Raw genomic sequence first — 229,602 nt, forward strand, 5'->3', positions numbered from 1 at the left:
TACTATTCATGCACATTCAACAAGGCAAAAATCAACTACCCAACTACTGAAAAGAGGCCCTTGCAGCAGGCATTGCACTTAGGTACTTCAGAACGTACCTTGAATGAAGACACCACAAATTATTCACTGACAATCAAACTTTGACCTGCACACCAAGCCTTCTTGAATGGAAAGGAAGACTGGCCAGGGGGGTCCATTGAATACAGCAAATCGCGTTCGACGTTGTCCACAGGCCAGGATAAACAGTGCCTGACGCTGACGCAATGTTAAGTCTACTGATACTTCCCCATGCCGAGAGGCATGTGAACCGACTTCTGAGGGAGGGTACGGAAGACATGACCTTCAAGAATAGTAGACCACGTATTCCTAATACGAGAGTCGTAAGAATCTTGCAGCTTTATCCCAACATCCCTGATTCTGGTGGCCACGACAGTTCTTTGAGGATATATCGAAAATCAAGCAAATGTTCCATTGGAGCCTAATGACGCAGGATCTATCAGAATATGTCAGAACTTGTCACCAATGCCAAATCAGCACAGCAAAGTTGAAACCTTCTCGGAGCGCAGTGATCCTAACAATGTATTCAAGCAATACTTTTGAAACTTGCAGCTTGATTTCACGGTGCTCAAGAAGAAAGGGGAGGGAGTGAGAACTACACAAACATTTATTTTGGCTAGCGACGAATGAACGCAAATGGTTCCATGTAGGGCAGTAAAAGAAGATGCCAACTGCGTCACATCGTTACTAAGTCGTAAAATGTTCAGAAATGTCAAAATGGTCGTGGCTGACAATGGCCCTGCATCTAGAAGCGAGTGCTTGAAACAGAGCACTGAAGAACGAAATATACAACTTAGTTTTGCTGTACCCTATCATCAGGAAGGAATGTATATTGTTTATTGGCGCAAGGGCCAGGTACGGCCAAAGAGCCCCAGAAGGAAGCCATCATCAGGAAGCCAACCCGTTGGCCGAGATAGCGATAAGAGACATGAATTTATCACACTCTATCTGGAATTCCGAGGCGGTTGGAAGTGGGCTCTTGAAGCAACTGCTAATCACCATAAACACTCTCGTAAGACCGCTTTAGAATGCAGTCCTTATTTTGTTTACTATGGCATATCGAACGAGCTTCCAGCTGATGAGTTCATTGACCATACAAACGCGTTAACCTTTCAAGAGCGCAAGCAATGGGTAGAATAGTAGAGAAATATAAGGTTGCCCATGAAGCGCAACTACGACTGTGGTACCCGACATCAAAGTTAGAAATTGTATTCTGGTTTGAAGATGTTTGCAAGGCTCAAAAGCACCTTTCGCAGGTTCTTATATGGTATTGCAGTAGAGCGGCACGTTCGGCTAGTTAGTGAAAGTTCATATTGTAATAAGGGTGTTACTGCGCTATAAACACACGGACAACAGTAGAAGTGCACAGGACTCGCACTTTATATCGTGATGAAGGCAGCCAGCCAAAAAGAAGCCTTGAAACCCATTTGGTACAGTGGACCAGAGAACGCGACTGAGATGGCATCGGTCGGCAACGTGGTGCCTTATACAGTCAGGAGGGTTGACGCGAAAGGGGCTGTGTAACGACCACAAAAGGAGCAAGACCGGCTTCGTGAAAGAGAAGAAAGAGGGACAAGGCAGAGAAGAAGACGCAGTAAGAATATCTACGATTCTTAAAGATGGCACAATAAATGAAACATTATACAATTGTAGGTGCTTTGTATAAAAGATTTGAATAGTTAAAAAAATATCTCCATATATTTCGAAACCTCAGCGTCATAACTGCGAGAAGCCACAGTTTGAGTCGGTGCGAATTTATATAGGATATGTAAAGGGGGTGAAAAGTTAAAGCAAGGACTATGTTGTGTCTTTTTTACTGAATTATTCAATGATGAAATTTAAATGTAGTGTAACAACTAGGGAGGGTATCGCAGGAGAGAAGGGTTCGATTTACTTTTCTAAGTACTGTTTTACTCTAGTAATATATCGAGTGGAGTGAAACGCATTGTTCACTCCGCAGCAAGGAGATAGACAAATGTGCCTTTCACTCTGTCCTTCCGAGAGACAGTAGAATGCCCGTTCTGCTCTTGCAGCAATAGAGAACAAAACATAGCGTAAGCTTCTGCTACAACTATAGGACGCTGCACCCGACCATGGCGATGTATCACTCACGCACGCTGAGTAAAGAACACACCGTTTTGCTCCTAAGAGAACAGGCAGGCACAGCTCAAGGGAAAGCGGGGCCAGCGTTCTACTTTTTCATTCGGAGTTGCCCCACCGCGCGCGCGCGCACAACATCGCGGAACAGCACAGCACCGGAGAAAAATGATCGGTCCAGCGAGCAGGAACCAAAGCCATCTAAGGGATACCGTGTGTCAGCCATCTCGCGTCGCCGCGGAAACACGACATTCGTTCGTCATTCGTTGGATATAACGACAAATCCTCCACGGTAAGTGTATGATAGCTTAGGTGGACATTCTGTGTATATGACATACTATCGCGAGGAAGTCGTCGCCGCGTTTAGCCAACGGACTTTGGAAGCACGCTGTCTCTCGATGTCAATCGAAAAAGCCAGTTGTCGCGATAACTGCATGTGATTTTATCACTTGCCACTATCCTTAAGAACATTGAAAATCGCAAACGCGGCCAGAACCATGCTATGTTCATTAAGACCTGAGGTGAGGGGACGCATAAAATGGTTTGTTCACCAGCCCATGATTCCGAGCATACGCGGAGCGTGCTTAGCGCGTTTTGTGTTTTTGAATTTATTCAATTTGGCAGTCTACTGTGTACGGAACGCTGTTGAAAGAAGGAGTCACATAACAGAAGGGGTTATTTTGCTGGCGGCATGCAAACCGCGCGCTTGACGGTGTTTTCGCTCACGTGTAACCTGCGACCCTGATGTTACATGCAGCGCTAGTGCTAGTTAGAAACTTTGCCGCAGGCATTCGGCTGCATGCTGCAAGAGGTCAGTTGGGCGCGTTATCTTCAACTTACTGAAAGCGTATGAGACATTCATATTTGATGCTCAATAAGACTGAACTGTTTTTGCTCATGTATTGAAATGGTGTGATTATATGTTTGATTGCACGTCTTGTGTTGCGGTTTCCGAGCACGGTGCGAATGTGAAAGGGTGCTTATGTGTACGAACTTGGTGAATAGTCAAGCGAAGAGTTATGCATCGGAATATAATATAACGGCTACAGTGTTGAATTGCACGGGCGTTTTGCATACGCTTACTGTTTTAGAGATACGTGTGCATTTGCTAATATGAGTTGGCGCTTCAGGGTTATGTCATATGAACAGTTATATCACCCTTCCTCTTGGGGCTACAAGCGTAATCTGCGCATTTTGCTACTGCATGACAGATCAAACTGCGTTTATTGCTTTATATGTTTAGTGGAGGAATAAAGTATCAAAATAAAACGTTGCCTTAATTCCGTGTTACCACTTGTCTGTCATACACAAAACAAAGAGTTGGTCTAATAAACTATTAACGGCGGTGTAACTGCAACTCTTATATGCCTAAAAGAACGTGAAATGATAGATTTAAAACTGCAGCAGTAGACGAGTGTGTCAAAAATGAACTCCATTGCTCACTTCATAAATGAAAATATGTTGATGCCTTTTGATGAGCTTAGATGCAGGCCATAGTGAAGTGTTTCTTTTTAGTATTGAAATGTTGGTAAGCTTGCCATAAAAAGTCTTGTTGCCCATTCTTATAGGCACATCTATTAGTATCCATTGAACTGGAGGATCATAATTTCATTTCTACTGAGCATCATGTTTACAGATATGATCCTCAAATTATGGCTTGAGCTGTGGCACAACCAGAGATGGTGTGGCGAGCACACTGGGCACGTGCTTAGGATGCGTCACAAGTGGTGTTTGTGACACACCAGACTAATCACAAGACTTATCACATCTGACAATGATCAATATTCTTTTTATTAGTAGGAGTATTATAGCATCGGTGGTAATCGAGAATGAACTGTTGGTTATTTCTTTTTTCTTTAAAGCTAAAAATTGTAGTTAGTTTAACAGTTGACTGTTGCAGTCATTTGGATGTTTCGCATGCATTTCAGTCGCAAGACTAAGGGCTAACACTTTCTTTTAGTGCCACGACTTTAATTCTTCACTGTCTTCGTGTTGTTTCACACTATGTCATCGTGTTGAGTTTTGCACACAATGCTTTTCAGGCACTCGCTTTATATAACACAAGAAGGCAGCTGCAAGATCACAAGGATGTCAAAAAGCCAGCCCGGTGCGACTGCATGTGGTGCAGAGGAGCGCATCCTAAAGAATCAATATATATTTCCATGCAATTTGGACGAGAAAGCGAGAATGTGGGCATATGGGGCGTACCATTTGACTAAATGTCATCAAAATTTCAAAATACAGTATATCACACCAAGATTGAAATTCTCGCGGGCTCTAGGCAGTCATCTTAACATGGTATTTTTATGTAATGTCTCTCATCGGAAAGTCAAGAATAAGTATGCTATTTGGAGACAAACACATAGGAGCAAGTGCCGTGGAAAAGTTAGAAATGTGTTTAAAAAAAGCTGATTAGTTATGTGGGAAGTGAGGGCTCTTTGTCTTGGCTCTCTGCAGATATACCCATGCCATAAAAAGATAGTGGTACAATGAGATTGAATATTTCGTTAGTGACAGACACATACTTGCAATGAGCACAGTGCCTGTGTTCAATATATAAAGCAACAGCTCATGTTTGGTTATGGTGCTTACATAATTTAACAGCACGTAAATGCAAGGGTGCAAATACAAGCCACTTTTATAATGTATTTTAAATGCTGACATGAAGCAGACAGATTTTTATGTCTTCCCTTTTATCTATTTTTACAGCTAATTTTAGAAGTATGGCTTCCTTTGAGGTTCCAAAAAGGGGAACGTTGGGGGCAGAGTATCCAATGTTTAAGAAGTTATGGTTTACGCGCATTCTCAAGAACTAGTTCATTAGAACCGCTCGCGGCTGCGGAAGTGATAACAAGCAGTAATTAAGGGCCTTAATTGTGCACATCCTGGTGCGCACCTTACGTCTTGATTAGATGCGACAGAGTCACTTGCATTTGAAGATTAATTTGGCACATGGGAAATTGTGCTTTCTCCTTTTGCGAAATAAGCATATGAGTGCTTCTGGCAGGTAGGTTTGATATTTTGATTAGGGTGATTCAATCTGCATACCAACCAAGTATGCTAGTGGAGGTAGGAATGTGTTTAATGCGAAAAACTGAGAGCATCTGAGTGGAATACTTGTTCATTCTTTGGTGGATGTGAACAGACAGTGTTCATCAAGCAAAGGCCCATTAGTTTGATGTCTTCTGCAGACATAATTTTTATAAGGCAGAATAAAATTAAAGCATTTTCGCACTTGTAAATTTCTGCACTTAAGATAGAATGCACAGTGAGGCGATGTATTAGTCTTCCCAGACACATCTATACTTGTTTGGAGACGAAGATAAAATTCTGTGAAGCGCGATAATTTTTTTTACTTTAGCCTACATTAACCACTTCAGTAGGAAAAGAAACATTGGTTTCAGGTAGTTGGTTCATTGTGCAAAAATATGCAGAGCCGCAGGCAAGATCCACGTGCATGGAAAGGATATGTGAAACGGAATGGTGCCTTTCCTAATTTATGTTTTGCTTCTTTGTCTTTTTCGTGCACTTCCCTGCCTGTACTTATGCTGATGTCACCTTCGATGCATCATATTCATCACATAAGATTTTTGGTTCACATCTGAAGCCATGCCATACTTTAGTTAGATTGCATTTTCAACTAGTTACAATAATTTATTATGTAATTATGCTAGCTGCTGCTCAGAAGTATAGGATTCTTACGGTAATGCGGAATGGAAAGCTACCATATATACCAAGAAATTTCATGCGGAAGATTTTAATGCCAATTCTCCTTGCAGTTTTATACTCATTTGCTACACACTAGGTAATATTGCATATTTAATTTAGTTAGTTTGTGAGAAAGTGTAACGGACCAATCCCAACAGCCCCAGGAAACTACTTTCGTGAGGACGCCAACCGAATAGGAAATATGATACGCCTCTGTACCGCTTTATGACCGGGTCGCATATTGCTGCAGAACCAGGACCAGACAGGCTTACATACAATGGGGTGCAGTCCATACATGAATAACTTTATTTGAAATATAAGCAAAGCTAGCTAGACCTGCGGCCTCACATGAGAATATACAACACATTTCTAGATGAACTATACTCTCACTCAGGAACGTCCATACACTGTACAGGACCTTATCAAATAAGCTGCTGTCTTAGAATATGACACACAAAACGTTTCTTGCACTATTTACGTTAGCAGTCCCATGCTTAGCAGCTCATCTGGTAACCTCTGCCATATAAGTGCCTGTGCTTTGTGCCAGAAATGCGTCTGCTGGCCAGTAATGTGGTGCATATTTCTCTTCGATTGTAGTGTCAATACTTTGTTAGTTGGCGCATGTTTGCTCCTTGTTTAGTTTTCCTTTGTATACTTTATTTTTGAAAAGGTGGAGCCAATTGAAATAAAAGATATCTCTACACTGTAATACTCAATATCATTTAGGGAATATACTTATGTTTTATAACAAGATGTGTTGTAAAGCTCATGGGCATCACTACAATTTGATATTATGTGTGTCAGTACATTACTCAAATTATTATACCGTTTGTCTTGTGACTGATCAATAAACATTCTGACCTTTTAAGGGAGAAAATGTTTCGTTTGAGTAATTCGGCACTACAGATTACATTCAATTCACCAATCATAAGTGCAGTAGCTGCTTATGAAGGAATCAAGTATTCCCTAGATGTAAGCCTTGCGAATCCCTTCTAACGTGACCATGGCTCTGCATCGTGCTTTCACACTAATGAGATAAGTACTAGCATTCTGCTCTGAAGGAGTACAATCACTGTGTTTAGGGGAGGAGAACATTCGGCTTGGAGGAGCAGAAGTACTCGGTTTGGAGGAGTAGAATAACTCTGTCCGGGGGAGTACTATTACCCTTGTGGGGAGAATACGAGCACTCTGTGGAAGAGTATTAGCACTCCCCTGCGGTGGAGTAATAAAATTGTCAAGGGGATTTATTCTACTCTCTCTCAAAAGGGCTCGATCTACTCTCGAAAAGAGAGTGAAATATGGGACAAGCAGATACGTCCTGGAAAATCGTGCCCGGAACTCTCTTTGTTTTAGAGTGTATCTCACATTCTAATATCGTGGACAATCCAAGGAAATGTCAATTTCAAATTTTCATTGAGGATAAATACATAAATAGGACAATTAGCGCACAGAATGGCTATGTTAGTATGGAATCAGGATTCCAGAGTTTGCGGTTGATGTGGGTATTATCATGCCAAAATAAAACACGAATGCTGGCAGACAACGAAGGTAAGCTTTTGAGCGAAAGGAAACTAGTACACATCGGACAGGTTGACTTTTGATGCCTGAAAATCTGCAACTTTTACCGTAGGAATTCCATATAATCCTTCGTGAATCCGGACAAAAATGTAATTGCAAGCTCATACAAGATCACAAGTCCGGCAACAAATCCTCACCTCATAACTACCGCCCCATTTCCCTTACTAGCATTCCTTGTAAAGTACTCCAACATATCTTGTTTTCTCATTTAGTTAAGCACTTGGATGATAACTCAGTCTTCACACGTGCACAGCACGGTTTCCACAAACATTTGTACAGTGAAAAACAACTGCTTTCGTTCACTCACGATCTTCATCTTATTCTTGATAAAGGTTCATGCGCAGACTGTGTTTTCTTGGACTTTGAAAAGGCTTTCGACAAGGTATGTCACAAAAAACTACTCATTTTTAAGCTTAGTAAACTAAATCTTGACCCTAATCTGGTTGCATGGCTAGAGCACTTTCTTCTTAATCGATCCCAGTTCGTTGCATTTAATAACCACTTCTCTAAATCTAGCCCTGTCGAATCTGGCGTTCCTCAAGGTTCAGTATTAGGCCTTCTCCTTTTTTTGATTTATAATAACGCCTTACCCAATGAAATTTCTTCTAACATTTATCTCTTTCCCGACGATTGCGTTATTCTTCGTGAAACTTCTGACGCCGATGATGCTAACATTCTGCAAAACGACATTAACGCTGTCTGTAACTGGTGCGACTTGTGGTTAATGAAACTAAACCCATCTAAGTGCAAACCATGCGTATAACCCACCGTGAACTTCCTCTTCCGACCTATTACCTTAGTAACACTGCCATGGAAGCAGTTACATCCTACAAATGCCTAGGTGTCCATTTAACCTCTACTCTTTCCTGCTCTTTACACATCGACAGCGTAATCAATAAAAGTAATCGCATGTTAGGTTATATCCGCCGAAACTTCTCTTGCGCTTCGTTATCATTAAAGTTAATTTTATACAAGACGCTAATTAGGAGTAAAATGGAATACGCTTCGTCACTTTGGGACCCATATGCTGAGACACTAATCCAGTCTCTCGAACGTGTTCAAAATAATGCTTCGCGTTTCATCCTAAGCAATTATAACCGCACGGCTAGCGTAACTTCTATGAAAAATATCCTCCAACTTCCACCACTTTCTGCTCGTCCCAAATGCTCTCGCCTGGCTTTGTTTCATAAAATATACTTCCATAATTCATATCTGCGCGATAATCTTATTCCATCTCCAACCTACATTTCTCCTCGCATTGATCATCATCACAAAGCTGTAGTTTTGCAGTGTCGCACTAGAGCTTGTCATGAGTCTTTTCTTCATAGGACGTGTCAAGAATGGAACCACCTTCTCGCCGCGTTGATTGCAATTGAAGACCAGGCACAATTACGTACGGCCATAATCAACACCATCGCTTCGGGCTTCACATGTGTACGACTACATCACTTGCTGCCTTCTTGACTTTCTTTGTTATGTAACCTTTTTTTTTACCCCACTCCCCTCTGTAATACCTTGTGGACTTGAGGGTATAATAAATGAAATGAAATACGTACTTGAACACTTTCTTTTAAGAAAAAAGGCTTGAGATTACTCCATGGGAGGTTGTCATTTAAATAAATTTCCGGGACGAATGTGCTCCAACAAGGCTGAGAACTCTCCTTGAAACTCCTATGAACAGTTGCTTTCCTGCAAAGTTAGATTTATTTAAGAGTTCCTGTTTCGACGCATAAGGCTCTGCCGGCAACATGCGCATGGCTAAATGACCCTGAAACTATCTGAACACAAACCGTTTAATTTATTTTTAAAATCCTGAAGAAAAGACAAGCGCTTCGCCTCACGCTTCATCGAACGACCATGCATCTCGAAATTTGCTTGAAGGCTGCACCTTTGCAACACGTTTAGTTAAATGCTAACTTTTTTACTTTATTCATTTTGAAAACGATAGCATTAATCAAAGCATTGGAAACTGGAAACGCAATTAGATCTGCCTAGAACGCAGTGACGATGGCAAATGTGCAGGGACACGTTTGTAAAGGTAATGGTCTGCCTTGGGAATCTCTTTAGCTGTGGTTTTGAAAGCAAGCAGTTCCTCCACTTTTGCCAAGTGCAACTGGACAGTTACATGTGAATTCTATGTGAAGTGGCCAGCCTATTTTCCGCTCTGGAAAACTGATATGCAAATTAGTCATCAGCTAGGGTAGACATGGAGGACTTTTTTCCGCTGTCGGCTAACATGACAGACATGCCTATGTTTCATGTTTTGCGACCGACCCCTTGTTACATATTCAATCAGTAATTCTAGAGCAGCGTTTCCTAACATGAGAGTTCTAACATATTGCTAACATGTTCTTTTCCTAACAGGTGACCAGAAGACCAACATTGTATATTGAGGCCTCAACTTCAAGAGCACAGAGCATGCTGTAATGGTGGTGATGGTGAGCGGCAAGAAACGACAGCAAACCGCGTGTAACACGGTACACTCACCAGTCAAAACTCTACGAGCAGAACAGGGCAGTTTGCCACTAAATGCGAAAAGAAGTAGCAAAAACAGGCTTACATAACACCGACGAAGGCACCAGTATTCGAATAAGTGGTTTCTTTATATACTGGAGGATGATGATTATGCAGAGCTGAACACCAGGACATGGATGGAAGCGTGCCCTGTAAAGATGTCACAGATTCGAAAGCTTGCGATGACCATTGTAAATTCGTGCGAAAATAAAACGAAAGAGGCAGTTGACCACAGCAGGATTGTGTGCACTCAAAATATCAAAATATATGGAAAATTTACTTTCATGTAAGCTGACGCAAGAGAGTTAATATCAGTTATCTCAAATGGTCTGCACACCCAATTTTTCATTCAGCGCCAATAGAACAAGTGCTTGTGAAAATGTAGCAGCGGATGATTCATCAAAACCGATGTTACTTCTCAGGCTAGTTCCTTTCCAAGAAGGCGCTTGTTCGCAACACGCCCCTGCGCGCAGTTAGTATTTGTCCGGTCCTCTAATAGTTGCAATTAGTCGAACTTTCTCAAATGAATGCCCAGTCTGCCGTTTAGAAGTGCTGCGACGCGTCCTTATTGGTATGGCATGACTTCATAGTGCTAGTTGTACTGCTCGGGCAACACACAGTGGTACACTGGCGCGTAAAGGCGCCAGTGTAACACTGAGTACAGTTCGTGTTCACGTGTCGGATAGGCGCGTTTCACATGATAATAGCTTTTTCCACTATTAAGTCATGAAACTACTCACGTATAACGGTACACCTGTCCATTCCGTGAAAATCATAATTGCGGAAGTGCGGTACCATGGTTAGCCTTGTTAAGAGGGCGAATCAGAAAGTCTGCCCCCTTTTTTTTATTAGCGAAAGTAAGGTACACGCAGGTACTTACAAATATACGTACTATTCTACGTAACTTACACAATTTTTTCACATCGTCCCCACACTGGTCCAAAACTTTGTCACATCGCAGCACTAAATTTGAGATTCCCCTGTGGTAGAATTCGTCCGGCTGACGGTGGAACCACCGTCGGACTGCTGTCTTCGCTTTAAATTTGCACGTGAATCGCCATCCTGCCAGGAACTTCTTCAGTGGATCTAGAATGTGGAAATCACACGGAGCGAGGTCCGGACTGCATGGTGGGTGGTCCAAAACTCTCCTAGTGGAATGACCAGAGCTTGTTGGCGGCTCTGATTGCAGCATGTGGTCTGGCATTGTTGTGTAGGATAACCACGTTGTCGACATCGAGAATCCCTGGGCGTTTTCACCTGATCGCAGCCAACCGACGTGACAGTGTCGAGAATAACTGACGGAATTGATCGTTGCACCTTGTGGCAGGAAATCCTGCAGGAGCGGTCCTCGGCGATCTCAAAAAACCGTTAACATCACATTCCCAACAGATGGCACTCAACGGATTTTTTTCTGTCAAGGTGAACCCGGATGTTTCCACACCATGCTCTGCTGCTTCGATTCCTGCGTGAAATGCAGTATCGACGCATTATCTCCATTAACAATGCGGTCCAGGAATCTTTCACCCTTTTCACCATACCGTGGCAGATGATTCAGTTCAGCAATCATTGGCTTGCTTTTCATCATGTAATCCAGCTGCTAAGGCACCTACCGACGTGAAGCTTTCCGGTAGCCTAAGGACCCACGAACGATGTTGTAAACACTCCAATACGAAATGCCACGCTCCCCGGAAATGTCCTGGAGGTGCACACGCCGTTCCTCTTTCACCATAGCATCTACGCGAGAAATGTCACCAGTCAGCGACGCATTCGTACTCCCTGAAGGTTCATTGTCAGGCAAATTCTCACGGCCTTAAACGAGCTCACAACACCTCCACTTAACACTTCTTAAAGCGAGACACATCTCCCCATACGTTGGCTACATGTAGCAGTGGATTGCGACGGCTGTTCATCCCTTTTTCAATAGAAAACAAATCACACTTCGTTGCTGGTACGCCGTTTGTGTTTGAAACACAACCGCCATCTTCAACAACTGACAGCAGTGGCGCGCCGCGGAGCTACCGGCAGATAAAGCCGGGCCGATCCGAAGAAGGTCCACCGTTAGGAAGTGCTATGTTGACTTGGCATTCACAGCCGTAATTAAAAAGAATATGCGCAAATAATTTTTGATTCGCCTTCGGATTTGCCGTTGATGTTTGCCAAAGAGCTAGTTTTTTGCTATCATGGAAAATTCAAATCTAATGTGGAAAGCGATCAATGAAGTAATGAACAAAGGCTCTATCGCAAAAAAAATTGAATTTCAACATAGTGAATTATCAGATATTAAGGTTGTAAATACGTTAAGTTCTCATTTTCTTGATGCTGGTGCGTCTCCACAACATGATACTCTGGTGTTCTCTTGCACGGAATATATATTAAATCGCTGACTTTCTACAGTGTTCTTGACGGCTACTGAGCAGCACGAGATATAGGCCATAATTTTATCGTTGAAAGACAGCTACACTTCTGGTGAACATAACATAAAATTAAAGCCGCTGAAAGCCGTCAGAAGTTGTAAGCACGCCTCTTGCACATATCTGTAACGTTATTCTTTCTAGCGGCGTGTATCAAGTATCATATATGATATTTTTTCTTAGGTTATATCTTGTCATTTTGCCATGGTATTTGCTTTGGAAGGAACATTTGTCTTCCCAGAATGACCGTGAAATCTTGAGGAATAATTTGTCAGTATGAAGTTGTGACACTGTTATATTTTATATTTGTTATAGTATGGTTCAGTGGTATCAGTACAGCCTAAGCTATTGCGCGCAGGGCGCGGTTTTAAAGTGTTTGACAACAGGAAAACCACGTTGCAGAACAAAACACGGAGATTAAAATCTAGCAGTTCAACTTCTATCCTTCTAAACGACTACCCCTTGGTATTGGACCTGCTAAGTTTTGGAATTTCAAAGCAAAGGTTTAAGAAGACGGTAAAAGAATTCTTACTATCTGAAGACTAATACAAATGTTCAACTATACGGATAATCTTTTTTATTTTTGTTTTTGTGTTTCAAGTGCTAAAAAAAAACTGTAAGATGAACGTTCCTTTCTTTCTTTTTACGGGAATTGTGTACTCAGTGGTTTAAAACTGTGTACTTTATTTCATGTGGCCCCTTCTGAATGCCTGCCATCGCCATTTTGCTGCCACTGTACGTGTGGCACGGCATAGTCAGGCAAATATTTGCCTTTAACCGTGTGCCCTAAGGCACTCTGTATATTGTCTTTAATAAATCAAGAAAGAAAGAAAGAAGAAAGAGAGAAAGAAACTAAAGAAAGAAAGAAAAAAAGAAAGGAAAGAAAGAAATGGAGTGTAGTACACACGATGTTCGGCCAGGGTTGCAATTTAGTGTTTAAAATAATTCGTAGGGTGTCTCGTCTGCGACGGCATTTGAAGTGGAGGCACCACTCACACAAAAATTTATTCGTGTGTGTGACCAGAGCTGTGGTGAAGTGGTAGTGTTAAAAAGAATCTCAGTGCGCTTCCGCTCTGTGCAGAAGGATGACCAGCGAAGCTGTGCGTGTGGGCTTCTTAATGGTGAACTGCACCTCCGCCGCGCGTCGGGCCGGTATTGCACTCTCTTAGGGATCGGCCGACGTGCGGGGGGAGGGGGATTTGCTTACAAAAATTTCTTTGGACGGTAGAGGTATAGAGCTTCGCTGTAATGTTGTCAAAAAGACGTAAGGCGCGCCCTGTGGTCAGTAAAAGGTCACTGCCGTAGCATGAGGATACCTTTGCAGTGCTATAAGGTAGAACAGTGTTGACGGCCTCTGAACAGCATACCTGCAGCACCCATACCTGCTGCAGGACGACGAAGTATGGTAAAGCTCAATAACAATAAATGCTTCAGCCTCCTTAGTTTCCGACACAGTTTTTGTAGCGTTCGAGTGCGCGCGGCTAAGCCGTGCGCGCGCGAACACTATACCCAAGCCGTGCCAGATAAAATACTACAATGTATGTCGGAAACTGGCCATTATTTCGGCGACACTTTGGTCGCAGCAGAGAAATACAACGAGCGTTATGATAGAGCAGGGCAGATGCTCGGTGACTGAACAAACTGTGCAGAGGGGAACACCGATAAAATCTAGGTTGTTTAACGGGCAAATCGACATAATATCGCCGTGAATGACTTGCAACCAATTACCGAAGACACGGCCACAAACAATGTGGCGGAACCAAATGATGTGACTGAGCTGAACTCATTTTTCCGTTGGTAAACTTTTATGGTAGATGCTCCATTTGGTGGCAATCGTCGAGACGTTGGACGGCTTCAGTCATGGAGTACTGATTTTTAGGGCGCTGCAAATAGTACTTTTCGAGACCTCTTGAAATACGAATCAAATAGAATCAGACAGAACTCGAATCGAGTATCAAAAACAAAGTGAAATAAAAGCAGTCATTCTCACCCATAATATAAAACGAGGTTATATGCTGGTATTCATAATAGAGGAAATTTAGTGTCAAAGCATATCACGTTATGTGTTTCTTAAATGTGCAAATGAAGTACAGTGAAATAAAGGTAGTTTCTTCACATCTCCGGATTTCATAGAAGAGTGCTAACTATCACAGTTTGGAAGGCAAAGTTTGGCTCTCCGAGTGATGCACAGTACGCTCGACGAAACCTACCTTTCCGCGTTTTATATCTACTATGGCAACACGTTCAAATTTGCCGTACTTTCACTGCAATTTTATGATTATTTTAGCACACCAGCGGACCTGTACTATTCAAAAAGTATTTAAACATTTTTCACAATGCAGAATACTGAACATATCAGTTGAGTTTAGCGTGATTCCATTAGTCATTTCAAATGACACCCCTACAAGTTTCTGTGCGCTCATTCTTTTTTGCTCGTTTTGTGCAGCGCTCACAATGAAAAAATTAAAACTTCACACATTGCGCTACATGTAAACTGAACCCCCTGATTACTGAACATGGCTGCATTCGAGTTTGGAGCATTGAATATTGCTGCATTTGACCGCCTTCGCGAAGGCGCTGCTATACTTGCCAAAATGTTCGAGAGGCTGCGTTACGTTAGCGATGGTGAAATAATTGCTAATTGCCTTTCGTAACACCTGCAGCCAATAACCTATGTGATTTGAGTCGTGTTGAGTCAGTTCGGTTTAATAAAACGCGCGACGCTATTGATTGTGCACTACATCAATATTTTGTTACTATGTAATTACGAATGCTCACTAGAATATGTACAGCGGATTTTCCTAGTGCCTTGGTTTTATTGAACGGAGTCTGCCGCACCCTCAAAAAAAATTATATAATGTTTCTACGCCTGCAGCCAGTCCATCATATTTGCTGACTAAAATGGCTAGATTGAAATAAATGGTTAGACATCCCACGTACGGGGCAATAATAAAGAAAGTACTTTTGCTTCAAGGTCGTTGTCCGCATCAGTTCAATTGTATGTGAAACTCCTTGATAGCATTATTTCATTGGGGGTGCGAGTAAATCACTAGTAATTAGCATTAGTTCACAATTCAGCACGCCAATCAAAAAGTAAGCGCGTAGATACTTGAAAACAATTATACTCAATAGAATATAACATATTATGACGACTGTAAAGAAGATATACATGAACCTATATAAACACTCGAATGCCACAATTGTATTATTCTGAAAAGAAAAATGCACATTAGCCCCATTCATCTGAGAATTTCCCGTGAAAACGATAATTCTGTTGCGCTTATGGTCCAGTCCGTAACAGCACAGGAAAAGAATCAGGGGAAGAAGCTAAAATGTACACAAGAGTGCTTGTACCTGGCAAATCTGCTAGTAAAATTCGAGGTCCGCACCGTGTAGACAGAGGTACACGGTGACTGGTTGAGTGAAGAGTGACAAAATTGGCGAGATACTCCAGTTTAAATGGATCATAAGAACTGAAAATATACTCAGCATAGGAGAACGTTAAAAATGAAAATAAATTCTGGAGCTTTACGTGCCAAACCCCCGATCTGACTGTGAGGTACACCATTGTGGAAGCTCCGAATTAATTTAGACCACCTGGAGTTCTTAAAGTGCACCCAATACACGGCACCCGGACGTCCTCGCATTTCGCCCCTTTCGTAATGCGCCCATCGCGACCGGGATTCGATCCCGCGCATTCGGGCTTAGCAGCGCCAGCCATAGCCCATACGCCACCACTGCGGGTAAACTTTATTTTATAGACAGAAACTCACCATGATATGTTGTGCTTGCGTCGTTAGGTTCGAACACAGCGGTATTTCTCAGTCGCACGAACTGAGCATTGTCCAAGTTGATGTTCTTCTTTCCTCAGAACACGGCCCACTTCCACGATGAGGATTTTTCATTCAAAAGAAGAAGACGTCTACAAAGAAGAGGTACTCAATAATTAGCACAGCTTTAATATTTGATCTGAATTTTTAAACGCTTGCGGCTTCTTGGAAAATTGGCATGAGCACGTTTATGTTACTTCTTTATTTACAATTTTTAATTAAATATGTCACATCATAGCAATACACATCATTTGGTTGGCGGAAGGAAATGATTCTCATATGCTTACATTGCGAACCTTGCCCGGTCCACTCGCGTGGATACCTGCCATGTGTGAAAGAGAAAAAAAACAATGAAAGAAACAATGAAACGGAGATGTTAGCTTACATATTCGCGGCAGACCGTAGATACGGAGGTATTTGTGTAACTGTTGGCCCAACCTGTCAGGCTGCTTAGACGCCGCCTACTGCAACATAAACGTTAGTAAGAGATCTTTGTTTATATCGTGTCATTTTACGCATTCTTCTTGGTGGAATATGGATCTGGGACAAATATGAAAGAAAAGAGTATTATAGTGCCATAAACTAGGTTTATTAACTGCCTGGCGCGAAGGGATGCAGATGACGAATGCACTTCTAGGCACATTTCTTTTATTGCAATAGCGATTATATGGGAACGCCAGGAGCACTTTTGCCGTCGCCGTCAGCATGGCCATCGCTATCACCGTGGTGTTCCACACAGAGTGTACTACACAACGGCCCAATGGGCCCAATGGCGCTCTCTCGCTGAGGCGCCGCATGTGAAAAAATTCTGCGAGGGCACTGCGAGTGATCTGGGTTGGGCGGAGACGCGCTTCGCGGCATATTCAACGTAATTTCGCTACGGGCGCTGAGACCGATTGCGCGCTTTCGCTCTTATAATGGCACTTTATTTTAACTGGAAATTTACATTGACACTATTTTGCTACGTATACATATTTGAGGCGTGGGTTATACAACATGACGTCTTGAATTTTGCTCTCGTTTCCAAGTGCGTCGTCGTCCAAGCGCGCGTTCGGTGTGCGGACGCTGGCAGACGCCGAGTTTTTCTCGCAGAAAGTAAAAGTTTTTATGGTTTTGTTTGCTTTGGTGCATCTGCAACTCTTGTCGACCAGTACCGATGGTAGTTTTAGCCAGGTGAACTGCTAATTTTAACATTGTTTTCTAAATCTAACACGTATTTTTTACCACAGACGCCACCTACTGGAAATAAAACTTCGTAAAAGATCTTTGTTCATATCTTGTCATTTTACGCACGCTTCTTGTTGGTGGAATACGGATCTGGGAGAATGATGGAAGAAAACAATGTTATCGTGACATAAACCAGGTGTAATAACTCCCTTGCGCGAAGGAATGCAGACGGCCAATGCACTTCTAGGTAAATCTAAGGGTACATAGACATATATGTCCGCAACATATACGTAAGAGAAAGGATTATCAAAGATTCTAAATGCACTGGTTGAAGAAGTGAAAACTCCCGACCGGAATGAGGGTGCTTCTGTTAAAAGCTGCACCAGGCCCAGGTGAAAGAAAATCAAATTATACAGTTTTACATACCAAAACAGTTTTCTGATTACGAGGTATGCCGTAGTGGGGGACTCCGGTTCTTTAAATAACGGGCACCTAAATCTAAGTACACAGTTTTCCCATTTCACCCCCATCGAAATGCCGCCGTCGTGGCCAGCCCCAGGTGAACTAATCGACTCTCCGAGTAAAGGAACCATGGGAATTATTGGATGTTAATACGAGCACTGCTAGGGAAAGGATATTGCCTATGTACTCAGACCGAATCGGGGAGGCCGGGAAGCCTTTACGAATGCAATCTCCGTGCCTTATCTGGCGATCTCCTTGAACGTGCCACCAGGCGAAAGGAAGTACAAACATATAGTCTAATCGAACGGTATTGGTTATCTAAAACTAAATGTTAACTAAAATGCCGCGTCTGCAGTTATGTACGGAGCTTGGGCGGGAAAAATCGTCAAAGTTTTTAGCCTCGCGCCTTAAGGACGCGCTTTGCTTATACATCTAAGAAACCGTTTTCTGAATGATTGCAAAAGATTGATCTAAAATTTTTTCATCAGTGGTGGCTATCCACTCCATATCACGTAGTTATGAGGTAATCACTTTTCAACCCTGCCGTAATTATTATATATTGTCACGTGGTGGTGACGTATAAAGAACGCAGTGGCAATGCCGTGGAAGGCGAAATTAACTTTTATTGGGCGAACCTGTGCCCACAAGAACAGGCTCGACTTAAAGAACGGCGACAGCGGCAAACACAGTCGGCGTCGTCAAAATCTGATCACTGGGTCAAGCGCGTCGGCTTTTATACATCAGTCGTCGAATGTTCCACAGTAATCGCTGGGACCCGCATGCCTTCCAGAAAGTTCTACACCATTCGCGTCACGCGGTGAAATCAGATTACACAAGGTTCGGTACAAACAGACAGCGGATAGGACCATCGATAACTTTCGAGAAGTTTCCGATACATGCAGGGTATGGCCCATTTTAGTGGTATGGGCATCGGCGGTAGACATGTCCGGCTTCCTCGCAGTGATAGCAGAGTTGGCGGTGGTCGGGGGCGCGCCAAATGTCCGTGTTCCTCGGGTGGTTGCGCTGGTCGACGGGCGGGCGTGCTGGTGGCGGTGGGCGATGGAATTGCGGCGTTACTGGGCCCTAGTGCGGTCGCGGAGGATACCTCGACGACGGGCAACTGCGGCGTAGGTCATCGCTTCCGGCACGGGAAGCAACGATTGGGGCTGCACTTCAGTAACGCCGAGTGACCGTCGAAGTTCGTCCTTGACGATGTCAGTGACACCTGAGGTTGCATGACACCTGAGGACTCCTGAGGTTGCGACGAAGGAAAGATCTTGCGCAGTTCTTCGCGCACAATGGGCCTGATGGTCTCTTGGAGATCACCGGAGCCCATTGCTTGGATGGCGCACTGCGGCATGAGCACGTGGCGTTTATATTGCCTAGTGCGCATATCTAGATCTTTCTCAATCGTCGTTGCCTCTGTCAAGAACTCAGCTACGTTCTTCCGTGGGTTTCGGATCACTCGTGCAAAAAGTCCTTGCTTTACGCCTCACATGAAGAAACGCACTTTCTTTTCTTCGGACATTCCCGGATCGCCATGTCGGAAAAGATCAGTCATTCCTTCCGTGAAGATGGTGATGGCCTCATTGAGTAGTTGGCCACCGATTTCCATCAGAACTTCTACCCTTTCTTTTCGGACAACGCTCGTGAACGTCCTCAGCAAGTTACTGCGGAACAGGTCCCATGCTGTAAGGGTGGAATCCCGGTCCTCGAACCAAGTCCTCGCGGCATCTTTCAAGCAGAAGTACACATTTCGTGGCTTATTCTCAGAGGTTTAGTTCTTGAAGGTCGAGATCTTTTCGAAGGTTTCGGGCCACGTTTGCGGATCCTCCGAGGTAGCTCCACAGAAGGTAGGGGGCTCCCTGGGTTGTTGAAGCATGATGGGTGACACTAGGGCTGTCATTGTGGCTGCCTTGGCCACAATTTTCTTGGTCTTCTCAGGTAGAAGTCCGGGCGCCGAGGGCAGCTTTTGTAGCCGGCGGCTTGCTGGATGGTCCGGGACTACGTTGGTGTTCTCTTTGCGGTCCGGGCTTGGGTCACGGCTTGTCGGGGGCGTCCGGCTCATGAACGAAAAGCACCTCCACCAGATGTCACATGGTAGTGCCGTGTAAAGAACACTGTAGCAATACTGTTCAAGAGGAAACTAACTTTTCTAGAGTGAACCTGTGCCCACAATAAAAAGGCTACATTTATAGAACGGCGAGAGCGGCGAACACAGTCGGCGATCGTCAAAATCTGATCAGCGGGTCAAACGCGTCGGCTTTTATACATCCGTCGTCGAATGTTCCAGATTAATTGCTGGGAGCCGCGTGTCTTCCTCAAAGTTCTACACCATTCGCGTCACACGATGAAATCAAATTACACAAGGTTCGGTAACAACCAACTGCAGATAAGACGATCGATAACCTTGGAGAAATTTCCGATGCATGCAAGTGCGTCCTGCGCTGTGGGATAACATTTGTTAAGTGGTGTAAGCGTGGACACTCAACAAAGATAAACAGGTACACGTGTCAATAGTTGCCACTTCCAGGTGTTCTTTTCTAGATATTCAAGAGCTCCAGAACATATGTTCGGAAAATGGCAAAATTTGACACTACTTGGGAGTAAACTGTCATCAGTTGAAAGCGGAAGAAACATGAACACTCATAAAATGACATACTCATTTCTTCTCAGCAGGAATTTAAGATCGTTTATTTATAGAGGTTAACAGTCTGCTCTGTGCAGAACACAATGCTATAAAAATTCACATGTAACTCACTGTCAGGAAAGAATTGGTACAGTAACGTTTGTTTGAATGCACTAACGGCTTTGGCAAAAATTATTGCTTGAAGCATGCAGGACCCAGACGGGCACGATTTTCGCGAAGCAGAACCGAAAGATAGAGATTGGAAACCCTTCAGAGAATGGTAGGATGCGGGGTATTTTATTTGGCATTGATGAGAAAAAGAAGCATTGTATTTACAAACCATACTGTAGAAACAAACTATATAAAAGACACCTCAACTTTTAATAGTTTAATGTTTTCACTTTGGCTTCGTGTAAGACAATTTGTCGTTTGCTGTTTTGCACAAGCTTTTTAGAAGCGTGTTTGCTGCGGCACTCAAAGTCTAATGTATGACTTCTTGTCGAGAATGCCCATTAACACATACATCCAGGTCATCATTATCATTGAGGATGCCATACACAAGAACCACTAATACTTCTTTCTGCTTATGAAGCGCGAAGAATTGAGCGGCTAAGCGTGGACTCCTAAGCTTGTGGAGCACTATTTCTATGGCAAGCAGAGCATTTAAAACAAGTGCAAGCGGAAACTTCACCCTGTTCCTGGTGATGCTCGTAATTTCTATCTCTGCATCATCTCTGGCCAGCTTTTCTTTGCATGATTGGCACAATAGTTTCTTTAGAGCTTGCATGAGCGTAGTAGCCCGCAACATATGCCACAGCTGGAAGCCTTGCCACTTTCTTCTAAATATCGCTGTTAAAAATTAAATATGGGGTTTTACGTGCAAAAAGCACTTTCTGATTATGTGGCACGCCGTAGTAGAGAACTGGACATTTCGACCACCTGAGGCTCTTTAACGTACACCTAAATCCGAGTAGATGGGTATTTTCCCACTTCGCCCCCATCGAAATGCGGCCGCCGTGGATGGGATTCGATCCCGCGACCTCGTGCTTCGCAGCCTAACACCATAGCCACCATGCAACCACGGCGGGTGATATCGCTGTCACTTACTATGACATCAAACTGGTTTAACAGCGTGTTGACACTAATGATAGGAACAGCGCACATCATGTTAACGTCTGGCGACTCGGGCACTTTCTGTAATGGCAGCTTTGTAGCAGACTTGAAAATTTGTCTAACGGACACATTATAGTTTGCACTACACAACTGACAGTATCGGCCACAGCGATCCTTGGGAGAATCTGTCTGAAACTTGTCAACCAAAAATTTTGCATGCAAAGTTCTTCAAGACAGTAGATAGCGATATTGTGGAGCGTGGTAGTTGTGTGACATGAAGGCTGAGTGCGTTTTTCTTGTGAAATGTCCTTGGTCGTGATTCAAAGTTTCTCAGGACTCTAGCCACTGCATTATTCTCTCCAGAAAGTATAACTGGGGGCGAGATGTCGAGATTACATGTTTTGCAGCTCGTCTGAAAACCGCTGGTCCTCTCGCGGAGTCTTTACCGTTGACAATATTCCACCATGTTAGCAGCGTGTTGATGTACTGAGCCGTGGTATCAGCACACTGAAGGTTGCTATTATGAACTGCTGTCACAGTTGATGAATTGAAGATTCTTAATGCGAACTTTACATTTTGCCTCTCCATGTTAGAAGGATTTAAGGCCTTCAATGACAATGTCGGAGCAATCTTCAAAAGCTCATTTTGTTCAGACTCATGCAGTTCACATAAAGTGCTAAGTGATGCTGCCAGAACTTTGGGTGTGGGGTATGTACTTTTTCGATCTGGGAAGTACATCCATCGTCTTGCACTGCATTGTTTCATCCAGTTATTTGTGACACTTTTCAACAAGTGCACAGAGTCCACGACAAAAAAGAAAGGCCGTCATTTGTCAGCTGGGTATTGATAAACTATCTTTAGTCTTGGGGGGCTTGAAAGCAACGACATTGTTTTCTATTGATAGAATTATTGTCAGAAATGATAGCAATCACTTTAAACTCTGTATGCACAAGCTTGAAAACTAGCATTCGCAAAAATTCATGCAAGCATTTTGCATCAATTGTAGCAACTGGCAAAATATGCACAGCATTCTTGTGATTAGAAAGGAGGCTGAGTCATAAAGACATTCCCTCTTTTTGCCGGGCTTGCAGTGTTGTCTGCTGCGCCTGTTATTGTTCCAGCTTTGAAATCAAAGTATGCCTGAATGTGGATTTTATCCATCGTTAAAGATACTATCTTTTCATGTTCTTTTATTGTGGTGGCAACCTTCTTAGCATATGACAGAAAACAGGAGTTCTGCTATTCTGTGGTTCGGCTAGCTTGTTGAGCGGAGCGGAGACGTCTTATGGTTTCACGATGAGGCAACTTCACCTTCAATGAGCCTCTCAGGAATCGCTATGCGTGGGGCGAAATGGTGTAGAGGAGACTTGCAAATACTAGCGGCGTGCTGTAGTGTTAAGGATGAGCTGCACTTGGGATTTTAGAGAATTCACGATGTCCAGATGCCATCCGTGTAACAGATGCTGCTAATCTTTTCATATCAAATCCTCCAACAGTACCATCACAGTTCCAAGCAGTTGATGAGCCCACTGAACATTGTTGGAAGAATGAGGAGTACGCAGAAACTCAACATGATGAAGGGTGTCCCTTAGTTGCCACAGGTCCTGCAACTGTGCAGGCGAACTGACACCATCAATTCCACAATGTGCGTTTCCCCAAATTACACTTCCAAACGCATGCTGTCTCCAACTATCACTGATAAATATACAGAGGCGTCCTGAACTACAGTCAAATCCAGGAATAGAACCTTCAGGTCTATGTAGATCACAGGCCAAAACGGTTAGGTGTTAGAGCTTCGGAAAAAGAAATTCGGAAAAGTTTGTAATTTTGTTCTGCTTATCTTGCTGTTGTTTTCTTCCATGTATTCTTCCATGGCAATGCGGAGCGATTCGTCCTCAGCACATTTTCTTTTATCCTCCGGTGCCTCCCGAATACATGCATTTTAACGAGTGAGGTATAGCGGGCAATTCAGGAACACACTCGGTACCGCATCCTGCTTCAGCCGGAAGACATTCACCGGTACTTCAATAATCTTCCCCGACTTGATGTCCGTGTACTCTGACGTTTTAACGTAGTCGCTGGTCACAAACTGCAACTCGCAGAGCTGAAATACAGGAAAAAAAAAATAAAGATATGTGGGAACGCGTTTTATAATGTCTAAAACGTAAATGCCTAGGGCTTTCGATACGACAAAAGGAGTATGATCACGTTCCAGGCTCCAACAGCGCAGGCAGGCCAATTCAGCCGGTGCGGGATACGTTCAGCCGCAGGAACGCGCATTGAGTTAGTAAAAAGCCCCTGTATCGAATCATAGACCATATGCTACCATTGTGTTCTTCGTAGGAGCAAAATCCTTTGGGGAAACTACTCTTGTCCATGCCGCCCGCCGCACTGCGTTGTTCGCAAACACGTGGACTCGCACGCTCGCTTCTCCTGCATAGTTCGACTTGCAGTTGGGAGCACAACAGCAGCCGGTCATTCTTGCAGTTCATTCATGCGCAAAAAGAAAGCCCGAAATGAAAAATATACATCTTGCGGACATAAAAAGGACGCATTCTCACATGCGAGCGATCCAACGACATGTGAACGGGCGACTCCGACGGCCAACTCCGATCACTGTGACCAGCACACATGAAGCGAAATCCGATCAACGCATGAAAATATGGCTCCTTAATAATGTTTAAACGATGTGGTGTGTCATTTTTTCAGAATAAGATTCACTAATTAAAACTGAATAGTTCAATGCTGCAACCTTTGGTATTATTTGCGCCCGAATTATTAGAAACACTAAAAAATGGCTTGTTTGGATTCTAGTTAGAGTCACCGCTGAAGTCACTGTGAGCCATCCATACCTGTTCTTGTCCGAACTTGTCCAGCCTGCCCGCTCAGTTGAGGTGTGCGCCGTGGCGTGCGTCTTAATGTCGCACGAAATCCCTCACGTGACCTGATCTTAAGTGCTTAGGGACAGGATCGTCTAGGGACTTTTGAGGAGGCGCGAGCGTGTGGCGCCCAGGCCAGGCCCCACACACTCTCAAGTTCCAGCGATCACCACTGAGGACGGAAAAATCAACCGCGGCGCGTTCCAGCATGAAGCGCGTAAGTGCAGCTACTGTAATTTGGTCGTATACTGCAATTCAGAATTTTTCTGCTCTGGTCGGCGCTTAACGCCACTGAATATTTGGTTTGTAAATGTACATATATTAACCGAGAAACATAGTTAACATGCAATTGTGTTACGAATAAGCAGAGCATTGTTTTATTGGACTTATGTTAATAACGGCTGTGCTTTATTACTTGAATAAAGGCGTCGAGGCATCACTGAAGTGTAATAAGCAGTAGCCCACTGGTATCGATTGCAGTCCGTGCCGTTTATCGATTCGAATTTTACGGCGGCAATATTTGCGTATGGTGTGGTCGTTTCATTGGGCAGCATCTCGCAGGTTCGTTTTAATTGTATAACAATAATGTCTCAGCCTGTTCATGCATCCAACATTCTATAGCCGCAGCCAAGCGAAAGTGTTTAAAGACCGTGAATTTTATTACGTGCGGCGTTTGTGGCATAACGGCTCCACGACTTCCATCGTTGGTGATCTGCCGCGTATGGCCGCATAACGACGTGTTGCTTGAAAAAAATGTGCTAGCTAGCCTGAATATTCATCGCTGGAGCTGAGCACAGTCTGTTTGGAGGCTACTCACGAAAGCGGATTAAGCTTGCAGCCTGTGGGCGTGTGCACCGTAGAATAAAAAACACTGCTTCACATCCTGTACTTTGAGTTTCTTTGCAAGCAAGTTATATAAAAATTATTTCTGTAGTCATTTCTTAAAATTGGAAAATAATAATAATTATAAAGTTATTCCTCTTTAAAGGCATTTCAAACGAGGCTCTTGTTATTTTGCCACTTTGTAAAATTCTTTACACGGAGTATGGCGTAAACAATAAATAGTTTTGCCTGTTTTTGCACAAAGCATACGCTGCGATAAATTCACTGCAGATTGGTGGAAAATGTACTTCCGGTGATACAGTTTGATCATTTAGTCAGCAGCACTTGAGACAAAATGAAGGAAGGAAGGAAGGAAATCAACTTTATTCAGGTCCTGCAGGCCACGAGAGCTTTGGGCTCTCATGGAGTGGGCGTCTCCCACGACGGAACCGGGAGGTTGAGTTTCCTGGCGGCGTCGTGGACCTGCTGGACGGCCCAGAGTTGGGGAGCGAGTTCTTCGCTCCGGATTGCCTCTTCAAACTTGCGCTTGTCCTGTTCGTAGTTTACGTGAGCTTGCGAGCATGGCCAGAGTAAATGATAAACGTTAAGGGACGTATTGCAATTGGTGCAATAAAACTTGTCGTAGAGCTCAGGCATGTAATGGTGTAATCTGTTTTGAGTGGGGTATGTGTCTGTTTGTAGCATTCTGAGTGTAACCGCTTGAGCTCGAGTGAGCGTGCGGTGTGGCGTGCTATATTGTCTGCGTTGTAGGTAGTAGTGTTTAGTGACTTCGTTGTATGTAGTGGGCGCGTCCTTATTCTCCGAGTGGTCGGGTGAAGCCGCGCGGTCTGTAAGCGCGCGCGCAGCCTCGTGTGCCGCCTCGTTAAGGTTGGGGACGTCGCCGAGCTTTGGTCCTAAGTGTGCCGGGAACCAGTATATGAAGTGTTTCTTAATCTCTTTCTTTGAAACAATTTTGAGAGCCTGTGCGCAGACCGTGCCCTTCTGGAAAGCTCTGATAGCGGCTATGGAGTCGCTGTAGATATGGGAAAGATTGTCGTCGGTGAGCGCAACAGCGATCGCAACCTGTTCGGCCTGTTCAGGCTTCCTTGCAATTACCGTGGCTGCATATCTTGTGGATCCGCGGCCGTCCACAACCGCCACTGCGAAAGCTTTGTTTCCCGTGTATGCCGCCGCGTCCACAAAAGCTGAGCGTTCACGGTTCGCCAAGGCTTGGTTAAGAAGGAATTGTCCTCTCGCTTGTCGTCTGCCCCTGTTGTTTTCGGGGTGTACGTTTCTGGGTATAGGGCGGACCGTGATCCTGGCGCGTATGTCCCGTGGGAGGTCCGCAAAGTCTTTTTCTATGTGTCCTTGTGCAAAGCCTAGCTTCTCTAGGATCGTGCGCCCCGGAGGCGTCGTCGAAAGCCTAGCAAGCTGGGCGCGCTGCTGGGCTTCGGCAATTTCTTCCAGGGTGTTGTGCATGCCCAGGTGCCCCAGCTTCTCGTTGCTGGTGCTGGTTGGAATGCCGAGGGCTTGCTTGGTGACCTTTCTGATTTGGGCATTCAGTCTGGCTCTTTCGGATCGTGTCCAATTGAGCATTGCCGCAACGTATGCGAAGTGACAGGTGACGAACGCGTATATGAGTTTGATGAGATTATGTTCCTTGAGGCCCCTGTGTCTATTGGCAATTCTTCTGATGAGCCCAATAGCGTTGTTGGTTTTGGTGATGAGCTTCTGAACCGTAGAGGCATTGACGTCTTTAGTCTCTACAATCATACCCAGGACTCTGATTTTGTCGACGCACGGTATGGCGTGTCCCGAAGTGGTTCGTACGATAATTTCTTGATTATAGTCGAAGTCTGACGAGTATGGCCTGCGGCCTTTCTGCGTGGGTCTGCGTACGAGCAGCTCCGACTTGGTAGGCGAGCATCTGAGTCCTGTGGGAATTAGAAATTCTTCTATGGCGTTCACTGCTTCTTGCAAGATGTCCTGCACCATGCCCGGGGTTCCTTTGGACACCCACATGGTGAGACAAAATGAAATGACTGTGTTTATTACGTAGTATTTGGCAGAAAAAATTTTCATCTAATTGTGGCTTCACTATGCACAGCCCACACAAAGACACAATTGAAAGAAATGCGCGCACAAAATAGGGTTGTGTGTATGTGCTCTTCTGTCATGGAGCGTTTTGTGCACTGTTCTTAGTCATACATGGATCACAAAGTCACTTACACTTACACCTTAGTGATTGAGGATATTTTTTCTTTTGACTCCAGCCTCCAAGACGCTGCTGAGTTTTGCTGATCCCTTTGGACTCTATTGTCTCTGGGCATACTAGACAGCAGTGAATGTTCCACCACTGAAAGTGAGATCAAGGAGCCAATGTCCTCACAAGGTATGTTTCTGAACAATTCAACTAGAACCATGGTTTGTTGGTTTATTTGACTAACTTTTACTTCAAAATTATTTACTTCCACGATTGTCATGGCTTATTTCTCTTTTCAGGAAGACGGACAAAAGAGAGATTGTTGGTCTGCAAGCTGCCCACGCCCATCCACAAGAAGCTCAACGGTCACCATAATAACAACAGGTCCTCTTGAACTAAGTGCCTCGCCATGAAATTTTTGCAAGTTTACTAGATAGAGGGGTGTGAGCCCCATCAGGAAAGCAGCAGCCTGCAATGTTGTATCGTACCGAGCGGGAATGCTAAAATTTTACATACAAGCTTACTTGAATTTAAGGGCATTTTATGACAACTGGAGAAATAACATGTTTAGGGCCAACTTGTTTATTTTCAATTCGTCATAGCGAAGATGACCAGAACAGAAACAATTAGCAAGCTTGCTAATGCACACACTCGGTCATCTGCTCTCTGCAAACCAGCTTGACGGTCATTCCCAACAGGTATCACATGCTCACTCGCAAGAATTTGTTACACGAGAATATAAAGAATTTTAAACAATCAAATGCACCCAGAGCAATTTTCAGGGAATGCTACTTCATGTTAACTGAAACTCTGGCAGTCACTGCTCATTATTTTTTATTTAAAATACCCTCGTGGCCATATGGTACAAAAGAGGGGAGCGGTTACAAAGTAGTACAGTAAAGCAAACAAACAAGTGCAGTGAGTTCTGGTCATATAATAATTATCCTGATTATGCAATGTTAGCTACAGCTTTGTAAAATGTTTGTTATCGCTGATGGCTACGATACTTGAGGGAAGGTACTTACATTCCCGAGATGTACGCGAAATCTGAAATTTAAAGAAAGACTTCGTGTAACATGAATTAATTCGTACCTTACTGTGATCGTCCACGCGCTTGGAAATGTACGGAGACCGCAATATGAAGTGGACGTGAAGTGCCATGTGATGGAAAATTTTGGGGAAATAGCAAAAGACGGGTGACATTACGGCGGTTAGCTACTGGAATAAGCACTCGGTTAGTTTGCATTCAAGTCATACTCGCTATATGGTTATAATTAGAAAGAAACGAGTAGGGCTATTTTTTACTAGTTCAAGTGAAGTAATAATGTTACGCGAACGGGTTCCCATATTGGAAATGCATATTCATGTTTCTACTGTATTAGAGTCTTCTAAATCTCTAGTTTAAAAGTTTTGTTAAATAGCGAAAGACGGCAACATTACCGCGGTTAGCTAGGGTAATAAGCGCTAGGTTATTTTTCATTGAGGTTACACTCGCAGTGCCGTTAAAACTAGAAAGAAAGGAATAGAGTTATTTTCACTACTTTAAGCAACGCTACTGGGATCCCGTATTGCGGTTGCACGTTGAAATTTCGAAAGCATTAGAGTCTTGTAAAGCTGTAGTTTAAATGTAGACGGTGCTTTGAAAAAGTAGCACGGTAAGTACCCGAACATAGGATTAGCATTGTTTATTCAATTCAATTCACGTTGTTTTCAACACCACAGTGTTGAGGACCGAGAACAAAAAGCCTTTTAAGGCTTGACAAGGTCCGCAGCCCCTTCTAACAAGCAGTGACAGAGCATAGAGTTAGGTATTACATATTAAGCTAGAATGACCTAAGTCCCAATAACACGAGTGACAGACATAATGCATATATATAATATATACATACATATATGTGTAAAATGAATTCAAATGAAACAGAATGTATATGCAGTACATATAGCGCTCACGTACAATTGAAACCGAAGGAATTAACGCTAATTACTAATGCACAATATACATATATGAAATCAACAAATGTGCCACACAAAACATACTGCAAGGCACTATTCGGCAAATACACTGTTACAAAAACAATTTCTTCCATTTTTGCGGAAACAAAGAAAAGATCAGAAAAATAGCACAATAATGAAACTTATGCAGTGTTGATTTTATATTGACAAGATGGTAATGTAAAGCGCAACATTCGGTATGTGTAATTAGTCCTTGCCCGTGGCATCTCCCAGAGTTCGCAACTGTGCGTATTTAGCTTCACATCTGTACGTTTTAATTTCGTTAATGTATTTAACGTGTTATTATTTCTTTTAATACCTGTCTTATATCGGTGAATTAGTGTTTGCTCATAAATATCAGGCATGGGAAGTAAATTCAGTTTATTGAAAAGTGGACGCGTATGTGTGTCGTGGGGAACATCCAGAATATTACGGACGGCCTATTTTTGTATTCTGTGTAATGTGGTGATATTAGAAAGTGTCGTAGTACCCCAAACAAGATGGAAATAGTGAATTTGGCTGAGAAGCAAGGATTTGTATAGGAGAAGTTTGATGCTTTTAGGGCGAAAATATCTTAACCTGCATAAATTCCACTCACACGGGATATTTTCGCAGCGACTAAATCCACATGCAAATTCCACGACATGTGTTGTTCGAATACAACCCCAAGACCTTTAACAGTAGGCACAATCGTAATAATAGAATTATTAAGTTGTAATGTTGTAAGTTGTAATGATGTACTTTATCCTAATAGCCCACTTTAAGTTATTTGTAATATGTACAGCAATATATTTAAATGACAAGACAAAATCCAAGGGAATGTTAGGATGGCAGATGTTAGGATTAGAATTACATATATATAGGCGCATTATTTCACATTTGTCAATCACAAATGTTTCATGTACAGTTTGCATGAAATCAATAACTAGGCTTGCCGTGCATCGTAAGAGATAGCAAGAAAAGGTGTGCTCACACAACAATCCTATTCCACATTTCTCAAACAGACAAGTCACTAAAAACAATTTTTCTTTCCCTTCAAACAGATGCCAAACCTGAGCACAGTGTGTCCCAAAAGAGTTTTTTTCGAATTATTCTCGGAGTAAATTCAGCTCAGCGTTCACTCAATCAACAGTGGGCAAGCAAAGGAAGCCTCAGTGTAGGAACTTGTCTTCGTCCCGGCCCTCAGAAACATGTTTGCTTGCTGCAACGTTGGCTGCAGGCTGAGGCTTTCCTTGCTGACCTTTGTTTCTGAGTTGAAGTGTTCATTTCCTTGCAACCTCTTTGCCTTGTTTGTGCAGCATGTGCTCAGACTCATGGCGAGCAATATTGAGCAGGTCTGCAGCTAGGCAACGTGAGTGAGCATGGAATGGCAGGTGTACGCGCAGAAAAGTACATAAATAACTGAATACATTTAAGGCTTCATACCCCGTGTGTCTCACTAGCACATTCATTATGGGGGATCAGCCAAGAATGAGCACATACCAAGTTGCACGTACCCTGTGCCTAGGTTGCCATACAACAAACTACGCCATACAACAGCCAGCAGTAGATGTGTACGTACCCAGTGACCCAAGTTGTCACAACTATGTATGGCTGGAAAACGACGACACATGCCATGCCCTGGAGAAGCGGCAAAGAGTGTGACGTTTAAAATACTGGAAACAATGAAAGAGGACGATTTTGCAGGGAGCTGATGGAGCGAGGTACTGTACAGTCAAAAAATATTCAAACAGAGGAAAAACAAGAGAGTTGTGATAACTTTTGCGCACCCTGAAAACCCACATTTCACATATTTTTGTACAAACAGTGGGTTCTCTTCTGCGGGAAAATTTTAAGGTAACAGTAATCTCTCACAATCCTGCTTTGTGTTAGCCAATTCCATACTATGCGTGTAGATTTCTTAATAGTACCACGCTACGGTGGCATCTGCTGTCCCTGACCATGTTTCCCTACCCATGACAGACATCCTGTTAAACTAAGAGTGCCGGTTATCTTCTCTTTCCATTGCATGGCCTGTCCAACTCCACTTCTGTTACTCTCAACCAGTATATTGGCTACACTAATTTGCTGTCTAGTAAGTACTGCAAAATTCTTGTCTCATCATGTTAAACCTGCCATAGTCTAATCCACCACGCATTGCGTGGTCCGGTATTCAAGTTTACTTGTTATCCAACAAGTTTCAGCCCTGCAGCTTAGTACTGGTAGAATGCACTGATTGTGTAGTTTTCCCTTCTAAGATAATAATAGACTGAACAAGGCACACCCATACATTCTTATTTGGGGTTATCCTCATGATTCAGGTTGACTGCGACTACTTCCCCCAGGCACACACACTTCTACAACAGGTTCAAGAGGCTGCTTGCCAACCAAGGTGTCATGACAAAGAAAATGTCAATAAAGGATTATGGCACCAAACAGGTAAAGATGGCCATTTGAAAAAGTGCATGGCTGCATAAGAGGCGCAAGCAGATCGTATTGCGAACATAAGAATATCAGACGTGTCGGCACTGTGTCCAGCAAGATCTAAAGATGCTTTAATGTGCTGGTCTGGGTCCCACCCACTTCCACAATCGATATCACCTGATGACATTGCTTGGCAAGGCGCCATCACTGTTGACAACCAGGACTAGCACAGGGCTTTTTATCTGACCTTGTCTGGCCTCGTCTATAGCCGACAAATAAGCAGCATGGGTTCACGAGACATGTCAGCGAGCATGGCATGGTAAATCGCGCAGACTCCCCCAGATGATTATGGTCAATTAACACCGACAGTAGTACTGCAACCATATTCACTACCGCATGCTCTGCTCCTGCTGTCAGTTTTGAAGATTCGTATATAGTGCTGCTGCTGTAAGCATCTATAACATAATGTAAAAATAGCAACTCTTGTTTTACAGCAAAAGCTGTACATGACTAACATTCCATAGTTTTTTCGACGTCCGGCAACAGAAACAAATCATCATGTGGGCCGATCCTGGTGATGTGGGGAAAGGGTCCAAGCCGAATGGCACATACCTCTGTGGGCTTGGAAACCTGTAACGCGCCCTTGAACTATTCTTGCCACACGTGGGACCGAAAAAGGCTCCATGCGCACGGGTAACAACCTATGTTTTCGAAAATATGTTTCGTTATCACTTCATCAACTTTCATCATCAGCAATGGCGCGAGCGTCGTCGTCTTCCACAGCTGGCTCTATTGCTGCTCATCATTCCAGAGTAGAATTCACTTCGGTCGTCGTAATTGGGAGGCCGCATCTACGCGGGTATGAGCCATTGATTAAGGGGTGTGAGCCATGCATTGCCTGACGTGACGGATACATTTAATAACAGAGGTGATACGCCAATGTGTCTGCGTACCTATATCGCCACGATGACCACAGATTAGGACAGTAAATATGTCCGTGCCTTTGTTCAATACTCTTGGTCACCTCCGTCTTTTGTGCTAAAAAGCTTCGCTGGTCATCCACCTTTACAGAGTGGAATGGCTGATAAATTTTTCCTCTGTATTCATTGTACTCTCTCTCTAATGGCTGCTCCATGAAAGCATACATGAGCAGGCCTCCTGTGTTGCCCAGAGCTTAGGCAAGGGTGCAAATCATAAGGTGACAGTTCCTGCCACAGTTTGGTGGGGATACCACTGTTCCAGCACAAATGTGTGGGAAAGAGCTGATCGGCATTGAGGAATGAATTCTTTGACTGTGTTCACTTAAGCTTGCGTCATGCTTTTCTCATGCTTTTCTCTTGGTGCAGTAAAAAAATTGAGGCCTTCATAGGAAGGTGTTATATGGTGGTGTTATGCCATACAATTACTGTGTGGCACAAGTGCAACAAAGAGTAATTTGTCTAGTACCATCAATTTCCACGTGACTTAATTTAGGACAGCAGAGTGCAGCACACTTAAAAAGGAATTTCTCAGCAGATTAGATGTGGCAAAAGGTGCAGATAAAAACTGTGTGAAGAATATTTGACGTGTTAGCCTCACTTTACCGATATACATTACAAAAAACAGTGAAGCTGATAGTACTTTCAGCCGCTCTTATGTCTTTACAACTTTCCACAGTACAAGTGAAAATAAATAACAACCAAAATTATGCAACGTAAGGAAGCTAGCGCCATTTCTTTTTCTTGCAACGAAAAGTAAAGCAGCTAAATGCAGAGGATTAGATGAACCTCCGAAAGTAAGGACTCTGTATTTGTGTGATGGCGGCGAGCTGCAGGACCTCGCAAGTTCAACTTCACCCAACCAGAAATTTCAATTCGTCAACCCCTACAAAAAGCTTCTCAATGCTTTTTCTAAGGAACCCTATATCTCCAGGGCATTTTCTTCTTATTGGATTTTTTGCTTTAATATGTCGCTGGTGCTTATAAAACTACCAATAATCTATATTTACACTATTATCATGATTAAATGTTTGAACTTTGCGGCCTACGCATTTTTATGCAGATACAAGGCTTTTCGCGGGATGGTGTGGGGGGCTCGGCGAAGAATGCTCACGCATTATAAATACTGTTGAGCCATGCAATATCAGGATATAGATTCTGCACCAAGCCAACTTCAGCTAACTTCAGGATTTAATGCGCAAGCATTCCTTGGCGAGTAACAACCTATCCCGTCACGCGGAAAGCCTTGTATCTGCACGAAAAATTCGTAGATGTAGACGCTTGGAAGCTTTATAGGCAATACAGAACAATCAAACTGAAATAAAGAATGAAACTCATCAGAACGAATTCTCATACGTATACATAGGATTCATAAAAATCGATGGGGAAGCCTTTAGTAAGGGTTGACCAAAGGAATTTTGGGGATGGGCCAACTTAACTTTGGGGGTGGGCCATCTTCAACATTGAAGGTCTTCCAGCTGAAGCTCGGGGGTTGGCTGACATAAATTTGGGGGATGGCAAGTTAAAATTCTGGCGTGGGGAAACCTAAATTTGGGGTTAGGCCACCTTTTAATTTAGGGGTGGGCCAAACAAAATTTGGGGTGGCCAAGGGAAATTTCGGAATTGGCCAAGTTTACAATTGTGAGTTAGGCCACCTAGAAAATTAGGTGTGGCCCAATTGAAACTTCTGGGCGTGCCAACCTGAAATTCATGCGTGTGCTAAATGAAATTCCGGCGTGGGCCCACTTGAAATTTAGGGATGACCATATTGAAATTTGCAGGTCGGCCAACTTCGCGTTTTGGTGTGGGCCAAGTTAAATTTAGTGGGAGCCAACTAAAATGGGGTATACTTGCACATAGTAAGACAATTCCAGTGAAGATTTTGCATGATTTCTTTCGTCTTTTCCAGCCCGCACCAAGCCGCCGTTTGACGCGCAGACCGTACCATCCCAGCATTGCAGCGTCAATGGGAGCTACGGGGAAGCCCAGGTGGAATGATGACAAAGCAAGTTAGTGAAACCGAGTTTCAAAAGAGTCCGTGGTAACTCTATGTAGCGCGAGCCCGTTGGAAGCAAAAGTGACGAGTAAATTTCTCCGGTGGGCGAGGGTGCGAGTGGCACTGAGGACGAATGGTATAGAACATGTTTGCACGGAGCGTGCGAAGGCAGAATACCTCTGTAGCAGTACACGTAGGTCAGGCGCAACGAACGAGGAACGCGTGTTGTCAGTGGCCCACACGACAAGGCGGAAGCTTCATCGTGAGGCTTTCGCGTATACGCGAGCCTTGGTAGATTCAGCGTGTTTACGTACTTCTCTGGCTTTGTTCGACATGCAGCAGATGTCACAAGATGGAGGCATCTGCGAACGACATCGCTCATGTCTCGACAAGATGGTCTCGTTCACGCCCGCCGGACCTTGGTTCTTACAAAGGTTAATGCCCTTGGACGCGAGTGGCGCTCGAACCGGCTAAGAAGGCTACGTCGGACGACGCTCGATGGCGGAACTGGCGCGGGTTGGGGAAAATATGTGAAAGTCGGAGCAGCAGCAGCCGATTCATGCTGCTTGGTGAGCTTCAATGCGGGAGCGAGTGAAAAGTATAAGATTAAGTGGTTGATGCGAGACACCACCAGGACTCGTGTCTCCAGATGGTGGTGTCAGTTCATCTGCTTTATCCGTGCCGTGCAACGATTGTTCACGGCCTCCGATGTCTGATTTGTCAGAGCTGTCAGCTATCGCTCGCGGAGCTGCGTCGCGTTTGCTGGCTTGTAGGCGCCGCGGTGTAGCGTGGGTAGAACGTGTTCGGCGTGGAGGTGGTACACGGCCCGTGACCTGGGAGAGCAGTTTTGCATCATGTGATGAAAGGTACGCTTGGCGCTGCCGCAACGCATTTCCGTCGTTCAAGGTGGTGTCGCTAAGCTTCCAGCGAGGCGCATCGAAGCGGCGAAGCGTGCGAAACGCGGTGGAGGTCGTTCAGATTGGGGTGGACGAACGGCCGCGAGGCCGTGGGTAGGAGTTGTGTACCATGCGGTACACAACTCCAACAGTGTAACGTCAATCCGAGCATTTATATGTGTTTTTACTCTTGCGCCGTGGATCGTTTTTGCTACCGTGTTTCGGTCACGCCGATGTCGGCGGGCTTTCGCGCAATGGGCATATAATGTTTTCGCATTATACCTATGTCGCTCTGTTCTAGGAAACTAGTCGTGCTGGCGGCATTGATTTATTGAAACAGCCTTTACAGCTTGCTTCACTCGCCTGTTGCCGCAAGCTTTCTCGCCTATGTCTCTTTCACAGAATGTGCTATAGTCTCGCCCTGCACAATGAGCTTATTCTTCATCCATCATACATTTCAGTTCGTCTAGGTCATGCACAAAAGGTAGGAATAATGACGTGCTTAAGCAAACAGGTTATCAATAATTTGTACCCCGAACCTCGCAAGACTGGAACCACCTTCCGGGATCTGTCACATCGGCTGTTCATTAGTCCCATATTTCAGAATATTTTTCAGTGTATTAGGGCGTAGCTAACCAAGTATGTATTTGAGTCGTTTTCGGGTAATTGCTTTACTATGTTGTTCTTCCTATTCTCAGTTATACATTCTCATCCTTTTAGCGCAGATTCTATTACCATAGCAAAGCCTCTATCGTATGTTTTTCAGCATGTTCCACTCCCGTCTGTAATGCCATTGCTCCTCAGTTTATTATAAATAAATAGCTAAATAAAAAATAAATAGAGACGCGCGAGACTACACTCACAAAGGAGGAAAACAAGTTTCTTCATTGCAGGAATTCCTATGGCTACTGAAATCTTTACCATTATGTGGTTTCTTCAGCGCTCACAATTCGAAGCTCCAAATGTCCCAGAAACTACACTCCCTCTTGGCGCAAAAACAAAGCTTGCTTACACTGAGGGACCAGTCTCCTTACCGCCCAGCTGTACAGCACCGAAAACCTCTTTTATCGCAATCGCCTGAGAAAAGGGAAACCGGAAAGAAACTTGCCTCTCTTCCTCCACCCCCTTTTCCGCTTACGCATGTAGGCGCGTCGGCGATTTCTGCCTCCAGCCAATCGCCTTCGTCACTGACTATGTGAGATAGCGGGCTCCGCGAAATAGCACGCGCGAAGACGTCCAGCCTCCCACTTAAATAGTGCAACAAAAAGTCCCCTATTGTGCTGTATGAAAAGTGTCGAGTGCATCAGCAGTCCCGCAGGTTCGCGAAACCTCAATCAGGAACTGAACGTATTGCCATCCGTTTGCACGACGAATTTCGCGCCGTATTGGCGCACATTGAAACTATGCACTGAAAAGAAAACCGCCAAGGACTCCCTTCCAGTCACAATGTAGTTCTCTGCTGGGTGCAACACTCGAGTAACAAAAGCCTGAGGGAGCAGAACATCATCAAACTACTGAATGATTACAACTCCCAATGATAAGCGACTCACGACGGTCTTAACAGTTAATTCCTTGGTCAGGTCAGGCTATCTGGGCCGCGCTTTCACGGCAAAAGTTCGGGGCGAGTCGCGGAAAATCTTCTCGTGCTCTGGTTCCCAACGTTACCAAACAAACTTCCCGAGCAACTGTGTTAGCGGTGCCTAGATTCTCGCACGAAATGAGAAAAAGTACTGATAGAAATTCGCCATTCCTAGTGGAGGGAACGCCCTTGAGAGTGAGAAAATACAGGAAACTTTGTCGCTTCCAATGAGTTCGGCTAAGTGGAACAGCCTCCCATGGTGAATACAAGCCACTGCACTCGAGTTTGAAGCTTATGTTCCTTAACCGGATTTCGCGTCACGACCCGCTGCTTTAAGCGTCCTCATTAAGTATGTCCACAGTGAAAACTTCTTCCCTACCTCACGCCCCACGACCCAATAGGAAAGCCGCGTTGCGTGACTCTTGGAAACACGGCCACAAAACTCTGTGAAAACAGCATAGGGCCAAGGGACAGACGATCGTGCGCGAGCTTTATCGCACTAGCGAAAAGGCTCAGAGACGAAGGGCGCAGGAATTAAGAAAGCTACAGGCCGCGCCGTGAGTCGACGTCCAACCGATGTTGTTACACTTTCACTAAAATGTATCCCGTCCCGCATGAAAGCACCTGCGCGGCCTGCTCTGTGCACTTCGCAGTTGATTGTCAGTGAGCGTGAAATTCATTCCCTTAGCTAGCGTCCGAATTTCCCTGTTTACTGCAAGCACTGCCCTTTCAATTACGCAAACCTGCCTTTCAATTTCTGGCACCATGCACACTGTGACTGGCACTTCCTTCGAAACACTACGTAGGTCGCTGACCCCTTTGGGTATTTGCTTCTCGATAGCTGCCCCTCGTCCTTGCAGTACGTCAATGATCCTGCTCATTATCACCACTAAGTGCCTCTTCTCCACTGTGACCCACATGCGTTCCTTGGCTTTCGCTATCACCTCCCTAATCGCTTTTCCGAGAAGCACGCTAATCTGCACTCGTTCACCTGCAGCTACTCTCTCCGTTATCACCGGTTGTGCATTTCGCTTGTTTGAATAGCGAACGAAAGCAACTCGGCGCTTATCCTGCTTCTCATCGCTGAAAGCGGCACATGCGGTCGAGATGCCACCCCCCCTTTCACAGCGTCACCCTTCACTTTGCTAGCGCCTTTGTAATTATGAATGACAATTGCGCCACTGCTTTCCGGTGTGGTAGTTTCAGCTTCCTTACCTGCTCTCACTTCGTTGCCAGTACCCTTCGCTGTTCTCGCATCAAAGCATTGACTATTCTGTTGCGGAATGGCGCCTGTAAGCTTCATTTCTACGTTGGCTAGCTTTTCTTCCACCTCCTTGATCTGCTTCTGTTCGCTCCTCAGTTCCGTTTCTAGCTTTCCAGCCAGCTTAGCTGTTTTATCCTTCTGCTCCAGACGGTCTTGCCTTGATCCTAGCGCACGCATCTTGCAAATAAAATCAGCCCGTTCGCTTCGCGTACTTAATCAAACCGTGTTTTATCCGACGCGTAAGAGCACACACGCTCAGAACAATGCACGCGCGGGTTCCTCCTAGCGCCAACCGTCACCTTATGAAGAGGCGCAGTAAAAATTCACCTTAGTCGTGCGAAAAACTAAGCAATAATCTAATCAAAAAGCCTTGGAAACTGCAAAGCATAAAAAATAATTTATTGTGATTGCACTAATAACCGGACACTTCTATAAAGAAATGAGCCAAAGATCTAACAAAAACTCATAGCTTTGGCACACTGCGCTTGCTGCACTAAGAAGCCTCCTCCACTCGGCACGTGTCTTCGCTTCGGCGTCGCTCATCTCCACGGATGTGCGGAGCTGAGCGTCATCACCTGGTGCTACAAAGAAACGAGTGGCGCAGACGGCACCCGCCTCCCGAGTGTTTGCCTACTGAGTTGTCACACCCATTGGGAGGTAAAGCTACACAGCTTCGCTGTAAAAACATTCTAAGGCCATTCAGTTCAGCCGCCTAAGAAACTGTACGAAACGGTCCGTTTTCGCCGCCAGGCCCAACAGCCAACGGAAATGGCTGAGGCCTTCTACACCGCTCTCAGGTCAATAGTAAACCGCTGCTAGTAGGTGACGCCAGAAGTGAAAGAAATGCTTGCCCGTGACCGCTTCTTTGTCGGCTTGTTCAATCGCATTCTCTCCGAGAAACAAGGCCGAAGCTCAAGTCCACCAACACGACGACGTAGAAAACGAACTCAGGCCACGCGACTTTGCAGACGATCCTTCATTGTCGCAGGTACTGCACGCATTCGTAAAGGGAACGCTGCGTCACCGGACCTGCTTAAAGCGGCAAGCTGCCTTTCTTGCAGACACTCGTCGCACGAGCGTGCTCTTTGTACGGCTCGACAAGCCACCTGCAATTTTTGCTTAATGAAAGGTCATTTTGAAGTGGTCTGCTGGAAGAAAAAGCAGAAACACCTCGAAGCACGCACGGTCTGCAGCAAGCTCTACCGAGTTTCATGCTGTTGCAGGGAATCGTGCGAACGCGAAGTTAATCGAGGTAATATTCAATGGCTGTCCAATGTCTTTCAAGGCAGATTCACGTGCTGAAGTTTCCGTATTTTATGCTAGAGCTCATTTCTCGGTGTTTTGCCTCTACTCCAAGTCCCAGAAGGCAAGCTTAAGTGTGTCTGTAACCACGTTACCTGTCCTGGGTACGTACGAAGTCACGCTCACTTGGAAAAGCAAATCCGGGAAGGAGAAATTGTATGTTTTGGCTGCTAAAAGAATTCCTCCGCTAGGCTTTCCTGCAATTAAGGCCCTGAGTGTATGCAAGTTCCTCAACTAAGTATCAAGCTCACAGGAGCCACCCAAATATCTAATCTTGCCTGTTCCAAGGACTTCGAACGCTGTGAGAAGCCTTGGAGCCACGCCATTGTCACCAAGCGCACCCCCCCCCCCCCAACTCGACGCCTTCCATTCTTTTTAATGCGTCCACGACGAGCAACTTAGACATCATCATCATCAGCCTGGTTATGCCCACTGCAGGGCAAAGGCCTCTCCCATACTTCTCCAACTACCCTGGTCATATAAGAATTGTGGCCATGTTGTCCCTGCAAACTTCTTAATTTCATCCGCCCACCTAACTTTCTGCCGCCCTCTGCTACGCTTTCCTTAGCTTGGAATCCATTCCGTAACTCTTAATGACCATCGGTTATCTATCAATACACAAGATGGAATACACAAATTAGACAAGGTAGAACCATAAGGGCTGATCTGGCGCGTCGACACTCCTACTTAGTGGTGTGTGGGACTGGTTACTGTCCGAAAAGGCCTGGGTAATTACAGGATCTGCGTTGACATCTCTCAGCCTAACAAACCCGTTCTTCGCGAACGCCACATGCGGCCGGCTGGGGAACAATGCCAAGGCCTGCTTGGACAAGTTTCTTGCTCGAGCAAGTCATGCTCTCTCAGGATTCGCTATTGTACACAACATTTATAAACGCGTTCGGTCGCTACTACTTCCTACGACTGATATTAGGCATTACATCGGTGCCCGAGTACTTCGCGAAACAAATGTCCTGGATACTCGAAGGCCAGGCCGGTGTGGTGAACGTTATTGATGACAGCCTTGTTTTCGGCAAGTTTCACAAAGAGCATTGTTATATAAGGCGTCGCTGCCTACTGTAGCGCCATTAGAAGGCGCGTGCTTGGAGCCGCCTGGAAATAAGAAAAAGAGGATGGAATAAATGGAGGACTGAGTAATGTCTCCATTGATATCGCACTGAGTACGATGCACGATATAACATAATTGGCGACGAGGATTTAATAACCCATGTGCTACCGGCTTCCCCATCATCGGTGCTTTCGACTGCTGCATATCACCCTCTACGATGAGTATTTCGGAGCTACAACCGCCACCCCCGTTCCTGTCGTCACCTGGACACCCGGTCATCTCCTGGGAGCTATGGATTCGAGCGCTCAAGAACTGCATGGTGGCGTCGGGCGCCTCTGACCTACCTGCCATGCATCGGAAGGCGATTCTGCTGAACTGCTTGGGCTTGGAAGGACAACGTATGTGCCAGCCTTTCACGTCGGAGGACGATCCGCGCTTTTTGGCTTTGAGCGGATACGGAGGGACGTTGACGACTCCTGCCCCAGATTAGTTTGACCGCACTATTGTGACGCTTGAAGGTCACTACAAGCGTTCTGTCAATGTCACCGCAGCGCGTCACCGTTTCTGTCGAGGTGCACACGCCCCAGGTGAGACTGCGGTCGATTACATCACCGCGCTACAAAGTATCGTAGGAGCGTGTAATTTCGGTGACTTCGCTGACGACATGACAGGCGACCAGCTTATAGAAAAAAATACTAGCGAATACTTGCGTGAACGTCTTCTACTCGAAGAGTCTCTTACGTTTTCTCTGGCCCTTACCATTGCGAGACAGCATGATCAGGCGACTAGAAAAGCGATAGAATTTGCACGACATGAAGCACAAGTGCATCACGTTAAAGACACAAACACTTCAAATACGAGGGAAAAGCATTGGCATGCACATGGCACGTGCACGTGCACATCGTTGTGGTTCTTTGGACCATCTGGCGAATAGCCCTCACTGCATAGCTAAGACACATAAGTGTCGCAGATGTGGAAAGAAGACTGACCATCTGGAAAAGATGTGCAAGTCCTTCCGAAAGTGTGAAAATAAAAATTCAGCATGTCATGGAAGACGACACAGAACTTTCGAACAGCTTGGCTGGTGCACAGCGATTCTCCAAGCTCGATTTAGCTTCTGCATACCCTCAGTTACCCCTAAGCACAGAGAGTTGTGATCTTACGGCGTTTATAACGCACGACGGACTATTTCACATTAAGACGGTTTGCTTCGGACTGGCATTAGCACCGTCAACGTTTCAGAAGATGATGGATATGCGTCAACCTTTCAAAGGATGCGAATTAGTCTTATTTTACATCGACGACATAATTGTGTATTGACCCACCTGAGAGGATCACTTGGTCAATTGGTGCACTGTTATAAAACGGCTCTCTGATGCTGCCCTCAGGCTCAACCATAAATTTGTTTTTGACATCGCAGAGTTGACTTTTCTAGGTCATGTTGTCAGCGCCAAAGGGTTATTCCCCTTGATGTCATCTATGGAGGCGATAACCAAGACACCACCACCTTCAAATATCAATGAACTTCGCTCGCTGCTGGGACTCGCAGGCTTCTACTCCAAGTTCACCCCGTATTTTTCAGTTGCTGTGGAGCCAATGCGTGCTTTGCTTCGAAGAAACGTGCCTTTCGCTTGGACCGCGGCAGCACAAAGCTGCTTGGAGCAAATGACAACGTTGATGAGCTCTTGCGAACTTCTTTACCTTTTTGATCCTCAGTTAGCTGTGTACGTTACAACTGATGCCTCGGTATATGGATTAGGTGCTGTACGGCAGCACGATAACGGACATAACTACAAACTGTCGCGTTTGCCTCAAATACTCTGCAACCGCATGAACGGATGTACTCAGTCGGTAAACCTGAGGCCCTTGCCTCCGTCTGGGCCTGCGCGCACTGACACGTTTACTTGTGGGGCCGACCTTTCATCTTGCGCACAGATAACGCTGCTTTGGTTGCGCTCCTTTCAACGAAAGGCACAGGCCACCGTCCGTTAAGAATTGCGTGCAGGTCATCACGTTTGATGTGCTACAACAACAGCATGGAATACAGGAAGGGTAGCGAAAACGCGTGGCTGACGCACTGTCCCGGCTTCCTGCACAGAGTTTCCTCCGCTATGCACCCAAGAAGAACTTATATGTCCCTTATCCTCAGTAGTTACCATGCAAGAGCTTCAAGAAGCAAGTGCCGCTGATCAGCCTATCTCTCATGTTAAGCAGTTTACTACTACCTATTGGCCTGGCAAGAAATCCTTGTCAGTAGAGCTGCCACCCTACTTTCACGTGCGATCTGAACTCTCTGTTGTAAGCGACATTCTGTGTTGGAGTGACAGGATTATCGTGCCTAGTACATTTCCGTCTCATCGATCGGGCTCATGAGCCCCACCCAGGAATTAGTCATGCCAAAGCTCGTCGTAGAGAGCCGTATTGGTGCCCATGAATGGATAATCACATGAAAGACCTTGTGCACACATGTGTAACCTGCCATTTACGTGGCAAAACAGCACGTACATTTGCAGCTCCGATGCAACCCGTCACTCTTCCCGAGAATGCCTGGGAAAGAGTCGCTATCGACATTGTGGGACCTTTTACGCAAGCTTCATCTGACAGACGTTTTATCATTACAATTATTGACTATTACAGCATGTGACCAGAGGTGGCTTTGTACGGGATGCGACCATGGCTACAGTGAGAAAATGCCTACTTGAGCTTTTTGCAAGAGAAGGAAATCAACGTGGTATCGTATCCGATCATGGACCACAATTTTCGCCAGCGAATTTCAAAAAATTTTGCACCAAAGCGCGGATTCATGCATTACAACTCTTCTGTGTATTGCCCGCTAGCTAATGGTTTGATTGAAAGATTTAACATGGTATTAAAATCATGTTGTATTTGCCCTGTTAGAACGTGGTGATATAACAACAACGATAAGAACATATCGCTTTACGCCTCATGCGGCTACTGGTGTTGCACCCGCTGTTCTTCATGGACGCCAACCTCGAACCCGACTTGACATTGTGGGATTGCCTCACAAATGTTTCAACGCGCACCCTTCAAAGGCACTACAGCAGTTGCAAGAGCACACCAAGAACAAGCAAATGAAGTCGAAGAGCTACACTGATGCAAAACGCGGTGCCAAGGAACCCAACTTCGTCTTGGTGATTACGTGCGGGTAAAATTACCTTCAGTACATGGGAAGCTATCTCAACAGTTTCTGGCACCCAAGAAAGTTTTCAAAAAGCGCGGACCCGTCTCTTATCTCTTAGAAGGTGGGCGTGTGTGGAATGCTTCCAAACTAGCGGTTGTTCACGGTGAAGCTATCAGGAAAATGAAAGTCGGTACATCTGCTGTCATGAACTGGACACCGGCACCCGATTATTCAGCCATTGCGGCTGTAAATCATGCGTCACCACCTGACACATCAAGCGCAGATAACTATGAAATTGCAACCCGGAACCCTGATCTACTTGCTGCAGTGCGCACGCAGCTAGCTTTATTTAATTTGCCAGGATGCGAAGCGCGCGTGTAAAGAAACGTCCGTAACAAGAGGGCACCGAATAAGTTGCAGGACTATGTTAGACAGCAATGGACAACCGCTTTCTTTTTTTCCAAGAGGGGATATGTTATATGTGGGCGTCGCTGCCTACCGCAGCGCTATTAGAAGGCGCATGCTGGGAGCCGCCTGGAAAGAAGAAAACGAGGATCGAATAAAGGCATAACGACTGAGCAATGTCTCCATTTATATTGTTCTGAGTGCTATGCACGATATAACAAGCCTAACCAGCGCCTCCAGCAGGTCCTTGTTCGGCTATCTATGGCAGGAATCAGGCGTAACGGTGACAAATGTTCCTTCGGCACCACCAGCGTCAAGTTACCAGTAGTCATCTCATCAAGGTATATTACCAGACCCAAAGTAGCAGTCATCAAGCGTATGCTAACTCTAAAAGACCTCTATAATGTTCGTCGTCTTCATTAACTGATGTCTCAAAAGTCGCTGTTACCATTCCAGTCCTGCTGCACAAAAACTGAGTGAAGTTGGAACCCACCCACCAATATGCCTTTGTGAAGCTGAAAGAATTTATCTGCTCTAAGCGGTGCGTTGCAAGGTAGAACACTCTGTGCAAGACATCGGTTTCTGCAGACGCAAGCTCCTTTGTTGCGGGAGCTGTGCTTGTACAAGAGCAACTATTGGGAGAATACCAAGCAGTAATTTGCCTATGCTTGAAGATCGCTCACACCGGTATACGCAAGGTATAGTCAAGCCGAAAAGGAAGCGATGAGAGCCAGTTGGGTTGTGCAAATGTTCGACGCGTATGTACGTGGTCTGCATTTCATCCTGGAGACTGACCATCAATCTCTCCATGCTATTTTCGGTCAAATGTGGATCGACCTTTTGCCACCATGACTTCCATTTGAAGTCATGAGCTACCAATTCAAGGTACTCTATGTAACCGGCAAACTATTGGCTACGGCGAACGCTTCTCGCCGGGGCCTGTGTATACCCCTTCGCCACCACAGGCCGCCCAGCTTGAACTCTATGTGCAAGAGTTCGTCCACTCCTGGCCAGACGTGGCCTCCACCCAGCTCCACAGTCTGCGCCTGGCTCAAGCAACCGACGGTGAATGTGACCTTCTCATATGTTACTGCACCAAGGGTTGACCCAGATAGTCGCGGACGCCAGTTCACCTGAGCAAGTATTGGAAACACATGGCATACATCAGAGCGTGTGACGGTTTGCTCCTTAGGGACACCCGCATCGTTGCTCCCGCCTCTCTCCAGCCCTACGTATTGGATCTGCTCCATGAGTGTCATCGAGGGATCAACCGTTGTAAAGGAAGGGCATGAAAGTCAGTATGGTAGCCTGCTATCTACACCCAAATTCAGAATCTTGTCTTTAGATGCATCAAGTGTGCCGAAACACGTGTCCAACGCTCGGAGACCATGATGGCCTCAGTCATCATAAATCTTACTTGAGAAGATGGAGGGGCCGATTTCTTGCTTCTGGAAAGCAAGGACTGTATTCTTCTGGTCGAGTACCGGTCCAGATTCCCTGAGGCTATAAGTATTGACTCAGCTTCAGCAGTGACAATTATTACTGCCAAAAAGAGCGCTTTTGTGCGCCATGGCATCGCCAAGCTACTTCGCATTGACAATAGACCTCAGTCTGTAGCCAAGAAACTCATCGGCTTCGCACAGTCCTATAGAATCTACTATGGCCTGCTGTCATACCACCAATAGACCTCTGTACCCGCAATCAAATGGTGACGTGAAACGGTAGGTCCGCACTGTCAAGCACCTCCTCGTCAAGTCGGGTGACCCGTACCTGTCCGTGCTGTCCTATCTAGGGACACCGGGCATCAATGTGGCTAGGCCCTGCTATATAGTTGACTGGTAGACACCCGCATGTACGCTTGCCGAAGATAAGTAACCTCTTAAAGCCAAGTTAGCCGTCTTCGAACGAAGTCAATCACAGACACAACCAGCAAAGACGGACGAGGAACTTGAACTGAGGGATGACACCGATGAGCTCCGTACGCTTCTGTCTGGTGAACAGGTTTGGGTCATTGAAATCACGAGTCCGATGGTGGTCTTGAACACTGCACAATGCCCGCACTCGTATGCCATAAAGACTCCCAAGAGCGCAGTGCAGCGCTACCCCATTAATCTCGTCCCGACTTCACCCAGGTCAGCAGCTAGCCGCTCCAGTCCAGTAGAGGTCACTGGAAGAGAGTCAACAAGTCCTTCTGCTTGGCTAACAGAGGCGAGTCTCTCAACGCGAGTTGCCTCATCCTCCGGTGCTACTCCACCAACTGCACCAGAGTACTTGGTGCGCATTTCGAGTTACGGCCGAACGATTCGTGTGCCAAAGAGCCTGGACTTCTAAAGGTACTTGGAAGGGGGAGGTATTGTGCCGCGCTTAACATAAATTGCGCCAGAGTGCTATCATGTATCGCTGGAGTAAGCCGAGTTTCCGTGTAGGGGCAGGCTATCTACCGCTGCATGCGATTAATGTCAGTTGGGCTCCTGGGCCTGTGCTGTCGCCTTGCAGATCCCTCAGCATACCCGTTCGGTCGCCTTTAACGTTATTTATCCGCTTCATAAGACCATTCGTCTGCGGTGGTAGGTGGTTGTCTTCCGTTGACTTGCCTAGCTATATCGCAGGTTGGCTTGAGCGAGCTCAGCTGTAAAAACCGGCCTTCCGTTGTTCCATGTAAGGACTTCCTGGGTGGCATATCGCAGCAGAATTCTTTTTAGACAAATTTGTACACTTTGGCCGCGATACCTTGAGGCAGCGCTTTCCTTTCGGCGTAGCGACTAAGGTAATGGATGGCCATGATGATCCACGTATTTCTTGCTTTTGACGTCAGAAAGGGTCCTAATAAGTGCATGCTGGTCAGCTGGAATGGTGCGCGAATACGTACGCTGGGCTGCAGCGATCTCGTTGGCCTTGTTGATAGTGTGTTGAGTCCATAATAGTCTCAGCAGTTTTTGACGTAGTGAGAGACGTCGGCGGCGAGGAGTTGCCAGTAATTCTTTTGCTGTATTCTCGAAAGCTTGACGGGGGAACAAAGGTGCCCATTGGCCAGGCACTCATACTGCGTGCTGAACTTGTGGCCGCAATGCTGTTGGCACGACGAGAAGGTAGCTGGCGCGGACTGGTGAGAAGTCCTTCAGAACGATATTGTTTCTAAAACAACACGAGGAAAATTCGCGCTCAGGTAACCTTGCGACAAAGTCCGTTTTGCCTTCCGAGCACTTAGCAAAACTCATTTCCGGGCCTGCGCGCTGCTGTTTGGCGAAGTTGTCGGTGCTTATTAGTCATAGGAAGGTGTCCTCGTCTTGTTCGTCTGTGGTGGCGGGTCGATGGGTATGCGAAACAAGCTGTTGGTATCCGAGTGCTTCCACCAGCACCCGTAGACAATGGTGATGTCAAATTCTTAAAGTCCATGGCTCCACCACCCTAGTTACCCGGGTGGTTCCTTTAAGTTTGCCAGCCAATCCAATTCCTCACGGTCCCTCACGAATTTAAACGACCTGCCACATAGGCCATTGGCTAGAATAGCAGCTTCGGCTTGTTGGTTTTTCATTCTGCTGTCAACAGCGGAAAGTCAGCGCTTGTGGTGTCGTCTTCTCGTCTCGTGTCCCGTCTACGTTTTGCGCTGTTAACACTAGGCAAATAGGTAAGGTGTTGAAAATTCAATCACTATATCAAAAGAGAAGAGAAAAAAGATGAGGAGCGCCAACTGGACCAAAGCTTCCAGCACGAGTTCCGTCTTCTTCATAGTTTTCGACATTCGAACGTTGAATAAAAAAACTGTCTCAAACGGCCTCCCTTCTTGTAGTTGAACATCGTGATGCGGTTACCAGGATGCATTCTGTCTATCGTGGATAGCCCGTCCTGAAGCAAGGGTGCCAAAAAGCCAAGTGCCACTAAAACTCAGCATCGCAACGAAGCAGAGGAGCTATTGGAAGGTACACCTTGCCCCCTCAATGCTTCACCATGGATCGACTCAAAAGAAAGCGCGGCTCTATCACAGCGTCTGTAATACGAATTGTCAACTTGATGATTGTGCTGATGGCCACTACTTCGACCCTAGTCACTTAGTTAAGTGATGGACTTAATCTCTTCAGACCTAAAGGCGCTGCCCTCAGCAAGCTGGACCCACAAGTATAAGAACATGGGAATTATGCGGACTTCGATGAGGAGTTGACGAACACGGATCAGTACCAGAATTCTGTGGTTTTGTCGAAATCTTGAGACAAACGACTCTTCTCTGCTCTTTTACACAGCGCGTCAATGTTCCAACAAAGGAGCCATGCGCAAACGCTTAGAAGGGTTCAAATGAGGCTACGAAAGTGAGACGCACAAATATTTGACGGAGATATAAAGTGGCCAGTGTTTGGGGTCAGTTTGAAATCTCCATCTATTTGAATGAGTCTTTAGTGAGCGTAGTTCAGTAAAAGTGTATGCGCAGCTACCTGTCCGGATCACCTTAAAACGCGATGTGCGGATCACCGACGACTAACGGGAGCTAAGCCGCAGCGCTTTAACTGCTGCACTAGACATGCAGACGTACGAACAGACGTACAGAGAGATTACAGACCTACGTCGCTGATAATTAGCGGCCAGATGAACAAGCTTTCGAATCTACGCAAGGCACATTCATCTGTGCATTTGAATGGACTGAGAGATTTCATGAAGCATTAAATCTCATGCGAGGTCGCTAGAGTACCTGGTCGTAGCCATCAAAATGCATGGAGATTTGTTGAAAACAGCGATCACGCAGAACGTGCCACAGCAACTTGTGTTGAAGCTCAGTCGATGGACCCTTCTGCTTGTGTAAAAATTACTGGCTCGCAATAACGAAAAGTGAGTAAAACTGTTCAACACGCAAGTTTATGCACAGATTTCCCAATCCAGAGCGCAGTATTGTGACCACTTCGCCATGGCACACACTGTTTTGTTTATTGCAGGGAAGCTAACCCGTAGCACTTATACTAAGCACGCTTTGAGACAATAATGAGCCCAACTGAAACACAAATGAAATAGATGAAATCAGTCGTAACATTCACTAGAACGCTCATACATCCCGCATAAAAATGGTTTTTTTCATGGAAGATGTACTTCATTGCTTAAGGTGGTTGAGCATGTCTGTCGATCATTCATGCTCTCGAGAGACTATCCACTGGCAAGATTCTGTCTTTTGCCGCATCAAGGTACCTGATAGCAATATCATTACTTTCTAATTCACTCTTGAATGTTCTGTGTAGAACTTTCGCAGAAGATACTGCGTCACTACAATCAAGAAAGCAGTGATGAATGGTTTCTGGCTTGTTACACAATCGGCAAATTGTGTCCCAGAGAAGAAAATATCCTTTAGACTTTTGCCCCGTCTTGATAGGAGGCGTTGAGGTATGACGCTTGAAAAAGAACGCTTTTACCCGGCACAAACATACATTTTTAATGGGATTCAATACATCATTGATGGTTACCAAATGTACAATGATGTCAAGGGACAGCACGGGTCAATAACATCTCTAGCCTTCCTCTTACGACATGAGGTAAAAAAAAATTGGCTATTAAAAATAAAGTATAAAAAAATAAGACAACACGAACTATTTCTTTTTGCAACCGAAACACAGAACAATTCTAAATGAAGGAGTATATAACAAGGGAAAGCAAATAAAATGAGAAGCGGAGCTGGAGTATCTCCGTGGAAATGACTGGATAACATCGCGAAAGTATAGAAAACGTGAGACTAATGGCCATATAATCAAGTGTGCAAGGCCAACCTCACACCTTTCAATGTAGAGAAACAATTTATCGCCCCGCATAGGCTGCCGCCCACATTCCCAGAAATATCGGGCGACGAATTTCTATAAGAGCTTAATATTATTATGTGCATCGGGGATGACTTGAATAGTTGACTGTTGAGCTAGTTGGTCGTCCATATTGAAGAAATAACTTAGCGCGAATAAAACCACGGAAACAAGAATGACGGAAAAGGACAAGCGCTTGTCCTTGCCCGTCTGTCTTGTTTCCGTGGTTTTGTTCGCGCTAAGTTACTGCCTCAAATATGGAGATGACTTGAAGCATATAAATCAATTTGGCAGAGAAGTGTTTCACACTGTTGCTTTTGCAAAAATTAACAATTCTCTTCCAACCCACGCCTCAGCTGCATACCGAAGGCTTGCACCTCACTCAGACCAATGGGAGGCAAAGTTACAAAATGGATCCAGGGGTACGCCAAGGTCCCCCCCAAGAAGAGCATCACTTTCCCAAGTAAGATACTGCTATGGAGTCACTGCACACTGACCAAACCAGAGACTTGGAGACATCCTAAATAACAGAGGCCCTTGTGGCTGAACGAAACGATTTCGTTAGGCACGCTACTACTTTGACAATTTTGTTATCTGAGCACATAAACGCGACAGCGTCCGCGTAAGCGACGACTTTGGCTCTTCCTAGCCCATCACCGTATTCTGCAAAATTTCATTGGGACATAAAAGTTCTAGATAAAGAGTGGCTTAGTGATCTCAGTATTGACACGTTTACGTGTTTATCTTTCTTGGGAGACCGCTTTTGTCCGTCTTATAAATGCTTAACCTTATCGTTGAGTACAGGACGCTCCTGCATGTATCACAAGTTTCGCGAATGTTATCGACGATTCTATCCATTGTATGTGGTCACTGCACCTTATGTATTGTTACTGTATGCGCCACGCTAACTCTCCAGTACTTTCCGGAAGCCACGCAAGCACCGGCGATTTCTATGGAACTTTCGATGATCATCTATATAAGCTGACGCACTTGACATAGAGATCAAATTTCGACGGTCGCCGACTGTGTTCGCCGATATGGTTGTGCTGTGAGTGTAGTCTGTTTTTGTGGGCGCCGATATGCCTAGTGAAAACTTATTGTCGTCTTTCACAATTTCACTACTGTGTTCTTCACCGTCACCACAACGTGAGAATATTTAGAAAATTCTGCTTAACGGAACCACGGTGAAGTAAAAGGGTGCAATAAGTAGAATATTTGTAAATGGCACCCTCTAACCTCCTATACATGTTCGCTCCTCTGGGAGATAAGGGTAGCAACTTTGGCCCCTACTATTCCCCACAACACACAAGCGAAGGTACAGCTTATTTCGGAGTATTTATCTGCGGTCGCTTACTGCCGCTTGCCTAAGTCACACAAACAGCAATGCGCGGTCTCGTCCCTTGTAGTGCAGTACTTAGGCAAAACCACAATCAGTAGCAAGCTTCTGCAGCGCAAAGGTCCTTGGTTTTTCTGACCGTACACAGGTCCCTGCAAAACTATCTCTTAACGTCCTCGTCTTTCCAAGAAACCAATCTCCTAACGTCCTCCTGTATGTGCCGCAAAACGTTACCACCAATATTTTTCAAGACATGATTGACCTTGCCATGCTAAACCTTCGCACTACCACGGCGGATACCTTTTAAACAGCTTCAAATAGCAACTGCTAAGGCCCCTGCCCCTGTCGAAAATGATTCGGCCACTACACGACTCGATGCCTCGAAGCGTGCGACGCGTAATGGTCGCTAAAGGCAACGCTTAATTCTTAAATTACCGCCCGTGCATGACGTATACGGTGCGCGCCTTAAACACCACTATGGTGCGCAAATATGAAAGACCGTACCCCTTAAAATTTGGGCTGCTGGAAAAGTTGAATTAAGAGATTCAATTCCACAAACCTTTGGCACCCCTTATTTATTTGTTGCTTCGAATATACGGGCGTTGCGTCCTGGTTATTTTTACTGTAGTTATAGCAAGCAACTGTATTTTGTCTGTCTGACTGTACCATTTCAATTTTCTTGGAAATATGTTGTTGGAATTTCAGAGTCCGATATACAAATTCATTGCCAACAATTTTTCCGGGGTCCTTTAGGTGAAAGCTGTTGCAAACAGCTTAAAAGTGCCTGAATGCCGTTCATGACATTGCAAAGTCCGCGTGCAGGGAAAGAAAGTGAATTGCTAAGAGATTTATTAGCAACGGGCGCGAACGGGTAGCTGTCACAAGCGTTCGGCGAAAGACAGCAACCACGAGCTCATGCCGGTGGCAATGGTGCTGTGGCGCAGGCGGCTACTCTTCTTCGTTACAATCGCCCTCCGCAGAAAAAGGCGCCATCCTGGCGGCTTAAGGCGAAGAGACTACTATTGGGTCGTAGTACGGCTTAATGCGAGAGACGTGGACAAGTTCGCGGCGGCGATGGCGTAGGTCCGTCGATGGCGTGAGGGGCTCTACGATGTAATTGACGGAGGACGTTTGCTCGAGAACGCGGTAGGGTCCTAGGTACTTTGCGACAAGCTTTGAGGAGAGGCCGGGTGTAGTAGCGGGTACCCGAAGCCATACGAGAGAGCCAGGCAAAAAAGTTGGTGCAGAACGGCCGGCAGGTTGACGGAATTGCTGCTGCCACTGGTCCTTGGTGGAAAAAGAGCGGGCAAGCTGGCGGCATTCCTCGGCATGACGAGCATCTTCAGATAGCGGAGTACTTTCGGAGGCGTCAGGTGTATATGACAGAATGGTATCGAGAGTAGTAGAAGGTTCTCGTCCGTATAGGAGAAAGTAAGGGGAAAAACCAGTAGTTGCTTGGGTCGCAGTATTGTACGCATACGTCACGAAAGGGAGAACTTGGTCCCAGTTTGAATGATCAGAGGCGACGTACATGGAGAGCATATCGCCAAGAGTACGGTTGAAGCGCTCGGTCATGCCGTTAGTTTGCGGATGGTACGCTGTACTGGTGCGGTGAACAATTCGGCATTCGTCGAGTAGTGCCTTCAAAGCATCGGAAAAAAAGGCGCGGCCTCTATCTCTCAGAAGTTCGCGAGGGGCACCGTGGCGAAGAACGAAATGTCGTAACAGAAACGATGCAACGTCGCGGGCGGTGGCAGTCGGCAGAGCAGCTGTTTCAGCATAGCGGGTCAAGTGATCCACTGCAACAATAATACAGCGGTTGCCTGCTGGAGTGGAGGGTAGCGGTCCGTAGATGTCTATACCAACACGATCAAAGGACCGACGAGGGCAGGGAAGGGGTTGTGACGGGTAGACTTGTCCGGGAGGTAATTTTCGGCGTTGGCACTGAGCACAGGAGCGAATGAACTTTCTGACGTAGTTATATATGCCGCGCCAATAAAATCGGATGCGTAGCCGAGCATAGGTCTTGAAGAGGCCGGCATGTGCGCACTGAGGGTCTGCGTGGAAAGCGTCGCAGATAAGGTCACGGAGATGGCGGGGTATCACGAGAAGCCACTTGCGACCGTCAGAGAGGTAATTACGACGATAAAGAAGGCCGTCGCGAATGCAGAAGTGAGTAGCCTGGCGGCGAAGAGCGCGAGATGGTGAAGAGGTGGATTGATCAGAAAGAATGCTGATGAGAGCACTGATCCAGGGATCCTTGCGCTGCTCCGACGGCACGTTGCGCATTGCATGAGATGGTGCTGTGGGCTCAAGGGCGGATAGGCAAGCGCAGTCAGCGGAGACCGGTGAGCGAGAAAGGGCGTCAGCGTCCGTGTGTTTGCGGCCGGAACGGTAGAGGACGCGGATGTCGTACTCCTGTAGCTTAAGGGCCCAGCGAGCAAGTCGGCCAGATGGGTCTTTAAGGGTAGACAGCCAACAAAGGGCGTGATGGTCAGTGACGACATCGAAAGCGTGGCCATACAAATAAGGACGAAATTTTCCAAGGGCTCAAATAACGGCTAAACACTCTTTCTCTGTAACAGAGTAATTAGCTTCGGCCTTTGTCAGAGTTCGGCTCGCGTAGGCAACGACATATTCATCAAAGCCCGCTTTTCGTTGTGCGAGTACGGCGCCAAGTCCGACGCCGCTGGCATCGGTGTGGACCTCTGTGGGCGCTGCAGGATCGAAGTGGCGGAGGATAGGTGGCGAGGTTAGCAGGTGGCGTAATTTCGTGAAGGCGTCATCACAGGCGGGTGACCAAGCGGAAAGTTCTTTGTCGCCACTTAGAAGGGCTGTCAGGGGTGCACTTATGGAAGCGAAATTTCGAATGAAACGTCGGAAGTATGAGCATAAACCAAGGAAACTTTGAAGCTCCTTTAACTTCTTTGGTTGCGGAAAGTCGGTGACAGCGCGGAGCTTGGCTGGATCCGGAAGGACACCGTCTCGTGATACAACATGGCCAAGAATAGTGAGGTTTCGGGCGCCGAAACGACATTTCTTTGGGTTAAGTTGAAGTCCCGTGTCAGTAAGGCATTTGAGAACTTGCTCGAGACGGCTGAGATGGGTTCGGAAATCAGCGGAAAAGGCAACTACGTCATCCAGGTAGCATAAACATGTGTTCCATTTGAGGCCGCGTAAAATATTATCCGTCATTCTCTCAAAAGTGGCTGGAGCGTTGCACAGGCCGAAAGGCATTACGATGAATTCGTACAATCCATCAGGTGTTACAAATGCTGTTTTAGGTCGATCAGATGGTGCCAAGGGGACTTGCCAGTATCCGGAACGTAAATCCAGCGAAGAAAAGAACTCAGCTCCCTGCAAACAGTCGAGGGCGTAGTCGATGCGCGGTAACGGGTAAAAGTCCTTGCGCGTTATCTTGTTCAGACGCCGGTAGTCGACGCAGAATCAAATAGAGCCATCCTTTTTTTTAACGAGGACGACAGGTGATGCCAAGGGACTGTTGGAAGGCTGCACAACGCCACGCTTGAGCATGTCAGCAACCTGGTGGTCAATGACACGGCGCTCAGAGGCGGAAACTCGGTAAGGGCGCTGCCGTAAAGGTGCATGACTGCCGGTATCTATCTGGTGAAAAACGGTCGATGTGCGGCCCAAACCGGAAGCACGGCTGTCGAAAGAAGCGCTGAACCTCTGCAGGAGAGCAATAAGCTGGCTTCGTTCTGAAGATGACGTGCCATCGTCGATGGAGCAGAGGAAAGCGTCGTGGAGTGACTGATCAATCGCAGAGTCACAAGTAAGTGCGCAAGGCCCGCAGAAGTAGAAACGGCAGGAGTGTCAAAGATGCAAAAGGTGTCGACCGGTTGAACAAGGCCTAGGCATTCACCATGAGATAAAGCTAAAGGGCAGGCTGTGGGATTGTCGACGACCATTTTCGTGACGCCATTGCGAAGAGTAAGGACAGCAAAGGGCAGTGGAGAACATCGGCGGCGAATGAACAGCTCAGAGGGCGTAAAGAGAACAGTGGCATCAGAAATAGCGGCGCACGACACAGGCACAAGCAGGGAAGAGCGTGGAGGGACGGAATTGTCTTCGGAAACAAACAGTTTAACACTGGAAGGGTCGTTTTCGATAGGCTCGACGTCGGGAAGTGCAGAAAGTTCGAATTCGGCGTGATAACAGTCAATAACGGCGTTATTATTTGCAAGGAAGTCCCAGCCTAATATGATGTCATGGGAACAAGTGGGCAGCACGACGAATTCGACGGTATACAGTAGACCTTGAATGAAGACGCGAGCAGTACAGGCAGCCAGAGGCGTTATATTTTGAGCATTCGCGGTTCGAAGGGAGAAGTCGGAGAGAAGCGTCAAAACCTATCGTAGTGTGCGGCAGAGTTCGGCGGAAATTACGGATACGGCGGCTCCTGTATCTACAAGTGCCAGGACGGCGATTCCTTCTACAGAGACTTCAATGACGTTGGCTGGAGAGGGACGAGGACTTGGGCATTGCGACGTGGACGCAGTTCGTGCCTCGGGAACTGCGGCCATCAGTTTTCCTGCTCGGTGGACGCGGGACGACGCTGCATCGGAGAAAGCGAGCGACGACGGGGAGATGGTGAGCGGCGAGTAGAGGCGGTTGGGCGGTCAGGGGAAAAGGAAGAGGTAGGAAGGCTGGAAGGCGAAGATGAAAACGGAGCGGGGAAAGGTGGCGCTCGCCGGATGTTCTGAAGAGGAAGCATGCCACGACGACAATGGCGCGCCACGTGACCAGCACCACCGCAAGCAAAACATATTGGGCGGTCATCGAAGGTGCGCCACTGGTGGGGGTAAGGTCCGAGTCGCGGTTGAGGATTCGGAAAATGCTGTCGGTCGGGCAGCGGCATAGGAGGAAAATGCCGGCGGTCGTGAAGCGGCATAGATGGCGGCAAAAATGTCGGTGGTCTATGCATAGAGGGCGGCAGGGGCGTTTGTGGACAAGATCGGGAAACTGCTTCAGCGTAAGTGAGAGGAGCCGTGACTGGTGTCTGCTCAACGGCTGGAGGAACGGCTTGAGAGACTTGTTGAATGAAGTCGCGGATCATAGGATGCAAAGCAGGGGTTGGTTCCTGGACAGAAGATAACAAAGATAGCTAGCGGGCGACCTCTGCGCGAACCAATTCCTGGATTTTTACGAAGAACGCAGCATGGTTGTCCTCGACTCCAAGGCTTGACAGAGAGTCGGCGGGTGGGGTGGGACATCGGGTGTGAAGCCGTTGCCTGCGCAACTCGTCGTAACTCTGGCACAATTCTATCACTTCAGCGACAGTGTGAGGACTCTTCGATAATAACATTTGAAATGCGTCGTCCTGAATACCCTTCATTATATGTTTTATCTTCTCCTCCTCTGACATCGACGCATTCACCCGTTTGCAAAGGTCGACAATGTCCTCAATGTAGCTTGTGAAGTTTTCTCCGGCCTCTTGGGATCGTGTGCGCAAACGTTGTTCTGCACGAAGCTTTCTTACTGCAGGCCGACCTAAAACTTGGGTAAAGTTGGTCTTGAAGACCAACAACGAAGTGAGGTCGGCTTCATGTTTTAGAAACCATAGTTTCGCAACGTCCGTAAGATAAAATGCGACGTTTCTCAACTTGGTAACGTCGTCCCACTGGTTATGGGCGCTCACTCGCTCATAAGACGAGATCCAATCTTCAACGTCTTTGTCATCTGTGCCGGAGAAGATAGGGGGATCTCGCTGACGCAAGGCACCGGCACAAACCAAGGTGGTAGGCGCCGTTGGAGGAGCTGGAGGAGTGCGTGCGTCGTCGGGCATGATGGGGGGTAGAGTGCGACTCCGAAGTTCCAGGGTGGTCGAAACCCAGCACGTCCACCACTTGCTAAGAGATTTATTAGCAACGGGCGCGAACGGGTAGCTCTCACAAGCGTTCGGCGAAAAACAGCAACCACGAGCTCATGCCGGTGGCGATGGTGCTGTGGCGCAGGCGGCTACTCTTCTTTGTTACAGAATATATTAGTTTACATTATATAACAAGACTCAAACGTATTAGAATCAACTGGCCTGAATGAAATAGTACTAATTGCGCAAAGTAATATAGTGATTAGAAATAAAGACACATTACCACTAAATACGGGAACAAACTAACATAAATGCTTAATAAAGCTTCATCGGCAAGTTTGTGCGATTTGGCGCTCCGTGTGTCTGTGTGTGTTCCTCCTTCCCGTGTGCCTTTCTAGCGCCCTAAAATTATGTTTCCTAAATAGCATAAAAACACTAAGTATATCAAAAAGACAATGGAACAGTATGGTAATAATGTCTTGGTAGCATTAGTGAGAATTTATCCGTGATATTTCGCGTACAGGCAGAGGAGGAGGAGGACTGAACGTTTATTGTGTGAAACCTCCTAGAAAGAAATGACGACAGCGTGATAGTGCAACCATTACTGATGCCAAGAATGGTTTCCAATTCAATTCTGCATCAAAATATCCCACCAACTACTTTATGTTCACAAACAATATCGCTAGGTGCATCTTGAAGCAGCTGTTTATTCAAAAGCAGGCAACACGACAAATCAGGGTTATCGCACTTCTTAACCCGTCAAGATACGGCCATTGGTGCTGGGATTTGAACCCGCGACCTCCTGGTGAAAAGCAAAACACTACAGTCAGTGTGCCATGGTGGCGTCACCTTAACCTAACGTGATAAATAGTTAGCTTAATGAAGCGTCGTAATAGCACGATGCCATTTTATGAGCATTATATTAGTTCTTGAAAACCGCCGCGATCGTAACCTAAAACTGAGAGAGGTATTCCAGGCGACAAACTTTCTCTGCTATCTCTCGTGGTGAACACCACGCCGAGCGTAAAAAAAAAAGTGGACTATTGCAAACTTAGAAACCTCGCGCCGTCGATCCACAAGTAAATATGCACCAACAAGACCAGCAAAAAAGCATTTTTCAAAAAAATATCTACGCCATCTCAGCAAAGTGGATATACAGTATTGCTCTTGTTTTACAGAGAAGTGGAAATGGAATTATAAAAGTGCTGCAGAGGATGCTTTTCTTATTTTCTTGTGACTGTTGCGCAGCATGTTTATAGTTAAAGTATGAACCAACTAGTCGTGCGAGAAAGTATTATTGGAAGTATATGCTCATGTAAGCGTTATATACGTGTTTTCCCAGAGTGAACGCAGCAGTACACGATTCGCAGTGTTTACATTTAGAGGAAAAGCGGGCTACATATGTCGAGTAGTTAGATCAGATTTAATAAAAAAGTGTGGGCATTTATGGGCTCAGCAGAAATTGCAGAGTTCTCCTGTTCTGTTTTTTTTTTTTTTTCTTAGAGTCGTCTTTAGGAACGCTTGCAAAGTTTTACCGCTGCTGTAGAAGAAACAAAAGAGGCAGAATTTCTATGTTTGCGAGAAACGGGTACTGTTTCATAGATCGTCCGTGCTGAAAGTTTGCAAAGTGCAGGCTAGTTAAAATATGTGTAGAAAATTACTTATTCAAGCGTTCCGCACGTTTACAAGAATATTCCAAGATGACTACAGGAACCTAATCTTCCGAAGGAACTTAACATTCAACAAAATTAAAATTTGCAACGAACTGCGCGTATTATGTGTGATACATGTACTTCAAAGCGTTTTACAGTTGTTATGATCTGTTTCACACTGTCCCAACCAAACCGCATGCCAAACCTAAGGTTTAGTTAAAGTGGTAATCATAGAATTGGATGGAATTATTTGGGTGTAATGTGTGGCAAAGTTTAACGTTACTGCCTTATGTATATGGTTCGCCAACAATTAGTGAACTCTCGCTTCCTCCCTGTTTTTGTGGGTTTCACAAGACATGTTGCAAGTTTCACGGATGTCCTCCTTGTACTAAATGAGATTTGTAGTTGAAGAATATGTTGGGTAGATTAAGGGTAAACAGTAGACAATGTGTAGATATGTAGGTTCCTAACTCTTGAATTTTCAGTAAGTACGTATTCAAAAGGTGGGGAGCGTTATAGCTATGCTTTTATAACGCTGCGGAATTCAGCCGGCCGTTTGAGAGAACTATAACGGCCAGAAAAAGAAGTTTGCTGAAAAACGCTAGAAGATAATGACCATTGACCACGAAATGGTTAAATTCTCGTGATAAGTTACGCCATTGGTAAAAAAATTCATTTATGAAGTGTTTAAAAGCGTTATACGGCCATTATCTGCTCTTCCTTAACGCCACGAGAAAAATCCAGGTCAAAATGAACTCATATTTGTTGAACATAGTGTCTGTGTGCTTTTATGTAGAATATGTGGAAATATTTCAGCATTCCTGGAATAATCAGAAGCTTTTCAAATATTAACGGGACGCTCGGTGCTTCCTCACTTTCATGCCTAATATGATGCACCCGCGGTGTCCTTAGTGCACTGAACGAGTCACGTTGTTCATAATTTTTACTAATAGCGTGTCAGTTTTTGATGACGCTTGGACAAACTGTGCCTGGACTATTTTCGACCTTTGCAGAAAAATAATATTGAAAACGGTCCTGAGGGTTACAAGCGTCTTACAGAAACCGCGTGTTAAAAAGCTAATACTACTGGAAAAACTATGACAGAAACTAAAATATATTTGTTTAATGTGAAAGGAGCGCAAGGCCTATGATGTATCAATTTAAATGTGTCTGGGCGAAGTATGGTCTTTGCTAAAAGCTCCTTAATCAACTTCTCGGAATCGAACGTTACATGCGGGCAATATTTGAAGCGGAAGAGTTATATGCGAGGTACTTTTGATAGTGTGGGTTCTGTTTATTTGTAATTCAAATTCTGAATTGCTCGAAAGAAACAGCCTCCCTGCAAATATGGCTGGGGTTTGGCAATGTCGAACAGGTCTGCTGTGTTTTTTCTTAAGCCATTGTTACTTGGAGTGTGTGATATCTTATCTCATCCAGGCCGCGGCGCTAGCAGCTCAAAAGCTATCCTCTGAACTACGGTACGACATCGAAAGCGACGCATCCTACGATATACAGCAGGCAAGAGGAAGCCATTCCCTTCTCACATGTGCCAAGAGCGAACTACTCAGTCATCTAGAAAAGGTAAGAATGCATACGCCCTGTGGTATTCACAAGGCGGACTTTCTAACTGGCCGACCCAGTGTCAGCATGGGCAATTGAGTGATGACGAAAGAAATTCAGGGCTAATTTTCAAAAAGCGGAAGAGCTTTTTCTCACACGCCGTTAGTAATACTATAAAGGCCAACCGATTTTTTTTACGTTTTCTGGACTTGATTATGGTCGCAATTTCTATTCGAAATTGCAACTTCAGAAACATATTTTACCGTTTAATTTCGTGAAAGCTGTTTCAGCTAGCTTAGACGACGTTATGAAAAACTCCCTTACTTACATGAATTTTCAGGTGGCGAGGGCAATTGGTGCGCCGTTAAGTGATTGCATATCATGTTAGTTACCGCGATTGATTGCTTATATGATCACGTCATGTTGTTATGACTGCCTGGCGAACTTTGTGGGGACAGTCACTCACAAACGCACATACACAAACGCACAGACGGAAAAAAGAACTATCGAGAGCTCTAACTTTATTTTAATGCGTATATTGTGGTGCAGATCGTATTGTCATAGCTTCATGACTCCAACCACTATTGCCTCTTTATAGTAGAAGCCACGGATATGGGGCACGATTATATAATCATGACATGCCAGCAGGCTAGTGGGTAATTCATAACTACACAACTGCTCACAACTATAGAAAAACTGTGCCATTGTTTTTACTGGACTGTTCTCGGGAGCATCAGCTACCAGCTAGTTTCATTAAAATGTACAGACACCCCCAGCTTCACTCCACAGCACTGCAGTAGTGAGGTTCATATTTGCAGTAATTTGCCGTTACAAATATAGACGTATGTACCGCAATTCCATGGCACCGCAAGAACACGCCGTTTCATTTACAGGAACATGCGTGAAAAATACGGAAGGCTGTAATTTTATTCCTTGACACCGAAATAACAGCCCGTCATATTTATAACTATACCCTGTATAAATGCCTCTGTAATTTCATTGCAGGCACCACAATGACGTGCTGTCATATTTAGAGTAATTTTAAATGTTTTTCGCACTTCTTGAACTGTTATTATCTCTGAAAACTAACATGCTGCATTTATTATTCGTCATTATAAGAATATCCCGTTTAGTGGCAAGCGTCTTTTATTATCCTTGCTGCAGACCCTTCTTGCTTTACCAGGAACAAGTTACATTATAATTTACTAGTTAATCACAGCATCTTAAGAACGACAAATTGAAATCGAAGCGCTCTGCAATAGGTGGCTGGCAATAAAACTAAAGCAAGCAACAGCTGATGCAAAAATCAAATTGTGTTAGCCCTCATTTAAGGTATACTGAAATTTTCTGTAGCTAAATAAAGAATGCACAAGCTGTCTGAACAAGTAAACGAGGCAAATCGATAGAAACAATGACGGACATGTGTAATTGACTCGAGTTAGGCTGGAGTGTACCGCTAATTACTAATATCGCTGACTGGGAGACTATATCCGCTTATGCATTTAGAATCATGTGTAATGTGTATAGGAATAAACCGGAACCACGTAGTAACAAGATATCCTGACTTATTGCTCTTTCTCGATTTCTTTCTCATTTCTCGATTTCTCGATTTTTTTTCGATTCTACAATACACACAAGTGGAATAGTGGACAGCAAGTTTTTGTAGGTGCGCGCCAATAGAAAGTTCGACAGCATGTCACAGTCCTGAAAGACGTGAAGGCGAAAGCCGGCTGCACACTTGGTAATGCATTATGTTATACGATCGGAGGGGTCAGGCTTCTTGCCAGACATAACGAGCCGCAACGTTTGGCAAGTGGATGCCTGCCAGCTTCGGCCTCCTCTCTACGTTACCGTCGCGCATCGCCGCGTTGCCGTTTTCGCAGTCCGGCTTCTTCGGCTCCTACTGCGGCTTCGCGCGTTTGCATAGCGCCGTCAGACTAGCGCCAACATCGTTTCTCTCCGTGATGTAAAGGTATTGCGCTTTATGTCAATTCCCTCAACAACACATGTGAGCACCTGACGCACTGTCTAAAAGTTATTTCGTTTTTTTCTTTCCTTCCGTCTTTTTTGTTTCTTGCTTTCTTTGACTCTTTGTTTCTTTCGTTATTTATTTGGTTGCTTCTTTCGTTCATTCTTTTCGTTTCTTCTTTCTTATTCAACCATTGATCTTTGCTTTCTTACGGGGGTATGAATAATTTCTAATGTTGATGTCTCCTTTCTTTCTTTCCTACCTTCTTTTCTTTTCGCGTTTTCATTCACATTTAGTCATTGCAGCTTTGCTTGCTTACCGGGGTATGAGCCATTCCAGATTATGCTTTATTTTAGGATGCGAGCCACTACGGATGATGACATTTTTTGTACTACTCTACCACATTTTAAACCACTAAACTTGGTGATAATATTTTTTGAGCCACTTGACTAGACGCCGCTTTTTCCTGTTATGAGCCATTGCAACGAGCCACTTAAGGCTTTCGATTTAATAAATACAATGAGGGAGACAAAAGAAATGGGAAAGGCAGGGACATTGACCAGAAGGGAAGATCCGATTTGCTACCCTACGTTTGGTAGAGAATGGAGCGGGACATGAAGCGACAAGAAAGAAGAGATAGAGAAAAAAGCGAGCACAGATACGCAATCACAGTCAGACACTTTCATTACATGCAATAACCGCACAACAAAGTAGTACTTGTAGCGCTGTAAACATCAGTTCAGGTTACCACTGTTTGTCTAATTCTGTTGTCTTTAAAAACTGCAACAGAGCACGAACAGGCCCCTTATCTGAAATACTGGTCAATGGTGTTTACTACAGAAAAAACGCTGCCGACTTGTAGTACTATATTAAATAGGTGAGACAGTAAAATGTAGCCGGTTTATTGCACAAAGCAACTTTGCTCAAAGTGTTGCTTAAAAAAGGGCTTATGAGGCTACAGAAATATTGAAGACCAGGTTGAAGAATGACAGGATCTTAGCGTTGGGGCAGAAAATGAACACATAGTATAAGTTCCGGGGCATGAACGTTTTAGTATGTGTTAAATTGTGACTCTGGTTCTGCCGTTGATTTCGTGCGACGACCTGGATTGATTCCCAGTACAGAGCATCTATGTAAAATCTAATGAGTGACCATTCTGTCTTCCATGATCTTACTCCAGGTTCATGCATTTCCTGAATGCACACTGTAAACGTGTACGTCCTAGTGACAAAGCCTTAAACAATATCACTTTTGCCACACTTTTCGACAATCCCCCAACAGTGAGAGAACTCTCTTTACTACGTGTAAATGACCTTACCGAAGAAATGTCTATCTCACTTCTTGAAGCGCTGTAATGGCTCCAGCCATTACAGCACCACCGTTGTGATAGATTGATATATTGTGACACGTGTTTTGTAGAAGTTACAAAGAACGCTCTAGAAGTACAGATAAACATGTACTTTTCAGAACTTCAGTGAATATACTCATGTCCAGAATATTACAGTGATGCATCAAAGTCGTACGTCGGCCTTACTTATTGTATTATCGATACATCCGTCTCGAAATCCGGCTTTGCGCGCGCGGACATAAGCAACTTTATGGCGGAAGTGCACACACTATTGTAGGCTGTAAGGTACATGAAACACCTAAATCTACGAAAGGGAATAATATTTCCAGATTTATCAAGCGTCGTGAAAACCTTAATGTCTCTACAAAAAAATTAAAATCCTGCCTTTACCGATCTTTATTCAATCCTATGCGCTTTGTACGCATCTCCCAGCACATCTTATCTCATATCACATCATATCATCATATCTGGCCACACAGGCACCGAGGATGATATGCTTGCCGACCGTACAGCCACCTCAGTAACTACCAAACCAAATAATTCTTCCATGGCTTTCTCTGCTGTAGATTGAAAGCCCTTCCTACGCAGGAAACTGAGGGGCCATTGGCACCGTACGTGGGACACTGGAACACTTCATAAATTTAACGTTTTAAGCCAATTACAGGAAGCTGGCCACCAAGTAGAAAAACACGACAAACAGATTATTTTCTGTCATCTTAAGATAGGCGACGCGTATGCCACTTGCTCCTACCTATTGACTGGTGACGATCCTCATGTCTGCGATAAATGTGGTGAAACTTAAGTGCTCCTCCACGTCTTCTTAGAGTTTCGGGAAGTAGAAGCACAAAGAAAAAAGTACCTCGTCCCGGCATATAGACGACACGTTCCCATCCACCGGGCAATGTTTCTCGGCATTGAACCACTTTTTGACACTGAGCGATTTTTTAAGTTTTTACAAGATGTTGGCACGTTTCGAGTTATCAGCCCACAAGATTCGTATCCTCCCATTGGGGGCTGCTGCAGCGACAGCATTTTCGAAAGCGCGTGCCTCCCAGCCATTGCATTCAAGGGCTCACCGGTGAGGTATTATTATTATTATTATTATTTGTTTTGAACACATATACACAGGTATCAGGAAAGGGAAAGCGAGGAGCAGGCTGGCAACTGCCACCGGTGAGGTAGGAGTGCTACTCTCATTAACACGTTCACTGCACCGTCCCTTTTTAAAAGAACTTCTATAGTTAAACCGTGCATAAGTAGTCCTGGTCATTATTCTAATACTTGTTAATTCTACGAGCTTTACGTCGATATATTTTAGGTCTCTTTACAGCCGCGTTAAACCGACTTTTAAAATTCATTTCTTCCATCGACTACCGACAATAACTGCTAGGCGCTCTTTGGTCATATCTGGCCCTTGCCCCAGTAAGATGCATAAATCATCATCATCTAGACTGATCCCATGTGGTGCTTAGAAGGATGCAAAGCATATGGAAAATACAGCTCAAGCCGCGACAGGATTCTGAAGTTTGTGAAGTATGCTGCAATATGGTAAAACTTCAACCCTTGCATACCGACCCTTGTGAATAAGAGGAATGAGTCTGATAGGTGCCACGATTCATTTATATATAACAAACAACTGATGATGCGTAGAATGCACTGACCTCTTTTCAATAAACGTTCTTACGCTTAACTCTTGATTTCTGGCATGATGAGCAAAAATCACAAAGCACATTCGGGTATACAAATTTTTAATATCATCGGTGCTTTGTTATTGTTGCCACAAGCTCGATCACACATGTTTACGTATGAACAACCGCATTAGTGCAGTTGGTTTCTGCGAATGCGAAAAGTGTGACCAAGTCAATGCAAGATAAGGCATAAATCCGCTAGAGCAGGACGCACAAGTGCAAGGCGTTTATAAGTGAATAACAGCTATCGGTATTGAATTGACGCGCATATCCTAAAAAAGTGTCTGCCTGAGGCTGGCAAGTTCCCATGAAATCCCCCCTCCCCCCCGCGATATGAACGGCAAACAAATAGGAATCATGGATATATGCTCCGAGCTAGGCACTGCGGTACATAAGCCAAAGAAACGAGAGCGATCATACGTGCGGGCGAAATTTACCACAACTTTAAAAAAGAGAAAGGAAAAAAGTAACACAAGACGCATGCGCTACTTTACGAGAACAATCAACAGCCGAGCATGGCACTAAGATAACGCCTCCCTCTCCGGCAACAATGTCCTCGAGGCACACAACACCATATCACTGGCACCGAGGTTTTTAGATGAGTGTACCTCTAAAAACTATCAAACTCAAAGCGTACTCAGCGTTCGCCTCAAACTGTGATTTCTGGGCACAAGTAGACGGCGTAATCCTAGACCCATTTTACCGACACCGCTTGTACACTACGTGGCTCAGTTTTTCGCCACCTGCACTCACAGGCCTGGGCTCCGCGGTAGCAGATGCTGCGAGAAGCGTTTTGCGGTGTCTGCTTTTGGGCGAAAAAGTGAGCGACGGAGTTATCAAGCAGTGACGGTGAAACAGGACATATATATATATATATATATATATATATATATATTGACACGTGTACTCATCTTTATCGGGCGACCACGTTTCGCCGCTTAACAACTGTAATCGCACAGCGACGGACGCGCCTGCATGTATCCGACGTTTCTGGAAAGTTATCGATGATTCTACCCGGCTGTCTGTTGTCGCCGAACCTTATGTTATCTGATTTCATCGCCTGACGCGAATGGCGTAGAACATTGTGGAATACGCCATTCGCGTCGGCGTAGGTCATCGCTTCGGGTTGGGGTTGCGATAATTGAGGTTGCACCTCCGGAACTCCAAGCGACCGCTCAACCTCATCTTTGACGATGTCAGCGATCGAGGCCACTTGAGGCTGCGACGACGGGAAGATCTTCTGAAGCTCCTCTCGTACGACTGCCCTGATAGCCTCGCGCAGGTCTTCGGAGGCCAGTGATTGAACTCCGGCATAGTTTGTAGCGTTGGTGCGGCGGTCGAATTGCCGGTTTCGCATCTCGAGTGTCTTCTCGATGCTAGTGGCCTCGCGAAGAAACTCGTCGACAGTCTTCGGTGGGTTTCGTACCATACCGGCGAAAAGTTCCTCCTTAACACCACGCATTAGTAGCCGGACTTTCTTTTCCTCGGACATTTCCGGGTCGGCGTGGCGGAATAGGCGGCTCATTTCTTCTGTAAAAATCGCGGTGGTCTCGTTGGGCAGCTGCACTCGGGTTTCTAGTAGTGCTTGGGCTCGTTCTCGGCGTACGACGCTTGTGAATGTCTGCAGGAAGCCACTTCGGAAAAGGTCCCAGGTCGTTAACGTGGCTTCTCTGTTCTCGAACCACGTCCTGGCAGCGTCTTCCAATGCGAAGAAGACATGTCGCAGTTTGTCGTCGCTGTTCCAGCTGTTAAATGCAGCGACCCTCTCGTACGTCTCGAGCCAGGTTTCCGGGTCCTCGAATGTTGAACCGCGGAACGTGGGGGGCTCCCTGGGCTGCTGCAGCACGACGGGGGATGCTGGGGCTGCCATTGGGGAGGACTTGGTGGCAATCTTCCTGCACGTCTCAGGTAGGAGTCCGTGCTCTGGGGGCAGTCCTTGCAGCCGGCGGCTAGCTCGCTGGTCTTGGGCGACGTTGGTTTTGTCCTCGGGCTTCGGGCTTGGATCGCGGCTTTGCGGGGGCGTTCGGTACATGAACGCACAAGCACCTCCACCAGATGTCACGTGGTCGTGACGTTGAATAACACAGTAGCAGTACTGTGAACGACAAAACTAACTTTTATTGGGCGAACCTGTGCCCACAAAACAGGCTACACTTATAGCACAACGATAGCGGCGAACACGCTCGGCGATCGTCGAAAAATCTGATCAGCGGGTCAAGCGCGTCGGCTTTTATACAGAATCGTCGAATGTTCCAGACTAATCGCTGGGACCCGCGCGTATTCCACAGTGTTCTACGCCATTCGCGTCAGGCGATGAAATCAGATAACATAAGGTTCGGCGACAACAGACAGCCGGGTAGAATCATCGATAACTTTCCAGAAACGTCGGATACATGCAGGCGCGTCCGTCGCTGTGCGATTACAGTTGTTAAGCGGCGAAACGTGGTCGCCCGATAAAGATGAGTACACGTGTCAATATATATACGTGAAGAACGGGGCGTTAACCGAGGGGCCTGATTTTTATGAGTCATATAAGAAGCCAACAAACACTGACACCAAGGACAACACACGTGAAATTACTTGTGCTCAATAAATGAAATAAAGAAACTGGAAATTATTAGAAATTAAAGTGGACGAAAAAACAACTTGCCGCAGGTCGGAACCGATCTGCGCCGATATCTTGCAAAACTGGCGCCAATTTTCTACTTGCACCATCTTTGTGGCATTAACTTTTCAGACTAGTTCCGCTTCCGAAATTTCTGTTCCCGCTGCTACTCGCTGTCACAGCGCGCACCCGCGTTCGCATCGCACGCACGAGTAGCTCGCGACAGTGAAGCGTCGTACGTGAAAGACCTTCGAACACTTGTCTTTAAGAGGCCCACGAAAGTTACTCGAATTACACCGCTACAACTGAATCGTCTACGCAGGTGAAGATCATTAGCAAAATAAAAAAAGCCAGCACACTGCCTTCGCTGAATAAATTAATTAGATTAATATTTCTTGCGTTACAACCGTCGCGGCATAAGCTAATATTGGAAAGTTGAAGGGGATCATCATAAAAGTCCTTTTCTGTATGCATATATTTGAAGATAGCCATGTAGATCGAAACAAGTGGCGCGAGATTACTCGTTCAATTCGTTTTATTGCACACGCGGCAACCTGCAATACGGCTCGCCGTCAAACCGCCCTCGGACGTTGAAGGGTGGCGTACAATGGTGACCTCGGTAAGGACCTTCATTCTGCAGGGCATTTGCATGTCCCGAGAGCGCTGTTTGAGTGGGTCACAGGGCGATTCATTTACGGGCTGACAGCGCACGCACTTCGTCATGCAGGTTGGAACACCTCTTGGCCATAAGAGATATTTTTTCAAACAATCGCGGTCATGATCATCGCTACCCGTGAAGAAAAATCCGCGGAGTTCTGTCAGGCCGCGCACGCGTCACCAACTCGAATCCAGCTGCCTTCGCATGCCTGCGCAGGAGAGGTCTACTCGCGCGCTCTACACAGGAATGAACCGCTTCGTGCAGCATGCCAAAGCTGCGGAAAGTTCAAACCTTGCGTATTTTAACTTGGGCACAAAAAATTTAGAGGAGACCATCGTCGTCTACAGCATAATGACGGTGTGTTGCAGCTCCGAGCCATTTGTCGCAGCTTGCCACTTTGAAGGACTGTGCCAAGGTACCATAGCAAGATGTGTGTAATGTGACTTCGAAATGCTCATTTTCTGTCGCTGAAATCCTGTATTCGTTAAGTAGCATTACCTACACACTGAATGCACAAATACAGTCAAATACTGCGATGTCACAGTGGTTCCTTCACACGACGGAAATCAGACCACGATTTTGTGACTATAAAGAGATGCTCGAAAAGATGAAATTTAGAGAGGCGACAACCAGAGCTTCTTTCTTTTTTGTTTTTCTTTAGACAGCAATTTAAATGCGATTGCTATTATCCCGCGCTTGGACAGAAATGATAAATTGGGTGAATAATTATGACTATGGCCAGTACCATACAGCAAGTATTAGTGAAAAAGTACGATTGCGTCCCTATATCAAATATTTCGAAAAGTGGCGTATATCTACATCAAGTGGCAACGAAAGATTAATTTCATTCTGAATTGAGTAGTAGAGGGGCGGAATAATTTGACGAAAGTTCAAACTGAAAAAAGAAGCGTACAACACTTACGAACTTTATTAACACTGAGAGTACATCTCGTGAACAAGATACGGAGACGAAAACCAACCAGGCAGGACAAGTGATGGTTTCGAAGTGGCGCAATTTACTGACAGGGGTGCAAATATATACATAAGCGCGAAATGATTTACATGAAACCAATGTGCAACGAGAAAGAAAACGATTAAAAAGCAACAAAAGCCAAAAAGTGATATAGAGAAAGCTTAGACAATCACAGATGGCCGCGGCGCACTCTTCCGCCTTCCATGTAGCAACCGACGGTTTGCTCAGGCACACGCATTTTTCCCTCGCCATCGGTGATCTCTCGCTCATTACACGCGTTTGCGCATCCTTACATTCACGAATCACTCTGGTTCGCTGAAATTGTCGGGTACATCCACACCTGCTGGCATGCAGAACATAACAGCCTTCCTTTCCATTTCGGACATTATCGGCGTGCTCCCGCAAGCGCTCATTGAGGCACCTGCCCTTCTTGCTCGCATAGCACGCACCACAGGACGTGGGAATTCTGTAAACAACACTCTTTACGCAGTACACGAGCTATGTTCTTTGCTTAACGGAGCATTGGCTTCAGCTGTTCTTAAAAAGAAGGTCCTTTTTGCCAACTCAGACGCTGTAGATGACCCATTCATCATTGAATATTCGGGGCAGGTCGTACAAATTTTGAGACAGCAGGTAGGCACGTGCATCAAAGTTTTCTCAGTCCACAAAAAAATACTTCTGTTATTCCGTATGTCACAAAGATTTGCTGAAGTGTTCTAGGAAAATATTCATCATTCTGGAGCTTTGCAATTCCAAAACACGGCTAGTATGAGCTCTCGTGGGTTGACTGACCGCTTATCTTTGTACCTAACAACCACTAAAAAAGGCGGTGTTTCAATTGGGTCTTCAATAACGCGGGTTGTAAGCGCTCTTTTTTTTTTTTTTTGGCGAAACGTGATAGAGCATTCAATGAACATTTAAGGGACTTGTCCGTCATAAAGACATTCAGATACGTTGATTTTTCTTATTGTTATTTGTTGTGATCCGCACATTTTCCAGCTGCAAGCCGCGCAGGTACTAGATATAGTTCGGGAATGCTTTAGTGCACTTTTGTTGACACTCGAGAGGCTAGAAAATGGCAGCATTAGGTTTCGAGATATTACGATTTGTTCACAGCGGGTCACGCGTGCTCGCTATATGAGCCTCGCGTACTGAATTCAGTCTCTTCATTCACACCGGTTCATGTAAAATAGCAAAGAGACCAATTGTGCCGTTATGTTACTCAAGCGCTTTGAACAATTGCGGCTGCCATGCTCTGCAAGGCCGTTTCTGAGCGTAGTCGAAACTTTTAAAAGGAGCAGGCTACTAAGGAACTTTGCTTGACTCTAGCTGAGGCAATGCCTCTGAAAAGAAAAAAAACCAGCGAGGCAGTGCTGCTGGCGGAGGAGAACAAAGGTCAGCCGCGAAGCGCTACAATTTCGCCTTCATACCGTACGTACACTGCATGTCCAATTGCTGAAGAAATAGGACAACGCTCGGGCGTAGAAGTTGTCTTCAGCGCTCCTAAGAAGCGGTGGCAAGACAGTCCGAATTGTCAACGTGGAGGGCTTCGGTTGGTGGGTTTGGGAGCCGCGTGGCGGACGAAGAGTGCGACGAATCAGTGCTGTGGTCGGGAGTGAGCCAATCCGACGAGATCTTGGTGGGAAACGCTACCTGTCACACAAGTGGGCGCCACTTGCATAACTGCTCGACGAGGGTGCTATGAGTGGCGCACGTGCTCCGGTGCGGGTAACGTGAACAACTCGGTGCGACCCGGCAGACATTGCAACGCTGTGTGACAACAAGAATGGGACTTGAGCGCGCACAGCACTGATTCACTCTTCGATGCTTACGTTTTGTGAGCACAGCGGTGCCTAGCAATGGAGGGTTACGCATGTGCTGCGTCGGCAATGCTGCAACAGGTGTCGGCGGTGCCGGAGCAGGAGTCGGCTGCGCTGCGTCGACGATCAGTGTGTTAGACGATGTCGAGGTCTAAGATGTGAATGCGGCAGGGGACGGTGCAAAAAAGGTACTTGGTTATACTTGAAAGGTAGGCTCTAGGCCGTCGAGGTGACGGCCTGCACCTGACAAGTGAGGCAACGCACCTGGCAGCATGAAGGATGGCGAGTGACCACTCGGCACTCCAGGCAGAGTGGGCATTGTAACCATAGCGTTGTCTGGTCGACCACGCTTTGCGCAGATTAGTTGGCCAGTCGAAGAAGCTGTCGCCGTTGTTGCATTACAGAAGCCAAGAGGAGGATAAGGATATGTGGTGGCATGGTAGAACGCGTAAGTTAATTGAGGTCGAAACACGACAGAGGGCCCTGAAGTGTTCTTCAGGTGCAGGCACCTGTGTGGACGACCGCGACGACATCACTGGCGGCGCAGGACATGGCGCACGTACAGCTAAGGCCGATGGAACTATGTTGCAAAGGGATCCTATGTTGATGTCAGGCATGGACGTCGGTGAGAGAGTCTGCAGGGAGCATGGCGCCGGTGCTGACGGAGAGGCGGGCTCACAGGACGGCATGGACGGAGCTGTGTCGGAATGAAACCTCGAGCAGAAATACAAGTTGCGATCATGTAGGGAGCCGATTAGTGGGCGAATGGCAGGTGACGATGTTTTGGCGATAGACACGATGGCGTGCGTGACGCAACGTGGCGTTGGGTCTGCAACCTCACCGCTGTCATGTGCCGTCGATAGTGGTTAGAAAGCGATGACGTGGCCGGAATTATTTTCGTGCCGATGTTCTCCACAAGAACGTCGTGCGCTTCCTCGCACTACGGAGACCACTGGTGAAAGTCTGGCGCTGGAGGCTCCGCGGTAGCCCACGTCTCGGTTGATGGCGCAGTATCCCCGTAGGTCAAGGGAAGAAGGTTTACCTGATGACGAAAGCCGCCAGGCGCAAAAAGAGACATGTTCGGCGCTAGCGTTGAGGCTGTCAGCGGAGAGAAACCGGAAAACGGGTACGTCATGGTCGAGCTTTGGGAGAAGGACATAACTGACTCTGTAGTGAACAAGCGCGCGCAGAGCGTCGTAGGGCTGCAGGCTGCCAGACGAGACGTCGAAGAAAGAATGAATTTCAGTCCGGAGGGTGTCAAGGATAGCGTATTTCAATGGTTGCACCATGACGTCCTTCAGTTCGCGGATCGCGTCGAGGTGGACGAACCATCGTCGGCGCGAAAACGCTGCAACTGATGGTAAGAGCCTTGGAAGGTCCATGGTAGTGGGCCGCTCGGCAATACGCAGGGTCTCCCGGTTCACCATTGTAGGAATACTACAATGGTGGCCAACGGCGGCCAACGAACCGTGCCGTCGTAGCTACATTTATTTCAGTACAAAGGCGAAGAAAGTCATCGGAGCGTCGGCTGTGGAGACAAGCGCTGTCCAAGCCACGCGATATGCGCGGCGCGATGGAATGTGAGTCACAAGCACAGAACGCGCTTTCAATGTGAACCGGCCTGCTCGCTTCAGCATATCCTGCGCTCTCCCAAATAAATTTAGAGACGATGACAGGCCTCGTAGGCTGCCGTTGCGTCGTCATCCTATAAGACGACACGACGGCGGCGTCCAGTTCGAACAGTGACTGAGACTTGAGCCTTCGGTGCAAAATACAACTAAAGCTACTCATATATAATGCTGTGTTCAATTCTCAACTACCTTTCTGTCATTTAAGATGAGGTATTAGTACGCAAAACACACCTCATAAATTGGTTTCCCAGTAGAGAAACGCCTAGTGAGCATGTAGTTACTGGTTTGGACTACAATGCTCACACAGCTTGTTTATTCCTCAGCTATAACGTTCCCAAAGTGGCAATATTGAACGACTGCAAACCATTACCTACATTCAAGGCAGAACTTCATAAACGATGTTATAACCAAAAAATGCGCGAAAATTTGTTGGAAAGCAAAATATGCATTCGCTTCAGACGACAGACTGGATATTATGTCCCAAGGACACGTACTAACTACAGCTTGCCGCACTTGAATATTTCTTTGCCAAACATGCTCAATAAATACAAATTAGCTGGAAATTTACTTCGTGTATTGAGAAAGCAGGGCTTATTTGTTATATGCAATGCCATTGGTTTCAATGTATATACAGATTTTGAGAGTCTGCTCGGAAAATGTTAACGTTAATGTTCATTCTTACACATCTTTGTATTATGCATGTTCGAGTAAGCTGCATTCTTCGTTACGGTCAAGCGGTGCTCAAGCGTATATAGGTTTTCTAAACAAATAATAACAATCAGGGAATTGGGGCTGGTCAAGCTGCTTGTTATGTAACCATCACCTTGACTTCCTCTCTAGTTGAACAGAAAGCCACAGTCACTTTAGCATACGCTAAGAGGATCAAGGCGAACGCCTGCGCCCTTACGAGAGATTCATGAGACTGCATTTTCATTCTGATGCGTTGTTACTTCCTATTCTCTTCTCCCACCCCCCCAAAGGATGTGGGTTCTAGTGCCTTAACTCTGCCTTAATTATCTTCGCCCTAATTAAGACCTAAGGTCGTGGGTATGACTCCCAGAAAAGGTCGTGAATTCGAGTGTCTTAATTAACTTTTGCTTAATTAGCTGTGCCTTAATTAACACCAAAGTTAGTGGGTTTGGCTGTCGACGTTCAAGATGTCAATTGAAACCCAACCTGCAAATATCCAGAACCAGAAAGATATCGCCGATTCACTCATATCTCCATGTTGCCTTAATCAGCTTCGCGCTAATTAGCACAGAGGTCACGGGTTCGACTCCCAGCAAAAGTCGAGGGATGGATCCACAATTTTAGCGCCGTAACGCCTGACGCTGAAGTTTTCCTGACGCCAGATGGTAAAATTTTCTCCCATGAGCTGCCTACGGCTTTCACCTACATGTGCTCTTGTGAGAAATAAAATCAATATCCCTGAAGTGGCTACGATCGTGAATAGTGCAGTGAGAAGTCAGCTCGCAGTGATCGAGGATTGGTTTTGTTGTTTGATACCCACCAACAAGTGCGCAGCTAAGCTGCAATGTATCCGGGCGATGCTTCTTCCCGCGTCAAGTTGCGCATCTGCCAATGCCACTGACCCCTTTTGAGACCGAAAAGCTTATGATGGGGAGAGGGGGGAGGGTGAAGGCGCCATTTTACTGACCACACTGAGTAGTTTCTGCCTTCTTTTACACTCACTATCAACAAGCGTTATCTTCGCTTCCGGACGCCATACGAGAATTTTTACGACCTGTTCCATGCACCATGAAGCTGATTGTCTTGCAAACATCGAGTATATCTCCTTGCCAACAGTACACGTGCCTGTGCGCCAGTGGCTGGTTGAGCGGCCGAGATAGTAGCACCTGCCCATGTCATACTTCCTGGGCGTTTTCTTCGCGGTCAGTATTCTATTATGAGCATATGTTCCTGCGGGAAAGGTGAGCTGAGCTCTCTCGTTCATGCCTTCTTTTTCCTGGCTCGCTTTCGTGTCGCTATGGCGTGGAGGATAGTATGAAACAGGGTAGACTTGCGTTAGTACATACGTATATATAATTTTCTTGTTCATAAATGAGGAGCACAATATGTTCATCAATATCCGATGATCCCTCATTTTAATACGCGGGTATTTGTAAAATAGGGACAGCAAAAGTTTTAGCAACAGTCGGTCCATTGAGATGGTGGCGCCTCTGCGACCTATGTACTGTCAGGATGAAAAAAAATTGTCTTTTTCGAGGGAACACCATGATATTGTACAAGAATATTTCAGCGTGTTCCAATTTTACAATGGCCTCTGGAGCAGAGCCTCTTGTATTTATGAACCTGAGGAGGCGAGATGCTAACGCTTTCGTACAGCCACTTCAATGCCTCCGAGAAAACGGCAATTGCACGCGAACCTGAGGATACAGCAGCCGCGGGTCGCCGACCTCATCGACCGCGAAACTGAGAGGTTTCCGAAAGGAGATGTGCCCAACTATGACTACATAAGCTTCAATCTTAAGGAGTGGTAATATAACCTGCGGACATGGCTTAAATCGCAGCTGTTACTAAAAGGGGCGGTTGCCTTTCGCAACCACCTCTAGCCAAATTTAAGTTGAATCCGGGCATGGCTGGGGAAAGATATCTCAAATCATCTCATGACACAGAGATTATTCGACGTTCTAACAAAGTACTGGGTGTTCATTGCGCAACAAAGTCTGGCGCTGGTAATACTTAAGCGTACCAATTCAGATATGTGGTGCAACCAGCAGTTTGTTCGTGCCGCGCATACGATCGGCATGATATAAAGCCTATCATAAAGCCTGTTCGCGTTGTATTTTATTAAGTGTTTCTACAACAGCATTGCTTCGTGCGTGAATGTTCCGATCACTTCCAGTATGTAACTTGCAGATTCTGCGCTGAACAAGATGGCACATGCTGTGTGGACGCAACGATATTGAGAAAAAATGCATCGCGCAATATCTTTTTAGATGCCCGTTCGGGGGTTGAGCGTCGGCGTAAAGATCGTCCGAAAAAGCGTGCGCGTCAGCCAGCGTCGGCGGATGTCGGTGACGCCAGGTTACTCACTTTACGTTGGCGCGAAAACCGACCCGGCTATTGGGAGCATGGGGGAAGGAAAAATATAGAAGGGAGCATTACGTCATGCAGTCAGCCTTGGCATGCGAACGCTCCGTGAAGCCACAGTGGTGGCCCAACACGTGACCTCGTGTTTCGTGATGACGGGGAAAGAATCGATATTTGCTGAGACGTTTGGTTCTCAGTGGCCATGCAAATAGCTTTTATTCAGTGCACGCTTGTTCAGTTGCCCTGCCGTGACTCTGCCTGCAAAGCGGGAACAGTAAAACCAACCGCGCACTTTGACGTACCATAACGTGTTGGGCCATCAGGTTGGCTTAAGTCGCCTTGCGGTATGCTGCCTTCTATTCTTTTTTTAATTCCTGCATGGCTGTAGGCGACTTCCAACATCGGAAAAGCTGGCGCCGCCATCAACGTGATGCGGTGTGAGGGATCACATGGACACAGCGGCCGCCGCTTCGGCTGCTGCGGAAACGCTGAAGCGAGCTCAGCACGAAAGTTTAAAGGCCCACCTGTGCTGTGGTTGTGCTTAAGTGGGGTTTTCCCAATTCGGCGGTGTGTTTGACGACACTGGAAAGCCCTATAATAGGTAGTGGCTGCCTTTCAAGGCGCCCAACATAGTAGGCTACTGCATGGTGCCGCAGTGCCAGACGTACGCGATGGAGCCCATTGTCAGCCTTGACACGTACCCGCAGGACAAGAAGCTGCTCGCAGCTTGGGTGACGAAATTTAGAACTGGTAAGCAGCCACCGGCTACAACTTCGATGTCAAGCAAGCACTTACACAAGGAAGGTTTGAGATACGGCGTCGCGGCTGCGATGTTCGCAGTGAGTAGCAAGTGCGCGCTGAGACGCTTGCCCGCGCTCGCTGCCCGTGTAATGACACGAAGCTTTTGTCTATGAACTTGCTGATGCTAGACACTGGCAATTTCACTGGAATGGAAAGGGAAAGCTAAAAAAGTAGATTAGAAATGAGGCATGGCATATGCTCATGCTTGTGGAGCACTAGACAATCAAATGTACTGAATTAAGAAAAAGAATCAACGGGAAGACTACTGAGAAGACCGATAGGCATGCAGTGTGACGGAATTTGAGAAATAACGATATTGCAAAGTTCGAGACATTAGAAGAAAATAAAAGTTAAATCGTCGCAACGACACATCGCACGGCGCCATCGTAGGCGTCGAAGTCCCTAGTCAAAACGACAATATTTTTCAACAGCTGTTATTGTGGCCACGCAACAATTATTGTTTGCGTACTGTCCAATGCTCGTATGCAGGGGCCTAAAACTCACGGCACGGCACGAAAACGCGCTCGCCGCGAGAGCAAACCATTGTGCGCGGACATGGCCTGCAGATGCACAATTTGCCGCCACAAGTCACGGTGATCTCTGTATTGAGGGTTCAATCTGTTGTGCTCCATTTGGCTCTCAGCGACTGCAGACCTTTCACGCAAGGAGCCGGTTCTGGTGACTCCGTCACGGTGACTGCGCGCATTGGGCGTTCATTATAGGTATTTGGTAAAGAGACAGTCTTTGTAAAACATTATGCGCTTTGTGTTTGCCGAAGATTATTATTCTGACAGTAAAAGAAATTCCTTCGCTTCGAGAGTATTTACAGAAATGCCCAGGAGGGCTCCCGCGTGGTATTATTATTGAGCGCCAACAGCCAAACCTACGAGGAGCGCGCCGTGGTATTCCTCATACTACGCAATCGAGGCGCTTCCGACAAATGGCGACTCCGTAAGTCCACGCCCCCAATAGTCCACCGAGTACCTCTGCTTTGTCCGCCATGCCGAAAGGGCTACTGAGGAAAGCGTTGAGATCAACCTTGGAAGCGATCAATATATGTTAGCGAACGCTATCCCATCAACCGGCTAGAAGAAGGAACGAGCGCATGTCAAGCATATCAACTGGGACCTACTTACACATGAATGAAATCAAAAAGCACCTCGGGAAATCAGAGACATCAATGAATGGGTAAAAAGCCCATTGAGGACACTAATAGAACCACTATAAAAGTGCCAGCAGAGGAGGATGGGCTGGTGTACCTATGGGCAAAACAACAGGTACACGCGGAATGGCACAAGAACAAATTCATTCTTGATCTCAAAGTTCAACTTGCAGAACTAGACAGAAATTTTCAAAGATACCCTGAGGAGCTCACCTCAGCCCAACGAATGCAATTATGCGAGCGGATTAATGGACAGCTGGGATAAAAAAAAACATGGTCACTACATAAACACCTACTAGACTCGTAAAGTACCGAAGGGGTAGTACAAAGGAGAATGCAGAAGCTAGTAGGCGCCCTTCCGGAATCGGAGGAAGGCATCATCTGTTCCCTCTGCTCCATGTGCCTGAACACAGATAAAAACGACAATACGTACATTCCGTACATAGGACATACAAAAGAAATCTTGGACGAATATATCACCGAGGCGGAGGTCCGAACTGCGCTGGCCGACTTGAATACCACCTCCGTAGATGCAAAGGATGGAGTAACCAATATCACGCTAAGGAACTTAGATGACAAATTCATACAGAGCCTCACCAAAGTGTCCAACCAGATTTGGCACTCCGGCGTTATAGCCAAACAATGCAAGAAGGCGAAGGTAGTTGTTATTCCCGAACCAGACAAGCCTCTAAACACAGCAAATCTTAGACCAGTCCCTGACTTCGTGTTTAGGCAAAGCCCTTGAACTTGTCTTCCTCATTAGACTGGTGGAATACGTTGCAACAAACCAGCTTTTCCCGCCTTCGATGTTCCGTTTCCGCCCAGGGATGTCCGCGCAAGACGTGTTGTTGCAAATTGTTGCCAACATAACTAGAACTATACTGGACCTGGACATTAAAAAAACATCCGATAACGTGGCCCGCAAAGCCGTCCTTCAAAATCTGTCAAACATGAATATGAGGGAACGCACATATGACTATGTATCGGCCTTTCTCCAGGTCCGTACGGCCACCTTGGAAATCGGCGACATTAACAGCACCGAAATTCAGCTAGGTGCGCACAGCGCGCCTCAAGGAATGGTCCGCTCCCCATTTCTCTTCAATTGCACTACGAGAGGACTCCCAGGCAAACTCGACCACATACCGCATATTACACCTGCAATATATGCCGTGACGTGACCATCTGTACTAGGTCGGGCTCCAGAGTTGGGATTATAGAATCACTCCGAAGAGCGGCATACGTTGTGCAAGCTAATCCCAAATGCAGCAGATTAGTATGCTCATCGGCAACATCAGAGCTCTTTATGGGCAATAAGGTACCTCAAGCAGTCAGAAACACTTCCACAGTTACAGTCAATTCTATCGCCCCAGTGGTCTCCACCATAAGGGTGCTCAGGCTGCTGCTACAGGACAACCTACTGAATCAAGAAACGATTAAACCACTACAGACCACAACTACTCAGGTGACAGGGCTACTAAGAAAAGTGACTGAAACAAAGTTCGGCCCCAAGAAGAAGGATGCCAACAGGCTGGCTCAAGCCTTCCTGATTTGTAAAATAGCATATACATGCCCATTCTTCTACCTTAGAAAGATCGATGAAAGCAAAATCAAACGCGTGATAAGATCAGTCTGCAGAGTTACCCTCGGGATCCCGAGCTGGGCCAGAAATGACCGCTTACGGTAGCTCAGGGTCCATAACACCGTAGAAGAGGTCATCGAAGCGCAGAGAGCGTCGCAGGTATGGCGCTTCTCCTACACTCAGCAAGGACAACAAGTCATTTGAAAACATGAACCTACAGCTGGTGTCGGGCCTAACTGAGAGAATGCGAATTCCTAGTCACGTCAGGGGTAAAATAAATATTCCCCCAACCTAAAAATATGAGAAGCCATAACACCGCAAGACGAGAAGCACGCGCACCTTCACTACTGAAAGGACTGCATGACAAACCTGGAGCCTACGTTGACGCTACTCACGAGGCAGACCAGACATACGCTGTAGCTGCGGTTGACGTCCTCGGCCGAACGCAGCCGTCAATGAAGATTCCAGCAAACTCAATCACGGAAGCTGAATCACGGCCATCGAGGGAACTCGGTTCGTCGTATCCGACTCAATGTCCGCCATAAAAAGTTATAAGCCTGGATCTGTCAACCCAAGATCTCCAAACATACTAAAAGCACTCCAACAAGACATCAAGCTCATCTGAGTGCCTTGCCATACGGGAAATCCGGGAAACGAAGCGGCCGACCTAGCTGCCCGAGCAACAACCAACCGGTTGGTGGGCCAGACTCATGAGCCGCACTCCCAAAGGGTAGCCCGGAGCTACGATTACTGGCTAAACATCTACAGAGAATAACGTCGACTCTATCCGCAACCGCACGACTTTCTTACAAGTACGCAGGCCACAGCCTTAGGCGGCGTCAAGCCATAGCGTTTTAAGCCCCAGCTGCCTTGCTGCCATCATTAAAGATGGTAATATATCAATGTGAATATATTGGTGACCTGGCAAAGGCGAGCTAGGACCACAATCTATAGGAATATCCCAGCAATCCGCCTCCTAGAGAGCTCACGAAGCACGTTCTCTCACCGGAGGTGTGGGAATTGACACTGCGATCAACGGACCTGGTCATTCAAACCAGGCTGGTAGAGTGGTCAGCTAGTGTTGTGGCTCCCTGGGTCCCGACCTAGTCCCCCTGTCTAGCCTGGGGTTCATTCTCCCCTCTCTTCTATATAATAAAGTTTATTACTGCCCCTCCCTAGTCCACCGCGTGCGCCACGGCGCTTAGACGCATGGGCATTTTATACGTAACTCAGAGTTTCAATATTATAACAAAGTGCGAGGTGACTGCAATGTGCAGGTGAAGGCGCCGCCACCATCGGAAAGACGCGGCTGTGGTACATTCTGGGTGACGAGGCCGGCACGGAATCGGAGAATAAAGATCCAACTTGAGAAAAGGGAAACTGTAGCTTCCACAGTGGTACAAAAATAAAGAAAAACGGCAGTGCATGGAACTTACCGGGGCACCCGACAGATGGCACTGCTCAAACATGAAGCGGAAATGCATTTCTTTATCGCAAAACCTAATATCGCCGCTTTGTACCGGTCGCGCTTACGCTGGTACACGGTGTGTTCGCCCTGTTGCCGTTGCGGTACGCCTCGGCTGCTACGTAGCTGGTGTGTTCTAATTGCCAGGAGACCAAAGAACCTCCACTGACGCCCATACAAACAAGCCACAAGTGAGTGAATAGGACGTACGGATTTATTGGCAGAAGACATGCAGTGCGCCTTCTCGTATACGAGCATACATGAATTTTTTTTTATTGACGTGTGCTGAAACTATTAAAGCGATCTCGCAAACTGCTTACCTTCGCCTGGTCTGGTAACGAGCGACAACCAGCAGCGCAAGCAGACTGGACAGTGCCCACGTGTTTGCACCGACAGTCACCGTTGAGGATTACCAACTTGCATGACGAAGCAAACACGTGACGGTGGTGTCTGCTGCCGCACCCAGCACAACAACATGGACTACTCGGCATTTTAGCAGTCTCTCCTTTCCAACCTGCACATTTCTTTTTGCCTTTCGGGGCCACTAGAGTGTCTTTCACACATGGTGCCCCATTTTATCTCAATATCAACATGGTCGGTTTCGTGAGCTTAAGCTCCGGCAGCCCCTTTTGCGGGCCTTTCTACACCTGTGGCTATCAGCTTTACGCATCTAACTATGTAAGTACGTATGCTGGTTTCCGTTAACGCCAAATCGTGGCCGAGGAAGGTCGCAAGCGTGATTTGCCCACGGCGTAGCATGAAAGAATGAACGGGGAGCACCACTTACGGTTCGTATATATCGGGAGTCTATGCCGCTGTGAGTACTGCAGCAGCAGGTGCTTACCTCGAGAGACTTCTTTCAGGAGCAACTACCCAGGCTCCCCCATCCGAGAAACCTAACACGGCAACCACGACCAAGTGCGGCAACAGCGAAAGCATATTCTTCAGTCAATCACTTCAGTGCAGCCTGTGCAAAAAAAAAAAAAAGACTATTGAGGAAGAAGTGCAAGCCTCGATGAGACTAGGAATTAAATATGGGAATGAGAAAGATTGCGTTTCAGACGGTGCAAAGGTTAACGGAAGACACATGCCGATGAAGCATTAGCTATTTCAGGAGAAGTGCACACGGCTATATGCACTAAAATATACGGCTAAAGATATGCTACCAGACAGTGACTGGTATTAAGTATTAGCAAAGAAGCGGTTGACTTTTATGTTGGATGAGGAAGAAGAATTAACTCTAACAAGAATGGGGAATGTCATTCATAGAAAAAGACATTATACTTGGCACAAATGGAATTTCATGAGTCGACGAAGTCGATTGAAACAGGGCAAACCGAGAAAACTCTTTTGGTCAGCGTTGTCCGGGCTTGTTCAGAGGTTGCAGGTGTATGTGGACAAGACATTTTTTTTGTTTAGGTACATGCATGTCCCGGACGATTCCTGTGTTGTTAGAATGATGGCTGAAACTCTTTTCAGTCTTGCCACAGTCCTCCGTGTGCCTGATTTTGCATACAAATACTTCTGAATCCGCTTTATTTTTCGTTGTGGAAAAGCCTTGTGAATTCGGCTCATACACCTTCTTGTTGGTGCAGATTGGGGCTTCAGTGATGAGGACCAAGATGCGCTTGGCCCGGACTCTGTTGGGGCAGAACAGTAACACATGGGATGCAGCACAAGTTAGCCATATCGATGTAGTGTATTATCTTCTGTTTGAACCAATTATGTTGAACGATAAATGCGAACTAACATTCATATCTGCTACAAGCGAATGACTAGCAAGCCAATACAGCATATATTAGGTATATTTGTTTCTTAACACGGTGTTGTTTACCTTGTAGCAGCAGCAAAAGTCCACATAATGACCTTGTTGTAGCACGCAGCAGCTTTTCTTTAGTGTGTGAGATGTGTTGCTTTACAATGGTGGCATCCTCTTTGCTACATGCCTGGAGCTGAAATCTTCGCTGCATCAGAAATTGAAAAAGCACAGTTTTTCAATATGAAACACAAAAACGTGACATATATATTGTAATGGTTTGTGATGGCACAATGCATGCAAATGTACACTGTTTGTTATGGGGTGCTTAAGGAGAACATTAGTTAACTACTGCTACTGCCCATAAAATCGATGTCTGCCTAACGAAAATGCGTGCCAACCGCTTAAGTATTATTGCGCTCACATATGAGAACATATGAGAACGCTAGAAGAGATCACACTGCTCGTTACACAAGCAAATGGATGAAAGACATGAACCTATTAGAATTGATGTGTACTTTTTCTGCACGAACGTGATACACCACTTCACTACTGCAAAAATAAATGACTTAAGGTAAACCAACCTTAACAGCAAGAACATTTACAACCAACATATACGAAATATGGGTGAATTACCATGCGTACATCTGCTCAATATATTAAGTTCAGTTCATTCACTAAAATTTACGAAAGGTTTATTAGGTTTTGTGGACGAAAGAAGTTGCCGGAAGGCTTAGAAAAAAAACTTTTTGTTCAGGCTACTCAGTCGCCCATGGCTGCGGCTTTAACGACATGAAAAATGTGACGCGCGTTCCGATATCACTCTCTTTCTTAATAGTGTGCTTAACCATGGCCTCGAATTAAATGTTTATTTCGGAAACAGCAACGGAGGGTCCTGACAGTCTATATGTAATGCAGAATCTAGTTTGTTAACTTGTCTCCGCATTCTTGCGTTGCCTCTGCCGGTAAGTTAACGAGATGAATATTACGTAATGATTCCAGCAGTGATGTTAAAAGGGTCACTGGTATTGCAGTCCTCAGCCGCCGCAGAATCCGGCTCCCGTTTGGATGTAGACGTGTTACGCATCGTTCATGACCGAATCCTAGCTTTCCGGTTACATCACCAAACACGTCACTTCACCCCAAGTTAAATAACGTGAGATAACGGAGCGCAATAAACTGGTAACAGCACAAAGCATAGCAACCAGCTAATGCGTATGAACCAGCGAGTGTGTGCCCGCTGAGTACGCGAATATGCAGGCGAAAATTTAAACTGAAGCTGGGTGTGAGACCGGGCTAGTTAGTATTCCATGCTGAAGTGACTAGCGCCAGAGTGGACACGGGACACAAAAAGGCGGCAACGACAAGCGGAAACCTCCAACTGGTTCAATGCAAATGTCATCCACTCTTTGAAAGAAAACAGATGTAATAGCAAGCAACGAGAAGGAAAACTGTAGACACATCATTGAGTCAGCGGCTATCGCAGAAGGCAACTGCGTTAGGAAACCATTCCTAGCATTGAGTGGTAAAGAATTTGCGTTCTGGGGTCTGCGTATGGGGGGCCACCTTAAGCTTTGGCCCGGCCATGGTCCGCTCTTGTTTGTTTGTGATTATCATGTTATCTTGCACAATTGCAAATGATTATGATCAAGTGCGCGAGAGTATATACACATACCTTTTTGTAATAAAACACAGTTGGAAGTTTGCGCTTGCCCTTGGCGCCTTTTTGTGCCCCTGTCCATCTTGCGCTAGTCACTGCAGCATGAAAATTTAAATCCTGGTAGAAGGTCACGTGGGTGGTCGATGATGCTGAACGTTATTTTCCGTTTATAATGGCAAAAAAAAGCAGAGTAAGTACTTAAGAGTACATTATGTAATTAGGAACAATAATTTCATTCTCTTTGTCATGTAATAAGAACTCTTCGATTAGCGTGGCAGAAAGTTTCCAGGTTGAAATTGCACTTACTACGGCGCCTCTAGCGGGAGATATTGCGTTCACGGGGGCACCTTTTAAGTTCATGTACTGTGCTTGTTTTGTTAGCAGCTAAACAGGACGTAATTGCTCTGTCGAGGACGTAATTGAGGACGTACAAAGAACGTAATTGCTCTATCGAGTGCATTGGTCTTAAATAAAGGAAAATATGAATGAGCAGGGCACTGGGGAATAATAAAAGACGACTAGAGTCATGGGCACCTGTGATGGTAAGCACGCTTCCCTTTACACGAGGCGTGCCTTGCTAATTGTGGCGGTGGTCATGTTGTTGTCTCTCATAAGCTACAGATCATTGCTGATGTCTAGCTGCTGCGGAAGACGACGAAGTGTGGCGACGGGTCGGATGGGCTGCACATCTGCTCCGCACAGAAGCTACATTTTCGGCGAAATCACCTCCGCATCCAGATTCTACGTAATCGTCGTGTGCCTGAAGTCAGCCAGAGCACGTCAACACCAAACTTGAGGGTGTAGGTGCTATATTTTGAATTTTACGGCCACATCAAGTTTCGAAGCGGGGCCGCCCCGCTAAACCTACTTCGCTAGTGGCGAGGCCTAGCAAAGGCTTCGGCTGCCGCACCGCTGCAGATGGCGAACGCGCTGCTCAATGCCGACGCCGACAAAGCCCACCAATCGTCTACCGGGGTGCCGGAGGACGAGGACATGGAAATTCGTGAATCCCAAGGACTTCTTCGGGCTGCTGAGGAGAACGAAGAAGACAATGAGCCTTGGATCAATGTTACCAGTCGTGCCCGTCGCCGTCGGCTGCAGACACGCTCGACCACGCCCCAACTTTCCCGAACGCCACTGAAGCCCGTTCTCCGCCACAGCCGACCGGCGATGCGCAAGCCCCGACAACCCCCCCTTCCTGCCGATGATTACAAGCTGGCGGTTCGTCCACGGAACGGCCTGCAGCTCAACAAGGTGAGCCCAGGGAAGTTAGTAGACGCCATCACAAATGAGGCAGAGCTACAAATCGGCTCCACCGGATTCAAAATACGCATCGACGAAGACCAAAACATCCTTGTTCTGAGCACTGCCTCAGAAGCTACGGCCTCAGCACTAAGCAAGATGCAAAAAATCACAATTGATGCAACAACATATGATATTGCATCATACGGAATTTCCCCCGATAACTCTTGCAAAGGGGTAATATACAACATCGATCACGACACCACGCCCGAAATGTTACTTAAACGCATTGAATCTCCCGGATACGAGGCGCTAACATGTAGAAGACTGGGAAACACAACCACCATGGTGATCACATTCTTGGGTAAAAAAGTACCATACTACATCGAATTTTCCGGCCTTCTGCGGTGCTACCTCTACAAGAGAACCGTGCCACATTGCCGAACCTGCAACGAGACAGGCCACAGAGAGGACGTCTGCCCGCGGCCCCCCGCCACACCCAGGTGCAGAGAGTGCGGCACTTCGCTAGCAACGGAGCAGCACGAGTGCCACCCTCGGTGCTCTCTGTGCGGCGGGAATCACCCAACAGCAGCGAAAACCTGCCCCAACAGGTTCCTGCCGCCCGTCAACCGCCGGAAACCGCAGCAGACCCCGAGAGCAGGCTCCTCGTCTCCGAGTCCACGTGGCGAGCACTCAGCATCCCGCAAGTCGCGGTCCCCGAAACGACGCGGAGCTGTCCAGGGGAGGAGCAGTTCCAGGCCGCGTTCCGGTTCCAGGCGACGGACCTCATCGCGACGACGGACGCCATCCCATGGCAGGACCTCGAGCCGTGGTCGTTCCGCAAGCGGCAGGAGGGGAAGCAAGGAAGCAGCGCAGGTCACGCAGCAGGTGAGCTGGGCACAGGTTGTTTCTCCCAAAGCTCGTTCCCCCCCCCTGTTGACACAGAGCTGGCACAGGCACATGCCCAGATTAGGCGTCTCACTGAAGAAAACGCAAAACTCAAATCAAAAATCACTAGCGTACACGCAGAATTCGTAGCACAAAGATGAATTGCTTGGAAGAAATAGCACTACCCCTACACAAAACACTGCAACCCCACCCCCGGAGAAGCGGAAACGGGAAGAGCAGCCAGCTCACACAGTCACTTCAAGTCCGACACCGCAACGAGCAACCGCGCAGCCCACTGCACCGCACGGAGTCATACCCGTCCAATATGCCACTCTCCAGAAGGTAGAAGAGGTAGTAGCAAAAGCTATTCAGAGCCTTCAGACATCCCTACAAGCTACCATGCTGCAACAACTCACAGCTATACAACAGTCAGCGGCACAACAACAACAATTCGCAACTCAACAACAACACTCTAACACTCAGTTGGCGGAACGCATCATGAGACTAGAGGAACGCATACTAGCACTGGAAGCTCGTCAAAGCCGGCGCCCCAAGAAAACAGCTCATCAGAGCCTACCAGAATTGCCAGATTCTCTGGGCTCCCCGGAACCTCATCTTGTACACGCATCACCACCCCTTGATAACCAAGATGGCTCCGCCTCAACATACGTGCAGTAAGCGCGGGGGCTCCCCAGGCGAAACCATGGTGTGGCAGTGGAATTGCCGGGGCTACAAGAACAAGTATGGATCACTGATACAATACATCGCTACATCAACAAGACCACCTGAAATCATCGCACTGCAAGAAACGAACACACACGTCCGCCTACCCGGATACGTCACTTATGGCACCGATACAGGGAGAAGCCTTCACACCCTGGTCAGTAAAAAGCTAGTGGCCGTTCAACACCATCTCCAGCAATCCGAACCGCTTGCCATTCTGCTCGAAATTATCCCACAGGCAACAAAGACAAAGGGTCCCATGTTTGTTCTAAACGTCTACTGTCGGCCGAAAAGCGCGCCATCGGTCCTCAAACTGGTTTTGGAGCAAGCCACGCACGCAGCAGGCAACCATCCGCTTCTAATTGTGGGCGACTTTAATGCAACCCACCCCCTCTGGGGTTATACGTACGCCAACCCCAGGGGAAACATGCTTCACAAAATAATTGAGGACATGGATCTCACGCTCGTCAACGATCCAAGGAATAGCACGAGGCTCGGCACAAGTGTTCAAAGAGACACGAACCCCGACTTAACCCTCACCAGAAATATCCCCCAAGCTTGCTGGACCAATCTGGAGGAGTACCTAGGCAGCGACCACGCGCTGCTAGCCACCACTCTCCATGGGCTCGAATACAAAGCCAGGATAGGCACGGCTCGCCTCACGGATTGGACCAAGCTGCGCGAGATAAGAGAAGAAAGAGCTGCGAACGAACAGAGCCAACAGCTTCAGTCAATTAAGGACTGGATCACTCAGCTTCACCAGGATGTGAAGGCGCACACCAAAATGCTTGAAACATCCACCACCACTCCAAGCATCGACGCTCGCTTGCTCCACATGTGGGAAGCCCGGCGTAGCCTGCTGAAGCGTTGGAAAAGGCAAAGATTAAATCGCAAGCTCAAGAGGCGAATAGCACTACTCACACAAGAGGCTGCGGAATACGCTACCACGCTATGCCGAGAGAATTGGCTATCCCTGTGCGACAGCTTGAGAGGAAGACTGAGTACTTCCAAGACGTGGAAGTTATTGAGGTACTTAATCAACCCGGCTAGCAGCAAAACGGAATCCCACCACAATATGGCCCGAGTAATTCACCAATTTCCTGGAAACGAGGCGGACCTCCTTTTGACTCTCAAAGCCCAGTACTTCCCCACACAGACATCGGAGCCTCTGCCACCCTACACCGGCACCCCTAACGAGCTCCTAGATGAGGACATTCATCTACATGAGGTAACAGCGGCGATAATGGGCTTGAGACGCCACACAGCCCTGGGAATGGACCAAATTACCAATAAGGCACTTATAAATCTTGACAGCCCCTCGCTAGTAGAGCTTACCGCTCATCTTAACGAAGTATGGAGGAAAGGAAACCTTCCCGAGGACTGGAAAATAGCCGAGGTTCGTCTGATACCGAAGCCAGGCAAGCCACCAGCCATTGAGAACCTACGACCGATCTCCCTCACTTCGTGTGTAGAAAAGCTCCTAGAGCACATCGTTCTCAACCGGCTACAACCATTCCTGGAGGATTCGGGGAAACTTCCAACAACGATGATAGGATTCCGTCCACACCTCTCAACTCAAGACATCCTACTTCAGCTGAAAGAGGAGGTGATTGTACCAGCGACACGCAGCTCCCCCACGGCTATCCTCGCCTTAGATCTTAAAGGGGCGTTCGATAATGTCAAGCACACAGCAATCTTACAGAGGCTAAACGTGCTGGGCTGTGGGGCCAGGACGTACTCCTATATCAGAGATTTCCTCTCAGATAGAAAAGCCATCCTAAAGGTCGGGGACAAAGCCACAAACCCCTTCCTACTAGGCGGGCGCGGCACACCACAGGGCGCAGTGTTATCCCCTCTCCTTTTCAATATCGCCCTAATAGGCCTACCGCCGCTCCTCGATAACATCCCAGGGATCCGGCATGGCCTATATGCCGACGACATTACCATCTGGTCGTCCACAGGGTCCATCGGGGAAATGGAGAACCGCTTGCAGGAAGCTGCAGACGTGGTGAGCGACTATGCTAAGTCATGCGGGCTCAGCTGCGCCCCCCAAAAGTCGGAGCTACTCCTGGTCTCACCGCGAAAGAAGCACACATCCGACTCGCCCACTATCAACATACAACTGGAGGAACACACCATCGTTCCGTCTCAGAGCGTAAAGATATTGGGAATGGTTTTCCAGTCGGATCGCACCAATACAATATTAATTCAAAAGCTTCAAAATACAACAGCCCAAGTTACGCACATGATCCGGCGAATAACAACCAAGACAAGAGGCATGGGGGAGGCGGACACGCTTCGGCTTGTCCAAGCCTTCGTCGTGTCTCGAATAACTTACGCTATTCCATACGCACTACTCAACGAGACGGAACTGAAGAAAATCAACACAATAATCAGAAAGGCATATAAGCAGGTGATGGGCCTGCCAACCAGTACGTCCACAGAACGCCTACTACGACTAGGTGTGCACAACACGGCCGAGGAGCTGATCGAGGCACATTTATCCAGTCAGCGAACAAGGCTGGCGGTTACGGAAGCAGGGAGGTCCATTCTCTTACGCCTGGGGCTCTCTGCCCCTCTGAGCCATCCGCCGCCTCAGACTGTGAGCTTACCCCATGCCATCCGGAGAAACATCACCGTACGTCCTCTACCTCGCAATATGCACCCAGTGCACCACGCAGAGCGAAGGGAGGCCCGCGCCCTGGCCATACACAAGCGATACGGGACTTTACCCTCTACAGCCTACACGGACGCGGCTTCTTACTCCAGACGCGCAGCCACAACAGCCACCGTAGTCGTCAACACAGAACATCGGAGCAGCATTTCGCTCACACGTAACAATCCCCTCCAAGCCGAGGAAGCGGCCATAGCCCTCGCGCTCTCCCAAACAGAGGTTGAAGTCATAGTGACCGACTCCCAACAGGCGTGCCGCAACTTTGCTAGTGGCAGAATTCATAGCACTACGCTCCGGATCATCAATCAGAAGCCGCCAACGAGATTAGTCATGATCATCTGGGCGCCAGCTCATCAAGGCATTCCTGGCAACGAGGTCGCCAACCACGTGGCTCGAGATCTGACCCACCGAGCCGACGCCGAGGAATCTGAACCCGAGCGCATGCACCCTCTAGTCTCTTACCAAGACATCACACAACACTACAAGCTAACCCGCAGAACATATGCACCCCCACACAAGTCACTACCTAGAGAGCAGGAGCGATTCCTCCGAGCTCTACAGGTTAATACATTCCCCCACCCAACCAGAAATCACCTCATAGACCCTACAAAATTCTCTCTGCAATGCCGCTTCTGCGCAGAGCCCGGGCCCCTCTGGCACATAGTAGGGGGTTGCAGAGCGGCGCCATTAAATCCTCCGAACCCTTACCCCACTAATGAGCTTCGGGAGAGAGCCTTGGCCAGCTCCGACCTCGAGGATCAGCAACGGCTGATTGCGAGGGCCCAGGACGCGGCCCGAGCTCAAGGCATTCTGGAATGAGGACGCCTCTCCGAAGCTTCATTCACCGAATAAAAATGTTTATTCTCTCTCTCTAGCTGCTGCCTAAAGCAGGTGCAACAGCAAGTCTATTTTCGGTCACGCAACTTGAAAAAGCCTGCTGGTTTGAAGATAGATGTTGCAACATCAGCAATCGGGTAAGCGCGCCGAGCAGAATAAGTGCAAATAAGACATTACCCTCGTTTTCACTGTTTGCGTTCGCGGCTTCAAATTCTAACTGCGGATTTTAGCACGCTGGAACTACACAGCGGGTTATGAGGGAGCCATAATAAAGGCTCAGGATAATATTTGACCGCCTGGAGTTGTTTAAATGTTTCCAAAGCACAGACGTAATTTCAATTTCCATTCAACCGCGTCTGTGGTGGTATTTAGCAATCCACTGTTCACATGCTCCGAAGGCTGCGGAGAACTGTATTGATTTCGCATTTTTAACAAGCCAGCCTCCGCGAGACTCCAGCGGCACGCAGTCAGCCTGGACAATTATTGACCATTCATTACATATTACTACTAATACCACATGGCATTCTAATGTCTAAATCTTGTTTCGTTATAAAAAGTATTATCATGAAAGTATCGTCTCTTAGAATAAACGTTTCCTCCCGTAATTTCCTTTCGACTGAGGGATTCTGGGCGACTTTCGGGAATTTTTCCGAAGGCTTATATATCTATTATCTTAGGATGCACGAGATTTCATAGGATGTATTAAATATACCGATACGGATATCCGTCTTGTCCAATGTATCGTGACAGGGATACAAGGTACCTGAAGGGTATCTTAAGATAGTATCAAAATGCATGAATCTTTGATACCACCCAGGCCTCTAGCCGGCCCACTTTACCTATACACAAAATTTCAAAAGGAGCAGAGAGCAAGCGAAATGACCTTACGCAAAGACCGATGGGTACACAAGATATCTAGCTGTTTAGATTAGTTCTGATGCAGTTTTTCCCACATGCATACATACATACGTACGTACGTACCTACCTACCTACCTACCTACATACATACATACATACATACATACATACATACATACATACATACATACATACATACATACATACATACATACGTTTATGCGTACCTAACTGACTCAGATGTAAATAATTACGTGTAATTGTTTTCTTGTGAATTAAATTTTATATATCCTTATATTAAAATAATTACTTTTCTTTGTTGATAATGGTCACAGTTTCCAAAGTTCAAATAGGCTTTTTTCTGTAATCAGTTACATGTAGCCAGTTGCTTTATTGACCACACAAGTTGTAGCAAAATGCGGAGCTTATAGCCCTTGAATTTGGTGGTAACTAGTGTATTACGCCCGCGGTCATCAAACGCAGCAGCCTTGCTGATGTACCTGTTCCAACAGACATAGGCCAGTTTGGCACACCTTTCTTGAAGGCGCTTTGAGGCGGCGTCCATGATTGCTAAGAATTACTACTCAGTTTCATAGTACAATATTTTGCGCGTACTACTCTGCTACTCTGCTACGCGACTGCTACTACTCAGTTCTTCAATGAGTGCAGCCCATGGTTTCTCTCATAAAGACAAGTCGTTAGTGGCTAAACGTGCATGCAAATACAAAAAGCAAAGAAGAAATGTTGCAGCCTGTCTGCATGATGCGGAAGTCATATAACAAAGATTTATAATATATCAAAGCTGTATATGGCTAGTCGATTCGTCCTTCCGCCCGAACCTATACGCCCAAAACTCCTCCGGCGCAACCCTTTGCGCGTGTGAAAAAGCAAAAAGAAAGAGAAGCGTGTGACTTCTTGCACCAGTAGTGACGTCGTTGCTCTCCGTCGCAGCCGAGCACGTGCAGCAGTGTCTCTCCGGCTCCGATATTGGTAAGCCACGCGTCATACGTACTACTGGGGAGCAGGCAGCTTTCAACCAGCAAGGCCGCGAGCAGAACCGAGAACAAGCTCGTCTACGCCGTGGCGATGCTGCAGGCCGGGCTCGTGAAGCCGAGCGCAAGCAGCACCTGCGGACCGTGGATGCGGCAGCCTACGAAGCCGTCCTTAATGGGACACTAAAGTGTAAAATGACTTCTTCTGCATCAGTAAATTACCTTTCTACAACACCAAAAACACCACCCTTACAACGATAAGACGTTTGGTAAGCCACAAAAACCGCAAGAACGAAATATGGGTGGCGACGCCTATTTAAGTTCCCGCACCTGGTGACTGTGACGTCATAGATTTTTATGGCATCTTTTAGGGCCTACTAATTATATAAAGCGGCACAGATTGACTACATTGTGTTCTAAAGGAACCAAATATTAAACATGGTAAGTTTCGGTAACCTTTACTCAGCCAACGCTGCCCAAATGCGAAAACATACTTTGGAATCCCTGAGGTCTCGCTGACGTACCGGCGCTGGGGTTAGGGGGTGAAATTCAAATACTGATACTTGGAGCTTCATTTTCTGATCTAATAAGCAAACTATCTTTTTGAAATAACTGCCTGCAGGGTTCTGGAACAATGCTTCATTAGACTAAACTAATTTATTGTTTCGCTTTAGTGTGCCTTTACATGAACCGTTGCGATTAACCCAGTGATAAACACCGGGGCCGCACGTTTCAGCTTCGCTGGTTAGCCATCTGTATGAAGTGGTATCAATCGTCACTTACAGCGCATACATAGACGAGGGACAAAAAGGACGACGAAGACAAGCGCTGACTTCCAACTGATTTTTATTTTGAGAAACAAGCATATATATACTGGGACATCAAGACAAAAGCGCCCCCTACAAAGCATCAACCGACATGAGTATGCATTCAAAATTTATAACCTAAGATGAACGAGAGCGCATGTGCGACCTCAGAAAAACCAGTTCACGATAAGTCTGGTGCTTTAATTAGAATGCCTAGCTTTTTGAAGAAACCACTATCTTAGCTGGGCATTTGAATGAATGCACCAGACTTATCGTTGAAGCAGCTGCGATTGCCGATGGTGACTAAGTTAGTAAGCCATCAATTGCATTAACAGACAAAGAACTGGTTTTTCTGAGGTCGCACATGCGCTCTCGTTCATCTTAGGTCATGAATTTTGAATGCATACACATGTCGGGCTGATGCTTTGTAGGGGGTGCTTTTGTCTTGGTGGCTCACTTCTTGGATTTTGTGGCGAATGGACGTGCTTTTCGGGGCTCCGTGGCGACGACGAAATCATAAGTTGTTGTGCATGCTTTTAGCTTGCCTCTGTTTTTATTTGCTGGTTTTTTGCATTTAAATAGTAATTGGGGGGTTTTCCTTTTCTATCCTTTTTTTTTGCCTCTCGTGTTTCGGGTGCGCGGGTGTGCTTCGTGTACATTTGTTTTGCAGGATGATTAGAGAATCTTTTCGTGCCACGTGTTCCAACACATGCAGCCGAGTGGGACGTTGAGTGTTTGCAGTCTTTAAATAGTAGCTTGGAAGTGGCAAGACAAATAGCTATTAGTGGTTTTACTGTGCGTGTTCGGTAGAAAACTGAGTGCGTGGCCGCGTGGTTTAGCGCGTGCGAGAGTGTGTCATACCTTCGGTCTCCGCGGCATTGATTGTTTTTGAAACAGTGGTGAGAGTTGCTTTGCGGCATCTTGAGGATTTGGATCCTGTGCGTTTAAGTTTTTTCTAAAAGGCACGTGCTCTGCATTGATATAGTATTATAGTATTTGCAAAAAGCCGTGCAATACATGGTGAGAAAGCCGGTAAAGCAGGCAGTATGGGGGCGGGGAGGGGTCCCTCAAGGCAGATGAGGAGCGGGTGAGAATGGAGAGGGCGTCGAATCAACCGGCACACAATGTGATGTCGATACTAGGCTGCAGGAAATGGAGGCTTTCCAGGAAGAGCTTCTCAAACAGGTGCAAGAGCTCAAAAATGAGCTAAACAGGGAGCGTGAGGGACGGAAGGTAGTTGAAAAGAGACTTGAAGCAGGCGAGGAAACGCTGAACAGGGCCGCCATTGTGACCGAGAATGTGGGTGACAATAGAACGCAGACCCCCAACGCGACAGGCGCTGGAGAGTCAGAGAAATACGTGTAACGCAGGCAGGGTGATGAAGGGTTAGCTGGAAAGAGCAGCACCTACCTTGAGGCCGCTACGCGGAAAAAGCAGGAGCCCAGGGAACAATGCCCCTTGCCGAGTCCGAATCACGCGGAAAGTGACAAAGGGAAGCAGGGAGAGGTAGGAGAGAGTGAAAGGGTGATTTTCGCTGGCGATTCAAACCTGGCTGGGTGCTCAAAAGCCATTGTGTAGAGGGTGAAAGGCGACAAACGAGTGGCCGTAGGGACATTTCCAGGGCGCACACTGGGTTCTATCATGGAGCGAGCAAAATAAAAGCTCGCGGAAAATGCCCACGTGCGCAAGCTCATCATAGTAGCAGGTGGGCTAAATGACGTCCTAAACAGGAAAGGGCCAGGACTAGCCCAGCGCTTGGCGAAGGGGGTGGACGACTTGCGTGAGCTATGCCCTCAGGTGCAGATCGTGGTGTGCACCGTGCCGGAGGTGCCTGTCCGTGACTGTCATGTACAAAGAGCCGTAGTGGCTGCTAATGAGGCAATATGGAAAATGAGCCGAGAGAAAGGCTTCGAGGTTGTCGTAGTAAACAGGGAAGTGAGAAGTTGTGGTGGTTTTTAACGAGACGGGATCCACTTCAATTACAGGCTAGCACGAGAAGTGGGCTGGCGACTTGGTGGTCGCTCTGTTGCTTGTTTAGGGGGCCCGCGGGCGCTCAGGAGGTCAGAGTAGATAGTAATGAAGAAGGTCCCCTAGGGGAACATCAGAAGAGCATGGCCGTCGATAACAGAAAAAGGAGGAAAACAAGAAAAAAAGCTCGCCATGCAATAGGCTACATAAACATGCAGGGCGGCAGAAGAAAGGAAATGTGGGTAGAGATTGAGGAGCAGCTACACAGAGAACAAATAGGGGTGTATGCGGTTACAGAAACGCACCTTAGAGACTCAGAAGAGCAGCCAGTTATTGAGAATTATGTTTGGCAAGGGTGCAACAGAACTAAGTCGGAAAGAAACGGAGGGGGAGTCGGAACGCTCATCCATCAGGGATCGAAATGGAAAAGAGTAAATTCACAATGTCAAGAGCATCTTTGGTTATCAGGTACAATGAGTGGGAAAAAAAACTTGGCTGGGCGTTGCGTATTTGTGGACCGGAAAAAATTGCACAGAGAAGAATAAATAGTTAGTGGAATGCATAAGCGCTGATATTAAGGGTTTCGGGAATGGTGCTGAAATTGTCCTATTAGGTGACATGAAAGCCCACATACAGGATTTAGATGGCTATACCGACAATAACGGGAAGTCAATGCTGGACCTTTGTGAGCAACATAACCTCGTGATCGTGAATACAGGGCCTAAGTGTGAAGGACAGATCACGTGGGAAGTGGGAAACCGGCAATCAACCATTGATTACTGTCTGATGACAGAAGGAATTTATGATAAGCTGAGAGAAATGGTCATCGATGAGGAAGGGTTTAACAGCATAGGGAGTGACCATAAACGCATCATTTTGAAAATGGGATATGTAGTTGGGAAAGAGAGCGAGGAGAGCAAAATGGCCAGTCCAAATTTGAACGCTGAACAAATAGCAAATACAGTCACTAGAGTTGAGGAAGAACTTGGCAAATGGCCAAGTAAAGCGTGGGAATACGGTGAGCTTCTAAGTGTAATAACGACATATAGTAAAGCAATGAAGGGGGCTAGTTGGTGAACGTTCATGGCTATATTGCGCTCAGTTTTACAAACACGATATTAAGGAAGGACAGGACCTGGACAGACGTACGGAAAGAAAGAAAGAAATACGGAAAGAGAAACAACATGTTCGTTAGAAAGGAAAAAAGACACCGAAAAGCTGGTGGAACAAGGAGATACGAGAAGCAATCGCTGAACGACAGAAAGCATCTCGAGAGCACAGGCAGGCAAAGAAGGCGCGGTTGCCACAGGATGAAGTAACCAGTAAATGGGAAGTATGGCGGGAGGAAAAGTCTATGGTTCAAATACTGGTGCAAGCAAAATTAAATGGTGAAAGTGAACGTTGGTTGCCAGAAATACGTGAGAAAAAGAAGGCCGCACCTAGAATATTTTGGAACCACATAAAATTATTAGGCAGGAAGTAAACAACAATACAACAACATACCCTAGACGAAGATGAAAACAGACTGGAAGGAGAAGTGGCAATAAATTACATCCGAAAAGCAACAGCCGAATCTTTCCAAGGCAATGACGAGGTTGTACTTGATGAAAAAAAGAGACCCAAGTGGAAAAGGAGCTGGCGCTGAAAAATTTAAACTTGGAGAAAGCGGAAGAGAAAATTCCTAAGCGCACAGCCACAGGGCTAGACGAGGTTCCCTTTAGGCTGATAAAAGAACTAGGACCAAAAAGTAAGGAAGCTCTGGTGAAAGCAGTGGAAAAAACTTTAAAAGATAGACGAATACTAGACAGTTGGCGACAAAGTAGCATGAATTTAATTTATAAAGGTAAGGGGTAGAAAGACAGAACTCATTCGTATTGTCCGTTGACCATTACATCGGTTACATAGAAGCTGGCAATGCAGGCAATCAAATTAAAGCTTCAAACATGGGCAGAGAATACAATGCATTTTGGGAGAGCTTCAGAATAGGTATGTGTTTGGATGATAACTTGTTTTTTCGTACTCAGTGTATTGAAATATCAAAAGCAGAAAGCAGACCATTGTATGTGGCCTTTTTAGACATTACAGGAGCCTGCCACAACGTAAACCGCAACAATTTATGGGATATTCTGGCATGGGATGCTTGCGTAGCGATTGTCTACAGCTTTTGAGAGAGATTTACCTAGAAAATTCCGTTTGAGTTGAATGGGAAGGAATGAGGAGCCAGGAGAAAGTTCATATTAACAAGAGACTGAGGCAGGGTGCTCATTATTCCTGCTGCTGTTTACGATGTACATGGTGAGGATTGAGAGGGAGCTAGAAGGAAGTAATATCAGGTTTAATCTCTCATACAAACAGGCGGGTACAGTAATAGAGCAGCAACTCTCAGGTTTATTTTATGCGGACGACATTGTGTTGCTAGCTGACAAGCAAAGTGATTTGCAACATCTGCCTAATATCTGTGCACAGAAAGGCAACAATTTAGGTCTGAAATTTAGTGTTAGAAAATCGGGTGTTATGGTATTCAATGAAAACAGTCAACAGACAGTGGAGATACAGGGCCAAGAAATACCTCGGGCAACAGAATATAAATACCTTGGTATATGGATAAACGAAGGCAACGGATATATGAAAACACAGGAAAAAACCATAACAGTAAAGGGGAAGAGAAATGCAGCCATAATGAAGCATATGGGGATACAATATGTACGAAGTCCTCCGAGGTATGTGGAAAGGTGTAATGGTTCCAGGACTTACTTTTGGAAATGCGGTTGTTTGCTATAAATCAGGGTCAGGACTCGACGGGAACCAAAGGTCAGTGGGTCACGCGCTCACGGGAATACTACAAATGAAGCTCTGCAGGGTGATATGGGCTGGACTAGTTTTGAAGTGAGGGAAGCTCGCAGTAAAATTGAGTATGAAGAACGGCTGAGGAGTATGGAAGAACGTAAATGGGCTGGGAGAGTGTTCCGGTATCTGTACAGGAAAAACATTGATTCACAGTGGAGGAAAAGAACTAGGAAGCTTACCAGCAAGTATGCGGCCTGTAGGGTGGACTACGCAGTAACAAAGAAGGTCAAGAGGAAAGTCAGAGAGGTTGAATTAATCTCATGGGTGGCGGCAATGGAAAAGACACCTGCCATGAGTAACTACTTAAGAGGAAAAATCGAAATCAGGAAAGAAACAATTTATGATAACTCAAAGGGAAGCTCATTACTTTTCGAAGTGAGATCGGGATGTCTTAGAACACGCACCTATAAAGCGAGATATACGAAGGAAGAAGAAGCATGTGCTTGCTGCGGTAAAGCTAGGGAAACTACGGAGCATGTTTTATTAGAATGTGAAGACGTCTACCCAGTGGTCGATTTAGGCACCACTTGCCTCCTTGAAGCCCTTGGGTTCAGAGGGAGCAGTGGTAAAGCAAACATGTCCGCAATAGACATTAGTAAGAGGCGACTGGAGGAATGGTGGAAGAAAAGTATGGAAACGACAAAAGACGGAGACGTACAAACGCACAGTTCGCAATAGGGGATCAGAAAAATTTGGGCGTGGTAGTTCAGAGTGTCTTCTTTTTGTTTTTTCATTGTTTAACCTAGCTAGGCTATTAGGCAGTATAATAGCAATAGCTTCGTGGCGCAACCCACCACCCCGTTCTAAAGGGGACGCTCATAATATCCATCCGTCTATCCACTCAGTATATATAGTATATATAGGTGCTTGTTTCTCAAGATAAAAATCAGTTGGCAGTCAGCGCTTGTGTTCGTCGTCCTTTTTGTCCCTCGTCTATGTATGCGCTGTAAGTGACGTGACGATTGATACCATGGAATGCCAGCTAGCCCGTACCCAAACCTTGCTTCTGTATGAAGGGCTGGGGTGGTGATATTATTTAATTCGATTACAAATTTAGCCACCTTTTCGATCAAAGATAGAACTTTCGATCCGCTGGCATCCCTCGCATTTCCTCGGATTAAGTCTAACTTTATTACGATTAAAGGGGGCCGGCTAGAGGCCGGCTAGGCTAGGCTGATCGATGAATTGAACCGGAACTACTAAAACTGCACATCGATGATCACGTCGCATGTAGCTGCGCGCAAGTCACCCACTGAATATTTTTATATATTTTCTGCAGTCTTTTCTGAGCTCCTACAAAAATAAAACTGTATTACATTTTATTAAATGTAGAAGTATGAGAGGGTAGGATGCGTCCTGCCCCACATTTCAAAATGTTAGATGCGTTACACAATAAAAGAAGGAAAAAGAATGAACATTTCAAGATAGCACACAGACACATGAACACAAGTGCGCAAAGATTGTCTCATTGACGGGCACCAGCTCCAGCACCAAAAGCAAAACATAGTAACTATAGGATGGTCGCTACGCGCACCAGCACAGTCTAACAAGGATAGGATGATCGCTACATACACCAACACAGTCCAGTAACTATAGAATGGTCGCTAGGCGCATCAATACAGTCCAGTAATTATAGGATCGTTCCTACGCTCACCAGTACTGTGCAGTAACCACAGGATGGTCGCTATGCCCACCAGCACAGTCCACTAAACAAGGGATGGTCGCAACGGACATCAGCAGAGTGCCGTAACGATAGTATGGTCGCTACGCGCAGCAGTACAGTCCAGTAACCATAGGATGGTTGCTACGCACACCGGCACAGTCTAATAACGATACAATGGTCGCTACGCACACCAGTACTGTTCAATAACACTAGGATGGTCGCTACGTGCACCAGCACAGTCCAATAACGACAGGAAGGTTGCTACACACACCAGCAAAATCTAGTATCCATACGTTGATTTCTACGCACACCACAACAGTCCTGTAATCATAGCATGGTGACTATACGTGCACCAGCCCAGTTCAGTAACGATAGGATGGCTGCTACGCAGACCAGCACAGTCCAGTAACAATATGACGGTCGCTACGCCCTCCCGTAAAGTACAATAACCATAGAATGGTCGTTGCGTGCACCCGTACAGTCCAGTAACTATAGGATGGTCGCTACACGCACAAGAACTGCCCAATAACGATACCATGGTCGCTACGTGCACCAGTACAGTCCGGTCACCACAGGATGGTTGCTGCGCACTCTAGCACAGTCCAATAACAATAGGAAAGTCGCTACGCATACCAGAACTCACCAGCAACACAGCAAGATGGTCGCTACGCGCACCAGGACTGTTCACTAACGATAGTATGGTCACTACGCACACCAGTACTCTAGGTATTCATAGGATGATTGCTACGTGCACCAGTACAGTCCAGTAACCGTAGGATGGTTGCTACGCACAGCAGCACAGTCCCGTATAGATAGGATGATTGCTACGCGGACCAGTACAGTCCAGTGAGCATAGGATGGTCGCTGAGTACACCAACACAGTCCAGCAACCATACGACTGTCGCTACGTGCACTAGCACAGTGCAGTAACCATAGGATGGTTGCTAGGTGCTCCATTATTGTCCATTAACTATAAGATGACCGCTACGCGCACCAGCACAGTGCAGTAACCATAGGACGGTTGCTACGCACACCAGTACAGTCAAGTAGCCATAGGATAGTTGCGACGCTCACCAGCACAGTCCAGTAGCGATCGGATAGTCGCTACGCGCACATTAACAGTCCAATAACAATTGGATGGTCGCTAGGCGCACCAGCACAGTGCAGTAACGATATGATGGTTGCTACGCGCACCAGTGCAGTCCAGTAATGATAGAATCGTCGCTACGCGCACCAGCACAATCCACCAGCGACAGGATGGTCGCTACGCGCTCCAATACAGCCCAGTAACCATGGTTGCTACGAACACAAGCACTGTCCATGCGATAGGATGGTCACTGCGCACACCATCACAGTCCAATAACAATAAAATGGTTGCTACGCGTACCAGTGCTGTCCAGTAACCACAAGATGGACGCTCTGTGCACCAGCACAGTCCAGTAACGATAGAATGGTTGCTATACAGACCAGCACCGCACAGTAGCAATAGGATGGTCGCTACGCCCACCAGTAAAGTACAGTAACCATGGAATGGTCACTACGCGCACATGTACAGTCCAGGAACAATATGATGGTTGCTACGCGCACCAGCACAGTCCAGTAAGCATAGGATGAGCGCTACGTGCACCAACGCAGTCCAGTAACTACAGAACCAGAATGTTCCACTTCACAGAGCATACAAATGGGTAGATCTCTTCCGGATGTTTGCCTTTGATTCGATATGAAGATTTTGTGGCCAAGAGACGATGCAACTTGCTAAGCGCTTTGCTAGGATCTTCGAATGTATAGCTGCGTTGACGTGCCGTCTGGAGTTAGCGCTCGAGGCTGTGTACCAAATATTTTGCGAAGATTGTTCCATAATTTTTTTGAGCTGTTTATTGCAGAAGCTTTGTTTCCATAGAAATATTTTTGCTGGACATCTTTCACATGTCAGCAACCTATTTCGGTCTCATGCAAGAGCACCAGGCGATTATCGGCCAGCATTTCACAGATCACTGTGGTAGAGAGCCAGTGTTCATTTCATGAAGTTCCTGAAGTTGGCCTTACGATGAGACAACGCCCACAACTCATAATTGAACTAACTAGCTCGAGTCAGATTGCAAGGTTGTGGTGACAGCCATTTCGTGCCGTTTTAACCATATACGGACGGATGATAGTTTGTGCATAGGAGGCGAGTTTCTTTAACGAAAATGTGTAACGATAGTCGGACGTACGCGCGAATATTTATTAAAGATATGTCGCATGACGGCGGATCCAAGAAAGCTCTTCCGCAAAGCCGCATGCCGCGAAACTTCGCAGTACAGTCCGGATACATTGGTTGGAATACGTAGAAACTTGTCCACCATACGCAGATAATTTGCCGGGATCATATGTGCTAAGTGGTATTCTGCGCAAGCAAAAGGGAAATCTATGTGTGGTAGCTCACTTGGATGGTAATAAGTGCCAGCATGGCTGAGGACTCGCTGTTTTAATGAAAAAGGCTTTTAGAAGTGGCTCTAGGATCTAAATACATTACATGTCAAATGCTTGAGCAGAATTTACGTAAAGTGCCAAATAACTTACCTGATAACCAAATCACTTGATAGGAACCCGAACACTTCACAGATAATGTATAATGTTGCAACTACGAGTAGAAAAGGAGCTACGCAAGTAGCAAAAGAACGGCACCCGAGTGGCATTCTCTTCTTCGTAAATACTCGTTTTTTTTTCTTCTTGCAAAGTGTAGGCACTGTGATTTAGAGGTCATTTTAATACCATCAATATCCGGTGTGTTCGCTCACATGCGGTAATAAAAAACGATGCAACAAATATCGTGCAAAGAGAAATTATTGGTGTTGCATAGAAACTTTCCATGTGATGCTAGGGTCTCGGGTTCGATGCAACGTCTCACTTTTCTCGCTTGTTTTTTTTTTTTTTTTCTTCTCTTCGACGACACCTTCATTAGCGTTCCACGTACCTTTTCACTGCAATCGACAGCATGCAGTACGTCCTCACTATCCCTCGACAAACGTCTGGCCAATACGCTTATTCCGTTGTTTCTACTCGTGCTCTGCTGCAAAAGAAAGAAAGATAGCGTTTATTTGAATGTTTTTACATGTGTTCTCTTGCACATATAAAAAGATCGCAATAAACTTCGACGGGTTGCCCGACAGTCCGACGGACATGGCTCTCTAGCAGCACCAAAGATGCACTCGCTGCTGTCGCCGTCACGTCAAACTAATTGACGCAGACAAAAAAACCAAGAAACGAAATAAAAAAATGAAATTGTTAATTCGTACCGAAAGCAGCAACCTAGCGTAGCAACCGGAGGTATTACCGCTTGCTAACAACGGGTGACTTACAGTCGACGGTGCACTTGTTAGAGTAACCACTGACGGCAAGCCGCTGGAGCGTTCTGCGGCATACTTTTTCTTTATTTGGGGGTTTCTGAGGGACAATTCTCGCGCACGTCACCTGCATTTTGCTCTAACCCTTTATCTATAACGTATTGAGCGCCTGTGCCAACTTCTAAGCGTCTTCCTTGCTACAAAAGCTATTCCTGCGCCCCGCTGGCACTGATTGCCCGTGATGTAAGCTACTACACTAGATTCCCAATCACATTAGCGCAATGAAGCCTTCGCTACTTTTAGAAGAGATAAGAGCATCAATGTGTACGCATGACGGAGGGAAATGCTTCTAAACGTATCGCAGATAGGATTCCATAACATGCGCTACCAATTCCCAAATTTTGGTGGCCTGCACATAAGCATGATTAAAGCAGTCGCATGAATAAATGTCAAGAAAATTGTTTCTTACAGAACAATGAAACGGTAGAAGGGTCATTTTCGCCAGCTTGTGAATTACTACTGCAGGCAACTTGAAGAGCGTTCAGCGGAGCTAACTGTTCGGAAAATGGCTGCACTTCACCGCTTCGTATAGTTAACACTTCTGTTATTTTCTGGATGGCAGATTCGGTTTTAAAATGTGCGTAATTGTGGTGGACTGACGCATTTCCAACAGTCATTCAAGTGGACTGCAAGCGGAGCTTAATTGTACCATTCGTTGATTAGCAAGAAGGAAGCATTCTCATAGCATCGCGCTGAGAGGTTCCTAATGAAATGCGTTCCTGCGCGCATGAACACTAAACGTTAGTCAAGTTGTTGCAGCAGTGAATGAGCATGCCACTCTCCGCCGATATAGGTAACACAGGCGCGCTATACCGCAACGCCCACAAAATGAACGTTGACGCGTAAAAATAGTGTGTTTATCAGTTTCGTATCCTAAATAGCGTGAGAACCTCTGAAACCAACCATGTACCTAGGGCCTGTTTCAGCGAAAAAACTGCCGGATCACTCTGACGTGGTTGTGAAAAAAAAATTCCAAGGGACACGTCGGACGCAGCTTTAGGCACAGTCTCTAGTAATGCAAATGAATGAGTTGTTCTTGCGGAAACTACTGTGCTATTGGGCCATGTAACTGATTCTTGTGGCGTAACCTTTTGACTTATTCCTGGCAATTCCTTATTTCTCTACAGGGCAACCCTCGGAACTTCTGGATACCATTGGAGTTCAGGAACTGCATTTTGTATACATACAACACTGGTAATCCCTTTGAGAAATGCGAGCAAAGATTGAAGACGGCGTCGTATATTCACCGTTTCCCACGGTCAATACACCATGCTGTTCATTTTACGTTGCTGCAAGAAAGGCGCTCCTGGATCATCCAGACAAGCTGGCGTTAGTAAGTGCATTCCAACCTTTCTGTGTGCAGAGCTAGGAATATATAAATCAAGCCATTCCATAATCAGCGAATCAATGTACAAAACCCTTCCTTAAAGGAGCACAAAAAGAGAATTCCGTTGCATAAACTAATTACGCTTTCTCTCTACGAGACCAGACCTTGGTGAGCAGCAGAAGACGCATCCCATAATCAGCGAATCAATGTACGAAATCCTTCCTTAAAGGAGCACAAAAAGAGAAATAAATTCAGTTGCATCAACTAATTACGCTTTCTCTCTACGAGAGCAGACCTTCGTGAGCAGTAGAAGACGCAGAACCGCAAGCCGGGTAGCTTCTCCGCCGTGAAGATCCAGCACCAGCTTGCACCGACGTCATCGGTTTTGACTGTCTGCTGGAGCCTAGTTCATTTTTAATTGTTAAAGATTTACTGCCCTGTATTCCAAAAGACCCAGACACTAAACCTAGCACATTTCAGGAACATTTATTGAGTCACAACGGCCTTAATACAATATAATAGACAGAAATCCTAGACATTACACCGACGTATTGACGCTACGGACGCAGTGCTAAATTTAAGAAACGGAACTTTGACTTGCACTTTCTCTTCCAGTTATCAACGTATTACAGCTAAACTACCAAAATTTTCAGTATTGAAAGAATACTCAATAAGTCTAAATTGTTTTGGTATGCTTCTCTTTAGTGTCTCTTCATAGAGAGACATAGAAGAAAGCGTAATGGGAGGTAGGTTAACAAGAGGGGAAGATCCGGTTTGTTACCCTACCCTGGGCAGAGAGGGGAGGGGGAGGTAAAGTGACAGGAAAGTAGAGAAAGAGAGCAATAAAGAGAGCACAGATAAGCAACCAGAGTCGGTAACTGTCATCGCATACTATCACTGCACAGGAACGCAGCATTTATAGCACTATAAACATCGGTTGAGTCTACAACCACTTGTCCAGATCTGGAGCGCCATAACATAAAGCTATTCGAAGCTTTTCTATTCCGATTCTGCAATTAGCCCTCCGCGATTTTTCGAAAGCTTTTTCGGACCACCCTCACTTGGCCTGGCTGTCACGCGATCTGATATCGCGTGATATCACATCGCGATATCTTACCATTTGATTCGACGTGTACACACTGATTATGCATCATTGTACCGAACAAAATAAAAATAGTTATTTTTGATTCGACTTGTTTTCGCCATTAGCCCTCGGTTATTGGTCAAAAGCTTTCGAACTGCGCCCACCTCACCTGCCTGTCACGCGAAGTCACAAACCACGAAAACTAACCGCGTCAAATAGACGTGTGCGCATTAAAGATGCATTAATATACCGAACCAACCCGAATTTTTTTCTCAATAGCGGCAGGCTGCCCCGTTCCGAGAGGAATAAAAGATGGCTCCCGCCGATCACTCAGGCGCTGGCTACTCGCATCTGCCGTAGAGCCATGGGTTTATTTGCGTACAATAAAACATTTTGCGTGGCCGTGTAGCGCTTTCGAGCACTTTCGGCATGTTTACGACCTCGCTCTGCCAACTCTTCTCTGCCAAGATTCCGCTTTAGCGGCATTCTTAACCTTCCGTTGCATGCCGCCGCGATTTTCGACCAGCCACCGCAAGCTAAGTAAGGAAATCGCGCCGATCGCAGACGCCGGCACTACCCTCTACATTCGGTTGTCGATTTTCACTGCACTTGCTGGGTCCCATAGAATTCCTCTCCACTTGAGCGTGCTCCTCTCTTTATGAGCCAATTTGATAAGACAAGCCACTCCGTGTAGGCACCGCTATTCGTTTTTAAAGGAAACAAAAGTGACCTTCTATAAACGGGGAGAGCGTTTGATTGGTCTCTTTAGGCAACCCTTCGGGTCACCGCCCGATGCTTGTGTTGGTGGTTGCGCAACTTTGAAGTCAGGAGATTGGAATAAAAACATATTGGAATAGTTTTACGTTATAGGGCCCCTGTTCTAAAAACTGTAACAGTGTCCCCGTGGCGCTCCGTTGCAATTGTTTGTGCTGTCGGCATTCTAAAATGGTTTCCTCAGTTAAAGGTCTTTGATGAAGAGCCTCCCCGCTACCATAGTGATCAGGCAGGACATCTTCGGCACATCTCATTCAGAATGATAAATACTTCATAAAGGCCACTCTTTAACCATATTTGACAAAGCAGGGTAGCTTCGCGTCAGCAGAGTCCAGCTGGAATGCGAAGGTGGAGAGGTGGGTGGCGCAGCCGGTTGCTTCGAAAACCTCGTGTGTTCCACATGGAGAACCTGATTTCCTGGGTGAGCATTCCGAGTTTTCTAGCGGCACCTGTCCTTGATAACGGAGTCGACTCCGCTTTGTCGCCTTGGAGAGTCAGCCAAGGAGCATTATCGCCGTACTCGTCACCTATATGACGCCGATATGACTTGGAAGCCACTGAATTGTCACGTGGTTTCCTTTCTTAGTCAAGTTATTGATTAGTTCTCTAATCTCGAATGTCAGTAGCTCGTGTGGGTCATGTCGCATGGTTGATAGGAAAGACAGCAGCGCTGACTTCGAGTCACTGAGTATTAACCATTTTCAAGGATGCTGTTGGCTGATGAGATGAAGTGCAGTGTGAAGAGCTGCAAGTTCCGCTTATGTCGCTGGGTGACATGTCTTCAAACTAATAGTGGTGGCCTTCGCTGGGAAAAACATGGCTCCAGAAGAACACTAGAGAGTTGCTGATCCATCGGTGTAAATATGCACGTGGTCCACGCACATCTCGTGCAAAGGGAGCAAAGTTGTTTAAGAGCAGGTGATGACAGCTCAGATCTTTTTCAGATTCCTGGTGGGGTGAGGTGCACAGCAGGTCGAGCCAAACACCAGGAAGGAATCGCTGGCTTAGTTGCGAGGGTGAAGAATGAAAGAAGGCCGGTGTACTAATCCCATATCTTATCACAAAATGATTTCTGCCGCCTTTCTGACGGTATTGTTGCAAGATTATGGCTACGGGCTCGTGCAAAGAGAATGTGACCTACTTGAAACAGCGGCTGACAGCAATGTCCCAGCTTTTCAAGTTTCTGGATGAACCGATTTGGGAAATGTCGGTCCATGAATGTTGGGATACTGCAGGGCTCTTATCCTGGGCTTTCTGAGATACAGTTTGCCCGTACTGACCCACATTTGATGGGACAAATTTTCGTCCTCTACAGGCTACTGAATTTTAGGCTCCCAGTGTGTGTGTTGGTCTGGCAAAATGCACGTCCACAGTGGCGACTATTGGAATCGCCCGGAACCAACCAATACCAACACACTTTTTGGTAGAAGTGCTGCGAATGCACATTTTTGTCCCTTAGGTTTGTACTCGCTTCAAATTGCGTAATTCACGAACGGTTAGTATGCTTTTCACGTTCCGTATTTCCATGACCACGGCAGGAATACTGGCCTACTCTACATGAACCTAACGTATCCCGCCAATTTCCCGCTGGCAACTTTCCCTTCAGCCTTGTGTTTGGAGCAGAACCAACGCGCATTTTAACACAGTTCTTCCAACCCTCTCCAGTCACTGAGCCAGTTAGCTTGGCTGCGAATAAAGGTGCGGGTGACCTTGTTTTTTTTCTGCTTTGCTGCACTTTGTCTTCGAGAAAACGTGTTTGTGCCGTAGTGGGTTCCTCTCCCTCCCAGAGACTAGTGGCCGATGCAGCACATGTGAAAAAAACCTCACCCAATATTTCCTCGGTTTCCTTCCACTAACGTCGTCCACGCTTTCTGCCAAAAGCTGTACTATTCGCTAACGTTCTAGAAGATGCCCGGTCGGTTGTTTCGCTGCCAGACGTCAATGCCACAGTGCTCAGAACATTGAAAGAGCAAATGCTTTGCTCATAGTTGGAACGCAGGCTAATCACTGCCTATAAGACAGAATATCCGCCATCTGGAAGTTACGCTATTCTATATAGATAAATTAGAACCGTATTTTCATTTATTGTTGCAACCGTAACGTATGCATACTGTCTTGCGCTTTCTTTTGAAACAAAAACTGAAAAAAAAAAGCTTCTCCTAAAATAAAAATCGGTAAATATTTCTTGCGAAGCGTAGTCGTGAAGAAGTAAGCCAGTATATACTCTTTCTGTGATGTTGCGTACGGGCTAGATGGGGGTTTGTCTTCAAAAATGAATCTGAAATGCAGGCGGACGGATCCGTCGCCGTGACCCGAAGCGAGCTCTTCTTGCTGATGCGACGCTATGCAGCGGGCTTCCAGATGCATGGAGTACAGCCTGGAGACAGAATCTGCGTGCACCTCGGAAACAGTGTGGATAACTTTGCGGCCATGTGGGGCTGCGTCTTCGCCGGTGCAAGTGTCATGCTTGCGAAAACATCCCTCACCGCACGTGAGATGCCCCTCTATGACTGGGGTTTCCAATTTTGTCCACTCCAGCATAAGTAACACTTTCACCATGTTAAAATAGCACAGTAAAATCTACGAAGCAACTATAAAACTTGGGAAACGTGCTGCTGTTTTTATTATTTTGGCAGATCTTGTCGCGGCTATAGTTCCTATATTTACAGTTGCACGACACCACACTACAATTAGGGCTCTTAACATAACCCACGCATGGTTTAGGTGGTATAAAGACCCAGTGGCCCCCTTGTGAGATAGCACCACAGCTCTCAACATCGTATATCATCTCAAAAAAGGATGCGCAATATTTAGACTTTTTAGGTGCAATCACCAAGAACGTTGATTATTCGATCCAGCACATCTCATTTCCCGAAGAGCAGGTGCATTCTGAAACAAACGTTATCTGAGTTCTTCACATATTGTGTCCTGTTCACGAGCATGTTTTCGCACGTTTCTGAAGGAACCTAGGAAGCCAGAAAGTAGTTGCCACTTCCTGCCGACATGAAAGACAATCATGTACGTTTACTCATGCTTGTTAGGTAGCCGCCCGGTAAGTTGTTGTGAACAACCACTGCTCATGCCAAAGGATAAGAAATTTGCGATTTTACATCAGCAAAATCAGATCATCTTCTTTCTCTTTCGTGGCGCTTCTGAGTTCCTTGGTCCCGTTAGTCCAGCAGCCTGGAAGTGACCAAGTTGGTCAGCGGGGAGGAACAGGGCAGTGATGGTGTGACGTAGAAAAAAATTACGCAGATCCCATGTACTGCGGGAATCAAACTTAAGCGAAGAGTTTACCAGTTAGCTGCCTATTGCATCGACCTTGCGGCGGGGCGCCTCCACCGGCTCTTTGAGCCTCTCGATGACTTCCAACAGGTGCTCATTATGTAATGCGGACATCCTGAGGGTCAGAAAAAGCATCGGCTTGCCTAGCTGCTCCATCTTTGCGATCACTGCCTTCCTCGAGCTGCTCAAGTAAACTTCAGAGGAATGAAATATCCGAGTTGACACAGTTCTCGGCGAATCTGTGGTCTTCCGGCAAGTCCTCCTTTGTGAGCGTCAGGAGGCAGTTAGCGCGCACGCGGTGGGAAACTTGCCTTTCGGTCGCTGTTGGTGCGGAGGCAACCACCATTCTATGTTCCACAGGCGAAAGACTCCGATTTGGGTCGGCGCAGGTAGCACGCGACAATCAGAGGCAATGGTCGGGGGGCGGAGCTCAAATGACGACAATGACTCGACCACCCCGGCAACGCGAACGTGAACAACACCCAGCAAATTAAGTTGGTAGCCACCGCAAGACCCACCTGCGTAAGGATGGATGGATGGATGGATGGATGGATGGATGGATGGATGGATGGATGGATGGATGGATGGATGGATGGACGGACGGACGGACGGACGGACGGACGGACGGACGGACGGACGGACGGACGGACGGATGGATGGATGGACGGACGGACGGACGGACGGACGGACGGACGGACGGACGGACGGACGAACGAACGAACGAACGAACGAACGAACGAACGAACGAACGAACGAACGAACGAACGAACGAACGGGCGGACGGACGGATGGACGGACGGACGGATTTCAAGTGCCTGAAAATCGCAACGAGCGCTTCACATTAAAAAATAATGCAGTCACTCAAGGAGCTGCCTCTGAACGAACGGCGAAAGCAAACACAAAATATGTACTGCCGGCGAGGCGCACTGTCCTTAGAGCTTCGCTAGAATGCCAACGTACCGAAGAAGAAAATCATAGACTGCGCCACGCACTGTCCGTCATGCAAGAGCAGGCTAGCTCGAAACTCGCTCACTCGCACGCACGTGGTGCGGAGTACAAGGAAAGAGTGAAGGAGGATTTCGCGCTGGAACACAAACGCACACACCTACGCACGCGGGCACCATGCACGTTCAAGCTCGCCGCTGGCAGAAATTATTGGCGCGCGTGCGAAAAGCCTTTATTGTCCACGCGATAGCTTTAGGCACTCGGCGTCGCTGTTCTCGCGTGAAACGAAAACTGGTACCGGTTGTTTGCTGTAACACCACGCCCTGCCAACAACGGATCAAGTTACGGTGGCATCATTGAGGAAAGGACGTGGGTGAATTTACCACTTGGAATCTACCACTTGGAATCTAAGTATAATTCCCACGTTTGTGTGAAAGCAGCAGAAAGGGAAATAATTGCTGACGCGGAGTTGTGTACCAGACAACATTTTACTGATACCGGCGCTTCCAGAGCGCAGCCACTAGACATTTTGCCAACGCACTGTGACGCGGCCATCAAACAGCAAACTTGGCCAACCGTCTGGCCATGCGTTCAATCGCAAATACATTCGGGGCTTTAACGCAGTGTAATGGGACTGTACTCGCCCTGCCGGGCACATAAAGGCACTGGCGTCTTAGAATTGGTTGCCCGCAAGGGTTTGGTGGACATTACAATGTCGGGCGTATCACCATTTATTTTATAGCGAAGCTGCGTATGGCTAAGGTTCCGTGCATTTTCTGTATCCGTCAAGAAATCTGTGTCAGCAAAAACACTCATCAGCAGCAATGGCTCGTGCGACTGCTTGCGAGGTCGTCATCGTGTTGTAACGCAGATGGTTCGTTGGCGCCCCACGCCAGACTCCCCCACATCCTTTTTGGCTGCCGTGCTGATCTTCCCCCGCAGGGACAGCCCGCCATCAAAAGCTGGGAGGACTGAGGGGTCCTGCTGTCGTCTACCGACCCGACATCACAGCTTGCTGCGGTGGCTCGGGCTACCGACGTCATGAACAAAAGGAACATGACCGTCTCGACGTAGTATGGGAGCGTGCGGTGGTCCAGGCACCAAGAGAAGTCCAAACTGTCTCTGTCAGTCGGCGTAACCGCGCGAACGCGCTCGTGCCACTGTTAGCGCGTTCGTCGTCGTCGTCTTCCACTGTTGCACCGTTGCCCCTCATCATGCTAGCGTTCCCATAGTGCCCCTCCGTCTGCGAAGGCACTGGTGGTACTGGCCCACAGCGAGTCGATGCGGGGATTTCGGCCTCGAATTCTGTGCCGGAGTATAGCGCAAAATGAAAACACGAATGTAAATAACGAATGCATAATACGAATGAACGCGTGTGTAAAAAAATATGTATGCGTGCCTCTCGTCAACATTACCACCGATCAAGACAGTAAATATGTTCATACCTTTGTTAGAAATTTTCTTTTGCGTCTTTGTCGTCTGCTACACATCTTCGGTGGTCATTCACCTTGAAATAGTGGAATAGCTCATAAATGTTTGTGCTCTCCGTCCCGGATGCTTCGGCCACGTACACCCTGCAAGCCTTAAAGTTTAGCACCGGGATACGTTGTCCAGGTGCCTTGCTGAAGCACCTAGTTTGCATCTCCGGCTACATAAGCAAGACACTAATGTATAGCTATGAGCGAGAAGCCCAAACTTGAAATCATTCAGAACAGCAAAGACCAAGATGTTTCCTGCTTACTGTAACAAGCCTGAAAGTTGGGCAACGTGGTTTGTGTTCATTGTGAAATATATTGTGTTTATTCTGTCCTTCTATGTTCAAGTCGCACTGCATTTCACAATGAATTATAATTACTGTTTTCTATTCGCCTTAAGGGGAACTGCACTACCAACTGACAGACAGCGACAGCACTCATATTCTCACGGAAGACGCTTTGACTGAAAAAGCACTGAAGGCGGCATCTTCACTAAAGCTCAAGGTAAGGGAAGGGAACGATCCTTCGTTGTGACCACGTTAAGGAATGTACCGAATTTTATGCTTTTTTGTTCATGTCTATATTACCTAACCAATCACTAGTTAAAGGGACACTAAAGGTTACTATGAAGTGAAGTTGAAGTGATAAAGCAATGCTCTAGAACGCTTAACGCGTCAATATAATCGCGAACAGAGCTTTAGTAACCGATAAATTGAGGTAAAAGCATGACACGATTTGAGACCCCCGAGCGACATTCCGGCACTAGCCACATGACGAAGGCACTCCGCATCATCATTTATGTCACTAGTTCTCAACTACTCGTATTGAAAAGGTCATTTCATTAGATTATAAGACGCAAGAAAATGCTACTTGTCTACTTCTATTCGATTCTAAGAAAAATTTACATTTTGACGTTACCCTTCGTATGGGTGGTCGCAAGGTTTCGTTTTCGCTCGACTCGGCGCGCTCTACTCTGCGCCGCGTGCGCTTTGGAGTTTCAGTTGTTTCGTTATCGCGTCGTGCTGCGCTTGTTGTGCTGGCTCGCAAACTTGCACTTGAAACAAGCAGCGAATGCCACGTCCATGTGATGTGTGATGCGCGTTCGGTCCGCAGAACTTGGCCAAGGGCAGTTGCAGCGGCGAATCCAACGTTACTTAACACTGTGTGCCATCGAGTGAACCTCTCCGTTCGAAGTGGTTAAGGGCTGTACCTCTGGCACAGCGCGTTGGCAAAGAGCCGAAAAACCGCATAGTGTGCTCGCTGCATTTTCGTCCAGAGGATTACGAGTTCAACGCCGACTTACTGAAGTCGTGTGGAGTGCTATTCAAAACAATGCTTTCCCGTAGCGCTATTCCGTCGGTCTGGCCTGCATTCTCCAAAGCGCAAGAACAACTGCAGGTCGAAGACGGGGTGGTGAGTGCGGCATTTGGTTTTCACGAAGCAACAGCTACAAATGTGCGAATATGTACAGCCATGACATACAGGTGCCGTCGTAGAAGTACGCAACGACGCCGGCAGCGCGAGCCCTCAGCAGCAGGTCAGGTTCATCAGTGCTGAAATCGCTGAAGTCGAACCCTGCATCGCGAGCCAATGTATCGTTGTCAGGGTCGTCCATTGCAACGAGCGTCGAAGTTGGCGTCATAAAATAAATAAGCAGCTTATCGTCGCGCGCTTTCGTTTCCCCTAACCACCATAGTTCCGCTTTCGCGCTGCTGTCGGCTCTGTCTTGGCTCTGTTTCTGGCCGCGCGTTTGCGTTTGGCGCAGAAAAGCCGTAGCGCCGTCGGCGGGTGCCGTTTTACTCACCGACAGCGCAACGTCACTATGAGGCCATGACGTCACCACTCCTCGATCGGAAGAGGAGGGGCGATTTGAAGTGCACTCGAGGTTTACGCACGCTTCAGAACGCATTTTCTCTTAAAATAAGTATCTTCTTCGCATAAAACAAGTGTTTCGAGGTATCTGGGATGGTATTTCAACAGTCCACGTTCACTTAATATTAACCTTTAGTGTCCCTTTAAAAGTAAGCATCAGTTTCTGCAAGGAGCTAGACCATTTCCTCTGCATCTGCTACAAATCGCAGCAAGCACAGTTATTAGAGTATTCTAGGGACATCACGCCTTGTTTCGTCACGGGAATTGTGAGTAGAAGGGCGCACGCTTTGCCGCATCCTTGCGAAGCTGCAAAATATGCCCGGCAAGGCCCCCAACTCTCGGTAATGTTTCAGCGTACATTTTACTGCGAGATCAATTATATGGAAACTCTAGGCACATTTTTGCCGTCACCATCGGCGCCGCCGTGATGTTCCGTATTAAGTCCAAGCACGATAACACCGTCGCCGCGCGCTGCATGCTGTATGTGCGAGTGAACGCATGCGAGGGGAGCGGACAATATGTCGAGCGCTAGGGGGAGGAAAGCGGAGAGCAAACGCGCCGTCTTCCGTCGTGCGAAAGGCTGTCGGGAGATAGGGGGAATGGGCGGCGTTGTACCCCGGCAGCAGCTGCGTATTACGCGACCGAACCATCGCGGCACAATCTGGCACGCGACACGTAGGAAAGCGAGGAGGCTGCGCGAGAGAGAGGAGGGCCGTCTTCTACTCCGTCAGCAAATGCGTACTTTACGTGGCCGCGCTCGGTCACGCATGCCGTATCTTGAAAGGAATCTGCAGACGGCTCATGCCTTTGTGCGTGCTGTGCCTTCACCGCTCAATTTTTGTTGAAGCGATACACAGCATGAAAGTCACGTCACTCGCTGCTACTGCCACGCGGGCTCACACCAGCGTTTTGACAGCGAGTGTCCACAATCATCGAATGTGATATGTACATGTTTCCTTGCGGGCGCTGACACCATGCTTGTTGATTCAGTCAGTACGTGACTGTTTCTAAGTTTACACGGCCGATAACTGTACAATCCTTACTTCGTACAGCTGTCTACTAATTTTCTATCGCAATCCATGCTTCGCCTTTCGGGTAAAACGTAAACTTTTTCTACGTTTTAAATCCCGCTCAGGTTCCCACTTTTGACTAAACTGGAAAACAGGGATGATGATTGGAGTTTACCGGCACAATGGCCAGATGTGGCCATGGAGCGCTAGTAGAAAGCACTTGTAGATATCACAGTGAAGCGGTTACTTCAGAAGCGTCCTACTTTACCGCATACTCGAGTCATGAAAGCACGTTAGCCTTTGAGATCCAGATAAATGTATCTGGTGGCCGAAGATTTGAAATATTTAGTACAATGTTCAGACTACAAAATCCGCTAAGTAGAATGCGACAGGAGTGATGTAAGGTAAGGAAGCCATAAGAATATGTCAGCATAGCTGGTTGTACCCAAGAGTTGTGAAACGATAACACCTCGAAGGCGAGGCTTACGCTATCTTAAGGTTGGTTTCTTATCAGCTTTTTTTTTAACTACACATGGGTGCTTGAAAGTGCGATGACTTATTAAGGGCAGTGGCGCATCATTATGAATACATAGAAACCATTACCTGTCAATGTTTATGAATCTTTTAGGATTTATTTTTACTAATCCTAGTATTTATTCATTGATCTCTTCATTCTTTCAGTCTAAATCTACTTTGCGCTTTAATACTGCAAGTGCAAGATACCTTGACTAGTATCTTCTTTTTTTAAAGGGTTTTTTAGCTGCTAATAAATTGTGTTGCTGAGTACGGCGTTTCACGATCTACTTCACATGAGGTACCTGCATTGTAATATGTACTAGACGCGGAATGTTGAAACGCACTCGTATACTGTCTTTGGCTATGCATTTACGAATTCTCCTCCACCCCCCGGCCCCGAGCGTCACTAATACAAAATAATTTATTGCTGTATTTATTTATTTATTTAACATTGGTTCAGACACTGGAGGTCTTGGGGCTCTACAACGTAAAGCTATTCCAAACTTTTCTACTCCAATTCTGCAGTCAGCAGTTCGCGATTGGTAAAAAACAATTTTGGACCGTCCCCACGTCGCCTCTCTGTGACAGGACGTCACAGAGACCGCGATAGCTCCCCATGATAGCTACCCATCTGATATGACGTGCGCACACTGATTATGCATGATTGTACTGAACAAAACAAAAATAGTTATTTCTGATTCCGCGCCTTTTCGCCATTAGACCTCGGCTATTCGTCAAACCTTTTAGGGCTGCACGCACTTCACACGCCTATCGCTCGACGTCACAAAAACGCGAAAACTCACGGCGTCAAAGTGACGAGCACGCATTAAAGTGCATGAAGATGCGGAACAAAACTGAATTTTTTTGTGGATTGCGGCACGCTGCCCCGCTGCCGACCGCTCAGGCACTGGCTACTCGGACCGGCCGGAGAGCATGGGTTTATATGCGTAAAATGAAGCTTTTTGCGTGGCCGTGTAACGTATTCGAGAATTTTGGGCACATTTACGACCTCGCTCTGCCAAATATTTTTTGCTGAGGATCTGTTTTTACAGTATTCTTAACCTTCCGTTGCATTCCGCCGCGATATTGTACAAGCCACCACAAGTTAAGTAAGGGAAAGCGGACCAATCGCAGACGCCGGCACCACCCTCTTCATCCGGTTATCGATTTTCAGTGCACTGGCTGGGCCCCACAGAATCCATCTCCACTTGAGCCTGCTCGTCGCCTCTTGTCAGCCAATTAGACAAGACAAGCCGCTCAATGCAGGCACCGCTATTCGTTTTTAAAGAAAACAAAAGTGACCTTCTATAAATAAGGAGAGCGTTTGATTGGTCTGTTAGACAACCCTGAGGCTCACCACCCGATGCTTGCGTCAGCGGTTGCGCAAATTTGACGTCCGTAGATTGCAATAAAAACATATTAGAATAGTTTTACGTTATAGGGCCCCTAGATCGCAAGGCTAAAGGCGGAATGTTGTCTCTCTGACTAAGGCCCTGTGACTCGTACATTGTTCGATGTTCAGGTAGCGCAGCATAAAATATAGCATACATACATATCAATATCATGGAATCTCCATGCATGGCATAGATCTTAAACATAGGTGCAATAAATGCCTGTATCATTAGGCAACTTTCTAAGTAGGAGCAGTTTCGGTTTACCAAAGTAATAGGTAAAACAGCTAAATGTTGGGCTTGTATTTTACCACGAGAACCATCTTGAAATACAGTGCAACGAGACGGCACCACGGAAGGGAGTACAAACACAGGCGCAAAACTAACAACTGATTTTATTGAAGCCAGACCTACAGGGATATATATTCACAATCCGCGCAGACACACCTTTGCAAAGACAAAATGGAATTCGTCGAACAGGAAGGGATAAAATCAGGAGTGCAAGGATATACAAGTACAATGCAGAAATTAAATTCCTTTCGTGGCTGCTTTAATCGCTTCCTGTTCGACGAATTCCATTTTGTCCTTACAATGGTGCGTCTGCGTAGCTGGTGAATTTGTCGTGGTCACCGGCAGAGTCGACTGCTTCATCGCATGAAGGTGAAATGCAGATGCGTTTACACAACGCATCTACACAACGGATGCAGATGCGTTTACACAACGCGTCGAAGAAGCTAGACAGCCTGCACGCGTACGGTTCTGTCAAGAGCAGGACTGCGACGCAGGCCGCTACAATGCTGGCCATAGACCAGCAACCTATGAAGTAAAACTCTTGCTTGGGCTAGTCGGTTCATGCTTGAATGAGTAAAGGCAAGGCGAGAAGACCAGGACTGAAGAAGGACACAAACGACAGGACCTGCGCCACTCACAACTAAGTTTATTTCCGCAACAAGCCTGCCTTATGTAGGTCAATCAAGCCGAATCATACACGCTACGTTAGAAGTAAAATACAGCTATCCATCGACCACTCAGGAATCATATCTGGCACAAAAGATCAAATGAGCAAACAAGAACCACACGTGGAGCAGTACGGGAAGTAATTCATCGAGCACAGTCTTTACTAAGCCAGCGGGGAGAAAAAACAAGACATAAGAAAGTACCGTCTACCCTTCACTATCAAACTATCCAAAACATAGCACCATTCAAACGCCTAAGGCCCAGTCAGTGATAAAACCCGCACGACTATTTGAATAGTGACCGACGAATAACACGGAAAAAACATGAAGAAAGGGCGTCTAAGTACAGCTGCTGTGTCAAAACTAAAATCTCTAATAGTCACTCACCTAAAAAAATTAATAAAACGTGTGACCGCGCGAAAAATGACCCATGTGACAAACAATGAAATGGACAGAACAGTTGAACGATAAAGGGTCTAAAGAACAGCGTCTTCGTCAAAAAAAGGCGACAGAACCTGTAAGAGCCGCTAGAAAATCGTCAACAAAATAAATACTAGATAAATAAAAGGAAGACAGACAGAAAAAACCTAAATGAAATCACCCCAACATGAGGCCTAAATGAAACCTTCTAAAAAAGTAGTCTCCTTGTTACTAAGCCAATGGAAGGCCTGCTGACACATTTGTTTCCCTTTCTTGATGAAATAGGCTTCCACAATCTCCCGCTCGAACGTGTCTTTTCCAAACTTCACAAATTTAGTTTTGTCGAACTTGGTACGACAATTAGTGCAGTCTCTACAATGCTCTGCAAGGAAATTCTCTTCATTGTTACGCAGATTACGGCAATGTTCCATTGCAGGCTCATTGAAACATCGACATGTTTGTCTGATATAGCTGCGACCATAGCTTAGAGGGATTTGGTACACGACACGTGTCCTTCATTCAGTGAACTTCTTCTGATGCTGAATTAAACAAGCCGGGTGTTTCTCTCGGTTCATGACACAAAGCTTAGACAACTTGCAAGGCGCCTAGAAGACAACCTTTACATTATGCCTGCTCGCCACTTTCTTCATGTTGTGCGATACCTTATGAAGGTAAGGAATTACCGCAACAGAACTGCGTGAAACTGGCTCCCTGATAAGAGGCGGGTGCTTGAGTTTTCGGAACATCGTTTCGCAGACAGCTGAAATCAGATATGGCGGGAAGCCTGATTGTTGTAGTCGTTGCACTTGAGCGCTAAAGCTACTTGACACCAAATGGACACAAGACTTACTTAGAGCAGTTTCCAGAGAATTGGTAGCGATTGCAAGCTTTACAATCGTGGAATGGGTGCTCTCAAATTGTAGCAGGCCTTTGAAAGAACGCGGATTGTACATCCAACAGATGTCTTACTTTGGAAACACTAGCCTGATATCCAAAAACTGGAGTTGACTACTATTCGGAACTTCCTTGGTAAACCAAGGTCTCTTAGCGGCGGTCAGGGACAAGATCCAATCAACTGGTGAAATCCGCTTCCAAAATTCTGCAGGTGTAAGCGCTGACAACTTCAGTTTCTTATTAGAGTTCTACGTGAACTCAACTGCCATTTTGTTTGAAGGAAAGTTTTATGTGCAGAAGAAAGGGATATAATAAGTCCTGTCCTTTGCAATATCTTTCTTTCTGTTGTAGGAGCTGAGATCAGTAATAATTTTCGTGAACCCCATGTAGTTTCAATATACAGATATGTTGATGATTTCTTGGTCATTTTGAAGGATGTCTCCGACTACGAATTAAGTTCTACCGTTGAGCGAACCATGACTGTCTTCTCGAACCACAGCCAGGGTCTCAGGAAAATGCCGCGTATCTTCATGTCGACGACAAAGACAACCATGGGAAATTCAGCAGGCTTCGTCTCGTGCATCGGCCTAGCGGAGATTAGAAGAAGTCATCTCTAGACTCGACTACTAAAACGAGCTGCTTTAATTAAGGGTCTTCTCGTCACCTATCTTCGTTGCACCGCGAAAATAAATGTCTGTGGCTTCAATAAAAACGGTCCTTAGTTCGCGCCTGTGGTTTTATTCCTTTCTATGGTGCCGTGACGTTGAGCTGTACTTCGATATGTATTTCATGTGTGTAATATGTGTAAAAAAAAATTATAAACATAAACAAGCACAATATGAATCTGACTTAACAAAACATAATTATACGAAAAGGAAACGAGAAACTAATTGGTACAGTCTCTATAGGGAAGGAAAAGTAAATATGTTTACACAGCATTTTTAAAGGAGTTCAATGGTCAGAAGTTTTGCGCAACAGTGATCGGATTAGGATGTGCATATCTGAAGGATGGCGCTAAGTACGGTAGTTGGTTTTGCAAACGAAGCTCTAAAATGGTCATGCCTGAAATTGTATTGGGTTACTTTAGAGTTATCTTTGACAAAAAATGACTGCATCTTCTCGAGTTCACCGAGTATCTATATAACGAACTTAAATTCATATCGGTGAATAATTTTTAAAAGGTCATGTTTCAAGAAAAAACGGTGCCGTGTGATTACGGGACCCAATTCTTTCAACGCAGCGAAGAGCTTCTTTTTGGAGACTTATCAGTCGATCCAATTCTTATTGGCACATAGTCTCCCATGCCAACAGGCAATGACTAAGACGGGACTGAATTCACGCCTAATAAAGACGGCATTTTAACGAAATAGGAAGAAGGCACCTAATTCTAAAGAATGTGGCTATTTACCCACAAATACTAGAATCAATATTCGTTACGTGCGGTGTAAAACTGAGCTTTTCATCAAAAACTACACCTAAAAATTTTGAGGTTTCAGTCTGCTCGATTACACAACTATTGAACATGATACTGAAAGGACAGTCACGAGGCTGTCCTTTCAGTATCAAAAACAACATGTTTAGTTATACTGACGTTTAGCTGTTTCTGGTTTTTTGCTAACCAAACTAAAAGTTGATCTACCCGATTACTGGCTGTGGTTTCGAGCATACGTAGGCAGTTACCTCAGAAAAACAAACTTGCCTCATCAGCATACGAGGCATACTGGTGTAAGCGGTATGTTTACAGTATCATTTACGCATAGAAAAAAAATAGTGGACCTAAAATTAAACCTTGGGGGACACGTAGTGCTACTTCCTTCTTTTGTGAACAATACATTTTATAGCGTGTGTTGTAGCGTAGCAGTGAAGTAGTCTCGAATCAGTTTTAGGGCCAACCAACGAATTCGATAGTATGACAGACAGACAGACAAAAAACTTTTAATTAGTCCTAAGGGACTACGTTGTCGTAGTCGCGGGCCGCACCCGCGCCGGGGGCGGAAGACCGTGATCTTCAGCCCTGTCGCAGGCCCTTTGGACAGCCCGAAGCTGGACTTGAAGGTCGTCGCTATTGACGGCTTCCTCCCAGTCTTCTTGCCTGTTGAAAGGCGAGTGGCGCAACGCAGAACATTGCCACAGCATGTGGTTCAACGTGGACCGTTCCTCGCCGCAGTCTGGGCAGCGGGGATCCACACCCGGAGTGTAGTGGCTCAGCCTTGAGCGAGACGGAAAGGAGCCCGTCTGCAGCATTCTCAGCACCGAGGCCTGGGGTCTGCCTAGCTTCGAGTGAGGAGCCGGAAACTGCCTGCGTCCCAGCTGGTAGTGAGCAGTTATCTCGTGGAAAGTAAGCAGCGGGTCCGTCGTTCGGTCGATCCCCTGCAAAGCCGGGCCCCTCGGACCGGCGCGGTTAATGAGACCTCGCGCCTGGTCGTGGGCCAGCTCATTCGGGTTGATCGAGGCGAGGGAGACGTTCCGGCCCGTGTGAGCCGGGAACCAAGTGATGACGTGACGAGCCGTGCCTGTCTTGCGGGTCCTCAGCACTGCCGCAGCCTCGGCCGAGACCGAGCCGGCGAGAAAGGCCATCGCCGCCGACCTGGAGTCCGTGAAGATCTGCGTGCGCCCGGGTTCGCACAGAGCCAGCGCCACAGCGACTTGCTCTGCGACGGACGCCGTCGAGCGTTGGATAGACGCCGCATTCAGGATCTTGCCCTGGGTGTCAACCACCGTGGCCACGTAGGAGTGTGATCCGGGATACCATGCCGCGTCGACAAAGGACGCGAGCTCTGGGTTCTGCAGCGCAGTCTTGATGAGTGCTCGGGCTCTGGCTGCGCGCCGGGCCTCGTTGTATTGTGGATGAACGTTCCTCGGGAAGGGGGAGACTCGAAAGGAGTCCCTTTCACCCTCGCAGAGCGGGACCGCGCACGACTCCTCGGCCACGGCTGCCAGACCCGCCATTTCGAGTGTTCGACGGCCGGCCTTGGTGGTAGAGAGGCGAACGATCTGAGCCGTTTTCTGTGCTTCGATCACTTCGCTCAGGGTGTTGTGGACCCCGAGTTGCATCAACTTCTCCGTGCTGGCCGTCACGGGGATGCCGGGGACTCGTTTAATGCTCTTCCTCATGAGTGCCTCGATCTTGTTCTCCTCCGACCGCGACCAGCTTAGCGCAGAAGCCACGTAGTTGATATGGCTCATGAGGAAGGCGTGGTAGATCCTTATAAGGTTGGCTTCGCTAATGCCCCCCTTCCTGCTCGTCACTCGCGAAACGAGTCTGAGCATGTTCTCCGTCTTCGCGCTCAGGCGCGCGATCGTCTGCGCGTTGCTGCCCTTTGCATTGAGGACTAGTCCGAGCACCCTGAGAGAATCCACCCTCTGGATGCGCTGACCCGTCTTTGTTCTGATTTCGATCGGTACCTGGTCCAGCGTCGTGTCGAACTTGCGGCCTTTTCTGTCGGGCCGATACAGCAAGAGTTCAGACTTGGTCGTCGAGAGGACCAGCCCCATGCCCTCGAGGAATTCTTCCGTGACGTGCAAGGCCTCTTGCAGGGCCCGCTCCACCGCTGCGTCCGACCCACCGCCGCACCAGACGGTGATGTCGTCCGCGTAGAGAGCGTGATTGAGATTGACGGCCCCGATTCGGTCGAGTCGGACTGATAGGTCTCTCATGGCGGTGTTGAAGAGCAGTGGAGATAACACCGCACCCTGCGGCGTGCCGCAGGCTCCCAGCACGTATCCATCCGACTTGATCTGGCCCAACTTGATCGTGGCCTTGCGATCTCTTAGGAAAGAGCTCACGTACGCGTGAAAGCGTTCGCCAAGGTTCAGTCTCGTCACAGAGTCGAGGAGGTGCTTGTGTTTGACCGTGTCGAAGGCCTTGGCGATGTCCAGCGCCAAGATGCCTCGGACGTCTCTCGTGACCACGTCGACTATCTCCCTCTTGATCAGCAGCATGACCTCTTGAGTGGACAGCGAGGGTCTGAAGCCGACCATATTCGGCGGGAGGAGGTGTCGTTCCTCGATATGCCTCGATATTCTGTTGTGGATGACATGCTCCGCCACCTTGCCCACGCAAGACGTGAGCGAAATGGGTCGCAGACTGTCTATGGCTGGTGTCTTGCCCGGTTTCGGAATTAGGATTACCGTGGCTTCCTTCCAGGCATCCGGTACGATGCCGGCCTCCCAGACATCGTTGATTTCTTTGGTGAGCAGTTCGATCGAGCCGTCGTCCAGATTTCGAAGGAGTCTGTTCGAGATTGCATCCGGCCCGGGCGCCGATCTTCCGTTGAGGCTTTGAAGGGCCGCTCTGACCTCCGAGACGGAGAAGGGGGCGTCGAGCTCCCCGTCCGCCTTGCCGCCATAGGCCGGGTAATCATCTGGCCCGGACTGCCCGATGGGGAGGTAGCGACGCGCGACTTCGTCCATCACTTCGTTCGTAGATGCCCCTTCGCTATTGAGCTTGTGGACCAGCCTGTCGATGGCCAGAGTGTGGTTTCTCTTGGACTGCGTGTCGTCCAATAACTGCTTGAGGAGGTTCCACTTGCCTCCCGCACGCATTTGGCCGTCGACCGACGCGCAAACTTCGTTCCATTGCTGCTGGCCGAGCTCTTTACAGTGCGATTCGATCTCGCGGTTGAGGGCCGCGATTCTCCTCCGGAGGTTGCAGTTCAGCTTCTGCGTCTTCCATCTGGCCGTGAGGGAATTCTTCGCTTCGAGCAGGTGCGCCAATCGAGCGTCCATGCGGTCGACCTTGAGGTCCGTTTCGATGGTCCTGGTGACCGCAGCTACGTCCTTCTTGAGCTGCGCTACGAGGTCCGCAAACGACTCGTATTTTTCGTGGTCGTCCTTCCTCCTCTTTCGGAAGGCGTCCCAGTCGACTATTTGGAAAGCCCTCTGTGGGGCCGCGCTGACCGGTAGGGAGATTTCTACGATGTAGTGGTCACTTCCCAGGTTCTCTTGTAAGTTGTGCCGCTCCGCTCCCGGCGCGTTCTTGACGAAGGCCAAGTCTGGGGTGGTGTCTCTCGAGACCGAGTTTCCCATGCGCGTGGGGTAATGGGGGTCGGTTATCAGTTCTAGGGAGCTGTCAGTCGCTGCCTGCAGGAGTCTGCAGCCTTTGGGAATGCTTCTCACATAGCCCCAGGCTTCGTGCGGCGCGTAGAAATCTCCAGCCATAACGAGCGGCGTCTCCCTCGCCTTGGACGATGCCTTAGTTGTTAGGCTGTAGAAGGTCTGCCGGTTGTCCCTAGGAGAGCAGTACACATTGATAACATAGACGCTGTTCTTCAGCCAACTGTTGGGTATGATCTCGACGAGCAGCGCTTCCAGTTTGGTGTTGCCAAGACGGATATCATGCTCCTGGAAGGCGCACTTCTTTGCAATAAGTATCGCGATGCCGTGCCCGTTCTCCGCCAACGAGGAGACAGCTCGGTATCCCTGGAGGGAAATCATTTCCATCCCCGTTTCCTGTAGCAAAATGACGTGGGGCCTCTCTTGCGGCTCCCGGGCCTTGATGAACTGCACCAGTTGAGGCCTGCGCCTCCGGAAGCTGGCGCAGTTCCACTGCCACACGATGAGCTTACTATCCTGTCTGGCCATGGTTGGGCATGTTGGACCGGAGGTAGGCTGGGGTACCATCTTGCTCGTCAGGCCACGACTGCTGATTGTCTTGTATCATGTCACTGGACACCGCCTCCGGCCTGGCGGCGTCGCCGTAGTGTAGGTCACATCGCTTGGCAAGCTCATTCTCAAGCAGTTGCACTCTAAGTAGAAGGGTCTGGTTGCTCTGTACCAGCTCGGCAAAGGATTTTTGCATGCGGTCCAAGGACCTCTGCATGGCAGCCTCAGCCGTGCTCACATCCTCAACCGTACCCTGGGAGGAGGTGGCTCTGCGCTTGACCGCCCTTGCTGTGGCCCCTTCTTCCGTAGACGTTGGTCTTGCCGCGGCCGCTTGGACGGCGCTGGCGTTTCGGAAGGCCTCAAAGTCGGCTTTCATTCTCTGAATTTCCTCCTTGAGACTGGCGTTTTCGCTCATTAACTGCGCGATCCTGGGATCGTGCGCCCGCTCGCTCTCCTGTGTGGCGGCGTGTTGCGTCCGGCCTGTCTGCTTCGTCTGTTTCACTTTGTCGGCCCAGGTGGGACCTCCTGCGACACGAACCTTGGACTTGGAGCGGCCCCTAGATTGAGAGCGCCCTCGTTGCACGGAGCGCCCACGTGAGCGGGAGCGCGTTCTAGAGCGGGAAAGACTGCGCGAGCGGGAGCGCCCCCTCGAAGAGCTCCTCTTCCGTAGCGCTGACGTCAGTGCCTGGCTCATCTCGCGTGCCGCGTTGCCGCCCTTCTTAGCGTCGCCAGTTTTCTTCCGCCGGCGCCTTCGGCGTCTCTGCCTGACGACATACGGCGTTTGGAAGCGTTGCTCGCACTTACGATCAGCCGTTGGGTGAGGGCCTCCGCATATGCCGCATTTCGCCTCACACTGGTGGCCTTCAGTGGGGGACGCGGCTCCGCATCCCCTGCACTTCTTCACACTCGGGGTCGGACATACATCGGCCCTGTGGCCCAGTTCCCCACAACCGTAGCACACATCAACTTGCCTTCTGTATAAAGAGCAGGGCAGCATGCCCGCTCCACACATGACAAAGTTCGGCACCCTAAGTCCGTCGAACAGGACGATAACCGTGGTGGTGGTCTTGATGCGACGCACTTCCAACGCGGTGGGGTTCCGCTGGTGTACGATCATTGCGCGGAGCTGAGCGTCGTTGAACTCGATGTCGACTCCCCTCACAACACCCTTGCATGTATTGTCCGAGGCGGCCATGTACGCGGCCACTTCAAAGACCCCTTCGCGCAGGTGGATCTTTTGAACCATCGCGTAAGCACGCGCGTTCCTTTCTTCTGGTGTTGAGACGACGTAGATGTTTTGCATGTTATTTGGGCAGACGATGTCTTCGCCAACCTCGTCGGGTCAAAGCGCCGCCGCCATAGCCAGCGCTTGTGCCACCCTAATAGTGCTAATCCTTTTCACGTTGAGGCCACCCCTTGGCCTAACGATGATTCGAATATGGTCCCGTGGCAGTCTCGGGAGCCTTGAGGCAGCGGCAAGCTTCTTCAGCGCGTTCCGCGAGGCTGCCGTGCGGCGGCCGCCCCTGCCGCCTCCCTGCTTTACCGGGCTCGGCGTCGACTTGGTAGTTTCTTGCCTTGCCTTCTTAGTATTGCCCGTTGCCGTGGTCCAGCCGGGGCTCCTTGCTTCTTCGGGGGTGATTTCTACCCCCTCCACCATCTCGTCTTCGGGCATGATGCCCCACCACCCCGGAGTTAGGCCAAAGGCCTAGCCCGTACTCGTCACCAGCGTTAACCCGTTAGGGTTAGATCCGCCCGGCGTCGCGAAAAGTTCAAGGTCGTATAAGAGTTCGAGAAAAGCACCTACCGATATAAATCCGGTATCGGCTTGATCCCCGCAACAAACTGCGTCGAATGATGCACAATGTTCAAGCGTTTTGGCGGACTGTACCACCGAAAACATTTGAGAAAACGGGAGCCGATGTTTGCGCGTCCGCACTTCTCGGCGCCCCCTGGCGTTATTCCGATAGTATGACAGTTTATTTATTAGGATGGCATGTTCAGTGGAGTTGAAAGCTTTTCCAAGATCCGGGAAACCACCGACCTTGTTAGATGTGTTCTGAAGATTACTGAGAATTTCTTCTTTGATCTTGTGGAAGACGGCGCAAGAAGGTAGACGCCTGAGCCACGGTTTATTTAGGCCGGCCAGCCATGGCGCAGCGCGATCTCGGCAGCGGCCGGAGCCGCTCAGATCGGGCACACCAGCGTGTTCTCGCGCTACCTGCACGCGTGAGCCCATCTTCTTCTACACCTGCTTCGGACGCGATAGTCGCGCCGCTAGACTCTTAACAGGCGCCATTCAGTAGATCTGTGTTCACTGAAGCCAAATTGTTCGTCCCACAAGGGCGTGCATTTCATCCATGAATTAAGTTAGTCTGCACTTTAGGAGTCATTCCGGCACTTTCGAGACACGAGGAAATCTGGACGTCGATCTGTAACTATTTAAATCTGCGACGGCGCCTTCTTCATACAACACAATTACTCTGGAGATTTTCACGGAATCGGGGAAGATGCCATTCGCTATAGCACTGTTAGAGATATGGCATAATGGAGTCGAGACAGTATGAGCAACAGCTATGATTGGTGCTGCTTCTTGTGATCAGTTCCTGTTGCAGTATCCTTTTTCAAGGTCTTCAGAACGGAAAAAAAATCCATTTCAGTGCAAAGTAGTAGGAAAATGGAGCTTTCGTAGTTAAGATATTTTTTAGATTCCATGGTTGAAGCACTAAAGTGCGATGTCTCACCATCACGTAAAATGGAATAATTGAATTTGTTATCGAAGGAAATTTCACTGTATTAACAACCGTCAATCCTTAATGTATACAGGTTAGCGTTTTAGTGATTCCTTTAGACCTGCGAACTTGGTTCGATAATTTATTTGCGCCGTTAATACCGTGGGAAACACGTGTTCTTAATACTTTTAGTAGGTTTCTTGAGACCCGCAGTGAACTTGTTTGTTATTTCTTGTATGAAACTAATAGGAAGATCCCTTAACGAATAAATGTGTCAAATATTTTGGCACGTTCCTGCATTCTTTTATAAATAAGTCGATTTACCCTTGGCTTCCTGGCCTTCTTGTACCTCCTAATCTCTTCTAATAGGAAAGCAGCATTGTAACACGAATTTATTAGCTTTATCAACATATCAGACGCAATATTCGGATCATTTTCACAATACATCATATGAAGCCACTTTCAAAAGCGTCCTTCATGGGTGGCTCGTTGACGGTTTTACTTGAGTAATATTTCTCGCAAAGCGACGTATAAAAAATCGGCAGTTGTGGTGAGCGTCACAGCTTGCGCTAAGGCTGCATTTTACATGTCGGTAATGCTTGTTCGGACACTAATAGAGCGTTCCTGCAGGGATTCTTTACCATGGGCGTCGCGGAAGGGTTTGTCTCAACGGCCCCATTTCGCGACTTCGAGGAGGGTTCGTTTCGTGAGGTTCCCGTCGAAGATCCAAGGAACTGCGTGCTCAGCATTTGCTACACGTCTGGCACGACAGGTCTGCCCAAAGGCGTGGTCACCACACACTATGGCTTCGTCGCAAATATGGCGACTGCAGGGTACGTACATTCACGATCACTACAGCTACTACTTATATCATGGGGACAACTTATCTTGGCATGGAGCGAAGGGTAGTCGGGGGAGGGCAAGGGGGCTCAGTTTCTGCACAATCGTATTACTCCGCCGAATAGTACGGCTGCTTGCTGCTGGTTCCACTTTTCGTTTTCCTTGCACGCTGTGTACGCCCTAAGGCTATCTTCACAACCTCCAGAATTGTCCTGAATGTTTATTCAAATTTCACGTGATATTTATTTTACGTTTTCAAATGTTTGAGTGCCGTATTTGAGGTAGAGAACAGCCGTGGCGGTAACGTGGTGCGGTCCAAAAAATTAAACAGAAAGAATAATAGACGCGAAAATAGAGAAGAAATACTACACGAAAGTGCACAATCATTTAATATTATGTGCGACTGACGACATCATTGACATCATTGTCATGGTAATAATAACTCCAGTTAAACTTATTTGTGATAGGAAAACGTGAAACATGAACATACATTCAGAGAACTCTTTAGCAGCGCATAAAGAGACATTTTGTCTAGGTCCAGTAGCTTCCAGTGAATTGCCAAGAAAAGTTATCCCCTTTTCTAGTCAAGCACGGTGCCTTTGATGCAGTGCAGTTCATTACTTTGCTAAGTAGTGAAATAGAACCAATGGACGAAAGGGTGCCATGGTGACACTCTAGACACAAGGCCTATTTTCGCCGCCTTTCCTCTATTTTCTAGTTTCCCTTCGAACATAAAGAAACCGAAACAAGCAAACTCAAATCATAGTGTTCCTGCAATAATTTAAGTAATGAGAGGCAACCGCGATGCAGGATTGGTGAAGTCACAGCAGGATGTCACATTTAGAAGCGTTCGAAGTAGGCCAACGCGGCTGTGATGAGGACACTGGCGTTGACTTGTTGCTGAGCCTGCCTTATTTTTGTGAAGCATTCAAAGGCATGCGAGAGCGCAACAGAGGAGCAGAAGAGTGGCATAGTCGACCATGTACACTTTATGTTGGTTCCTTGCCACCCACGTTGACACTGTAAATATTAGCATCGTCTAAAGATAACCGCGGCTCTACGATGACGTCAGCCAAGGGACTCGCTTTTGCCGTCCTCTATGCTCCGGATGCTCATGCCTTCCTTCTGTCCTCAATCTGTCCAATGGCATGGTGCTCTGAAATCATTTGGTGTATGCTTGCTATTTTTTACTTATTCAAATAGCTCTAATAGATCAGCAAATGAATTATTTTTAACCGCTAATCCCCAATATTGTGACTCAGTGGCGAAATATCGCGCTAGACTGGTTACAGTTTGATGGACGCCGCTTCGCAAACAAATCGGCATTTTTTAGTTGAATCCCAATTCACCTGTCGATAAGCATGGTTTCAAAGACAATATTCAGGGCATTACAGACTGTGCCTTCGATGTTGTCCAAAGGAAGTCGAGATGATACGAACAAACGGATTCCTTGGAATGAATTTTACCAAAGCAACATACAAAAAAGCATTGCGCGGTCATAATTTAACGAGTGTTTTAAATGTTCAACATTTCACATCCAGACATAAAAAAATAATAATAAATTACGTATTTCGTTGCGAGGCATGGATCCTTTTGCCTGAAGTTCGTAACCATTGCCAGGCTTGGGAAAAGTTGAGTCTCCTCATTTCTTTAGTATAGGGAATTTCACCCAATTTCTCCACCTAACTGAAACTAAACTGCCGAAACGCATTGAACAGGGCTTGTATAAGACGTCGATGTGTACAGTAGCAGTTCCCTCCACACCGTCAGTAGGGCATAAAAATCGTGAATGGGTAAACTGGCTCCCTCATGCTAGTCATTTTAATGGCTTAGCTGATTGTTCTCTCTTCTGCTCAAGGCGCATGGGGTGCATATGTAGAGACAAAAAAAAAGAGTGAGCGGCCTTATTCAACCCTAATCGGCGCGCGGAATATCCGAGTCGGACATTCAGGGTCAAGAGAGAGAGCCCCTTATTGAAGGCAGAGTTGCTTCCAGTGTTGGTACAGAAAGGTTGACAAGCAAGCGCTTAAATTCCACAAATATTATCAAATAGAATTGTCATAGAAAATTAGCCTCGGTTTTATGAACAATTGAGGAAAATATCGACCTCTTTCTGATATTGACAAGTTATACGCTTTACACAACAAATTTGTGTGCTCTACTAGTCGCCTGTTTTTAGTTGCGGTACACACCAATAATATATTGCATTTTGACTAGATGGCGTTAAGGAGCCCGCGTCGCAGAAAAATTCGGCGTTGGTCGTGACGGCGGCATCCCGCGTTGGCGCCAGGCGTCGGACGTCGGCTAAGATATTTTCGAACCACAAATACCCAGGCCGTTCATGTGACGCAAGAAATTCACTGATGTAGTTGGATTTCTCAAGCTAAACTACGCGGAAAAATCATAAACTGCAACTTAAGCACAACCTACAGACATGATAGCTCTCGGATTCTAATTTGAATATACGAGAAATGATAATTATGTTACGCGTAAACTCAAACAAACCCCTTTTCCAGCGTTTCTACAATGCACAGACCGGACACGGCGTCCGCCGTTTGCGCACGCCGGTGCGTACGGAGTGGCGCGCCCGCTTCCTTGAAAGACTTCTAGATGGCGCTCGCTTCCGCCACATCGCGTAGGTACGAGGTGCTCCGAGGTATGTGGAAAGGTGTAATGATTACAGGACTTACTTTTGTAAATGCGGTTGTTTTCTTTAAATCAGGGGCACAATCAGGATTCGATGGGAACCAAAGGTCAGTGGGATGCCTGGCATTGGGCGCTCGCGGGAAAACTACAAATGAAGCTGTGCAGGGTGATATGGGCTGGATTAATTTTCAAGTTAGGGAAGCTCACAGTAAAATTGATTATGAAGAACGACTGCAGAATATGGAAGAAAGTAAATGGGATGGGAGAGTGCTGAGGTATGTGTACAGGAAAAACATTGATTCACAGTGGAGGAAAGAACTAGGAAGCTTATCAACAAGCATGCGGCCTGTAGGGTGGGCTACACAGCAACAAAGAGCGTCAAATGGAAAGTCAGAGAGACTGAAATATTCTCATGGGTGGCGGCAATGGAAAAAAAACCGACCATGACTAACTACTTAAGAGGAAAAAACGAAATCAGGAAAGAGACAATTTATGATAACTCAAAGGGAAGCTCATCACTTTTCGAAGCGAGATCGGGATGCCTTAGAACACGCACCTATAAAGCGAGATATAAGAAGGAAGAAGAAGCATGTGCTTGCTGCGGTAAAGCTAGGGAAACTATGGAGCATGTTTTATTAGCATGTGAGGACGTCTACCCAGCGGTCGTTTTAGGCTGTACTGGTCTCCTTGAAGCCCTTGACTTCAGCGAGATCGGTGGAAAAGTAAACATGTCCACAATAGGACATGTATACTAGGACACAATGTTTAATAGGACACAACCCACCGCCCCATGCCAATGGGGACGCTCATAACATCCATCCATCCATCCATCCATCCATCCACCCGTCCGTCCGTCCGTCCGTCCGTCCGTCCGTCCGTCCGTCCATCCATGCATCCATCCATCCATCCATCCATCCATCCATCCATCCATCCATCCATCCATCCATCCATCCATCCATCCATCCATCCATCCATCCATCGCGGCCCATGCAACAGGCCGTGTTTCGACCAGAAAGCCCGCCTTCGTGCGTAGCGTTCGCCGCGAGCGTTTCCCGGTAAACATTACGGTTACGTACGCTGCCGTTGCCGGGAAGCGTGAGAAGCATCTGGGATCACTGAATGTTATCCCTTTACACTCTTAAAGGCGAAACTTAAGTGTCCTCAAAATTTTGTACTATGAACTTTCTGTCGTATAGTGCTTTTTCCACATTGTTCCACAGAGAAGTAAGTACAGGTGTTACGTACTGTTCTTTCCTGTATTCGTCGTGTTCAGTGTCCGTCCCAAATGACAAACAAATACATCGTATGGTCAGTTACCGTTCATATATGATTCGAGGGCTGTGTGCCACTTATATGCGTCAGGCACTTTTCTGAATAGAGTGCCGTAGATGACTACGAAGTATTGAACTTCTGAATAAGAAATAATAGGGGAATGTTTTTCATGTTTATGATGGATAACTTCTCAATCAGACAGGTAATCAATACTCTCGATGATCTATCTATGGGTGGTCTGAGAGCTCAAATCTGTGTTGTTGACCGAATTGTTTTTTACAGCAAGTCGTTTAGTTTCTTCCTGATATTTACGCGTGCTGGAACGAACAGGGTAGGTAACTAATTGGTGACTCAAGTGCCAAATGCATGAAAGTCTTCTTACCTACATAAGTCACAATTGAAGAACCCGTCCCAGGAGTATGCACGCAATGTGAAGCCTTTGTTCCATTCAGTGAAGCATCAAACCACCATAACTCATATCTATTGTAATAACTCATCTTCAATGCATCCCAGGCTGTGAATTTTTTTTTCGTCTTTCATAGCGTAAGCTCTCCATTGATTCGGAAAGGACAATTCGCAAGAAAACGGCTAAGAGACGGCTTAGAGTTCAAAGGCTTAGGACGTGTGAAATAGTTCATGCCTGTCTTCATCTTGTATTTCCATATCGCGGATAATTTCCTGCGGGATATCTACCAGCGCACTGTGCCACATTACTCGAAGCAACTCACCGTGGAACAAACTATGCTGTATACGTGAAATAAAAGACGTCGCTATAGGCTGCCTGGTATCTACGCGTGACATGAGATCGAAATTTTATTAGGAAAGTTGCAGCTTGCGGTAGGAGCACTGAAAAATGGAACCGGCTAAACAGACTACTTATATAGCCCTCAGAATTTTGATCTCCTTTCCTGTGCACTTTAGAATAGGAGTTGTTTAGGAGCTTCCGTTTTCCTGCGGTCACGTCTGTATCAACGGAACAGGTTGATGCCTAAACATTAGATTATCAACCATAGGCGCTCGCTAGCGGATAATGCCTACTCACATGTTGCCCGGCATTGCTCCGAGCATGGGTGTGCTCCAATCTATGAAGACAACGCTTCTCTTTTTGCGCACAGCAATCAGACTACGAGGGAGATTATTTAGGCCTACCACACCAGGAAAAACGGATCTCGTGGTGTAAGCATTTCCTTATTAAATTTGCAGGACAGTGAATTTCTATTTTTAAAGCTCTTCATAGTGTAGCATTAGATTACAGGGTTTAGCTGTTTGCCTGTGCGCTGATAATGACGTCATCGATGGGAGAGCACGTAGGTATAGCTTCTATAGTACTTAAGCTTGTGTATGCCGTCTAATAGAGTTACTTGTGAGTTCTGCGCTGTCCTGTGTGTTCCCTGCCTTCTGTCAGGGTCGTCTTGTGTTGCCCCTTGAAGATGTCCAAAAAGTGTGCAGGTCTGCAAGGAATTCTTTGCTTTTGGTGCTCAGTATTTCATTATCATACGGGTAGCCTTCTCAGTCACCAACCATGAAAGACTATCTCAAAGGCCCTGCGGGAACAAAGAAAAGAGCTAAGGACAAGGCATTACTATTGACCCTGCCCTATCTCGGATACACCGACGAGTTGTGCGTGAATTGGCAACCAAGCCGATCTGTTCGTATATATAGAACATTTTCACAAATATGTCTAGTAAGAGGCACCGCGACCATGATTAAAATTACTTTCGGGACCATTTCAACGGCTGTTCACTGTAAGCGCAGATGATCCTAAGGATGACGTCGTCTAGCTGCCCTTTCGCAGGCGACTGTATAATCTGTCGCAAAGTGCACTCACCACCACATCATACTGCTCTGCAGCTAGACCTTTATTGCACAACGAACTGGGGCTCACTTTCGCTGATGCTCTTAAACGCAGAAAAGGGTAACCAAATCACTAATTATCTGTGAACTTCTAGATTTGACCATTTTCATGATGGTAGTACGGTACGTTCAACTACGTCTTATGAGTATTTAAGCGGTCTTCTTACAGCGGACCACTCTTCGTCCACTTATATTAAGAATGTAACACCTGGCGCGTCTCTTAGGCTAGGTTACTTAAAGCGCAATCTTTGCGACAGCCCCGCCACCCGCTTCCTTTCTCGCGCATACGTGCTCACCTACCAAACATATGGGCGGCTTAAACTCGAAGATGCATCGCATATTTGGCCATGTGAACAAGCCGATCTTCTCCGTTCTTAGAAACTGTTCAAAACCACGCCGCACGATTCATTGTCGACGATTCCAGCAGACATTCTAGAGTGAGCGGCATCCTACAACAGCTATCACTTCCTTCTTTGGATTTCACAGAAACATTTGTGATCTTTCTCTGCTGCAGAATATCATCAACCGCAGACATCCCTATTATTTGCCGTTTCTTAGATCTCATCGCATCTCCCGCCGTCTGCAGAATAATGCCCATTTCGGCATCCCTGTGGTCACATCAATGCGTGTAACATATCGTCATGGCCACATGGCATTGTACTGTGAAATCACCTTACTGATGAGATAGAAAACGTTCTACGTCTGCTTCTTTACGCAACTGCTGGATACGCTGCTCCTTCTGCACCAAAAAGTGTTCTTTGCTAGGTATTGCTGTTTATTGAGCTCCATCATTTGATACGTCGTCCTTATAACCTTGTATAATGTTTCATTCTTGTGTACATTTTTTTGTGGTTCCTTAAAAACCGAAAAGTTGTCGCTTTTTTTCTTTTATTGTATCTATGCTTTCCAAGAGAAGGGAAGCGTAGCAGGGGGCGGCAGAAAGTTAGGTGGGCGGATGAGATTAAGTCGTTTGCAGGGACAACATGGCCACAATTAGCACATGACCAGGCTAGTTACAGACGTATGGGAGAGGCATTTGCCTTGCAGTGGGCGTAGCAAGGCTGGTGATGATGATGATGATGCTGATGATGTTGATGAAGAAGACGATGATCTATTCTTTACTGCTCTTTGTAAAAACAGAGGTATAAGCCCCCTCACACAACTCTCGCTAGTCTCAACCTGTAAGGTACCTGTATAAATAAGTGCAGCTCTCTACAGTCAACACTAGACCCATGCGTTCCAGCTACACGTTTAGAACCCTTCACTTTGCGAGGTAATGTAATTCCTAGATACTTCGGAAACTACTGGAGTGGTGGCCTTCCAAGATCGAAGTCAAATAAATGGCACATACAAATCACTTCAAGCAGGTATTTCTTGGATACGCTCAAAATCGCAGGCCCTGCTTTTCCTGGGACGCCAACGACGTGGTGCTCATTGCGGCCCCTATTACACACGGCTCCGGTTTCGTATGCATCACTTTCGGAGTGCTACTGGGCGCCACCGTCGTTATGGCAACACCAGGCGCCAATTTGACGGAAATCAGCCAGCTGATCACCCAGTACAAGGTGAGAGAGCGGTAGAGATTTGTGTCTGCCTGAAGAACTATAAATATATATATATATATATATATATATATATATATATAGATCTCACAACGTGCTTCACCCGGAGCCTAATTTTCTTGTGATTTATTTACTAATTTAAATACACATAGCACCCATTGGCCGTTACAGTCGGGTTGGTACGGCACTGCTTAAATACAAGAATGATACACATTCTCTTTGGGTAAATGAGTTCCAAACATTAGTTAAATAAACAAATTTGTTCCGATTCCTGTCATCACACAGGCATACACATTAATGACTCGATGTAGTAATTGAACTAGTAATGAAAAATAGACTAACTTCTTTTAACCGAAGGATTAAGGTGAATGATCTGTACTGAAGGCAGTGGGCATGGTGCTGCTGAAAAAGAAGACTACGACGAGAAGCGCTCGCTGGCCCGTTTCACTTGGAGCAACAGTTTTGGAATATAGCCACAGGAACGTTTGCCTAGCCATTTATAATTTTCTATGTGGCACAACAAGAATGCCTTGGTAATAGTTTTTAGTTTCAAGAATTGATTTATTTCTACCGCAGTTTCGAAAATTCAAAAAGTAAAAGCACAAATTAACAGTTTAAATCTTACTGTGATTATTCATAATTTACCTTACTCACGTTTAAGTATATCCTTTTGTTGCTTTTTTGGCTTTTTAACATTCCTATCAAGGCAAGGCTTACTATGGTATTGATCAACACTTTATCTCATGTATTGATAGTTTATTTTGCATCTTGGATTTTTGCTTTCCTTTCTTTTTTCGTGTTATTTATTTATTAGCTAATTTATTTTATTTTATTTATTGAATAATATTACCATCCGATTCGTGGTCTATTCCCCACAGTGGGTTTGTGCCATTAACTGAGGCTTCTTCATCATCATCATCATCATCATCATCATCATCATCATCATCACTAGCACCAACTTGTTTCAGTCTACCGCTGTAAACCAAGAACTAGTGCTGCTAGGCGAACACCCCCGTTGTATTTGATGGAAGTGCGGGGTTTCTCTTCGACATCCAGGAACTCCGCAGTCGGACGCTAACACTAGCTATGGAAATCGATGATCCGCGACCGTCCCAGGCTGCCGCTCCCGCGCCACCGGCCGTCGTCTGCTCTGGCGCCATCCAGCTGGGTGATCCTGCTATATTTAGCGGCACAGACGACCATGACGTGGAAAACTGGCTCGCCGAATATGACCGTGTAAGCAGCTATAATAGGTGGGACGAATGCGCCAAGCTCACTAATGTGATTTTTTATTTGATTGACGTGGCCAACCTATGGTTCCGCAATCATGAATCTGATCTTACCACCTGGTCGGCTTTCACGACAGCTTTTGCAGAAGTCTTCGGTCGTCTCACCATTCGCCGGCTTCGTGCTGAGCAGCGCTTGCGTGGTCGAGCTCAATGCCAGGACGAGAACTTCACCAGTTACATTGAAGATGTGCTCTTGCTCGGCAAGCGCGTCAACTCATCTATGTGTGGAGTTGACAAGATCAAGCACGTCATGAAAGGCACTGATGACCATGCCATCCAGATGCTCGTCGCGAAGAGTCCCCGGATGATTGCCAAGGTCATACAGCTCTGCCAGCAGCATGACGAGCTGCGCAAGCAGCGTGCCTCAACACGCGCTGCTGAGCACGACACCGCCGATCTATCTCCCTTGGATTTTGGCCGCGACGCTGCCGACATCTCTGGTTTAATGCCGGAGATAAAGCAGTTCATTCTCCATTCTCATTCTCCAACTCTCTCGCGCAACTAGCACACCCGAGCCGTCGACAACATTGGCTCCTCCGCTTCGTCACGTCATTCACGCGCAAGTTGCCGCAGCGCTGACACCTGCCCCTTCTCAGCCTGCTCTTGGACCGCTAACTTACGCAGACGCTGTCACCCGGCCTTACGCTCCTCCGGCTCCTGACGTCTACATGGCCACCGGCACCTTCCTTGTGCCGCCACCACCTTGACGTCCTATTCTCGTCCCTTACTCGGCCGCTGGAGCCCCTGTCGTCGCCCGTGGCGAACACTTGATAACTAGGCAATACGCTAATCTTGCAATTTTCCGGGTCACGTGGCGCGATTCTGCCGCTGTCGCATCCTCCGTTCACCTGAGGGGGGTGACGCCTCAAGCTACAGGCCTGCTCGACTTCCGCGTTCTGACCCATCTAATCTTCCTCCGAACTCGTGTTACAGTCGTCACCCCTTCGATCCACGCCGGTCGCCTTCCCCACGTAGCCGACCCATTTCCCCAACGGTTCGCCGACCCAGCCCTGCAGCCCGAGAGGAAATCTAACATTTACGTTTTACGTCTTTAGCGTACGAAAAAAGACGAGGGACATACGCACGACGCGAACACTGTGGCCGCGTCGTACTTCTGTCTCTCGTCCCTTTTCGTGCGCTAAAAACGTAAAAGTTATGGAATACCAACATGCCCAAACTTACCCTCTTTCAAGTTAGAAATCTAATAGTCGCAGTTTCAGAGGCAAGAACAGCGTTTACGTCGATTATTTCGAGATCATTGCTCTCCGGGGAACGAAATTGAACTGTTAGTAACGGCGTCACCGTACACGCCCTTACTGACACTGGAGCCGACGTTTCTCTTATTAATGAGAAGCTTTGCCGCAATTTGAACAAAGTGACCACTTCGCTTACCTCTCTTTCTCTGCGTACGGCAGCCTCGCATCGTATTTAGCCTTCAGCGTCGTGCACAGCCCGGGTCGTCATTCAAAGCGTTATGTATGTTGTCCAATTTCTTGTTCTATCGCGTTGCTCGCACGACGTTATCCTTGGATGGGATTTCCCATCAGTCAGTCAAGCGCTTGTCGACTGCGCTCGTGCCGAACCTACGTTAGCACTGCCGTGCTTTGACTCTGAGAACCACTAAAGTTTTTGCCGCCTCTGACATGGAAATCCCACGTTTCTTCGCTGCTCTGGTTCCTATGTCATGTAATTGTGCTGCGAACTTGTATGTTTTGTTTACGCCATCGGCCACTTGTGCACGCCGCCGGAACTTTCTGCTTCCGTTTGCTGTCATAACTTTTTGCCATGGTTCTGCTGTCATTGATACATACTATCACTCCGCCTGTCCATCATCCCTACTCCGCAATGAGTGCCTGGTTACCTCTGAAGCACTCGATTGCGTTCTACCATATTTCGTGATACGGCATCACTACCGATTTGGGCCGTCGCTCCTCCCGCCACGACAGATGTCCCTGTAGACGCCTTCGATCGTGCCGTCGACGCAGAACTCACACCTGCGCAGCGCACAAAAATTATCAAGCTCTTCCAGCGTTTTCCTACCTCATTTGACATTAACCAACCATCCTTGGGCCGAGCGTCCGAAGTAGTTCACCGTATTGACACCGGCCAACAAACACTATTGCACCAGCATCGGTATCGTGTGTCGGCCGCTGAACGCTGGATCATCGACCAGCAGGTTGACGACATGCTGGAGCGGGGAATCATCCAGCCCCCTAACAGTCCCTGGACATCTCCGGTTGTCCTCGTTAAAACAAAAAGATGGCTCCACACGGTTCTGCGTCGACTATCGCCGCGTTAACCGCATAATGCACAAAGATGTCTATCCTCTCCCGCGCACTGACGATACCTCGGACAGTCTGCAGGGAGCGTAATTATATTCCTCGCTGGACCTGCGCTTCAGGTACTCGCAGGTGCCAATGGCAGAGGCCGATCGCACAAAGACAGCCTTTCTAACACCTGATGGGCTATATGAATTTACTGTCGCGGCGTTCGGCCTCTGCAACACGCCTGCCACTTTCGAGCGAATCATGGACACCATTCTTCGAGGGCTGAAGTGTAAAACGCGCCGCTGTTATTTAGATGACGTGTTTTTTTCCACCGACCTTGCGTCGCACCTCAGCTGCCTCCGAGCAGGTACTTGCCTGTCCACTGCAAGACTGCAACGAAATTTGAAGCAATTCCACTTCGGCGCTTGCACGCTTACTATTCTCGGCCACGTAGTTTCAAAAGTTGGTATCCGCCTGAATAAGTTCCCTAAAGCGAGTTCCCTAAACCAATCAGCACGAGAGAGCTTCGCAGTTTCATCGGCCGATGCTAATTTCCGACGCTTCGTGCGTAACTTTGACTCTATCATCGCCACCTTAACGCAGATTCTCACCGGCAGTTCTGACCTATCAGCCTGGTCCCCGGCGTGTGACGACGCATTCCAACAACTGCGACGCGTTCTCACCTCGCCTGCAGTAATGTGACACTGCGATCCCTCTGCTCCTACTGAGATCCATACGAACGATAGTGGTGTCGGGCTCAGCATTGTTTTTGCACAACGCAAGGATGGCTTCGAAGAGTACGTCGTCGCGTATGCCGGCCGTACCCTTACCGAAGGAGACGCGAACTACTTGGTTACCGAGAGGGAATGACTGGCCATCATTTGGGCTATCGGAAAATTTTGTCCTGTATGTGTATGGGCGTCCATTCGACATCGCGACCGACCATCATGTCCTATGCTGGTTCTCTTCACTAAAAGATCCAACCGGTCGGGTGGCCCGTTGGGCATTGCACGTACAAGAATACGACATCCACGTTTATCACTAAGGCCGAAAGCATTCAGACGCAGATGCTCTATCCCAGTCACCCCTGCCTTCTCGTCCTGCCCACTCGTCTATTTACAGCTACGGTGGCTTCGCCCTCAACATTTTCGACATGCCATCAGAGCAGTGCAAAGACCTACGGATCTCTTCGCCTATTGACTTCTTGTCTGGCCACTCGCCAGCGCCGATCTCTCGGACGCTCCGTCGCCTAACCACGCACTTCATCATTCGGCATAACCTGCTGTACCGCCGCAGCTTCAATTCCTGCGGCTGCAAGTGGTTGCTTGTTATACCGCGAAACCTTCGCTCCGACATCTGCGCCACATTCCACGACGATCCACAATGCGGCCACGCTGGTGTATCAAAGTAGTACTCTCACCTGCAGCTTCTGTACTACTGGCGCGGTATGTACCGTTTCGTTCGCCAGTACGTCCGGTTATGCCACATATGCCTACGACGCAAGACGCCACCTCAACATACCGCCGGCCCCTTGCAACCTTTACCATGTCCCGCGTGAGCGTTCGACCGCGTCGGCATTGACCTATACTGTCCGCTTTCCAACACTCCAAGCGGCAACCTCTGGTTTATTGTTGCTGTCGACCACCTCACGCGGTACGCTGAAACTTCAGCCTTACCATCTGCCACAGAAAAAGACGTCGCCAGTTTTATCCTTCAAAACCTGATTTTACGCCATGAAGCACCTTGAGAATTGCTGAGCGACTGCTGTGGCATTTTCCTCTCCGACGTTATTTCAGCATTGCTAAAGGAGTGTAGCATCATCCACCGCACTCCCACTGCAGATCATCAAGCTGATGGGATGACAGAGCGTTTTTACAGCACCCTTGTCAACGCGTTGGCCATATATGTTTCATCTGACCAGTCGAAGATGGATCGCATTCGGCCTTTCGTCACCTACGCTTACAACACTACCACGCAAAGCACCACTGTGTTCTCTCCTTTTTTCTCCTCTACGTGCACGAAGCTTAATGCACTAGGTACGCGATTATACCTTACCGGCCAGATATTTCGGAGTCGACGAGTGTTTCTAGATTGCCTGCATACGCCTATGAATGTCGCCAGCTCGCTCCTTCGTTCGCACCACGAGGCCAGTGGCACCAAAAGCGTGGCTACGATTCATCCACTGCAGCTACGTGCCTTGCTCCTGGCTCGCTGGTCTGGTTGTGGGTACCCTCTACTCCTCCAGGCCTTCCCTCCAAGCTGCTTTCCAAGTACCGTTGTCCTTATTGGTTACTGAAACAAGCATCGGCGGTAAATTACCTCATCTAGGCAATGGAAGCGTCTTACGACCAGCGTCGTCGCAGACAGGAAACCGTCCACGTCTCCCGTATCAAGCAGTGCTATGACTCCCCTGTGTTCTCCTGTCCTTAGGTCACCAGGATGGCTCCTGTTTCGGTGGGGAGTGATTGTACTGAAGGCACTGTGCCACGGTGCTGGTGAAAAAGAAGACGACGACGAGAAGCGCTTGCTTGCCCGTTTCGCAAGCACCGAATTGTTTGTCTACCGCTGAAAACCAAGAACTGGTGCTCCTAGGCGAAAACCCCCGTTGTAGATCATAATGAAAGACATCAAGTCGGCCAACCTGGTCCGTGTTGACATTTCTGCGATTTTGTCTCTAACTTTAACGATTCACTTGTGTGTTTAGCAGCGTATTTTTCTATTTAGTGACGATCGACTTTCTTTAGCCACAGACCGAAGAACATAGTGTGATTTTAGCGACGTCCAAGTTAGGAAAACCATCCGAAGAATGGCTTTAGGACAGCATTTCATTATTCAGGAGCTATGAGTACACGACCGAAACTGCCTGTTGGGCGCGGGCTGTCTGTTATCATGCTGAAGCAATGGATACTATACGCTAAGCCTAATGTCGCTAAAAGAAGCCCTCTTCACATTTTTCTTGCAAAATCATTCCATCAATCAAAGGAACTTTCATTTCTGCAAGAGAAATATGGAGTGACGGGAAAAAAGCCTCCAAGTGCTGCTTGAGAATGCTCCAGCGCCCTGCAAAGTCCAGCAGCAAGTGAGCCGCGTTACACTTCTAAATTATGTGTGTACAGGCAGCAACTAAACATACGTATTGAAAAAACATACTTTGACAAACGTGGACAAATAACGTATAATTAGTAAAACAAATAGAAGAATACGTTTTAATTTGTCATACAACGTGGGAATATCTCAAATACAGGATCAAAACGAATTAGAAAGCTGTGAAATATAAACAAACAAGTATATTTTATTAATTTTCTTTATTTATAGAATACTGTCAATCTCCCATGGGGATTATTACATGGTTGAGCAACATGTCACAACTCATCAATAAGCATTACTAAAACATGCTGCAGAAAAAGAGCACATAACGATTGGAGACTATACAAGAATAGCACTAGTCCATTCATACATAATAATACACACAACAAAGCCAATGTACATCAACCAGCAGGGAAGCTAGAGGAAAAAATGCAGAGTAAGCATCATTCAGATACAAAATGCACAGAACAAAAAGTGTAGGTAGGTGCTTTGCTATCACAAACTGAAGCGGGATGGATTGCATGGCGAAAGCAATTTAATTACTTATATTGACAACCCATTTCATGTTAATGCAGCATGCTGAATTCATTCCGTAAATTTTGCTAGTGTTGGGTGCTGTTTTGCGACTACCTCCAATGTATTCCATTCACGAATGGAGCGTGGGAAGAAAGAATAGCGAGAAGTATTATTAATAAACAGATATTCTACAAGTTCCCATGCATGCCTTCTTCTGGTCGGTCTAGTATCACGAAATTTCAAGTAAGAGTCAGGGTTTATACGGGATGATCTATGCAATAGTTGGTATATTAATTTTAGCCGAAAGAGCTTTGTGCTACTTTCACGAGTAGCTAGACCAACTCACTGTAACAGAGCAGTAGGCGAGTCAAGGCGTTCGTATCTGTTAAAGATAAAACGCACTGTTTTCCGCTGCACCCTTTCCAAAATTGCTATATCGTTTGCAGTATGACGGAACCACACAGTATTGGCGTATTCTAAGACTGAGCGGACAAAAGGGACGCATGCGAGAAGCTTTGTTTCGTGTGTATAATATGACAAGGCCCCTTTAATGAAGAATAGTTTGTTTAATGCTTTATTTGACACTGGACGCACGTGTTCTGTCCAGCTGAGATCAGACGATATTATGAGACCTACGTATTTATACTGGTTTACACTTCAAAGTGGCACATCGATAAAATGGATGCGAAATCAAGCTCAGACGTTTTATGTGTAGTGGACATGAATACGGTTTTATCAATGTGTATTGTCATTTGCCAATGTGCACGCCACTGAGATATATTATTTAAGGCATTATTTAATTTCACCTGGTCGTCGCGGTGTCGTACTTCATTATCGGGCATGCAGCCATCAGCAAATAGCCTAACTTTCACGTCTACATAGTTATGTCATCTATAAATATTAAAAATAAAACTGGAGCTAATACGGATCCTTGGAGAACGCCTGATAACACTGTAGGAAGACCGGAAGAGTGAGACCCCTCATGTACAAATTGGTAGCGGTCACTTAAGTAATTATTAATCCACTGGTAAATTGGGCCATCACCTAATATGCAATTAAGTTTAAGGAGTAGTTTGGTGTGCGAGACGCGGTCGAAAGCCTTCGAGAAATCGAGAAAAATGACGTCAGTTTGAATGCGCTCGTCTATGCCGAGGGCCAGGTCATGTAGCGCTTCGACAAGCTGTGTAACAGTGAATAGCCCCGATCTGAAGCCATTCTGATTCATGTGGAGGATATTGTTCGACTTAACAAAACTTATTAAAAATGTTAATGCAATTTTGCTGCAAGTGCAAGTAATAGAAATAGGTCCGTAATTAGAAGGAGACGCTGCATTACCTGATTTGAATACGGGAGTAATTTTAGCGATTTTCCATTCAGCAGGAAGGAAACCGTCTTTCAAAGATTTGGAATATATGAGATAAAGATAGTTGCTGACAGGCTCCGCGTACCATTTCAAGAAGCTGTTGGCAATTGCCTCTGGGCCGCTACTTTGCTTTTCATTGATGCCTAATAGGAGTGAAAGGATGCCTGCTTCCGATAAAGTAGGCGTGTCTAGCAAACGGCTATCCTTATTGTAAAAGGGAGGATTTATTTTCGCAGTACCATTAGCAGTTGTGAAAATTGAAAAAAAAATTGTCATTGAAATCATGAGCTCTAGCCTGATCTAGCGCATCTGGTGAAGCTGGATTAGTCAGCTTTGCATTTATATACTGCCAGAATTTGTGAGGCGCGTTCTTAATAAACTCGTGCAATATAGAGCCACAGAACTTCTGTTTAGCGTTACGCACTTGTTCTTTAAGTAATCTAGTTAGGGAATTTACTTGAGAACGGCAGCGTGAAATATTCCGTTGCTTCCTAGCTTTTCGTAACCTCTTGACTTCACGTTTAGTATGAATTATTTCACGCGTGATCGACGGATTGCGTTTTTGCGTTTTGCGGATTGGTACGGATTGCGTTTTTGATGAATTAATCATTCATCAATCGGCCAGCGTCACATACCAGCATGCTGAGACAAACAGTGAATTATTCGTAGACGCTTACAAACCATCTTGTAAGTAGCTCGATTATATTAAATTGGAAGAAAACGCCCCTTTGGTAACGGCGCCACTGTCGTATAAAGGGCACTGCAGTGCATTCAACGGCCATCCTCCCAATAAAATCGACCAGCAAAGCGCTGACGGCATCTCCGAGAACGTCGGCGCAATATTTCAGTGCCAGTGCGAAAATTCGCAAGGGCAGTGCCAATCATTTTCCTTTCCTCCGTTTTGAGGGCTTACACCGTGATCTTATTCGTTCCATTCAGGTGACCGCCATTACTGTTCTACCGGCACACCTACGGGCTGTTTTAGCCGAGATGAAGAGCACAGGAAACCCGCTCAGAGGCGTCCGCCGCATCGGCATCGGAGGCAGCACTTTTCCGGAAGCCCTTTACAAGGAAGTGCAATCCGCGTTTGGTGACTTCGAATGTCTAGTCAACACATACGCTCTGACTGAGTCTATGGGGATCCTGTGCTCACCATCCATTCATGCGGTCACTGGCATGGACGTTGGATTCCCTGCTCCATCATCGAAAATTAAGGTGGGTGCGACGAAGTTGCGTAAATTACGCCTTTTAAGTACTCAATAAATGTATGATAATGTGCTTCTCTTGCGAGTTGTAGGTTTTTAAATTCAATACCCTTTGCTTGTCTAGAATTGCATCGTAGTTGCAGGTGCTCCTAGCCGCAAGTAGTGCCTGTAATGACTTCTTCAATGCCACATGTAATAGATTAATGTACCAAATATGCCATTCCCCGGTTATAATAACCATTAGCATTCCATTTGTAACCACATGTGCCCCTGTAGCGCTCACGGCATCTTTAGAAAGAGATAGTCGTAATGTGCATTAGTTTTTTAAACAGGCTTTCGTTACTGAACCGTACGACGAGAGCCTGAGTGGTGCCTTTCACGGCTCGGAGGGGGAAGTGGACGAGTGCGGTGGAATGGAAGTGGTGGTGGAAGATAATGCACCGAGAGCAGTTTGGGGCTGGCTGAGAAGCTCACTGGACGCTACGATGTGGCGATTGTTGACGCTTATTGAAAACGTCTTCACGAGGCTAGCTAAGACGAAATGTGCGCTGGTGAACGACACCAGTGGAGAGCGCTGAGTGAGTTTTGCGTGAAAAATCACATATGCAAAGCCCAAAAGCATGCCATATCTTCAAGACGTTTCTCATCCCTGAGCCTTGGTGAATGATACGCGAGTACTGTAGAAGACCTGGTCAAGTACTGCTGGCCATCCCGTGTTGTGGAGGATGAAGCGAACAAAAGTAAAGCAGGCACATGCGACAGGCACACGTGCAGTAGCTGAAAGCGGCGGAAAGTAGCTATTTAATTGCCATAGCAGGCCCTTGCGGGAACACGTGCAGTAATCCTTTGGTTTGATACCGCCATGCTTTCAGCATCGACTGAGCGGCAACACGACTGTACCACTCCATTTATTTGTAAATGTTGCCTAGAAGTATGACATTAGAAATGCTGAGACGGTTCACGAGCGGGCGGAAGCGTTTGGGCAATTATTTTTGTTCACTGCCTGTAATTATATCGCACCCGGTTAATCGGGAGCTTTAATTCTTGCTATTCAATTATCGAAAATCGAATAGGCGCATTTCTGGATGTACGTACAAGAGCTGAAAAAATAAAACAGCGCAGAAGGGACAAGTTGTACACATACTTCGCTAGAAATAAGAAACCCTGTAATATGAATGGGTCATCACTGTTAGCCAAAATGCGCGCGTGAACACTAGCATACCAAGTTTATTTGAACGCAATAGAAAGTCCAGCTGCGGAAGCAAGGAAGTAGTTAACGTTCTGCAAAGATTTATTGCCATTATTAATAGCGAGCTATCACTCGTTATTGAGAATGGGAGCGGAATACAATGGCTCAATGCCAAAATGCACCAAATTGCCGTAATAAAATATGCTGAAAAAATTTACGATGATTACGATACTGCCCAATGCGAAATTTGAGAGCAGCTCTATGCGTATTTTCATTTCGCGATATATTGGCTGGCACGGACAATCTATCGAGCGGCACGTCGCAAACGGAGAGAAGTGTGGCACGTCTGCCTCGCTAATCGGGAGATCGCGAGAGACAGAGCGTGGGTGACACGTGGACGCGACTTACAGCAGCCGCCGCAAACAGACCTCGGCTAATGCAGCGCTTTGTTTTCATATATAGTATTGCTGGACGCGCTAGCGTGCACGCGATCGGTGAACAGACGACGCGCGTCACTTTGGCATTCAATCGTAACCATAGTCACCCCAGAGCGGCTCTACGCTTTTGTTCTCGCGCTTTCGCCATACCCTCCTCTTCCCCTTTCCGCCTCATGGTTTCACTGTAACAATCTCCTCAGCTTATTTGAAGATCGAAGGTTTGACTAGCTCCAACTCCTCCAGAACCATCCAGTGCACCGATTGGCCTAAATACAAAATAATAATGGAAGGCTGTTGTCGTGACGGCACCTCCTGTAACCTACAGGGCGCGATAAAGGATGCCATACAAATGACCACGCATTTGCTTTCGAGGAGTTCTTCCCGCACCGATTTCGACATCGAACTAGCAAAACTTCGAGCAATTCGCCGTCGTGCGGAGCGAAGATACAGACGCACGAAGTCCAATCATGACTTGAGATTGGCTAGACGAACACAAAAGAAAATACAGCGACAAATGAACAAGCTGGCTTCGCGACAATGAGTATCCTTTTGCGAGTCCCTGGATCCGCGAAAGCCATTGTCGCTTATATGGAGGACTGTTCGTGGACTTCGCACAACCTCTGGTCAGCGCCACCCGTTTAAATCTCTGGCACTTTATCTACAATGTAGTGATATTGACTTCGCTGAATCTTTCTGCAGAAAGATTGCTGGCGAGGTAAATTCCGATGGAACGGGTACGGGAACGTTCGACCACCCACTGTATTCACGCGATCCCCGCATGGAATGCCCTTTTTCTATGGAAGAACTAGAAGCTGCACTGGCTTTGTGCAGGCGTTCTTCAGCGCCAGGACCTGACGGCATTACATACCGTGCCCTGTGTAACCTAGGAGACCAAGCTCGGAAGGCACTCTTGCTCCTGTACAACGACTCCTGGCAGACGGGTACAGTTCCGCAAGAGTGGAAGTCAACTCGCCTCATTCCACTTCTCAAAGCTGGCAAGTCGCCTTTGGACATTTCCTCATACCGTCCGATCGCACTAGCCAGCTGTGTCGGAAAAACAACGGAAAGAATGATTTTAACACGTCTGGAATGGTACTTAGAATACTATGAAATTTATCCAGATGCTATGGCTGCATTCAGATGGGCCCATTCGTCAACAGACAGTGTTGTTGACTTGATAACCTATGTGCAACACGAAAAGGCCTGTAAGCGAATATCTGCTGCTTTGTTTCTAGATGTTAAAGGAGCTTATGATAATGTCACCCATGAAGCCATCCTTAGCACGTTAGAAGCCGTCGGACTTGGTGGTAAGATGTATATGTGGGTGTGCAACTACTTACAGAGGAGACCATTCTACGTGCACACAGAAAATGGCCCGACATCCGAGCATTACGGTAGCCGAGGAGTCCCTCAAGGAGGAGTGCTTAGCCCGACTCTTTTCAATCTCACCCTCAGTGGATTAGTTTACAACCTGCCAAGCACGGTAGGACTTTCCATCTATGCGGACGACATCTGCATTTGGGCATCAGGTGTGACACGACTTCAGCTTCGCGCTCGGCTTCAGAAGGCAGCCACAATGACATCTTGCTACCTTCGTGAACAAGGACTTGAAATTTCGTGCGGAAAGTGCGCAATGGTGGCATTCACGAGGAAGCCAATGTCTGGTTACGGCGTATCTATTAACGGACAACTTATACCATACAGCAGAAGTCACAGATTCTTGGGAGTCATAATTGACAGAGACCTATCTTGGACTCCGCACGTCAATTACGTGAAAAAGCGGCTGACTGCTATCTGTCACCTGTTCAGGTTCCTTGCAGGAAAAAGTTGGGGAGTATCTATACAGGCTATGTTACAGCTGTACATGGCGTTTCCTGCGATACAGCCTGCCTGCAATATCCAACACCTGCAAGACTAACCTGCGTACGATTTAGAGTATTCAAGCCCAAGCCCTTAAGATATGTCTTGGCTTACCACGCAGTGCATCAACGGCTGAAACCATTGCCCTTGCGCAGGATTACCCAATCACGACGCACATTACCGTTGAGACAATGCGTATGCATCTCAGGCAGTATGCTAGGACCCCTTCCCACTACTTGGCGAGCCTCACTGCTGCAAGGCCCTGCTCGACATTTAGCAGTATTGTCAGTGCACATCGTGCGTTGTTTACTTCAGGGTACGCACCAGCGGCCAAGCCAGCGTTTCCTCCGTGGTGTTTGAGCCGTCCACAAGTACATCTAATGATTCCGAGACTACAGAAGAAGACAGATCTACCGGCCCCTGCTCTAAAACAGCTGAGCTTACTTCTTCTACATGAAAAGTACAGCAACCACGTGCACATATATACCGACGGATCGACTACGTCGTGCAGTTCTTCTGGTGCCGTGGTTATACCAACGCGAGGAATGACACTGCGGTTCAAGACATCGCATGTCACGACCTCAACGGTGGCAGAACTAACGGCCCTGCGTCGAGCACTGGAATTCATTGATTCTGAAAGACCTAGAAAATGGGCTGTGTTCTGCGGTTCAAAACCAGCACTACAGGGCACGCAGTCAGTTCTCCGACACGGATGTCATGACCAATTTACATACGAAGTTGTGAAACTTTACCATGATGTCCAACAAAAAGGTCACGAGGTCGTTTTTCAATGGATACCTGGTCACTGTGGAATCAGTGGCAATGATTCCGCCGATAACGCTGCTCGCACAGCACATCAAGGAGAGCACAGCGTTTCAATCCGCTTTCGAGGACTGACGCTGCAAAGCAGCTTCGACACCTTGCACGCAGTCTCACACTGACCGAGTGGAACTCGCCAAACTTACGACTAACGCGACTGCATCGACTAAACCCTTCCCTGCAACTCCGACCTCCACTCGGACTTCCTCGACGTGAAGCTGCGCTTCTCTGCCGCCTTTGGTTAGGAGTGGCCTTCACAAAGGCATACTCTACATTAATTGGAATGACTGACAGTGCAGCTTGCGAGGTCTGTCGCACCGAAGAAAACATCGACCACCTGCTGTGCCACTGTCCAAGATATGCCTCAGAGAGACAAGAACTTGCCAAAGCTTTCCAAAAACTGGACAATCGGCCGCTTTCTGTGCAGGTGCTGCTGGAACACTGCCCCCATCGCCCGTCGGCCCATAAAGCGGTGAAGGCGCTTTTGTGTTTCTTAAGGACGACGGGTTTGTGCGACCGTCTGTGACTATTAACGCGATTTCTGTAAGACGACACGCGTCAGCGAACTCGCCGCAATTTCCTTCTTTCCTTCCCTCCTCTCTCTCCCTGTGATCTTTGTTTTCCCCTTTCCCATTCCCCCGGTGTAGGGTAGCCAACCGGACGTTATTCTGGTTAACCTCCCTGCCTTCTACTTTTCTCTTTCCTCCCCTTCCTCCTCTCCTCAGCTTTCTTCCTCGCGCTGTCTTTACTTTTCGTCCCCCGCTGCTCTCCGCACTCGCTCTTTCTTTCTTTGCTCTGCTCGTTCGCTCGGTTATGCACACGACGCCGACGCCGACGCACGCTGACGCTCAAAGCAGGAACGGGTGCTTAAGAGGTGCGCTCTAGAATGTGACTGCAACTATCATCTGGCACGTAAATTCACAAGTCAATAAAGCGGTTCGGAGGTTATTCTACAAGGTCACCGGACATTTTGCCACCATTGTCTTTGTCCCCATATACAAATGCATTGGCAGTCTCACGCAACCTGACAAGCCCTTGCCCAAGGGTGCTGCCACCAAAGGATTCATAGTCAGTGAAAGAAAACTTTGATTTCAAAACACACTTGGAAAATACGGCGCAGTGTGAGATGGGCACTACAGGATTTCTCCTAATGGAAAGGCGCATGCTCAGGACGCGATGCAATGTACGCTTTAATATTTGTCGCTGAGAAAAGGAAGACTAATGAACGAAAGTAATTAGTCACTTTGTTATGCAGTGAAAAAAGACTTCAAACTGCTATTGCAAGACATTTCTTTCGTTCAAAAGTATGAGAAAAGTGTATCGGTCTCAAGTAATTTTGTTACTTGTAATGCATTGCATACGAATTTGATTAACAGTCTTCCCTACTACTCTGATGAGGATGTCTCTTGGAGTCGGATTTCCTCTCCGCTTGCTCCAAGTGCAGTGCTCATTATTAGCTTTTGTTGCGAGATACCTACAGAGGCCGCATTGGTTGGAACATTTAAGTGCACGTTCTTTTCCTGACAGTTGAGCAAACGCATCTATGCGTCCGCGACAAGGCTTGCCTGATAATGCTGGTGACTGCGATTAAAGTATTATCAGATTATTCAGATGGTATTATCGGAACGTAATTGTACCATTATTACGGAAGGCAAATCTGCCAGTAGTAATTATCCCGGAGATTAAGCCTAAATCAGCAATCAATACGTAAATGAAAGTCGCAGCGACGGTTTTGGCCGTATTGTCTTGTAATGGTGTCGCGTCAAGCGAACGGGCAAATCTGTCCGTGTTGGCCAAAATATAACGGAGTCCCTTGGAAGGCGGGAATTGTCCTAACGCGCTTGCACGGGCAGAGGTGAAGCGGGTATCGCGAACAGCGAACTTCTACAATGGGATGGAAGTGTGCCACCACTAACTTAACTGTCTATGGGCAACACATATATCAGTGGGCCCAAGTGCAAACGTCGTTGCTCAATCCTGACTAAACACACCGGACCGTGACGAAGCGTTGTGAAGAAAAGACGTTGGAAAGTGAAAGCCCATCTGCATGAGCAGGCGTTTGCTGTGTTCAGGCATCACGTATTCGACCACGTGAGGATTGGAGCCTTCCGCGTTCAGCCGTGCGTGGCTTAGCCGTGTCTGGGGAAAGCAGGATCCTGGGGATTTAGCCAAAGCCTGCTGTTCAGATTTTTAAGGCCCCCGGCAGAGGCAACACAGCTCCTTGGCCTCTGCTTCACATAGAGACAGACCGACCCACCTGGAGAAAATTGGCAGCCGTCTTTTCCTGTCCTCCTCTTCAATATTTTCTTCCTCTCTCGCCTTTTCATTGTTCCTGTCTTTTTTTTTTCACTTCTTACTTCCATGTTTCTGGAGGTCAGTGGTTAATCTGCTGTACTTATCCAACCTTGGATATGTTATGTTCCAGCGGCGATGCATCGCTGGCATCTGCTGGCAGCCTTCCAACCTTGTAGCGCCCCCTTGTTTTGCTCGGTGGTAGGTGGCTACCATCGCCGACGAATTTTCTAGCGTTTATGTGGCAAAGGCTTTTTCCCTATTGCCTCATCGCTCCCTGAAGAGGAAGTGCACCCATGAAACATTCAGTTTTTTTATGCAATCGAAACTGTCCTTTCCCAAGTACCACCTTGGGAAAGCCAGCGCAAAATTAAGTCCGGATGATTTCATAATTTCTTGTAGCAAGATGTCTCACGGAAAACAATAAGCCCAGGTCATAAAGTAACGAAAACGGGAAGCGGCGATCCTCTTCTCGAAGTTCACGACAAAGAACAGAGTGTTACAACCTTAAAACTTGTAGCGGTTGGGGACATCACCGTTTCAGTGGGCCCGCACAGGTTGGTGAACACAGTGCGCGGTGTCATCTCGGAAGATGAACTTCTGGAACTCAGTGAGAGAGAACTACTGGAAGGATGGCAAGACCAGAACGTACTCAAGGTGCAAAGAATGACGATGAGGCGAGATGACAAAGAAATACCTACCAAGCACGTTCTCACTATTTTCGGAATCAGCAATCTACCTGAATCGATCGAAACCGGTTATGTAAGTTTCGTGTCAATCCATACATCGCAAATCCGCATAAATGTTTCAAGTGTCAGCGTTTTGGGCATGGGTCGCAAAGCTGCAGATGGCCTGCTATTTGTGCGAAGTGTAGTTTTCGCCTGTGCTAAGTGCTAAGTGTCAACACTTTTTTTACATATGCATTCAGCAACCCGGTGTGCCAACTTTCACGGGCCCACCCCGCCTACTAGCGGAAAAAGAGAGGTCATAGAACTGAAAGTCAGTTTTCTTCTTCACGATCAGTTCACTCCTTCCTGCGCCGATGGGACGCGCTTGGGGGCAGCGCCACATCCTTCGGCGGCCGCCCGAGTACAGCGGTGACGCCATTAGCCAACTCGGCAGGAGCACCCATGAAGGCCAGCAGACCTCTGGGCTTGCTGTGCAGGGAGACTCGAAAAAACCCCAAGTGCGCCCGCTGAGCAGGCATCATCCAGCGCCTCCAAATAGGCGATGGATGCAACCTCCGGCATCTCAGATGTCGAAGCAACGGCGTAGCTCCCTGCAGAGCGCCAGCAAAAAAGAAAAAGAAAATCCCGTATCCCGGGCCCTGCAACGGTCCCGTGAGATAACCTAGTTTATATCTCTTGACACACAGCACAAACACTTCCAATATTGCTGCACGGACACCACAATAGAATGCCAGGGTTCTACACCACAATCTGGATGGCATAAAACAGCTCCTACATAAGATTAATCCAAGGACGCTGTGTATGCCACAGAGACACCTCAATTCTACACACACAGACTTTGTCCGGCAATATGCCATTTACTGCAGAAACCTTAACAACGCTCTAGCCTTATCAGGCGGTGTAGCCATAATAGTCGATATGGGTGTCGCCTACCAGGATTTATAGCTGCAAGTGCAAGTGCTTCTGACGATTGTCCTAATCCGTTTTACCCGTAGCTATAAAAAGAAAGAAAAACAAGATACCGTGGCTGCCTTTCAGGAAGCATCTGAAAAGCCCAGAAGCAATCACTGCTGCCTTTGCTGCCTTTGCCTTGTCGCGACTAAACGTTCTTAGGATGACAAGTAATTTCCAGCCGACGAGCGACCTCTTTTTATCAAGAGCACTGAGAACGCCGGCGGGACAAACTTTGGATGGACGCATGAACAGGTTGGTTTTGCACCTCGGAGCAAAACGTATGATACAATAATTATGCGAACTGTTTCTTTGCCGTCGTCCATTAGCATGCTATGGCCGAAGCTGCTCACAATATCAAGTCACATTTACTTGTCACCGGGCCAGGTACACCTTTGGGCATGACATATACAGTGTTTGCATTTAGTTTTCAAAGCTCAGCCCTGCCACAGTTATTCACACGCGTGAGAGATGACCACTATTTAAGATTATTGTGCATGATTATACATGCAGGAATTGTCTGTTCGCCATATCGTCTACCATGTTGTCATTCTGCCTTTATAATATAGCCGCAATGCCGACTAGCAGGTATCGAACGCCAAGCAGGCTGCCCACGTGCTCAAAGGCCTCACACACCACTACTCACACTTACTTGCATTCAAGAGTTGTGCGATTGTCGAGGACATCCTTAAGGAATGTTGGCAGTTCGAGGAAGGTGACAGTCGGCACATTAGACAATTTCTTCGGATCCTCATTAGGCCTAAATCGTTATCAGCCTTCGAAGAATGAAACCGTATAGGGCATTGTAATTATTGTGATGCAGTCCACGTCTCAAAATTCGGACCCATGCCTCACCCTGTAAGGATTCACCCTGCAAGTCTAACGACAAAGCATCTCGCTTATATGTGTAGTCATCCGATAGCTGTCGGGCGCTGGCGTCGGCCACAGGACCTACTGGACCTCTCTTCAACACTTGTCGACATTCGAGCCTTATTTCATATCATAAGGGTTCAGCTGAACTCTTTCAACAGCCAATTTATTTGCCCCGAAATTTGGCGCCCCTGACAATGTACCTTATGGTTTTTTTATGTTTACGCTGTCTTCATATTTGTGTTAGTGCTGTCCTCAGGTTTCCATAGATTTCACCTTTCCAAAGATGCCAGCATTTTTTTCGGCCTCTGTTCATATTTCGGAGGATTTTTGACAGGCGTTCAAACCATAGCATGATCGCCTGACAATCCTGTACAAAAAGAGATTTTATTTTCCTCAGGCCGTCTGCAAGCTTCTCTCTTGCTTTTCATCAACTTGCTGAGTTCCCTACCAATTTTAGCCTATTTCGATGACTATATTCCCACGGAAGTCGGCAGTCACGCAACGCCCATTGGACTGAAGCCATTTATATGAGATTTACCGGGGATGCGAGAGCCGCTTTTTCTCACTTTCTCACTCATTATTTCACTAATGAGCGCGATCCTTAAGCGCAGAACTTCACACTCTAGAAAATTATACGCATCCCACGCACTGTGGGAATCGATATAAGCGAAGCTCTCTGGGATGCTTGCTTTAATTGGCGATAATTAGTGGTAACGTTGGCTGCGAACGTTTCATTTTTTCAGCGTTTGCTGCAATGCGAGAGTAGTGAGTTGATGGTGAATGTTACCTTGCCTTTATAACTGCCGTTTGTCTGCGTCGTACACAGACCATACAGGGAGACATGTTTGTGTAAGACGTTCTGCGCCATGGTTTATAACCTATGACAACGTTGAGAACTGTCTTTTCCTCACATGACACATCGCATCGCGGCAGAAGTGTTGGCAGAATTAAGGGGTTGTACATGACAAAACTACTTTCTGATTATGAGGCACGCCGTCGTTTCGGACTTCGAAAATTTAGCCCGCCTGAGGTTCTTTAACGTGCGCCTAAACCTCACTACACGGGTGTTTTCGCATTTCACCCCCATCCAAACGTGGCCACCGTGGCCGCGATTCAATTACCGCGACCTCGTTCATGCAGATGACGCTCTTTACGCAGCAGTTTCATCTAATGCTAGGTTGTGAAAGGAGTGAAGCGCAGGAGGATAACGCGCATTACCGAAATGAAACATTTGGAATAACCCCTTGTTCGACGGTTGGACATATGTCAAGTGCCCACGATAAGAACCACCTTCAAATCAGTATCACCTTGCAAACTGGGAACTCAAATGGAACGTTTTCAAGCAGATAGGCTTTTAATTAACATAAGGATATTTTCATTAAATATTCCTGCCGTGCCACGAAATGAAAACTGACTTATAGGCATTTATATTTTCTTTATGATTAGGACTTTCTGTTCATGTAAGGGTGCTGTCTTTTACAAGCGTCTAAATTAAACAGTAAGTTAGGAATAATAAATTATTGCGTTAAATGTGTAAACGCACACTCAAAAGAAAAGTCCTAGTCAATTTCCAAGTATTGACTCGATGAAAAGGTAGGACGCTTATACTGTCACGTTGTAGTGATCTGAAGAAAAAGGCACTTCCAAAAGAGTGAGCCACGAATCTAACTCGTTAGGCGAGCTTGCACTAGAAAAATAACAACCCTCAAAGCACAACGATGGCTACGCGCATGTTTCTCTGAATCTGACCTACGAATCAAGGAATCGCTTCATAAGACTAGAATGCTTGTGCATTGAAGCACAATCTGAGGAGCTCTAATGTGATCAAGAATATACCCCAGTATTCGCATCACACTCGCACTCTGATTAGATAACGCTCTTTCGCTATTGAACCCGTGACCACACTCTGCATATTAGAAATACACGCAGGCGCCTCTTGAGCTAACCAATAACTTCGGAATAGTGAAAACTCACCTAAAAAAGAAAAGCAACAATGTACAGCTGCTATATTATTAGATGAAACATGGTGCTCGTGGTAAAAAGGGCCCCCAAGACTGCACAGCGGTGCCAACATACCAAACATTTGAGAGCTATACGCTTTCCGATTACTGGTATTTATCAAACCAGCATTCCATGTGTCAATATAGCCCTGTGGTCCAGGGACCAGTTCCACCACGGATAGCGTGTCGGAGCTCAAATTTCTCATGACCCTACGTATGCCAGCATTATTTGTCACAAAATCACAGTACTTACTTCTTTAGGTCTTAGCATTAAACAGCCAAAATATACGCAGCAAAACCCTCATCGTGATACTTCAGTACTCTTCGTTCTAACGTACATGTACGCACTGCTCCATATGTTACAAAATACTGAAGGTGTATTCAATGCGCTCCCCCAGCTAGCCGTTCTTATTGCTAATGGCGCTTAGAAACCGAGCCTGACGCCAGCAACGCTGAGAAATATTATCGGGAGCGCGCACAATATTCTCGCGCTCCTGTGCGATACCGTAGCGCTGAGGTGTTTCTTGTATAATGCAGGAAAACTGATTGTAAAGGCAGATTGGGTTAGGCACATACGTTTAAGTTTGCGAACTTGATTCGCGCCAAGAAAACCTATCCAAGCTTTCAAGCTTCCTTTACAAACCTACCGCGCCATCAATATGCCACCTGCTTTTAACTGTACCAAATAAAACTATTAAACCAGTACAAATATTGGAGACATCCTTTTATTATCCGATTCTTCAGATTGGTAACATCTAGATACGGTGTAGATTGAAACGTTGTGCGCGTAATTAATGACGCTACGTTAATTAACTTTTCAATAATTGATCTTAGCTGGCTAAAGCAAATGAGTAGACTGGAGCACGTCCTCGAAATTATCTAGCCGAGCGAAGAAATTTTCATTAAACATGCTTCGGTAAGTGCTATCCGAACAAATATTTTGCAAATCAACGCTCTCTGCAAGCGCAACTGACGCACAAAAAGCAGGCATGTAAGGCCAACCTGACAGCACATAGCCTTTTATGATATTGGCATCAATAGTAGGTTTGCGTGGGCATGTTCCTTGCAGCCAGACCACTTTTCATTTTTATTCACGTTGTTCTTTTCGAAAGCAATCCCTTTAAAGTTCCAATGTCAATATAGCAGGGAACGTGTGCCGCCGAAAGTTTGCTTTGTCGCAGAAGCGATGCATGACGCAATGATGGTGCAGATTGAGCGCGTCGATGGCATCAAGACAATGCACCGCCGCCGAGGCAAGGAAGATAACAAAGGTGAACAGCTAGGCAGTGCCATCGTGACGAAATATGGGCGGCGATATTAAGACCTGAGGCACTTTTTTTTGTTGATTTTGCTTTAAGAAAGAGATAATGCTATAAATGCAGTATCGTTCGTTCTTGTCTCATAGATTAAAATATATGTTTTAAAACTATATCCCGTTCTTCCCCGAGAGTACGTGTAAGCAGGGAAATGCTGGGTCGCTAGCTCATACACACATACAAACACACGCACGCACTCAAACGCCTACACAAACACACATATAGAGATCTGAAACATGTTCGCCCACACACGCACAGATACACGCGCGTATGCCGCACGCGCATACAAGCACTCATGCACACGCGGATTCAAATACGGAGGCAAAGACAGACGCGCATGTGCAAATGCAAATACGCACGACTCTCGCTTAAGGCGTGCACACGCATATACGCTCCCTCTCCTTTCTTGCTGCCTCACAAGAAATCATGTTCGTGCAGACTGAATAACTGGTGGTGGTGGTGGTGGTGGTGGTGGTGAATTGTAGCAACAGACGCGTTTAGCCTGGTGATCAAGGCCGGCAATTGCTCCGCCCGAGCGCCTCGCATAATAGCGCTGAAGGGTTTCACCATATGTGCATCAAACCAGTCTCTCTTAAGAATTTGATGAGGCGACGTGAAGTTTCTTTGCGGGATATAACTGATCCCTCGGGAAATATAAGGCGTTGCAGGCGGGCATGTGGAAGGACCTTGTTTTGCAGAATAACACTCGCTCTGGAATAGCCATTCAAACTCCAGCTATATTAGGAACTACAGCTATATATTGGAAACTTCACAAAGGGCTGGGTCTCAACCGAGGCGGCCTGAACAGAACCTGAACCGCAGAGCAGAAGACTTTAACAACACCCAAATACCTCAAATGGATCCTGGCACATATGGGAGAAGTAGCCACGAATGCCCCTCCTAACGTCAACGAGAAGGCCCACCGAGCCGTGCGAAAACTAACCCACGGCGGCACGGACAGTGACGGCCCAACACCCCGCAACCCCCTGGGAAGGGGGAAGGACTGCGGCGGAGGCGGTGGAGAACACGGAGGAGGCGACGACGACGAAGAAGCTATAAAAGACGACAGGGACAGACAGGTCCCGTACCACGACATACTAACACACTACACCAAACAAAGAGAAGCATACCCACAACCCCACAAATAAGTCAACAGGTTTCAAGAAACAGATTGGAGAAGGTTGCAAACCAGAACGTTCCAAAACCCAGCACACTTAAAAAGAGTAAGTTCAACACAATACCCAAACGTGAGCATCAAGTTCTGCAAGCACCAACACGCAGACATGGCACACATCTTACGCAAATGCACAGAGGTCAGTTCAATATATCTGGAGGACAACATAGAACCAGACCTTCTCGAGGTGCGACGGCTAAGCGCTCTGACTAGCGCGGAACAAGACAACCAACTATGGGCCCGGGCAGTGGTGGAAAGGCTATGCCTCACCGCACATAATGCCCGGGTGGCCTGAGCCCGGGCTGGCAACATCGCAGGTCCTTTTGCTATTAAATTTTTTTCCGTCGGTCCGCCAGCTATTTGTCACGTTGCGGTTTAAATTTGGCGCTTCTTCAAGTCAATGCGCTCTGTGCCGGCAGGGTGCACAGCGATATGCCCCTGTCTACTCCTGTAGTCTGAGATAACCGCCCATCCCTGACTAATACACTGCTTTAACGCACCACCGTAACGGAGCACCTTTAACGCACTATGTGTCGCAAATGCATATCTTAGGAGGGACAACCCGCTGGGCGCAGTCAGTTGAAATTTGTTGATACTCGTCCGATATACTGAAATAAAATTTTCTCAAATGTTGCCCATTCAGTTATGCTTGTGCATTGCCTTGAAGTTCCACAGAATCTGGAAGGTACAATCTACAGAATTACTGAGCATGTCCACGCTACAAGGCATGAGAGTTATTTTTTTTTTCTTTTTTTAACGTAACACAAAGACATGCACATGCTTGCCGTTATGTTGTCCAAGGAATGAAATCTTATTATGAATGTGTGACTTAACAAATGAGCAACACATTCCTATCTTTTAGGAAGGAAAAACAGAATATAGAATATGTGAAGAGCACCACTGAAAAACCGAAACCGAAACAAAATCTTGAGTCTTTTAATGCTGCCAACTACTGGGACAATGCGGAAGTAAGTGCAATGTGGTTCAAAAAAAATTGCCATGGAGCACGGTATTGAACCTCTGCCAGCACGACGTGGGATGACAGGTGCGTGTGATTAAACCACTCGGCCACAGCTGCCGACGCTTCCGCAATCATACGCTTAAATTCATTAAGATACCACGTTAGTTCGCACGATGGTTTTTCAAGAATCGCTTTTGGGAACATTGTTAAGCCATGTGTAGAGAGTCGAGATCAGCATCAATCGAAAGCTGAGTCCCTACTACATAGGCGGAAGCGGTTATTGCAAATGGAGCCGTAGTTTTATCACGGCTACCGTTTTCGTCTCGAAACTCGAGTACAAGTTTTCGTCGTTTCCATAGGCTTCCATTGCGGAATCTTCTACCACTCTCCGAACAAAATTCTACATTTCCACAGCGTGATCACTGCATTTGTCTGCTGTGGATTATCTTCTGGAACATTTCCGCCACTTGCCTTTTTCAATAATCGACCTGCAATTTTAATTATTCGCGAAAAACCCGCTCGTTCCATTGAACACGCGCTAGCTTCGTGCCGCGGCCGCTTTTGGTGCTAATTCATACGTGCCCAGAAAAGCTGGATATCAGGCAACGCACTGAAACAACATTTCGCCAAAGGGACTATAATGCTTTCGCATTCCCGCATGTCTGCAGTCTTAAGAATCTCTGCGAAATTTTTTGAGCGCTCCTTGCAGCCCTATTACACTTACCATTTCCAAGTCATATGAACATTGCATACATATTACGTAGGCAATTCAATATCATATGTCATGGCGCTCTTTTCGCCATAGTTGGCCCTTGCTGCATTAAACGCCACACAATATCATCGTCATCACCATGGGATGTGTAAGCCCGAGATATTAAAAAAAAGAAGGTGGAGATACGCGCAAGGATGTTGGTGGCCTGAACTCGCATCTACGTCACAGAAATTGTGAACGTCCGAGTGCGAAAGCATAAGCATAGACGAGCAGTGTGATGGCCGGACATCTTGTATGTCTTTCTCTCGTGCTTATAAATCTGCAAGTCGCACAAGCAGGAAGATGAAGGTATCGAAATCAGCAGATGCGGGTAAAGGTGTCAGCAGGAAAGTTTTCAGCGCATTTCATGTCATGAATGTTGGTCGGGAATTATCGTATTAATGCCATATTAATGCCATATTATACCATATTCATACCATTAATCACAATAATACCAGATGAAGATTCTGGCGCATAATGGAAGTCGTGCAGGCGGAGGATGTGAAACGGTCAAATGGATGTGATCAGCATAGTTGAATCGTGACTCTGCTTATCCTGGCGACGGTTGGAAGAATAATCACACAGAAGGGGGACAAGCTGTCGGTGTTGCCTTCCGCGTGATGTTCGCAGCCTATGCAGTAACCAGGCACATTCAGAGTCAAGCGTAGTTAGTTCCTCGAAATCACTTTTAGAACCGCTAGTGTCGCGGCGAGCAAGCGTGCAATCACGTGGGTTTTCCTGTTCCGCGCGTTGTAAGTGAAGCGTATAGCAAATGATTACGAAGGCCAAAGCCTGATCAAAATGACTAAACGGGATGGTTTAAAGTGCAATAACAGTTTTATCAGGAAAGTACACCCTGCCTTGAAAAAAAATGTCACACCTCTAACGAATCTCAGAATAGCCGAGTAATTGGGCAACAAGGGTAATTCGCGTTGCGGTAGGAAACAGATGACCGTAGGTCTCGTAATTATATATAGTACACATTCTTATTATCAGCTTGGTTAAATTTAGCTGGGACCACCTCACAGAGTGCAGCCTGAAGGCTTTCATGTTCTGTTCGACTTATACCTCTCTCGACGGCCTGAACAAATTTGTGCGCTTGGAGATTTTGTACACGAACATGACAAAAGTGCCCCCCTAAAGATATTCTTCTTATTATTTATTTCTATTTCATTGCACTCCAAATTAATACGCATTCACATCCACATCTGAGCACCAAGTAGTTGTGGGTGACTAGGAAGGCGAGCGAAGCTGTCCGACAATCATCACTGGAGAGCACCTTGCAAAATTGATGCAGAGCGAGAGAGTTTCCTATTTATTTATTTTTTGCATGAAGCTACAAGATATTATCTCGCAGGTTGTCGACATACTGACGCGAAAGAAGCTTGGAGCGAACCAGGTTGGAGAAATTTGCTTTCGCATTCCGACGCTACTCAAGGAATACTACAAGAAGCCAAAAGAGACGGCCGATCTCTTCGATCAGGAAGGCTGGTGCAAGTCAGGTACAGCAATTAAGTTTAATACACTCCGAACACCAAGTATGTTTAACTGATGAGTTAGCTTAGACAAATATATCTATGCAACACACATATTTATTGTTTTGACTGTGAAGCCGGTCCATAAAGCAATATGATGCGTTAATTTTTCAATGAGCCTCCTGTGCCTCGGCCCCACTATCTCCTTTTGAGAGTACTTCCTAGAGTGCGGATCATGCTGTCAAGTCGGATCTCTATTGCGATGGCGAGGCAGTACTTTTTTTTCGCTTCAATTTTGACAAAATTAAGTGCTGCTCTGGGCACATTGCTGCTCGTGTTGACAGCACCGTATAACTATAGTGGTGGTACAGCTTCTCCAGTTTCTTTACGACCGGTGTTACTGCCCATGTCGTTGAAGACGCGAATAAATAACCTATGACGCCACAAATGATCCTATGACGCCACAAAGTGACGCAGTGGCAAAAGTTACTGCACATTGTCGTCTGGACGCATATCTTAAAGAAAGGGTGAAGAAACAAAGGCAGAGAAACTAAAGAGAGAACAGAGCTCTCGCCTTGTGTTTGCTTTCTCATCTTTTGTTTCACTGCGCTGGACCTAAGGTGCACTGACCACCTTTACCGATGTTCTGTGTTAGCATTGTCCGCGTGATTAATTTACCGTTGAGCGGATCATCCGCTTTGACACATTTTTTTAATCGCCATTTGGACCTAGCACACCTGCGATAAGCAAAAACATCCTTTTTGTGCAGGAGACGCCGGCTACTACGATGAAAATGGCAGGGTGTACATTGTACAGCGTCTAAAGGAAATGATCAAGTGCATGGACAATCAGGTGGTGCCAGGCGAACTCGAGGAGCTCCTCTTCGAAGAGCACTTGGAATGCATCTCCGAGGTTGTGGTAGTAGGACTGCCACATCCAAAGTACGGGCAGGCACCGGCTGCGGTAGTAGTGCTCAAGCAGCCAAGTATCGGTGAACATCAGGCTCACGACATTGCCCAGAAAATCAAAGCAACGATTTCAGGTTGGTGTGCTTATGGTACATAGCGCTTTCCAGTTTTAAAAATTTACGGTATCTCTAAAACATGACATAGATGACATGAAGTGCGGGCCTCAATGTTTCGAATATGTACCGTATTTGCGCACCGCCTACCTTACAACACTCGACTTTACGGCATTTATGACGTGACATAATCAGCGTTTCGAGTGTCCTTCATTTAATTTGGTTTCATCGCATTACTCAGATCAGAAATTTTTCTGATAGGAACGATTGTGGCGTACAACGCAATAACCGCTCCGTCTGATTTCAAAGTACGCATTTACACATCAGTGGACAGTTTTAAATTGGTTCTTGGGTAGATGACGCACACAAACCTCATTAACAATATCCTCAAATTTATGGAGAACAGAACCGCTGGATTTGCCGCTTCTGTTTGTTTCCTTACTACCACCTTTTCCACCAAAAAGACGGATTTGAAATGTTCGTTTCTCGCCTGCCCGTTATAGCAGCTTTCGTGGGCTTTACAATACCCTGCGTTCTGATAAGCGGCTTGTCGGACCTGCCTGAGGTATCGCCAGATAAGCCATGCCGACATCATCCACCAACCGCGCTTCGCTTGACACTAGAAATCGCTTTTCTCACCCATCGCATCTGTTTGATCAGACAAAAGCCAGACTTATAGCAGTGCTTATAATGGATCAGGAAATGCCTTATTAAAACAGCGTAAGTTAGCAGGCGGAAATAACCACTTTAAGACAGAGGTCATAGTGCGTATCGATACCACAGTTCACATCAGTCAAAAGAAGCTAAATATTACGGGAACATTACGACTCGTGCCGCTTGTTGAACACAAGTAAGTTTATTCGTCGCTTCAAAAAGTCAGTCAGCTCGACTTATACAATAGAGTTTAAATAAGAAATTATAGTGTTGGCTTTGAATTTCCTCGTGGTTTTCACTCAGTTCTTGAGCGTGAAAACGTGAATCTGGCTATTATTTCACAGTGACTTGTATGTGGGGTAGGTAGCACAATTTTGGAACTAGAAACGAATGTCTTACAAATGTTTTCATAATGCTCTTCATGAATCTAAGTCATAGATTACTTTTTTCATGTTGTCGTATGGCTTCCCTCCTCATTCACATTACTGCACTTGCTGCAAAATGCCGTTGGAAGAGAAGCCCTATCTATGACGGAGTAATATAGCCCTGTGGAATACTTTCCCGATCTGCTCGTCGAAAATATGATTCAACATATTCTGACTTCTGTCGCACCCGACATACTGAATTTCTAATCAATTTTGTCTCACAGTTCGTGATGGAGGTTGTTGGGAAGTGAGGGACTCGAGCGCCAGTACATGTTGTGGTACCCAACTTGGGGACACACGTAAATCCATACAGTGGCTAGTCTCAGAATGTCCGATACATGCGCAGGCAAGTTGAGGGTCTGGTTTAAATTCAGCAGCTTTAGTTAGTGTAAATTTAGATACATTGTTATCTAGGTAATAAAGAGCCTGTCGGCGCGATGCGATCAGGCACATTATATATTATTGTATAGTGCCTGTAAAAGCTAAAGCACGGACTCGTTAGGCGTGTTCGGCGCCTGCTGTTCCAAAACTACATCTAACAGTACGACTACCTGAGTCGAAGGCCTAAAAAGGCAACTAACCAAACTTCATTGTAAATGCACTAGTGCTTGCACGTAAGATAATATGAAAGAAAAGGTCCCGTAGGTACAAACTACAAGCGATATCTCCTATATTAATGCAGTTCAAAAGTAATATATCGCACAAATATTACAGAGTAAAATCCGTATATTAGCAGCCACAAGAACACGACTCACCTTTTCAGTAGGTAGAATGAAATTTCTGAAACACACAATTTCAATTAATGGAACGAAGCATTTACCGCATGTCGTAAACTGCAGCTGATTTCCGATGGAAAGTTGCACCGCATATTTGTTATCTTCTTATTCCATTACAGAAGTGAAACTAGCGCAAAACGCAGGGGAAGGAAAGTGCTCGTGTTGTCTCTGTCTTTCTTTTCCGGACGTGTCTTTCGCGCTAGTCTAACCTTAATTATGTAGCAACTGGCTCGAACACCTACCATTCTGGAGCTCTTTTAATTAATACGACTCAAGTCGTGTGCTTGCCTTTGTTGCAGCTAGGTGTAACGCGGGAGCACGACCTATACATGTCGTAACGTTCGTCTCTATTTCGTATCAATGATGTTGCCTCCGGTGGCCGAGTAGGTTTTGCCACCTCGTTGTCACAAAAATGTGGAATTGGCCGGCGCTGATGAATTTCTCGTAGAATAAATTTAAGTATTAAGCATCTCTCTTTTTATGACAAAGAGAAAAGACGTTGTGAAACTGTAATACGGCGTTTACCTTTCTTTCCCGGCAGATAACTTGGCTGTGCACAAGCGCCTTTACGGAGGCGTGTTCTTCGTGGACACACTACCAAAGACTGAAACCGGAAAAGTCAACCGAAGTTGCCTGGTCGAAGAGTGCCTACGTAGAACGGCGCTTTGAAGTTATTGTCACGTAAGCCTGAGGAGGCGCAATAAAGGTCGACGACGCTCGTTTTGACAAATTTAGATTTGTGACCTTGGAAGGTATGGCCGCGTGTCTGCGAGAAGTCTTTCATGTCTTCTATTTAAAGGTCAGCATGTTGTTCGAGTGCTTAGCATGAAGCCCAGACCACAGCCAGTGATTGCTTCTTACCCAGGGCTGTTTCCTCAATAACGTATTTTGTAAAACCTGCAATAATGTTTTCACCGTGAATCACGCCTGCAGCATAATACTTTGATGACACTAGCACATTTGTAAATTTTCACAGTATGACACAAGTAATTTATTTGAAACCGGTTGTCTGTTACCCTAAATATAATATCTGGAGGTTCTCGTCCGCCTTCCAACTAAACAAGAAACAATTGAAGCGTTAAGGACTTTAGACTCACAACTATGCCTCTAAAAAATGTAAGTGCGAAAACAATATACCAGTTATCACTGCTACAGGTTTTAGATAGTTTTCGAAAATTGGCTCTGGCAGATAACATAATTTTAGTCCTTGAGCTGTATTTTTTACGGACACGAACATTGCTTGCACGAGCAACTGAAACACATAGTTAACAAAATGAAAAGCACTTTAATTAGCTTAGGTAATTCTTGTTATCACATTATTATAAGCTTTGATATTTTGAGGAAGTAGTCCCCGCGACTTTTATTTCCCTCACGCTGCACCATTACAGGCTGGTGAGTAAGTTTAAGTAGCGGAGAGTTTCCAGCAAATGTTCTCCATAATTGGGTTGCCATCGGAATTCATGCGTGATAAGTTTTCTTGTTTTATGCAAACGGTACCGAAGGAAAAGAATGACAGGCTCGCAATCAAATAATCTACTACCTCCATTCGATGTGCAACGGAATGGTCTAACATTTAACGGCAGGATAAAAGAGCTGCTGCGGAAGTGTGTCAGGAGCAACCGAAGAAGTGGGATCGATAACGCGCTTCCTTTCTTTTCGCATACATAAAGATGGTTGAGAAAATTATTGGGTGCTCGCCCTTCGCAGTGATATATGGTCACAAAGGTACATGATCACTCAACGTGCTTAATCAGCTATGGACCGAAGGAGAGCTTAGTTAGCAAGTTCAAAGAACATGCAGATATCTACTGTACCTCGGAGAACGGCTGTAGCAAATGCTATGGCTTGCACATCGGAACCTGGCCAAGGCACAAGAATCCGAATACTGACAAGTGTAGTTTATCTTTTTCAGGTGACCGCTTTCCACCAGCTAACAAATGCTAAACGTTATCGCTCAGCGCAGGACGCGCCGGCATGAATCGGACGTTTCTCGACCATTATCGATGGTTCTATCCTTGTCTGTTGTCAGGGAAGATTATAAAATCTGATTGTGAGAGCGACGCCAAAGGTCTAGTACTTTCTGGAAGACACTTGGGCAGAATAGTTTACTCTGGAACGTTCGATGACTCACGTACAAAAGCCGACGCGTTTGACCCGCAGTTAGGATGTCCCTCAACGACACTAGCATTCTGAAACTAGCATTCGCCTTCCGGAGGTTGAGGCAGCTCTGATCCGACGCCAAGACCAAACTGCAACGCAAACCAAAGAAACAGCGACCTCGACGTGCTTCTTGACAGCCACATAGCCACCGCTTCAGTGGACACAGCAGCCGACTACTCCGTCACGAGTGGACCCATTGCCGCCCGGTTGAAGAAAGTCAAGACCGCATGGGGAGGCCCTCAAAATTCGGACGGCTGAAGGGCACCTAAAATTGCCGACTGGAATATGCAACGCGAAAAATTACCATTCATGAGCGGACCTACCTGCCACCTTCGTTATATTCTAACATTGTTCACGAGACGTCATTCTCGGCATGGATTTCTGGAAACAACAGGCAACAATCATCGACCTGAAGTCGAAGTCGATTACGCTGTCGGAAGATCAAGCGATACCGTCGGACAGCTCTCGTAGTCGCCATGCCTTGAGTGTACTTGGGAACCAAGTCAGCATCCCGCCTCGCTCCCAGCATTGTCAATTCCTTCGGCACTGAAATACCTGCATGTGTAGAAGCCGTCATCGAGGGCGACTAACGTCTACAGCTCGACTATGAAATTTGCTTCGCAAGAGGGATCGCTCGACTCCACGGAGGGAAAGCGGAAGTGATGCTGACAAACTCCAGCCAGGAGTTCAAACACATCAACAAGGGCACAACGATAGCATGCATCGAGGAAATTCTGCAAACCAGCAATGTGATTGTCCTCTTGAATTCTGCCGCATCTTTGTCGACGACAAGAGTTCCCGAACTAGACTTCGAAATAAATCCAAGTGTTCCCATGAGTAAGCATTAACGGCTCATAATTCTTCTTCAACAATACAAACAGTGCTTTTCGAAGTTGAATAGCGTCGACTGTGTATACATTTCTGCACAACAAAAGGTTGAAGGCGTCTTCGGCGAACCCTTTCATGAATAACGTTGCTATTATTATTATTATTATTATTATTATTATTATTACTATATATCGACCTTGTCGGCCTCCGGCATCTCGGCATCAGCCTTTCGACATACCGATAGCACATCTTCAACGTACGAGACGTAATATTCCGTAGACGTCTGCGCACGTGACGCCAGCACCTTTTCGCTGCGATCTTCCGGCCAACTGGCTTCCCAAACAGGCCTCGTAGTTTTTCCTTGCAGGTGACAAAGGTCCGGATCTCAGGCTTGTGGTTATCGAACCATACCTTTGAAGTGCCTTTGAGGCACAAAATGATATTTGCCAACATCAGGCTAGGGTCGCATCGGTTGTTAGCAGTCACGCGTTCATACTCCGCCAGCCAATCTTCAACGTCCGCTTAAGCGAAACCGCAGAACGCGTTAGGATCACGGGGTTGCACCAGTAAGACCGTTGAAGTGGCGGGCGCTGACTTACATGCGCCGCGTCATCCGCCGTTGCAGACAGATATCTAACATGACGGCCGCAGCGGAGTTCTGCTGCGAGGCGTAACGTACCCGGCACTTCCACCAAAGTGTTACGGAGGCGAGATATAGGCGACGGATATACTAACAAAATATTTACAAAGAAATCTAGTGCCAGAGAAGATGTCTGATTCGGTCCAGGTGCAAGCGACCTTATCGTCGTCTTCATCGATCCGCCAAACATCACGTTCATCCATGTATCAATCGTTCCGTAACAATATTTTAGCTATCTTCACGTCGCCGGAGTGACTAGAGTGTACTGGACAATCGTCGAGTGGGCCGAACGGCGCTCTTAGGCTGAGGCGCCGCGTGTGGAAAAATTGTGCTAGGGTGCTGCGAGCGAACTGGATTGAGGCGGAGACGCGCTTCGCGGCATATTCAACGTAATTTCGCTGCGGGCGCTGACACCGATTCCGCGCATACGCTCCTATAATGGTGGTTTATTTCAAAATGAAATTTACATTGACACCTTCTTGCTTTGTATTTTTGCTTTAGGCATGGGCTATAAAGCATGACCTCTTCAATTGTGCTGTCGCTGTCAAGTGCCTCGTCTGCTAGCGAGTGCCCGTTTCGTTGCGCGGGCGTTGGCGGACGTCCAGTTTTTCTCTAAGAAAGTCTGTGCAGACCAAGTTTTTTACCGTTTACTTGATTTGGTGCACCCGCGACTGTTGTCGGCCGGTACCAATTGCAGTTTTAGCCAGGTGAACTGCTACATTTGACATTATTTTCTAAAAGTAACATGTCATTTTTGATACAGTAGCCGCTTATCTGCAACATAAAGCTACGTAAAAAAATTATTGTTATCGCGACATTTTACCGTGCTTCTTGTTGGTGGAAGATTGATCAGGGACAGTGATCAATGAAAAAAATATTATCGTGAAGTAAACTGCGTGGCACGAAGAGATGCAGATGGCCAATCACTTCTGGGTAATTCTAAGGGTTCCTCGAGCTATATATCCACGACAAATCTGTGAGGAAATAATATTCAAATATTCTAAATGCATTGCTCGAAAAAGTGAAAACTCCCAACTCGAATAAGCCTGTTTCCTTTAAAAGCTGCACCAGCCCCAGTCGAACGAATCGACTTTCCGAGAAAGGGAATCAAGGGAATTATTGAACGTTAATATAAACAACAGTGATAGGGAAAAAACATTACCTATGTACACGGACTAAATCGTGGAGACCGGGAAGTATTTACCACTGTAAAATCTGTGGTTTGTCTGGTGATCGCCTTCAATGTTCCCGCAGTCGAATGTAGTAGAAACAATCTAATCGAATGGTATTTGCTATTCAGATCGTATTCGACTTCAGAATTTGCTATTAAAAATTATCGAAAAGGCGTTCCCATTCAAACGTAACGCATAACAGCACTTCGGAAGCCTCGAAGGTGAGGGGTGTACGCATGCGAGGACTCTTGTTCCGAACGATTGTGCAGCTGCAGGAGCGGGGCTGTTACGCTTAGGCGCACCAGTTCCTGAGAGAATTACCGCACGGGTGCTAATCGGTTCTGGGGAAAAAGTTCCTAGCTGTCATTCAATGTAAGCGCCCCGTTCTTGTGCAGCCTGTAAATATGCTAATTTGATTTAGGCAAGGAAAACTTTTTTTTGACAGTCTCGCCATGTCTGGAAACCATTAAAGCTGGGTGCCTAACGTGGTACAACATGTATATTTTTCATTGAACACAGGACATCCACAAATATCTCTACGTGTATGTGAAGCATGCTGTTCCTATAATTGCTTCATTATCGTCAATATTAGCGTGCATCGGATAACTGAAAGCAGCCGTTTATAATACAGAATCTGCTTAGTAGTGTGGATTTACAGTTGGGAACGGCATTACATATAGGTGTGAAACATAAGATGAGCGTAACGTGTTTTTCTCAAGAAATCAGACTTAAGGATAATTTCTTTCGTTTACAGCTCTGTAAAAAAAGCCCAAGCACGCAGCTACCTTCTGTTTCTTTTTTACTTAAACAAATTCTGGTGTTTTACTTCTAGTCATATGATTATGATACACCCTGCTCAGTTATCACCACCTGGGTTTCTTCAACCTCCTCCTCAACATAAGTACACGAGTGTTTTTCTATTTCGTTCCCATCCAATTGCGCGACCTGTATTGAGCCTTTGAGCTCGAGTTGAGCAGCGCAATGCCATATCCACGATGTAGCCGCTAATTAGGCTACTTGGCTGCTCTTCTTTGTCTTTTTTTTTTTAAAGCATGGACTGTACCGAAAATTTCACACGCCTTGCGGGCCAAATATTAGCATAGATAACGGCTACCTAAAACTGTTTTCAGCGCCCTAGGTCCGACCGCAATAAGGAAACCCGTACCAATTACTCCACATTCTGTTACGCGATGAAGACGGAAACATTATTGGAACGTTGCACTGCAGCTTTTTTTTTTCTTCTTCTATAAGGATACGTCCTGTAAATCTGAGTACAGGGCGCCGAATGGGGCAGGTATGTTTAATTTATTTGAAGCGCAACCAGGAGGTTTACATCTGTTTTTGCGTCTGCGTTTCGCAAGACATACTGATGCAAAAGTATATGCGCAGAAATACAGACGAGGGATAAGTGCTGCTTCAAGAACAAGAAAAATGCTTGTTCTCCAAAGGGAACCGTACAATAGTGGAATGAAAGCCGGCACTGCGGCCTCAGTGCACGCGCAATCACTGAGCAGCATTTAAAAGAAAAGAATTGAAATAAAGAAAAGGAAAAGAAAGACATGTATTCCGAGGGCATAAATACATGTAATATGCAATTATAAACACCGTTTGAGCTGTGTGAACGTATATAACAGCGCGTGAATTACTACGAATGACACCTTCCGAGAACTATCGCCAGCAGTTTCCAACGTCATGACCTTCATGTGGTGCAATCCACTTCGATCGTAGCGCCGCCACAGTATTTTACAGCGAAAGATGTGCATGACTAACCTCCCGTAGTTTTTTGGGCCTTCAGCAACAGAAATGGACTTAGCGATTTCTAACAAACCCATATAGGTGCAGTGCGGCGCAGATGTCGAAATGCGGAACAGATTAGAGTGCTCGCCGTGAATAATGGCGTGACGTCAAGGTTATCGCAGTATATAAGCAGAAGAGGTATCGACGCGGAAAACACCTGCGTTATCGATGGGGTCGACATCTATAGATCGTACACACGAAGAACAACATGCGTACGAGGAGTGCCAAAGGGAACAGCAACGAGAATGTAAACGGCACCGGCGCGAAACGACCACCGACGAAGAACGTTCCCGCAATGCGGAAGGAAAATGACAATCGCGAACCCGGGCACCTCCGAACGAGCAATGACGCCGGACTCGCAACGCAAAAAATGACAACCATTCTACTCTGTGGAGATGGAATGGCAGCGAAAGCACTTTGCTTTTCGTTTGAGAGCTCTGACAGTCATCAGCTTTCGTTGCCATTCCATCTTCAGAGTGGAATGGGTGTAAATTTTTTGTCGTTGGGCGCATCACTGCAAAGGAAGCGCCGCCCCAGCTGTTCGTCCCACTGAGCCGTATTCTACTATACTAAACATAACGTATCTGACTTCACCGGCGGCACGCTGGGAGCGCTGGACTCGCCAATTTCGCTGTGACGGCTATGCAATCCTGCATGGCTTGCCGCCGCATCTACACCATTGCCCCCTCGTCGCGTTCCCCTTCGTGACAAATGCAGCATGCGGTTCCTGCTCGTTTCTCGCGCTGCGCCAGAAAGGATTTCGTTCGGCTATTTCGACGTGTCCGATGTAGAAATATATTGAAGATGGGGCGATCTGAAATGATCGCTCGAGAATATTGCCGTTCAATACAACGTACCATTGAACGTTACCATCGGTGTTCGTGTGCCATCGAGGCCTATAGTACTTCTAGACACCCCGAGAAAGTGTTTGCTGAGCAGATTTCGGTGGCTAAGCAGCTGCGTTGTTGAAATGTAGCTTCTGCACCTGCGTCAACTGCCGCTTACATGCATTGTGCGCGTTGCATGGTCCGCGTCGCACTTGCCTGCTGGGCCGCGGTGCACGCTTTCGCTCTGAAAGCTGGGACAGGAAAGATGGCTTCGGCCTTCCACTACTCAGCGTTGTGCACGGCACAACACTTAGTAGCAGAACGCATTCTTGCGACAGCTCAAATCACGAGCGCAACAGGGAGAACGCATGCCGAGAGAGATGCCCGTCATCTTGCTAGTGATGAGCGAGCAATTGATTCTTGCAAGTGATGAGCGAGGGTGCTTAGGCGCGGTTTGGCGCGACTGAGAGATCAACAGTTGTGTACGGTTCAATATTCGTCATATCTGCATCGCTACCGCTTTTCGCCATGGTGTACGCGTCGCCTGCATAGGCGTGATTTATTAGCTGCTACTAACAAAATTAGGCATTTACCAGCTCTGCGGCTTTGCCAAACTAGTATACGCTAGGCATTTGTAGTCAACTTAGCCCTAGCGAACATTTGTTGCAATTGGCCTTTAACGCTGGCGTCTCTCTCGCTGGACCAAAGTGAAATTCGGCCCCCGACGTCGTTCCCTTTCTGCGGCGCCTAGCGAAGCAGTTTTCTTAGTAGATGCCATCACAACCGAGGCAGTAGCCGGCGTGGAAGCTCTTCTGATGCATGGTGAACCCGCACTCCGTAGGCGACAGGACGTCACAGTCTAATCGGACGCGAAAGACGTACCATGTAAGGAAAGTGCGTCGTCACCTCAGCGGAAGGCCTGTTCCGCCTACACCGGGCTACACCTCGTTAGAGCCTCTGCTGCGCCTAGACTACCGAAGCGCTCACTGTCGGCGCTCGTTAGTGTCACAACGCAATGCTTCGCTTTACCGCGCCTAGATGCCGGCGCCATTCCAGCTAAGACAAAGCAGAATTACGAGTACGTGCCGACATCACATCCGTTACAGGAAGTTGATGTTGGACTCTGGCATAAAACACTTTCATTAGATGATGTGTGAAACGGGAAGGATTCGGGATGGACATTACCCAATTTCAAAAGTCTTTTCCTTGCCTGCCGTGTTCCGGCCGAGAAGTCTTCAGACACCGACATTTTGCCAGCTTTCAGCTTATTGCGCGATGAAAGTACGTTTTCTCTAAGATTAAGACTCCGAAATTATATTATACCAGAACAGCACTTTACATTTGAACAGGGCCCGATACGCTGTGCATGTACGACTGAGTATGGTAGCAAGTCACGCAAGTCACTTCCCATCGCAGACAAGGTGGCGAATGTTTTTGCTAAGTTTGGAGCAATGATTCACGGGAATTAAGTACCCTAAGCGAAATTAGATTGCAGTACGAAATCTTATATTGCTTCACCTTGATCTCTCTTCCAAGTCGTCTACGCGTGCACTTAAGGAATCTTGCAATTTTTTTCAATTGCTGCGGTGTCTTTTGAACATTTGCAACATCACTGGGAACATTGTCAAGTGTTTCAGATTTATTTCAAGTGCTTCAAGGCGGCACCTAGCTTAGCTTAGATTTATTTCAAGTGCTTCAATGTCACTGAGCTTCCTTGCGATAGCTCGTTGGCTATATTTGACGTCTTTCGCGCCCCATTTTAGGTGCCTTACCATTCGCAAACTCAGCTGTTGTTTTGTTTATGTTCTTAAGCATTTACGAGACCACACTAATGTGTTCTAGCAGGTTCAGCAACACTATTCAAGGCTGGAATGTCTTCACTAGAATTTTGAGGTACATTACGGAACTGTATCGAATAAGTAGTAATTAGGTGTTTTCGCAGTCTTATTGTCTTCAGCATCTAGAAAAGTACAAATGCTTCGAAATTTAGTTTATGAAGCCAGAGAAAGCGTAATAAACAAAGCCGCAACAACGTCTGACACCACAAGCACGAGGATCAGACAAATCCATGTACTGTCATTCTCATGGTGGATGAGCGATCGCAGCGCCAGAATTCCCCGTAGTAATTATTGCAGGAGGCTATGTACCTCTGGCTAAAGCTTAGCAAAGGTGGCCCTAAACGAAATGTGGCTTGCTAAGTTAATGAAAGCACAAACTGGGATTTCTTAAAGTTGTATTCTTCTTGAGAACCGGCGGCAAAATACGTCTCGTCGCTATCACCGCGACGTTGCAATTTCGCGCTCATCTGGCGTCCTGTCGTCATTCTATGCTCGTGGCACTGTCGTTTCGTGTCTGCCGCATCATTGTCCTTTCATTTGCAAATAACTGCATGGGACAGCAGAGAACGGAGTTTAGAACGGACAGGCCCGTCTCCGCCAAGCCGAAATCTGCTGATGGGGGCCATTGTACAGTAGCAGTCGAGGACGGCACTTGAGACAGCTTGCTTTCTCAATGAAGTCATGCCAAACTGTAGAAAAATTGATGTGGCTACTTCCCGTCATTGGTGCTTGAATCACTGCAGCGCCAGATTGGGTTCTAGTAGTTCTAGTAGCAACCTCTGAAATAACGATCGAGTCAATGGACGTACATGAGCACTGTGTACTTGTTAAGCGCTCCAAGTCGCTGTGGACTACAGACGTTATCTGATACTCACCACGATGACTCCGTGGCCCAAGCAATTTGCTGCTGCTGAGAACAAGGACACGGCTACAATTTCCGATCGGGGCGGCCGCAATACGGCGGAGGTCGAACGCTCATGCGTCGCTCCTTTGTGAAACACAACAAAGAATTCCTGATCGTCAAGTCTAATGCGCAGACGACTGCTTCGATCGCCTAAGCTATAAAGCAGGAAAAAATATAACTTTTATTCGATGGCGTTTTCTTGTTTGTTCTACCTTGTACCTTCACCAAATGGTATAATGTTCTTGTGACAGAACGGACTCTTGTGCGTGAAAATGGTATCACAACGTGCAGGTGAGACCCTGTTGTCCTTTCAAGTCGCACGAGAACGCCTCCTCGAACGCTTTCAGCCCCTGCGACGACGCCGTGCAACGACCCAGTCCTCCACGTCGTGCGATGCAATCCTGCGCATAGGCTAATATTGGGGTTAACAGGACACACCTACAGACACACACAAGCTTAAATACTAGGCAATTAAAAGCAGCAGATACGACAAAAGGTTACCATAATGTACAATAGAGACTTTTTTTGAGAATTCAGGATATGTCATACAGGACTGCCAGCCTTACTTCGCGTCTGTAGTACTTCGCTATCACTGCGCATGCTTCGCCCCCACAGCGAAACTGCGGCTTTAAAAGTAGTAAGGACCCTTTATTCGAAACAATGCTGATATGCCCACAGTAGTGGGGCAGGCTGACTGCTGAACGGTCGTCTCCGGTTTGTCAAGCGCCATCTCCTCACCGCCCAAGATCGAGGCGTGTCCTAGGTGGTGACGTCAGCACCCTTTACTCCGGCAACCTCTCATCTGCTATCTACCGTTCTGTGAGCTGTTTCGAACTGTCTGTTTCTCAGAATCACGGCAGCTTTAGTATTTCTAGCCTAGTGTTTGAGCGAAACGAGAACAAGGATGTTCGGATGTGATTTATATGCTTGAACGTTCTTTCTGCAAGGAACAATATATCGCTGAAACGGAACAATCGATGAACGTCAGATTAAATGGACATCGCGCGGACACAGTTAAAAAGCTTCCCAATGCCGTCGCCGAGCATATCAACCAAGCAGGTCATAACTTTTATTAACTTAAACTCTACGTCTTGCCGTCGAATTTCCGTTCTGGACGAGAAAAAAATACAGTGAATCATACTTTATCCATAGGTGCAAGACATTGCAACCAATAGGCATAAACGTTTCAAAGGGAGCTTCAGAATCTATTCGCTATGCTAAATTGCAAGCTATAGGCAACAACAGTTAGTTTGTTTCTTAGCGTTATTTTCTTCTCCTTCTTGTTTCCGTTATTTCCCCTTTGATTTATTTATTTATTTATTTATTTCAGTATTTCCTTTTTTTTTTTCACGAGCACCTGTTTCTACCGCTCCGTCTATTATCTCTGCCAGAGAAACGATAGCCCCCGACCACCGGCGAAACAGGTAACAGAGGGCTGCTGTGCACGTCGTTGCCACGCCGACTGACACACGGGCGTTGACACGTGATTGACAGACGGCCGTGGCCCTCCTTTATTCTCAGTTCGACACCTTCGCCGCTAACAGGCCTTCGCTCGTTGCCGCACCCGCCCTCCTCATGCCCTCTCCCTTTTAGAACCCCACCTATATATACTGTGGCGAGGAAAGCATATGTCGCCTTGAAGAAGGCAAGTCCCCTTGACGAAACGTTCACCTTGTTCGCGTTTTGCTCATCGTCTTCAATTTTCGTATCCCACCTTCCCCGTGTTTTCCCTAACCTAGTGCGTTTGTCATGTACTGTTTCTTACGGTCATGTGCTGTTGTAGTCTCCTTAACTGCAGTTTTACTTTGGTATTGCTCATAACTGCAGGTTGGTTTTCATTACGAGTTCGACTAGTTTTCTTCCGTCCTTTTTTTCATCGCGCGGCACGACAGCCAAGTGTAACGAAAATCCCGTTATTTGTTTTCATTGGTTAGAGGCATCAATTTTTCTCTCTGGGCTACGTCACTCACAGACATTTCACAATAAGCCCGATGTAGACTGGAAACTCTGCAGTATATACAAAAGTGTGTATCAAATACACTAACAAACACAGGCAAGAGCGACTCTGAAGCGTGTACTGCATGCAAAATACAGCGATTAACAACCCGCCGTGGTTGCTTAGTGGCTATGGCGTTGGGCTGCTAAGCACGAGGTTGCGGCATCAAATCCCGGCCGTGGCGGCCGCATTTCAATGGGTGCGAAATGCGAAAACACCCGTGTACTTACATTTAGGTGCACGTTAAAGAACCCCAGGTGGCCTAAATTTCCGGAGTCCCCCACTACGGGTGCCTCATAATGAGAAAGTGGTTTTGACAAGTAAAACCCCATAATATAATTTACAAAGAACAGCTGCATTTTATAAAAGTGTGCTGTTTTGAGCACAACATAAGAGATAAATAAGTGAGTTGTTCACATGATGCTTGCGTGTTTAGCGGAAGTTAGGGGCTGCGAGAAAGAGTGTCGCTGCTTTTAAAAGCACAAGCCGAGAAATCTGCGTTGAGTTTTTCCGGTAGCAAGAAATCGCTATTTCATAAAGAGCTAATTTGAGAGACTAAAGATTGCGTTCCGTTGATTTTGCGAGCTCGCGGGGTGATAATTTTGTTTGCCTCAAATAATACCCGGTGTCTTTTATTCAGCAGGTAATATCGAATTGTTCACGCTTCAGATATCGTAGCTGGAATGCCTCGAGGGGGAAGCCGGGCTTAAACAATTGTTCAATTTGCAGTATGCTTAATCTAATAAAGGAAGGTTTCGTGTGGTAAAGTAAGCCCATGTAACATATCCACCGTGTAGCTCTTTCTTGCAATCCTAATAACAGCTTAAGGTTATTTTTTGACGTAGTATCCCCGACGACAAAACAATAATGTAAGCAGGAGTGTTTCACAAGTATTAAAATTTGACAAGAACCGCATATCTAACTGAGCTTTTTCTGTAGAATGCTTTTCAATGCACCGGCGCCATAATCAACCTATATCTTCGTGGTCCACAGCTTTACATTCGCCATAAGGCGAAGAAAGAAACATTACTTTCACCATACTTGGAATACTTTTGCCAAACGGCAAAATACACTTGGGAGCTGGTCGTGCAAAGCACCAAGCTACCACCCGGGCTTCGTAACCCACAAGCTCACAATGGTGAAAAATATTTCCCTTAATGAGGATCCGGGCTGCGGTAGCCCGCACCTCTGCTGTCATCTGCAGAACGTCACCTGCCCAAACTGTACCAACATCTGACAAGACATCGATGTGCACTACAGCGCAGTCGGAGAAGGTAAAGTTGCAGATATATTACGCCTTGTTTGAATCGCATCTAAATTATTGTGCGCTTGTATGGGCTACCACCACGAAACGTAACCTTCATGCAATTCTTCATATTCAGAAACAAGCACTTCGATATGTAGCGAATGTACCTCATTTCCATTCTACTGCGCAACTTCTTAATAAATAAAACATACTTTGAGTAACTAGTTTTTATGAATACCGGCTACTCTAGCCTTTCTCCTTGGGCTCCAAAAATTTTAGACCTTTTTAAGATAAATTATCTAACGCACTCGCTAAGACACACCCTACCTTCACTGTGAAATAAATTTTGGAACAAAAATGTTGTCTTAAGAACCTTGACTCGAAAACAAATTATAGAGTATTTTTGTAAACTAGACTGAATACGCATTAAAGAGAAATGTAATTTATATTTCACATTCTTTATTGTATATAATATCCGTTCACACAGTATTTCATAATCCAATGTATCATAATGTTGTACGTCCTAGGCATGTTGACTCCAGCACTTATTTTTGAAATGTTGTCTTTTGGGATGTATATTACAATATGCATCTTATGTTTGTTGCTCATTAAGCGTAATTTATTTTTTATAACTGCTTTATAATTATCTGAAAAGATGAATCTTTCTTTACATGTCGCACATTTGTTATGCTACACGGTATTTGTATATCCTAACAGATGAATGTTTCGTATGTTGTACATTTGTCGATAGGAGGCTTACTGCTGACATATGAGGGCCTTCGGGCACATTCAAACTGTATGTCACACCTTTTCGCCTGGAGGACCCCCAACAAATTGTTGGAGATAAAAACAGTTCTGATTCTGATAGAGGATGACTCTCAGCATGGAAGCATGGAAGTTTCTGCATAATGCGAGGCTACATCTATTCATGTTTTTTTATTGTGCTTGAAGTCAGGCAACCTCGAACAAAAAAAACAAGCGATCATGTTTGGTAGCTTGTGCGGTGCGACGTGTGCCACGCATACTTCGAGAGTGGTGACACCAGTGCGCATATTTTGGAGGCCACAGCAGGCATTATTGGTGTGTACGAAGAGGTGTGCATCGTGAAGCTGCCCTCGTGGAAGAAGTCTCGTGTGAGTGCCTGCTGTTGTCGCACTGAGCGGCTTCAGAATCGAAGGAATCGCCGAGTACTACTCTTCGAACGGTGCCCTGAAAAACAGTCGCGCACCTTCAGGCAGCCGACGGTGTACATGATCGTCTCCGGCTTGAGCCCAGCGAGCTGAGGCAGACGGCGTTGGTGGCTTCCATTCAGCGCGGACAGCGCGTGACCAATGCACGAGTAGGCAAGCAGGTTCGGCAGGAGCCAGCCGGCTTCGCTGCCCGAGGCCGAGGCTTGGCACCCGGCGGGCAGGACTGAGTTCGGCACCAGGTACCTGTATTGTCAGGCAGACATTTCTTGTATTTTTGTCGTTTCTTTAAAGTATTTGAAATTTCGGGTTTGTATATAGAATGGCGATACTGAGAATCTATCACGTGCAATCAACAATTTCTACTTCGTTTACGTTCCTTCTCCTGCGTTCAGAATTGAATGGGAGACCTTAACGCAACCACCAACACTTCCAAAGTATTCACGTTACTCAGGCTATGATGCAAGATCCTGCACTCAAGAACTGGCCACGATATCGCGAAAAATTGCCATCCGTCGGCGAGTATTACAGCAGCAGTATTTCGAGCACGAACAAACAATTACCGCGTGTGCCATGGTGCCTCAGTGGATGCAGAGGTCTGCTGCCTAGAATGAGGTCGCAGGTTCAACTCCCTGCGACTGCAAAACCGACGGCATGAACACTCCTCAGTTCTCCGCACAATTGCGATCGCAATAATACATATGGTATGCTCACAATGCCAAAAAAGTTATTTGCGTAACGGTAAAATCATACGCTTGTTTGTGCAGCATAGCGACTGTGCAGTACGGAATCGACTTTTATGAAAAGCCAGCTGTCTTTAGTGTGCATGTTGTCGCTTGGTTTGTGTTAAACAATACCATTGAATCGATCCCTACCAAACGTGCTTGTAAGATACGTTTATTATAAATAAGCATGTATTTCGAAAGAAGCACCACATGTCTAATTAAATTCCGGCGTTCCTTCAAGCGTAGTTCAGGAGGACACGGGGATAATTTTGTTCATCTGCCGTAATTAATCGTGCACCGAATGCGCGGTGCTCGAGCGTCCTCTACATTCGACACACATCGGAATGCAGACCCCGGGATCTAACCAGCAGCCGAAACGTCATTGGAGAGTTTGCACTCGTGCATCTCCCCACCTTCTTTCTTTTCCCTGTCCTTCGCGATCAAAAATACCGTGAACGTTGTACGTGAGCACCTCTGAGCAAGCCGCCTGGCGATCAAATGTCCGAGCCCGCCCACGTTGAGCGCCACCGGACCGTCAGGCAAGAAGAACGGCAGCGCGAACAGGGCTGCGGGCACGACGACCGTGCCGTCGGCGCCCACGTCAACGTCCAGCCCGAACACGTCCACGTGGTCCTGGTCGGCGGACAGGCGCAATGCGCGCTCGTCAGCCCCCGTCACCCAGTCGGCAAAGAAGGCGTTGGTCAGCTGCCGCGGCACCGGAAACGTGGCGTAGAAGGCATCCAGCCGCTCCACGCTGTCGGCATGCGGAGGAAAGCCCACGATCACGCGAGGAGGCGTCGCGAACGGCGATATCCAAGGAGTCCTGCAGAGGCACGAAATGCCGTTGAATGTGGTGTGTGGTAATGAATTACTCGAGGGCACTTTTTGTGGCAACGGAGGGAAAGCTGTACGAAGGCAAACCGTGCGGAATATAAGAGCGCGGCCGAAAAATGTGCCACATTCTCATCCGCGTCATCTTAAGCTCAGGACAGAAATAATTTAGCACATTGTTCAGAACACCAGCATAAGACATATTACATCAGTGAGCGTTACATTAGACTTTTTTCTGCTTTTCGCTTCAGCGTCTGAGCAAATGTTGAACTGTCACCCGTGGATGCTACACTAAGTCAGTATCTCTTGTGCTATCTTTTGTATTGAAAATAAAAAATGAATAATCTTCAGCCTTCCAAGCGAAAAAGGCCATCAAGGGTTGCCGGAAAATTTCGCACAGTAACACACGTCCAGAAGTTCCGATAGTTTGAATTTCGTAAACAGGCTTGATGTGCGTCTTGGATGTGCGTATGTACGTCTTGGATACTCAGCTTGCTTCTATGCTTACATCGACTACTGCTGGTTTCACAACCACCCACAGCTATAGATCCGGTCCCTGCTTCTGTTCTCGCTAGTACCATCAGCTCCGATCTAACGCCACAGCATAACGACTCCTTCGGCATCCACTCTCCTCTTCTAGGACAGCCTTCTGCGACGGCCCATCGCATACGCACAGATAGAACTTCCATCGTGCGCCGGCGGCCATATCTCGTTTCTTCCACCGAACACCAGATCATGGTCACCCACGTTGTCGACATGATGAAACGTAGCATATTCCGCCCTTGCACCAGCCCTGTCGTTTTGGTGCGTAAGAAAAACGGCTCAGTGCGGTTTTGCATAGACTACCATGCCTTGAACAAAATAACCCGCAAGGATGTATATCCACTGCCCCGAATCGATGATGTGTTAGATTTATTCCAAGGCGCGGAGTATTGCTCCAGCCTTGATCTTCGCTCCGTATACTGGCAAATCCCCATGCACGAAGCAGACGAGGAAAAAACTGCATTTGCCAAACACGATAGACGTTACGAATTTAAAGTAATGTCTTTCGGCCTGTGTAATGCTCCCGCCACATTTGAGCGGAATATTGACACCATACTACGGGGCCTAAAGTGGAAGACTTGCTTATGGTACCTTGACGACATCATCATATTTTCGTCGACCTTCCATCAGCACTTGCAGCGGCTGGACGAAGTCCTGACATGCCTCTCAGCTGCTGGCCTTCAGCTGAATACAAAAAAGTGACACTTCGCCAGCAAAACCATCAAAGTACTCGGACACCTTGTCAGCAAGGAGGGCCTTCGACCCGACCCCGACAAGATTACCGCTGTCCTCCGCTTCCCCAGGCCACAACGCGCCAAAGACTTGCGTGGCTTCCTTGGCCTAGCTTCGTATTTCCGGCGCTTCTTACGTAACTTTGCCACCATTGCGGCGCCGCTCCAGCAACTCCTCCCTTCTGGAGCTCCCTATGCATGGTCGGACGAATGCCAAACTGCTTTAGACGCCCTCAAGCATGCCCTCACGTCCGAACCTGTGCTTTGTCATTTTGACAACACCACACCCACTCTTCTACATATTGACGCCAGCGGCCACGGTATCCGCGGTGTTCTTCTGCAACGTCAGGAAAATTCCGAAGAACGTGTGGTTGCATACGGAAGTCGCACGCTAACAGCTGCAGAGAAAAATCATACGATTACCAAGCAAGAGTGTCTCACCGTTGCTTGGTTCGTCCAAAAATTTCGGCCTTATCTGCACGGCCGCCACTTTACGCTCGTTACTTATCACCACGCCTTGTGCTGGTTGGCGACGCTAAAGAATTTAACGGGACGTCTCGGCCATTGGATACTTCGTTTACAAGAAAACGACTTCGACGCCACCTACAAGTCTAGAAAGAAACACCAGGATGCCGATGCTCTCTCTCGTTGTTCCTTACCACCCTCTTCAAACGTTGCTCGCTTACCAACTTGCGTAAGGAAACCGCAGGACTCGTCGCTTGCATTCCCTTCGTTCGAAGCTCTCAACCGGCTCCCATCCAGCCATTCTCATACCTTTGCCTCTTGCCAACGCGTAATAACTCCTACTGCCACTCCGTTATGGAATGTGTTCGCGGATCATCTCGCACAGCTTCCACTCGGCTCCGTCGGCAGATGAAGAAATTCAAGATCGAAAATTCAATATTATACCGGTACGTATTTCATCCCGAAGGACACCGTTGGGTTCTTGTTCCCCGATCACTTCGGGCCCAGATACTGGAGACCTTTCACGCCGATCCTACTGCCGGTCACCTTGGTTTCCATGAACGAATTCGCAGCCGCTTCTGTTGCCCTGCACTTGCAACCAGCGTAGGGCAATACTTGGCTTCCTGTTCGCTCTGCCAACACCGCCAACGACTGACCTCACCTCCGGCTGGACTGCTACAACCTGTCCCGTGTCCTGAAGCTCCTTTCGCAATCGTGGGTATCGAGCTCTATGTACCGGCACCCTTAACCACTGGCGGTAAACGATGCATCGTCACGGCTGTAGACCACTTGGCACGGTACGCTGAAACAACCGCACTATCTTCGGGATCCGCCGAGGAACTTGCAGCCTTTTTTTTTTTGGAAGCCATCTTTTTACGGAACGGAGCCCCACGTGTTCTTTTGAGTGATAGCGGCCGGACCTTTCTGTCTAAACTTCTCGACGATGTTCTCAGTACGCCCAATACCATCCGTAAAACGACTTCCAGCTACCGCCCTCAAATTAATGGTCTCACAGAGCGCTTTCATCGCACGCTGTCCGACATGCTTTCGATGTACATCAACCTTGACCACACCAATTGGGATGTAATTCTACCATTCGTCACTTTCGCATTCAACACGGCCGTCCAACGCACTACGGGGTACTCGCCCTTTTTCCTTGTGTATGGTCGTCGACCGATCACTATCCTCGACGTTTCTTTCTTCGGTATCCCCGTGCCCTCGTCCACATCAGATTGTGAGCTGTTCGTTTCGCGCATTGCCCGGTGTCGCCAACGTGCCCGCCTCAACACCGACGCCACTCAACAAGACCGCAAAACTCGCTGATGCATCTCACCGTGTCGTTTTCTTCCACCCTGGAGACGAAGTGTGACTGTGGACCCCAGTTCACGCTCCTGACTTGTGCGAGAAATTTCAGTCCCGTTTTGTCGGCCCCTACATTGCTCGGGAACAGACTTCGCCATTTAACTATCATGCCACTCCAGTTGTTCCCGCTTTGGATAGCCGCTGCAGAACCAAAGAGATTGTCCATGTTTCGCGTTTAAAGCCTTTCATACGGCTTTTGCCGCCATAACCAGCGGCCAGGTTGGCCGCTTCCACGCCCGGGGAAAATTGTGTGAGCAAAATATTACCCCTTCATCTTCTTCATCTGTATGCATTCATCATCATGACCAGCATCATAGTCTTCAGCGTGCGACCTGCTAAATAAACCGTCGAGGCTTAACAGCTGTCTCTCACTATCTGCAAGTGGGCGCAACTCTTGTCGTAGGGGTTCTTTGTTCACGCCTTTTCGATCTTTTCAGCTATTGAGTTCATAAAGTGGGATTCAGGAAGTAGCTCATGAAAGACCTTGCCATCAATTATCAGAGTTGTTTTGTCTGTTTTAGGGCAAGAAAAGGCTCAAGGACATTTTGAAGGAAATGACTGCAGTAGGACATGTTGATGGGCTAGTTAGGGTTACCTCATGACGAAATGTAGCGCGAGAAGACAAACAGATAAACGTTACACGCGCTTCTAACAACTTGTATGAAATGTTGTTACAAGCGCCTGTGACGTGCAACAGTGTTTCATGTTTATGGTTGTGCGTTTGTCCTACATTTTCTCATTATGTTGGCATTACGAGCATTTTAGTTACCTTAGTGTGCGATGTGCCTAACTATACAGATAAAGTTTTGACGGGGCCACACCAAGCCAGCTCACATTTCGTGACGGTTAGCTAGTGCATCAACCACATGCGTTAACATCGCCAGCCGCCTTTCGCTCGTGGCATCTTTCCTTGCTTGCACCAGCCTCATTACACAGCTGTTAATTGGTAAGCAAGAAAAAAATTTTACGAACAATGTTCACAACTGCACTAGGGAGCGAAACAATTAACCTAACTTCGGCACCTCTCTAGAAACACCACATAGGTTCCCTCTTGTATGCATTATAAGGAAGACGAAGCGCGCTTACGGATGAAGGAACAGCGAATGAGGCGCAATGAGGAAGACGAGTAAACACAACTGTAAGAGTCAATGATATGCCCTTTCGTCTCCTCGTTACAATGGTGCAGTCGACGCACAGGCAGGATTAAGGCGAACGAGCGTTAAGCACAGAGCTTCGGAAGTCTCTTCCTACTGGACCGCCAGGTCTCTAAGGACCACACCGGGATTCCACAGCTGCATGTACTGCACGCTATCCAGACAATGAATTCCACGAGGGACGCTTCTTTTCGGCTCGCTGACTTTGTCCTTGGCTCCTCGGCTGGATTCGCAAGTGGACGAGTCCAGCACTACTCGCATCCACCATCGCAGCAACCTGCCAGAGCGCTCGGGGATGGCATCCAAGCCCACGCGGCGGCTTCCGATTTCGGCAACGCTGGGCACATTACTCAGGTGATCCCTTAGCTGTCACATCAGTGCAAGATATGGCCCACTGCTTTAGTTCAGCCATCGGTAAGACAATACAACCCCCGCTGAAACAACAGTTCCCGGAATCCACGAATAGCAGCGCAACCCTACGCGGTAGATGTGGACAGTTCACCCTTTAGATCAGCGTAAAGCTTGGTCCGAGGACGTTAAATGATTGATTGCCGAACGTAAACCTCGGAATGCCGCCAAAGCCTGGCATCTGCACAAGAGTAACACCTACTCTTAGTAGGCAGAATGCAGCACAGCTTTGGTAAGTTACTTCAGCTGCTTTCCTTCCATCTATCCCGATCCCTTCACACGCACGGGATCTCGGCATCCAGTCCCGCAGGAAGACGTAACTTCATATGTTTACGACAAACTCAGCCGCCTAGACAAATGCAACCTGCCATAACCCTCTCCTGCTGCTGGACAATACCTCTTGGCCTTCCACCATGGGTGTGTTCAGATAAGGACCGACTTAGGGGGGTCCCGAATGTTTTTATTTTTCAGCAAAATGAGGTGGAATATTTACATGAGGCGGCAAAATGTCTCTATAGGAAGGAATATACCTTCGTTTTGCGCCACCTAGCATAGAGTTCTTGAAAAAAAATTGTATTTCTCTGCAGTTAGAAAAGAGAATTTTAACGACTTACAGATTTTACAAATTGCAAGGTCTATCACTCTGGAAATAACGCATTTCTCCCAGCCAAATATTTTCCTGGAAATCTACACCCACCCTTAATGCTTTGGCCCAAATTGGCAATTTTTTCTTGAACAGACGGTGGGTTTATTAAATTTATCTTACCGTTCGTCAATATTACTAGTTGTGCAGATTTACGGAACACATGTTGGCCGTGTACAATACGTCAATTCGGAGTGATAGACCTTCGAATTTGTAAAGTCGGCAAGTCATTGAAACGCTCTTTTCCACCTTTAGCAAATAGATATTGTTACGGTGAAGTGAAGGAAGAAGTTGAATTGGACTAGAGAAAGACGAAGTCTGGCAGTTGCCTGAACGCCATATCCATCATTTGTAAATATACGTTATTTTACACTCGTGGGCCTGCTTTCTTCCCGCAACAATATGATTTTCTTTCAGTAAAATGCGTGCTAAGTTTAGTAAAACGACGGTTGATTTCTTTTTAGAGAGAGATTTTCCCACCTCAAAAAAAATTTCGCTGAGAACTGAAAATAGTCGGGACCCTCCTTGCTCTATCTTTTCTCAGCCCATCCTCCTGCAGAAGCAAACAACATCCGACGCCTTTGCCTGGAAAGCCGCAGAGCTCGAGCACAAAGCAAGGCACCGAGGTTATAGTTCTGCGGAAACCTTCAAGGTGGATAGAAGTAATTAGTAAAGGGAAAATAAGACATCCACCCGTTCGTATTGCAAATTGCTAGTCAAAGGGCGGACTAGGACGAATTTTCTGCAACTGCGAGGCTTTTCTTTCAAGGAACCCGTATGGGTTTCCTTTGTAGCAATTGCTACGAACGGGTTGATGTCTGATTTTCCTTTTATTAAAGCAAGGAACCGTATGGCTGGCGCTGTGCCGGCTGCTGGTTCGTCGCAACTGCACCAACGGGGACAGGTGATAGTCACGCCCGCAGCTACATGGGCTGCAGGCGTTCGCAGTAACACAGAACAGACTCGTTTCCCTTGCTACAAGTCCATGCCAACGGAATCGGCAACCTGTCTGCTGTTGTGGACACAGGCGCCGAACGGTCCACAATACTTCGGCGTCATGTGCCATCCACGCTTCAGTTTCGGACGCAGTCCGCATCGCACTCTATCAGGGACAGGGTTCTACCAGACGGCACTTTACACTTAACGATACCGACAGCTCCTCGCAGCAAGTTCATTCCTGCCGTGCCAATCTTCGAGAAGCTTCCTGCTGACGTCATCTTGGGGAACGACAGTTTGCGATACGATGATGCCGTGATCACCATTTCCCGAAAGCGTATCCACCTCAGCCGTCCCGACTTCAGTGCCCTCTCAACTAAGTGCCCGGCGAGTAAGCATTCTAAGTGCCACCACGTTGATGATGTCCACCCTACCGCCGTAGCTAAGGCCACAGGAGTCGATTGATGGCGACCTGTCGAAAAACAGCAGGTCCTGGAGCTTATTCTCCAAAGAGAGCGTGTCCAAGGCTCAACGATATTTCACAGATTTGCTGTTATTTGTTCACCCTTCGATGAAGCAGGTAAGCAGTTAAAATTTGTTCAAGAAGGTGAAATTTTGTTCCATCACCAGTGGAAAATAACAAAGAAGAGCAGAGTCATCTTATCGTAATCCCTCGCTCTTGAGACCCCGCGTTTTCAACCGTCACCCACACGACTCCATATGGGGGACACATCGGTCGGCAACCCACGCTTCGAAAGATACAGCAGCGATTTTGGCGGGGGAAAATGCAAAATGACGTCCGTTACCACATCGCCCATTGCGACATGCGTCGGCCGTGCAAACTACACAGGGACAGGCAGGGACAGAGTCAGCACTATGTACAGCATCCTATTGTACAGCATCCTACTTAAAACTGCTTTCAGACAACCTGACCTAAGTTTGGGTTTGAAAGGTGCGGTGTCGTCGCTTCCAGAATTCTTGAACGTGGAAGAAAAAGAGAGCTCGTACACAACGAGAGATCAGCGCCACTTCTGTCCTTCACGGGCGTGCAACAAAGGTGCAGAATTAGAACGACGTGCTAAATGTACTGACCGAAAGCTTCGTGATAAGTTGGCCTTCGTGGTAAATGACCACCTCGTGGAGAACACGTAGCGAGTCCGTCGGCCTCGTACATTACGCCTTAACGAGGCGACAACTACCAGTGTTGTCATGCACGGGTCACCCGTCAAAACAAGGGTGCCTCCCACTGAGCGACCATCCTGTGTTGTTTCCCATGTATTCGCAGTGTGGCCGAGTGTAAGTAAGAGGAAGCGCGCTTACGGATGGAGGAACAAGAATGAGAGACAACGAGGATGAAGACTAAACACAACACTAAAAGGAAACAACGCACGGTCTTTTTTCTAACTATATATATATATATATATATATATATATATATATATATATATATATATATATATATATATATATATATATATATATATATACACGCACTCGGGGTGTGTCACGCAACTTGAGCCAAAGATTTTTAGAAAGTTCTTAACTGTAGCTTATGGAAACCAAGGACATCGGGTTTGCCACCACGTAGCGCTCCTTAGAGTATTTCTTATATTCCGCTTAATTAGTTAAGATCCTTGCAGAGGGGGGAGGGCGATTAAACAACGACCGATCCAAATTTTCGTGGCAACGAACATGCTGCGCGGCAATATTCTTTCGGCGTTTCATGAAAGCCCGCGAAATTTCAAATAAGACCACGCGAGTGCGCTCATACGCTAATGTATTTCAGCGCTCTCAGCCATGGTTCGAACGAAAGAACCATGCGCGTGGTCCGTGGCGACGTGAGCGGCCGCGGCGCAAAGCATCGGCTTCACAGTGCGTGAGCATCTCTGACAGTGGGCCTCTGCGATCATGCAGACTTCTGGTCTGGCTAGCCCTAACAGAACAGCACTTCACAGTCATGTGATCCAGCTGTCGGGGAGTCTGTCCGAGGTTTCGTTCGAAAGCGCCGTGACCGGCAGTCACTCTCCTGGTTGCCGCCATCTACTCTTAGTTACTCGTAGACAGCCCCCCTACCCAGCGAATTCATAGCGTGGCGCCCTAAATGCTGCAGCCTCAGGGGCCACGTCGCCGACACAACCGTAACGCTTGCAAAGTGTAATCGCTGCAGAAGGGTTGAAATATGGGCCAGTTGGTACATACTTGAATGAAAAAACCAGTAAAAAACACAAAGGAGAAGAGGAGAGGCTCACACCACAACGACTGGACTATCAACTGAGCTTTATTAGAATCGGTGTAATCCCAGCAAGGCAAGCAGAGCGTGCGCAACTTTTCATGCTCTGTGATTAGCGATGATGCAGTTGCGCATGCTCTGCTGGCCTTGCTGGGATTACACCGATTCTAATAAAGCTCAGTTGATAGTCCAGTCATTGTGGTGTGAGCCTCTCCTCTTGTCCTTTGTGTTTTTGACTGGTTTTTTCGTTCATGTAATTGCTGCCTGAGCGCATAGAACGTGTTCGCAAGCACAGTTCAGGTCGCGCTCTCGCTCTTCGTGCCCCTCAACTGCTGCATTTAAGCTAGCTCATTGCCTGCGAAATTTAAGCGGAATTGCCACATGGACACAAGCAAAATCGCCGTCATGCCACCTCGCTGTTTGCGCAGGAAGAAGCCGCCGATACCCTGAAATTTCGTGAGACCATCTACTAAAGGCCATAGGCGTGTGTAGGATCAAGCGCGTTATACCGTCTACTAAACCTGCACGCCCAAAACCAAACGCTCGAACTTGTCATAGAAGGGACCAACATATATGTCGGCGAAGCTCCGATTGCATACGACTCCTGCTACCAGCATAAGATAGCCACGTACGCTACCACATTGTCTCCTGGTACTGACGGTGAATGATACAGCGGCAAAACTGAATGACGAAACTAACTTTTCATTGGGCGAACTTGTGCCCGCAAAAGCAAGTTAGACTCAAAGCACAGCTATACCGGCGAACACAGTCGGCGATCGTCGAAAATCTGATCTGCAGGCTGAGCGCGTCGGCTTTTATGCATAAACCATCGAACGCATCAGAACAAACACTGTTGCCCACGTCTGTTCCGAAAAGTTCTACACAATTTGAATCGCACATGCAGTCAGATTACGCGAGCATCGGTAACAACAGACAGCAGATAGAACCATCGAAAACATTCATGAAACTTCCGATACATGCGGGCGCGTCCCGCGCTGAGCGATAACATTTGTTAGGCGGTGAAAGCGGTCACCCAAAAAAAAGGTAAACTAGTACAGGTGTCATTGCCGCCCTCTAAAAGCACCCGATGCTACAAACATAACAGGAGAGCGAAATAAGAAAAGGATATTTTTTGAACAGTAACAAAACAACAAAGAAACAGTGTGCAAAGTAATACAGTCCACACAAAAAAGAAAGTCCTAAATACCTCAGAATACCTAAATCACCTAAGAATTATGTAATTACCTAAGAATACCGAATAATAGCTAAATTTCAGAAAACAAGAAGTTTTGCCTAATGGCAAAACATCCCGTGAAGTTGATGGGTCCTCTGGCGTGCCCCAAGGATCAGTCATAGGACCACTTTTATTTCTAATCTATATAAATAATATTTCCTCCGGTATTTCATCGCAAATCAGGTTATTTGCCCATGATTGTGTTTTGTACAGGACTATTCATACTACCCATGACTGCAATGTTTTACAAAACGACCTGTACAAGGTAAATGAGTGGTGCAACAAGTGGCACATGCACATTAACAAGAAAAATACCGTTCATATGCGTTTTTCGAGGAAAAGAACCACTCATGACTTCTGTTGCTCTTTAAATTCAACCATGATAATATCGGTTCAGGAGCACAAACATCTCGACGTTTATTTCACACCTTATCTTTTTTGGAGCCGTCACATTGATCATATCACAACTAAAGCATGCCGCGTTCTAGGTTTCCTGCGCAGGAATGCAAAAAAGTTGCCACTGGAGACAAAGACAAAGGTATCACTGTACAAGTCAAATGTCCGATATGTTCTGGATTATGCTGGTGCAGTGTGGGATCCGTGGACGGCACGTGACGTGAACAGTTTAAAAAGCATTCAAAGCATAGCCGTTCGTTTTGTTTATTCTAACTACACCAGGAATTTCAGCGTTTTAAGAGCAAAAGAAAGCCTCGGTTGGGAGCCACTGCAGCAACGCAGGAAATATCTCAGACTGAAACTCTTTCACAACATATTCCACTCTCGAACAGGTATAGATCCCGGGAAATATTTTTCCAAGCCTGATTAAGTTTCTGAACGGCTGGACCATGAAAATAAGGTTCAAGAAATAGCCTGCAAAACTGAAGCGTTTAAAATGTCATTTTTCCCCAGAACCATAAGCCAATAGAACAAGCTACCATACCATCCGATGTCGCTACGATTCTGTCAAATGATGTATTTTCAAGCTCTATACGCCCACTGAAGTAAGATAGTGTTTTTGTGTGTATGTGCGAGTACGAAAGCGTACCTGGTATGTGTTTTGTTTTGCCTGCTTTATTTATTGGTTCTTTGTTTCCTTCTCTCCCCCGCTTTAATGCCTACGGGCACTGTGGGTATTGTGATAAATAATAAATAAATAAATAAATAAAGTTCAGCTATGCAAAGTCCCAAAGTTCATTAGCGCTGGTAGAATGTCGTAAGTCGCCCAACATGGACTATTTGAAGCCGTCAGTGGCGCCGATGTGATAGCGAACTTCCATCTGATACTATCTCATAGTCGAGTGCGCCAATGCGTCGGATAATCTTGTGGGGTCCTATATAGTGGCGTAAAAGCTTGTCGCGACGTCCTCGTCGGAGTATTAGGTCCAAACCCAAACAAAGTCGCTGGGCTGGTACTCGACGTAGCGTCGTCGAAGGTTGTGGTGTCGGCGGGCGGTTCTCTGCTGGTTCTTGATTCGCAGGCGGGCGAGCTATCGGGCATCTTCGACGCACTGGAGATAGGTGGCGACGTGAAGATTCTCTTCGTCGGTGACGTGCGGCAGCATGGCGTCGAGAGTCGCGGTCGGGTTCCTGCCGAAAACCAGCTTGAACGACGTGATCTGTGTTGTTTCTTGCACCGCCGTGTTGTAAGCGTAGGTTACCTACGGCAGGACGCCATCCCAAGCCTTGTGTTCGACGTCGACGTACATTGCTAGCATGAAGGCGAAGGTTTACTCACGCGCTCCGTAAGGCCATTCGTCTGCCGCCGATAGGCAGTTGTCCTCCTGTGGCTTGTCTGGCTGTGCAGCAGAAGTGCTTGGGTGAGCCCTACGTAAACGCGTTCCCCAGTAGGTGATAAGGACTTCTGGGGCACCATGTCGCAGCGGGATGTTCTTGAGTAAGAATTTCGCCACTTTGGCTGCACTACTTTTCAGCAGAGCTTTCGTTTCAGCGAAGAAGGTGAGGTAGTCCGTCGCTACGATGATCCACTTGTTTCCAAATGACGTCGGAACGGGTCCCAACAAGCCCATCCCCATCTGCAGAAATGGTCGGCAAGGAGCCTCGATCGGCTGTAATAATCCCGCTGGCCTTGTCGGTGGTGTCTTGCGTCGATGACAGTACTGGCATGCCTTGACGCAACGGGCGACGTCGGCGGACAAGCGCCGCCAGTAATATTTTTCCTCTATCCTCGATAGCGTCCGGGAGTATGCGAAGTGCCTAGCGGTCGGATCGTCATGTAGGGCCTGCAGTACTTCTGGACGCAGCGCTGAGGAAACAAGAAGGTATAGTTGACGGGGACTGCTGAGTTCTTCTTTACGGTCGCTTTAAAAAATGCCCTAGGGACAACGTCGGTGTTCCCTTCAAAACACTCGACGAGGCTTTATAGCTCCGGGTCGGCACGTTGCCGTTCATAGAAGCCTTCCGCACTTAATATTCCAAGAAAGGCGTCGTCATCATCGTCATCTCGCGGCGGTGGGTCAATGGGGGCGCGTGATAGGCAATCAACATCGGAGTGCTTTCTTCCGGGCTTGTAGATTACAGTGATGTCATATTCTAGGCAGGCTGAGGCTCCACCGTGAAGATGGAGGTGAAGGTGAAGGGTACTTTAAATTCGGTAGCGAAAACAAGGTCGCTGACGGCTTTTGAATGACTTGCCATATAGGTAAGGGCGGAATTTTTCTGTAGCCCAAATGATGTCGACATTCCTTTTTGGTCATACTGCGTTTAACAGCGACCAGCTAGCGTAACATATCACCCATTAAAATGCGTCTTTCTTCTTGACTAGGACGCCACCGAGGCCTAGGTTACTGGCGTCAGTGTGCATTACGGTATCGGCGTCCTCGCCGAAATGAACAAGAACCGGTGGAGACTGCATGCGTGGTTTTTCTTGAAATGCGTCGACCTGTGGCGTTTCCCACTTGAACTCGACATCAAATTTAATTAGATGCGTCAGTGGCTCAGCGACGCGTGAAAAGTCCTTTACAAAGCGCCTATATCTGGCCCACATGCCAAGGAATCTACGCACTGCCTTCTTGTCTATGGGCTGCTGGAACTTTGCGAAGGCAGCTGTCTTCTGCGGGTCGGGACGGACTCCTTATTTGCTGCTGAGGTGGCCCGGGAACAGAAGCTCATCGTAAAGGAAGCGGCACTTTCCCGTCTTGATGACTTGAAGGCCTCTAGTACTGTCGTAAGCCGTCTTAGGTGATCGCCGAAATTTCCATCGAGGACGACGACGTCATCCAAGTAAACAAGACAGTCTGCCGTTCCAATCCTCCTAAAAGCATGTCCACGACGCACTGGAACGTTCCAGGCGCCGCTCATAGTCTGAATTACATGATCTTGAACGTCTGGCGTGATGAAGGTGGTCTTTTCACAATCTCTCCCGTCGACTTGTATTTGCCGGTAGCCAGTCTCGATATTCATTAACGAGATAGTATTTAGCGTTGAAGAGCCGATGCATTCCCTCGTCTATCCATAGGAGAGCGTACCCGTCCTTCTTGGTGATTTTGTTCAGTCGACGATAATCGATGCAGAAACGCAGGGTTCCGTCCTTTTCCTTCACTGAGACCATAGGAGATTCCAACGAGCTTTTCGATTGCTGCATGATGTTGTCGTGCAGTATTTTATTCATTTGTTGCCCTATAGTCTCACGTTCTTCATGGAAACTCGGCAAGGGCTCTGGCGGTGTGGTGGCATGCCCTCTGCGGTTATTATTTGATGGTTTGCAACTGGTGTTCGTGGAATCCTGGATGACGTCGGAAAGAAGTCTTTTTCTGAGCTGTTACTGCTTACTCATGAGGAGAGTTGGCTTTATGTCTAAGTCTGGTACGGAAACTATGGTCACCGGGGTAAATGCGGCAGAATCTGAGAGGACGAACGCATTGCTGGTTTGTTCAATTTCTGCTATGTATACTGTGGTCGCGCCCTTGTTGACGTGCTTGAACTCCTCGCATCACTTTTGGTCAGCATCACTTTCGCTTTTCCTCCATGTAGTCGTACGATCGCTCTTGCGACGAAAATTTCACCATCGAGCAGAAGTTGATCACCCTCAATGACGCCTTCTACATCTGGGGGCGTTTCTGTGCCGACGTAAATTACAATGCTGGAGCGAGGCGGGATGCTCACATAGTCTTCGAGCACACTCAACGCGCCCTGACTACGACAGGTCTCCAGCGGTATCGCTTGATCTTCCGACAGCGTTATCGACTTCTACTTCAGGTCGATGATTGCGCCGTGTTGGTTCAGGAAGACTATGCTGAGACTGACGTCCCGTGAGCACTGTTGGAGGATAACGAAGGTGGCAAGGCAGACCCGGTCATGAACGGTAATTCTTGCCGGGCAGATTTCTGTCGGTGTGATTAGGCGTCCTCCAGCTATCCGGATTTGAGGGCCTTTCTATGCAGCAGGACCGATAGTTGGGCGAGTTGGTACGAATTCACAGTGAAATATTTAGCGCGCACAAACTCATGTGCTGCCTGCGCGCTAAATATTCCACTATGACTTCTCATGCAGTCTTAAGTTTCTTCAACTGGGTGGCAAGGCGTGCACTCATCACGGAGTAGTCGGCCCCTGTGTCCACTAGGGCGTTGACTGCGTGGCCATCGAGAAGCACGTCGAGGTCCGTGTTTCTTTGTCTTGCCTTGCAGTTAGGTCTTGGCGTCGCATCACAGCTGCGTCGTGTTGACTGTGAGTGGAATGTCACATCGTCAGGTCATTTTTGTCACCGTATTGTTTACCTTTAGGCTTCGTCGGGTTGGCGGCGTGTCGTTGATATATCGTCGAGATATACTTTTCGGCGTCCTCGTCGGCGGGAGAGGATCTTCATGAGTTCGACGAATAGCAACAGCACCTCCATCGGTTGCTGCTTTTAGTTTTCGGGGTATGGGCTCGCAGTCCGGCCGCGGGCTGGGCTAGTGTATGGTCGGTGTTGCGGCGACAGGTAGCGACCTGGTGACGGCGAACGGGACGGTCGTCGACAACTTCACTGAGTGACGGCGAGGTAGTCGGCGATGTCATGAGGGCACTCCCGAAGCTGTCGATGTGGCACGCTGACGGCGAACCCTCGCAGTCCCAAGTCGTGGTATGGACATCGGCGGTACACATGGCCGGGTTCCCCGCAATGGTAGCAGTGCGGGCGCTGTTCGGGGGCACGCGAAATGGCTCTATGTCTCAGTGCGCTTCGCTGGCCAACAGGTGGGCGGAGTGGCAGCGGCGAAGATACCGGCGTCTGGTGACGGTATCGCGGCGTCATGGAGCCCTGGCGAGGGCGTGCAAGGGGAATCCGGCGGTGGGCGACGGTGGTGCAGGTCATCGCTTACGTCTGAGGGCGCATTGATTTGGGGACTCCAAGCGACTGTTGAATCTCCTGTCGGACGACGTTAGCAATGGATTCGAGCTGATGCTGCAATCTTTGGAACATCATATGAAGCTCCTCTCGCAGGAACTATAATGATCTCGCCCAGCTCGTCGGTGCCGACTGGTGGAACTTCGGCGTAGTTCGCTGGCAGCGTGCCTTGGCTGAACTGCCTGTTCCTAATATCGAGTGTTTTGTCGATGGTTGTAGCCTCGGAAGCAAATTCAGCAACTGTCTTGGGCGGGTTGCACATCAAAATGGCGAAGAGCTCTTACTTGACATCCCTCATCAAGAAGCAAACTTTTTTATCTTCTGGCATATTGTAGTAGGCGTTTCTGAAGAGGTGAGTCAAATCCGTGAAAATCACGATTCGCACTTGTTGAGAAGTTGCACTCGAGCTTCTAGCAGAGCTTCGGCCTTTTTCTTGCGCACCACACCGGTAAAGGTCTGCAAGAATCCGTTACAGAACAGGTCCCATTTTTTCTGGGTCGATTCTCACTCCTCAAACTACGTTCTGGCGGCCTCTCCTAAGGCGAAGCATACATGCTGCATATTGTCATCGGACTTCAAGCTGTTGAATGTGGTGATTCTTTCGTAAGCCTCCAGCCAGGTTTCTCGACCTTCAATCGATGAACCATAGAATGTTGCTGGGTCCCGAGGTTGTTGCATCAGAACGGCGGACGCTAGGGCAGCCATTGTGGTTGTTGGCTTGGGCTTGATCCCTCAGGTCTTCTCAGGAAAAGGTCCGTATTCTGGAAGAAGTACTTGCTGCCTGCGGCTAGCTCGCTGGTCCTTGGCGGCGTCGGTGTCGTTCTCGCGTTTGGGGCATGGATAGCGGCTTTGCGGGGGCATTCGATAGGTGAACGCACTAGCACCTCCACTAGATATCACGTTGTGGTCACGGTGATGAACGCAGCCAAACTGTAACTAACAAAACTAGCGTTTCATTGGACGAACCTGTGCCCTCAAAAGCAGGCAACGCTCTAAGAAGGATAGCGGCGAATACGGTCGGTTATTGTCGAAAATCTGCTCTGCTGGTCAAGCGCGTCGGCTTTTATACACGAGTCATCGCAGGCTCCAGAGTAATCGGTGGTGCCCGCGCGTCTTTCCGAAAGTTCTACACAATTCGCGTCGCACATGCAATCAGATTACACAAGCTTCGGTGACAACAGAACCATCAATAACATTCGAAGAACTTCCGATACATTCGGGAGCACCCCGTGCGGAGCGATAGCACAAGTTAGACTGTTAAAAGCGCTCACCCGCAAAAAATAAGTCTACGTGTCAACATATTGTTACAAGCGAGAAAGTCTTGCACGATTTGGGTATGTGCGCCAGCAGTAGTGGGACACGGGGTAAGAGAGGAGAGAACAAGACGTTCGCCTAGTGAGAACAGAACCTCGGCTGGCGCCCAGGACCGTCGGCTGCGTCCAAATAAACCCTCTCTCAGCAGAGAGTAGCCCGTAACAGAGTGGTGGAGGTGCGGGGTACACGCCGTCGCTATGCTAGGGAGTCGCAACGACTTCAACTTCGCCGGAGCCGCCGTCTAGCCGGTCTCTCGCCGAGAAGCCCTCATGCCACAGAACGGAGGACCAGACTCGGAGTCAATTGCAACCGCACAAAGGTCAACGCCAGCTGCTGCCGCACACCATTACATGGAACCACGCTCGTTCGTGGGAAAAGTGGGAGAAGACGTGGACGAGTGGCTTACGCACTACAGTCGGGTTAGCCGACATAATCACTGAAACTCGGTCACGAAGCTTGACAACGTCGTCTTATTTTTGAGAGAAACCGCACTAATGTGGTACGAGAATCACGAAGGGTCCATAACAACACGGGAACTCTTTGTGGAGGAAATAGCACAATGTTTTGGCGACTGATGCCAAAAAGAAACGTGAGGAGAGAACACTTCGTCAAAGAGCTCAAACGCCGACAGAGACATGCACAACCTGTATAGAAGAAGTTCTCAAGTTGGTGCAAGATCATAAACTCGCGAATGCCTGAGGAAGACCGAGTCAGACATCTTCTGAAAGGAATCGCAGAAAGCGTCTACAATTTTCTGATAGGTAGAGAAGACCTCGCGTCCGTCTCAGTTCTCTTGCGTCACTGCCGTACTTTCGAGACGTTGAACACACGTCGTATTGCGCCCAAATTTAGACGACGGTCAAACGTGGCGACTGTCGCCAGCGTCGATACGAGTCCGTCCACTGACCTTGCCTCTACTATTCCGGAAATAGTACGCGAAGAACTGCGGCGATACAATGAACTAGTGTGCCACACAGTTCAACCGCCGGCTGCGTACTCAGTATATCACTCAACGCCCGCAGCACCCTGCGCTACTTTGCCGCCGTCTGTGTGTGTCACGGACTTGGATGTGGCTGGAAAAACGGAGCCACATCCGAAGACGTATCCGTCATAACAGCGATATGGGCAATGCTTTCCCCCAGCCGTGATGCACAGAGGTGGACGGCTCCTGTTCAGCGTGCTGACGTGCCATGCCAAGTTCGGCGACCTCTGCCGGCCGAGCGCTTTAAGCGGCATTTCGTCGAGCGTCCTCTGCCCTTGTGCTACAACTGTGGTATCGAGGGCCACATCGCCAGGTACTACAGCGTGGCCCCACAACGCCGCCAGGCGCCGAGGTACGACCGATCAACAATATCTGGCCAGCAACGCGTTGACCATGCGTACACATATCCACGCGGTATTTCCAACGAGACCCTGGGAAAGCTGCGAAACCGTTCACCGGCCTCCGATCAGAACTTGACACCACCGCCTGCCCTTCGCCTAAGCCGGTCACCGTCTCCCCGGTGCCGCTAACCGTCGCCTTCGCCGGGAAAATAGTCAGCGTGGCCGTTGGAGGTGAGCCCGCTGGACAGTCTTCGATTATTACAGAAATACCTCCGCCAATTTGCAAGTTTAAAAATAAGGTTTGTGTACATGGAGACCGCGTCTCAACAATGGCCTTAGTGGACACCGGAGCGAGCGTTTCCGTAATGAGTTACGCGTCGAAACGCCTTCCAGGGCGAAAAGTGCTGTTTCTTGCGACCATTTCGATGTGTTTCGCGTAGTGAGTGGAGCATTATTGTGCCTTGTAGGTGTGTGTAGTGCAGCAGTTAGCTTGAGTTATGAAACGTTTAACGCGGAATACGTAGTTTTACGTCATGCTACACATGACGGGAATCTGAGCCTCGATTTTCTTAAGCTGTGTGTCCCAATGTCGATTGCCGAAAGGGAGAAATTACTGTAGAATCGAGCCTTCCTGCCGTATTTATGCAACATCCGCCGTGTTACGAAAGTGCCCTTTGTCTATCCGCAGACACCGTCGTACCGCCCTTGTCTGTCAAATGTGTCCCAGTCGCCTGCTCTCCTGCAACCGTCAGAACATTTGACGCTTCCGTAGTTCACCTTAGTTGCATTAAGAAGAATGTTCTAGTGCCCCATTGCACACGCTCGGTTATCGATGGGCGTACTGTTTTATGCACGATAACTTGGTCCAATGAATCCAGAATACTACCGGAGGGTCTGAAAATTGCGGCTATTCGTGAACATCAAGTATTGGCACTCGCCATCCTTGCAGAAGTCCCAGATGCCAAGGATGAGTCCCTTTCGGAATGCATGTGCCACGGACACTTCTATGATGGCTATGATAAACGAATCGCTCAGTACTAACCGAAGTCAGAAACTGGCAAATATTCTACGAAAACACATCGCAGTGTTCGACTTTTCCCAGAAAGAGGCTCCGCCATCCTTTCCCTCTACTCATGTACAGCATCGCATAGGCACGGCATTTCAGCAGCCTCTGCGACAAAAGCCATACCTGGTGTCACCTTCAATGTCATCAATGACCAAGTCCGTGACATGCTAAAGAAAAACGCTATCGAAGAGTCGAGTAATCGGTGGGCAGCCACAGCTATTCTAGTCAAATAGCAAGATGGCACATGGCGATTTTAAGTTGATTACCACCGCCTCAACGCCGTTACCAAGAAAGACGTATACCCTTTGCCACGGATTGATGATGCTATAGATTGCCTTTCTTCGGCCTCATACTTTTCGAGTGTATACTTGCGGTCCTGATACTGGCAGGTTCCGATGGACAAGGCAGACAAGGAAAAAACCGCATTCGTTACACCAGATGCATTTTTCGAATTTAATGTTATGCCGTTCGGGCTGTGTGACGCGCCTGCAACTTTTGAGCACTTCATGGACAACATTCTGCGTGGTTTGAAGTGGGAAGTCAGCATGTGTTATCTGGATGATGTCGTGGTTTTCGGACACACGTTTAGGGAACACAACACTCACCTCCCTCTTGTACTAGAGTGCCTAGGCAAAGCAGGCTTGGTAGTAAACTCCAAGAAATGTCGCTTTTGAGAACGTCAAACACTAGTTCTAGGCCACCTAGTGGCCAAAGAGGGCATAAGACCTGGTCCAGCGAAAACGGCTGCGGTCGAAGCGTTTCAGGAACCTCGCTCAGTAAAAATCTATGAAGCTTCTTGGGCGTTTGCTCATACTTCCGTCAGTTTATTCGCGGACTTGCTCACATCGCGTACCCGCTGACATGTACGTCTTCTTCAAAAAGGCGTTCGCTTTGACTGGACCCCAGAATGTGCGCGTGCTTCTCGTGAACTGGAGTTCCGTTTGACGTCCAATCCAGTTCTCAAACACTTCGACCCCTTGGCTCCCACAGAACTGCAAACGGATGCTAGGGGTATTGATGTCGGCGCTGTTCTTCTTCAACGCTTCGACACCAAAGAACACGTCGTAGCGTACACGAGTCGCTCTCTAGGCAAGCCCGAGCGCAATTACACTGTCACAGAACAGGAATGTCTCGCGGCGATTTTCGCAATGCAGCGCTTTCGGTCATACTTGTATGGACGCCTTTTCACCATCGTGACAGGCCATCACTCTTTGTGCTGGCCCGTCAACCTGCGTGATCCATCTGGTAGGCTTACACGTTGGACACTCCGTCTGCAGGAGTACAACTTCACCGTTTACTATAAAACCGGTCGACGGCACGCCCACGTCGATTGCCTGTCGCGGCTACCTCTTCCCACGACGGACTGTGACGCGGACAACTTTGACCGCTACGTCGTATCCTTGGATACCGCATCTGCTAACCTCAATACATGGAAGACTGAGCAGTAAAACGATGACATTTTAAAACAACAACTTGCTCCCTAACAAAAATAAAACGTGAATCGTGTTAGCACATGTAATGAGCTTCTATACAAGAACTATTCTACGACAGATTCACTATATCTCCTGGTGGTCCCGAAACGTCTGCGCACTTCTGTCTAGCGGGTTTTGCGTGACGAACCAGCCTCCGGTAATGTGGGAGCAGCTAGAACGCTTTGCCGTCTTCAAGAAATATTTTACTGCCCTAATATCCATGAGACTTATCAGGCTTATCATACGATAGCTTACTAGTATCCTGCCTAACGGTAACTCCGTTAGACAGGATAACAGTAGGCATCGCAGCAGACCAAAGATCTGATCAAGAAACGCTGATGTATGAAAGCCTACAGCTAGAATAGAACTGGCAGAACTTTCCAAGTTAATCAACAAGCGTAAGACAGCTTACATAAGGAAGTACAATATAGATAGAATTAAACATGCTCTCAGGAACGGAGAAAGTCTAAAAGCACTGAAGAAGAAACTAGGAATAGGCAAGAATCAGATGTATGCGTTACGAGACAAAGCCGGCAATATCATTACTAATGTCAATGATATAGTTTAGGTGGCTGAGGAGTTCTCTGGAAATTCATACAGTACAAGTGGCACCCACGACGATAATGGAAGAAATAATAGTCTAGACGGATTTGAAATCCCACAAAGTAACGCCGGAAGAAGTAAAGAAAGCCTTGTGAGCTATACAAAAGGGGAAGGCAGCTGGGGAGGACCAGGCAACAGCAGATTTGTTGAAGGATGGTGGGCAGATTGTTCTAGAAAAACTGGCCACCCTGTATACACAATGTCTCATGACCTCGAGCATACCAGAATCTTGGAAGAACGCTAGCATAATCCTAATCCATAAGAAAGGGGACGCCAAAGATTTCAAAATTATAGACCGATCAGCTTACTGTCCGTTTCCTACAAAGTATTTACTAAGGTAATCGCAAATAGAATCAGGAACACCTTAGACTTCTGTCAACCAAAGGACCAGGCAGGATTCCGTAAAGGCAACTCAACAATAGACCATATTCACACTATCAATCAGGTGACAGAGAAATGTGCGGAATATAACCAACCCTTATATATAGCTTTCATTAATTACGAGATAGCGTTTGATTCAGTCGAAACATCAGGAGCGATGGTGGCATTACGGAATCAGGGTGTAGACGAGCCGTATGTAAAAATGCTGAAAGATATCTATAGTGACTCCACAGCCACCGTAGTCCTACATAAAGAAAGCAACAAAAGGCCAATAAAGAAAGGTGTCAGGCAAGGAGATACGATCTCTCCAATGCTATTCACAGCGTGTTTACAGGAGGTATTCAGAGACCTGGATTGGGAAGAATTGTGTATAAGAGTTAATGGAAAATACCTTAGTAACTTGCGATTCGCTGATGATATTGCCTTGCTTAGTAACTCATGGGACCGATTCCAATGCATACTCACTGACGTGGAGAGGCAAGGCAGAAGGGTGGGTTTAAAGATTAATTTGCAGAAAACAAAAGTAACGTTTAACAGTCTCGGAATAGAACAGCAGTTTACGATAGGTAGCGAGGCACTGGAAGTGGTAAGGGAATACATCTACTTAGGGCAGGTAGTGACCGCGGATCCGGATCATAAGACTGAAATAATCAGAAGAATAAGAATGGGCTGGGGTGCGTTTGGCAGGCGTTCTCAGATCATGAACAGCAGGTTGCCATTATCCCTCAGGAGAAAAGTGTATAACAGCTGCGTCTTACCAGTACTCACGTTCGCGGCAGCAGCCGGGGGGCTTACGAAAAGGGTCATGCTTAAATTGAGGACGACGCAACGAGCTATGGAAAGAAGAATGATAGGTGTAACGCTAAGGGGATAAGAAGAGAGCACATTGGGTGAGGGAAGACAGCAGAAATGGGTGAGGGAACAGACACGAGTTAATTACATCTTACTTGAAATCAAGAAAAAGAAATCGGCATGGGTAGGGGGGAAGGTAACACATGTTCAATAAGGGTTACGGACTAGATTCCAAGGGAAGGGGAGCGTATCGGGGGGCGGCAGAAAGTTAAGTGGGCGGATGAGATTAAGAAGTTTGCAGGGACAACATGGCCACAATTAGTACATGACCGGGGTAGTTGGAGAAGAATAGAATAGGCCTTTGCCCTGCAGTGAACGCCACCACCCTGATGACGACGATGATGATGCATCAGACGACGCGGCAGTACGTGTCAGGCTGCAATGGAGGTCAACGTTGCAAAAGTCTCACAAGTACTCCTCCTGGTAGACTACACCCTGTGCCACCCCCAAAGACTCCATTCGAGCAAGCCGGCATCAACCTTCTCGGCGCGTTTCCACGGTCCTCTAACGGAAATCGCCAGAATCGAAGTGTGCACTGACCACCTGAGACGCTACTGTGAGGCGGCTGCAATATCATCTGCTACGGCAGCCCACGTGTGCATTTTCTTGCTACGTTTTATTATTATCCGACACGGGTCTCCTAACGTTGTTATTAGCGATCGTGGGTGACAGTTTACTGCAGATGTGGTTCAAGAGAGGCTTCGTCTATGTTCAAGTTTTCGACACTCTAGGCCGTACCATCCGCAAACAAACGGCCTTACGGAACCCACCAATGTTCCCACGAACATGTTGTCCATGTACGTCTCGATGGATCACAAGCACTAGGACCGCGTTCTACCTTTCGCTAATTCTGCATTTAATACCACCCAGCAGGAAACTACCGGCTACAGCCCCTTCTTTCTCGTTTACGCTTGACCGCCATGTTATACCCTTGATACGATCTTCCTATTTATGAACCACAATGATGCCTGCATATCTGAGACCATCTGTCGTGCAAAAGAAGCCCGCCGCCATGCTTATTTGCACACCCTTGCTTCACAAGAACGCTCAAAGGCACGTTACGACCACCGACACCGGCACGTCACATATGATCCAGCTGACTTAGTGTGGCTGTGGACGCCTGCCAGAAAACGTGGGTTGTTGTGCGAAAATCTACTGGGGCGCACTATGTTGCACCTCGCGTTGTGTTAGACCGTATAAGTGAATTGACGTACCACATAGCGCGTCTCCTTTCAAATGGTCGACGCTCTTCAAAGACTGAAGTGACTCATGTTGCCCGCTTGAAGCCCTCCACAGCTCGAGATGCTGTTTGACTTGCCCGGCGGGCTTCGGCTGGGCGGAGGGGTCTGTTATAAGCGTGAAAGTTGTGTATGATTTGGGTATATGCCCCCAGCAACAGTGGGACACGGAGTAAGAGAGGGGGCAAGAAGTCGTTCGCCTAGCCATAACGGAACTTCGACTGGCGCTCAGGGCCGTCGGTTTTCTTCCAATAAACCTTCTCTACACAGAGAGTAGCCCGCAGCAATATATCCCGTTGGGAGATGTCTGTACAGTCGTATATTTGTGTTTTTTATTTTTCGCCCCACCGTACCGTGGTAGTATTCAGCAGACTAGGTGGAGTCTACCCAGCGTAAAAATAAGGTTGGAATGCAGTAGCTTGTTAGATACTCTGGATTCAGATAGCGAATATTAAAAGTAATTTGCGTGGTTAGTAGCAATATTCGTCTTTAGCATGCATGCTAAGGATGTTATGAGTGCCCCCTTTGGAACCAAGCTCTTGATACTATACTGCCTAATATCCTACCTAGGTTAAACAATGAAAAACGAGAAAAAAAAACACTATGAACTACCACGCCCAAATTTTCTGATCCCCTATTGCGAACTGTGCTTTTGTACGTCTCCGCCTTTGTCATTTCCCTACTTTACTTCCACCAGTCCTCCAGTCGCCTCTTACTAATGTCTATTGCGGACATGTTTGCTTTACCACTGCTCCCTCGGAACCCGAGGGCTTCAAGGAGGCCAGTGGTCCCTAAATCGACCGCTGGGTACACGTCTTCATATTCTAATAAAACATGCTCCGTAGTTTCCCTAGCTTTACCGCAGCAAGCACATGCTTCTTCTTCTTATATCTCGCTTTATAGGTGCGTGTTCTAAGGCATCCCGATCTCGCTTCGAAAAGTAATGAGCTTCCCTTTGAGTTATCATAAATGGTTTCTTTCCTGATTTCGTTTTTTCCTCTTAAGTAGTTACTCATGGCAGGTTTCTTTTCCATTGCCGCCACCCATGAGATTAATTTAGCCTCGCTGACTTTCCCCTTGACCTTTTTGTTGCTGTGTTGTCCACCCTACAGGCCGCATACTTGCTGGTAAGCTCCCTAGTTCTTTTCCTCCACTGTGAATCAATGTTTTTCCTGTACAGATACCTGAACACTTTCCCAGCCCATTCACTTTCCTCCATATTCCTCAGCCGTTCTTCATACTCAATTTTACTGCGAGCTTCCCTCACTTCAAAACTAGTCCAGCCCATATCACCCTGCACAGCTTCATTAGTACTCTTCCCGTGAACGCCCAATGCGAGGCGACCCACTGACCTTTGGTTCCCGTCGAGTCCTGATTGTATCCCTGATTTATCGCAAACAACCGCATTTCCAAAAGTAAGTCCTGGAACCATTACACCTTTCCACATACCTCGGAGGGCCTCGTACCTATTGTATCCCCATAGCGCTCTGTGCTTCATTATGGCTGCATTTCGCTTCCCTTTACTGTTATGGTTTTTTCCTGTGTTTCCATATATCCATCGCCTTCGTTTATCCATATACCAAGGTATTTATTTCTGTTACCCGAGGTATTTCTTGGCCCTGTATCTCCACTGTCTGTTCACTGTTTTCATTGAATATCATAACACCTGACTTTCTAACACTAAATTTCAAACCTAAATTGTTGCCTTTCTGTCCACAGATATTAGCCAGACGTTGAAAATCACTTTGCTTGTTAGCTAGCAACACAATGTCGTCCGCATAAAATAAACCTGGGAGTTGCTGCTCTATTGCTGTAAAAGCCTGTTTGTATGAGATATTACCCGATATTACTTCCTTCTAGCGCCCTCTCCATCCTCACCATGTACATCATAAACAGCAGTAGGGATAAAGGGCCCCCCTGCCTCAGTCCCTTGTTGATATGAACTTTCTCCTCGCTCCTCATCCCTTCCCATTCAACGCAAACGGTATTTTCTAGGTAAATCTCTCTCAAAAGCTGTAGACAATTGTTACCTAAGCCTTCCCCTTCCATAATATCCTACAAAATGTTGTGGTCTACGTTGTCGAAGGCTCCTGTAATGTCTAAAAAGGCCACATACAACGGTCTGCTTTCTGCTTTTCATATTTCAATACACTGAGTAAGAACAAACAATTTATCATCCAAACGCCTACCTATTCTGAAGCCATTCTGAAGCTCTCCCAAGATGCCATTATTCCATGCCCATGCTTGAAGCTTTAATTTGATTGCCTGCATTGTTAGCCTTTATATTACCGATGTAATGGTCAACGGTCTATACGAGCGAATTCTGTCTTTCTCCGCCTTACCTTTATAAATTAAGTTCATTCTACTTTCTCGCCAACTGTCTAGTACTTGTCTGTCTTTCAAAGTTTTTTCCACTGCTTTCCCCAGAGCTTCCTTACCTTTTGGTCCTAGTTCATTTATCAGCCTAACGAGAACCTCGTCTAGCTCTGTGGCTGTGCGCTTAGGAATTTTCTCTTCCACTTTCTTCCAGTTTAAATTTGTCAGCACCAGCTCCTTTTCCCCTTGGGTCTCTTTCATGCTCTTTTTTTAATCAAGTACAACCTCGTCATTGCCTTGGAAAGATTCGGCTGTTGCTTTTCGGATGTAATTTATTGTCGCTTCTCCTCCCAGTCTGTTTTCATCTTTGTCTAGGATATCTTGTATTGTTGTAATAATTTTATGTGGTTCCAAAATATTCTAGGTGCGGTCTTCTTTTTCTCACGTATTTCTGACAACCAACGTTCACTTTCACCTTTTAATTTTGCTTGCACCAATATTTGAACCATAGAATTTTCTCCCGTTATATTTCCCATTTACTGGTTACTTCATCCTGTGGCAACTGCGCCTTCTTTGTCGGCCTGTGCTCTCGAGATCCTTTCTGTCGTTCGGCGATCGCTTCTCGTATCTCTTTGTTCCACCAGCTTTTCGGTTTCTTTTTTCTTTTCCAACGAACATGTTGTTTCTCTTTCCGTATTTCTGTCGTTATTACACTTAGAAGCTCACCATATTCCCTCTCTTTAGTTGGCCATTTGCCAAGTTATTCCTCAACTCTAGTGACTGTATTTGCTATTTGTCCAGCGTTCAAATTTCGACTGGCCATCTTGCTCTCCTTGCTCTCTTTCCCAACTACATATCCCATTTTCAACATGATGCGTTTATGGTCACTCCCTATGCTGTGAAACCCTTCCTCATCGATGACAATTTCTCTCAACTTATCATGAATTCCTTCTGTCATCAGACAGTAATCAATGGTCGATTGCCGGTTTCCCACTTCCCACGTGATCTGTCCTTCACACTTAGGCCCTGTATTCACGATCACGAGGCTATGTTGCTCACAAAGGTCCAGCATTGACTTCCCGTTATTATCGGTATAGCCATCTAAATCCTGTATGTGGGCATTCATGTCACCTAATAGGACAATTTCAGCACCATTCCCGAAACCCTTAATATCAGCGCTTATGCATTCCACGAACTCTTTATTCTTCTCTGTGCAATTTTTTCCTGTCCACAAATACGTAACGCCCAGCCAAGTTTCTTTCCCACTTATTGTACCTGATAACCAAAGATGCTCTTGACATTGTGAATTTACTCTTTGTCATTTGGCTCCCTGAAGGATGAGCGTTCCGACTCCCCCTCCCTTTCTTTCCGACTTAGTTCTGTTGCACCTTCCCAAACATAATTCTCAATAACTGACGGCTACTCTGAGTCTCTAAGGTGCGTTTCTGTAACCGCATACACCCCTGTTTGTTCTCTGTGTAACTGCTCCTCAGTCTCTGCCCACTTTTCCTTTCTTCTGCCGCCCTTCATGTTTATGTAGCCTATTGCATGGCGAGCTCTTTTTCTTGTTTTCCTCCTTTTTCTGTTATCGACGGCCATGCTCTTCTGATGTTCCCCTAGAGGACCTTCTTCATTACTACCTACTCTGACCTACTGAGCGCCCGCGGGCGCCCTAAAAGAGCTACAGCGCGGCCACCAAGTCGCCAGCCCACTTCTAGTGCTAGCCTGTAATTGAAGTGGATCCGTCTCGTTTAAAACCACCACATCTTCTCACTTCCCTGTTTACTTCGTAAACCTCAAAGCCTTTCTCTCGGGTTATTTTCCATATTGCCTCATTAGCAGCCACTACGGCTCTTTGTACGTGACTGACACGCACAGGAACCTCCGGCACCGTGCACACCATGATCTGCACCTGAGGGGATAGCTCACGCAAGTCGTGCACCCCCTTCGCCAAGCGCTGGGCTAGTCCTGGCCCTTTCCTGTTTAGGACGTCATTTAGCCCACCTGCTACTATGATGAGGTTGTGCACGTGGGCATTTTCCGCGAGCTTTTCTTTTGCTCGGTCCATGACAGAGCCCAGTGTGCGCCCTGGAAATGTCCCTACCGCCACTCTTTTGTCGCCTTTCACCCTCTCCACAATTGCTTTCGAGCACCCAGCCAGGTTTGAATAGCCAGAGATAATCACCCTTCCACTCTCTCAGACTACGTCTCCCTGCTTCCCTTTGTCATTTTCCGCGTGATTCGGACTCGACAAGGGGCATTGTCCCCTAGACTCCTGCTTTTTCCGCGTAGCGGCCTCAATAAAGGGGCTGCTCTTTCCAGCTAACCCTTCATCCCCCTGCCTGCGTTCCACGTATTTCTCTGACCCTTCAGCGCCTGTCGCGTTGGGGGTCTGCGTTCCATTTTCACGCACATTCTAGGTCACAATGGCGGCCCTGTACAGCTTTTCCTCGGCTGCTTCAACTTCTTCAACTTCAACTGCTTTCAACTACCTTTCATGCCTCACGCTCCCTGTTTAGCTCATTTTTGAGCTGTTGGACCTGTTTGAGAAGCTCTTCCAGGAAAGCCTCCATTTTCTGCAGCCTAGTATCGACATCACATTGTGTGCCGGTTGATTCGAAGCCCTCTCCATTCTCCCCCGATTCCTCATCTGCCTTGAGTGACCCCCCCCCCCCCCTCGCGTACTGACTGCTTTAACGGCTTGCTCGCCATGTATTGCACGGCTTTTTGCAAATACTATAATAGTATATCAATGCCGAGCACGTGCCTTTTAGAAAAAGCCGATACGCACAGGATCCAAATCCTCAAGATGCCGCAAAGCAACTCTCACCACTGTTTCAAAAACAATCAATGCCGCGGAGACCGAAGGTATGACACATTCTCGCACGCGCTAAACCACGCGGCCACGCTCTCAGTTTTCTACCAAACCCGCACAGTAAAACCACTAATAGCTATTTGTCTTGCCACTTCCAAGCTACTATTTAAAGACTACAAACACTCAACGGCCCACCAGGCCGCACGTTTTAGAACACGCGGCACGAAAGGACGCTCTGATCATCCTGCAAAACAAATGTACACGAAGCACACCCGCGCACCTGAAATACGAGAGACAAAAAAAAGGAAAGAAAAGGGAAACCCCCCAATTATTATTTAAATGCAAAAAACCAGCAAATAAAAACAAAAGCAAGCTCAAAGCATGCACATAAACTTATGATTTCGTCGTCGCCACGGAGCCCCGAAAAGCACGCCCATTCGCCACAAAACCCAAAGTTTACCCCACAATAATCCGCGCTATCTGCCGAGAGAGATGCAAACCACGACTAAAGAAATCTTCGGCGCGGCAGCCTCGTTCCGACACCTTATCTGTTCTTCCACCGTGGTTGAGAACGCTGCGATGCCATAGCGCATGAGGGCAGTCACATGGTTTTATTTCGTATTGCTCGGGCTTTTTTTTAAACGCCGAGAAAATTACCACACACATTCTACGTTGGCAGAAAAAATAGGATTGGTCGTTTCTGAATTCCCTATACAATATCACGAAACGCACTTGAAGCTAAAGTGAATATAACAAATTTCAAATAATTGATCCCTGGTAAAGAATTATTCGGAATATAAAAAAATATTTTGAGGAGCGCCACAGGATGGCAAACCATATGTCGTTGGTTTCCCCCAACTGCGGTGTGCAATTTTTGTTAAATTCTTGGTTCAATTACGTACCAAACCCTGTCTATACACGTTCCATTACTTAAAGCCTTTCTCTCGCTTGCTGTACTTCTACACATCGCAGTTTGTTGAACTACGTTTGTTAGAGCATTTAAAGCTGACAAATACGACATATATGGCTTTACAGCACGCGAGAAGTTGTTGCAATGTTTTCTGAAGTTTAGGAAGAATTATATTTAGAATTTCTTGGTATATTTCTGAACGTATATGTGAGACATCACTAATGTCCGCTCCAGATGTTTCAATAGCTGCAGCATATAGAACTGTGTGTGTACGTAAGTGTAAACTTGATATTCAATGAATCTTTAATGAAAACGGTGGCATCAGTTAAACCTGAGCTCCCTACAGTTGCGACATTTTCACATTACTTTTAAAGGCAATTATCTTCGTCAATTTGCTAACCTAAATTGCAAAAACAAGAACAAACAAAAATGATGTCACCGTTTCAAGGAATACCCCGGATGCTTCTATTTAGACCGTACAGAGTTTTGAGTGACAGATATCATAGCTCTAGTCAATTAGCTGGACTACTCAAAGAGGCGGTTATTTCTTGTGCGAGAAATTGAAATGCATATTGGAATAATTAACAAACATTTAGTAATTACCTTAATAATTGGTTACTTTACGACACATAATGCTATTTACGAATTCTACCCGGTGAATTCGCAAGGCCTGTCCGCTTGAAACATATTTTCAGGATGACACCAGTTTTTAGTTATTCATTCGCAAGGCGTGCGGGGAAAGACATACGCCTTCCAGTTACTTTCGTGCTTGAATACATAAAACGATGGTTTGTTAAAGAGTAAGTGCAATAATAGGGCAACTTGACGGCAAGTTTCATGGCACATAACCTGAAAACCATGTGATTCAAATGAATATGCCTTCAAAACTCACTAGCCACAATTTGTACAATACAAAATGTGCCGTCTACTAATTAGTTAAAATGTTAATTAGTAGTTCTTGCTAATTATCCAATATGCATCTCGGTTTCTGGGGTGAGTAAATTTCTCCGCTAACATAATTACAGTTGCCACAGCGGATATTTCAAAATTCTGCATGTTCTCAAGAAATAACAACCCACATAAGTAGGAAGTTTCGTTTAGAACTATGTTAAAGTATGCGTGGCAGAGAGTGCCTACTCACTTTCCCTTGAGGCAACTGGCGAGGACGTTGGTCATTGTGGTTATCTGGTGGCGAGCCTTGCTCGTGACTTGTGACAAGCGAATGAGCGCAGCCAGTGCTGGGGCCATGGTGTGCGATACCATCTCCACGCAGGCCAGACCGAAGGATATGGCACTGATCGAAAAAAGAAATTATTAAACCACTATGTTATGCCGAACAGCGCACCTACCCTATTGCAAAACCCAGTGCCACTGGGACCCAGTGCCACTGGGACCCAGTGCGCCGGATTATGGGCCCAGTGCAGCGCGCTGGACGCTGTTGCGCTGGGAAGGTGCAGCGTGCTGGGAGGCACTGGGTACTCGCGCGAGAAACAGCTCTAGCGCGTTAAATATGCGGTGCCTGGACGCCGCATATATTTTTTTGAATACAGAAAGCAACAAAGAGCGTTTTAGTGCCATAAAAAAAAAAGAAAAAAAACGTAAAAATCAAACTACTCGACCAGGATTCGATCGCCCGACCTACAGATCCCAAGCCCGGCACTCTACCGCTACGCTACGCCAACAGACGGAAATACACGGATAATTTGCCATGTCAAAGCCGAGAAGCAGTTTGTTTCGCAAAGCTACGGCTTGTACAAGCATGGTTGATGCGCTATCGCCCAGCAACTAAACCTCACGCCTGTACCAGAAAAAAAAAAAGTTGCTGTCCGTATTCAGCAGCATGCTTGGAAGTGCCACAACATCGATTTTCACTTGCGATTGCTATTTTAACTTCGAAAAAAAGTCCTAAATGAACCGCCGACCCGGGACGGTGTATGAGCTGTTACTGCCGATTTCGATAGCCGTTTCTTGTTCTTCACGCAAAGGATATGCAACGTTTCCTTAGTTCAGTGACGCCTTTCAGTCAACACGCCTGTCTAGTCATATATCTTCGTCAGAGAAGCGCAGGCTAGTGCCGGGAGTCTGCGGCGATAGCACATATACCTGTGTTTATGACGCGTCACATCGGCGGTCATCGCTTTTTGTGTTGGCACTGTAGACATGAAAAAAGTGTTTATTTAAGGACACCGATGCGAAAGCTGAAATATAGAGTGATTTATCCTTGTTAGAGTTCTTGATTCCTGAGCCTAGACGCGCCGATAGCGTGAGGACGGACTCGGCGGATACGCTAGGCCTAAGCTTCGGTGGGGACCGATCTCGGCGCGGATATATATAGCTGGCGAAAGCTAAAATGTGTGTATTTGAGCCTCAGAACTTTTTTTTAGTACAATCGGGAAAGTGGAAGCGCACGAATCACCTCAGCTTTGTTATCGGTGCGATAATATCAGTTAGAGATAGGCTTCGAACTCGGGGTCCGTTCGCGCGCGTCTGGACGACTTCTGCATTTCTTGTCCATTCCACAACACTGCGACAACGGCGACAGCTCCCAGTCATACGTTACGTGCGAACTACTAAAAAACGCGGCGTCCTCTACGTTTACGTGGTTTCGTTCAAGAATTTAGCTATCCGCCCAGTCAAAAGGGAAAATTAAAAAAAAAAAATACGAAAGCGATTTTCAGTTTAAAATGTGCATGAATAAACAGGGCAGCTCACGCACCTTTATTCCAAGCTGTGACACGAAATAGGGTTTTATAACCCCTAGATATAGCGTTATTTAGGACAAGAGACTAGTATCAAGCGATGAAACTGTATAAAGCATTTAATATTCAGCAGCGCTCGTCCTTCCGTACTATAACCAGTGCGGCACAAACACAACCAGCGCGGTTTCCAGTGCGAACCAGCGAACAGCAGCGAGAACCAGCGCCTGTACAGCACAAACCAGTGCGCCCCAGCGTCATGGCAGTGGAACCAGCGTCTCTTCCAGTGTGACTCAGCTCTTATCCAGCGTTCTCAATGGTGTCCCAGTGAGTCCCAGCGAGTGCCAACGTACCCAGTGCGACCCAGCGCCAAAAAGCGCGTTGTTTTCACACTGGAAGACGCTGGTTTTTGCAATGGGGTAGCGGTGCTAAAGTTGGTGCACGTCAGTAGTAGGCTAATGCTAGTAGGCTAAAGAGGAAGCCCTACCTCGTAGTCAACTGGTATTTCTATATAGTGCCCAGGAATTAGGATGGATAGATAAATGTATGGATACTTGATAAAGAGATGGATGCTATGCACGCCCCTTTGAAAGGGGGCGTGAATTGCGCCACCAAGCCATATCTTTTTATAACTTGCGAAATGTCTTACCTATCTTATTATTTTTTATCTTTCACCAAATGCGCAGAGCAATTAAAAATGGTGATTATGAATATTCATTGGCATCGGCCTTCAATCGGGGCGGTGACAAGTATTCACCTAGCCTGCTTCTGTGAAGAGGAAGCTTTAGCTCGGGTCCAGCTCTGATGCGCCATATCCATATGCACATAAAACACAGTTTTCTAAGGTAATTCCTAGACCAATTTAATGGAAGTTGTTGCATTTAAGAAAGAAATTTAAATTCTAGTGACGGTTGAAGAGTAATCTCAATTTACCGCCACAATATTTGAAAAGGAATTCTTAAAGATTGGTAGCTTTAAAAAAATGAAGCACGATGCTTGCAAATTTATAGCGCTGTACCAAAAAGAGCTATCGAAGTTGTTTGAGCTGCATTACTTACATAATCCAAAGCGTAAAAATTTCATATGTCAATTTATATCATATATTTATTTTGTCGGTTTTACATGTATTATAAGGTGTAATTTACAGAATTCTGATATACTTTCCAATTGCTGAGCTAAACAGTTGTAAACATGAGAGGTTTGCTTCCTGTGTATTTACGAATTTTTCAAAATTGTTATGACAAATTGAAGAAATGAATAAAAAATTCGCAAACCGGAGTAATTAGATTTTATGTTAATCTTTTAAATGCCACCAACTTCATCAAATTTGTTGCAGTAGTTACCAATTAGTAGAAAAACGATTTAGCGAATTGATGAGTGCAAAAACGATTTCTCATTTCCCATGTAATTGATAAAAACCCCCGAGCTGACGCTTCCTCTTAGGCAGGTATCGGATAGGTACATGGTACACGTTTCTCTGAGGCAGGTACAAGCTTTTTATTCTAGAGTTTCGCATGCATCTCGATAATTGCTTTTATCTTCCTGAAAACAGCTACACTCTTAGGCAAATAGACTGATGAGGAGCTTACGCCATTGTGCGCTCGGTGGATTGCGTGGGCCACAAATATTTGGCGCGTGAGGTGATTCTTGTGCGTCTTTAATAAAGTGCTATGCGCAAAATCTTGTTTTCGACCGCTGCACGTCGACACGTGCAACGCCAGATTACTTCCTTGGCCGGCTCTGAGCGAGCCTCAGTGCTCCCTGACGCCCCGTTTGTCTTGTATTGGGGGCGAGCTCCACCACTGGAAAAGCTGGCGCCACTATCGGCGTGACGTGGAGTGAGGGATCACGTGGACACAGCGGCCGCGTCGGCTGCTTCAGAAGCGCCGAAGTCAGTTGAAAACGAAAGTTTAAGGTCCCACCTGCACCACGGTTCTGATTAAGTGGTGAGGCTTTACTACCTTGGGTCTCTGCTTGACAACATTTGAAAGTACTATAATAGGTAGTGGAGGCGTGCAGCATGGTAGTCTACTGCTCGGTGACGCAGTGCAGGACGTACGCAACGGAGCCCGGTGTCAGCCTTACACGTAGCCGCAGCACAATGAGCTGCGTGAAGGTTGGCTGGCGAGACTTAGAACCGGCAGACAGCCATCGGCTGTAACTCGGATATGCAGCAAGCACAGACGCGAGGAAGATTTCTACTACGGCGCCGGGACTGCGCGATGTTCGGTGAGTAGCAGAAAATGTGCACTGAGACGCTTGCCCGCACCCGCTGCCCGGCTAATGTCATGACGGTTTGGTCTATGAACTTTTTGACGCTAGATACTGGCAAGTTCACTAGAACGGAAAGGGAGTGGTAAGACGCACATTAAAAAAAGGCATGGCATATGCTCATGTTCGTGTTATGAATTAATGCACTAGATTACGAAAAAGAAGTAGAGGGAAATCTCACGCTGAGAAGTCCGATAAAGATACAGTGCGACGCAACTTGCGAAATAATATTGAAATGTCCAAGAATTTAGCAGACAAAAAAAAGATTGAATCGTCGCGACGGCACCTCACAGTCGCAGGAGGCGTCGCAGTGTCTATAACGAGATTATTTTTGAACAGTTCTGATAGCGTGCACGCAACAATGGTTGCTAGTGTGCTGTCAAATTCTCACGTGCCGCAGCCTAGAGTTCACGGCACGGTGCGAAAACGTGCTCACAGCGAAAGCCAAACAATTGCGCGCGGTCGTGCATGCAGACGCACCGTTGCTCGCTGCGAACCCGTGCGATCGCTGCATTGAGGCTTCATTCTGTTATGCCCTATTTGGTTATACAGACAGCATACTATAGGAACATATTTCGCATGGTTTACTCTCAGCGTTTGCCTACCTTTCACGCAAGAAGCCGGTTCGGGAGACTCCATCGCGGCGACCGCGCGCAGTGGCGTTCACTGTACGTATTCGGTAAAGAGATAGCGTCTGTAAACGATTCTGTCCTTCTAGTTCGCCCAAGGTTGTTATTTGGACAGCAAGAAAATTCCCTCGTTTTTAGAGTACTTATATAAATGTGCAGGTGGGCTGCCGCGTGGTGTTTTTAATGAGCGCCGTAAGCGAAACCTATGAGGAGCGCACCGTGTGATCCCTCATACTACAGAAGGCAAGCGCTTCCAACAGAAGGTGACTCCGTGACTCCTCGCCCCCAATACAAGAGCCTACATGACAGGGGAACGTTGTATACCACGTGGCAGCTTCAATCCATGCATCTTTTCGTGTGTTTCTTCTTGCTCTTCTCGGTGGTTGCGTCGTCTCGGTTGACCAGCCTGCACAAACGTGCTAGTTCGTTGGGCGCCAAGAAAATAACCCGCAACCTGACCTTTCAGCAAATTTCTTGACGCGATGTAAAATCTTATGAATATTCGGTATGACGGTAGTCTTCCGCTTGTCAATTGGGGATACAGCGCACTGTTTTTTTTCAATTTGCGTTTCTTGGACAAGTTTCTCAGCAATGATAACAGAAAGAAAACATTCGTGGCTTGACGCTGCGATGTTGTGCACAACGTCCTACTGTGACGTGGTCCCGCGTATATTGGACAGAGTTGTGTTAATGACCATGATTGAGCGAGCAACAGTGAGCATCTGCTTATTCTGCCGACCTATGCCTGGTATTGAAGCTTCCTTACAAGCCCATACGGTCAAAAGATGGTGGTTCATTGGCAGATCATGGAGTTTAGCGCCGTCTGTGGGACAACGAAACAATTCGGGAGGAACTAAAAGATATGGGGCGCCATATGGCAGTGACGTGGAAGTGACGTCATTTTTGTCATCAAAAGCGTGAAATTTCACCTCGTGACATGCCATTTGAGCTGTACTTTGAAATGCCCCACAGTTCGACTCGATGGGCATGTCGAGCTTTTAGCGCGCTAAGCAATGTGGTAACCGTCAGTCATACGGGTGTAGAAATCGTACACAGACACAGAACATCGTTTTTTTTTTGTAGGCCAAGGAAAACTATGGCTGCTGAATAATGGTAGCATCGTGGGATGCCAAGCCCTTCGGTCAGCGCAGTCACACAAAGCCAACTGAAGTAAACAATTATTTGTTGATCATTGGCCATTACTTTAGACTGAACACTTACCACTATGAAACACAGTGCCAACAGAGTGCCACAATACTTCGGAACAACGTCGAGAACCTAAGCAACACAAGGTTCGAGGTGGGCGTACAGTATGGTGCGAACTTCGCGAACATGCTTTTCTGTGCCTCTCAAGAGCTACATTGTTTGCACGTGATGGCATCGTGAGCAGCCCCTTTTTTAGCGGGTGCTGCAAAAGAGAGTTAAACTAGAAGGCTGCATATTCGAGTAGAGTTTATGTTGATGGCCGAATAAAAAGGAGTTCTCTTTTCTTACACGTATATAGCATTGGCGAGAAATATTATTTTCATTGCCTGAAACCGAACTGTACCTTACTTTAATTAAGAAGCGGTTTCAATGTTTCTTCTCTCCTTAAATAGTCGCGCTTCAATCACTGTTCCCATAACGGCTATTGCTTATGTGGGTGACATTCGAGTGTGGACAGCTTTCCACCCAATGCTTTGCGGGCTATTTCAATTGACCTTGCCAGGCGGGTTACTTGAAGTCGTGCGGGATACTAACAGATTCTCGTCCACAGCGCAAGTCTCCCTTACGGAACGACGCCGATGATACGCGTACCTTCGCGTGTGGGTGGCCACCGACGTTTCGACGAAAGGAGCCAGCTCGTCGAGAACGTACCAGCTGGTCCACAGGAACAGGTCAGCGCTGACGGAGAACTCGCGCCACACGCTCTCCAGCAGCGTCATTAGCTGGCTACTCTCGAACACGCTCGCGTCTCGGCGGTACGCCGTTTTCGCCTCGATGGCGTCGGCGAACGCGTTCGCACTGACGCCGGCGAACTTCAGGTCTTTCACCTGCATGCCGGCACAAGAATGCGCTATATTGCAATGCGCCGACAACGTGCGAAAATAGCCCGCGCGGTGCATGTGGGATGCATCATCAAATTCCATTCCGAACTACGACCTTGTACTGCCGTCAAGACTAAACTTCATTGATGTTTACGGTTTAACAAGTACGCGCAGTCGTCGACGCTAGCACATAGATGACCGTAAATAACACCTATTTTCGTCGCCACCTCAGAGAAGTACTAAAAAGTGCGACTTCCAGTTTTATTCGTCTTGGCAAATGTGCCACTGATAAGCTCGTGTCAACCCCGCCTGTTATCGGACTTCTGCTATATTCGCGGTCCTAGAACAATTCCTCAACGACGTCATTCGACATTTGGATTCTTTATCGATTTATTCGCCTCTCATGTCGCTGCTGCATCATTTATTTTTTTATTCAATCAGAAAGACCTCACGGGCCTACGAAGAGGCATAGCGTGAGGGGGCATATGGTACAGTGTATCACAAGATACAATCGGTAAAAAGATAACGATGCATAAACGAATTCATACATTGGCACGAAACAATGAAATTTACATATGTACTGAAAGATTTCAAAAACAAAGAAAAAACCCGCCGTGGTTGCTCAGTGGCTATGGTATTAGGCTGCTGAGCACGAGGTCGCGGGATCAAATCCCGGCCACGGCGGCCGCATTTCGATGGGGGCGAAAGCGCCCGTGTACTTAGATTTAGGTGCACGTTAAGGAACCCCAGGTGGTCGTAATTTCTGGAGTCCTCCACTACGGTGTGCCTTATAATCAGAAAGTGGCTTTGGCACGTAAAACTCCGTAATTAATTTTTCTTAAAGAAAAAGGGAATTAACAGATAAGCATTACCTAAAAACAGCATGGACAGCAAGAAGTATTACATAAAAGCAGCAAGATACTTTACGTTGAAAACGTTATACGCAGCGAAATGTTAAACAAGAACAAAAAACAAACATATGACATAACGTCTGCCAATACATTGAAAACGTAAACCTAATCTGATTCATAGGTACCCGTGTGCTAACTCAACCCTACGCACAGTGTGAAAAAATAATGTTTGACCAAATTACTGCAAAATGCATTATGATTTCTGAGCGACGCAATGCTATCCGGCAGGCTGTTCCAGAGACGGATAGCGGGAGGCAGTGTTGAAAAGTTAAATATTTGTGTCGTTCCATACACGTGGACATATGTGCAATTATTGTACAATCTGCCCGATGTGAAATCGTGGTGCTTCAAGCATGCTAGGAATAACCCGTCAGAGTGAATTAATTCACGGAATAATGACAGCAATGCAATATCACGGCGAGTGCTCATCGTGGTGATAATGCGCAAGCGCTGCATAGCAATGTTTCGCGCCACGCTTGTGTGCTTCCAGTGAAAGTGAGAGGAGGAACCAGTGGTGACCAACCAAGATGAAGAGCTCATAGAAAGAAATATCTTATAGTGGTTAGCATTGGGCTGACTAGAGGAATTCGAAGCCGAGAGCCGTCGTTTCGACGAGGCGTCTTGCGCTGATGAGGGACTAGGCCATTTGTGAAAATGTTGACCGTAACCTAAGGCTTCCCTTGATGTCCTACTAATCACGGACAACGTGTTACGTAATTACAAATTACTAAAAACAGTAAAAATGTGCGACACAGAATACCCATAAACATTGTAAATAAGGGAAACTACCTTACACTGCACAACAGAAATAAGCGCAGCGTTTGCGTCGCGAACCGAAATCGGCTGCAATAACGCACCAGCCAATGGCTCTGGTGGCGTTGTTCAAACAAGAAGCGAAAATTCACATTCTTTCTTACAATATAGAGTCGGGCCTAGTTTCTGCGGGTCGTGCGTCGTACCTGGTCATTCATACGCTCGCATGGAGCTCCAAAATTCGTCTTGCAAGGTACCCAATGCCCTCAAGCTACTATGCGAACATCTCTACCGTGCTGCCCGTAGTATGTTGCGATCGCGTGGGGTATCCTGCCAGACGACCCAAGAGCAACATAGCTGTCATTGGCGATATCACACACAGAACGATATGTAAGGTGGCATGTTTTATCGACCAAGTAAAAAAACAAGAAGGCTGAGAATTTGGTCTACCAATATGAGCAAACAGAATGCAAAAATACAAAAAAAATTGCACAAGTGGATACAAGCAGAGGTACTACTACTGAAACTCATGGGAGCGGACCGGACGAGAAAGAAGACCGTTGGTATCGAAGGTCTGCGCAGTACAAGCAATAGCAAAATAGTAATTTTGATTTCGTTTGCCGCAGCTATCCCGCCTCGCTTCTGCGACATGGTGCCGTGACCAGGATGGCGGCTACTCCCCTTCCGACTGGCCACAGAATACCAGGACGATGGACTGGTCACAGAAGAAATTCGAAGGGGAGCGCCGGGAACTAATCGACGCCAGCGATATGGGGTGTCGACAGCAAGGAGCTTCAGGGTCACAGAGGGCGACTAAGACACGGATGACTTTTCACCACTGGAATCTGTAAGCGAGCAGTTTCCGCAGTTATTCAACATGAACGGAGAGGTGACTTGGAAGAAGGGAAACACGGTGAGGACCCAAATAACAAACCTGCATGGTGAGCGACTCTGAAGAGAAACTGGAGGAGAATCAAGATGTTAAAGCGATATCAATGATAGACAGCCAGATGAAAGGCATTGCAGACTAACCAAAGAAAGTGGACGAGCGGATGGAATAGTTCATGGTGCATGAAACCGTTATCTCTGAGATTCAGGTAGACACCTGCGTGTCGTTTTTTTTTTCAATAAATGGTTTGCTCCTCCCCCTCTTTGAGATAGCAAAAATCCCTGAGTATGAGTTAGACATGAGAAATGCTCTGCACCGCATCACCGCATACCTTTCTCGGAAAGAAGTGCAGGAAACAGCGAGGGAGCAGCCCAACGTTAATGACGAGACTAGGCAACTGCAGCAAGCAACACAACTGAAGCTACCAAAGCTAGATATAATGAAGATAAAATGAAATGGCACAGGTTTGGGCAGCAATTTGAAACAGCTGCACGCAAAAGAACCGACCTGAACGAAAATCATAAATTTACGTACCTTCTGCCATTACTAACTGGAAAAGCGGCAGCTGTCCTGCACGGACTGCAATATTTTTGACAGCAACTATGGGAAAGCCATTGATCTACTAAGCAGCGGTGCGGAAAAGATGACGTGCTGGAAGAAATGCACATGAAAGCAGTGACTAACTTGAATACAGTGGCAAGCAGCAAGAACTATGACGGTTTAAAAAAGCTGTCGCAAAAGGCGCAAGTGCACCTATGTGGATTGGAATCCCTAAACTTGAAGAGCGAGTCCTGTGCAACGTGTTTGCTTCCAATCCTAAAAAGAGCTTTGCCAGTGGATATATACATTGGATTCTAGTTGAAACAAAGTGCTCAGTAGTTCTTCAGCACAAGATCAGAACGTGGCATCATGTCATGAAGATGCTCTTAGACGTTTGATGAAATACGTATAAGATCAAGTTGAGTGCAGAGAGGAATTGTGGACAGAAAGGAACAAAGCATATGGTAACAGAATTGAGAGTGAGCGGCAGACAAGAACGGTTAATTTTCAATGTACAGCTGCAAAGTCCTGCATATTTTGCGAGAATACTGCTCACTACACTGACGATTGTAGAAAAACGAAGCCTTCTTAAGACGAAAAAAATGAAGCTAAAAGAGGCAAATAGATGTTTCCGCTGTACGAGAGCTCGCCGTACTGCTAAAATAGGTAACGAAAACATTAAGTATTAGATATTCCGAAAATGGCATGTGGCGTATGTGTGTCGAAGCAGAGCACAGCGCAGTATGCAGCAGCTACGCCTGGTCAAAGTGAAACTCAGGAAGAGAAAATGTGTACTTACCAGTTCATGGACATTTCGTGAAGTTTTTTTCTAGAGAGTGCATTTGCATTAGCGGAAGGTCGAAGGTAATAATGTTATTGTCGTGTTCTGCTGGATGCTGCCAGCCAAAGATCATTCATTCTAGAAACCATGTATAAGAGACTTGGCTGTAAAGTTAAAGGAAATGACAGCCTCACGAGAGGCTCGTTCGGAGCCGGTAAAAAGAGTCATGGATTCGGTTTCAGATAAACTGAAAACTGCCTACAGTAGTAAAGAAGTCGTATTGGAAGCACTGGGGGTATACTATTTGAAAAGAAGGAATCCCGTTCCTGCTTCTCTGGCTGCCAAAGATGCTTTCAAGCTCGCTAACGGATTATGTAGAAGCACACCCGCCCTGGAATGTGGAATACTTATTGGATCAGATCAGCACTGGCAAAGTACTGATCCCGAGGGTCCCGTTGACGTCATTGACTTTGGGACCCTCGTCTGCATACTATTTGTTGTTTACTTACTGTTTTTTGAATGACGAATAAACTGAAACTGAACTGAACTGGAACTGAGTGACAGGTGACATCCGAAAACAAGGCGAGAGGTTCACTGTCGCAGAAACCGTATTCGGCTGGACAGTAGACGGCCAAGCGAAGACATACGCAACAATAATAGAAAAGTCAATCGTAATGATAGTTCACGTTAACGTGCATAATTCTGACATGAAGACAAAACTCAGACGTTTCTAGGTTATTGAACCCCTAGGCATAAAGTGCACTGAAAAAGAAGCCAAGAGATAAGAGGAAATGATTCAGTACTTCAAAAGGCACTGAAAACTTGATCAGAAGCGATATTCAGTAAGCCTACCATGTAAAGCTAACATAGAAATTGAGTAAAACAAGAACATAGCTATGACCACGTTGTAACAACTCACACGACAGCAACAGAGACACGAAAGTGTACTTCCGCTCTAGGATAGTGCCATTAGAGATTATTTAAATAGTGGAGTAGCAGAGGTGGCCGAACAACCATGTACACCTATGACACACTGCTGCAACATGCCACATTAGGTAGTAATATTGTCAGATCGACAAACCTCAAAGATAAGAATAATATTTGACGCGTCTTTATCGTCGACGAAACGGTTATCTTTAAACAATAACCTCAAAACAGAATGGAATCGCAATTGTGATCTGGTACATATGCTGATAAGTTTCAGATACTATCGCATAGCAATGACAGCTATCTACGGAAAGCATTTCTACAGATTCAATAGATAGATAGGATAGAGACGCAATGCAGTTTCTTTGATGGGACATAATTCCTAGTGGTAGCGATGCAAAAGTTGTGATATGGAGAATGGCAAGAGTAACGTTTGCCACAGCTCCGAGTATTTTCTTACTTGCAGCAACAGTGCAAAACCACCTAAGCATGTCGGAAAATAGCTGCCCGCTAAGGATTTAGCACCTGAAGAACAACATTTATGTCGAGGAAATCATACTGGGAGCCGATTAATCAAAAGAAGCCAAGAACATTTTATAAAGAGTCAAAAGCCATTTTTCAAGACGCGTCAATGACACTGAGAAAGTTGAAGGCAAGTGAGCCTCGATGAAAACGATCTATAAACATACAAGAAAAATGCACAGACACGGAAACCCAACCCAGATAACTTTACTTGACTTTAGAGGCAACTTAAAGAAAGGGCGTACCTTTTATTTTTTCACATAAGAGAGGCCGATACGCGCGGCCCAATTACGAAGAAGCAAATGTTACAGGAAACATCAAGGTTCTACGATCCGCTGGACGTCTTCATTCCATTCACACTGACAAACAAGCGAGAAATACAAAACATGTGGAGGAAGCGAATATCTTGGGACGACTCACTACCGAAATATAAAACAACGTCGTGGAGGAAATGGGTTAAAGAGCTGCGTTTAATTGAAAACTTCAGCATACTTGAGTATTTCCTGGCCCTGTATTGACACTGTCTGTTCACCGTTTTCATTAAATATCATAACATATCGTTTTTAACGCGAAATTTCAGATCTAAATTGTCACCTTCCTGGCCACAGACGTTGCATATCACTTTGCTTAACAGCTAGCAACACAACATCGTCCTCATAAAACAAACCTGGCAGCTGCTGCTCTACTACTGTACCCCTCTGTTTGTGCGAGAGGTTAAACCTGATATTGCTTCCCTTTAGCGCCCTTTCCATCCTCACCGTGTATTTCATAAACAGAAGTGCAGCTATAGGCTCGCCTGCCTCAGTCAGTTTTTAAAGCGATATCTTTACTGGCCGCGAACTTGCGATTTCGCCGTGGCCGTGCTCCGAGGAGGCACATGACGTCACACCGCGTTCCTCGTCACATCGCTTTCCTCATAATTGCTTTCGCCTCTGCTTGCTTCGCCAGCTGCGTCGCATGCCTGATAACGTGTCGGAAGATTGAAAAGGAGAGCTCGCGTGCGCCGCAACCACAGTTGAGGTGGTATTATGGACGGCGACAATCCTGATAAGCAAGAAGAGGCTTGGAATCGGCATCGGAACGAGATGAAGAGGAAACGAATCGCCCAGGAAACAGACGAACAGCGCGCCGAACGATCGGCTTAACGCCACAACGTAGCTAGACAACCAGACTAACCTGGGCTTGCAATCAAGATTATCCAAGGCTAACCATGCTATGACTTAGCTTTCGCTACGTATATACTGGCATAGCGGAGCTAAGCTACTGCCAATTTTGATATCAACTTTCTCCTCGCTCGTCATCGCTTCCCATTCAGCGCAAACGATTTCCAAGGTAAACCTCTCTCAAAAGCTCCATACAGTCGTTGTCTAAGTCTTCCCCTTCTAGAATATCCCAGAAAATGTTGCAATCTAGGTTGTCAAACGCTCCTGTAATTTCTAAAAAGCCGCAACAGTCTGCTTTTTACTCTGAATATTGAAATGCAGTGAGTAAGGAAAAATAAATTATCATTTAGACGCCTACCTATTCTGACGCCATTCTGAAGTTCTCGCAAAATGCCATTATTCTCGGCCCATGCTTGGAGCTTTAATTTGATTGCCTGCATTGCTAACCTGTATATTACGGATGTAATGGTCAACGGTCCTTATGAGTGAATTCTATCTTTCTTTCCTTTTACCTTTATAAATTAAAACAATTCTACTTTGTCGCCAAATTCTGGTGTTCGTGCACCTTTTCAAGTTCTTGTCTACCCTTTTGAATAGAGCTTCCTTATTTTTGGTTTAAGTTCATCAATCAACCTAACGCAAACCTCATCTAGCCCTGTGGCTGGGGGCTTAGGAATTTTCTCTTCGGCTTTCTTCCAGTTAAAATTTGTCAGCACCAGCCACTTTTCCATCTGGATGACTTTCGTGCTCTTTTTTTTCGTTAAGTACAACCTCCTCATTCCTTTGGAAAGATTCGGCTGTTATTATACACTCTTAGCACGGTACCTTTTATGGTAACTTGTAATCTCGAGTAACTTATAAAATCAAGGTTACATGCGAAATATGTTGATGTTTTAATTAAATGTTGTTACGTATATATATATCTATAGGTTACAAGAGTCAAAATTGACGGATTTAAAGGTTAATTCAGCGCAAAGCGCCTTGTAACCTTCAGATTTTAACCTCTAAAGAACACTGCAGCGCATCAGTGAGGAGACCTACATCATGGATTGGACGTTTGCTGATAAATGTATCCTAATGTGTTTGTATTCTGAATTTATGATCTAGTTATTACAAACGTAGGACTTCGGCAGTTCGGGCTGTATTCGGTCTTAATTTCTGTCAGCCAAGCAGTTACATTTTTCACGATTTAAAACCAAAATCTAAATCTAGCACGATTGCACTTGCAAGTTCATCTGCGCGCTGTTGTTTGACGACCCTCCATACATGGCGCACAGCCATATTTGAAATATCAGCAACGAAGACTGTGTCATCGAATGATGTGGCGTGCACTGCCTGCCGAAACCCAGCGGTCGAACGTGACGGAAGCCCCCTGCTCTCGCACGCATTCTAGCCACCATGAGACAGGCATGGAACATCGGTATTTCAACACGAGAAACAAAAGCGGGCGAGTTTCTTTAGAAAAATGAACATTTTTAACAAATTTCATGTACGAGGCGAGAAAGAACAGTAGAAGAAAAGCACACGAACGCGTTGGGTCTTTCAGTAAAAGGTTGTTGAAAACATTGGATGGTTCTATCACATATCAATATAATTCAACTTGTCTACTGAAATGTCCCTGTACAGAAGCTTTCAGTTGTCTGCATACATTTTCTGCCTTTAACCGGGTTCGTTTCATTCCCTGCACTGCCTTGATGCTGTCAACCAAAAATTTTCCATGCCTCAACCATAAGCGCTTAAGATGAGGTTAATAGTTAGTGTGCAAGAAGCGCGTGCCTAAGAAAACCATGCCGACACGCGGTACCAGCTAGGCAGCGTGCGTACATAAGTATAAACGCGCGGCGAGGGAGCTGGGTATGCGGTACGCGCTAGGCGACCGGCGTAACTGCTTTGAAATGGACAACAACCTACATGTCGGCGAACCATTCTGCATTGCACTTAGGATGTTTTCTAATAAAACTTGTAGCAACTGATTCCACTGCCAGCGTTCTTTGGGCATATTAAGCTGTGCCGAAGATTGACACTACAACGACAGCAAATTTAGTTACAGCAGACACGAAACGCGCCAAACGTTCAGTGAAATCAACAGGATGCCGCTACACTCACATAAAAGCGAGCGCCGTCCGCTCCGTTGTCTTTTTAGGAGACATAGACAGATGAAAAGAGCGTTAAATGTGTGAAGCCGCCAACTGAGAAATGAAATCTTTATCACTGTCCAAACACGAAATGCTTCCACCATCACACCAATAACATCACTGGCACCTCTGACATTTATTTCTGTAATTCATTGCTTGTTTTCATTCTTTTTTTCATTTTTGATTGTGCCTCTAAGTGCCTCTTTCTAACATGGCGGAAGCGAGCAGGCATCAGCCACACTGGAGTGCGGCCATCCACGGTGCTATCATCTCTCCTCCTCGGTCCAATCGAGATAGCTCGAGTTGCACGCTGGGAAGATTTTAAGCGGGAGCGGGAGGCTCGGAGCCGGCGGGAGTGGTTAGCGCGCTGTCGTCCTCTCGTTGTTGTAGTTGTCGTTCTGAGACGGCCATTATATTTGACTTGTTTGGATACCATCCGATCACCATTGTGTGCTGCCACCACTTGTAGCCTGCAGTAGTTATTGCCACTTCTACTGGGAACTTGCGCCATCCGCTGCACCCTCATGCCTTTGTGCAGCAGAGACCTTTTCGGTGTGTTGCGCGGTCGCTGCAACGAGCCGGGTTGAGTGCAAGCGATACACTATTCTGCGCCTGTCGGAAAGTGACAACCTGGTGAGGTGTGACTATTGTGACCACGTCCCAAATGCACACGGAAAATTATGTGATCTCGGTAAGCAGAACTTTTGCTTTTAATTATTTTTAGGTGGATAGTACGTGAATTCTTTATAGTTCGCAATTCAACATTTGACATAGTGCATGCTCTCGCTGCGCGTAAGTGTTTCTGAAAAAAGTTATTGTGATATATTTGCTTCTTTAAGCTCTTCGATTTACATTAAGCTAAATTCGATGTTGTCATGTTGTCATTTTGTGCAAATATTAGATTAGACCTTTCTAAAATATTGAGATAGTCGGCGGGATGAGTTGTGTCAGGGCAACTAAATGACCTCAACAATACGTTTCTTGTACTGGCACCGTGCTTTGGGCTGATGTAGTTGACAGAAATCGTTCAGTATTGTACAACTCGCCTCGCGCACCCTCCGTTAGCCATGCTGTGGTGGTGCGTGACTGCCCGCGCCCTGGCCTGGAGGTAATCTCCGGTGTGTGCAGAAGTCGGGCAAGAGGCGGCTCGTGGTTGCATTTCCGCTTTCTTTCGGTGCGCGTAGTGCTGGAGGTCGCGTAATCTCAAAAGTTCGGAGACACGTTGAAGGGAGCAACAAAACAAACGTTCGCTCCCCTCTGCGTTCTTCAAGCCAACTTGATAGCGATTGTTCGCGGTCGTCAAATGAGATATGTTCATTTATGCCTGTGCTCGCGTGACACCGTGGTTATTAGTAAGCTAATTATTACTGTTACGGCAGGTAAAACTACGTACCTTAGTTTGAGTAGTGGTCTAATGCTTTGCTATCGCTATTAGTGCTTCGCGTTTTGGGTGAAAATACGTGTTTTTTCTATTTTCTTTTAGTCAAACGGGCCAATAATTTAACATGGGAATCGGTGGTTAGCATTGACTAACTGCGAAGAATACACAATTCTCTTTTTACCGCAACGTCACCCCTTATCTTACAACTTGCATTGAAATTTCGCACAATGATGTATAATTATATGCTGCGTTGTTCCGGAGAATACATGTTGTATAGCTGTCGCACGAATTTTGCTTACGTACGCGTTTCTTTTTTTTTTCGCCTAGAGCTCTGCAATGCGCTCTGCATTACTTTGTGAACACTAATGATGTTCTTTCGTTGCGTCTATAATTTCAGAAATGAAAAGTGCAGCCGAGGCAAAGGCGCAATGCAATGTGCCAGGCACCGTGTCCGAGGCCTCAGTGTCAGATGAAACCGTGGAAGCTTGCACATCTAGTCTCTCCTCAGTACAATATGGTTAGTATAAAGTGGAATGTTAGCCAAAGCTTTTTTTATTGCCTAGTGTATCAAATATTTTAAAGCGAAGCTTTCTTTGCCACTTCCCTCGGCTTTTCCACTGCTGCTGCTGTCGCTGACCTGCACGCGGCGTCGGGGAGTGGTTGAGTACGTAATGTATATAATGTACGCAATGTACGAGAAATTACATTGTACGTGTACATAGTAGGGACGCGGGAGTGGCGTCTGTGAGCCCTTTCCAGCAAGAGCGGCGCGGGCGTCGCCACAATGCCCTCTGAAGCTCTTTAGTCGTCACAATGTCCTCTGGAACTCCTCGGTCATCGACACAATTGCCTCTGGAGCGCTGTAATTACGCGTTAGCCTGCGGTATAAGCATTGTAGAAGCTGCAGCGCTTTTGTACTCACGTGCAAATTTCCAGAGGGGAGATAGTCAAT

At 46.7% G+C, this 229,602-nt stretch overlaps 2 protein-coding genes across 2 annotated transcripts; one reads left to right on the top strand and one right to left on the bottom strand.

The window, feature by feature from the left end:
- The first annotated feature begins 60,552 nt into the window (after positions 1–60,552).
- On the top strand, positions 60,553–166,271 carry LOC126530610 (uncharacterized). The gene is made up of 10 exons (XM_050177874.2): positions 60,553–60,659; positions 104,819–105,024; positions 109,166–109,367; positions 112,982–113,085; positions 128,604–128,806; positions 135,982–136,150; positions 145,609–145,884; positions 162,544–162,688; positions 163,431–163,703; positions 166,079–166,271. Exons 2-10 carry the CDS (start codon positions 104,902–104,904, stop codon positions 166,204–166,206), a joined length of 1,623 nt encoding a protein of 540 aa, XP_050033831.1. The 5' UTR covers positions 60,553–60,659; positions 104,819–104,901; the 3' UTR covers positions 166,207–166,271.
- A 9,605-nt stretch (positions 166,272–175,876) lies between these two features.
- On the bottom strand, positions 175,877–218,669 carry LOC126530609 (uncharacterized). Its single transcript, XM_050177872.3, has 5 exons — positions 218,419–218,669; positions 212,167–212,319; positions 181,330–181,680; positions 180,174–180,378; positions 175,877–176,104 (listed from the first exon to the last, which is right to left on the bottom strand). The coding sequence occupies exons 1-5, from the start codon at positions 218,658–218,660 to the stop codon at positions 175,982–175,984; spliced, it is 1,074 nt and encodes a 357-aa protein (XP_050033829.2). The 5' UTR covers positions 218,661–218,669; the 3' UTR covers positions 175,877–175,981.
- Between the last annotated feature and the right edge of the window lie 10,933 nt (positions 218,670–229,602).

The sequence above is a fragment of the Dermacentor andersoni genome, chromosome 4 (assembly GCF_023375885.2).
Source record: "Dermacentor andersoni chromosome 4, qqDerAnde1_hic_scaffold, whole genome shotgun sequence".
Lineage (NCBI taxonomy): Eukaryota > Metazoa > Arthropoda > Arachnida > Ixodida > Ixodidae > Dermacentor > Dermacentor andersoni.

Excerpts from the sequence above, each read along its gene's own strand:
- LOC126530610 (XM_050177874.2), top strand. The coding sequence starts at position 104,902 with ATGCGAGCAAAGATTGAAGACGGCGTCGTATATTCACCGTTTCCCACG. Across the intron at positions 136,151-145,608 it reads AGCTGATCACCCAGTACAAG|GTGACCGCCATTACTGTTCT; the intron begins GTGAGAGAGCGG and ends CGTTCCATTCAG. Across the intron at positions 163,704-166,078 it reads AATCAAAGCAACGATTTCAG|ATAACTTGGCTGTGCACAAG; the intron begins GTTGGTGTGCTT and ends CTTTCCCGGCAG.
- LOC126530609 (XM_050177872.3), bottom strand. The coding sequence starts at position 218,660 with ATGCAGGTGAAAGACCTGAAGTTCGCCGGCGTCAGTGCGAACGCGTTC. Across the intron at positions 212,320-218,418 it reads GTGGCCACCCACACGCGAAG|TGCCATATCCTTCGGTCTGG; the intron begins GTACGCGTATCA and ends TTTTTCGATCAG. Across the intron at positions 176,105-180,173 it reads ACACCGTCGGCTGCCTGAAG|GATTGCATCGCACGACGTGG; the intron begins GTGCGCGACTGT and ends GCCTATGCGCAG.